Here is a 249184-nt window from a genome sequence, read left to right as displayed (position 1 = left end):
TTTCAATAAGTAATCTACTTCTTACAGCAGAATTGCCAGTCATATCCATTTCAATAAGTAATCTACTTCTTACAGCAGAATTGCCAGTCATATCCATTTTAATAAGTAATCTACTTCTTACAGCAGAATTGCCAGTCATATCCATTTTAATAAGTAATCTACTTCTTACAGCAGAATTGCCCGTCATATCCATTTCAATAAGTAATCTACTTCTTCCAGCTGGTTACCTGTCATATCAATTTCAATAAGTAATCTACTTCTTACAGCAGAATTGCCAGTCATATCCATTTCAATAAGTAATCTACTTCTTACAGCAGAATTGCCAGTCATATCCATTTCAATAAGTAATCTACTTCTTACAGCAGAATTGCCCGTCATATCAATTTCGGCGGGATTATCTGTCATATCAATTTCAATAACAATTTACGTCTAAAGGCGGGCCTACCTGTCATATCCATTTCAATAAGTAATTTACTTCTTCCAGCGGGTTACCTGTCTCATCAATTTTAATAAGTAATCTACTTCTTACAGCAGAATTGCCCGTCATATCAATTTCGGCGGGATTATCTGTCATATCAATTTCAATAATAATTTACGTCTAAAGGCGGGCCTACCTGTCATATCCATTTCAATAAGTAATCTACTTCTTCCAGCTGGTTACCTGTCTCATCAATTTCAATAAGTAATCTTCTTCTTACAGCAGAATTGCCAGTCATATCAATTTCGGCGGGATTATCTGTCATATCAATTTCAATAATAATTTACGTCTAAAGGCGGGCCTACCTGTCATATCCATTTCAATAAGTAATCTACTTCTTCCAGCTGGTTACCTGTCTCATCAATTTCAATAAGTAATCAACTTCTTACAGCAGAATTGCCAGTCATATCCATTTCAATAAGTAATCTACTTCTTACAGCGGGTTACCTGTCTCATCAATTTCAATAAGTAATCTACTTCTTACAGCAGAATTGCCAGTCATATCCATTTCAATAAGTAATCTACTTCTTCCAGCTGGTTACCTGTCTCATCAATTTCAATAAGTAATCTACTTCTTACAGCAGAATTGCCAGTCATATCAATTTCAATAAGTAATCTACTTCTTACAGCAGAATTGCCTGTCATATCAATTTCGGCGGGATTATCTGTCATATCAATTTCAATAATAATTTACGTCTAAAGGCGGGCCTACCTGTCATATCCATTTCAATAAGTAATCTACTTCTTCCAGCTGGTTACCTGTCTCATCAATTTCAATAAGTAATCAACTTCTTACAGCAGAATTGCCAGTCATATCCATTTCAATAAGTAATCTACTTCTTACAGCAGAATTGCCCGTCATATCAATTTCGGCGGGATTATCTGTCATATCAATTTCAATAACAATTTACGTCTAAAGGCGGGCCTACCTGTCATATCCATTTCAATAAGTAATTTACTTCTTCCAGCGGGTTACCTGTCTCATCAATTTCAATAAGTAATCTACTTCTTACAGCAGAATTGCCAGTCATATCAATTTCGGCGGATCTATCTTATCTGTCATATCAATTTCAATAATAATTTACGTCTAAAGGCGGGCCTACCTGTCATATCCATTTCAATAAGTAATCTACTTCTTCCAGCTGGTTACCTGCCTCATCAATTTCAATAAGTAATCTTCTTCTTACAGCAGAATTGCCAGTCATATCAATTTCGGCGGGATTATCTGTCATATCAATTTCAATAATAATTTACGTCTAAAGGCGGGCCTACCTGTCATATCCATTTCAATAAGTAATCTACTTCTTCCAGCTGGTTACCTGTCATATCCATTTCAATAAGTAATCTACTTCTTACAGCAGAATTGCCAGTCATATCCATTTCAATAAGTAATTTACTTCTTACAGCAGAATACCAGTCATATCCATTTCAATAAGTAATCTACTTCTTACAGCAGAATTGCCAGTCATATCCATTTCAATAAGTAATCTACTTCTTACAGCAGAATTGCCAGTCATATCCATTTCAATAAGTAATCTACTTCTTCAGCGGGTTACCTGTCTCATCAATTTCAATAAGTAATCTACTTCTTACAGCAAAATTGCCAGTCATATCCATTTCAATAAGTAATCTACTTCTTACAGCAGAATTGCCAGTCATATCCATTTCAATAAGTAATCTACTTCTTACAGCAGAATTGCCAGTCATATCCATTTCAATAAGTAATCTACTTCTTACAGCAGAATTGCCCGTAATATCAATTTCGGCGGTATAATCTGTCATATCAATTACAATAAAAATTTACGTCTAAAGGCGGGCCTACCTGTCATATCCATTTTAATAAATAAATTACTTCTTACAGCGGGATTACCTGTCATAACAATAACACAACTTGAACATTTTTCAACAATTGGTGTTGATGTTGATCTACCGTGTGACGTGTACGCATCTCCTGCCCTTGATTTTGTCACGTGGTACATGTATATTGGCGAGTTTACCGTGGAAGAATTGGTGATAGACGAAGTTTCGTATTCCGGAGGTGATACAACTCAGCCGAGTTTGACGGTGCTCAGTCCGGCCCTTAATGATAGTGGTAGATACTACTGTATGGTATCGAACAGTTTTGGTTCTGTATTTGGCAACGTGTTAACTCTCCTTGTTACTGAGACCACAGGTAAATACAATTGGTGCACATATATATATCATATACACAATTTAAAATGACATTTCAATGGGACTAATTCAGGCACCACGTGATACTGGATAACGTTTGTGCGGGATTATCATTTCCAGTGATGATGGAACGTAACTATTTATTATATTCCCGCTGAAATGATGTTAGCACGGGATATCGTTTTCTGACGTCATTCTATCATCAAGATAAACAATAGTCCCGCACAGAAGTTATCGGGTATCACGTGTACGTGGTATTATACCCATTAGCTACAATCTGTACATTACTGTATGCTAGTAGTTAAACTGAACTGATATTCGTGAATTAATCCAAATTTTCAAAAGTTGCGGTTTTATATATCAAATCATATCACATCAAAGGTGGTTCCCAAAACTGCGAGTAAGTTGTAAACACTAAATTTTAACAATTAAACAGTATTATCTCTTCATGTAAAAAGTCTCTGTTTGTAACGTCGCCTCTGATTGGGTGACACAATCACCCAATCGGCGTAAAGATTTCTAAGGGGTAAAGTCACCTATACCTCGGTTGTTGGTTGGTGTGTTCTTATATCTAGATAAACTGAATATTGTTTGTGTCTTTTCCATCATTATAATTAAAATCTTTTTTCGATGTTTAAGTTATGAATTGCCGTTCAACTGCTTCAGTTTGTCTACCAAATGATTTTAACATTTGTTTACCGCAGTAATTTTGACATTCCACACCCAAAAGGTGTGTGCATGTTTTTAGGGTGTCTTTTCACTTAGCCAACATTCTAAATTTTGAGGTACACAGGTAAGGTATTTTGTTGGCCAAGTGTTATACCATCACCTGTTTCCATGGTTATCTTATTTATAGGCCTCCCCATAGTAACAATGACACAGAACTCTTACACAGTGGGGCCAGACGATAACGTTACTCTAGGATGTTCCATTGTATCTAATCCCATATTGTACGCCGTAGAATGGCGCGTGAACGGAAGTCAGATCTTTATAGATGATTTAAAGTATTACGGAGGGACTAATACAGACCCAAGCTTGCTGATCATATCCGTACAAGTCACCGAAGGTGGTAACTATACATGTGAAGGTACTAACAGCTTCGGATCAGTCCTCAAAAGTACAACGTTGAATGTAGTTTCAGGTAAAGACATTTGCATTTTTATATATCTATATAATACGTACACGGGAAATTATCCATCAATATAAATTGATGCATGATTTTTTTATAATAATACGATATATTCTGTGGCATTTCTATGCTATAGCTCTTATATGCTCTTTTTTACTATAATATGCTCTTTTTTACTATAATATAACTTTATGTCGTATTTTATATTTTTATAAATTCTTCCTACTCTGGTATATTGTATATGTTACTTTATACTATAATATAACTTTATGTCGCATTTTATATTTTTATAAATTCTTCCTACTCTGGTATATTGTATATGTTACTTTATACTACAATATCACTTTATGTCGTTTTTTTAAACTACAATATCACTTTATGTCGTTTTTTTAAATATTTTTTATAAGTGTTACGTACTATGATATATTATGTATGTCACTATGATATCGATTTATGTAGTATCATATATTGGTGTACTTTTAACTAATCAGTTATTACATGTTTTACTAACAAGATGATAATATGGCAGATTGATGAAGTCAATGTCATAGATTGCTTGTGGTAGAGTCTGATACTCTGGTGGGTCAGTCCTATAACAGGACCCTTTCTGATATGTCGGTATTACACATTTATCAACTTTGACTTTCCCTTGTGCTCAAAGTTTGATTAGTTTGATCTATCCCGAGGCCCATCCTCGATACAATCCGGATTCCGATCACTTACGATATCTGCACCCCTGGACTATCACATAGTAAAACTATAGGCAATTTAGTCCTTTAATGAGGTACATCAATAGAGCCGTGTAACAATACACTGTGGTTGGCTGTTTGGCTGTGAAGTTGGGCGTCGCTCTCTCTGTAGTCTTCAAGGGAAATTTCTCTGGCCTGTGATTGGTTCAGATTTTTTACTCTGATCTGCCTTCAAATTTACAATGAGATAGTCCAGGGGTGTAGAAATCGTAAATGATCGGAACCCCTGGACTATCGAGGATGCCCGAGGCCAGACTCAAATGCTACTGGTAGAAAGTCAAGAAACACTAACATTAATCAGGAACAAGACACATGAAACGGAAAGAATGTTGTATGTATAACAACTCTTCATTGGCTAACAGGTTTAATTAAATAACAGCCTAGAGCCTTTCTGTAATGGTATACATAACGACATTTTTAAAGTGAATGATATACCACATATACCACAGATTTTTGGCTATATAGATATATGGGTAATACTGTGTCAAGGTCGGCAAAAAAAGCACTAACCATTTCAAAAAATATATCAAAAAACTGTAAAAAACATGACATTTGGAATACTACATGTATCAATCAACAGAGGGATACTTAACCTTTAATTTGGAATATTACGCAAAATGTAATACGGGTCAAGGAAGCAATATCAACAGTTATTATACATATAACACTGGATCCTTAAAGACATATGTCTGTAGGATACGAATTACTTAAAGAAGTAAATATAGGCCAAAGAAGTAATTCTAACAGGCAAAATATAATACCGTATACACGTCATTAGGTATCTTGTTGATAGTTGAAATGAATGTTGTGAAATTTCAAACATTACGTTGACACAAACTTCAGTTCAGTATAGCACCCTCGAATGGTTGGTGCTGTAAAGTATTGTAAAAAATCACCATTTACAATTGATCTAATGCTACAACAACATACGGCAAACACTTGTGTTACAGCTCTTCCGAATGTAACAGCCCCGCTGACATTGTACACGCCGACGGAAGGCGACTCTGTCACTCTTGTGTGCAATATTGAAGCGACGCCAGCTGTCCACACAGTCTCCTGGCAGCAGGACGGCTTCAGTGTCGGCGTAGATGGCCTTTGGATAGTCGGTTCCACCCCATCAACGCCATCTTTAACCATACACGGCATTCAATACTACCAAAGTGGATTGTACGAGTGCACGGGAACAAGTTCATTCGGGTCAAACGGGGTCAACATCACTGTGAACGTGCTTGCAGGTTTGTGTGCGTTGTGGAATCTCTTGATCGGGTCAGGTAACACTATGTGAAGTCCGGAATCAGATGCTACATAACCTTTTGTCAAACATTACTACTGGCAAAAATCAGAAAAAGATGATATGATCAGCAAAAATATATATCCTTAAATAAACAAAACAAAACAAAACAGTGCAATATCACGTTTATATGTTCTCAATATGTCGTTAGTAGCCATTTTTGTCCAGCAGTTTCTGTTTACATGTAAATTAATATCCAATTGAAAACAAAGAACAAATAGTCATAGAGGAATAACAAATGTGGTCATTATTAAGATTAATTGTCATCAGAAGTTCAGGATATTTTAATGATGTTTCTACAAATGAACATTTGTTGGTTGAAAATACCTTTTCAGCAATCGTCTGAAGATAAAAAAAAATCCTTGCTTTATTTGTATTCATCAGCAACTACTGCAAGCCAAACAACAGATGCCACTGCAGAGGCAACAACTATAGCCGATTCAACTATAGCAGAAGCAACAGACGCAGATACAACAGTAACTGGGACAACGGTTGCAGATACAACTATAGCAGAAGCAACAGTTGCAGATACAACAGTAGCAGAAGCAACAGTTGCAGATACAACAGTAGCAGAAGCAACAGTTGCAGATACAACAGTAGCAGAAGCAACAGTTGCAGATACAACAGTAGCAGATACAACAATTGCAGAAACAACAGTAGCAGAAGTAACGGTCGCAGATACAACAATAGCAGAGGCAACAATTGCAGATACTACAGTAGCTGATCCAACAGTAGCAATAGCAGATACCACGGTAGCTGAAACCACAGTCGCAGATACAACAATAGCAGAAGCAACAGCTGCAGATACAACAATAGCAGAAGCAACAGTTGCAGATACAACAGTCGCAGAAACAACAGTTGCAGATACAACAGTAGCAGAAGCAACAGTCGCCGATACCACGATAGCAGAAGCACCAGTTGCAGATACAACAGTAGCAGAAACAACAGTTGCAGATACAACAGTAGCAGAAGCAACAGTCGCAGATACAACAATAGCAGAAGCAACATTTGCAGATAATACAGTAGCTGAAACAACAGTAGCAATTGCAGATACTACAGTAGCTGAAACAACAGTGGCAGATACAACAATAGCAGAAGCAACCGTTGCAGATACTACAGTAGCTGAAACAACAGTAGCAGATACAACAGTAGCTGAAACAACAGTAGCAGATACAACAGTAGCTGAAACAACAGTAGCAGATACAGATCAACAGTAGCTGAAACAACAGTTGCAGATACAACAGTAGCTGAAACAACAGTTGCAGATAAAACTACAACTACAACATTGCCCACTACAACTATAACAACGCCAACTACAACTACAGCGTCCACTACAACTAAACTTACAGCTCCAACAGGAACTCCAAGTGTTGATCAGAGTGAGTATAATGTATATGGCATCTAATTAATAACGGTATTAATTGGTCTGTATTCAATATTCGCTTAATCAAAAGGTTCTGTTTTTAGTTGAAATGGATTTTGACTATACTGTAACGTAATCCCCCAATGTCACTCTCACTTCGGACATTCATTTTAACCAGTTAGCACTAAAATCTATCTAAAAACCTAAAAGCAAAATACAAATTGCATTGAATAATACGTATTTTGAAATATCATTATCGGTGTTTGTTTTGTCATTAGGACTTGTTGACTTAGATGCTGCAGCTAATGGGAGTACATCAGTGAGCGGTGTAACGACCTCTATCACAACAACACTAAACGTTCTCAACACACTTACTCCGGATAAAGACATATCTGCTCAGCTGGTGAATTATTATCTTTTTAATCTTTTTATTTAATTTTGACATAATCAACTACCTTCTTTAAATACAGGATATATAGTCCATTGCCCACCAATTTCACAAAAGAAAAGCATTAAAATCAAATTTGGAGAAAGACCGAATTTAAAAAAGTTATCTTTGGATAGGTAATCTGTCTATTAATACATATTTGACTACTATTAAGTGGGACATTATCGCGCTGACTTTTATTTGCTGTCCCATGAAGAGATTTATGAAGAGATTTATACTGCTTTGGAGTCGTTATAGTCAAGTTCAACGAGTTAAAGTATCAAGATCTATCTATTGAAGTACAAAGCAAAATATAAATATGCAAGCAAATCATCAGCTATACAATATCATAAATCGTCTTGTAACGAGTGTTTGGCCTTCTTTTATTGTTTCGGTTTCAATCGTAAATTTTATAACATTATATACGTTTTATTTTTGGGGTGATCAATATCATATCTTTCGTGGCTTTGTCAACCCTTTCTATCGTACAGATATATGTTGCGAGTATTATGGAAAGTAACCTCAGAGTCACAACTTCCCTAAACGGGTCAGCGGAACAAAATAAGGAGATTACAGAAGGTAAGCAAATTAAATCAATTCCTTTTTTGTTCAAAAAATGTAATCCGAAAGGTGAAGTAGATTAACGTCGACTAGATTTCATGAGGTTATATTAAACAATAAATTAGAAAATATTCTTATTATGTGGTGTAGTATGTGCAGTAAGTGTCAAAGAAACATGTGATAGACCCAGTTAATGTCCTCAAGGTTTACCTAACTCGCTTATAACGTCCAAATACGTAAGATAATATTTGATCTCATAAAAATATTACTGAAAATAGTTAATAAATTCTCGGGAATTTCTAAGAGAGAGAATAAAACAAAGATGTCTATTTTTTACAGTTGTACAATCGCCATAGTCAGAATTTGACTCTTGACAACATACGTCATCACCGCATATGCTCTAATAAACACTGACGAGCAACATGCATGTCATAAAGAAACGTGTGTGTAGTTAGACTGGTACTGTTGTGTATCTAGATAAAGTCCTTATTTAATTGAAAACCTAACATTTAAAACAACACTTACATGTATCATAAATTACAGCAATGTTCACTAAAATGTTCTATTCTACACGTCGGTAATCATTTATGCTGTCACGGTAACCTAGATATTGACCCGATTTTTGTTGTATAACTATGTACTCTGAATTAATTTATTTACAAAATACAAATTATATACTGATATTGAACACTCGTATACTTTTAACTTAAATCATTTTATTTTTTTCTTTGATTTTTTTTTCCACTTCAGAATTTCTCAAACTGACCGATAGGGTATCGTCTTTATCACACACCTGTACAGGAATATGTCAGGTATGTACCTTATATCATATACTTACAGGTGTAACGGTTTCTTCGACAATTTTTATTTTCTTGGTTTTCCAAACAATGCCTTTGCAGGTACACACAAATACAGATTAATTTTCAATATCATTGATACCTTAAAGTTATATGTGCCGTAATTGTCATACTCACGAATAAAAAACAGCTGTTAATATGTTATTCACCACCATTTATCAATATTTTGATAATTGCATTAATAGCAATGCATAAGTTTTTATTTTACAAGTACAAAGAAGAGTTGAAAATAATTTTTCGCCCTATTATGGCACATATAATTTTAAAGGTACATAATACAGTTTTTGTATATTCATTTGTCACCAGAAGGCGTTTAGGAACTGTTTAAACACTAACATTATCTTTGCTCAATACAATACATTCGATGGTGATTAGTTATAAGTAACTGGATTAAAACGTGTTAAAGGAGTTTGTATGACTGGTTCCAGTTGTATATGTGAGAAATTATATATTTTGAGAAAGATAAATGTATTTAATAAAGCTTTTATGTAATTACGACTTACATTATGGATGCTAACAAAACCTTAATTTCAATTTCTTTGTTGATTATCATTATAGTATTGTTCTCCATACTTATTGTTATCTTCTGTTTTATACCTAGTCACCTTTTCATCTGAATTATTTCTCCTTGTGCAAAGAATTGTTTTACCGTAATTCGTATGAAATTATTTTATCAGAATGTATCGGAGAGTTTCTCCAAGGTCGAGACAACCACAGTGGCGATGATAAAGAAGGTGTTAGACTCTGACGAGGACTACAACAATTCATATTCTAACGTGTATGCAAATTGCAAAAAGGAAAGTGGCGATGAGCTTCCTGATCTGTCGACTGATGTCGGTGGCGTTACCCTACCCCAGTGGGGAACACTTCAGAAGACACTGGCAGAGGAAAAGGTCAAACTAATTGTAAGTATTCAGTCTTATGTCCTTTTTTTCTTTCATAAATATCTCATTTTTGAGATTTAAATTTCACAATTGTACTAGCACAACATTACAAGTACGAGATTATAAATTCGTCTTAACTATCCACCAGATGCTGACGTACAAGGAAAATCCCTATCACACTAGTAGGAGTTCAGATGTATCTATAAACTCAGGTGTGTTGACGATTGGGATGTACCACGACAACAACGACCGTGTCAACTACGTAGACAGCGAGGACCCAATGACATTGAGCGTCGCCGAGAAACCGGGTGTCGACGAGATACCGGCAGCGGAGTGGGAAAACGTTCAGGAACTTCAGACTGAAAGAGGTTCCTACTTAACTGTGGTGACATTCACATCGGAAAAAACAGCGGCTATTGCAATGCTGAGACTACCAGGGACGGGGCCGTGTGCGGTATACGGAAAAGATCACGGAGAAAAACCGTCCGCCAGCCATTTTGACTTCTATATAAAAACCACTGGTCTGAATCGTGTGACGAAGTACAGGCCTTTTTGGTTGGAGAAGACTTACAGAGATGGTGTGCTGTCTATTTCTGTAGAGGGTACAGTTGATACCAGTCCCTTGGTTATTCTTACACAGTGCCAGGGTAGGTGTTATAAATGGATGCATCGGAATGTGAATACTGAAATATATTAAAGCGTATCTAAATGATAATCAAACATGACGTTCGACACTTGATTATGACAATTTGTGAAATCAACATATAATTGTCAGAGAAAACTCTAGTGTCAAAGCCACAGTAACTCCCAACTACATAAAGCACATCTAAAAGCTAACATTTTTTGTCTAATATATGGATTGATCATGAAAAAATATAGTATTTTGCAGTGTCAAATAGATTTAATTTTAGCATTACTGTTCCGTTTTGTCATAGCATCAAAATCTTCCTCCGATTTTTTTAAAATCCAATAAAATCTAAAAATTAATATTGCAGTTCCTGATTCCACGATTGCTAAGAGAGACACATGTGAGTATAACTATATATATGCCAGATTTTCTAGAAAAAGAAGATATCGATGATGTATTATATATCATAATTCACCCACTATTACACCAAACTAGACGTTCGAATTTTCCTATCACATTTCATTCTCAAATATAATTTTATGGAGGATAAAAATAATATTTTTACACGGATCCGTTTTGCCTTACTAACGATCTTAGCTAAGTAATAGGTACGTCAACAAAACACCGATGCATCGTCCTATAAACAACCAAGGGCGGCCTCCCTATATATGCGACGTGTCGTACACTGTACCCTATTCATGTTTATCTCCTTGTAAGAGTATGGAACTTTTGCTTGAGCCCTGAGTTGGAACAGACAATATCACTTTTATATACTAATTATATAGATTATGGTGTGTTCGACCTGTACACAGAACCTAGAACGAATATACGTACCCGGCCTACCTTTCGGCCGGGAAGGAAATGGTCCCTAAACTGTATGTCGAAGAGGAGCACTGCATCAGAAAATCACTAGGGCATAATTTTCTATACTTTTTTTTGTAGGTTTCGAATTATTTTAAGCGTATGCATGCATTTATATACATTATTGTGTCCAAAAGAAACCTAACGACCATTCTTAATATCTACTTTACCACTCATAAGATGTCAAATTTATAATTTGTAAACTTGTCGTATAATTTCCCTGCGAAAAGTCAATCATATTTACAAATGAAAAAATAATGGCTGTGAATTTGGTATTTTAAACAGTTCAGTTTTATTGCCTAGTAGGTAAGTGATATCAAGCAAGTAAGATAAGTCGTATACAGACGTTTTCATAATGGTTTACACAAACATTTCTCTGCTCCATTAGCAGTAATATTAGCTCTAAAAACGACACCCTTATCGGTCTAGAAGTCTTTTGAGCTGCATTATGGCAGCTAGAAAGAACCCAGTGCCTTCTTCACATGGGCGGAGGTGCAAAGAAAAAAATCAATAATATCCTAAATTTAGGCGCCTTTTACGATGAAGTAGTGAGAGTATGAAGTATATATTCTAACGCCTTACCGTTAGGGTAGACGGTAACTTTAAGATATCTTGAATATGATTATTAACATATCGACGTGTCTTTTTTTACAGCACAGACACTAACTCAAAGGGTAGTGGGGGTCGATCTCCGTTTCTTCGATACGGCGTCACAGACCTGGCAGAAAACATCTGATCTTAAGGTATTTATATATCATTGTCTTAGATGTTTTACCTATTACCAAGACGATGCTACACCACTGACAAATGATATTTTTACTCTATCAACAGAAACAGGAACAGACGAATAGGTATTTTTGGGTTACAAAATTTACTTACTTTACACCATTACAACTATGGAAAGGTTTCAGCTTCTAATTTTATTTCAAGATAAAAATATTAAAAAAAATAATGGCACTATCTTCTATATGGAATGCAGTATTACTACTGCGCATGCATTAAAAGCGGTGAAGCATTTTTTAATAAACTTGGTCTCTAATAGATCGTAAAACCATTCACACTAAATCAATCATGTTAAAGATGATAATATAATTTGATTCTGATTTCTAACTTGCAAAATATCACAATAATAACAAATATTATTAAAAAAGATATCTAAAGATTGATCACAGTTTCAATCATGACTTTTCACCTACAGATTACATCTGGAAGTACGGGTAAGGTGAACTTCAAGTCGAACTTCTTTGGTTCGTTCTCCGCCAGTACATTACTGATACCTCCAACTCCTATAGCGTTTGACGCCATTTTCCTGAATTTCGGAGAAAGACTGGCCTCCACGCCTCACGTACTCGTCACCATTATAGCAGTACTTATACTCTTTATACTGCTAACACTGGTGTTACGGGGACTTGATAGATCCGATGCAGAACTGGTAGGTACCTACTAAACCTAATTTACAATGCCAATAGGTCAAATTATATTCATTATAATTCTACAATGAGACACGATTATAACGAACCTTTGGTGGAAATTACTTCAATATAAGCATAATTCGCTATACACATATTACAAATATATTGGAGGAACCTTGACGGAGGATGAAAACTACTATGTTATAACAATGAATCTATTGTAAACGGTGGTTCACAACATATTATCTACAAACAAAGCATCTACATTAATAAATATAATCAATAGCTACCGTGAGAAACTCACCCAATTTGCAACACGTCCGTGCAGTTCAGAGTCGTATAGAAAGATAGAGCGCCAGAGCCAATACATGAACCATGTCCGCAGGATCTGCTGACGTCACAGGTTTTGTGGTTCACAACATTAGCGTGCTCGTTATTAACGGTTTTAACGTATAACATCGCTATCTATACTCTCATATACATGTTTATTTTAAGAATTAGTCTGTTAACTCGACGGAAATGTTATATAATAATCAAAAATGTAAGTTCGAGTGATACGAAATCAAAAACGTCATGTTCTAGTTAAACGAATTCAAAAAAGGGGTGTTTATGTTATACGTATTCAATTTAACAAAAGGTCAACATATCTAAACCATATTTGACAAGGAATGGTACGACTCCTTTTTAAATATGGACATGGTTATGTTTTTGCATTTTGATATTTCATAATGAAGAAATTATCATATCATTATTAGTTAAATTGTTTAATTACTTACCTTTGCAGTGGAATTATCTCCCCTTGATAGATAATAGACCTGGACATATCTTTCTGTACTACTTCGCTGTTGCGACTGGTTTGAGTTCCTCCAAACGTTTGACAGCGACGGTTTATATCAATATGATAGGCGAGTTTGCAGAGTCCGGACCACGCATCCTAGTAGACGGGCGCCGAAAGGTGAGTTCACTTTCACTTATAAAATGCACGATAATATTTTAGGCGTCATGAAGGAAGCAAGTTTTAAAAATAACATTAAAGTATTGAACAATACTATATATGAAATCAGTGGAAGAAACGTGTAACTAATAAATTGCATACGAATGACATTTTTTCTGTACGGACCATGGTACGGAATATTTACAGATGAACAAAATTATCTGTATGACAGACATTTTTTTTGGTAAGGGCGAGTAACTATAATTGATTTAGTGGATGTATAATTGGATTTTTTTTCTAATGGTACGTGTATAATTTTTCTCTACGGCGTGTATGTTTTTATAAAAACAAACGATTTCTTGCATTTGAATCCCGCCTTCTTTTCAAAAAAGCAAAACACATGAAGGTGAATATGAAATCATTTGTTATGTAGAATTTCGGTCGTGGATCAACTTCACACTTTGTAATGGCAACAGAGAACTACCTTGGCCCGATACAATCCGTCAAGGTCTGGCATGACAACGTAGGGTCTTCACCAAGATGGTTGCTCAATAAAATCATTGTTTGTGATGGCATGGACAACGAAAGGTTTGTATCTGCATTATTCAATTTCAGCAAATTTTATTGTAAAAAGCAAGTGGATTTGGCATCAGGCAGAGCCTATTTCAGTCATCTACGAACAAATCCGGTATGGTTTAATTTTTAACAAAACATATTAAAAGTAAAAATAATGTTAGTGAATCTCCCCCATCCCATCAAATATACAGTGGAAGGACAAACCTAGACAAATCTGTCGCTTTGACTTATGTATTCTGATTTATATTTTAATATATATAAATTCGTTTTCCCGTTACAATCACAGCAAAAATGTAAATGTAATAAAGTTTTAATGTTAAAATGTGAAAGTATGTATTTTTCATAATCGTCATCGTCAACGTAGTCGTCGTGATATTTGCAACTAATTTTCAGATGTTGGTGCTAAAGTCGACGTCGATTTTGTTCTTATTTCTACTTTCAAAAGACCAAACAAAACATGATGTGAAACAAAAAAGGTGATATCTTCTATTGACAGATATGTGTTTGGATGCGGTAAATGGCTCTCCATGGATACGGACGACGCACTTGTATCCAGGACTCTACACATGATAGATGAATCTTTGGTCGACATGGATGCTGTTTTTGTTGATGTTAGTACGCGTTACATGTTCGATGAAAATTTGTGGTTCTCTCTCCCAAAGCGTCCAAGCTTCAGCAGATTCACCCGCGTGCAGAGGCTCTGGCTCCTCGCCGCCATTTTGTTTCTCTCTATGATAACATCCGCTATGTTTTTTCGGTCGTCAAGTGACGACAGTCGGTCTGTCACACTCGGACCAATCAGATTAAACTGCAAACAAATATATGTGGGATTCCTTTCATTTCTTATTACTATTCTACCTTCTTTCGTAGTTGTGTATATATTCAAATACAGGAAATGTAGAAATGAAATGAGGCGGTCAAACAGTGGCCAGAAAGAAAAAGAAAACTGTTTACCGTGGTGGTCTGTTTTTATTGCCTATGGCATTATATTCCTGGGCATTGCTTCTGGAGGTTTCTTCACAATGCTGTATTCCTTGGAATGGGGAAGGGACGTAACTGTGGATTGGATGATGTCGTTTTTTGTTGGAATTATACTAAGCATCTTCATCATGGAACCTTTCAAGGTAATGGTATTCGTTTCAGAACTTTAGCGATCTTGTTACTGAAAAGTGATCAGTGAAGTGTCACGTGTAGATAGACAGTCACATAACAAAATCACAATTCATTACTTTGCATATTAAAACATTTTCCGAGCAATCGTATAGACGAAAATAAAAGTCATTTCATGTATAAAATCATACTTGAATAAACTTATTTTGGATTAACAAAACATATTCATACAGGTCGTACAAGAAATACACTAGAACATAGAAATGTCTTGGAATCAAATGATGTTTCATTAATTTTGACTTAGATGGAATTGGTTATTGATTCAATAGAAAGTGTATTTATTCAAAAAATCATTTAAAGTTAAAGCTGACAAGGCAAGTTATGTTAAGAACGTCGCATGTGTGTCAAGATATATAGGTGGATGGTCAGTGGAAGGTAACCAAGCAGAACAGACGAAAAATGACTTGGATACGACACTGTATTACCGGGGGGTGTCTCTGAAACAATTTTTAAAAAGTATTTTTTCCGTTATATTTTTTTATCTTAAATGCATGTTTTAGCATTGCTAACTTTAACGCGTTGGACCTAATCAACTGTTCAAGATTTACTCCGAGCAATGGACATGGTTAAGATGTTTATCGAACGAGGCGTTGAACAAGGAAACACTTTATCTCTGTATTTTTATACTATCGTTACAAGTTTGACATGTGAAAAAAGGACCAGAACTTTTGCTGAATCAATATATAGAAAATACTGAAATTGTTATTGCCCCAACTTAGATGTTTTTAGCCAAGAAATAATTTGAAAAGTTGTAAAGTAAACTGTGATCAATATTGATATATTTAAGGATTAACTTGAATAGATTCGCAGTTAATTCAGAGTACACTCAGACATCTCCGTAACATAAACATATACTCAAGTTAATCCTTAAACTTGTTAATATTCCTCGTGTTTTACTTTTACATTAATCCTTATTATTCATAAAAAAAATTCATATTGGGACTCTTTTGTCGATGAAATCATTACGCCCAATCAGAAGCGACTTTACAAATGGCGACGCCATGTTTTCCTTGTATGAGCTGATAAAAGTAAACTTTTGGTCACATGAAAATGCTTGTTGCAAGAAAAATTGAATTATATGTTTGTAACATAAATTCTTCTTTGGAACTCCCTGATGGGACGACTCGTGTTGATATTTTATCACAGGCTGCATGCATGGCGATTGTTATGACGATGTTGTGTACCGGGGCAGCTCAAAGAACTATGACCGAAATTCCCTCCTCTGACAGTATGAGAAAAGCACACGGTATGTCAGATATAGAACTGCATGATATAGTTGGTATTAATTAGAGTATTGCATATTAAAAAGGTCACTATTACTTAATTGTGTTGTTATCTTCATATAACAATCAAGCATCTATCCCAAATTCCATCATCTAATTAAAACCGCCCATTGCAAACGTCCAGGACGATCCTTTAAGATATTTGTCAACTTCTTAAAAGTATCGCCCCCGTTAAATCTAGTGATAAATCATGTCTATAAATAACGTCTTTGATGCATTTGAACACGACTGATCATGGGCGATTGATGCATAGAATGCTAAGAATGCAATCATGAACAAACCTTAATAGTCTGTGATAAGTTGATCTAGAAAGAAAAGCTTTGTTTTTTTAAATGAGAATACAAATTTCCCTATCTATATTTCTTTATCTGTCGCGCTCTGTATTTAAAGGTGACTGGTACCTGGACACATCTTACGTAACTTCACCGAAAGTTGGAGGATCAGAAAAGGCAGATCTCCACGAAAGAAGGCGAAGATGTCGACTAGATAAACGTCTAAACAGCGTCATTCTCAGCTGGCTGTTACATTTCCTCTACATTTTCATTGTCGCCATCATATGTTCTCACAACCAAGCGACAATGGCGTACCACCAGAATGTCGCTCTAGGAAACAAAATCAGTTCTAATTCGGCTGTAAGTAGGAAAACGACATTATCATCTTTATCGTTATAATCGACACACAAGAATAGAACATTTAAGCATCCTTGACGTCCCATGGGTCATTTTCACAGTCGCAACCCCTGGATATAGCATATCTTCAAAGGAACTTTTGCTGGCATGTTATTGGTCAGGTTTTTTTTTCTCTTGAACTGCCTTTAGTTTTTAAATGAGATAGTCCAGGGGTGGATATAACGACAGTGAAAGTAACTCATGGAGTACCGAGGACGACATTTAAGTGGATTGGTGTGTGTCTTATTTCATGATTTTATATCTTTTCTAGAACCAGCTGTTTTTTGTTTAAAGATCACATGTGCATATATATTTTAAAACGATTTATTCATGGAGTCATCAATCATTGCTAGCATATTTAAAACGTTTGAAACTGGAATCTGTGGAATCTATTTATTCGGTTTAGGCATTCTAAAATATTCCAGATAGTTTCCGTATATGTTTATGTAGTGTACCAATAAAGATATAAACTGTATAATAAAAGCACTATAAAGAGTTGTATCACAGTTCATTGTTACATTGTACAGTGTTACCCCCTTTTCGAGTAGGTATCCATTGTGACGTCATCATTTTGTGAGCGCAACTCAGGTTATTTTGAAAGCTATATAGTTATCCTCGGAAATACTTGACGTCACAATCAATAACTACCCGCAATGGCAGATAACAATTGTAAAATATAAAACAAACAGTATTGATTATTCTGTTACTCGTCAGATAGTTTTTCCCAAACATCACATTAGCCTTGTCTCTAAGATGTTACAAATGTACCAAAATGTATTATTTTCTATATTTAGCCAAAGACAGTAGCGGAGGTTTGGAATTGGTTGGAAAAGTCTCTCATCGACAACTTATTCCCTTTCAAACATTACAATAACGATATTATGACGTCAAATGAGCAGCAGTCTGCCGATCAGTTTTACCGCCTTGGTCTAATCAGACTACGACAGGCAAGAGTTCAAGGTTAGTGAGTTCTAAGAAGGCTTGTGTAGATATGCTAAAGTAACAAAGAGTTTTTCATGTGACTGGCAATTGCTAGATATACATATACATAAAAGCCAAAAAGTCTTAGATTAAGATTAAAAGTCGATGCTTATCGATTATTTGGCGGGGGTATTGCATTTTTTTCCAAACTGATTGCTCCTTTTAAGCAATATGCTCGAAATATTGCAGTCTATCAAATTAAAAGATGGCTAATATAGTCTTTTGTACACAAAATTTTGATATTGTAGCTGGTTGATGGTTGCCATACCCAAAAAGCTTCACCTCGTCTATTTTTACTTAGGTGTGGATAATCTCTGTTTTACAGGTTCTTGTAACATACCTAGTATGATGCAGCCTTGGTTGACGAGGTGTCCACCAGAAATGGCCTCAGAGACAGAAGATCGCAACACTTACTGTATTGGTTGGGCAAATTACAACACCGCGTGCTTCAACGAGATTGACGATGACCAGTATGCTTACACGTACAAGACAGACACAGAGACTGAATCTCTTTATCATATAGGCCTGGTGGATAGTTATGATGGCGGCGGATACGTGAGAGACATTGGTCATACACATAAACTCGCTCTCAACACCATCAACCGACTACGTGATCAGACGTGGATTGATGACAAGACACGTGCACTTTTTGTGGATGGCGTCTTTTTAAATGGGGACGACATGCTTTTTAGTCATATTAAGGTTGTGTTCGAGTTTCCGTCGTTTGGGGGAGTTTTCATGAAAATTCATAAAACAACATCCAACTTATACCCCTATGTTGGATCCCTGGATTACTTGGTGCTTATCTTCCAGGTGATATTCGTAGTGATCGTGTGTGTCAGAATTGTACTGCTGGTGATATCCGTTATTAAGACTAAGTGTTATTGTCTGACCACGCTGAGTACTTGGATAACAATTTTGGAGATAACATTATCCTTAGCGGCAATATCTGTATTTATTCTCAGGATTGATCGTACCATTGATGCAATAGAGAGAGTATTCAACGATATAGGTATGTCTAAAGTTCTATATATTTTGTCGACACTTTGAAAATTACTTCTTTGCTCTATATGTATACTGCCATCCATTAAAACATCAAACAGAAAGTATTATCGTTATATAGGCTGACTATGAGCAGTAAATCGAATTTAAATAGTGTCTTAATGTATTCAAATCAAATTTTTATAATTTAATTTATAACTTACCTAAGTTTTCTTATCAAATATATTGTCAATTATTGAAAAGCAGGTAAGCAGAAATTATTTCCAGAATTATTAATGAAAGACTTCCGATTAGAATTTATAAGCCATTCTTTTTAATATACGTTCATCATCCTCGATACTCCAGGGTTCGATCACTTACGATCTCTACACCTGGACTATCTCATGTGAAATTGAAGGCAGCTCAGCTCATTTGACCAATCACAAGCCAGCAAAGATTTCCTTTGAAGACTACAGAGAAAGCGACGCCTTTTACCGTTATCGGCTTTGATTACTCAAGACAATTACCTGTTCTTTGCCCATTTTACTATGAGATAGTCCAGGGTGTAGTGATGGAAGAGTATAGGATGTTCAATAGTATTGTATTATACTTCTGAATATGTTGTTTGAAATTATTTTTAGTATGCATCTATTAAATCTCAATGCATTTTATTGATTTAAAGCACACAGAGATAAATATTACGATGTTTCCGATATGTACACTTTGTTCCATGTCGTGAGACATAATGGTATTTTCAATTATCTCAAAGAGATCGACATTTTAAATAAAATATGAACGTTTTCTCATCTTATCATCGTATCAACTTGATAACTATATGTCTTCTTTGATTACAGTTTTAGATCAAATTTTGAAATGTAATTATGTCATTTGATATTAGTATATTGCTGTATGTAGTACATTCATCATTATTCCGTTCAAATAATGATTTCTTTGTAATTGTTTCAATAGGCTTCTTCGTGTCGTTCGAAATGGTGGAGATGTTGGATATTTTGTATAGAATGTTCATCGGCAGTGTTTGCTTCATCGCCATACTGAATTTATTGAAACCGTTATCATTTAATTACTATCTGCATCTTATGAGGACGGCCATCTCCATGTTTCGCTCGGAGGTCCTGAACTTTTCAACTATTGCCATTTTATGCATAGTTGCATTCTCCTGTCTGATTTACTTGATTTACGGCTACATTGAACCAGGATTCAAAGACTTCCAAACTACATTTCTTTATTTGTTCCGAATAATGATAGGAATGATACACTTCAGGGAGATCATTGTAAATGAAAATATAGGTCTAACTATCATACTGGGAGTCTATATAACTATCGCTACCATCCTTACAATAAACTTTTTTCTTGCTGGATTGAATTTCGTTTTCACTGAAGCAAGAGAGAGATCGAATACAAAAGGTAAATACCAATTTGATGATGAAATAAATAAACATTTCTGGTGGAAAATGTCCAGTGTTGCTAGCAAGGTGCTTGGGACAAATGAGTCGGTGCTGAAGAGGAGGAAATCGTCGTATAAAGAGACAGGTACGTTCTTTTTCCGTGATTGTCTGTCTGCTGTCCTTACCAGACTCTTGTAAATGGAACTTCAAGTCTGTGTGTGTTAAATTTACAACATGTTAAATTTAATTTTTGTTGAAAATTTTATAGCATAGATTCTTTAAAAAAAAAGCATTGGCGATATTTCGTCTTTATCCACTTACATACAGGTAGCACTGTTGGACCCCTTAAACATCAACGTTTCTTAATGCATCAAATTAGCATTAAACACGCTGGTTCCGTGGGTATTACATAGCATTAGAATGTCCAATACAAACCAACGTAGTAATATATGACTTCAACAACTCCCTTATAGCTTACCATGCATTTTGTTTCATGGTCTATATCGTCCATTCATAAAAACACTTTCTTCATATTTTATTGTAGTTATTGCTTTCTTTTTCAGGAGACGATAAAGTTGAATCACTTACAGAAGAGGTAAGTACACTGCATATGTAAACAAAACTATATATATGTGCTCGTGTGTCGTGTTTTAATTATTTAATTTATTAATAAGTGAATATCACATGAAAAGTTTGATCTAAGAATTAGTAAATGTAGGAAACATACCTAAAATCAGTTTATTCTGTGTGCAGTCACAGACTATCTGAATAAGCTACAATTATGGTCCTCTATGGAGGGATATATCTGGAATTGTCTCCCTGGAAAGAGTTTTCTCGAGGGCGAAGGGGAGACAATGCTGCTAGATGAATCCCGATTTATAGGCATTTAATATTTTATTATATGGAACAAAATTAAAATATATCCATAAATCTGTTATGTTCAACATCAACAAACTCTTAATCTCTGGTAAAAGGACTCATACAGATATTTCCCAATAACGCTGCTACTGCAAACTATAATCGACAGCATTGCCATTTTTGATTGACGTGGCGGACGACGTCTAATTCCGGTCACGTGCGGATCTTCTTTTTAATGTATTCATTTATTGCGCAACACCAGTATTAACATATTTAAGATTATTATACCTCGCTTTCACTTAAAATGTTCTGATTGGATTAAACTTAATAACCCCCGAGGGAAATAACCCCAGGGAAATAGCCCCTTCGATGCTCCACATGTGACCGGAAGTTGACGCCATCTGCAACGTCAACCAACAATGGCAACGCTGTTGCCTTTTTTTTTTTTTTTTTTTTAGCCCAACGAATTTAGCAACGTTGTTGTCGGGAAATATCTTCATGGGTTCTTTTAACAGAGATTTTTTTTCTTTTAATTTTGTTCGGTATAATAAAATAATTATGTCCCTATGTGTCGGGATACATCTAGAATTGTCTCCCTGGAAAGAGTTATTTTCTCGAGGGCTGGCTTCGCCCTAGAGAAAATAACTCTTTCCAGGGAGACAATTCTAGATGTATCCCTCCACAGAGGGCCATAATTGTATAATATAACATCATGCTCATGAGCTAACAGATAAAAGTACTCTTATGCACAGTAGTATTAATTCAATACGTTGTATTGATTATATTATACATCTTTTTCATATCAGATTGATTTCATCTTGTCTTCAATAACTGACCGTGTGTTAGCGGGCGAGGACGAGGAGGACCGAGTGGAAGTCAGGAAATTAGCGCACATCAATAGATGGTATAACAACCAGCAGGATGTAGTTGAACTCGAGTGTTTCCGAACGGACATACGGACATCCACTGAATTTATGTAAGACATTCTCATAAAAATACTCAAGAAATTACTTCAGTTTCTACATGTGTTTGCTTTAATTTGCTGTTTTTAATTTCGTATCTAATGTTAGCATAATTCGTATTTCTATTCTGGTAAGTGTATGCATGTGAGATTATTTCTATGTTGATTGTAAACCGGCTTTCTTTCGTGTGCGAGTTACTTTCGCGAATTTCGCGATCCAAGTACATTCGTAAAAGTTAATGTCTGCAAATCAATTATAGTGATAGAAATGTCAAGTCAGTTTTCAAATCCACTGATGTTTATCTTCTCGAACATGTTTTGAAATAGATAGATGTCGCGAAATTTAACAGCCGCAAAAGAAAGTTGGTTTTTCCTTTGTCTTTACTAAAAGTTTTATGTTACAGCATTTAGCTTTTAGCTTTTAAATGTCATAGCAAACAAAAAAATACAACTTCACAGAATAAAATTAGGAAATTAACATATCAAACTAAATGAATAAATTTTCAGATATGAGGACAAATTTGGCCAGCTCGTATGTAAACTGTCCTGTCCTTTACTTGGTGATGAAGATGGAATTTTTGGCGCCAGTATGAGCATCCTCACGTCCAAATGGAGCAATCTCTATCCGTGTGGTCAAGCTGCCCGTCCATGTAGTAAGGTCATCCTTCTAACTCAGAACTTGACCAATGGCCAGACGGTGTGTATAATAGACCCTTCTTACGTTCACATTCTTAAGAATGCATCTTAGCTATCGACGTATTCTTTATCTGAAAACAGACAAAATCATTAAAATAGTGTTCGTATTATGGCGGAGTCCGCGTTGAGACAAATATTTTAAGGTGAAAATAATGCAAATTATCCAAATTTTATATTATATTTAATATTTGATGTAATTTGATAGATTATCTTTAATTTTGATAATTTCATTTGAAAATTTGCTATTTACAGGGTGTAATATCCGTGGCTGTCACAGACAAATCAGGGTTATACTACGGGCAGAATGATCTCCCTTTATTCATGGTGTCCAGTTTTGACGGTGGTGTTTCTTGGGAAATTCGGACAGCATGGCGAAGAACAGTAGAAGTATTTATGGATTTTTACAAATTAGACACCCACTTTCATTTATTTCCATTATCAGCTTAATCAACTTAATATTTAGGGAATGAAATAATTAACTTATTGTGTAGCAAAACCTTAATCACCAAAGCTATTTTCGGATTATGGTTTTATTTAGTGCAATGGCCTGTATTTATTATTCAGGATAAAATATAACAAATATCTTTTTTCTTTCTTTCATTTTGTGAATATGTACTATCCTTCGTTACAGAATTACCCGTGCGTTTGTTGTGACCTTCCCTCCTGCCCTACCCACTTAGTGGCCGTATCCTGTGACCAGTGGCCGTACCTGCCACTGAGGCTGAAGGGACACTGGGAGTCGTGGACAATAGACAGTAGTAGTTATAACCTACAGACAGTCTTCCCAAAACTCAGTATTAGCTTTGACAGCGGGTCAATAGAGGACAGGGCCAGCATCTTTCTAATTGTGAGTCAGCATTAGACAAACAGACAGCAGATACATACCTACAAAAATACATGTTGTGTATATAGTTTGCGATTGATGAATATACACGCATGTCATGGCAGTGTTACATTAAACTATCCTTAAAGGAAAATTAGCATATCTTTACATTCTCCATTACAATATTGATAATAATTAACTCACTGTTCTTTGATAAAATGATATTGCAAGTATCAGAACACGTGCATATAAATATACATATTTAGAAAAAGCATATCCCAACCATTTGATTGTTTGCTTATTATTATTGAATTTCTTTCTTAAACGGGAAGACGTGTTAAAATAAGGTGGATACACAATCCGAATGAAATAAAAGAAATATCTTTTTAGCTAAAAAATTTACCATGTTTAGAGTAAAGTATTTTCAATTTGTAAATGAAGTAAAATCGAGAAGATATTAAGGTACTAAAACTATTGCTTTCTCAATCAAATAATAAAACTCATATAAGTAGAAACAATGCCAGCGTAAAAGAATCAAGAAGTTTAACATGACGTATTATACCAAACGTTTGATTGCTTTGTTTTTCGCTAGTTGGAACAAACAGACTTCCTGCCAACAGTACACTTCCTATCGTCAGAGGACTTCATACTGCCTATAACGTTAAAGTTCTCGTGTACAGGTAGTGAATCAGGTAAGTGGAATCATTCTGGTCTGGTTAATTATAGACTAAATAGAAATAGGGTATACTTTATATTGTAAACCTAAATATTTATCAGTTATCTTATTTTATCGTTTTTATAACGCTAAACATGTTGCGTTAAAATGTGTATCAAGCGTGAATTGTATTTTCTGTATATCAAGCGTGAATTGTATTTTCTGTATATGGATTTTACATATCCATTATGGTAATTGTGTGAATTGTAATTACTGTATGTCGATTTGATATATTCATTATGGTGATTGCGTGATTTGTATCTTCTGTATGTCGATTTGATATATTCATTATGGTGATTGCGTGATTTGTATCTTCTCTATGTCGATTTGATATATTCATTATGGTGATTGCGTGATTTGTATCTTCTGTATGTCGATTTGATATATTCATTATGGTGATTGCGGTAACTGAACATTGCGCTGATATGTTCAAGATCGCTTCTGCGCAAAGAATTTATTCGCCAAACTATGTACGTTGATAGAAAACTGAAAAAAAGTTAAAGATGTTTTCAAATGAATTTCAGAGAAATTTTGTGAAATAAATAACAAGAAAAGTAGTTTATTAATGTTATAAAATCATAGTCATACTTGTGTTTTCATTGCGTTTTATCCTTATCTTATTAGATCTTCCACGTAAAGTATTTGTACTAATGCAAGACGGGGATCTGAAATGGTCAAGAAAGGAAACCATCACCATTATTCCAGAGATTGGCGAGTTAAAGATTCAAGTTCAAAACATCAAAAAGGGGTAAATATAATCACAGAGCCACTTAATGAATAACGAAATTGGGCGAGAATTAGGAAAGAGAACTGTTACTCATTTAAACAACAATATTGGACATAAAGGGAAAATTATTTCAAAAAGAAGATTGAAACAACTACCCGAATACCATTAGATAATGTGATTGCTCGATCAAGTTTTAATTTGGTTGAGCAGGCGTCTCCGTGAGTAAGAGCGAAACTATTCTCTTTATACTATTTCAAGAGGCGCTTGAATATGTCATTAATTCAAGATGAAGATTCAGAGTTGATTATTGTTTTCATATTTCAAAATTGTATCAAAATAATGTAAAACTTAAACATGTACTCTGTTTCAATTTCGCTAATGTTGAAATCCTCAAATCTGATTACTTGGCTATATGACAATGTGTTATTATTTATAGCGTCAGAAGAGCAATAGCAGTTGTTCCATCTGACCTGAACAGGTATGTTATTAAAGGATTAACTTTATCTGTTTTATGCCATAAAGATGTAACTCAAAAATCAGAATAATAACTAAAAATGAGTTTTTAGCAAAAACTGTATTTATGATGTTGTCTTTATTTCGAAATGCGTAGCAAACGTTATTTATTCCGAGCACAAAAAAATGAGAGGGAAAATTACCGTGAGATGTTTGGGCTTCAGGAACCTATCTTGGCCTCACCAAAAAAAGAATCACGAAAGTTTGATATTCTTATTTGATAAATGCACTATGAAAAATATTCGGAAGTTGAAAGTCAATCGGAATCAAAAGAGGTAGGAATTCGCTGCAGGTGTGCAAACATAACAAACTGCTATGGAGTTTATCAAATACTCCACCATTGTGATACATGAATACTAATGGGTTTTTGTTTTCAGCTTCTCAATGTCTGTGTTTGGTATAAAGCGATACAACGGCATGCTCAACTACTCCTCCCATAGACTCATTAACGAGCTGCTCAATTCGACCAGTACCGACAATAATGGCTGATTTAGTATACCTTGTGGAAAATTTACATAATAGACGATATACGTTCCTGGCTGACTTCTTCAACTATGGAATGTTTCTGGAGGGCAAGCGTGAAACGACTGAAATTGATCATTACATGTGACCGCTTACGTCTTTAAGATGTTCAAAGCAGTACACTTTTGTGTGCTAGCACTATAGCTTAGGGATCGATTGTGGTACTTAATATGTCTACATCAGTACATTGTGCTGGCACTATAAATGAGCTTTAGAAACTGGATGTGATTAGTTGAAATAGCATTGAGGCTATTTTCGCCGAATATTAACAAAGCAGTGAGAATATGGTCATCGAAAATATACGTATGGTCAAATCATATAAATTCTATTATCGCTAGATCGCGAAAACGTAAATCGATAAATTTTCATTTTCTCTAATTCAGTCAGAATCGCGAAAAAAAATTATCCCGGCGAAAATAGCCGGTTATGAGGTATGACATCAGCGCAATCAATGATGCTGTGCTCTTTTTAAGAATCGTCAGTGTTTTCATTGACAATTTTCAAATATAATATTTTCAGTGATGTTACGGTCAAAAGTGTGATATACGTGTGATGAACATGAACTAGTATGCGAAATGAAGAAACATCGGATGGTTTGTGAAATGAAGAAACATGGGATGGTACTTAAATATAAGAAAGCTGGAAAATTGTGTGAAATGAAGAAAACTAGATTGGTATGTGAAATGAAGAAATATGGGAAGGTGTGTGAAAGGAAGAAACATGGGATGGTTTGTAAAATGAAGAAATATGGGATGGCATGTAAAATAAAGAAAACTTGAATGGTATGTGAAATGGAGAAATATGGGATGGTATGTGAAATGGAGAAATATGGGATGGTGTGTGAAATGGAGAAATATGGGATGGTATGTGAATTGAAGAAACGTGAGATGGTTATGTGAGATGAAGAAATATAGATTGGTATGTGAAATGAAGAAATATGGGAGGGTATGTGAAATGAAGGAACATGGGATGGTGTGTGAAATGCAGAACACTGGAATGGAATGTGAAATTAATATACATTGTGTATGAAATAGCGTGTGAAATTAAGGCAGGTAATGTGATTCCTGAAATAGAAAGAAATGTGATGTGATATGTGAAATAATTGCGTTGTTCATGGCAAGATGACTCAGTGTCATGAAGAATTGAAAAAAGGGAAAAGACAATTCATCAATTTTAACATTTACAATTCTAACGTGAATTTGGTTATTAATTCGTTTAAAAAATCTATTAATAAACTTTTCCAAAAGTTAAAACATATGCTTGTCATTCTTAAATAAGATTCCAGATCTATGAACAACGGAAATCTATTATAGTGATATTTACAACATATAAACAATTACACATATTAACATTAATTTGCATAGCACTGATTTTGAAATCACGTGTATACTGTTCCTTAATTGTTAACTTCATCTTCAAAATGGACTCTATTTAGACACAATAAAATAGTCATATTATATCAAGCCGAACGTGTCAAGGAGACACCAATAGCTAGGGTCATATGAAGCCGAACGTGTCAAGGAGACACCAATAGCTAGGGTCATATGAAGCCGAACGTGTCAAGGAGACACCAATAGCTAGGGTCATATAATGATATGAAGCCGAACGTGTCAAGGAGACACCTATAGCTAGGGTCATATTAAGCCCAATGTTTCAATGAGACAACAATAGCTAGGGTCACATCAAGCCGAACGATGCTTATAGGCCGGGATCTAGGGGGGGGGGGGGGGGGGGGGGGGGGCTACGTGCCCCCCCCCCCCCCACACAACTTAACGAACCAATGTTTTTCTGAAGCCTTATGACCCACTGATAACGAAATCGAGAGGTAACATTGTATAAACTGGAATGAACTTCCGGTTATGACGTCATCAAGATGGCCGCCATCTCGAATTTCACTAAAGATTGAAAAATAGTCATAACATTGACATTTTTCAACCGAAGAAGACAAATGAGGCATCAAAATGACCACAATAGAACAACAAATACATATCAGGACCATAAAATCCAATATATGTATTTATTTCTACGCAGGAAATGAAAAAATCGGATTTTAAGCTCAAAAATGGTTATTTTTTAGCAAATTTTTCATATTTGGCTTGACGCAGCAAAAATGTTTGCCAACAGCAAACTATTATTTCTAATCAGTTATTTGACCTCTTATCAATCAGTAAAAACGACACCAACAAAAAAAAAAACAATGTTAACATTGTATAAGCTCCGGTTATGACGTCATCAAGATGGCCGCCATCTCGAATTTCACTAACAATTGAAAAATAGTCATAACATTAACATTTTTCAACCGAAGTAGACAAATGAGGTATCAAAATGATCATAATAGAACATCAAATTCATATCGGGACCACACAATTCAATATATGTAGTGATTTCTAGGTAGGAAATGAAAAAATCGGATTTTAAGCTCAAAAATGATAATTTTTTAGCAAATTTTTCATATTTGGCTTGACGCAGCAAAAATGTTTACCAACAGCAAACTATTATTCGTAAACAGTTATTTGACCTCTAATCACTCAGTAAAACAATAAAATATATAGAGATACAAAAAAGAATTATTGTTATACCATCATTAAGTTTACAAAACATCACCGGGTGGGTATACTGGGTATATGCTATTTTTCTAACTCCAAACCGCTGACACTACAGTTTCCTGGTGTATTACAAGTTCCTTAAATAAGTTTGACTATTGGCGATTTATAAGTAGGAAACATGAATGTAAAGTTGACAGAATATCTAGCCTCGGGTAGGACAAGTCACAGTTTCGTTTATTTCCTATGCATATTATTAGCAAAATGTCAGATAGTTACCACAATGTCACATATTTCTTTCACTGGTTCTCAATTATAACCATTATCATTGTGCGTGCTTTCCCACCTCACTGCACTATCCTCTGATATGACTCGGCATGTCTGGTAGCTGGTACATGCAGTCCAAATCAGAGTAATCGAGATATCAGTATCCAATTCGTCGAAAGTCAGGGCGTCGTCTTCGATGTCGATGATGTGACACTACATTACCAGTGGAGTTCTAGCCTGTCATCTTTCATGGCCCATCCATGGCCAGAGTTTATATCAGGAACAACAGGTTCAGGGATGTGGGATCTCCTTCAGATTCTAACACATCGTATATGCTGTTTCAGACTTCTCAGGAAATTACACCAGATCCAGATTCTTCGAATGGTGGAATGATTCAAGCACCATTCATTAACCTTGTGGACACTCGTGCGACTATAGATGGCACAGGAAATATCCTAGAGGTCTTTAATGAGGTCATAAATGTTAAATGTTTTTCATTGATCAGACTTTCCCATGTCCCTTGAAGGTACTGATTGTGTAGCATCTGGTGTATGCGTGGATACACCATTGAAGACTCTCCAGAAAAAGTTTTCTACAGTGCTCTCCAGACTTGGCAAAGAGAGGAACTTCACTGTAGACCTCATTTATGACCTCAAATAATTCACCTGTGTCATCTATGGTCACTGAGGGTTCACAAGAATGAGGAATTGTGCTTCATACGAATTAAGGAGATGCAACTCAACCCTTCGCAGAATGTGGCTCTGGTGTCTTTTCCATCCTACCGGAGAGGTCTGGAACATCATATACGATATGTGAATCACTAGGTTGCAAACCAGATGAGATCCCACATCCGCGAACCCGATGTTCTTGATATTACCTCTGGCCATGGACGGTTGACAAGTTAGAACCACGATGGTAAACCGGTAATGTAATGTCACATCAGCTCATCAGCTCATCGACACTCTGGCGAGAAAGCACGCACAAAGATAATGCTTATCATTAAGAACTATTGAAAGAAATATGTGATACTGCAGTAACCATCTGACATTTCCTTACGTTACACACAGAAAAATAAAGTTAACAGCGGATGCGCTATTTCTAAAAGAAACAAATTTCGGAAAGTGTCGTGGTATTAACGGAAACAAATGCTTTCTTCAGTTTTAATTTGATACCCTATTAGTTGGCGTTGTGCAGTAAAAATTCATTTTGAGACGCTACTAGTCTACAAACTTTCGAACATGAAAATGAATTTTGTTAGGAAATTGTAAAGTCCCACTTAGATATTAAGCCAAATTATAATTCAATTGTGTTAAGATATGGATCGTCAATTGCCAATGTTATCTTCAGGAAGTTCTAAGACATCCGGAAACTGTAGTGTCAGCGGTTTGGAAAAAACAGCAATCATATACCCTGTATACGCACCCGGTGATGTTTTGTATACCAAATGATGGTATAACAATAATTCTCTTTTGCATTTCTATATATTTTTGTTGTTGTTGTTTTTACTAATTGATAAGAGGTCAAATAACTGATTACGAATAATAGTTTCTTGTTGGGAAACAATTATAGCTGCGTAAACCCAAATATGAAAAATTTGCTAAAAAATTATCATTTTTGAGCTTAAAATCTGATTTTTTCATTTCCTGCGTAGAAATCACTACATATATTGGATTATATGGTCCCGATATGATTTTTTTGTTATATTATGATCATTTTGATACCTCATTTGTCTACTTCGGTTGAAAAATGTTAATGCTATGACCATTTTTCAATTGTTAGTAATTCGAGATGGCGGCCATCTTGATGACGTCATAACCGGAGCTTATAACATTGTTTTTTTGTTGGTGTCGTTTTTACTGATTGATAAGAGGTCAAATAACTAATTAGAAATAATAGTTTGCTGTTGGCAAACATTTTTGCTGCGTCAAGCCAAATATGAAAAAAATTGCTAAAAAATTACCATTTTTGAGCTTAAAATCCGATTTTTTCATTTCCTGCGTAGAAATAACTACATATATTGGATTTTATGGTCCTGATATGTATTTGTTGTTCTATCGTGGTCATTTTGATGCCTCATTTGTCTTCTTCGGTTGAAAAATGTCAATGTTATGACTATTTTTCAATCTTTAGTGAAATTCGAGATGGCGGCCATCTTGATGACGTCATAACCGGAAGTTCGTCCCAGTTTATACAATGTTACCTCTCGATTTCGTTATCATTGGGTCATAAGGCTTCAGAAAAACATTGGTTCGTTAAGTTGTGGGGGGGGGGGTGCACGTAGACCCCCCTAGATCCCGGCCTATTACGGGTGTCAAGAAGACAACAATAGTTAGAGTCATGTGAAGCCGAACTTGTCAAGTAGTCACCAATAGCTAGAATCATATGGACACGAACATGTCCAGGAGACACTAATTCCTAGGGTCATATCAAGCCGAACGTGTCCAGGAGACACCTATGGCTAGGGTCATATAGAGCCGAAAGTGTCAAGTAGACACCAATAGCTAGGGTCATATGAAGTCGAACGATAATAACGGATGTCAAGGAGACACCAATTGCAAGGGCCATATGAAGCCGAACGCGTCATGGAGATAACAATAGCTAGGGTTACATCATGCCGAACGTGTCCGGGAGACACCAATTGCTAGGGTCATGTCAAGCCGACGAAAGTGTCACTGTGACAACAACAGCTATGGTCGTATCAAACCGAACGTGTCAAGGAGACACCAGTAACTAGAGTCGAACGATAATTAGAGGTGTCAAGAAGAGACCAATAGCTAGGGTCATATGAAGCCAAACGTGTCAAGGAGACACCAAAAGCCAAGGTCATATGAAGACGGACGACAAGGATACAGAAATAACTAGGACATCGTAGTATTATAAGGTCGCTTGTCAAAGAAACACGAACACACAGTGTAATATGAGAATGGTTGTCAATGAGATACCAACAGACAGAGTCATTGGAGGACGGGCGTCAACACCAACAGACAGAGTCATTGGAGGACGGGCGTCAACACCAACAGACAGAGTCATTGGAGGACGGGCGTCAACACCAACAGACAGAGTCATTGGAGGACGGGCGTCAATACCAACAGTCAGAGTCATTGGAGGACGGGCGTCAATACCAACAGACAGAGTCATTGGAGGACGGGCGTCAATACCAACAGTCAGAGTCATTGGAGGACGGGCGTCAATACCAACAGACAGAGTCATTGGAGGACGGGCGTCAATACCAACAGACAGAGTCATTGGAGGACGGGCGTCAATACCAACAGACAGAGTCATTGGAGGACGGGCGTCAATACCAACAGACAGAGTCATTGGAGGACGGGCGTCAATACCAACAGACAGAGTCATTGGAGGACGGGCGTCAATACCAACAGACAGAGTCATTGGAGGACGGGCGTCAATACCAACAGACAGAGTCATTGGAGGACGGGCGTCAATACCAACAGACAGAGTCATTGGAGGACGGGCGTCAATACTAACAGACAGAGTCATTGGAGGACGGGCGTCAACACCAACAGACAGAGTCATTGGAGGACGGGCGTCAATACCAACAGACAGAGTCATTGGAGGACGGGCGTCAATACCAACAGACAGAGTCATTGGAGGACGGGCGTCAATACCAACAGACAGAGTCATTGGAGGACGGGCGTCAATACCAACAGACAGAGTCATTGGAGGACGGGCGTCAACACCAACAGACAGAGTCATTGGAGGACGGGCGTCAACACCAACAGACAGAGTCATTGGAGGACGGGCGTCAATACCAACAGACAGAGTCATTGGAGGACGGGCGTCAATACCAACAGACAGAGTCATTGGAGGACGGGCGTCAATACCAACAGACAGAGTCAATGGAGGACGGGCGTCAACACCAACAGACAGAGTCATTGGAGGACGGGCGTCAATACCAACAGACAGAGTCATTGGAGGACGGGCGTCAATACCAACAGACAGAGTCATTGGAGGACGGGCGTCAATACCAACAGACAGAGTCATTGGAGGACGGGCGTCAATACCAACAGTCAAAGCCAAATGAAGTACACTTCAACAGTTCTCAATATGGTGTGCCAACACTTACCATATATTTTAAACAAAATTTAAACCATGCAATAACTACTTCTATCAAAATATTTTTCTATAATATCTTAAAACTTGATAACAACAATAGCAAACGCAAGAATTAAAATACAACATATTCAAATATTACAAGACATTATCTTCGAATGCGTGTTTAACAAGATAGTACTTACTTTTGGTCCCCTTACTAAGGCAGTAATAGATTTACCTGTAACCTTATCATTCTCATGATCTCCTTTATGCTAGGTTTACACTATGTTCCCGGCGGCCACGGCAGCCCCGTTTCGGGCCACCGTGGACAAAACGTGGTGACCGCAAGACAACTTGAGACAACGCAGAAGGACGTGATAGACAAACGTGAGCGGTCGTGATTACCGTGGATGCCGTCCCAGATTTTTAAACTGTCAAAAAATTTGCCACGGCAGTCACGGTACAGATGGTAAACGCCACAGGACGTCATAAAACGGGATTGACGTAACAAAACGTAACAATGCGTGCGAGGCCGTAACATAACTTCCAGACGGTCCGTGGTGGAACGGGCAGAAAGCACGCTTCCCGGAATCTAACGGTGATTTCAAGTTTTGTGACGTTCTGTTGCGTTTTTTCCACGTTTTATCACGGTTGATGCAGATTGGCTGCACGTTTTGTGCCGTTTTGTCAAGGTTTGTCAAGGTTTTGACGGCAAGCCAAAGTGGATGATAACCGTTTCGATGCGTTCTGTCAAGGCACATCACGGCTTGTAGCGATTGAAAGCTCAGCGTGATACGGCGTGTTACGTCTTATTACGGTCTTACGTTGCAAGCAACATCTGATGGATTATCATTGCCTGGCCTGGTACATATTTGCTTCTTCATGGATTATTTGTATTATTAAATAGAAATAGTCTATATCAAACTCATTTAAACCATCAAATTATACCAAAGCTATTATTGCAAAAGACAGATTAAGTGATTAACCATTACAGAAAAAAATGGCGTAAAAACACTTGGCTATAATAATCATATATCTATACCAAATATAGTTAAGATTTTCTGTTCTTTTAACATATTTTGTAATTAAAATGTGTTTGAAATGACATTTTCGGCAATAAATATTCTTTCATTTGCTTCAAAAAATCCCGACATCAGACTTTCATCCCTAGCAAGCCTTGGCGGACCGTGAAAAACGTATCGGAGCTTGATCAAAACGTGTAAAACGTAGCAGACCTCATCAGATCGTAACAGGCCTAGAGAGAACGTAGTGGTATCCTCAATAGACCGTGCTAAAGCCGTAGTGTATCTTTAACCTCCGGGAACAGCACTTTCCCCTTTATCCACGGTCCATCAAGTAATCCGTAAAAGACCGTGGCAAAACTTCACAAGACCTAGCTCAACTTGAATACAGAGACAAAAATAGCCAAAATTCCACGGCGCACCACGTTTCGGGCAAACGGGGCTACCGTGGTCGCCGGGAACATAGTGTAAACCTAGCATTAGGCAGAATCGCGGTATGTCCTTGTGTCAAAAGCACTTTCGTTTGACATCGGACGCGTGGTGGTAATTCGCGATCCCCTTCCTAAAATTATCTCCTTTGTTGTATTTTCATTCATTTTTCTCCGCCTGGTGTAATTATTTGAACTCTTCAGTAGGCCTATGAAGTATTTTGCAAATATTCCTTAACTTAAAATTCCATTTTAAGATAGTTTTCTAAACTTCTGTACTGCTTAGCATTATGGACTTGGTAAAAGTTTAAGAACAGGATCAGTATCTAAATGGACAAAGATTCCCAGCTAAGAACAGGATCAGTGTCTATATGGACCAAGACTTTCAGCTTGGGAGCCAGCTAAAACATACTTTCAATTTTGTAAGCCCGGCTCTGTATGTGGGTTTCTGTTATCTTACTTAAGATAAAGACAACCGAAACACGTTAACACTGTTTTGTTTGAAAATTTGAAATTATAGCCTTATCATTTCTTTAGCAATCTATCTACCTATTTAGATATCCCATACACAATGGAAGACCAGTTCAATTACTGGTCAGTTTAACAGGCTAGGTTTCTGTATACTGAACTTTGGTGGAATCTTTCTGTTAGTTCCCCATTCTATAGCTAGACAATCCAGGGGTCACCATATCTCTTTCGTTATATCCACTCCTGGAATAGCAAATCTGAAGGCAGTGGACGACAAGGCTAGTCTGATCATTAAGTGTACATCAAAAGGAATGAATTACGGTAAATTGTGTGTCTTTGAAGTTTTGCGTCGCTCTCTCTGTAATTTTTTTTTCAGATGAAGTCTCTGCAAGACTGCGATTGGTCAGGTGTTTTTAACTCCTGAACTGCTTGCAGGTTTTTTTCCAAATAAATTACGTCAGAAGAGGCAAATGACATCCTCGATGTCTCTGTGTGTTACTGTCAAAAACATCCTTGACTACCTCAGATACCTCATAGTAAATCTGAGGTAGTCCAGGATGTTTTTGACAATAACACACAGAAGCATCGAGGATATTATTTGCCTCTTCTGACGTAATTTATAATGAATGTGTTGAAGAGTTGAGATGGTTGGAAAACTTTTCTTCATGACACTTGCATGGTACCATCAACATACTCCGCTAAACCTGCCTATATTAATATGCTTTGTCTGGCAAAATAAATTTAAAAGCCTAATAATAAAGGCAGGTTAAGCGGACATACAGAGTAACTGCTTGGTAAAAGTTTCAAATACATGACGCTAAAATGTCCCATGTATACTTCTTCAGTTGGTTACAAAAGAGAAGACACAGCTGTTACTAGTGTCTGTTGGTGAAAGTGACCTCGAACCATAAAGTCCAACAAGGTTATGAGTTGGTCCTCTTTTTGTTTACTCCAACACATGTCAATTAGATCACCATATATGGCATAAGTAAAGGCGTTTCAAATGAACCTATTTGAAGCGCACACATTTTTGTATTGTTTTTTGTTGTATTTAGGAGGAAATTCAAGTAATGATTTTGTTTTTTCCCCAAAATCAGCATTTTTGGCCTAAATACAAAAGTTGAATACTTAATACTTTTTCTCAAAAAAGAGGTCCTCCTTTCATGTTCAGATTCCTTAATGTATATAATAGGGAGTATGTTGTTGGAATGAAATGCCTTCCTATATATGCCGTTTTATGTAATCAACAGTTCATCAGGTTTGTCCCAATACCTTGGTAAAACAAATTTTGACTGTTGATTGATATGACAAGAAATAATTTTGCTGTATATCCGACTCTCTGTTTGTATGTTATCATCTCTATGTTGCATAATTCCAATCATTCTAAATGGAAACCATCTTCGATATTCCGAGATCATCAGGGGTTACTTTCACTGTCATTATATATCCACTCCTGGACAATACCATAGTAAAAGTGTAGGCAGTTCAGGAGAAAAAAACTGACCAATCATAGCCAGCAGAAAGTTCCTTTGAGTATTACACAGAGCAATGCTAAACTTCAATGTCCCATAGCCACCACAGTGTACCATTATTCTTTTCTTTTGATGTATATCAAAGAACCAAATTAACTCCCTTTCCATGTAGCCGACAAAGCCTTCAGTTCTTATATGACATAGTCCAGATGTGGATATCACAACATTAATAGTAACTCCTGGCATGTCGAGGATGAATCAAAGTGCTATCAGTATATATCTTGCTACCACAATCTGCACGTGCAAGTGATATAATCCTCTTTAAATCATCAATTACTTATCAGAATTACAAGGGGTTGCTGCATGCCATATGTCTGCAGTGGATCACCTATGAATTGATAGCACATGTACTGTAAGAAAGGGTAGACATTTGTAAGAAAGGGGAGATAATCTTTATCTTACTTTGATTTAATGATAAGGTCAGTTATTGAATCTAGATTTTATACAGTAGAAAGGACCAACTAAGTGTGAGATTCAAAATGAGTCCTGTCCAGTGACAGAGCCTAAATAAAAAATGTATTAATATGATAGCTTGTATGAAAGGACTATGTATGTTTCGGCCCTTTTTGGCCCCCAAATTAATTTTTTAAACGAAGTGTTAAAAAATAAAATTATTGCATTTGAAATATTTAATATATCCCTATTTAATTGTTATAAACATTTTCTAATTTTGCAGGTTTAAGTAGCCCTGGTAACCAATACTAACCATCCCAAATATGCATAATTTGGAAATTGTGTAATTCTTTAATTTGTCTAAGAAACAAAAGAGCACAATTTTGAACACACTTAACATTTAATAAGAATATGTAGGCACCTCAGACACATCTTCAGGAGAAATAAAGAGTTTGTTCAATTATGTGCTCAATAGTTTCTACTTGAAAAAAAAATTTGCAAAAGATAGTCAAAATTGACGTAATTACTTAGGATGGTTACCATAACAACTAAAGCTGCAGTGATACATAACTGTTATACCTATTATATCAAATATGTACTCAATATCTTATATTCAACAATTTAATTACTTAATAACAGGTTTAAAAATCTGATGGATTTGGGGGCCAAAAAGTGCCCAAACCATACATGCAATCTTTTTCTTGAACTAAAATTATGAAACATACATCTATGCAAAACACATGTGTTTCTTACATCTATAAAGAGCACAAAAAACAAAATCACAATATCTATTGAGGCGCATTAAAATATATTTACTTTTTAAAATAATATCTTTGTTTGACATGTAAAACAGACAACATCAAAATAAATAAATAACAAAACATAAATATATAAGCCTTTGTATCATCATGTATCACCAAAAGGTATCACATTTTCAGATGTATTTAAACTTAAAGCACCAGGATTTTCACTTGTAGCTAAAATATATTCATCTAACGTCCGCTCTGTACAGTCTGCTACAAATCTTATAAATGGTCTCACATCGCCATTATTGGCTGTTTCTATAGTTTCATAATACTTTAATCTATCTTCTACTTTTATTGAGACTGGGGGGTACCCAGCCTGCATGAGTATGAGATTCATAAGGAGACGCGATGTCCGTCCATTTCCATCGTAAAAAGGATGTATTACGACTAATTTAAAATGAGCTAATGCTGCATATTCTATAGGATGCAACTTTACTGCCTCCTCGGAATTCAACCATATCACAAACTCCTGCATTAGTTTTGGAACTTCAGCTGGAGTGGGGGGTTGGAAATCACCAACAAACACCTGAGTCAAGCGTATTCTTCCTGCCTCTGTTGGATCAACATAACCTAAAACTCTTTTGTGAATTTGAAGTATATCCTCTAATTTTATCTCTCCAACACGGCCACACAATGTATTATTTATGTATTTCAGTGCAGCATCAAGTCCTAAAACTTCATTTTGTTCAACAAGGGACTTTCCACCAACTGCTAGCCTTGTCTCAACAATAGCTCGTGTTTGTAACAAAGTCAATGTGTTTCCTTCTATAGCATTTGTGTGGTAAATGTGAGAAAAGTAGGCTTCCTTTTTTGCTCTCCTTAGACCGGGATGGTGAAGAGGTACTCGAATAAATGCTTCCAACTTTTTTCCGATTCTATTAAAATTAGCAAGATCAATTTCTTCAACAAGAGGTAAAATCCTTTCTCTGTTTGTAAGAGCTTTAGTGTGTTCTGGACATATTTCAAGAGCCATTCGGTACAAGTGTTCAGCTTTCACAATGTTTTTTTCGTGTTTCTCCATAAATTCTCCATACGTGGTGAGAATGTCTGCATGTGAAGGGTCAAGCTTGAGCGCATGTTCGTAAAGTCGTCTGGCCTTCTCGTGTTTGCCCTGTGCTTCCATGTCCATAGCCAAATTCATCGCTTGTATAGCTTCTTTCATCATCTCTAAAAAAAAGAACAAGTAATAATACAACATTTTTATTATTATAATACACACAACTAAAGCAAAATTATATTTATTTATAAGTTATTTATAACTTAAATCAATCACTGGTATTGTAGAAAGTATTTCATATAACAAAACAGTTACATATTGATTATTATTTTTGAAAGTTCAATCTCAAAAAAATAAACCTTTCTTGGCTCAACAATTCCTTGTATTGACAAACATAAGTCAATAACTGTAATATGTTTCTATTAATATTTTCATAACTTGAACGCATACATAACAATATAACGTTATGGTACATGTAAATCTAAGGGCGTTGCGATGACGCAATAGCCAAAAAAAAAAAAAAAACACTGTTACAATGTATATCGAGGATGGTAAAAACATTATAGTCAACATCACTATAGTAAATTGCCATTCATGAATACCTGGACTCGGGGGGAGTATGTGTTGGCGAACTCGTAACATCACAGATGTGTCGTGTTGTTGCGATGACGCCGGCGATAGCAGTTGACGTTTGTCAGACAGAAGTGAAAGTAGAACTGTCGGCAAAACGGAGATCAGACAAGCCATCGCCATTCCCGCCAGGAACACGAAGGAAATAACTGTCGACGATAGCATTGGGCTGGTTATGTATTTCGCCTTGATGACCTTGATATTGTCGATAACCGACATGTACTTATCACCGGTTGTTTTTGATGACATACTGCCATTTTCCACGTACCTAAGGGTGAAGGTCATTTGACAGGAAGCAAAATTTGGCACGATTTGATTGGAAGTTTTTTGGTTTCCGGTTCCCGTCATGCCCTTTTCAAAATGGTTCCATTGCGGAAAGAGCATGTGCTCTTCGTAAAAGTTTTTGTTTTCTAAACCAAGTCTACCGTAACCAACAACTTTAAGATGGCATTATTTAGTGTGACCAGGTAATACACCAAAACAAATTAGATGAATGATATGCGAAAACTGTCAGTCAGCAAGTATATATCAAAACAAAAAAAGCTGCTATATTGTTTTGGCTTACCACTGCACACGGATTTGCATTGTAGGCCTTTCGTCAAAAACTAAAAGAATAAATTGGATTATATCTGATTTTTCCAGTACTAGTAATCAATTAAATAAACGATGGTCACTCAGTGAAAACATTATGTCATAATACTGAGTTGAAAAGAAAGTCTTTATAACATTTATGCAAATAAGCGGAATGTTCAATTAACCGTTATTCAAATATGTTGTCTAACTTTTGTAGAACATAGTCAAAGTTACACTCTAACCTATGGCTGCTGTTGTAGCGGAAAAGGTAAAAGTCAGTTAGAAGGTGATATCTTTTCCGATACAACACTTGGATTTGAAGTTTTGTAAAATAATATACCGTATTCGACCCAATAAGTGCCCAGGCCGCTTAAAAAATTGAAGCAAATAAGCAGCGGTGCTGCGCTTATCAGAAACAAATTTGGACTAGCCTTTCATGAAATTATTCTTGAAAGTAAATCATAAATCAATTAGCAGTTCTAAAATATTGGTAAGGAAACCAACACAATGTGAATATTTTCACTCGGTCTGCATTTAATTCAAAGTAAGCGAAATTGAATCAATTTCACTTCGAATTAAATGCAGACCGAGTGAAAATGAAGCTTAAAAAAGGGAGAGGGGCTCTTAATGGGTCGAATACGGTGTAGCATTAACATATCCAATGCAAATACCCTTCTAGGAATGAAATGCCTTGGTCCAAAATATCTAGGAATGAAATGCCTTGGTCCAAAATATTTACGACCAATTTTTTAGTGAAGACTGATAATATCTGCATAGCTGTTAATCTTTTAAAACTATATACTATATTTATAAAAAGAATCGGTGCTATACAATGTTGTATTTATATTTTCTTTTAATTCAGCATTATGTATAAATGTCAAAGAATCCACAGATTGCATCCAGTTTCAGGAGTCAAATAACCATTTCTCAGAAATCTCAAGAGTTAGAATGTACAACAAATGAATATGTGCTTCAAATTCAAGAGTCAAATCTGATTTGGATCTACTAGATGTTCTGCCATTGTTATTGAAACATAGATCACTTTGATCATGCTTTAAATATTTTTATTTAGGTATATGGGAGAAGAGGATGACAATGACAAAAAAGATAAAGATTTGACAGCTTCACAAATACTGGAGAAAATAAAAACTGAGGCAAAGCAACGTAAAGCCAAGAGAGAATCCAAGAGTAAAGGTAAACATGTCACAGAGAATGAGAAGGACACTGTAAGTGAACCAGAGTTAGAGAAAAGTGAAAGAAAGAAAAAGAAACGGAAAGCTGAAGAGGAAACGCAGGAGGTGGATGAAGGATCTAATAAAGAAAAGAAGAAAAAGAAATGCAAATCAAAAGAAAATGATGATGAAATAAAATTGAAAGAAAAAGATATTGATGAAGAACAAAAAACTATAGATGATCAGAATGAGAGTGCAGTTGATACTAAAGGAAAAGATGATGACATGGCAGATGATACTACAGAGATGGACAGTGAGAAGAAGTTTCCAGTGCTTGGAAACTTCAAGCAGAAAGTTCTTCAGAAGGTATTTGATTAATTTTCTGTATAATCCTATTATTATTCCTATGTCACCAAACTTAAAAAAGACTACAAAACCTACATAATATTGATAAATACAAAATTAAGAGTTAGAAGTTAAAATAAATTAATTTATACTATTTAATTATGAATTATTACATTGTCTTAATGAAAATGTCATTCCTTTATGTGCTAATTGAGTAGTGGTTATGCGAGTGAATATTAAATGTTGAATATATTGATAAGTTTTCTGCTGTGATTTCAGGGTGCTGAGAAGTGAAGAAGAGTTACCTATGGCAGGTTGTGCCAGGTGCAATATTCATATGTTAAAATATTGAATTGCACCTGTCCCGGCCTGCTGTGGTTGATGAGAAACAACAAGAATCGGCACCTGAGGACAGCATTTAACCTATAATAACAATCATCACAATGATATAGCCATTCAGTCTTGTTATGATGGAATTATATCAATACCTGTTCAATTGGGGTCCCAAGAATCAATGATGGAAGTATTTCAATGTTAAATGCTGCAAAATTTAAAAGTTTTTTTTGGGGGGGAGGGAGGCTGTTGTAATTTGTGCTGGAATGAATAAAATAAAATGTTTAACTAGTTTAAACTAACCAAACTGATACTAACTTAAAGCTAAAGTACAGATGCTGTAACAACTGGCATACTGCATTTCATACAGGTCTCTTTTAACATATGTGACAAGATCTATCTGTAAAGCAATCATTTTGCACATACAATTATTACCATAAGTAGCCCTGGTCAAAAGTAGTCGCAATATACCGCTCGGCTAGAGAGAATATGTTTAAGCTCAATCAGACTAGTAATCCAGAGGTTTCAAGTTTGATCTTAGACAGAGGCAGTGGTTTGATTAAATTATAAATCTCCTGTTACACCTACTTTGAATTAGATTTAGTAATGGTTTAATATTGCAAAACCAGAACATTTTTTGTGAAGATTAACTTCAACAAGTTTTCTTCATTTCTTCAGGATAATCTAGTCAATATACCTTCCAATGACAATGCAAGTGAAGTATAGATAATAATCCATGCAGATAAGTTCTTTTGTGAATACATTTGCGTGAAAATTTCAGAAGTAAATCAGCTTACTCCAAACTTTTAACCTCGGTTATCTATATATTACTATAGGTTGTATCATGGTCCCATCTATTATGAAATAAAAACAGAATCATTCTTTATACATCTGCTTTCTGAAAATTTACTAACAACAAATCTCTGGTTGAAGGTAAACCGTGTTCTCCCTGACTGGTTGGCAAGTCCGAACATCATCACAGCTGACCTTCGATCTAAAACACTTCCTGTGGGAGAGATGCCAGGCCTAGATCCCACTCTTGTGACACAGTTACAAGAAAACAATATTTCACATTTTTTCCCTGGTATGTTATTTCAGTAATTATTTTGTTATATCTGCAGTTAATTAAATAAAAAGCATTCATTTTGGAAACTAAATACAAAATATACCTGTGAAGAAATGATAACCTGATGAAACGAGCCAACAATTCTACCTACGAAATTACTTTTGAATAGAAAATTGCTCAAGCAATTCCTGGGGAAATTTAATAACTGTACAGTACACTGGTACTATCTGGGTCAATGGCAGCTAGTTTGCTCCAGACAAAAACACAATCAGAAATCTGACTAGAGTATAACGATTATATGGAAATAATGCTTTATGGGTTTGTTATTTTAATCCTGTAGCAATATAAGCTTGGTCAAATATATTCTGTAATATCTAGTCATTACAGAATTTGTTGTTTCCTAGTAAACACTAAAATTTTGTTAAATGCCTAATGAAATAGATTTCTGATAACCCTGTAATAGTATAGTGTGTGTGTATTTTAGTACAGATGCAGGTGATTCCTATGCTGCTTGACACCTTATGTGTTGGAGGTACAGTAGGCAAGGCTGGATATTGGCCCAGTGATATCTGTGTATCTGCTCCCACAGGCAGCGGCAAAACCCTGGCTTTTGTCCTCCCTATCATACAGGTATGATAAGAGCCATCTAGGTACAGGTAATTATGATCTTGGCTTTTGTCCTCCCTATTACAGGCAATTAAGATCACCTTGTCTAGCATTGCAACATGCCTATAGGTGTGCCTGATCAACTGCATCCATGATTCATCCATTCATAATTATCATCATGTGTATTTTCAAGGTTTAGAATTTTGGAATTTATATTAATATGGGCATTTTTAGACAGCTAAGACCTTTAGGGGCTAGTAGAACTTTCTTCCACCAGTTACTGAATTTTCAACGATTTTAAACACAATAGATGAAACTCCCAACCCCTAAGGTATGATGGATGGCAAAAGTTAACATTTTGAACAGAAGAAATGTCACAAATTCATACAGTGTAACCACATTATACATGTGGCATACATTAATTTAACATGCAGTTGATGGATCCATGATCTTAAAAATGCTTCTTCTGAGGCTAATACCTCATCCTTTTCTGTTGAATATGGTATTAAAAAAGTATTTCCACATTAAGGGGTGTAGACAAAAAAATCTCAACCCTCAAGTTCTCAACCCTCAAGTGAATGGCAAGGAATTCATTAATGCATCTGATACATACATCTTTTTCAGCATGGCTTTATTGAATTATTTATAATACACATATTCAGTTTTACAAAAACAATGAGTTACATACATTATATACTTTCTCTCACAAACTGTCATGTATATGCAGGTTAATATATAATTGTATTTGTTTACATTACATTAAAGAGACAATTCACTCAGGCTAATTCTTTTACATAACCAAGAAGCCAAATATAGCATATATGTATTGTTCTACATTTATTATGAAACATATAACGTAAAACATTGACAAATTCCTCGACATTGTTAAGTATTTTAATTAATGTCGTTGAAATATCAAATCGTTGATCAATACGATTAAGCAGGTACAATATGGACGCTGTACCCATACCCGAGCCAAAGTAACGCACGTTAAACAAATGAACTACATAACCACTGAGAAGGTGATAAAATGATTTTCAGGCAAGGCAATTCACCTAACAAGGTAAACACACTATTGTCAGAGCGATTTGAGCAGTTTTAGACAAAAGTTGCATTACTCTACGAGCAAGGGACAGGGTTCGGCATACAAGAAGTTTGACCACAGTGTGTAATAGCGGACAGCGAGCAAGTTTCTCACATGTCACCACTATGGGCTTGTCAGGCATATCACAGTAAAACCGACTGATCTAATTTCCATTAGAACTTGGATTTATCTGATATATGTACACATTTTAATGTTCTCTTAGAATGAATTGTCCCTTTAAAATTTTAGCAATTTTAAATTTAAATCTGATAACACAATAATAATTTCTTGCTCCCATTAAATTTGTCATAGAACAATAAAAAAAGCAATATGATTAAAATACAGATCTCTATTATCTCTCCTTTTGATAAAGGATCTGACAACATCCCATTAGGGGTCAGATTCTGATGACCTTTCAAATTGGCAAATCAAATTGCTGCTTCTAGAATCTTGGAAGTGAATTTCAGGGGACTAAATAGTTCTAAAGAGCTGTCAGAATTGTTTTATGTACATTGTCCTCTCTTCTAAAGAGCACAAGAAAGCTACCGGTAAATGTATATGTATACTGGTAGGAAATGTTTTCAATTGATGTTGCAAGGTGTAGAAAATGCATTTTATGGGAATTTGTCAAATCATCTATTAAACAGCATTTTAATCAAATTGTAAAAAAAAAAAGATCCATGCTTAATGATATATATGAATGAGAGGTTAATTTCAGATAAGAAAAACTCTTAAGATAAGCTATCACATAGGTATGAACATTTGCAGTTGTAATTATATTTCTTTGTAGGCTCTCGGGAGGCGTGTTCACAGACAAGTAACAGCTCTGGCCGTGTTACCGGTGAGAGACCTAGCTGTACAAGTGTTCAAGGTATTCCAGACCTACAGTAAAGGTACAGACCTCAAGGTAAGTGATTACAGCTAAAGTGGTGAAACTCGGCACAAAAATTTAGTTAAAAACTGTAAACCAACTTTCTTTCCGGGCTTCTAAATTTCACAGTTTCCATTTCAAAACAAGATCAACATTTGAAGATTTAAAAATTATCTGGAAATTCCCATCATTAGCAATGATGTCGAAGTGAATTCGCAAAGATAAACTTAAACAAACAAACTTGGATCCTGAAATTCGCAAACTTACATACACCGTAGTTATATACAAAAGAAAGCTGGTTTACTATAACATGAAATATTTGTTGTTTTCGTGGTTGCTGTAAAACCACCAATAGAATATATACACCCATACATCAGCTCCAAAATAAGCTGTCCATTAAAAATATCTTTAATGGTATTTTATTTGAAGTTCTGTAATTCATTATTACAGTGGAAAATTTATTGACTTGTATTAGTTAAAAGACCACTACCTTTCCAAAACTGCTTTTAATTTTTAAAATGGGAACATGACACAACATTGATGATTTTTTAGGGCCGTAATAGTTATTAGCTTACTGTTAAAATGGGAACATAACACAACATTGATGATATTTTAGGGCCGTAATAGTTATTAGCTTACTGTTAAAATGGGAATACACTTTAAATGGGAACATAACACACATTGATGATATTTTAGGGCCGTAATATTAATTAGCTTACTGTTAAAATGGGAACATAACACAACATTGATGATATTTTAGGGCCGTAATAGTTATTAGCTTACTGTTAAAATGGGAACATAACACAACATTGATGATTTTTTAGGGCCGTAATAGTTATTAGCTTACTGTTAAAATGGGAACATAACACAACATTGATGATTTTTTAGGGCCGTAATAGTTATTAGCTTACTGTTAAAATGGGAACATAACACAACATTGATGATATTTTAGGGCCGTAATAGTTATTAGCTTACTGTTAAAATGGGAACATAACACAACATTGATGATTTTTTAGGGCCGTAATAGTTATTAGCTTACTGTTAAAATGGGAACATAACACAACATTGATGATATTTTAGGGCCGTAATAGTTATTACCATTACCTTCTGGACAATGTAATTAAAATAAATTTAAAGGCCCACTACCTTTCCGAAACGGCTTTTAATTTTTAAAATGGAAATGTAAAACGAGATTGATAATTTTGTAGAGTCGCAAAAGTTATTAACTTACCGGTAATTCTACACTTATCATCACCTTCTGAACTATTTAATTTAAATAAATAAAATGTTAATTTTCATAACGCGGGTCGTCTTATGTTTCCCGCCGTCGTCCTAAATGCCGCGCGGTAGTTGATTATCACTGCGCCAGAAGGCAAAACAGTGAAATGAAACCCAACTGTTATTATATATTACGCAGGATATCTTGCATAAGCTTCATGTTATAACCTCATCTTAGGCCATCGATAGATATTTTCTTATGTTATCTATGATTTTTAGAAACCTTTAAATTTTGCTCCGGAAAGGTAGTGGGCCTTTAAGGTAAATATTCTTTTTAAGAATTTTTTTAGTTTTGTTTTCAAAAGGTAGTTGGTCTTTATAGGGATTCTTTCCAATATAAGTTAATTGACTCTCACATAAAAATAAATAAGTATATATCCAAGAGATGACTATGTTCATATAAATGTTTTCTGTCTGTATAGGTTGGCCTTCTCACTGGACAGAAAGCTTTTAAACTGGAGCAGCAAGCATTAGTGAGAAGGAGGTGAGTTCAGTTGTGTACATTGCTAATGGTACTGTAAACTGATTTAGATTCTCAGTGACTAAATTTGATTAACTCTTTCATGTCTATCGACCTTTTCATAGCTTTTTAGCCCACCATCTGATGATGATTTTGACATCTTGGATTTTGACCATTGAAGTTTGTTACCGCTATTTCGCAGAAAGTAATGAAGGGATCTGTCTCAAATGCATGTGCAGGTTGCCCTCGGGGTCTAGTTGTGCATATTGCATTTTTGGACCAATTGGTGAACAAGATGACCGACAGGACGCTATCTTGGATTTTGACAATTGAAGTTTGTTACCGTTATTTCTCAGAAAGTACTGAAGGGATCTTTCTCAAATTTCATGTGCAGGTTCCCCTAGGTCCCTGGTTATGCATACTGCATTTTGGGACCGATTGGTGAAGAAGATGGCCGACAGGACGCCATGTTGGATTTTGACAATTGAAGTTTGTTACCGCTATTTCTCAGAAAGTACTGAAGGGATCTGTCTCAAATTGCATGTGCATGTTCCCCTAGGGGTCTAGTTGTGCATACTGCATTTTGGGACCGATCGGTTAACAAGATGGCCGACAGATAGCCATCTTGGATTTTGATAATTGAAGTTTGTTACTGTTATATATCTCAGAAATTACTCAAAGGATCTTTCTCAAATTTCATATGTAGTAATATGTAGTAAAAGTTTGAAAAGCAGAGAAAAGATCCCTCTTTCGTTTGTCAGACATAGATCATTCTTTGGTGGGCGCCAAGATACTTCTGGGATCTCTTGTTAATTATGGGATTTAGATGTATCTGTACATGTAACATTTTGGCAACAGTCCATTTCTTTATGATTTCTGGTCAGTCATGAAATCAAAATTCAATGGCATGGGGAAATAAGTTAATTCTTGATAGTACTTATACTGTATGTATGACATTGTGTTCAATATCATGTAAAGTTAAATCATCTTTGCTTAACTTAATTTTGAACACTCTTTCTGAACTAATGATATCTTTAAAATGAAACCAAATACTATTCACATCATCAAGTTCACTGTATTTGAAGTTTTAATAGTTGATTATTGGTCAATTTTGTTTGAATTTTCAGTCTCCGTGGTTACCAGAGTTTGGTGGACATTATTGTAGCTACACCAGGCCGACTTGTGGACCACATCAACCAGACTCCAGGCTTTGATCTGACAGGCCTACGATTCCTTGTAAGTTGTTTATCCTCAAGTTTCATTTCTGTTCAACAATTTTTCGATCCCTACAAAGTTATTGAGATTGTATGTATCTGCAGTTTCAGTGCATAGTTGAATAATGCAACTGAATTTGAGATTTTCTTCCTATTTCGAAAATGTCTCCCTTGATATGGTCTCACTTTTGGCCATTAAAATGTTTGCCTTCAGTTAACTGGTAGAGACAAATTGTCTATTTCTATACAAGTCTCCATATTTTTGGAGTGTTATATTCTCCTTCCTTGTTTTAGTGTCTTTAGTGCAAGCTTCAGTGAAACTGTAAATTAGCACAATTCGATTCTTAAATATCTGAAATACCCTTTTACAACATTTGGCGCTGCACAAAGACCGCATGAAAGATGCTGATATAAAACTATTGCTAAAATAAGTTCTTATACAATACCTTATAATCTTTTGAACTGTGAATGCCACTACTATGTGTGATAATTGATAACGGTAAGTGTGATGACTTTAACAGGTGATAGATGAAGCAGACAAGATGATGGAATTGATCAAACAAGACTGGTTATTACGTGTGGAGAATGCTGTGTACACTAACACTCGTCCTCGACCAGGAATCCTCACTGCTAATAGGTGAGTTTATAAGAAATACTTCTAGCAACGAAATAATTATCATAAACTGCTGTCTTGAAATCCTACAGTATCTATGGTTGAACTTTTTTGTTTTAAGTTTGACTTTCTTGATTTAACAAATCATGGGTATATTTTCAAATTCAGCTTCATTAGCATTGATGAGCAAGTGTAGGTACGTGTAGCTGTTGTTTAAACATGGAACATCATAGTAATGCAGTCTTTTAAAATCTTAAATAGATCATTTAGTGTGTATCTAGATTCCATTGTCTTTGTCAAACAACATTCTTGTTTGATTTCAAATTACAATCATAGATCTGGAAATTTACTAGGACTTGTCGCCATCTTTGATATTTAAAAGCAACACTGTAACTTAGACTAAAAATATGTTATTTTATCATAATATAGATAACTGGTACGTATACTGAAAATTTATTGCTTAAAAAACGTAGATTTGCAATGCTGTATGTACATCTTGTAATGCATTACTGCAATCGATTACTTAAAACTTATGAAGTAATCATAATTTAATCGATTACATTTTAAAGAAATCAACCCCATGCATGACTTGTATTAAAGAATATGTTTGGTAATTCTTTAGTCAATTTTGTTTCAGTTGTTTGAAGCCTCAAATACCTGTAAGTACTGTCAAATGGTAGTGTATGTGTACTAGAAATTATATATAGTGATCATATATGATTATTATAGATATTTAATGACAAGGATTTGATATAGATTGTTGTGTAGATGTCCATAGATGTATTAATGATTCAGGAATACCATCAAATGGTAGTGTATGTGTACTAGAAAATATATATAGTGATCATATATGATTATTATAGATATTAATGATTCAGGAATACCATCAGAGTAGACTTTAGATATAAGATTGAAAAGGTGTGACATTTAACAAAATAAAATATTTATGTCAGAGATGTATGAATAAGTTGTCTAATATTACTTGATAAAAAAAAATCCATTTCCTATTTAATAGAAATATATGTCAGTTCTATGCTTTATTTCTACAAAATTTGGTTTATCCTTACAGTTACAGAAACTGTTGTTTTCGGCGACACTGTCACAGAACCCTGAGAAACTACAGCAGCTGAACCTGTTCCTGCCCAAACTTTTCACGTCAACCGTGAAGGAAACTCCGCTGAAGCCTGACAGTGTCAACCCAGACAGTGGAAAAGATGACACAGGTAAACCTGCTATGAGAGGGTGTATAAAATGTATATAACTGTTAAGATTATGAAATATTCAATTTATAACATGTAGTTTCAACAATACTTTTAACCCAATCATAAGGTGAGGAGACATATTTTATTCCTGTACTTTGTCTTTTCCACTCCTGCATTGATACATGAGTGGTGTTGGAGGCATTATACAGATATTTCAAGTTTGTTTTAATAATTCTGTAAAAACATATCATGTTTCATCACACTTGTGTACATCAAACTTGTGTGAACATATTTTTGTTCACTAAAAATAGCTGTATGCAGTATTGTATTTTGTCAAAATCTGTTAGAGTTACCAATGTTTATACAGACTATATAAAGGAGATGGAGGAAAAACACATCATTAAAGTCACCGTGCTGAATATGTATTGTGAAATCTTACTGATTGAGGAATTCACATATTATTAGCTCACCTGGTGAGCTTATGGATACCGCAGCGTCCGGCGTCCGTCAACAATCGACTTCTTCTCCATAACCGCTGGTCAGATTTCAACAAAATTTGACTGGTAGTATCCTTATGGGCTACTAACTGAAAATTGTACAAATGATGGGGGTGATCCCCCGGGGGCCTGAGGGGCGGGGCCAAAAGGGGTCAATTTGGCTATTTCCATATAAACGACTTCTTCTCTGCAACCAAGCATGGGATAGCACCCATAATGCAATGGTAACATCCTTATAGGGTGGGGATTCAAAATTGTACAAATGATGGGGCTGATCCCCCGGGGGCCTGAGGGGCGGGGTCAAATGGGGTCAATTTGACTATTTCCATAAAAACGACTTCTTCTCTGAAACTCAGCAAGAGATAGCACTCATAATGCAATGGTAGAATTGTTATAGGGTGGGGATTCAAAATTGTACAAATGATGGGGCTGACCCCCGGGGGCCTGAGGGGCGGGGTCAAAAGGGGTCAATTTGGCTATTTCCATATAAACGACTTCTTCTCTAAAACAAGCATGGGATAGCACCCATAATGCAATGGTAGAATTGTACAAATGGTACAAATGGGCTGACCTCCCAGGGGCCTGAGGGGCGGGGTCAAAAGGGGCCAATTTGGCTATTTCCATATAAATGACTTCTTCTCTGAAACTAAGCATGGTATAGCACCCATAATGCAATGGTAGCATCCTTATAGTGTGGGGATTCAAAATTGTGCAAATGATAGGGCTGACCTCCCGGGGACCTGAAGGGTGGGTTCAAAAGGGGTTAATTTAGCTATTTCCATATAAACGACTTCTTATCTGCAACTAAGAATGGAAGAGCACTTATAATGCAATGGTAGCATCCTTATAGGGTTGGGATTTGAAATTGTACAAATGAGAGGGCTGACCCCCGGGGCCTTAGATGGCAATAGATGCAAGGTCAAATAGGTCAATTAGGCTACTACTTTCATATGAATTACTTTGTCTCTGAACCTATGTATTGGATAGCATATTTGTATGGTATAATTAGCACCATTGTATGGTTGTGATTCAAAATTAGACTTTGGGAGTCAATTTTGCTTATTTTTCTAATTGTCAGAGTCTTGTGATAATTACTAACAAAAAACCAGGTGAACGATACAGGCCCTCTGGGCCTCTTGTACAATTATTGACTTTTTGTAGGTTAATACCAGGAATTGTTAAACTTGAGAAAGTTGATATTCCCCAAGGCCGAAGGCCAAGGGAAATGTCACCTTTCAAAGGTTTAACAATGATACAAGTTTTGCTACTTGGAACAATTTTGAATAAGGACAACGCATTGACTATTAATTAACAAAAAATCAGAAAACGACAAAACTCAGTCATATAACAATGACGTTTGTCACTTGTTTATATTTCAGTTGATACACCAGACAAGCAGGGTGAATTTGTAGGGAAGTACACAACACCACAAGGATTGAGTGTAAGTATCAGCCAATTGTATTCCATTTAATCAACAGTTCTGAATTAAAAATTATTTATAGTAGACAAGAACGAAAGTGTACAAAAACTGTACGATTATATGAATTATGGTAGAAATAGCAAACTCATAAACACATGTAATATTGCTGTGTCAGATTATTGTGATGACCTTTAACCTGTTGTGTAAGGTGATTTTGACGACCTTTAACCTGCTATGTCAGATAACTGTGATGATTTTTATGACCTTCAACCTTACAGGAATATTTTGTGGAGTGCACATCAGCCACCAAACCCCTGATCCTGCTACACTTTCTACATACTCTAATGTTCACCAATGTACTTTGCTTTGTCAACTCTGTGGAATCTGCTCACAAGTAGGTATCAAATACAAATGATAGACACATGTGAAAATGAAATTGTAGATTGGTCACTGAAGAAGAAATAATGGATCATTTAAAGTAGATCTCTACATCTGCTTGCAATTTTGACGCCCATATGGGCAAATATGCTGGGTACTGCATATATATGGTATCGGGATAGTGGCATTTCCTCATGTTCTCCAGGTTTCCTCTTTTTCATCAAAACCTGGCACATCCTTGAATGACATTGGCTATTATTAGAACAAAAAGAAAAATTAACCAGATATACAAACCAAATGGGACTAATTCCTGTACCACCTGATAATCTTTTTGCAGGACTAGTATTTCTTGTAGTGTTGGAATGTAACGCTTTGCAATCTTCCCCCTGAAATGATGTTAGTGCGGGATATCATCTTTTAGCATCATTCCTTCACCAAGTCCAGCACAAACATTATCAAGCATCATTTTTTACGTTATTCAGTCCCATTGAATGAACAAAGTTAGGGAAAAATTTAACTAAACAAGTTACATATCTTTGCAGGCTTTATCACATTGTGCGATTGGTGGGAGGGAAGGAGGTTCGTGAATTCTCGTCTGGTCTTCAAACTAACAGAAGGAAACGAATCCTTAAAGAGTTCTCTAGCGGCAAAATTGACATGTAAGTAGAGTGAAGGTTGTAACTTCATATCCTGTTAGTTCTAGCTGTTTGGTGGCCTTAATGAAGAAATTAGCTACGTAAAAGAAATTGAATGGATGATCAAATTTAAGTCATGATCTCAGATTTTGTACACCAAAATTTTAACCATTACAACACTCGCAAAAGAAAACGGCATTTCAAAAATTTATAAAATATTTTAATGGCATTATTGTTGTGTTTGAATGATTTTCTGATTGATTCATAACATTTTCCTGAATTAAATGTATGAATTTATGGTTTGATTTATCTTTGATATTGTCTTTGTAAAACAAAAAAGTAACTTTTTGATTCCAGAATTATCTGTACAGACGCCATGGCCAGAGGAATGGATATAGAGGATGTGAAGTTTGTCATATCTTATGACCAAACGCCCAACATAAAGACCTACATCCATCGTATAGGGCGTACAGCCCGAGCTGGCAAAGTGGGCACTGCTGTTACCCTACTGCAAAATAAAGAGGTTAGACCTACTTATGTAGTGATAAAGTACTTATATTCTCAGTACTTACAGTATAATTGATTCAATAAGGACTCATTATGCTGAGGCACTATATAGGACCTTGAGACCCTTCACAAAATTATTGCCTAAAGTAGGCCACAAATAATTTGCAAAAGAGTTGTATTCATAATTTCAGACCTTCACAAAATTATTGCCCAAAGTAGGCCACAAATTAATTTGCAAAAGGAATTAAAGAAATATCTTGTATTCATACTTCAGTCTTAATAAAATTGATTTGAATGCAAGGTAGATGAACGTTAGGCCTTTAAAAGAGGGAGGGGCAATTATAGGGACAGAGTTGCTTAGGGCTGTTCCAGCAAAACATATATGGTAGGGGGGGAAGGCACTTTGAAATTGGGAGACCCACCAATAGAAGAGATTTTCAATTTTGTTGACCCCCACACATATCTATTTTTTGGGGAAAAACACCATGGCATAGAAGCGATTAAATTTTTTATGTTGCTCCGACATCTTTTTGGATTGACATATTTCGTTTTCTAACATCACTGAAGAGTCCTGGGACAAAATTGTACTGTATATGGTGCAGTGAACTATTCTTTAATGTTAAATTTTTAAAAAGGTACAATCTTCCTAGAACCAGCGGAAAATCTACTTTAGATACAGAAAAGTTGCACAAGTGTAATGCAAAAGTAGACATCTGGACATTCACACTTACGCTGGTGAATTGCCACTTTTTTCTCGACTTAATACCAGTGAATTTAAATAAAGATCTGTTGATGACAACAGTATTTTGCCAAACCTAATCCATTGCTTCTCTTTACCATTGCCAAGTTTGATTGAATATAATATGTTTTAGATAAATATTCTGTCATTATCGTATCAAAACACCCAGAAAATAAAATAATTGTTTTTTATTGAAGATGAACAATGCATTAATATTGTCAGAAATTAATATTTTTCTCAACAGTTACTTTTACAGTCAGGATAACTGACAGCATTATGAAACACAAATTTTGCATTTTATTTGAAAAGGTTACAAATGCATCAGATAGACCCACCCATAGAAGTGATTTTATTGAAACACCAACCTGGCACAGAAGTGATTTTATTTTTAACCTACCATGGCACATACTATTTTTTAAAGTGCCTTCCCTGGGTGCCATATATGTTTTGCTGGAACAGCCCTTATTAGGTCGAATGTGGTATAAATATTTAAATGTCTAATCTGACATGATACTAAATCAGCAAGTAAAACCAACATCTGTGATGTTCGTAGACATCACAAAGGAATGAAGGCAATAATACATTGACTGATTAAGATGCTATGAAGGATACAGGAGCTTTTTGTGATGTCTAAAGACAATGTTATTTTGTTTTGTTGTACAGTTTTATCACTTTAAGAAGATGACCCGTGAAGCTGGAAAGCCAAGGATAAGAGAACAGAAAGTGTCCGAGGAATCATTAGAACCCATCATACCAGCATTCACAAAAGCTCTAGAGGAAGTTCCTCATATTCTCAAGGTATGTCATATACAATTGTTGACTGTTTGGAGATTATTATGAGGAAATGTTAACCTGAGAAAAGGGATATCCCTAGAGGCCGGAGGTTAACCTCTGAACAGGTGTTCTTGCTCTCATGGTAATATTAAATTTTGTCTTAAGCAATCAAAATATCAAAATCATGTGCATATAAAAATAGAGAAATGTGTTTCAATAAAGATATTTATAGTTTCGGTTTAATGACTGTTGCGGTGGCTTGGATGACATATTTATCATATACATCTACAAGATGTACTGTATTTAACCCACTAAGCGCCGGAATGGAAGCAAATAAGCTAGGGGGAGCTTTATAGAAACAAAGTTGGACTAGCCTTTCCTAAAATTATTCTGCAAAGTAAAACCATTAGTCTATTTGAAAATGAAATTGAAGCATAAAAAATGGGGGGAGGGGCACTTATAGGGTTGAATACGTTATATCTTATGTTAATGAGCAAATGTGGTATTGAGCACATAAAATTATTATGTTGCCACATATTTACGATCATGAATGTATTTTCAGGCTGAAAAGATAAAGAAAAGTTCAAATGGTTGAGAGCTCTATTCAACTGAATGAAGAAGTACTCGAGAGTAGGCGTGTTATTCCGAGCAGCCTTGGTTCCTGGTCCGTTATTCTAACATCGAATTCCCAAACATCCAATCCACCATTGATGAAGCGACTCTGTGTGCCCATAGTGTCCAATGAGACTTTCCAGATATGCATAGTTGTGCGTCATACCATACAACACTATATGTCAAAAATAAATGAACCTTAGAGCTGGACTAGACTAAGGCAGTGAAAAAATCTGGTGAAAATTGACTGGCAAAGAATGAACATATTTGGTATCCATTCTAACTTGTTCAATCAAGATCCTTCAAGCTGGACTTGAAGGGAAGTACAGACCTAGAAACTAGATTTCAAATTAAAAATATTGAACAAGGTTCCTAGTTATTTGTTTATCTCTCTCTGGGAAGTGTCCCATGGTATTCTGCTTACCATCCATCTACTGTAAACTTCTTTATTTTCACGTACATGTATAAAATATTTCAGGTCTTTGTTGGTTTTAACATATTTTCGCGAATACATGTACATAATTTTCAATCAAGGGTTGTTTCTGACAGTAATGTATTCACAGTATAGCTTGTTAATAACGAACAAGATCGACAATAGAACAAAGTCATGGCTGGTATAATGCATTCATTTTCATGACCCACTAATGTTTCTATGATACGTTTATAACAAACTATGTTTAAAACAAAGTGGTCCACAGATGCATTATAACTTTACTGTATACACTGTAAGTTTATCGGCCCTTTGAAGTTTAATCACGATCGTGTGATCATTTTGCCAGGGCAAATATACTTAAATTTGTTCTTTATTTAGGTTAGGAATTGATATGTAAATATTTTCAGACACAATCGTGTTAAGTTATTGCATCGTCAGGTGACCTATTCTAATCGCCTTTTGTCCGTCGTCGTGCGTCGTGTGTTCGTAAACAATTTACATTTTCGAACCGCTGAAGCAATTTCAATGAAATTTTGCACAAACCTTCTAAGGCATAAGGCCAATCAAAATCGTGAATTATATGACCCCAACCCCCTTGGGGTCTAGCTGTGGGAGGGGCCAAAAGGGGTAAAATTGACTAAAATTTGAAATAATCTTCTCGACTCACAGATGTGGTAGAATCAAATACTCTTCATAGATTGAAAGGTCTCAAGGCCCTCTACAAAAATTGTGAATTATATGACCCTGGGGTCTCAGGTTTCCCCCTGGGGAGGGGGTTAAGTTTACTATAGTTTATATAGTGAAAACACATTTTGGAGCATTATTTGGTCATTTATAATAGAAAATTAGTCAAATGTTGTCAGAATTATCCCTATGAGGTGGCCATCAAATCCTTATAACAAATTTTCCATCACTGACCCCCAGGGGCCATAGGGGCGGGGTCAAATAGGCTAAAACTTCAAAAATCTTCTTCTGACATTCTGGAACTGGTAGAATCAAATACTCTTCATAGATGGAAAGGTCTTAAGGTCCTTTACAAAAATGTGAATTATATGACCCTGGGGTATCGTGTTTCCCTCTGGGGAGGGGGTCAAGTTTACTGTAGTTTATATAGGAAAAACACATTTATGAACGTTATTTGCTTATTTTTCATAGGAAATTAGTCAAACTGGGTTAGAATTTTTAGCCTGAGATAGCATTTTATCGTCATATCCATATTGGTCCTGGCCAACCCCAAGGGGCCTTATAGGGGCGGGGCCAAAAGGGGTCAAATAGGCTAACTTTTCAAAAATCAGATACTCTTCATAGATTGGAAGGTCTTAAGGCCAGTTACAAAGTGTGTGAATCACATGGCCCTGGGATCTCGGATTTTCCCCTGGGGAGGGGGTCAAATTTATTGTAGTTTATATAGGAAAAACCAGTTTATGAACATTATTTGCTTTGTTTTCATAGGAAATGAGTCAAACTGGGTTAGAATTATTAGCCTGAAATAGCATTTTAACACCATATCCATGTGGGTCCTGGCTGACCCCCAGGGACCAGAGGGGCAGGGCCAAAATGGGTCAAAATGGCTAAAATTTCAAAAATCTTCTGAATTCACAGGTTTGATGGAACCAAATAATCTTCATAGATTAAAAAGTGAAATTTATAAAATCCATGACACTGGCTGACTTCTAGATTGGTTCTGTTGTTTAACGTTGGCAAAGCAAATTGGAATTTTAAGCATAAGGTTTGGTAACATAATACACTTACTATCAACATGAAAAACAAAAAATTAAAATTCTAATAAGAAGGTTCAACTTTAAAGTAAATGCTTTTTACATGTTTGAAATAACTTTGCAATGCTCTTTCTGTATCAGTACTCAGGTCAAGGCCTCTCGGGCCTCTTGTTTCTCGAACAGATTCACGTGTGACGTAAATAATAATGGAACATTGTTTTGTTATTAAACAATTACAATCAGTGTATAACTTCGAAAATAATTACTTGTTGTTCGTTTTAAGTATAAATAATGTACGAATTGATCAAATGATGGAAATGATATTGCCTGTTCACATGGATATGTAGGGGGTCAAACGGAGGTGGAAAACACCATCATTCAAATATTTTCTTCAAGAAAATGCCTTATTCAAATAAGTGGAATCCTCTGTATATATATTTAATACAATACTTTGTGTAACATTAGAATTTATGTTTATATGTGGAGATTTATTGGTTTACAGTATCATAACTAACCGATGAGTCCAAGATTTAAGGGGAATCAACTAAGTTTATATCAATGACCTTGTCCCAAGAAGACATGGCCAAACATTTTGAAATATAATTGTAATATGAGGTAAAAAATACACGGCCAGAGTAGACTGGAACTCTAAACAATAGCTGGATTATTCTACCGATGAAGCTATCTGGTCGCTTGAATTGACCTGATCCAGAACTGTTAAGAATTAAGATGATAAGAGATCTAGATGATCATTCTGAATTAATTAGTTGGCTAAGAATATTGAAATGAATGCCTGTGTCTTTAGGGTCACAGGTCTAATATGTTGGAATATTTAATAAATCCCTTGAATGCACAACTTTATGAATGATAATAAATTTTATTATCAAATAGAGGTTGACTGTGGTTACTAAGTCAGTTCTAGAATTGTCCATGTATGAAGTACTTTAATTAAAATCTGACCAGGTTAACAACATAAATGAATGCAGTTCTCTATACTATAGAAGTTACTTTGGCTGGTGGTTTATTTTCACTATATTAGCCACTTTCACCAAACTCTGAATTTTAACAAGAGGCCCACCAGCTCAATATCCGAATTATCAGAAATAGAGGATCTTACATGAGTGGCTATGTAATATGAAATTTATCAAACAAGTTCAATAATTTGATTATGCTACATGCCTTTAGGTGACTTTTGCTATGGCCAAATTTGGTTACAATCCATGCAGAACTCTAAGGACAAGTAGCAATTTATAGGATTTACCTCTATTTCCCCAATTGGGCCCCATCCCTCCTGCCCAGGGGGTCAGAGCCAAAATTTATACAAGTTCTGTTCCCCTTCCCCCAAGGATGTTTGTGGATAAATTTGGTTACAATCCATGCAGAACTCTAGGACAAGTAGCAATTTATAGGATTTACCTCTATTACCCCAATTGGGCCCCATCCCTCCTGCCCCCAGGGGGTCAGAGCCAAAATTTATACAAGTTCTGTTCCCCTTCCCCCAAGGATGTTTGTGGCCAAATTTGGTTACAATCCATGCAGAACTCTAGGACAAGTAGCAATTTATAGGATTTACCTCTATTTCCCAATTGGGCCCAATCCCTCCTGCCCCCGGGGGATCAGAGCCAAAATTTATACAAGTTTCTGTTCCCCTTCCCCCAAGGATGTTTGTGGCCAAATTTGGTTACAATCCATGCAGAACTTTAGGACAAGTAGCAATTTATAGGATTTACCTCTATTACCCCTATTGGGCCCCGCCCCTCATGCCCCCAGGGGTGGTCAGGAGCCAAAATTTATACAAGTTCTGTTCCTCTTCCCCCAAGGATGTTTCTGGCCAAATTTGGTTACAATCCATGCAGAACTCTAGGACAAGTAGCGATTTATAGGATTTACCTCTATTACCCCTATTGGGCCCCGCCCCTCCTGCCCCCGAGGGGTCAGAGCCAAAATTTATACAAGTTCTGTTCCCTTCCCCCAAGGATGTTTCTTGCCAAATTTGGTTACAATCCATGCAGAACTCTAGGACAAGTAGCGATTTATAGGATTTACCTCTATTACCCCTATTGGGCCCCGCCGCTCCTGCCCCCCTGGGGGTCAGAGCCAAAATTTATACAAGTTCTGTTCCCCTTCCCCCAAGGATGTTTCTGGCCAAATTTGGTTACAGTCCATCCAGAACTCTAGGACAAGTAGCGATTTATAGGATTTACCTCTATTACCCCTATTGGGCCCCGCCCCTCCTGCCCCCTGGGGGTCAGAGCCAAAATTATTATACAAGTTCTGTTTCCCCTTCCCCCAAGGATGTTTCTGGCCAAATTTGGTTACAATCCATGCAGAACTCTAGGACAAGTAGCGATTTATAGGATTTACCTCTATTACCCCTATTGGGCCCGCTCCTCCTGCCCCCAGGGGGACAGAGCCCAAAATTTATTATAAGTAACTGTGATGTCACAACAGTTATTTCTTTTGAATTGGTGTAATATGAAATTTAATGCAAATGCATGACACCAAAACTAAGTAACGTGACTTATAACATAGCTGGATTTATGTGTAATATGAAATTTAGCAAATGCAAATGCAAATTTTAAGCGCTATATACAGTAATTTATTGGATGATTTACCTTGGTGTATATATATTGAAAACTTATTGTAAATCAACTCAATAAATCATATTCATATTCCACAAGGAATTAAGTCAGCATTAAAGGGTTTCAACCACAGATACTATACTGTTAGTTGCAAAATGAAATCACTGTAAAAAGTTGTCGGACATGAAATGCTAAATCATATGTCTCAACAAAATAATCAATACCACACCAGATCTGATACAGTATGATAATTTATTTTACCAGAAAGATGTTCAAAGTTTCTTGTCTCATAATAAGCTACATGATTTTCAACCCAATATATGCATTACACTACATGTAATATAATATTATGTTGTACTGAAATACTTATCTTTGCTTAAGTTTCTCAATAAAGTAGTGTGTCTAAATCGAGAGAATCTTTTGGTATCCAGTACCAGTCAATGTCCAGGTCAATCAAAAACATCTTACATACTCTGTAGAAAGCAAATTGCATCCCTACCATCTGTTCAACATGTACAAGTTTCCATTGGAAATATTTTATCCTCCCAACGTCCACATGTTAGAAGAAAAAATCAACTTACTGTGTGTACTTCACACATCCAAAGTTCTGAAGAAAATTGTCCTTTTCTGTCTGACTCGGGACAGCACTATCATCAATAAAAATTCTGTACTGCAAAACACATTCACACCTTTCACTCATTCAACATCAAATTACATATATCTTCAGCCTGTTAGCTTAATTTTCTTTTTGACGCGAGAGAGTTTGACTGGGCGAAGGTATGGGTTGTCAATAGATTCTGCATCCTGAGCATCACCTTGACCTCCGTTCTGTTGACCTGTGTCCTGATCTTTGACCTTTTTCTCTTCTTCCTCATTGGTCGATCCCTGGTTATCTAAATCTTGCTCCTTACACAACAGTGCATCAAGGTAAGGAAGGGGATGGGGCTTCATCGCAATCACTGAAACCATCATAATCAAGCTTTCAATAAATCATCATTAAGTACAGTTAAACCTGCCATAGAGACCACCTGCATGATAAGACCACTTTTTTCAGCACAATTCAACCTGTGTATAAAGACCACATGGTAATTAGAGACCAGTATTATTTGTCACTTTGGGTGGTCTTTATAGACACAACAGCTGTTCTACAGAGCCTACTGTTCAACATACTGTCACACTAATACAACATATCAAAATAGAATTTTGTGGTAAAATATTGATCCACAGCTGGCAATAATAGAAAATTAATGCATAAGTAAACACATGTTCCAATTAAGATAACAAGGGGAACTGACCTTTAGTTTTTGCTTAAAGGGTAAAGGTCAAAATACAGATCACAATAACATACTGTTGTTACATGTAATGCATCGCACCCGTATCCCAAATATGATGCTGTAAAATTTTTTAATCTGGCGTTGATGCATTGTCTACATTCTCGGTAAGAGCACACAGTTTAGAACTTTTGTCTAGATCTTCAGACATATTGTACTATGATCAATGCAAATCAAAAACCTATCTGAAGAAGTGATATCAGTTGAAGTAAAAAAACATTATCATAAACCAGGGACTGATTCAGTACTCACAAGGATATGCTTCTGTATTATCAGGAAACAACATCTGTGTCTCTCCTGTTTTGGCGATAAATCTTGTCAAAGCTCGCTCAATGTCACGCTTCTGTGAGGCGGCCTTTTCTCTCACGAGTTGGTACTCCGTTACAGGTGCTTTGTTGGTCTAGTAAAAATGCAGTAATTTATTGTAAAGAAAAAGAACTCTAATACTGCAAAACAAAACTCAGTAGTTAGGTACAATCACAACAGGCAAAGGACACCTCATTGGTTCATCTTTTATTATCGACCATTTTCACCTTGACTGAGGCTTCATCAGGACACAAAAGTTATACTTTAACTTAAATATTTTATTTAACATGGAATATAATAATTTTTATATATAGATATAAGAATACTTCGGTTAAGATTGCCATTTAAAAGATTCCTATACGGCATTTATGTAACTTATCAAGTGCAAAGTAGTTTTTAAGGTGAAAGAATTTTTTTTGACATTTTATTGGTGATCAGCCTGATGTGCATCCTTGATTTCCAGGGGTTATGATCACTTATGGTCTCCATACACTTGGATGATGTCTTAGCAAAATTGTAATTGATTGTAACCCCTGAAAATCTATTATGCCTGCTGTGTGACCTCACCAGAGTCCTGATGTAGGTGTGTGAGTCTGGGAAGGCTGGTAGGTGGTCAGGGATGTGTGACGGGTGGGACGGCTTGTCTCCTACTTGTAGTGTTTTCAGTGTGGGTGGGGGCCCAGTATGAGCAGCTGAAATAGAAAGCAGAAACATGGTGTGGGTGGAACATAGTTATCTACTTATACTATGGACAAATTATACAGTTTGGTTGATTTACAATAGTTTACATAACATAATTATATTAAACTACAAGTACTTTATATAGAGGCCTTTAATCAACCATTAATAGTCTTATGGACAATGGTTTCAGGATAGTTGATATTACAGAAACCATTATTTATAGTTTCCTAGTAAAGTCTTTATGTAGTTTCTGAAGAAAAAAATGGCTTTTGTATATACATGTATATACTGTAAACATGATTCATCAGCACGGATATAAATTAGAGCATTACTGCGGTTCAGTTTTGGAAATACCCTTTGCAAAGTTTAGCAATGTAAATAAATTGGCCTTCAAAGATAGCATGAAATGAGCTAAAATAATACTTCCGCTAAAATAAGTATGTTCACACTAGTTGGTCTACACAATACTTACGAGGTAGAAACACACTCTTGTTGACTCGACGGGCATGTGATTGTATAGACTGTATATTTTGACCTGTAAATGAGAAACTGAGGTAAGAAATTCTAAAATTAAAACCAACATTTTTGGATTATGATTTTAAGTATCAATTACAGTTATAAACAAACTGTACTTGAATAGTTATACTACTGGTATCTGATATTTTCCAACTACGCCAAATTAATATCAAGATACGATAGGGATAGGATCTCAATATATATGAAACTTGTGTGTGTAAGTGTGATATATGTGTATTATGTATTCATACATGCCTTACCTAAATAAACATTATATGATGGTGTTGTATGATTATCATAATCATTATCATCATCATCAGTCGCTCCTCACAGCTTTATTATCATCATAGCCATCACCTCCATCATTACAATTGTAGCTGAGTTTTATAAACTCACAGAATCTGCTAGGAATTGATCTCTGGAACTCAGAACTACTAGCTAGTCCTACGTTACACCAATAAAGCTAAAGAGAAGTTCTCTCTAGTTGAGAGGATTTTTGCAGCTAGTATTGACCAGGGTTACATGCTCCCTATAATTTTATAACAGCAGAGAAGATATAATGTAGTGGCTCAAATTCAAACCTGGAACCTCCAAACTCTAACCAGATGCTCTACTAATTGAGCTACTGGCCATGGTATCTGGTTACCAATGATTGACCCAGTCCAAATCCACTATATTCTGATCCCTCCTTCAGTCTGCGACTTTAAGCACTTGTCCGATGCCCATGACTAGTAATTTTACAGCCAGACTAGTGCCAATTGTAATGAACTAGTCTGATTGGACTAGTAGCTCCCATTTGATTAATATCGTTAAATGCTACATTTACAAAAGCGGTGGTCAATTGCATTTTTCAACACATTTTAAGTGCATTCTGTATGCGATTATTTCAGTCCGGATGTATCATTTTGTGAGAATTTGTGTTCACGAACACATCCAGACTGCAATTTGGGTAAAAAAATTGTATAAAACTGATCATGACTGAATTTTGAAATGCTGAAGCAAAATGGCCAGGGGCGTAGGAAGCGGGGGGGCAACTGCCCCCCCATTCCCCAGGACGGGGGGGGGAAACATGTCTTTTTGCCCCCCCATTTTCGCCTACTGAAATGTTCTAAAAATGCATATTTGAAAGAAAAAAAAGTCCTCCTGCACAATTTTTGTACTTAATTCTAAAAAAATTTCCGCTGCGCGGCGCATTTCCTAAAACGTTCAAGCACATAATGTTCAAACCTTTAATAGTAATAATTCAATACACATGAACTACACTAAAAATGTCCATTAAGGGATTCTACGTACTGCATTTGTATTTCAATAAATGTCTCTTAAAAGATTACTTTGTTTATATGTCTTAGCAAGACAATTAATTCATTATTATTTTGAGTTACAACACAATGTGCTGATGGTGTGAAGCCGGTATATTCAGATCGAGCAGGGCTGCACAATGATATGACGACACAATTATCACAATTATCATTTCTAAATGCAGGTTACTTTAAATCGAAAAAATACCATGGTAAGAACACTTTAAAATCATTAAAATACATCGTAAAAACTCATCTCAGCCATTCTAAAATCATAATATTTTTTCCCGGGGGAGACCCCCGGACCCCCCAAACTCAAAAATTTTATCACGCCTTCAGACGCTCGCAAATTCATCAAAATGCACCGTAAAACGCATCTTAGCCATTCTAAATCGTAATATTTTTCCCCGAGGAAGACCCCCGAACCTCCCAAACACCAAAATCTTGCGCTTTCGGGCGCTCGCAAAATCATCAAAAATACATTGTAAAACTCATCTCAGCCATTCTAAATCGTAATATTTTTCCCGGGGTCGACCCCCAGACCCAAAATCTTTCTAAATCATAATATTTTTCCCGGGGTCGACCCCCAGACCCCAAAATCTCGTGCCTTCGGCGCTCACACACTAATTTGGCTAGTTTTCGTATTCGTTAATTTCCTTTTAGCGACCCAACTTTCTAGAAATGTGTACAAGGATTATATTAATGATATATGAAAAAAGTATATAAAGTATAATGGTTGTGTGTTGAATTAATCTCCTCCTGTAGGTGCGGCGGGGGTTTTTACAAAATATTGAGGACCTTTGCCCCCCCCATTACGTTTCATCTTCCTACGCCACTCCAACTATATCTAGCTATATTATTGACAAGTGATATGCAATTTTAATATCATTTTTTAGAATTCCATACCCATGTCGACAAGTGACATAAAGACATCCGTCATCATGCCTTCAGACCTTCCAGCCAACTCGGCATAACTTCTGCAGCTTCTTCCCAATTCTGTTAAAACTGTCAACAAAATAAAAATACAGATAAAATACACTTGGCTCTAGCAACAAGAATAGAGATAAATCTGTGTATACATTTATGTGTAATTAAAACATTTATATCATTCAATATGCCCAGAAAATAACCATAGTGAAAATCTGAACCTTTGTTACAAAAAATCTTATGCATTTGAACATGTGTACAACTGCATTTGTTGTCTCGTTTTATCATTGGTTACACTCAGTGTATGTAATCAATTGTTCATGTTTATTATCTACTCCCATAACATGAGAGTCGACTGGTCAGTCTTTTTTTTTTATTGGACGTTATTTTGCTGACTGTCAACACGACGTTATGTTCCAAAAGTGTCTCGACGTGCTATACAGTACCTCTAACACTGTTGGAGCACAGGCGTCTGCTTCCGGTTTGATCAAAATATATCAACCTATCCCTACTATCTCATATAGTAGGGGAAGAACATTGTATTTTTTTCCAAAACCAGATGCAGACGCCTGTGGTTGGGAGTAGTTTTATTATACACGTACTATGATGCAAAACAGTTTTTTAAGATTGAATTATCTCTTTCTAGATAATGTAAGGTAAGGAACCCGACGCAATTTTTCAACAGTTTCTATGTCAACGGAACGATTAGCGGTCAAACTTACAACTTTGCAGCATTTCTGTAAGTGTTTCGAGCACGGATTCTTCAGCTTTTTCGTACCCTACTTCATAAACAAGAGCACAAACAGCTACTTTAAGGGCTTTTCTGCGTGAAATTTCTCGCGGATCCAAACTTGATGCCATTTTAAAACAGTTAATGCACAATTTTGATCAGTAAATTCTAACTACACAAAGATTATTCAATAATATAAACTCCTATTTTACAGCACATCGTCGGCGACGCCATCTTGAAAATTACACTATTGAAATCAAACACGGACACAATATTCCGGATATATTTTGAAAAATCCGGAATTTATTAGGCCTACCAAAGTTTAATTGATTATTATATATACAATTATTATCATTATTATCATATAAAATAAAGAAAAAAATACATGCAACAATTTATGTTAATTGATTTTTGATTATGCCCCATAAATAAAAAAAAAATAAAATAAGAAAAGCTCCATATTATTTTTACTGTACATCAAAGCAGAGATCAAGATGGTACACTTTATGAGGATACTCTTTATTTGCATAATGTTTGCTTATACATGTATCTATATGATTTTTTTTAAATATTTATTAACGTGTCTGTATACGCTATGCACTGTACTGTACCGGCCGCGGTGAATGTGCTGAAAAAGATTGTTGACCATCCATCTAAAAGTACCAACTTGAAAGAACCAAGTTCATTGATTTTCCTTGGATTTCATCCACCTTCTAAGCTTCCATCTTAGTTACATGTAGCTTCAATTGTTGCATAAACTTGACAGACAATGGTGTTTTTAGTTATTTAGGGGCCTTAACTCCACCAAATGATCTCTTATCAAAAGCGCCTAATTATTCAAATATTTTTATAACCAAGCCATTTAAGAAATTTATCTACCTGTATATCAAAGTTAAGTTTTAAAAAAGTTGGTTTATATATATTACTGTTATTATGGGTAAATGAAGTGTGATCGACAGACTGGCAGATGGAAGCCCTCATGGATAAAATTGACATACCGTATTCGACCCAATAAACGCTCAGGGCGCTTAAAAAAAAAAAAAAAATCATATTGAAAAGATACTGATAACACAAAATTATTGCAAATCTTTACAGTTTTGCGTAGTTTTGGTCTTTATTTATTGGGCAATAATTTAATGGGTCTAATATGGTACATACCTTATAACTACCGGTATATTATACACTATCTGTGTATTTACTACTATATATGTACATGTACATGTAGATCCATTATCTCATAAACACCTGTTAACAAATGTTTAATTACTTAGTACGAAAGAATTTTAAGGGTCCCCAGGAGTACGAAATAACCATGTTGGGCCCGAATTGCTCACCTGCTATTTTGTAATCATGCATAGTTCATACTTAACAAATAGGATAGTGAATAGGAATTGATATCATGCCTAAGCACATAAGAGGCCCCTTTGCCTCTTTATTATTAAGAAGAAATTGTTTAAAGATTTTAGCCTATATGACCCCTGTGACCTTGAATGAAGGTCAAGGTCATTCATTTGAACGAACTTGGTAGCGCTCCATCCCAGCATGTCACAGGCTCAATATCAGATCCCTAGGCCTCTTCGTTATTAAGAAGTCGTCATCTTAATATTTTAACCCATTTGACCTCTGTGACCTTGAATGAAGGTCAAGGTCATTCATTTTAACAAACTTGGTAGTCCTTCATCCCAGCATGCAACAGGCCCAATATCAGGTCTCTAGGCCTCTTGGTTATTAAGCAGAAGTCTTCATCTTCATCCCACCATGCTAGTTTTGAAAAAGTTGTTTAAATGGAAAAGTTGATGCCGGACTGCTGGACGGCCGGACGATGGACGGACAACTTATGCTGCACCACAGCATAAACTCACTTTCCCTTCAGGCAGGTGAGATAAAAATCAGCTCGAAAATAACCAGTCATATGGTGTATAATATACAGGTATAAGTTTAAACGTTTCTGATCAAGTGTATGCAAAGAAAAACAAAAGAACAAGTACAAAGAGACAAACAATTTTTTTGCATTCATTAAAAACACTTTTTTATTTCAGATTCATAACAGAAAAATGTCATAAATAAGCTTTTATTAATACTTTTGTGTATTGTCAAAAATAAACAACATCAACGGTAAGTAAATGACGACACACTTTCACTTTGCAGATCTCATCAACATAGTACATCATGTACAATCTTAACAAGCTGGGGTTATACATATATAATTAGCACTTATGTATGGATTTATATCTACATTCATATAGTGAATGTAACAAGTGTATCATATTTCAAACTTAAAGCATTCTACTCTATCACTTTTGATATTCATAAGCCTATACATATTTCATATTTTGTTATATGTAAATATCTTTCATCCAAAGTACTATATCTTTGAACACACATACCTACATACACACAGAACTCACCTCTTTATAAAGCACCAAAAATTCTTAACATTTAAAGCAAGGAAAGTTAAAAAGCACTATCATTATAAGAAATTGTAATATCTTTTTTCTTTTCTTTGGTTGTTCCAACCTTTTCAGTATCGTTAGATTTGAAAATATCTAGTTCAAACTAATATCCAAGTTATCAAAGGTCCACTATGTTTCTGAAACAAAACTTAGATGATTATTACAAACAATTATAGCATCAGAACACCTATCCTGTATCTTGATGGCCTAAAATGAGTTTCCAACACCAAACGAATGCAGGATTTCCTATATAAATCTACGTTAACAATGAAGATTCATTTCACTGTTTTCATCGTGGCACAGTGATACTTAACTTAGGCGCGGTGATTAGGACAACACAGGAAACACACAAGACAATACATGTTATGAAAGTTAAAATTGAATTGTGTTAGATTGTTCAAGATTTCAGATTCTACAGAGTTGTATTCATAAAAATTAAACGCCTATTCAGAGTATCTACATGTACATTTAAGTCAAGAAACAATGTACACAAATATCTATTTGAGTATCAAAATATTGTTCCGATTGTTATTTTTGTTTTATTTTCACAAACTAATGGCACATACAGCATCAATCCACCTTGGCTAAGACAATGGCAGTTCTGTTTGGGGCGTACACCTACAAAACAAAATATTTCATGTATCTTTTCTATAAAAAGAGTTAGGACACAAAGTCTGGAAAAATGTATCTATTAAAGATACTCCCCTGCCAACAGAGCATAAACAATATTCATCATTTGGATAATAACTGATTTTAATCATGTATAATATATATGTATGTATAATTAAAACAAAAATAGATATAAAATTATTTGCTTTGCTTTTGTAGTCAACACAATCAGTACATGTACCACATTCCAGATAGGGAATTATATAGTGCTATGGGTTTTTTTCCGAGATGCAATGAAGTATTTCAAATACTTTTACTCTAAAGTAAAATAAGATTTTCAAAGATATGCATGTATAATAGTGTAAAACAAAACAAAACAAGGACATAGTCATTCAGATCCCCCGCCAATGGAGATATCAAAGCTGAAGTAAGTTTGATTGTGGAGACTTATGTGTATGAAAAAAAAAACAGGAAAAAGGAAGTTGAGCTAAAGAAAGATGAAGTATAATTCAAGTATAGCGGGGCTGCAATTGTTGAATCAGGTATACAGCCTTGACATTTGTTGGCTATTAACCTGTTTATAACTAGTACAATAACAGTGTCATAAAGGGCCTAAAAAGAATGTGTCTATGAAGTTTCGTAGAAATATCTCTGCTGGTTTTAGAGTTATGCTCCGGAAATGAACCTGCTACAAAAATATGATATTTTCAGCAATGTTTCTATGGTTATAGAAAAAAAGCACAAAAAGTGAAAACCTAAAAATAGCAAAAGGCACTACTATACCATAAGAACAATGTGTCTATGAAGTTTCATGGAAATATCTCTGCTGGTTTTAGAGTTGTGCTCCGGAAACGATTCTTACACAAAAATCTGCCATTTTCAATAATGTTTCCATGGTTACAGAAAAAAGTACAAAAAGTGAAAACCTTAAAATAGCAAAAGTCACTACTAGACCATAAGACTAATGTGCCTATGGAGTTCAGTGCATATATCTTAACCGGTTTTCCAGTTATGCTGCGGAAACAAACTTGGTACAAAAATATGATATTTTCAGCAATGTTTCCATGGTTACGGAAAAAGTGCAAAAAATGAAAACCTAAAAATAGCAAAAGGCACTACTAGACCATAAGAACAATGTGTCTATGAAGTTTCATGGAAATATCTCTGCTGGTTTTAGAGTCGTGCTCCGGAAACGATTCTTACACAAAAATCTGCCATTTTCAGCAATGTTTCCATGGTTACAGAAAAAAGTACAAAAAGTGAAAACCTTAAAATAGCAAAAGGCACTACTAGACCATAAGACCAATGTGTCTATGAAGTTTCGTGGAAATATCTCTTCTGGTTTTAGAGTAATGCTCCGGAAACGAACCTGGTACAAAAATATGATATTTTCAGCAATGTTTCCATGGTTACGGAAAAAGTGCAAAAAATGGAAACCTAAAAATAGCAAAAGGCACTACAAGACCATAAGACCAATGTGTGTATGCAGTTTCGTGGAAATATCTCTACTGGTTTTAGAGTTATGCTCCGGAAACCATTCGTACGGACGGACAGACGGACGGACGGAACCCATTTGTATATCCCCCGCCAACTTCGTTGGGTGGGGGATAACAATCTGCTAGAATACATACTGGATACTCCAGGGGTTAGTATCACTCATTATATCCATTGTCCTGTTTTACTGTTAGGGTTGGGGTAATTAAAAATGTAATTGTAATTAATTGCAATTAATTACATTTTTTCAAGTAATTGAAAGTAATTTGTAATTAAGAAATATTTCAATTACATGTAATTGTAATTGTAATTCATTACATTCTAAAAATGTGTAATTAACAATTACATTTCAATTACTTTTCAATTACATAATACATATTTACTAATGTCTAATACCAAGATTAATTAATGACATATATTTGGCTATATAGAAATTTAAACAGGTAACATATGTGAGGCAGTGACCATAGTATACACTACACTTGTACCTGTTTTACCTGTAGTTTACCCCTCAGGCACTATACAGGTGTGAGGTGTGAACACATAGCCTGTGATTACAACTCACAAAGGTCTTGCTTATATAACATCTGTTGATCACTAATTAGCATATCTAATGAAGGCAAAAGTATAGATGATAGCTCATATTAGTCTTCACCGCCCCCTGCCAAGAAAATTAAAACAGAAGTCTTTTTCAGTTTTCTTCCCATTACACCCCCACGAAAGAGACACAACTCAGGTCTTAAATTCAATGCTTTAATGAGAGATGTTGTGACCCATTAAAGTTCTGGAAAGATAATCCTTGCTGATATCCAAATTCGTCTATTTTAGCTAGCAAGCATTTATAGCTATACCAGCCACTTCTGCTCCAGTAGAGAGATTGTTTAGTGCTGCTGCCAAAGTATTCCTATCACACATAATCAGACTGTCTGATGATAATTTTCAAGCTGATGATGATAAAATGCAATTCAAAAACATGAATACCTGGTACCTAAAGTTGACACATTTGCCAATGTTACTGCTAGGTCCAATAAAAATGTACATGTAAAACTAATACACCCTACCAGTACTCAATTGTAACTTGCGGTTTATGTGAAGTGAACATGTGTTCTGTCAGAATTTACTGATATTGACTTATATATCTGTATCAATGCTAAATTGTATGACGTTATCAAAAATAAACATATTATGCTAAATTGTATGACGTTATCAAAAATAAACATATTAGGAAAATGTAATGTGTAATTGTAATTAATTACTTTTTGAATGTAATTGTAATTGTAATTAATTACATTTACAAAACTGAGTAATTGTAATTGTAATTGACTTTAGACCAAGTAATTGTAATTGTAATTAATTACATTGCAATGTAATTGACCCCAACCCTGTTTTACTGTTCGTGTCATATTATGTAATCGTGTTTGTTTTGTGTGTCTTGATAAAAGGGCAGATCGCCTTGAAAATTTGACACTTTTTTGTCCACACGGTTTAAATTACTTTCTTGTCCCACATTCCTGGAATATGTCATAGCAAAATTGAAGACTGGGTGCAACAACAAATGAGCCAGACAATTAGGTCTTTTGATGTACATGAAAAGAGTTTAATGACATTGTGGCTGACTGTGTGTCTTTGAAGTTGGGTGTTGCTCTCTCTGTATTCTTCAAAGGAAATTTCTGGAGACCTATGATTGGTGAGTTTTACTCTCCTTAACTGCCACAGTTATGCTATGAGATAGTCCATAGGTGGATAAAATGACAGTGATAGTAACCCCTAGAGTATCTAGGATGGTTGGAATACAGTCACATCTGGCGTTAATGACCTTATATGGGGGTAAAGTCAATGAATTGGAAATGACAGTTTGTTAGTTCAGTGGTACAAAGACAGGTTCTGATGTATAGAAAACTCACCATCATCGAACATTTACGATCATCCCAAGGTTCATTCAAAGTGTGAAACTCAACACTGTGGTCTAGGCGACGGTGACCTCCGAACTCCTCAGCATCCGAGTCTAACACAAGCTTGTATCTTTGGAGAGTTAAGGAGAGTATATAACATCCTACAGCAAACTGTATGAAGATCAATATCTTTGATAAATAATTTAATCTGTCCAGAGATTTAAGCTTTGATATATCTTTACACAGAATTTTTTGGGTTGTTTTTTTCAATGTCAATCTTTTACTACAGAAAATCTTCAATAAAGCCATCAGAATAGCTTAATTAAACAAAGTCACCATCAAAGCTTACTGAGTTCACCTAGATCATGCTTAATATTTTCAAATCATTAAGCTGGCAATTACGTTCTGAAGACCGAATAGCAAATGAGTTTAAAGTCTCATTTCCACTATAATGACATCAAATGACCCTTCTGCTTGAACCAGTAAGGATAATATTATAAAGTACTGGTGTATTGTATCTATATACCGGTAAGCTTATGCCATCAATATTAGAAATAAATGAGACATGATGATTAATGAAGAAGGACACCAACAGAATTAACTATGAAATTTAGTCAGGTTGCTATGGAATTTCCTATTCACTTACGCTACCAGCCCAATCACTTGGGATTTCAGGCACTTATACCCATGCCATATATAACAGTAATAAACTTCAATTATCAAAAATCCTAGATGGCTACCTGTTGGCCATCTTGTTCACCGATCGGTCCTAAAATGCAATATGCACAACTAGACCCCTAGAAGAACCTGCACATACAATTTGAGACAGATCCCTTTAGTACATTCTTAGACATAGCGGAAAAAAACTTCAAATGTCAAAATCCAAGATGGCGTCCTGTCGGCCATCTTGTTCACTGCTCGGTACCAAAATGCAATATGCATAACCAGGGACCTAGGGGAACCTGCACATGAAATTTGAGACAGATCCCTTCAGTACTTTCTAAGAAATAGTGGTAACAAGCTTCAACTATCAAAATCCAAGATGGTGTCCTGTCGGCCATCTTGTTCACCGATGGGTCTGAAAATGCAATATGCACAACTAGGTCCCTAGGGGAATCTGCACATGCAATTTGATACAGATCCCTTGTGGACTTTCTGAGAAATAGTGGTAACAAGCTCTAACTATCAAAATCCAAGATGGCAGCCTGTCGGCCATCTTGTTAATCAATCGGTCCCAAAATGCAATATGCACAACTAAACCCCTAGGGGAATCTGCACATGCAATTTGAGACAGATCCCTTTAGTACATTCTTAGACATAGCGGAAAAAAACTTCAAATGTCAAAATCCAAGATGGCGTCCTGTCGGCCATCTTGTTCACTGCTTGGTACCAAAATGCAATATGCATAACCAGGGACCAAGGGGAACCTGCACATGAAATTTGAGACAGATCCCATCAGTACTTTCTAAGAAATAGTGGTAACAAGCTTCAACTATCAAAATCCAAGATGGTGTCCTGTCGGCCATCTTGTTCACCGATGGGTCTGAAAATGCAATATGCACAACTAGGTCCCTAGGGGAATCTGCACATGCAATTTGATACAGATCCCTTGAGTACTTTCTGAGAAATAGTGGTAACAAGCTCTAACTATCAAAATCCAAGATGGCGGCCTGTCGGCCATCTTGTTAATCAATCGGTCCCAAAATGCAATATGCACAACTAAACCCCTAGGGGAATCTGCACATGCAATTTGAGACAGATCCCTTCAGTACTTTCTGAGAAATAGCTGTAACAAAGTTCAATTGTCAAAATCCAAGATGGTGGCCTGTCGGCCATCTTGTTCATTGATTGGTCCCAAAATGCAATATGCACAACTAAACCCCTAGGGGAATCTGCACATGCAATTTGAGACAGATCCCTTCAGTACTTTCTGAGAAATAGTGGTAACAAACTTCAATTGTCAAAATCCAAGATGGCTGCCTGTCCACCATCTTGTTAACTGATTGGTCCCAAAATGCAATATGCACAACTAAGCCCCTAGGGGATTTTACATGTGAAATTTGAGAAAGATCCCTTCAGTACATTCTGAGAAATAGCGGTAACAAACTTTAACAATCAAAATCCAAGATGGCTGCCTGGCGGCCATTTTGTTGACCGATTGGTCCCAAAATACAATATGCACAACTAGGGCCCTAGGGGAACCTACATATAAAATTTGAGAAACATCCCTTCAGTATTTTCTGAAAAATAGCGGTAACAAGAATTGTTAACGGACGGAAGGACGGAAGGACGGGACGGAAGGACGGAAGGACGGACAGAAGAACGGACGACGGACCACGGACAAAAAGTGATTTGAATAGCCCACCATCTGTAGATGGTGCGCTAAAAAACTGAAAAAATCATAAAAAGGTCTTTGCCACTTATACTCAGGTGTCACATATAATCCGAAAAATAAGTTAATTGAAAAGATGTTAATTAATAAGGTACCTAACACAATGAAATAATTTCATAACAGAACTAAAAGGATACTTTCCCGGGTGTTGAACACCAATCTTGTAGTCGGTATAGCTTTTCGTTGGGTGGAGATTGAACACAAACACTAATCGGTCGGCTCTGTCAAATACGATTATCTTATCTCCTTCATGCTTTCTGCTGACATAGTTCTGAAACAAAATTAACCAATTGAATAATAATTACAGCAAGAGATACCACATGTAGTTAAGTCAAGTAAGACGTATACATATCTAACTGTAACTCTGCCAATTTGACTCTTTGGTTACCCAGATATTTATCTCTGAGTTACATATCTACCTTTAAAAGTTACCCAAATACTTAACTGTGAGTTACAATCAATCAATTTCTCCAATTCTTAATTAATTGTGAGTTACATAATCTACCTGGGTACTTACCTGTGGTTGACTAAGCCACTTGTATGTTTCCTCTAAATGCATCATGGCACGGTCAAAGTTGTTGAGGTACTGATATTTGAGATTCTTATCGTCGAGTAAGTTCCACTGTCGGCGACAGTAGTGGAAACTTTCATTGTTACCAACTCGTGGAAAGTCAAGCCACTCTGGATGTCCAAACTCGTTCCCTAAATACAGATGTATCACAGATCAAAAGTGATACATTACATATGAGTAGTATTTTTATGGGGTTATTTACCAAGCAATGTAACACTTAATAATTTTTAACGTATAAAATTAAGATAATCTTCCTTTCCAAGTTCACGTAAGATAATATCTCATCTATGAAGTTAGGATAACCTTCCCTCCAAGTCCACCTGTAAGATAATATCCTACCTATGAAGTTAAGATAACCTTCCACTTTCAAGCCAACATCTAAGATAATATCTTACCTATGAAGTTAAGATAACCTTCCCCTCCAAGTCCAATGTAAGATAATATCTTACCTATGAAGTTAAGATAACCTTCCCCTCCAAGTCCATATGTAAGATAATATCTTACCTATGAAGTTAAGATAACGTTCCCCTCCAAGTCCCATATGTAAGATAATATATTTTACCTATGAAGTTAAGATAACGTTTCCCTGCAAGCCCACATCTTAGATAATATCTTACCTATGAAGTTAAGATAACCTTCCCCTCCAAGTCCATGTGTAAGGTAATATTTTACCTGTTAAGTTAAGATAACCTTCCCCTTCAAACCCACATGTAAGATAATATCTTACCTATGAAGTTAAGATAACGTTTCCCTGCAAGCCCACATCTTAGATAATATCTTACCTATGAAGATAAGATAACCTTCCCCTCCAAGTCCACATGTAAGATAATATCTTACCTATGAAGTTAAGATAACCTTCCCCTCCAAGTCCACATGTAAGAAGACGAATCATCTTATGGAGGGCTATCCCCCTGTCGATAATCAGACTCGGTGGAGAAAGGTTTGACATATTTGTATACATTTCTTTGTCCATCAGCCAGAAAGCTACTGTCTTATCGCCAACTAAAGCCTGGTCATGGCTCTCAGCGTAGGCAATACACTTCTCACCATAGCGACGATTTGTTAGGTTATGGCAGATCTGGCCCATATTCCAATCATCGTCACTCTTGTGCTTTAAATACTACAAAAGCAAATACATCTATTTAAAACCACAGAGAAAAAAATATCATACCTTCATTACATTTTAATGGTAACTATTATTGAACTGTAATTGAAATGTGATGTGAAAATTATTGACTTCCATATGTTACAACAATTTCTCATGTCAGAGCAAAATTTTTCAAAAAGCTGAAATCCAGTAAGTTACTTGTAATTTTATAAATACTGTGTACAGTGACCTGGGAACCATGACAACCAAAATTTTGGATGGATGGACAGAGAGACAGAGAGACAAGCTGATTTCAATATACCTTCAGCCCTTCCCCTAACTTTGTTACTGGGTGTTAAAAGTATAAATTCTTACCTTGATCCACAAATCTGGGACAGCCATTGCCAGTCTGTAGTCAAAACCTCCTCCACCCTCCTGTACTGGTCGACAGAGGCCAGGCATACCAGACACATCCTGAAACAAGGGACACAACTCTTATTACAGAGGGACACAACTCCTGTTCTTCAAAATCTCAAAACAACTTTCATTTCTATAGAGGAATTCTGTAGTTGAATATTAACTTGACAAATCGAATCTTTAAAGTTATATAGGTCTGTCCAGTAAATATAGATATTGCTATCCAAGTGAAAATGATTATCCTGGTCAACACTCGGCAAGCCTTGTGCCAACAACTTTCTTTTCATGAGTTGAGATATCACTGTCTACTTAACACTCCTTTTTGATGATAATATTTTCATACCAGAAAAAGAAAATGAAGAAGACTAACCTCTGACACAATGATCATGTGACTTACCTCTGCAACTGTGATTATGAAGTCAGGGAAGAGAGTATGTAACATATGGTTACCAAGCATCAAATACACAAGAGCCTCTGTGTCCACATTCAGTCCGAAATACTCACTATAATCACCACTAAATCCATGGCCTAAAAATGTAATAAAATGAATTATCACAATATATTTTCACAACAAAAGGTTTTAAACACTGACAACTGATGGACATTGCCAATGCTTTGTATGAAACAAAGATGAATCTCATGATTATGTGTAACCTTTCCTTACCCTGAATACATTCTAAATATCAAAGTGTCTAACGTTCTATGTAAGATGAGGTATGGCTTAGTTTGTTGTGATCTGCAACTTTGGATAAAAGTCAAAGGTAAAATATTTACCCATTCCATGAGAATGATACAACATTGATGTGACACCATCGAAGCGATATCCGTCAAACTGGTACTCTTCTATCCACCAGCGAAGATTGGACAGCAGGAATCTTAGCACCTCCCATCTGTAAAGATAGCCAATCAATCATTTATAACACAGAACATAGCACCTTCCATCTATAAACATAGCCAATCAATCATTGATAACACAGAACATAGCACCTCCCATCTATAAACATAGCCAATCAATCCTTGATAGCACACAACATAGCACCTCCCATTTATAAACATAGCCAATCAATCATTGATAACACACAACATAGCACCTCCCATCTATAAACATAGCCAATCAATCATTGATAACACAGAACATAGCACCTCCCATCTATAAACATAGCCAATCAATCATTGATAACTCACAACATAGCACCTCCCATCTATAAACATAGCCAATTTATCCATGATAACACACAACATAGCACCTCCCATCTATAAACATGGCCAATCAATCCTTGATAGCACACCACATAGCACCTCCCATCTATAAACATAGCCAATCAATCCTTGATAGCACACAACATAGCACTTCCCATCTATAAACATAGCCAATCAATCAATGATAACACAGAACATAGCACCTCCCATCTATAAACATAGCCAATTTATCCATGATAACACACAACATAGCACCTCCCATCTATAAACATAGCCAATCAATCCTTGATAGCACACCACATAGCACCTCCCATCTATAAACATAGCCAATCAATCCTTGATAACACACAACATAGCACCTCCCATCTATAAACGTAGCCAATTTATCCTTGATAACACACAACATAGCACCTCCCATCTATAAACATAGCCAATCAATCCTTGATAGCACACCACATAGCACCTCCCATCTATAAACATAGCCAATCAATCCTTGATAGCACACCACATAGCACCTCCCATCTATAAACATAGCCAATCAATCCTTGATAACACACAACATAGCACCTCCCATCTATAAACATAGCCAATCAATCCTAAAAACACACAACATAGCACCTCCCATCTATAAACATAGCCAACCAATCCTTGATAACGCATAACATAGCACCTCCCATCTATAAACATAGCCAATCAATCCTTGATAACACACAACATAGCACCTCCCATCTATAAACATAGCCAATCAATCCTTGATAACACACAACATAGCACCTCCCATCTATAAACAAAGCCAACCAATCCTTGATAGCACACAACATAGCTCCTCCCATCTTTAACATAGCAAATCAATCCTTGATAACACACAACATAGCACCTCCCATCTATAAAGATAGCCAACCAATCCTTGATAACACACAACATAGCACCTCCCATCTATAAACATAGCCAATCAATCCTTGATAACACACAACATAGCACCTCCCATCTATAAACATAGCCAATCAATCATTAATAACACACAACATAGCACCTCCCATCTATAAACATAGCCAACCAATCCTTGATAACACACAACATAGCACCTCCCATCTATAAACATAGCCAATCAATCCTTGATAACACACAACATAGCACCTCCCATCTATAAACGTAGCCAATTTATCCTTGATAACACACAACATAGCACCTCCCATCTATAAACATAGCCAACCAATCCTTGATAACACACAACATAGCACCTCCCATCGGTAAAGATAGCCAATCAATCATTGATAACACAGAACATAGCACCTCCAATCTATAAACATAGCCAATCAATTTTCTAGCATTTTTTTGCGATTCATGTAAAATTGTGAACGTTAAACTCTGTGGATTACCATCTACATCACATTTATTCCATTTAATTTTTCAATCCTTAAATTTTTAATTTTAGCAAATTTGTCTTCAATGATAATCGCAAAATTTTATAGCCACAAAAAAGTTGGTTTACAACATACATGTATATATATCTAAGCTGTTAATACCGATAAATATCATATTGTCCTGAGCTGAACCCACTCTCCGACACCTAATCAAATATTTTGAAAGACTAGCTGGGCTAATCAGTAATCATGGGGTAAATATAATCGACAATGGTACCTTACCCCATGTAATTGAACAGCCGAGAGTCCCAAAGGTCATGGGTTCCTCTTGGTCCATCGTGAAAGTAGCAGGAGGTAGTGCCATCGAACTGGTTCAGTCCATCTACAACGTTTTTGGAGGCGTGGCTATGTACGACATCTAATAAGACTACTAGCCCCTCCCCATGGGCTATGTCAATCATCCGCTTTAGCTCATCAGGTGTACCAAACCGGCTAAAGAACAAAAAAATCAGTTACACATTATAAAATAATTAAATTTAGCAAGTTCATTTATGCATTCAGAATTATCCTCACACTTTATTCTCTGTAAAAGATAATTTATTAATCATAATATTTTCACTCTTTCTTCCAATAGTGAATATATAAGAAATAACTCAAGCACATGATACCTTTTGGTCCCAAGTTCATCCCTGTCCCTTTTCTTAAGTAAATATCTTTACTTAAATTTCTTAATAGTAAAACAGTAAGATTTGGAGAAAGTTCCCTAATCTTAAGATATTTTCCATATAGTTGAAATGGTTTCTTATAAAAAATCTAAGCTAAGGCTTAACTTAAGGCAGGATACTTGGACCATACCTGGATGCAGCGAAAAAACTGGTGATCTGGTATCCAAAGCTGGCGTAATAGGCATGCTCCATAACAGCCATGAGCTGGATAGCATTGTAACCTGTGGACACAAATTCAGTACAGCTAAAGAATTAAACTTCCTGGCAGAGTCAGAAATGATATGAATCGAAAACAAACAATTGACCTTTAATCTCAATTTGACCTTGACTTTAAATTTATAGATCCAACAAAAGTTATCAGAAGTGAATACATAATGTGCAACATTTTTTCTAATCTTAGTAATAGTGACCTTGACCTTTGAACCACAAAAAACCAACCATAATTAAATTACTTGGTAAGCACTTTTGGTAGAGAAAGAAGGAATAAAGTTCAAATTCTCAAGTTGAAAGGTCAAACAGAACTTGAGTTATTGCACACTATCAGATACAAATTTTCTATTTCTAATAACAGCAACCTTGACCTTTTACCTTCTGACCTGAATAGTTTATCTCAATAAAGCACTTTTGGTAAGAAAGGTTTGTCTGATGATTGAGTTTATGGGCTAAAGAAATGTGACTTATATAGAAAACTTCTCCCTCTACAGACATACTAGGGCCAAACTTGTCATATCAGATACCTTTATATTGCGTACATCTAGACTTACCAGACTCTGCAAGGATTCCCCACTGTAAATAAAATCTCTGTAACGTTATATCATGTGATAACTATTCTTACCTAAATTCTTTATCCTAGGTATAACATTTTGTGCGAACTCGTTATATGTTGATATCTTGCCTTCCCATGATGATATACCCACATGGCATTCATAGATCCGTAAACTTTCAGGTCTTGGTGGATGAGGATTCTTAAACTTGTATGGCTGAAACAACAGAGGTTAAAGTGTGAACATTCAGTAGCAGTGTAGTATTATAAATGTAATTCAATCTATTATAGTTCACTCCTTGTTTATTATTTAACAAGAAAAATGTTTGAAATTGCTAAGTTTCACAATCAATTAGCTTGTCAGTTGTCTCTAAATGAGCAAAATTCACATCGCCAATGAAAATCAATATTTGGATTTTTAACTTTCAAGATTACACTATAATACATGTAATTCTATTGCTTCACGGTTTCTATCTATGCAAGAATCCTATACTACCAGTACTTGAAATAACAGGACAACATTTTCTACTGAAAAATTTACAATCTTATATGCGGAAGAGCAAAATTACAATAAATACCTCCTGGGGATTCCAGAATACTTGATCAAATACTGGAATCTTCTCCTGCCTTACTACATAGCCTGCCCAAGGACTGAGGCGATCTACAAGTTCTCCAGACTTAGTACGGACCACAAGCTGTGAAAATAAAATAAACTGAAATCTGAACCAACTTAAATATCACCTCCACCCACTACCATGGCAACCCAATTACGTTATTTTTTCATGTTATTTTATATTATTTTGTATTAAAAGTACCAATTATTCACAAATATTCCATATACAAATTTTGCTTAAGCCTAAAAAAAATAATATGTATGTTTCAGGTACCCCTACCTACCCTAGTTTTTACTCCCAACCCTAGCTATTTTATCACACTTTTTCAAAACAAAAATGTTGTGTGTGAAGTTGTCAACTTAGATTTTTACGCATGCTTTAAGTTTATCCAGATAAAGTTCAATTTTGAATACGTTAATGAGAAATAAAAGACTTCTAGCTAGCCTTAAGCCTGAATGACAAATTACATGTATTATTAAATTACTCTGTAATGTAGTAATAATGCCACTCAACTCCTCCCCCACCCCTCCTAAAAAAAGAAAATAAAAAAAGAAAATAAAAAAAAATCCCGACCGACCTACCCTATATTTTTCAGTCATGTAACCTGAAATATGCATATAATTTTTTTTTGCCTTATATTTCATTTGGAAACCATGGCAACTAATTAAATGACATCTGATGTGTCTTGAAATCCATAAACATTGTGTAATGTAACCCTTTAAAACCTCTATTCAGCAATATTCAGGAAAATATGTAAATTTGGACCAATCAGAAACTTGTATATCTGGTTTCCCTGGTAACCATTTTTAAAGAGTGTGATATGTGAGGTCTAAACAAAATTGATCCGAACACTAATGGTCTTATTATTGTCGTATCTAAAGAGTTTTTCACAGGGATTTACTTTCACAATTCAAATTCAAATGGTTCACTACTGTATATAAGTTGGAGACATTTTTGCAGAGATCAATTTTCACGATTTCTTAAATCAGCTCTGAAATAAGAAAATTAATTACACGTGAAAAGAAGTTGATTTACAGCATGATAATACATGTACAGATCTGTGTGAAACTGTTAATATTATGTTGGTATACAGGTAAGCAGGTGCCATTGAGCCAGGAAATTTACTGTAACCATACCTTGATTTTACTGTTGTGAGGTATTGGACATGAACCATCAGGGTTAGGTGGGATTGTTAAATGCCATTTTCCATATTCTCCTTTAGTAAATGGATACTGTGTCTTTTCCCAGTTATCTAAAACATATTGAAAGAATTTATACTAAAATCATGCAATACACTTGAAGTTTTCTATAACAGTTAGGATGCATTTGTGCACTTATTTCAATAATGAATTGAAGATCACATTAGAATTCCTCATATATTGTTTACTTAGTCTACTAAAATACCCTTTATAAACAGACTTGACCACATGATACTTACTGAAATCTCCCATAAGTCTATAACAGACATTTTTTCTCTCTCCTTTGAAATTCTTTATAGACATATTGAACTTTATTCTTAGTAACTAAATGTCATTGTATGTAGGAAAGATGTCCTATGTAAAGACAGACATGTATGCCACACAACCAGTAAAAGATGTTCATATGATGTTTCAATGACAAATTCGCTGTATACACTGTATCTCCATAAGATAAATGACCATACAGCATTATATATAGGTGTAAAACGTGTATGAGTTGCCTTTGCAATGAAATTTGAAAATTGGTGATTGATCAACATTTCAACATTTCAGCTCTGCTGAGATATATAACACATTTCTACAGCATGTTGGATTGTCCATTATAGAGAAGTTTAACTAGGTAATACTTACTGAAATCTCCCCTTAAGTATATGCCCTCCGCACCTGGGGCCCACTCCATCATGGTAATACCATTGTCTGGTGTACTATGGATTCCGTAAACCTCATAGCCCTGTGAAAACTTCTCCAAGCTTCCTTCTGAATGGCTAATGTCATCAATGAGCTTCTTGAAGCAACCATATCTTATAAAATAATAAAAGTGTACAGAGTCTATAGAGAGCTATTTGCATTTATGAGTATTTTAATTTTTAACACTTAAGAGGTGGATGAAAGTCAGAATGCCCGAAGAAAACACACAAACTTACATTGAATACCTGGTAAAGTCTGACCATCATAGGTTTTGAATTTGTATTCAAGAGATGGAAAGCTACACAATAAGTTATTGTAAATAACACATTGATTTACAGAACACCACCTTAACACTCTGCCTAACCACTAGATGAAGGACAAGTGATAGAATGATTGGGTCATCAAACTAGTCAGCAATTATGGCCCACAGGTGGCAAGCTAAAATTGTAGAAGTTTGGTGCACCAAACCATTCCACCACCATGATCCAGAGGTGGAAAGTTGTATAATGTCCGATACCAAACCACTCTGTCGCCATTTCCAGAGGGGGACGGCTGGTGGTAGAATGTCAGGACACCTCAGGACACCAAACCACTCTGTCTCCATGTCCCAGGGGGGGGACGGCTGGTGGTAGAATGTCAGGACACCACACCACCACTCTGTCGCCATGTCCCAGAGGGGGACGGCTGGTGGTAGAATGTCAGGTTACTAAACAACTCTGTCATCAAGGCCCAAAGGTGTAGAGCAGCCAGGTAGCTTAATTGATAGAATATCTGCCTACTGATTGGCAGTCCCTCATACAAGCCCCAGTCTGGTCACTACATGTTCATCTCTATTGTAGAACCCAATACCAAGGGATGGTATTATAAGGGTCTTGTATGTATCCTATAAGGATAAAAAACTTTGAGGAAGGAAAGAAGTGTGTAACACGGGAAATCTGGGGCTTCAGTGGCCGAGTGGTTAACATGTCCTGAAATATTACCACAAGCCCTCCACCTCTGGTACGAATCCCATGTGAGTCAGTTGTCAGGTACTGACCACTGGTCATTATCATATTTTTTTTCCTTTTTTTTTTTTTGCATTTTTCTCTGGTTTTTCTCCTCAATTAAACATGACATGTCCCAACATGACCCTGGCTGTAGGACGTTAAACTAAACAATCAAAATCAAACATCAGCCACTAGGTAGCTCTATCATCAAACATCAGCCTCTAGGTAGCTCTATCATCAAACATCAGCCACTAGGTAGCTCAATCATCAAACATCAGCCTCTAGGTAGCTCAATCATCAATCATCAGCCACTAGGTAGCTCAATCATCAAACATCAGCCACTAGGTAGCTCAATCATCAAACATCAGCCACTAGGTAGCTCAATCATCAAACATCAGCCACTAGGTAGCTCAATCATCAAACATCAGCCACTAGGTAGCTCAATCTCAAACATCAGCCCTAGATCAAATCACATCAGCCTAGGTAGCTCAATCATCAAACATCAGCCACTAGGTAGCTCAATCATCAAACATCAGCCACTAGGTAGCTCAGCATCAAACATCAGCCATTAGGTAGCTCATCACCAAACATCAGCCACTAGGTAGCTCAATCATCAAAAATCAGCCACTAGGTAGTTCAATCATCAAACATCAGCCAAAATGTAGCTCAATCATCAAACATCACTCAGCCACTAGGTAGCTCAATCACCAAACATCAGCCATTAGGTAGCTCATCATCAAACATCAGCCATAGGTAGCTCAATCATCAAACATCACCCACTAGGTAGCTCAATCATCAAACATCAGCCACTAGGTAGCTCAATCATCAAACATCAGCCACTAGGTAGCTCAATCATCAAACATCAGCCACTAGGTAGCTCAATCATCAAACATCAGCCACTAGGTAGCTCAATCATCAAACATCAGCCACTAGGTAGCTCAATCATCAAACATCAGCCACTAGGTAGCTCAATCATCAAACATCAGCCACTAGGTAGCTCAATCATCAAACATCAGCCACTAGGTAGCTCAATCATCAAACATCAGCCACTAGGTAGCTCAATCATCAAACATCAGCCTCTAGGTAGCTCAATCATCAAACATCAGCCACTAGGTAGCTCAATCATCAAACATCAGCCACTAGGTAGCTCAATCATCAAACATCAGCCACTAGGTAGCTCAATCATCAAACATCAGCCACTAGGTAGCTCAATCATCAAACATCAGCCACTAGGTAGCTCAATCATCAAACATCAGCCACTAGGTAGCTCAATCATCAAACACCACCTCTAGGTAGCTCAATCATCAAACATCAGCCACTAGGTAGCTCAATCATCAAACATCAGCCACTAGGTAGCTCAATCATCAAACATCAGCCACTAGGTAGCTCAATCATCAAACATCAGCCACTAGGTAGCTCAATCATCAAACATCAGCCATCTAGGTAGCTCAATCATCAAACATCAGCCACTAGGTAGCTCAATCATCAAACATCAGCCACTAGGTAGCTCAATCATCAAACATCAGCCACTAGGTAGCTCAATCATCAAACATCAGCCACTAGGTAGCTCAATCATCAAACATCAGCCACTAGGTAGCTCAATCAAAATCAAAGACATCAGCCATCACCCTAGGTAGCTCAATCATCAAACATCAGCCACTAGGTAACTCAATCATCAAACATCAGCCATTAGGTAGCTCATCATCAAACATCAGCCACTAGGTAGCTCAATCATCAAACATCAGCCACTAGGTAGCTCAATCATCAAACATCAGCCAAGGTAGCTCAATCATCAAACATCAGCCACTAGGTAGCTCAATCATCAAAACATCAGCCATTAGGTAGCTCAATCATCAAACATCAGCCACTAGGTAGCTCAATCATCAAACATCAGCCACTAGGTAGCTCAATCATCAAACATCAGCCACTAGGTAGCTCAATCATCAAACATCAGCCACTAGGTAGCTCAATCATCAAACATCAGCCACTAGGTAGCTCAATCATCAAACATCAGCCATAGGTAGCTCAATCATCAAACATTAGCACTAGGTAGCTCAATCATCAAACATCAGCCACTAGTAGTAGCTCAATCATCAAACATCAGCCTCTAGGTAGCTCAATCATCAAACATCAACTAGTAACTCATCAGCAACACCAGCCTCTAGGTAGCTCAATCATCAAACATCAGCCACTAGGTAGCTCAATCATCAAACATCAGCCTCTAGGTAGCTCAATCATCAAACATCCACTAGGTAGCAATCATCAACATCAGCCATAGGTAGCTCAATCATCAAACATCAGCCTCTAGGTAGCTCAATCATCAAACATCAGCCACTGGCACTAGGTAGCTCAATCATCAAACATCAGCCACTAGGTAGCTCAATCATCAAACATCAGCCACTAGGTAGCTCAATCATCAAACATCAGCCACTAGGTAGCTCAATCATCAAACATCAGCCACTAGGTAGCTCAATCATCAAACATCAGCCACTAGGTAGCTCAATCATCAAACATCAGCCACTAGTAGCTCAACTAGGTAGCTCAATCATCAAACATCAGCCAACTCAAAATCACCATAGGTAGCTCAATCATCAAACATCAGCCACTAGGTAGCTCAATCATCAAACATCAGCCACTAGGTAGCTCAATCATCAAACATCAGCCATTAGGTAGCTCAATCATCAAACATCAGCCACTAGGTAGCTCAATCATCAAACATCAGCCACTAGGTAGCTCAATCATCAAACATCAGCCACTAGGTAGCTCAATCATCAAACATCAGCCACTAGGTAGCTCAATCATCAAACATCAGCCACTAGGTAGCTCAATCATCAAACATCAGCCACTAGGTAGCTCAATCATCAAACATCAGCCACTAGGTAGCTCAATCATCAAACATCAGCCACTAGGTAGCTCAATCATCAAACATCAGCCACTAGGTAGCTCAATCATCAAACATCAGCCACTAGGTAGCTCAATCATCAAACATCAGCCACTAGGTAGCTCAATCATCAAACATCAGCCACTAGGTAGCTCAATCATCAAACATCAGCCACTAGGTAGCTCAATCATCAAACATCAGCCATTAGGTAGCTCAATCATCAAACATCAGCCACTAGGTAGCTCAATCATCAAACATCAGCCACTAGGTAGCTCAATCATCAAACATCAGCCACTAGGTAGCTCAATCATCAAACATCAGCCACTTAGGTAGCTCAATCATCAAACATCAGCCACTAGGTAGCTCAATCATCAAACATCAGCCACTAGGTAGCTCAATCATCAAACATCAGCCACTAGGTAGCTCAATCATCAAACATCAGCCTCTAGGTAGCTCAATCATCAAACATCAGCCACTAGGTAGCTCAATCATCAAACATCAGCCACTAGGTAGCTCAATCATCAAACATCAGCCTCTAGGTAGCTCAATCATCAAACATCAGCCACTAGGTAGCTCAATCATCAAACATCAGCCACTAGGTAGCTCAATCATCAAACATCAGCCACTAGGTAGCTCAATCATCAAACATCAGCCACTAGGTAGCTCAATCATCAAACATCAGCCTCTAGTAGCTCAATCATCAAACATCAGCCACTAGGTAGCTCAATCATCAAACATCAGCCACTAGGTAGCTCAATCTCAAACTAAGGTAGCTCAATCATCAAACATCAGCCACTAGGTAGCTCAATCATCAAACATCAGCCACTAGGTAGCTCAATCATCAAACATCAGCCACTAGGTAGCTCAATCATCAAACATCAGCCACTAGGTAGCTCAATCATCAAACATCAGCCACTAGGTAGCTCAATCATCAAACATCAGCCACTAGGTAGCTCAATCATCAAACATCAGCCACTAGGTAGCTCAATCATCAAACATCAGCCACTAGGTAGTCAATCATCAAACATCAGCCACTAGGTAGCTCAATCATCAAACATCAGCCATTAGGTAGCTCAATCATCAAACATCAGCCACTAGGTAGCTCAATCATCAAACATCAGCCACTAGGTAGCTCAATCATCAAACATCAGCCATTAGGTAGCTCAATCATCAAACATCAGCCACTAGGTAGCTCAATCATCAAACATCAGCCACTAGGTAGCTCAATCATCAAACATCAGCCACTAGGTAGCTCAATCATCAAACATCAGCCACTAGGTAGCTCAATCATCAAACATCAGCCACTAGGTAGCTCAATCATCAAACATCAGCCACTAGGTAGCTCAATCATCAAACATCAGCCACTAGGTAGCTCAATCATCAAACATCAGCCCACTAGGTAGCTCAATCATCAAACATCAGCCACTAGGTAGCTCAATCATCAAACATCAGCCACTAGGTAGCTCAATCATCAAACATCAGCCACTAGGTAGCTCAATCATCAAACATCAGCCACTAGGTAGCTCAATCATCAAACATCAGCCACTAGGTAGCTCAATCATCAAACATCAGCCTCTAGGTAGCTCAATCATCAAACATCAGCCACTAGGTAGCTCAATCATCAGCAACAACACAAACATCAGCCACTAGGTAGCTCAATCATCAAACATCAGCCTCTAGGTAGCTCAATCATCAAACATCATCAGCCCATCTAGTAGCTCAATCATCAAACATCAGCCACTAGGTAGCTCAATCATCAAACATCAGCCACTAGGTAGCTCAATCATCAAACATCAGCCATTAGGTAGCTCAATCATCAAACATCAGCCACTAGGTAGCTCAATCATCAAACATCAGCCACTAGGTAGCTCAATCATCAAACATCAGCCTCTAGGTAGCTCAATCATCAAACATCAGCCACTAGGTAGCTCATCATCAAATCATCAAACATCTTAGCTCAATCATCAAACATCAGCCACTAGGTAGCTCAATCATCAAACATCAGCCACTAGGTAGCTCAATCATCAAACATCAGCCTCTAGGTAGCTCAATCATCAAACATCAGCCTCTAGGTAGCTCAATCATCAAACATCAGCCTCTAGTAGCTCAATCATCAAACATCAGCCACTAGGTAGCTCAATCATCAAACATCAGCCACTAGGTAGCTCAATCATCAAACATCAGCCATTAGGTAGCTCAATCATCAAACATCAGCCACTAGGTAGCTCAATCATCAAACATCAGCCACTAGGTAGCTCAATCATCAAACATCAGCCACTAGGTAGCTCAATCATCAAACATCAGCCACTAGGTAGCTCAATCATCAAACATCAGCCACTAGGTAGCTCAATCATCAAACATCAGCCACTAGGTAGCTCAATCATCAAACATCAGCCACTAGGTAGCTCAATCATCAAACATCAGCCACTAGGTAGCTCAATCATCAAACATCAGCCACTAGGTAGCTCAATCATCAAACATCAGCCACTAGGTAGCTCAATCATCAAACATCAGCCACTAGGTAGCTCAATCATCAAACATCAGCCTCTAGGTAGCTCAATCATCAAACATCAGCCACTAGGTAGCTCAATCATCAAACATCAGCCACTAGGTAGCTCAATCATCAAACATCAGCCACTAGGTAGCTCAATCATCAAACATCAGCCATTAGTTAGCTCAATCATCAAACATCAGCCTCTAGGTAGCTCAATCATCAAACATCAGCCACTGGCACTAGGTAGCTCAATCATCAAACATCAGCCACTAGGTAGCTCAATCATCAAACATCAGCCACTAGGTAGCTCAATCAGCTCAGCCACTAGGTACTCAATCAAAACATCAGCCACTAGGTAGCTCAATCATCATCATCAGCCACTAGGTACTCATATCAACATCAGCCTCTAGGTAGCTCAATCATCAAACATCAGCCATAGGTAGCTCAATCATCAAACATCAGCCACTAGGTAGCTCAATCATCAAACATCAGCCACTAGGTAGCTCAATCATCAAACATCAGCCACTAGGTAGCTCAATCATCAAACATCAGCCTCTAGGTAGCTCAATCATCAAACATCAGCCATTAGTAGCTCAATCACAAACATCAGCCACTAGGTAGCTCAATCATCAAAAATCAGCCACTAGGTAGCTCAATCATTAAACATCAGCCAAAATGTAGCTCAATCATCAAACATCACTCAGCCACTAGGTAGCTCAATCATCAAACATCAGCCATTAGGTAGCTCAATCATCAAACATCAGCCACTAGGTAGCTCAATCATCAAACATCAGCCACTAGGTAGCTCAATCATCAAACATCAGCCACTAGGTAGCTCAATCATCAAACATCAGCCTCTAGGTAGCTCAATCATCAAACATCAGCCACTAGGTAGCTCAATCATCAAACATCAGCCACTAGGTAGCTCAATCATCAAACATCAGCCACTAGGTAGCTCAATCATCAAACATCAGCCTCTAGGTAGCTCAATCATCAAACATCAGCCACTAGGTAGCTCAATCATCAAACATCAGCCACTAGGTAGCTCAATCATCAAACATCAGCCACTAGGTAGCTCAATCATCAAACATCAGCCTCTAGGTAGCTCAATCATCAAACATCAGCCACTAGGTAGCTCAATCATCAAACATCAGCCATTAGGTAGCTCAATCATCAAACATCAGCCTCTAGGTAGCTCAATCATCAAACATCAGCCATTAGGTAGCTCAATCATCAAACATCAGCCACTAGGTAGCTCAATCATCAAACATCAGCCACTAGGTAGCTCAATCATCAAACATCAGCCACTAGGTAGCTCAATCAAACATCAGCCACTAGGTAGCTCAATCATCAAACATCAGCCACTAGGTAGCTCAATCATCAAACATCAGCCACTAGGTAGCTCAATCATCAAACATCAGCCACTTAGGTAGCTCAATCATCAAACATCAGCCACTAGGTAGCTCAATCATCAAACATCAGCCACTAGGTAGCTCAATCATCAAACATCAGCCACTAGGTAGCTCAATCATCAAACATCAGCCACTAGGTAGCTCAATCATCAAACATCAGCCACTAGGTAGCTCAATCATCAAACATCAGCCTCTAGGTAGCTCAATCATCAAACATCAGCCTCTAGGTAGCTCAATCATCAAACATCAGCCATTAGGTAGCTCAATCATCAAACATCAGCCATTAGGTAGCTCAATCATCAAACATCAGCCACTAGGTAGCTCAATCATCAAACATCAGCCACTAGGTAGCTCAATCATCAAACATCAGCCACTAGGTAGCTCAATCATCAAACATCAGCCACTTAGGTAGCTCAATCATCAAACATCAGCCACTAGGTACTCAATCATCAAACACAACAGCCACTAGGTAGCTCAATCATCAAACATCAGCCACAGGTAGCTCAATCTCAAACATCAGCCATAGGTAGCTCAATCATCAAACATCAGCCACTAGGTAGCTCAATCATCAAACATCAGCCACTAGGTAGCTCAATCATCAAACATCACCATAGTACTAATCATCAAACATCACCATAGGTAGCTCAATCATCAAACATCAGCCACTAGGTAGCTCAATCATCAAACATCAGCCACTAGGTAGCTCAATCATCAAACATCAGCCACTAGGTAGCTCAATCATCAAACATCAGCCACTAGGTAGCTCAATCATCAAACATCAGCCACTAGGTAGCTCAATCATCAAACATCAGCCACTAGGTAGCTCAATCATCAATCATCAGCCATTAGGTAGCTCAATCATCAAACATCAGCCACTAGGTAGCTCAATCATCAAACATCAGCCACTAGGTAGCTCAATCATCAAACATCAGCCACTAGGTAGCTCAATCATCAAACATCAGCCATTAGGTAGCTCAATCATCAAACATCAGCCACTAGGTAGCTCAATCATCAAACATCAGCCACTAGGTAGCTCAATCATCAAACATCAGCCACTAGGTAGCTCACATCAACTCAGCCAATCATCATAACAGCCACTTAGGTAGCTCAATCATCAAAAATCAGCCTCTAGGTAGCTCAATCATCAAAATCTAGGTAGCTCAATCATCAAACATCAGCCTCTAGGTAGCTCAATCGTCAAATATCAGCCATTAGGTAGCTCAATCATCAAACATCAGCCACTTGGTAGCTCAATCATCAAACATCAGCCACTAGCAGGTATCAATCTAGGTTTTTGGGGAAACTACCGTTTTTCAAAATAGGGGAAAAGTAGGGAAATTTGAATCTTCTTGTTTTGGTTTACCGTTCAAAATAATATTCATTTTGACGGAAAAGTACTGTAATACAACTAATTTCATTTTTAGATTTAGTAAAGATTTTAAGCTCAATAATGAAAAAATTGAGTTTATCATTAATATACAGTAGCTGTATGATAAATATGAAGAAATTTGCAAACAAAAGTCTTTGAAAATTAATGAAAAATAAGTCGCAGGGGAAATTGTGTTTTTTTTTTTTTGCTTCAGAGGAATTTTAGGCCAGTGGGGAATTCATTCCTTGAGGGGAAATTTACCCATAAACAGTAATAAATCAGAGCTAGATTGATCCCTGACTAGGTAGCTCAATCATTTGAGCATCCGACTAGTGTTCAGAGGTTCTGGATTTGAGATCCAGTCTGGCCCCTAGCTTCATTTTCTTCTCTGCTATTACATTATTAAGGTAGCCTCGTATATATACCTATATATGTAAGTGATCAAGAGCAGACAATTGTCCCGTATCATTATTTAAATATACATGTATTTCAGCATAGTATATACACACAATGTATCTTTAGTACTTTGTATATTTTATTTCTGCCAATTGCCATTTGTCTTTGATCTATATCATAATTAATACAATTTTATGTTTGGATGAAAATGCTTTAAACGATTTATTCACAGTTGTTGTTATACTTATATATCATTACACTTTTTAACATATAATTTTTCAAAATTGCTAGGTCAGCTAGTTAATTTTTTTAACTAGGCGACCTAGTTAGCAATTACAAAATGAATGACACAGATAAAGTATCAGATGATATAGATATTCAGCATCAGCTATTGAGTAAAACGTGCATAAGTGCATGTCTAAAGCACTCTTGACACACGTGACATACACTCGGTACACCACTGTAGGCACAGAAGTACAGTGTGTAAACAGACACGGTAAGCATTAAAGAGTTATGACAAACAGTCGTTTTACCTTCTTCTGATTTCTTGTTCAAAATTTTTTAGGTATGGATCGATGTCAAGAAGTTTCTCAATCTGTGGACCGTCGCATACATTGCTCCCATCGCCGGCCATGCTAAAACAAGTACCTGAATAACTGCATAACCTTGACCTCAAGTTGAACTGCAGCTGTCAAAATTACACTGACATTATATAAGCGCCCGAGGAGTTCCGATAAATCAAGATATGTTCCGAACTTCTACTTTCGTTTTGACCCGGAAGCTAAATTTTAATCATGGATCCAGACACGCGATCAGAACAGCTGAAAGAATGTTTTCGATCGATCGAAGTACTTGTCAAACAATTTACTGGAATAAGTGAAAACCTTGATAACACAGTAAAGGAAGTTAAATCCACTGTTATCACTCTTCAGGACCACGTGAAAGACCTACTACAACTTGCAAAGAAGTCTGCCTCCATTGCCTGTGTTTCACCGGGAAGTTTGACGGACAGAAAATTTCTTGGTGAGGGCCATTTTGGAATGGTGTTTGAATGTAAACTGAATGGAACTAGAGTTGCTGTGAAAACGTTAAAAGAACAGGCTAAAAATAAATTCCGTGAGTCAGATCTTCTTCGATATCTTAGTCATGACAACATTGTGGCATACCGTGGAATGGGTTACATGACCAATAAGGAGATAGAAGAACTAATGTCCAATCAAGCTGACTACTTACCCCTGGATGAGGGAGATCAGCATATGTTCCTAGTGATGGAGTTCATGTCTAAGAACCTGTTTCAGTACATCCGGGATATGGAAACCCATGAGAGGCATGGTCTTACAGAAAGTCAGACATGGAGTGTAGGAAAGCAGATAACAAGTGCTTTAGCCTATCTCCACTCTCTAGATGTGGTTCATCGGGATCTGAAACCAGACAATATCCTCATAGAGGTCGGACCTAATCGCATCTTAGTAAAAGTAGCAGACTTTGGACTGGCTTGGTACGACAGTGCAGAAGAAACTAATGATGTCCGACCTTCAGGATCATCATCTCAGCAGGGCAGCTCATACAACTTGAATATCCGATGGGGGGCACCAGAGTTTTCCAGATGTGGGATGAAGGAATATAATATCAAGGATTACCAAAGAGGAGACATGTACTCCTTTGGATTGGTGCTGACTTATACACTTACCGGAGTGAAAGCTTTAGCCAGTATCTCATCATCACGTCTTTCGTCATCAGAATCTGAAAGTGAACTGGATGTTGACCCAGTAGAATTGCCAAAATCATTGGAAGGAAATCTTCGTACAATTATTGAAGCATGTGTACAACAAGATCCAGAAGCAAGAAAGAGTGCCAGTGATCTCATGGCGGAATATTTTTCTGTGGATAAGAATCCCTATAAGATTGATCCAACACAAGTGGAGTTTTTCTCCTGTGGGTTCCTTGAGAAAACTGATATATATGTAGCAGATTCCTACACAGAAGAAGGAGATTCAGCTTTAGGCTTCTTTGAATCTGGGGCCCAAAAACGACCACAAGGTTATGACCACAAAGACTTGATTTGTAAGATAGAAACAAGCCATGCACCTTATCGCGATCCCCATGAACATTGGACAGAAGAGGAAACGGGTCAGTATCAGGACTATCTGGAGAAGTATCTGAAAATGGCCAAGAAAAAGGAGATAGACAACAATCCAACAACAGCACTGAAAAATTTAGTGTTAGCAAGGCCAGGAGAAGATGAAAAGCAAACCATTGATCTCTTCTTTAAGGAATCTGACTATTGTCATCATCGCAGCATGCGACAAATGTGGATGTCCCTGTCTTCATCAGAGAAGAACAGGGAAGTACCCTATAAAGGAGATGTTCATCCATACTTCAGCAATTCTTTTGGGCTGCATGTTGCTATTCTTACCAATGAAGGTCCAGACAAGCCTCAGAAATTTGTTTTTCCTCAGAGAGCAAGAAGAAAGGGTATGTCAAGCCCGGGTAACTTTACATGTGGTGCTGTAGAGAGCGTATCCAAACCTGACTATGTAAATGTCAAAGGGGAAACTTATGTCAACCTTCTAAACACTGCTGCTCGAGGATTGATGGAGGAGATAGGTCTAGAACTATCTGGAGACGACTTGGATGCCATTTGCCTGACAACAATATATCTCAAATTTGACTTTCATGAGTGGGGCATGTGTGGATTTGTCGACCTGAAGGATGAGAGGATTTCTGAACAGCACCGCCTAAGTGCTGAAAACATTAAAGCCCGATTCACAAGTGGGCCTAAGGACAAGTTCGAGCATCAGACCTTGACCTTCGTGGATTTCCAGTTGGAGCCGATGGTGGAGTTTGTATCCAAGAATCATGAGAACTTTGCCAGTTCAGCCAAACTGGTGGTGGTCAAAGTGTTAGAAGCCTTCTTTGGGAGTGATAAAGTACACCAGAAATTTAACCAGGATATGTAGGTGGTTCAGAAAGTTAAATAACAAAGTCAGTTGATTTGGAATATAACTTTGTTACCATAGAGGCCAGGGTCTCACAACATACAAGTGTTCATGTTCATTGATAGGTCATACTGTGGTGACCTTCTGGATTAATTATTGTATCACTTTGTCTGGAGTTATTTCATACCAGGAAGACCATCAAATTTAGTAATAACTATGTTGTGGAAAAATTTCGTGCATGATGTCACCTGACTAAACAAATAGCCTTTAACTTACGGTATGTAAAGATCGTGTTAAGGTCATGAGATTGGTACAAATTATGAATTTCTCCGTTGTCAATTTTAAATGCTACTATTGAACAGTAAAAATTGATTTCTTCCTTAAATTTTCAATTCCATTTGGTAATTATAAAAGGGCTTTAAATAATTAGAGGTGAGAGAGACACCACAGAGATTAACTTTTTTCCTGTTTTCAAAGAGTAAGGACGTACTTAGGTCAACCTAATGTTCTTAAATTACCTTTAAGTGCTCAATTCCGTCTTTGCATAGTACAGTGTTAGCTCCCTTGTGGGTAGGTATCGATTGTTACGTCTTTATTTTGTAAGCGCAATTCAAGTCGCTTTCTCAGAAAAGTATGACGTTTTGCTCACAAACACATGACGTCACAATCAATACCTACCCACAAGGGAAGATAACTCTGTAATATGCAAATATAGAATATCCAACCCGAAATGTTGCTTATTACTGCAAAAAAAATACCTGTGATAACTGCCAATATCATCCATTTCCGACACCATTTGTTAATGATTCTATTATTAGTGTGCTACATAATGTGTGATTTAATCTTAAATGTTGTACTGTTAACCACTTTATTTACCCAAGATGCATATTCACCAGACAAAATGAACTCAAACTCAAATGTTTCATGAAATTGAATAATTGCTTATAATTCAATTTTCTTTATTTTCATACTAAACTGTCTTTCTGCACTGATGTTGCACATTATTTGGAAAAAGAATTTATTGAAAAATTAATTGAATCCTGTATTAAAAAATTCAATTCTAAGCATTGATGTCAAAGTTTTTTGTATTCAATGCATAGAAATTGTCTATAACAATTTACATTATTGTCACTCAGTTAAATAGCTATATTGATCACAAATTTATGTTTATGTGAATATATTGAAAGTAATGGAGACACGAAATTGGTATGCAAAAATATCACATTGTTTTTCTTATGTTGAAAATTAGAATTTATTCCTTCATGCCCAAAACAAAGGAATATCCTTTTTGTTCCTGTAAGTGTGTGGAAAAAGGTTATGTGAGTAAATATTGCCACAGTTACATTTATATCCATTGTACCATATTTTATACCTCACTTTGAGTTTTATTATCATTTTAGCTAGGCATTATTATAGTTCTGGCAATTTTGATTTTTATGGTTTTGATGAATATACATTGCTCTGTCCCTATCAGTACAATACTCTTGTTAATTTAATATCAGTTTTACTGTACATGATTCTACTACATTTACATAGTATTTATTTATATTTCTTAATAATATGTTGACATAATCACAATGTCTCCTAATCCGGTGACATACATATCTGTGGATGCTCATGTTCATATGACTGTAAACTCATGTCATATATACATAGATTATGTAGTTATATGCAGGAATAGGTTTGAATATGAACCACTTTTCTTCGGTTGTGTGAACATTTATATTTTTGCATGTAGTAATTTAGTTTGCTTCATGAAAAGTTATTTGTTTGTTATGCAAAGTTTTAAGAAAGATGAGCTATTTACACAATTCAAACGCTCCATTTAGTAAAAGATTTCAATTTCCTGCCATAGTTAGACTTGTGAATTATTTTACAGAATGTGTTTGTCTACCTTGAGTTTTTACCATGCACCAACACCATTTCATATTTCCATGCATACAATATACTGTATTTGATGAATAAATGCCATATCCCTATTAGCACCCCTTGCCCCTTTTCCTGGTCTCATTTGAGTTCCCTTACCTTGAATATTAAAATCATTATTAATTCCACAATACAATAAACATACATTGTACATGTATATGGTAGTGTGTATATTATACTCCTGTTTGAATGGTTCCTGGTATTTGCACTATATTTCCTCCATCTGCAACATATTACTTTTTATGACATCTGACCCAAAGGGTCAGGATGACCTAATGCCATCATATATTGTCCATGGTCGTGTGCCGTCCACAGTGTGTAAACTTTTCATTCACGACTTCTTCGCAATACCATAAAAAGCCTACAGTGGCCTTAGGTATTTCATGTTGATATTCGGCATGTAGCATGCTTGGATGGAGGACTACCAATTTTGTTGAATGACCCTGACCATCTTCCCACGTCACAGGGCTTGAATAGAATAACATCTTAACTCCACTTCTTCTCAATAAACAAAAAGCCTAGGGTACCTCATCCTCGATACTCCAGGGGTTCCGATCACTTACGATCTCTACACCCCTGGACTATCTCATCGTAAAACTGGAGGCAACAGAACAGAACAGGTAATTTAGTCCTTTGATGTACATCAAAAGAGCCGTATAACGGTACACTGTGGTTGACTATGTGGCTTTGAAGTTGGGCGTCGCTCTCTCTGTAGTCTTCAAAGGAAATCTTTGCTGGTCTGTGATTGGTCAAATATTTTCAGCTGAGCTGCCTTCAATTTCACTATGAGATAGTCCAGGGGTGTAGAGATCGTAAGTGATCGGAACCCCTGGAGTATCGAGGATGAAGCCCTGGAGTATCTAGGATGAGGGTACCTATATTGTACTTATACAATCTTTAACGACTTAATACATACAACACTTTATTTCTACTTTTATGTTGTATTGTATGTACAGTCAGATGATTGTTTAGGCCCATTAGACATCTTGTTTTTAGGTTATTACATTACACACAGGGATCTGAGAATTAGTTACAGATTATATAATTATGGACCCACCAGACACAGGGATCTGAGAATTAGTTACAGATTATATAATCATGGACCCACCAGACACAGGGATCTGAGAATTAGTATAATTATGGACCCACCAGACACAGGGATCTGAGAATTAGTTACAGATTATATAATCATGGACCCACCAGACACAGGGATCTGAGAATTAGTTACAGATTATATAATCATGGACCCACCAGAGTGCCCTAAGACCATTTTCAGACGTATAAGAGGTCTAGATTAAAAAAACGATAAAAATCATACTTTACATGGTACTATAAAGTATGATTTCTATCGTTTTTTAATCTAGACCTCTTAAACATCTAAAAATGGTCTTAGGGCACTCTGGTGGGTCCATGATTATATAATCTGTAACTAATTCCCAGATCCCTGTGCATTTGCAACGAGCCATGACAATCAAGAGGCATCTATACAAGCCAATACAGGCTTCCTTTTGATTTAGATTTCAACAATAGTTTTGAGCTTTGCTTAATATACTAAAGTTATCAAGTTCTCAAAGTATAAGTTATTAAAGATATTCTTTTCTGAATTATTTCAAATCTGTTCATAAGCAGTATTCATTGATTAATTCTTGGAATTAAGTTACTTTACTTTGATAACACAAAAACCTCCATAGCTTATAGTCTTATACAACACTGGAAAGATAGCAAAAGAATAATATTACGTACATGTTTCCTAAGAACGAAATTATGAAAATACGCGGGACCCACCAGAGTGCTCTAAGACCAGTTTTAGGCGATTTGACTCTAAAACGTTTAAAAATGGTCTTGGGGCATTCTGGTGGGTCAATAATTATGTAAACTGTTTTTCTCAGATCCCTGTGATATTACTGATCCAGTTTCGATATTAGCAAAATTATTGCCTTTCGCCCTTGAAATAGATATTAGAAAATCTGGCCTGGATTTTCAGAAATTCGTCACTTTTTTCGAAATTGGAAACAAGCATGTGTGAAGGCGGTAATTGTCCCCTCTCCATTCACTTCTAGGACCGCTTCCCGATACTATATGGTCAAGGGTCATTACTCTTATTATCATGGTAATATATGCAAGCTTTTAGAACTTCCCCCTATATATGTTATCTTATTTTTGTCAGTTATAGTTCCACTTTTGATTATGTCAGGAATATATTAAGTATGTAACATGGCCCCTCACTACTGGCGGTAAAAAAAACTATTAACCATAGCACTAAATAAGTTTGTTTCCCAAATCTTCAACCAAAAGTTTTTAGCACGCTGGTAAGTCAAAGACTCAATATAGACTAATATACAGAGACCTATGCTTCAAAACGGTTTTCAAAAATGTAAATGTCTAGTACGTAGCTTAAACCCTGGACTCGATTTTAGGACTCGAAGATTTTGTTCATTAGACAATGTTTCTGTATTGTCTCCTATTGTTAAGTGATGGTGAAAGACTAGATCATATTTAAATATATGTCACAAATGTAGTGTGATTTGTCCAAATGTAAATATCTTTAGGTTGTCTCTATCCACGTTTTAGAAAGTTTCAATAAACATACCCTTGTTTCTAATGAAATATGAGCTACACGGGAGTTTTCTTACGGTGGATCCTAAATTTAGACAGCTTGTAGCTAAAAGAAAGGTATACGTCAGAGTAGGTGTGCTATTTTAGTATCAATTACGACGGCAGCTCTGCATGGTTTTTTGAGAGTATTTTTATTTACTGAATCTTTCTTTTGCTATAAGGGAAATCGGGGAAGACAAGGAAGTAGATGAAAAGTTTCAGTTTCGTTTTGCATATGTATGTAACGTAAATGTCTAGTTTGGAGATCAAACAATCAAGATCTATATCATTTACTAGATGATAGTCTAATGGAGAAGGATTACATTCGATCTATTATGTTGTGTGAAACTGCCATCAACATACGTTGAAGTGCGGAAATATTTCTACGGGATAAGCATGTATTGTCTAACCTACTATATACAATATATGTGATGTATTGAGTGAGTATTGCATAGAATATACGTGTACTGAGTTACTGAAAGATTCGCGGATTCTAGAGATCAACATGTAAAACAGATACGTATGTATATATATTCATGTAAACACCCAAGGCCTGTAAGACTTGGACTTCCAATAACCGACGTATATTTTCAGTGACTTTGTGTCTTATCTGTCGCATATGACGTTAAATTTGAAAAATGCAATCACAACAACATATCATGTCCGAGGACTAAAACATGAATGTTAACGAACGGGAGACTCGCGTGGGCGCCAATCTGTATAAATTACGAAACGTATTGGATAATATTCGGGAGTTATGTCCCTTCAACGACAATTTGTCCATACATCTATCAACTGGCGAGTATCTTCTGGACGAGTTGCAGACTCAGACACACGAATTGCTTTTAATGCTAAAACTCGTCCCGAAGCCCACCACACCGGCCCTCATTGATCCAAATCGGCTATCTGAGTGGGGGCTAAAAGGTGAAGGAAACTTCGGTAAAGTATACGAATGTCGCCTCCAGGGGGCAAGAGTAGCGGTGAAAGTCTTGAAGGATCGTGCCAGTTCGTCATTTTTGGAATGCCACCTTCTCCGAGAGCTTCACCATGACAATATTGTTGCTTTCCGGGGGATGGGCTTGTTGCCGGATCACCACATCGCTAACTCCATCCGAAGCCATTCAGAAACAGATTACGGGGAAACCGTTACTTTTGGGCCGACTGCTTGTGGCCATGCTCTGTCGCAACCACGTATCGATAGTGGTGTTTCCATGGCTAGCCCAACACACGCTTCGTCTACAGAACCAACCATTCCTTCTGATAGCGATCTAGACACGGGTGGAGGAATGTATTTATCGGGAGACTTGTCCGCGAAACAAGATCCTAGCGGTGGTTTGACCGACAGTTTAATGAACCTCGACGCAAGGGGATACATCGACGAAATTTCCATTTCAAAAATGGCGCCATTAAAATGCGAAGTAATCACAAGGAACCAAAGTTCTGGAAATCCATCACCGGATTTTCAAATGGCAAATACTGGTTACTTGCAACATCAAGAGGCGGAGAATCTTGTCAATGTCTCCAGTGCTTCATCGTTGCAGTCTGGAAAGTTTGGAAGTTTAAAGGAATCATCAGTTTGGGATGCAACCAGGCGTCAAGCAAGACATGCTCTTCCCTCCAGGATTCCTAAATCACAACCAAATCGAAGACGTTCGTGTTTGAATCCAAAACGGAAATCACTAACCCGACAAGTGTTTGCAAACAAAGACATTGCAATTTTCATCGTAATGGAGTATGTGGACCTGAACTTGTTGAAGTATTTGCACATGGCTGAGAGTCCAATCAGTTATGCTCACGCTTGGGATATTTCCATGCAAATATTCCATGCTGTTTCTTACCTTCATTCTAACGACATTGCGCATCGAGACTTGAAACCAGACAACATTCTTCTCGAGGTAGGGCCTGGGAGGTTAAGGGTCAAGGTTGCTGATTTCGGACTCGCATTGGCATGTGACGTTGAAAATTTGGCACTGTCTTCCCTATGTAAGTATGGCCTAGTTGAAACTCCCCGACGCGGTTATGTACATGTGCGATGGGGAGCACCAGAATTGGTGTTCAGGTGCGAAACTGGGCATCCACTCGGTCTACAGGATTACAAACGTGCTGATGTGTACTCGTTCGGGCTGGTCACCTGCTTTGCAATAACTGGTGTGAAGGCTATATCCAAGCTCTCAACAGGGCAGCTAGTGTCTGTCGTACAGAGAGGCAGAAGAATAGAGAAATATAAGGTACATGTAGATCAATGGAATGAACAAGACACCTGTGCCAGCGAACCACAAACGTCGAACTGGAATGGTGAAGACACGGCTAAGAAAGCCATTAACGAAAGGCATATTGGTGAGTTTGTATCTCTTCCGGACGATTTGAATGGTCCTCTCCTACACGTCGTTGAAATGTGCTTGAAGAATAACCCTTCGCAAAGACCGACAGCGGAAGAGCTTCGTTCTCTTTACTTTGTGTCGGATAAAAATCCTTATGAAAGTGACCCCGCCACTGCACAGTTTTTCTCTTTTGGATTTTTAACAAACACAAACATATTTGTTGCTGACTCGCTCTGCCAAGGGTCGCAAGGATTCTATAACACAGGGATTCGTAGCTCCGGATATGATCATTCACAGCTAATATGCGAGATAGAAACCAGTGACACACAACTTGTTGATTTCCCAGATTGGTGGAGCATGGAACATATAGACACGTTCATGTGCACAACCGACAAATACAAGACCTTAGCGGAAAACAAGGAGATCGACAACAATGCATTAGCTGCTCTGAAGAAGCTTACTGTTTCTAGGTCTGGAGTTTGTGAAGATCAACATGTGGAACTTCACTTTCAGGAGTCACTGTACTGCCACCACCGAACTATGCGAGATATTTGGATGTCTTTTTCGGATAAAGACAAAGAAAAATCTGTTCCCTGCATGAGTGTTGTCAACCCATTGTTCAGTAACTCGTTTGGTCTTCACGTTGCTGTTATAACCAACGAAGGTCCCGGAAGCCCTCAAACTTTTGTCTTTGCACAGAGGTCGAAAAGATCAGGAATGCCCAGTCAAGGGATGTTCACGTGTGGTATAGTGGAGAGTGTGTCTCTGATCGACAAATGTCGATATAAAGGTCGGTATTGTGTCGACCTGGTCCATACAGCTGCCAGAGGTTTGCTGGAGGAGATTGGACTTGAGCTTACAGGAAGTGATTTGGATGCCATTTGTTTGACGACAATATATCTCAAATATGATTCTCATGAGTGGGGACTCTGTGGTTTTGTCGATTTGAAGAATGATAAGATAGCCGAACAGCACCGTCTAAGTGCCGAAAATATCAAGGCCCGCTTCACGAGCGGACCAAAGGACAAGTTCGAACACCAGACATTGACTTTTGTAGACTTCCGACTTGATTCGATGGTCAGGTTTGTGTCGCAGAACCACGATAATTTCGCCAGTTCATCAAAACTGGTAGTGGTTAAGGTCCTCGAATCTTTCTTTGGAACTCAGAAGGTCGAAAGAGCTTTTCAGAACGCTGATGGACATTATTAACTTGGGAAAGATGAAGTACTTTTTGTATGATTAAAGAATTCTCACATCCTCGATACTCCAGTGGTTCCGATCACTTACGATCTCTACACCCCTGGACTATCTCATATTAAAACTGGAGGCAACAGAACAGATATTTAGGTCAGTCAATGTACTTAAGTTACTGGTAGACTATCTACTTGTGAACGAAATTCGCGTCGTTTTCTCTAGTATTCTCACTCGTCAGTCACAATAATAATCTACCCGCAAGGGCAGATAGCTTTTTATCCCGCCTCAGACAAGAATCTTGTATTCCTATTGGTAAAAATGACGTCACGTGATATCCAATATATAGTCGTATTAGGTTAGTAGAAATCGTATCAGGTTTGGACGATAGAGTTATCGTTCTTTGCTCCTAACGTCATTAGCAACAATATGACGGTCAAGTAACGCTTCGCGACGACGGCAGTCAAAAGATCTGGAGATAAAATGTTTGAATGATAGCGCTGATGACTACTTTCAAAGCAAACCGAAATCGGCAACACTTATTTAGGATTATTTAACAGAAATGGGCCATGACAACGCATTCGAGTCTTCAATGAGGTGAAAATTGTTTAAGTTTGAGTCGTTTTGGTTTCCGTACATAATGCATTTTGCAGTTAGGCCTACTTCATTGAAAGGGTCTTCGACGGGATAAATTCGTTACACAGTTTGTTAGTGACCTAATACGGAAAAATATTGGGTCTAAAATAAACATGTATAAGGCTCGGCTTCACCTCGCCCGATACAATGTTCTATTTTAGACCCAATATTTCTCCGTATTATGTCACTAACAAACTGTGTAACTAATAGTATTGTGCAAATACAGAATGTCAATAAGTGCAGGGGAAGAGGTGCTTAATTATGTTTTAGCTTAACATCTAATTCTTTTGATGACATATATTTTATTATCTTACATGCGTGTTTTTGTAATATGATTGAACTTTATTAAAGTCCCATTATATATATATATATATATATGTTTTCACAGGAATATATATGCTCATTCGGCAAATTTGGGTACTTTGTGACGATATTTTTTTCACAAAAACATAATGGAACCTTAAACGAGTTCAACATACGTAATTTGATGTGAATACGAATAGCATATCCAATTGTTTAAGCAGTTTGATACATTTCATATTAGGTAGTCATGAGAGTAATTTATGGCATTAATAATATATATTAAAGATGCTCCGGCCACCGCCGACGGACCATAAACGATACTCATAATTTGAACTATAATTGGTGTTAAATCGTGTATATGTATGTCTAAATACCACACAAAAATGCCTTTGGTGCATAGGCAATCAGTTCTTCATTCCATATATGATATAGTGCCACGGAATTTTTTCGGGATGCAAAAAATTATTTTTGATATTTTTATCTTGAAGTGAAATGAGAATACCAAACTATTCAATGATGGGATTGATGTAAAGTTAGTAACTTTTGTAACCGAAGAAAAATACTAAATCGCCTGCTCCTGTATTTGATAGAGATAAAAATACCATTTGTCAGTGGTGGAGCATCTTTAGAAAGTTTTTTTTATACCCACGTCGTTTTGGAATCTCGAAAGCCCTGTATTTCGTTTCTATACTGTACGCACTGTTTTTCCAGTCTTGATGATAGCTTCAAGCTAATATGACTGTCCTTAATAAATGTTCATTATTCACTTTCTGGTTTGCGCATGCAAAGAGAGAGTTGTTAAAAACAATAAAATGATAAAAAAAAGTCTATCCTTTGTAGTCCGTTCATTTCCTTCCTATTACGTTTATATTTATATGGCATACAAATCCATTCCTTAGAAAACCTCATATTCAGGTCAGATCTTTTCTTTTGTAAGAATTAGCAAGATAACCCTACTAAATTCTCACATCACTATATAATGATATAGTCGTAATTCGTAAATCAAGATTAGCGAGGTAACCCCACTAAATCTCTAGAAGTTCTTTTGTTCTTGTTATAGACTATGTTGATCCAGTTGTAGTTGACTAATAACAATTAGGATGGAATTTCAGCTCCATGTTCTTCCAGTGGTCATACAAACTGCTTTTGAAACTATTTAAGACTTTTGATTCCACCACTTTGTTAGGTAATGTATTCCAATCATGCACCACTCTATTGGAAAAACAATTTTTTCTACAATTCAAATGGCAATATATGTAATATATTATCAGACTCGGATTTGACGTTTCTGTCTACAGAGACAATTGTGCGACGACACTTAATTGTGTCTTCAGACGATGTTGATGACATGGCCTATGACATGGCTGAACCAGCCTGGGTACAGCTTCACGAGCATTCCTTAACTTTACATATAAAATTCCCCATAGGAAAGAATTGAAATTAAGGGAAAATAATAGGTTAATTAAGGAGCCTTCCTTAAAGTGTACACGGAATGGAAATTGATATTAAGATGTGTTATTCTGTTTGATCTCCTGACAAGAATGTTGAAAACCGCATCAAAATCGGCCGCTTCAGTACCGAGATACCGCCCTCCGAAGTGCTCGATTTTTACCTGTATATCAACTGCTGATTTGGGGAATAACCGGATGTGACGTCACGAGGACAACGGCAGTGAGGTGTTTGGTAGTAGGGTTATAACACAAAGGTGGACATATATGTATTCCTAAAATTGGGTTACGAGAATTTTACAGATATATATACAATAAACAGTTATGGTGACGATTTAATTATATATAAAATAGGTAATATTGCAACTGAAATCATGCTAAATACATAAGTAGATTAGCGGAAATTTTAAGTTATTTATGTTTCTGGTATAAGCTAGGTGTACCTTGTGTAAAAACTTTTGAGTAGAGATCTTATCTCTGTTTTAACAGCTTACTAAATTATCAAACCTGGGGAATATTCAATATTAATAATGTCATATAAAAAGAGACGAATTCGAAAAATGATGGTCATATAATTATCTATTTGAATATGTTTCTGTATAAATAAAAATTCACTTGGCCTATGGATTTCAAGAATCAGCATAACGAAAAGAAAAGTTGTTAATTGTATTTCATAGTTCAATACACGTAAATATCATAGACATAAATTGGGAGGGGGAGTTAATAAAACAAAAATAAACCACTTGAGAAATTGAATTTGAAATACATAATTCATTTATAGCTGTAACGAGTCTATCTTCCTTTTATAGCTACATGTACATGTATGAGAACAACTGTTATTTTAACAATATTCAACAGTACATTTATTGGTCATATAGGTTATCATTATTAGTATTATATAATGATCGATATTGACCAAAATTCACAAAGAATTGGATATCCAAAATCTAGCAACTACCAGAAATATCAAAATTCTGACATTGTGCATCATATTTGCATTGTTCTTTCTCGACATGCCATTTGTAAATAATTTTGTAGTTTCTGTTATAAAAATACATATACATATAACTAGAAATATATATATACGAGACAAATGCATACATTGGTCATTCTGAAATATACAATTATGTATACATCTAGTGATTTAAACACTTGTTATATGTTATGTTCGAACGGTATATTTTACTGTAAGCCATGTATTTTTAAGTGTAAACAAATATGACATTATACATCAATTAAATGATGGTCCATCGCTAACTTACCTGTGATCTTACTTTTGACACCTGGCGTGAGCTAATCAACGAAGCGTGACAGGTCACTAAACACCTTTCTTACGTAATCTGGTTATTAGCCCCCTCATTAGTCTCGGTTGACCAAGCGTTTTAGTTACTGCAGTATACAGGTAAAGAGATAAACGCAGCACGACATTGGCTATTCGGAAGTACAGTTCTGATTTTGTTCTGTACTTGATATCTGCAACTTGGATTAGACATAGACATCTTCAGTCTTTTTTTCGTCTGACTCGTGCATGATTTATTTTTTCAATTGACATGATTAAAGACACTAAATAAATGAAATTGAGCGAAATATCAACAAGTCGTTGGATGTATTGTATCAAACGCAATTAGTAGATGCATTTACATATATATGCAAAAAAACCTGTTTAGGATCATAACTTAATTCGTATGGGTAGGTTATATGATAGGTTAATCTCTGAACTCCTTTCCACAATATAAGGGAAGTCGCCCATTTTACGTTATCTACAGTACATGGTCATAGGAAAATTTTGACTTCTCAGTAAATTAAATTAGTTTCCTAAAGTACATGCAAATCAGTCATGAACTAGTTATAAGCTATCCACTGGTCAATATATAATATTTTATACCAAATTAAATGTTTTTGATGTACAGGGAGGCCAGAAAAATGTTGAAGAAAAAATTGATAGTTGTGTCATTTTGTTAGTTTTTCACAAAGTATGGAGAATACAAAATTACTCTAATAGTCTGTTAGAATTTTTAAATGATTAAAAGCACGTATTCCCTTACATAATTAAAGCCGTATTGCCTACAATCTGTATTTAAAAGAAAATGAAGTAGTTAATAATAAAGTAAAAGATATCTCCTTTTAGACCCGCTACAATGTATTTCTTCTGGTTATCATGAATCAGACTTAAAAATATACATATCCAATGTACATATGTATACATGTATACATGTAACCAGTTATGCATGTTTCTGCAAATGTGATTCAGTTTAGTAATTATTTAAAAAAAAAAAAAAAAAAAAACCCATTATCATTATTAGGCCTAACAGAATAAGAGTAAAAATGGTATACCACCAAATATGTACATATGATATAATGCTAATTATCATGTTTCTAATAATAGACTATTGCGTAGAATGGCCATGTTATCAGAACCACGTTTTTAGCTATGACGAGGGGAAAATATATCAAGAGTTATCGAACTTTTTGTGCCGATAGGTGGAAAAGAAACACGGTTTAGCATCTAGAGGAGATCTTACAAAACATAAACGTAAGTATCAAGCTTCAAAATTGAGATTTAAAGAACAAGATATCCGTATCTAGAAAATGTTATCTGCAAATAATTCTTCAATATGAATTTTAACATCACAAAGTTAAAACTATTTACTAGTTTTACATCGAAACGTGTGCTCGCTTGCCAACAAAATGGCGGATTATTGTTGACAAATGCTTGAGAGAGAATATTTTACTACAGGAGCATACCTCTGATTCATATGCATTCAGTTCGTTACGTTATGGTTATACTGATCTTCGATCTGTAACAATATTTGTTATTCGGTCTATTTAACACAGCTTTGTGGATTGTGAAATCCAATAGAAGAATCTAGGCCCTATGAATGAACCGTGAATGAGATTTCTGATTAGGCCTTATGATACAATGCATGTCTTAATTAAGGTCGTGGCCATATATTATACAATAGACGTGCAGAATGACAAGTGTACAAACATTTTCATCAGCATTTGCCGATGGCACATGTACTGTTAGTGTAGTGCATGAATCCAAATAGGCAAATACGTGCAAGCCCCCCCCCCCCCACCCCCACCACACGATCGGTCTCATCATTATATATGTTATCAATTAGTTGCCTGTCTGATATATTCATTGACCTCTGAAAATCCATACCAGAAACATGTATTTAATACAATAGCTATGTATGCACATCTACACAAGAACAGAATAAGTTTGACTTTTATATTCATGACTATTAAACTATATATATATAGCTAGAAATGGGTTTGCAAATACATGTTTTATATGAACATGTGTAGAAGAACAGGGAAAATTGACATATCCTTCCTGTCGAGTGCCCCAACCAGGAATCGAACCCGGGTCTCTGGTGTGAAAAACTACAGCTCTACCGACTGAGCCAAAGAAGCAATTGCTCGGACCCTCCTTCAGCTGATCTGAGAGACCATATTTAATACTATCACGTACAAATCACACTGACCCGCTCCTTTTACACATGTGCACAAAAATAAGTTTTGTTTATTTACATAATTAAGTTAACATTTTATGGGTTATTCAAGGTGAGGTAAAAGTAAGGTTTCAAATTCGAGCTGGCCTAAAATTTAAATGATTCCAGGCCAAGGTGAACCAGCCCAGTAAACATATATTTCAATTTGAGAAGTTATTGGCAATTTATAAATCTGAACAGGAAAACAGTTATCAGAGATAGACCATCTTCAGTTTGATTAGTTAAACTGATTAATATACGTCCCAGTTGTCAAATGGTCAGTACCTGGCAAATGGCACATATGGGATTCAAACATGCAATTTGATTTATAGCATTTTAATATACTCATATGTTTCATGTCGAAAGGAATCCAACTTCTCAGTGCTCTATGTGGCATTAGGTGATCATCATATACAAATATATTTTAACTAGTCACTTTTTCCACTGGTATGCAATACAGGTTTTCCTAGTGCAGGGTGAATTTTGGTAAAAGCTATTGAAATATAATATGTTATGTGATCAAGGATTGCATGCATTTTCAAACTGTGCTGAGGGATTTTGAAAGTTCAAATTTATATATTCTGAGTATATGTTCTGTGTCTTCCTTAGTAATAGTAATCTCTTCTTTATCTGGTTTATGTTGTTATAACCATAAAGAAACTACCATTCCAATGTAGAGCATATAGATAATTGGTATATTAATTTCAGTTCCATAACTCAGAATTTCAAAGTACAGTTTGGAAATACAAAATGAAATAATTTTTCAACCAGTATGATCTGTATTACTATAAAGAATTTTGATGTTTATATATAGTTTAATGCTGAAACTGACTAAAGTCACAGGTAAGAAAAATTATACGACATTTTGATAAAGGATTCAGATGATGCTATTAGTACATTCAAATTAAATTTGCACTCTTTTTAACCTTGCAGATGCCGAACATCAAGTTACAGAGCTCTGATGGGGATACATTTGAGATTGAGGTGGAAATTGCCAGGCAGTCCGTCACAATTAAAACTATGTTGGAAGGTAAAGTATAATAATAAATTTTCCTTTTTTAGCCCACCATCATCAGATGGTGGGCTATTCAAATCGCTTTTTGTCCGTGGTCCGTCGTCCGTCCGTCCTTCTGTCCGTCCTTCCGTCCAACCTTCTGTCCGTCCGTCCGTTAACAATACTTGTTATCGCTATTTCTCAGAAAGGGATCTGTCTCAAAATTCATATGAAGGTTCCCTATGGCCTAAGTTGTGCTTATTGCATTTTGGGACCGATCGGTGAACAAGATGGCCGCCAGGCAGCCATCTTGGATTTTGATAGTTAAAGTTTGTTATCCCTATTTCTCAGAAAATGCTGAAGGGATCTTTCTCAAATTTCATATGTATGTTCCCCTAGGGCCCTTGTTGTGCATATTGCATTTTCGCACCAATCGGTGAACAAGATGGCGGACAGGCAGCCATCTTGGATTTTGACATCTAAAGTTGGTTATGGCTATTTCTCAGAAAGCACCGAAGGGATCTGTCTCAAATTTCATATGTAGGTTCCCCTACTGACCTAAGTGTGCATATTGCATTTTCGCACCAATCGGTGAACAAGATGGCCGCCAGGCAGCCATCTTGGATTTTGATAGCTAAAGTTTGCTATCGCTATTTCTCAGAAAATGCTGAAGGGATCTTTCTCAAATCTCATATGTATGTTCCCCTAGGGCCCTTGTTATGCATATATATTGCATTTTCAGACCGAAAGGTGAACAAGATGGCCGCCAGGCAGCCATCTTGGATTTTGATATCTAAAGTTGGTTATGGCTATTTCTCAGAAAGTACTGAAGGGATCTGTCTCAAATTTCATATGTAGGTTTCCCCTACAGACCTAGTTGTGCATATTGGGTTTTGGGACCGATCGGTGAACAAGATGGCCGCCAGGCAACCATCTTGGATTTTGATATCTAAAGTTTGTTATCGCTATTTCTCAGAAAATGCTGAAGGGATCTTTCTCAAATCTCATATGTATGTTCCCCTAGGGCCCTTGTTATGCATATTGCATTTTCGGACCGATCGGTGAACAAGATGGCCGCCAGGCAGCCATCTTGGATTTTGATATCTAAAGTTGGTTATGGCTATTTCTCAGAAAGTACTGAAGGGATCTGTCTCAAATTTCATATGTAGGTTTCCCCCACAGACCTAGTTGTGCATATTGGGTTTTGGGACCGATCGGTGAACAAGATGGCCGCCAGGCAGCCATCTTGGATTTTAATATTTAAAGTTTGTTATAGTTATTTCTCAGAAAGTGTTGAATGGATCATTCTCAAATTTCACATGTAGGTTCCCCTAGTGCTCTAGATGTGCATATTGCGATTTGGGACTGATCATCAACAAGATAACCGCCAAGGAACCAACTTGGATTTTGATAGTTGAAGTTTGTTACTGCTATTTCTCAGAAAGTACTGAAGCAATCTGTCTCAAATTTTATGTGTAGTATATGTCTGAAAAAGTTTAAAAAGTAGAGAAAAGATCCATCTTTCCATTGTCAGACATAGATCATTCTTTGGTGGGCGCCAAGATCCCTCTGGGATCTCTTGTTTCATACTAAATCTGACTTTCTGATTCCAGGAATGTCGTGGAAACCCAACATTATTGTGACGTCATGATAGACCTCATAATATATTGCATATTGATTTGGATAAAGAATTCCTTCAAATAAAAAATCAATGGAATCGTACATTAAAACATATTTTATCAAATAGTCTAAAAAATTAATTTGAACCTTTGATGTTACTATTCCTTAATTACATTGGGTTATATATATATACCTATATAATTTTTTGTACTCCTATGAAATTAAAAAATGTGACATCAATGCTTCAGCTGAAATAAAGCCTCAGATCTAAAACTTAACACCTGGAAAGATTGTGTTATTTTACTGATAGTGTTACATGTTGAAAATATGATCTGATATTGTGATATTTTTGTTACATTGTAGACTTGGGTGTCGATGAGGATGACGAGGAACCCGTACCCCTTCCCAATGTAAATGCAGCCATCCTAAAGAAGGTAGTGCAATGGTGCACCTACCACAAAGACGACCCACCACCACCAGAGGACGATGAGAACAAAGAGAAGAGGACCGATGACATCTGTTCATGGGATGCTGAGTTCCTCAAGGTTGATCAAGGAACTTTATTTGAATTAATCTTGGTAAGATAATAATCATGTGTATAGATGATGTATGATTTTGTATATGATTCAATAATATAATGGTACAATACTATATAGTGAATAACAGTTTAGCCAAATTATGATTAATCGAGTAATAGTTTATGATCATTACTAATAGGTGTATGTGAAGCCTCCCCCCCTGTGAAGACCATCACCTCACTGGCACAGCAGATTTACCTGTGCCTGGCCGGCTAACTGGTTTTGCTTAAACTTAAGTTTACATATTCAGTCAAACCTTAATGATTCGAACTCCGATGAATCGAATTTCTCACTGTATCAAACTTTTTGTCTGGTCCTGAATTTCTTCACTATATAACATTACTAACTAACCCATGTATGAATCGAAGTTCTCGATGTATCAAACTTTTTTCATGGACCATTTGTTATAGAATCATAGGTAACTGACACTCGATGATTTGAATAAAAATTTACCTGTACAGATCAGGTGTTTGCCAATACCCTGCAGCATGCTGTCACACCTAGCTGTTTCGTGACGGCCCTTTGCCAGACAATAGGGATTATGACAGCTTGTGTTGCTTGCTTCATATCATCAAGATAATTAACATAACTGATCAGGCCAATACCCGATGCTTTGTTTTTACAAGCTGCGTTATTAAATCATTAGTACGGCAAAGATACTGTTAGTCATTTTTGATGTTTGCCGCCGCCATTGGTAGCGGTTTGTAGAATTTACGGAACGGTAAATAGCAAACCACATTATTATTAACTCATACTCAAAACTGTTACATGACTTTGGCATAAATACTGAAGCAAATCCATCATTCTAAATCGAAGTATTTTGTAGGTGTTGTAGCACTTTCGGTTCCTCCTTTATAGTTTCGTTTTTACTTGTTTTGGTTTTTATATTCATTCCGCAATATTAACCATCGCTTAAATAGTCACCAAACGAACACATGTGCATGGGTAAGGCCTAGTACACGTAAGTCTTGTTTATAATATACATTTGTATTGCTAATGATAGCATTACATGTGATTAGTTGCATACTTAGTTTTTATTTTGTTTTGCTTGTGGTAAATACAATGATTATTATTATTATTAAAATTTACGGAACGGAGACGACATGTACACAATTACAACAGTTGGTCATGGTAAGTCCCTTGCACTTCGATACATCGAGGTTTGACTGTATATGCATCTATGCAACTACAAAAATTGTACTGTACTTGCTATATGATATTATACTTACTGATTTTAACTAAATGCTAGATATTCAGAGATGATCAGTATAAAATCTTTTTCAGAAGATCAGCAGAAGATGATCCTTTAGTGTAAAATTCAGTTTGAAAAAAACCCAACAACAAATGAAAATTAATTATTAATAGATGAATAATCAGTTTTGATGCAGAAAAACTGAAGTTCCCAAAATTGCATTTGTTAAAACTCTTTAAAAAGTCTCTTAAAAATAATAATATTAAAGTGATATATGGGTTGTCAATCAAACCACACATGACTCTGCGTTTTGTATTGTGTATGCTGTTCAAAGGGACTTAACTCCTGTGAGCGTGTACATATGTACTGTAAAACCTGGGTAATAGTGACCACTTCTATTATGTTAAAACCAATTGCTTAATAAGACCACTTAATGACTTTCTTAGGGTCCCCAATGTCCAATTTCAATAGAATTCAATTAGTATTAACTAAGTACATGTATATGACTGCAGGCACCACATGGTCAATGTAGGCACTTTAGATACATCTTTTGGAGAAATGTAAAGTTTGTTAAAGAATGCGCTGTATGATTGCTAGAATATAGAAAAACTTTTTTAAAAATAAGTCAAATTGACCAAATTGTCATTTGCCTAATTACCAGGCATATTTAGATGCTGATCATGGCAATTATGGTACATCTGTAATGATACACAACTATCATAATAATTGTTTCAGAGATAATATGCTAAATATTTGAAATTCAAGTTATTCAACTAAAAGATTTTATGTGGATGCCAAAAAGGGCTCAAACCATACATGGCCCTTTAGGGGCAAGTTTTTTTGCAAGCAATAGAAATAAAATGAGGTAATATAAAATTTTGATTAATTGTGCAGGCTGCCAACTACCTTGATATCAAGGGTTTATTGGACGTCACCTGTAAGACTGTAGCCAACATGATCAAAGGCAAATCACCTGAGGAAATTAGGAAAACTTTCAATATCAAGAACGATTTTACACCCGCAGAGGAAGAGCAGGTGAGTTAATAGATGTTAGGGATAGTATTTGTGTTTCATGGAAGTATAGTGGATGTTTCCAAATGTTTAACGTTTTTTTCATAAGACTTGCTTAAGTTTGTGGGATACGCAAATTCATAATGCAATGTGAGTCCAAATTTAGTACAATATATCTTGAGCTTGTGAGTTTTACCAAGAAGTTTTATCAAGAACATGTTATTAAAACTGTGTTTGAGATATTGCTGTGCATTTGTTTTAGGTGTAATATATTCAATAGATTTCCATTGTATAATGCAAACACACTATTCACAATAATGGGAAATTATATACATGTACTATGAACAAAGCAACAATGAACAAATGAGATTTCTTTGATAAACAATATTAATTAACTATAAATTAAAATAATTTCTGATCAAGACGGAATTGTGTAGCCTGTATCTAAACATTAAATGAATGGTTGTTGTGTTCTGTTTTGCCACATACATGTTGTGAAAGAACTTCCACATTTGAAATATTAATTGCATGGACAATATATAAAAAGCGTCAAACTATGGATAGAATGGATTAATTTGGAGTCTAGGTTCAGATAGACCGTGGACATTCCTCAAAATTATCTCCAAATTTATTTATCCATTCTAAAATATTTTAATATATACTGATTTTAGTTTTGGATATTTTCCAAATTTTAATCCTTTGATTTTATCATTACAGGTACGAAAGGAAAACGAATGGTGTGAAGAAAAATAGATTGTGAATCTGACCTGTTTCCGAGTATTTAAAAGCAACTGAGATATTTTATCATCTGTAGGCTCTCACCTCTTGAACATCAGTTATATTCATATAATCTTATTCACAAACTTATTTAAAAGCCTGAATTTTCGCTCCTCATTCAACCAAGAAGAATATAATCTGAAGTCAGGGAGCAGATGATAATGATTTTGTGGTGTCTTATTAGGAGATGGATTTTTCTCCGATCCATGCTGCAAACCTTTACTATAAGGACAAAGAAACATTATAAATGGTTAGTGTGTGATAACGATGTGAAAATTCTGGAGATAATCTGTGTTAACAGTGCTAGGGATACACACGGAAAGGCACTCATCCAATCCTTGGCATGGCAGATTTTGTCCGACACTTTTGACAGTGTTTAAATAGGATAATTTCTGCCATATAAATGTTTGATGATGTATTCACTTATAATATCTTTCTACGTTTATTGTGTACCTGTTGACCCCATATTAAAATTTTACAACAAAGTAAAAATCTTATTCCTATTGTGATTCTGGAACAGTTTTAATTTATTTGAACAGTGACATGGTATTTCTGATATGTAGTAGTACAACTGTATTTGTTTTAGAAGAGAGCTTTTTGACTAGTTCTCGGCAGGTTTTTTTTTGTGTATATTTATATAGATCTGTTAATTTTAGTTCTGATTGTAGAATCAAAATCTTTGTAGTAAACATTAGGCAGAGTTGTATCATCATGTGACATACATTTCCGTGATAGATATCCAGCAAAACAAATATATTTTAAATGTAAAAATTCTGACATTTAAGGTTACAGAGATATAGAAAATATCCAGCCAGTATTAGATTCTTATGAAGTTTAATAGGGCATTCAAGTTTGATTGGGCTTAATATTGCAAAATATTCATAGTTACCCAATCTTTGAATCTTCATTGAAGATACACATGACAAATACCAACACTGCCAAATTGATATTTAATTTCAAATGAGGAACTTGCTTTTCAATGGAGGTATTAAAATCATTGCTTCCTCATCATATTTAACTTCCTCCTCTTTTAATGATAAAACAATGATAAATTTAAAGTGTTGTCATGTATATTTGTATTTATGCCACCTTGAAAATAATAACAGTTGAATTTAAAACAAGAATTGCTGTTAAACAGTATTGTTTAAAAAGTTTAAAGTTTCAATGTTTGACATGAAAAGTGCCATATATGTCTATTAACACTATTTTTAAAAGCTTGGTTTTAAAAAGAATGTAAGATGTGGCAGCAAACTACTCAAAAAACTTGTGGCTGAAAAAGCCCATGTAGACAAAGTTAAAATTTTCTCTAAAATCTTGTGGAATGACCATTGGTGTGCTTGTAATATTTTGGATTTATGTGTTGTGTGAATTACGTCTTCTAACCTAAAATTCATAAAATTGTGTTACACTTTGTTTGTATTATTACAGCTTCCATATTAAAATCCATGTCAATATTTTATTGTTCTATTGTAGTTTCATTAACATTTATTATAGTCACAGACAATTTTCATATGAAAAAAAATTGAAAATGTAAAACAATTGCTGAAGTATCTCCCTTGATGATGAATTTGACAATATTTATTAAGTTTGTTTTTGGTTTTATAACATTAATGTCCTATTAACAGACAGGGTTGTTTAATAATGTGCAAGGAAAGTCAGAGTACCCGGAGAAAAACCACAGTCCAGCAATCAGTATTTGGCAACTGCCCCACATGGGATCTGATTTTGTAACCAAGATGTGGAGGGCTTAAGTTGTTACATCTTGATCCCTTGGTCATCACAGCCCAAAAACACTTATTCAGTCAAAAGTGACACAAGAGTATGGAAATGAAGGAGCTCATATTGTAATTATCTATCTATTATTCAGAAACTTTTTCTGAGCTGGTGTCCAGTAGACATTGACCTGGTTTAGTTCACATTCTCCTGGTTTTGTTGGGTTGTAAGAAATCTGGTTATATTGACAAGTATTTATGCTATATTAAATCTCCATTCGACAAAACTTTAAGACACTGTCTATGTAAATCCTCTCTTACATACTAGCTATTCTTTTCTTTGACTCTTATTCCAGGGAGGAGAATTTCTTGCTTAATACATTTTTATTCTAAGTGTCCAAAAAGCAGCATGGGTTTCCAGAACTCTGGTAATCTGTTCAACATTCTACTACTAGCTCATATTACTAATTGAATGGATGATTGATAGGGCTAAAATAATATCTATTTTTTTCAGGTAATAACCTAATTATAATTTTATTGCTAGGACAAACAAAAGTCTTCTTTTCTTTTAGCGGTTTGAATTGGTCGTCATCATAATAAGCCAAACCCAGAAGAAAATATGATAACCAGCCTTTACACCACCACAAGAAAAAATAGTTCATGGAACAATTTTGACCAGATGTCTTTCCTGAAATGTTTTGTTCCCATAATAATTAGGTTACTATGCACAGAATTTGTGTAATAACTGACATGCGTCTGTGTAACCTGTCCATCTATTGCTGACTAATATTTGATAAAGTACATGGAGCTTCTGATTTGTAAAAAAATACTTATTATCAAATTCAGCTGCTGTATATGGTATCTGATGAGTGACACATCTAATGGTTATTGTGTTCAAAACACCAAATGTCATTTGGATGTCATGGTAAATAGTCAAATGATTTGGTTGATTAGGCTTTCTGCCCTATTAACAGGTAGGGTCATTTAAGGATGTGTGAATGTATATATTTGGGAGGCTGCGGTATACAAAGTATTTGTGTTGTGTCTCCTTTTAATAGTGGGACTCTTATTTATGAACTGTTTCTATGAAGCATACCATGCAAGACAGCGAACAAGCACACCCCAACAAGTCAAATAATACTGACAATGGGCAAGCCAGTCATCCCACTCTGTCACTTTATGCTGAATGCTAAGCAAGAGCAGAAACTGCTACTTTTTTACAGACTATGGTGTGTAACTGTCAGGGAACACAATCCATTCTTTCCCACAGGGATGAGCACCCATCTCACAGCTAAAAGGGAGGCGTTCGGAAGAAGAAGAGAAAAGGAAAGATCTCAAAAAGTCACCTTTTACAATCATGGACACCCTACCTGCAGGGCAAATCAAATGAAATGTCATTGTGATTATGAAAAAAAAATGGATTTAGATGATCAATGCGCATTTTAAATTTCGAGAGGGCAAAAACAATGTCCTAATCCCCAAAATAGGAAATATGATTAGAATACCATGGTCTCAAACAAGGCCTACAATAGTATATAAAATATTGGCTTACAGTTCAAGTTTCTATATAATTTAAGTCAGTCACCCTACTCCATAGAACATATACAGTCACACCTGTATAAAGAGGTCACCTTATACCATAGAACATGTACAGTCACACCTGTATATAGACGTCACCCTACACCATAGAACATGTACAGTCACACCTGTATATAGAGGTCACCCTACACCATAGAACATGTACAGTCACACCTGTATATAGAGGTCACCCTACACCATAGAACATGTACAGTCACACCTGTATATAGAGGTCACCCTACACCATAGAACATGTACAGTCACACCTGTATATAGAGGTCACCTTACACCATAGAACATGTACAGTCACACCTGTATATAGAGGTCACCCTACACCATAGAACATGTACAGTCATACCTGTATATAGAGGTCACCCTACACCATAGAACATGTACAGTCACACCTGTATATAGAGGTCACCCTACACCATAGAACATGTACAGTCACACCTGTATAAGAGGTCACCCTACACCATAGAACATGTACAGTCACACCTGTATATAGAGGTCACCCTACACCATAGAACATGTACAGTCACACCTGTATATAGAGGTCACCCTACACCATAGAACATGTACAGTCACACCTGTATATAGAGGTCACCCTACACCATAGAACATGTACAGTCACACCTGTATATAGAGGTCACCTACACCATAGAACATGTACAGTCACACCTGTATATAGAGGTCACCCTACACCATAGAACATGTACAGTCACACCTGTATATAGAGGTCACCCTACACCATAGAACATGTACAGTCACACCTGTATATAGAGGTCACCCTACACCATAGAACATGTACAGTCACACCTGTATATAGAGGTCACCCTACACCATAGAACATGTACAGTCACACCTGTATATAGAGGTCACCCTACACCATAGAACATGTACAGTCACACCTGTATATAGAGGTCACCCTACACACATAGAAAACATGTACAGTCACACCTGTATATAGAGGTCACCCTACACCATAGAACATGTACAGTCACACCTGTATATAGAGGTCACCCTACACCATAGAACATGTACAGTCACACCTGTATATAGAGGTCACCCTACACCATAGAACATGTACAGTCACACCTGTATATAGAGGTCACCCTACACCATAGAACATGTACAGTCACACCTGTATATAGAGGTCACCCTACACCATAGAACATGTACAGTCACACCTGTATATAGAGGTCACCCTACACCATAGAACATGTACAGTCACACCTGTATATAGAGGTCACCCTACACCATAGAACATGTACAGTCACACCTGTATATAGAGGTCACCCTACACCATAGAACATGTACAGTCACACCTGTATATAGAGGTCACCCTACACCATAGAACATGTACAGTCACACCTGTATATAGAGGTCACCCTACACCATAGAACATGTACAGTCACACCTGTATATAGAGGTCACCCTACACCATAGAACATGTACAGTCACACCTGTATATAGAGGTCACCCTACACCATAGAACATGTACAGTCACACCTGTATATAGAGGTCACCCTACACCATAGAACATGTACAGTCACACCTGTATATAGAGGTCACCCTACACCATAGAACATGTACAGTCACACCTGTATATAGAGGTCACCCTACACCATAGAACATGTACAGTCACACCTGTATATAGAGGTCACCCTACACCATAGAACATGTACAGTCACACCTGTATATAGAGGTCACCCTACACCATAAAACATGTACAGTCACACCTGTATATAGAGGTCACCCTACACCATAGAACATGTACAGTCACACCTGTATATAGAGGTCACCCTACACCATAGAACATGTACAGTCACACCTGTATATAGAGGTCACCCTACACCATAGAACATGTACAGTCACACCTGTATATAGAGGTCACCCTACACCATAGAACATGTACAGTCACACCTGTATATAGAGGTCACCCTACACCATAGAACATTACAGTCACACACCTGTATATAGAGGTCACCCTACACCATAGAACATGTACAGTCACACCTGTATATAGAGGTCACCCTACACCATAGAACATGTACAGTCACACCTGTATATAGAGGTCACCCTACACCATAGAACATGTACAGTCACACCTGTATATAGAGGTCACCCTACACCATAGAACATGTACAGTCACACCTGTATATAGAGGTCACCCTACACCATAGAACATGTACAGTCACACCTGTATATAGAGGTCACCCTACACCATAGAACATGTACAGTCACACCTGTATATAGAGGTCACCCTACACCATAGAACATGTACAGTCACACCTGTATATAGAGGTCACCCTACACCATAGAACATGTACAGTCACACCTGTATATAGAGGTCACCCTACACCATAGAACATGTACAGTCACACCTGTATATAGACGTCACCCTACACCATAGAACATGTACAGTCACACCTGTATATAGAGGTCACCCTACACCATAGAACATGTACAGTCACACCTGTATATAGAGGTCACCCTACACCATAGAACATGTACAGTCACACCTGTATATAGAGGTCACCCTACACCATAGAACATGTACAGTCACACCTGTATATAGAGGTCACCCCTACGGACTTCATAGAACATGTACAGTCACACCTGTATATAGAGGTCACCCTACACCATAGAACATGTACAGTCACACCTGTATATAGAGGTCACCCTACACCATAGAACATGTACAGTCACACCTGTATATAGAGGTCACGTCACCCTACACCATAGAACATGTACAGTCACACCTGTATATAGAGGTCACCCTACACCATAGAACATGTACAGTCACACCTGTATATAGAGGTCACCCTACACCATAAGAACATGTACAGTCACACCTGTATATAGAGGTCACCCTACACCATAGAACATGTACAGTCACACCTGTATATAGAGGTCACCCTACACCATAGAACATGTACAGTCACACCTGTATATAGAGGTCACCCTACACCATAGAACATGTACAGTCATACCTGTATATAGAGGTCACCCTACACCATAGAACATGTACAGTCACACCTGTATATAGAGGTCACCCTACACCATAGAACATGTACAGTCACACCTGTATATAGAGGTCACCCTACACCATAGAACATGTACAGTCACACCTGTATATAGAGGTCACCCTACACCATAGAACATGTACAGTCACACCTGTATATAGAGGTCACCCTACACCATAGAACATGTACAGTCACACCTGTATATAGAGGTCACCCTATACCATAAAGCATTGCAGTCACACCTGTATATAGAGGTCACCCTACACCATAAAGCATTACAGTCACACCTGTATATAGAGGTCACCCTACACCATAGAACATGTACAGTCACACCTGTATATAGAGGTCACCCTACACCATAGAACATGTACAGTCACACCTGTATATAGAGGTCACCCTACACCATAGAACATGTACAGTCACACCTGTATATAGAGGTCAACCTACAATGTACAGTCACACCTGTATATAGAGGTCACCCTACACCATAAAGCATTGCAGTCACACCTGTATATAGAGGTCACCCTACACCATAGAACATGTACAGTCACACCTGTATATAGAGGTCACCCTACACCATAGAACATGTACAGTCACACCTGTATATAGAGGTCACCCTACACCATAGAACATGTACAGTCACACCTGTATATAGAGGTCACCCTACACCATAGAACATGTACAGTCACACCTGTATATAGAGGTCACCCTACACCATAGAACATGTACAGTCACACCTGTATATAGAGGTCACCCTACACCATAGAACATGTACAGTCACACCTGTATATAGAGGTCACCCTACACCATAAAACATGTACAGTCACACCTGTATATAGAGGTCACCCTATACCATAGAACATGTACAGTCACACCTGTATATAGAGGTCACCCTACACCATAGAACATGTACAGTCACACCTGTATATAGAGTCACCCTACACCATAGAACATGTACAGTCATACCTGTATATAGAGGTCACCCTACACCATAGAACATGTACAGTCACACCTGTATATAGAGGTCACCCTACACCATAGAACATGTACACTGTATATAGTCACCCACCTGTACATAGAGGTCACCCTACACCATAGAACATGTACAGTCACACCTGTATATAGAGGTCACCCTACACCATAGAACATGTACAGTCACACCTGTATATAGAGGTCACCCTACACCATAGAACATGTACAGTCATACCTGTATATAGAGGTCACCCTACACCATAGAACATGTACAGTCACACCTGTATATAGAGGTCACCCTACACCATAGAACATGTACAGTCATACACCTGTATATAGAGGTCACCCTACACCATAGAACATGTACAGTCACACCTGTATATAGAGGTCACCCTACACCATAGAACATGTACAGTCACACCTGTATATAGAGGTCACCCTACACCATAGAACATGTACAGTCACACCTGTATATAGAGGTCACCCTACACCATAGAACATGTACAGTCACACCTGTATATAGAGGTCACCCTACACCATAGAACATGTACAGTCACACCTGTATATAGAGGTCACCCTACACCATAGAACATGTACAGTCACACCTGTATATAGAGGTCACCCTACACCATAGAACATGTACAGTCACACCTGTATATATAGAGGTCACCCTACACCATAGAACATGTACAGTCACACCTGTATATAGAGGTCACCCTACACCATAAACATTACAGCACACCTGTATATAGAGTACCTACACATAGAACTGTACAGTCACACCTGTATATAGAGGTCACCCTACACCATAAACATGTACAGTCACACCTGTATATAGAGGTCACCCTACACCATAGAAGCATTACAGTCACACCTGTATATAGAGGTCACCCTACACCATAAAGCATTACAGTCACACCTGTATATAAAGGTCACCCTACACCATAGAACATGTACAGTCACACCTGTATATAGAGGTCACCCTACACCATAGAACATGTACAGTCACACCTGTATATAGAGGTCACCCTACACCATAGAACATGTACAGTCACACCTGTATATAGAGGTCACCCTACACCATAGAACATGTACAGTCACACCTGTATATAGAGGTCACCCTACACCATAGAACATGTACAGTCACACCTGTATATAGAGGTCACCCTACACCATAGAACATGTACAGTCACACCTGTATATAGAGGTCACCCTACACCATAGAACATGTTTACCCTACACCATAGAACATGCACAGTCATACCTGTAGATAAAGGTCATCCCTACATCATATAGCTTGTTTAAAGTTCATGCTTCAAAGAAAAAAGTATTTATTTACATTTTGTGCAAAACTATGTGAAATTGTGAAAATTATAGGAAAACATTGTTGTAGTAGAAAAAATAGAATTCAATTCTTTTATTTACCTTGAGCCTTTCGGCTCATCGGTTTAATGAACACCGCTAATCGAAATTACTATTAATGATATGTATAAAATACGGTACGAATACAGGGCAGAGTTCCGGTAACGTTTTGCAAAACAGTGTATCTGGTATCTTTATCAGCCATAATAAACAACAAAAGGTAAGAGATTAACAAAATTAATGAAATTAATGTTTGGTCGCAGCGTGAAATATTTTTGAATAATTTCTGCTTTTCATGATTTCCTGGGGGTGACAAACTCAGATTAAACTTTCCGAAATATTTAAAATTCTGCAGCTTTTATGAGTTAATGAGAAATGGCACATTAGGTCCAGTTATTAAATGTTACGTTATAAATCCTGTATTGACCAATACCTAATTTTCGGCAAAAAGGAACTGACTTAACATATTTTTTTTTCAATTTCGTTTGAATAAAATTATATAAAATATATATATATATAATATATAAAATTTATACCAATAAATATTTTCTCTAATAATTTTGTGTTTTACTTGGGGATTAAATCATCAGCACACACGGTTGTAGAACCGGATTTGTACATGTATATTTCTGAAATAGTATATTATATCCTGCAATAGTCATTATATCCTGCATTTAAGTGTAACTCATAACATATAATCGTATAGAATAGAAGTTGGCTTTATTTTGAAGGAAAGCTTCCTGTTATGGTGGATAATAAATTGTTTTAAATGCATTACTTCCCGAACAATCCTGCAAATCACACATAAGAATTAACATGATGTTTGTATCTACATGTACATGTACATAATGTATTTAATACACCCGGCTTAATTTGTATACAAATAAATAACATAAGGAATTGATTTAAGGACTTTGAGTACAGTATTGCTTGTATAATACATGTATCTATAACTGACGTAAACGATGAAAGTCTATTGAAAACAGTACATTGTCTACAATGTACATTAGATTTGTACATCGTATAGGTCTATATTATGTAAAATCGATAGTAAATGTAGTATTAAAGGCCCACTACCTTTCCGGAGGAAAATTTAAAGGTAAAAGAAAATATATATCAATGGCTTAAGATGAGGTTACAACACCAAACATATGCAAGATTTCCTGTCTAATGTACGATAACAGTGGAGATTCATTTCGCTGTTTTGACATCTGGCGCAGTGATAGTCAACTATCGCGCGGCATTTAGGACGACGGCGGGAAACATAAAACGACCCGCTTTATGAAAATTAACATTTTATTTATTCTAATTAAACAGTTCTTAAGGTGATGATAAGAGTGCTTGTTAACGTATTGTTAATAACTTCTGCGACTCTACAAAATTCTTTATCTCGTTTTACATTCCTATTTTAAAATTAAAAGCCGTGTCGGAAAGGTAGTGGCCCTTTAAATGTTAAATATTATAATGTAATGTAACTCTACTAGTGTCAAAGTTACCTTATAACTCTAATAACATAACAAAAATATCAGGGAAAAATCATAAAAAAATATAAAGATCAAACTTGTACTACAGTATATTGCATTTGTTTTCCAAAAAATAAACAAAGACAAATCGTACGAGAGGCATCACCGCTGTAGTCTATAGGGAAAAAATAGGAAATTATATGTTTTTGAGTTAATTATTTTGAACAATTGTGAAAGCCGTCCTCGACTCAATTTATTTAAACATTAATTGTATAATATTTCCGTGTCATTGACTAAAACGCAATGGTCTCAAATTTTAATAGGAATATTTCCGGAATTTGGTTCGACTTTAGACAGTACTCAAAAACTTCCATATATGGAATGAAGATCAGATTCAACATGGCGGATGATGGCTTCGACCGATGAATGTAGATTTTATCCAGGAGAAAATACTATATAACTGAGAAATGGATGGTGTGTTTACATACATATTCAGACCACAGTTAAAGAGAACGAATTGGACGCCTGTATAATCCATGGATTGGGAGGTAGGTGATGTAAGATCCACGTGATGGTGGTAGGGAATCGGAGATGAATATTTCCCATTCCCAGAGTCAGAAAAAAATTGGATGCAGGCATGTTGTCTACGTATTCAGATAATTAATAATGGGTTTCAAACGGATTGTATAGATTTCTTGACCTAAAATTGTTTTCGTTTACTGAATCGGTACAACAAGAATGTACTTATTTTAGGACTCGCGCGTCACATATCGTTCAGTTTGTAACAAGGTCGGGGTTACAACGGGTGCGATTGAAAATCACGATCGTTGTTTACGGACAGTGTGTCTGTGTGCATATGTGTGTAGCAGGCTTGTGTAAATGATTTGATATTCGTGTTTTACTGAGGTTCAGAACTCTATTGTGTCCAAAACAATTAACTTCTACGTTTAGATAAATATAGGTCATTCATATATGATTCAGACACACCTTCACACATACAACCTAGCTCATTATGTCGGATGCATGTAGCCTGGTCGGCTTAGGCCTACAGTTTGCTTGGTTAGTTTTTATCGGACCAAAATAGTGTTATATACTAATATTAAATAGGAACAGTTTGTGAAAACATTTTCTATGGAAAGGATTTTATACTATCTGTCATTTCTCCCTGTGACACTGTCTGGCACATACCGTACATGTACACATGTTTGTATATATACACACACATGCTTTAAGTTAGAAGATGAATGACTGTGCATTGTACTTACGAGCTGGACGTTTACCAATTTTTCGAAGGACACTCACTGTTCAAATAAAAATGACACATAGCTATAATGAGAAGGACTGAAGGCTTTACTGATTGGCTACCAAATTTCATTTTGTGAGTATTTGTTTTAATTATTTTGAATTCAAATGATTTGACAATAATCTAATTTAAGGTACCTGTATTATGTTAGAAACAACCAATAAAAATCAATAAAGGATGATTAAGTCATTTAGCTTCTAACCATGAGTCGACTAACTTTAAATTTAGGGTGATTATACCTGGTTTATATAATTAAAGGAGATAATTTATTGGAGATAATATATACCTATTACCTATAGTCTGACCATTTACTTTAAAAATAGGAAGATTTGTTGTTTTTTGTGCTGCATGGAATTTTCCTTTATCCCAGAAAAATGGATCGGTAAACTAAATGCAGTTGTTATATATGTAACCCTGGTCAATACTAGCCGCAATATATCGCTCGGCTAGAGAGAATTTCTCTTTAGCTCGATCGGTTGAGCGTCAGACTAGTAATCCAGAGGTCCCGAGTTCGATCCCTGGCAGAGGCAGGTATTAAATTTATTGTAAATCCTGCACCCTGTTACATTGGCGCCCATGTAGGGACTCGGGAATGATACTTCACGATACCTGCGAAGGAATCGTTGTGACCCCTGGAAACTCGCGGACGAGTTCATTCCTGGAGGGGGAGTATGTAACCCTGGTCAATACTAGCCGCAATATATCGCTCGGCTAGAGAGAACTTCTCTTTAGCTCGATCGGTTGAGCGTCAGACTAGTAATCCAGAGGTCCCGAGTTCGATCCCTGGCAGAGGCAGGTATTAAATTTATTGTAAATCCTGCACCCTGTTACATATATAGTTCCATCCTTGTTGGAGACATCAAATGCTATAAGATGCTTTGACTGCGATGGCCGAGGGGTAAAGTTGTCCCGACAAAATTACCACATGCCCTCCACGGTCTGGGATGGACTTTGATTACTGACTGCTCGTCAGTGTTTTTTCCCTGAGTTTGAATCCCATTTGGGGCAGTTGCCAGGAACTGATCATGACCACTTGTCTGTGGTTTTCTCCGGGTACTTCAGCTATCCTCCAACAACAAACCTGGCAAATCCGGGAATCCTTACATGACCTTGGCTGTTAATAGGACGTAAACTTATATAACCAAAACCGAAACTTTGGTCAGTATTATAACTCAGATGGTATAAGAACTTGCTATGTAAATGAACATTAATTAAACCATGCAGATTATAACTCAGTCCGGCGAGTCCGCTGGAGTTTGATGTGTAGTATAAAAATTAAAAAGGAGATATTGGATATTTTTCAATTATATAGTCAAATTCCTGAATTAGACAGCTGTTGTTAATCAATGACCAGGGTATACGTAGTTCAATCAGTGAGACATCATGATTATGACACGTAGAAGTTCTCTATACTTATATAATTATTAGGGTATAATTAGCAAACTAGTGAGCAGTTGTATCTCCAGGGATGAACATTTAGAGAAAGAGGGGATCTGAAATGTGGTGATATACAAGAGTTTCTAGATCCCAAAACGCTGTAGAAAAAATGTGATTTACCTTCTATTAGTCCCACCTCCTAGTGATTATGATGTCACAAAAATTATGTCAAATGATGTACATATGGTCATAATAATCGGATGGTGGGATTCTAATTGATGGTAAAATGTACTTTGCCCAATACCCACATTGTTTTAGGATCACAAAACAATCGTATTGGACTGGCATTGGAAACATGCAGGTAGCTCAATTGCTTGAACATCTGGCTTGTGTTTGAAGGTGTGAAGTTCGTACCCCAGTCTGGCTGCTACATTATTATTGTCTCCTTTAGGTCTTTTATGAAATATCCATGCTATATAATATTTATATAGTGGTTAAGATGTATCAGCATATTACCACAGGCCCTTCACCTTTGGGTGGTGAGTTCAAATCCCATGTGGGGCAGTTGCCAGGTACTGACCACTAGTCGGTGGTTTTTCTCTGCCTGGGTATTCTGGCTTTCCTCCATCAACAAACCTGGCACATCCTTCCATGACCTTGGCTGTTAATAGGACGTTAAACTAATATAAGCAAAACCAAACTCCTTAACTTCTGTGCTCAAACACTTCGAAGACCTATGGAATTTTAAAGGTAAAAAATCCATCCTCTTTAATGGCCATAACTGATCATCAGGATTCAGTCGAGGCAGCTACTTACTCTGACAGTATGTTGTTAGATACCAGAAACCCTGAAGCTTGTCCATTTGATAGTGTACATGTCATATAAATGAAAAAAATGTCACATTGTCACCCATCACTGACCACCATAGATAAACTCCATGTCACCCATCACTGACCACCATAGATAACATCCATGTCACCCTTCACTGATCACCATAGATAACCTCCATGTCACCCTTCACTGACCACCATAGATAACATCTATGTCACCCTTCACTGATCACCATAGATAACCTCCATGTCACCCATCACTGACCACCATATATAACACCCATGTCACCCATCACTGACCACCATTTATAACACCCATGTCACCCATCACTGATCACCATAGATAACATCCATGTCACCCTTCACTGATCACCATAGATAACCTCCATGTCACCCATCACTGACCACCATAGATAACCTCCATGTCATCCATCACTGACCACCATAGATAACATCCATGTCACCCTTCACTGATCACCATAGATAACATCCATGTCACCCATCACTGATCACCATAGATAACATCCATGTCATCCATCATTGACCACCATAGGTAACATCCATGTCACCCATCACTGACCACCATAGGTAACTTTCATGTCATCCATCACTGAAGATAACCATAGATAACATCCATGTCACCCATCACTGACCACCATAGATAACATCCATGTCATCCATCACTGACCACCATAGGTAACATCCATGTCACCCATCACTGACCACCATAGGTAACATCCATGTCACCCATCACTGACCACCATAGATAACATCCATGTCACCCATCACTGATCACCATAGATAACATCCATGTCACCCATCACTGATCACCATAGATAACATCTATGTCACCCTTCACTGCCACTATAGATAGCCCCAATGTCATCCTTTACTGACCACCATAGATAACCTCCATGTCACCCATCACTGACCACCATAGATAACCTCCATGTCACCCATCACTGACCACCATAGATAACATCCATGTCAGCTTTCACTGATCACCATAGATAACCTCCATGTCACCCATCACTGACCACCATAGATAACCTCCATGTCACCCATCATTGACCACCATAGATAACATCCATGTCAGCTTTCACTGACCACCATAGATAACATCCATGTCAGCTTTCACTGATCACCATAGATAACCTCCATGTCACCCATCACTGACCACCATAGATAACCTCCATGTCACCCATCACTGACCACCATAGATAACCTCCATGTCACCCATCACTGACCACCATAGATAACCTCCATGTCACCCATCACTGACCACCATAGATAACATCCATGTCACCCATCACTGACCACCATAGATAACATCCATGTCACCCTTCACTGATCACCATAGATAACCTCCATGTCACCCTTCACTGACCACCATAGATAACCTCCATGTCACCCATCATTGACCACCATAGATAACCTCCATGTCACCCATCACTGACCACCATAGATAACCTCCATGTCACCCATCACTGACCACCATAGATAACTTCCATGTCACCCATCACTGACCACCATAGATAACTTCCATGTCACCCTTCACTGACCACCATAGATAACATCTATGTAACCCATCACTGACCACCATAGATAACCTCCATGCCACCCATCACTGATTACCATACATAGCTTTAATTCGCTCCACATGCATGTCACCCATCACTGACCACCATATATATACCATTTAGGATATATGAAATCAGGGTTTGCACTGCCATGGGTGCCTCGATTCCTAATTGGGATCCTTTTTAGATAAAATGGGGTCCCTCTGTATAATTTGAATGGGTTGACAGCCAAAAAAATTGACGTCCTTTTTATTTTCTGTGCTTATATGGATATGATTCACGGCGAGTGTAATGCAAACACTGGAAATCTTAGCTTTTATGTTTGTCCTCACTGATCTAATCATTAATATAATGTAACCAGAACTTCTGAACACCATATATAAATGATACATGTATTTTTGTGCTGACCTCTGTTGTGTGATCTATTAGAAGTAGTTACTGAGATAATGTGATCTCATTATTGGTTGAACATATAGACATTTTGTATATTATACAATGTATTGTATATGATACACTCTATTATTCATATTATGAGACGTAGCAGTGGCCTGTATCTATCTGACAGTGGGTATATCATTGCTCTATATCACAATCATACATGTTAACCACATCAACAGCTGCATTAGGACAGTACTATAAACAGTTTCAATGAATCAGAAATTATTTATAAGCACATGCAATTTAATGTTGATATTGTCATTACATCTAAGCACGCTTTATCATTCGAACTAACGTGATAACCTGGTGTAATATGTAGTCATGAATGTTTACAAAAATACTGAATTTGAAAAATTGATTATTTTCCTTTTTATTGAACAATTAGATTATACAGGACTTCACATGGATCCAGAGAAGTCATAGTGTTTTGATAAAATCTAAGGGTTTGTTTTGTTCTATGTGTGATATGTAAACTGGTGATTGGGTGGTATACAAGGTAAGATACTTACCTTTTGCTTAGCTGGCTGGAGTTCGATCCCGGGCATAGATGTGAAAAGATCAGAGGTTAGACCTGCCTGATCATGGAGGCTCGAAAACATATATATGTGTATATATTTATGTCATGTCATAATGTTACTCCTGACCTTCCATTGCAATGGTGTAATTTGTGAATGCTTAAAACAACCTGACTGTTGATTAGGAAAAATGAAAATGGAAAGAAGGAAAAAAACAAAAATGCAATTTAGGAAACAGATTAATCAAATATTTTTATGATGATTTTTAACTTTGAAAAAAAAAGTAGATTTTCATTGTCTTGAAAAAAGTAGATGAACATTGTCTAAAAAATAAAAAAAACCACTGTATATATATGTATATATATATATAGTCAAACCTGGCTATAAACACCACATAAGGACAAATAAAAATGTCTTTAAAACCAATGCGGCTGGTCTTTATAGATAATGCATCTGTTATAATTCCCCATTTAAGAATCTGAATAAGTGATCTTATTGAACAAATGTCTTTATACAAAGATGGTCTCTTAATTTAAGCATATTGAGTGAATAATTAACTTTGATTGTAAATCTTTGCAGCTGTAACCTTATAGCATAAACATGTACATAAAAACGAGACATAAAATATACGGATGTACAGTACTTGATGAATCAACAGTCTAGCACTGGTGTAAGTATAGGTTACAGGTCATGGTTTATTGGTATTGTGTGTATATCTTTGGCCAGGAAGATAATATATCTCCATTAGTGTGTTAAATAATTAGTGGCAATATGGTAATCAGTGATAAACTAATACCAAACCAAAGAGAGGGCTGAACAATGGAATCAACAGATTAGTATATTGACCAAATATTGGATTCTAGATAAAAATAATATGCCTCTATATGCGTAGTCGTAGTACAGGCAGCAACATGAACATCATTAACAGATTTCAACAATAAAAGCCAAGTGTATGAATCATATGCTAAATTGAGGCAAAGAAATCTATATGTTAGTTGTCAATTAATGAAAAGTTCATTCATAAGCTGAAGGGCTATATAGACAAGTGGTTTATGGTGTTCAATGTGATATAGCCCTCCATCTCTGGGTCTGAGATTTAGGTCCACACACAAAAAATTGTCAGGAACTGGCCATATATATATATATATATACTATGGTAGGTGGTGTTATCTCTGGGTACTCTGGCTTTTCTCCTTCTTCTCTCTAAACCTAGCTGAGTCTACATGTCAATATGCATGGAAGATCTAGATCAAGATCTGGCTTAAGGTTGCAGTTGGTCTATACATATAGATACTTAAATTTAAAATTGTCATTTTCAAATTAAAGCTTGTATCCAGATTTTAACATATTTTAGCTAGCTATATAGCACCATGAATGATAAATTGCTGCAAAGACAGAAATGGATAGGAAACTAAAAGATAAAATCAAAATTTAGATTTTACTTCATTATATTTTATAGATGAATAACTAAATTACAAAATATTTGAGTTTTTCTGTGCTATATGAGATTTCTACTTACTGCATATGTCATATTTATATGTAGATAAATTAGTAATGATATATTAATGTGTGTAAAAAAACCAAAATTATAATCTATTAGTTCTTAGATATAGATCCACATATATATAATAGAAAGCAGCTAATTTTAGAGGCTTGCTTCATGTGTTGACTCAACATGTAAAGCGACTGGGTGTAATGCTATAATGACATATTTACAACATACTGTATAAATACAATTTGTAGAATATGAGATGATATCAGCGTACTAATTGTACAGATGACGATTTGTTGGCCGCTGTTATAATTCCAGGGCTTTTGTTCCAGTTATTTAGCACGTGTGAGTATGTACGCGTGCCTGTAGTAGTAGTGGTGGTGGTGAGTTGACAGTGACACAACATGATGTGTAGTACACAATGTATTGATTTTTACTGGCTCTTTATACTTATACATTATGTGTGTCTCATTAGGGTGTATAAACATGGGACACCACTGTCTCTGCTGTGTGTCTCATTGGGGTGAATAAACATGAGACACAACTGTCTCTGCTGTGTGTCTCATTGGGGTGAATAAACATGAGACACCACTGTCTCTGCTGTGTGTCTCATAGGGATGTATGAACATGAGACACCACTGTCTCTGCTGTGGGTCTCATAGGGGTGTATTAATGAGACACCAGTGTCTCTGCTGTGTGTCTCATTGGGGTGTATGAACATGAGACACCGCTGTCTCTGCTGTGTGGCTCATAGGGGTGTATAGACATGAGACATCAGTGTCTCTGCTGTGTATCTCATAGGGATGTATAAACATGAGACACCACTGTCAATGCTGTGTGTCTCATAGAGGTTTATAACCATGAGATACCAGTGTCTCTGCTGTGTATCTCATTGGGGTGTATTAATGAGACACCACTGTCTCTGCTGTGAGTCTCATTGGGGTGTATGAACATGAGACACAGATGTCTCTGCTGTGTTTCTCATAGGGGTGTATAAACATGAGACACCAGTGACTCTGCTGTGTGTCTCATAGTGGTGTATGAATATGAGACACCACTGTCTCTGCTGTGTGTCTCATTAAGGTGTATGAACATGTGTCTAAAGAATATGTAATATTAACAGTATATCATGTATGTGTCTTATTTTGAGCCTAGTGTCTCACTATCATATAATCTGAGTTTGTGTCTCATTTGGAGCTAGGTGTCTCACTTTAATCATATCGTCTGTGTTTGTGTCCCATTTGGAGCTAGCAATATAGATGTCTCAATTCCATGATATACTCTTCTGTTTTGTCTCATTTACAGCTTGGTGTCTCACTTCAATCATATAATCTTTGTCTGTGTCTTATTTGGGGCTAGGTGTCTCAATTCCATCATGTAATCTTTTTTGGTTCTTATTTGAAGCTATCTAGGTGCCTCAATTCAACCATATAATCTGTGTGTTTGTGTTTCATTTGGAACTGGATGTCTTACTTCCATCATACAATCTGTGTGTTTGTGTTTCATTTGGAACTGGATGTCTTACTTCCATCATACAATCTGTGTGTTTGTGTCTCATTTGGAGCAAGCTCCAAGATGTCTCACTTTCATCATACAATTTGTGTGCTTGTGTCTCATTTGGAGCTAGATGTCACGCATTCATCATATAATCTTTTTTTTGTCTTATTTGGAGCTAGGTAGGTGTCTCAATTCCACCATATAATGTGTGTTTGTGTCTCATTTAGAGCTAGGTGTCTCACTTCTGTGTGTTTGTGTCTCAGTATCTTTGTGACTATATATATATAGCTAGTGTATAATTAAAAGCTATCTGTTTTGTGTTTCATTTAGAGCTTTATAGGTGTCTTAATGTTCATAAGACAAAGCTATCTCTTGAGTCTCACTCTGTGTCTCATTGTCACCTATATGTGTCTCAATGTAAAATACTACCAGCTTTTATGGTCTTTAGTTTTGTATAATGTAAACACCTAACACTATATGCTGTACGTGCGTATGCAAGCATATGTTCCTTAACACTTGGGGATTCACTGAAGCAGATCGGATTCTTGTTTCGCGTTTCCTCCCGACAGTTAAATCCATTTTGTATTGATTCATATTCATCAGTACTTGGTGGTGTAGTGGAGCCAACAAAACAATATTGACAGTGATACAGATCTCTGCATATTTAATTCATTTCAGTGCTTTTTTTGTCAATGTCAAACGTTGATGTAGAAAAAATAACGAAGACAGTTTATTGTATTTATGTACAGCTGGTGATTCATAAAATGTATTGATAATATTTGAAAGTCGTTGAAAAACCATGTCAAGTAAACAAAAAAAATATGGTGTATAATCAATAAACACAAATAATGTAAAAGTCGTTTATATTGGCTGTCAGATAATCCAGTTTGAACTTTTCATAAATAAGGACAGACTAGCTCCAAGTGCGTTAATTATGAATCATATGTATTTGTTTGTAGATGTAGGGATAGAGCTTTAGGTTAATATATTACTAGCAGTACTAAGGTTAATGTAGTTTCATTGATGTGTCAACATCCATATATGTACATGTATATATACAGGTGATTCATGGGAGCATCAGAAGTGTTCATGGGATGATGAATACAGTATCTAATGTAGCCTTGGGTAAAGTTTAAAATAGAATCTATGGGTACATAAATAGTTTCTTTTATTGTGTAGGGCCTTGCAAATGATGTAATTAAAGTACACATATAAGTTTGATAGGGAATTAGGAATTTGAAGGGGATAAAGTCTATGTACAGTAGAACATGTTTATAATGAACACACATATATAATGAAATCATGGGTGTAACATAGTATTTTTTCATTGCCTGCCAATATTCCAATAAGATTTTTATGGATATAACAAAATATACGTATGTTTATAACAAAGTAATTTGTTGTTCCCCAGAGGTTAATTATAAACATGTTTTACTGCAATTGTTTTGTGTAATTATAGAAAGGAATAAAATAGTATGCATGTTTCATGCTTTAATATTTTAAAATTGTAGTACTTTAAATACTTGTCTGGTATATTAGTTTGTAAGTAAAAAATCAAAAGTACTTTCCCATTGAATGGTTACCACATATACATATATAATGATTTATAAGTACACAAGCTATTCTGTACCTAAGAAGTGGGAATCTTGCCAATTGTGTTAGTATTTCATTGATAAATTTTAGTCACTGGGCAGGCCGTTACTTTGCTAATACGTTTATATTGTACAGGTGTATATACACAGTCTTTAAGTGGTTGTAGTATTGTAATGGTAGAATATAATAGGTAGACAGCCGGTATTTCATTGACATACGCTGATGTGAACTGATAGGTGTTCATTGATAAAAACTATCTTACAGTGGATAGCTAAAAGGCTTCTTGGTTCATTAATATATACACAATATATATACATAAGTATTGTGTACTATAATATATCATTTATTTGATATATATAAGGCTTGGCTTTTCATTGATGCACGCACATGTATGGTGAAGGGCTACTTTTTATGGATAATGCATATTTATTATTACACAAAGTACAATTTTGTTTTTGTTTTTGAAGATATTTTAAAACATCACATCCAAACACTCTCATGCTAAAATTGGTTCCAATTGTTATAAGCTTTTCATATTCTGCAGTAAGCAAATACCAAAAGTATTAATGATAGCAGAAGAATTCATCCAAAATAAAGTTGCATTTCAAAGAAAAATCCAAATTTGCTCTTGACGTCTGAATGAAGAGTAAATTTTCATGCCATCACATTTGAAGTTTGAAATCAAATAGACCTATATCTGCAAGAAAATGTTACAAAAAGATGTGCATCAGTTAGGTAACCAGTTGGTGAAAATGACCTTTGATCTATTACTTAAAATACCATGTACATGTATATATAAGACATACTGATATAAGGGATTGGAGGTGTCACTCACAACACAACACACATCACTTATAGGTCAGGTTACTGGTACTGTCAATATACCACAGCTGGCCTGTGTCCTAGTACATGTTGTAGCCATTTTAACAGAAACCATTCATCCGTCCTTCTCTCTCTCTCTTTTTGTGTTAAATCATTTAGGTGCATGTCTGTGTCTAATGCGACTGACTGCCCACTTAGAATCATACTTCCTTCCTTTTTTGTGTACCATCCGTAGTAAACTTGACCCAAATGCTCTATCTGCCATATGCTTGTCCTGATACTTCATGTTTTATATTTTGATAATACTTTATGTCTAAAATGCTGTAGTGAAATCGAAGGTGTCATTCTACAAAAATTAAAGCCCACATGACCATAATCAGGTGTCTCGGAATGTATGTACATGTACAGTAAAACACAGATATAAAAAAAACAAAATTTCTTCATTATAATAAGCATATAGTTCATTAGATATCACAGATATTCAAAAGGAACTCTGATATGGAACAAAAATTCCTACGTTATTACCATTCATTCATTGTAAGCATGTTCATTATAAACGTGTTTTACCCTGCATGCATTTATCAGATCTATGTTTTTTCTTTGGAAACTCTGGCTTTTTGCATCACTGAACATATTGCATAAATAACTGACAACAAACATTAAAATAAGTGAGAAGTAAATTATTTTTTGTGGCATTTGTGCATTGCTGTTTTTCCCACTATTGCAGGGAGTGAATATTAATATCGTTTTTCATCATATCACTTAAAGGCCCATTACCTTTCCGAAAAGGCTTTTAATTTTTAAAATGGGAATGTAAAACAAGATCGATAAAATCGTAGAGCCGCAAAATTTATTAACTTACCGATAATACTACCCATATCATCACCATCTGAACAATTTGATTAAAATAAACAAAATGTAAATTTTCATAACACAAGTCGTCTTATGTTTCCCACCGTTGTTCTATATACCGCGCGGTAGTTGACTATCACTGAGCCAAATGGCAAAACAGCGAAATGACTCTCCACTGTTATCATATATTACGGAGGAAATCTTGCAAATGTTTGGTGTTGTAATTGCACATCTTAGGCCATCAGTATATATTTTCTGATGCTATTAATGTTTTTAAGAAACCTTTATGTTTTGCTCAGGAAAGGTAGTGGGCCTTTAAAATTTCTAATTCAATTCCCTGATTTCTTAGCTCTGAAGTTAATATTTATATCTTCTTTTAAAGTTGATATTGCATATATACTGGTTAAGTATAATCCGGTTTAAGTGTGAAGCTTCTGGTTATCAGTAATTATGCCTCAAAAAGTTAACTGAAATCCTTGGTTTTTCCTGCCTCGGAATGTTCAGCTCTGGATATAGTCCGGAAATATGCTCTCTTGTGAACAAGGAAGTAATTTTAAGTGAGCACTTGGCTTTAGCACATACAATGTGATAAACGGTATTGTAACAATCCTATATACAGGGGGATTACATGTAAAAAAACTCTTATGGTGGGGGCCACCCACACCACTTACTCAACTGTTAATCTTGTACAGTTCTTGTACCTACTGTTTTATATCACAGGGACTTGAAAGATATTCTGTCTTATATATATGTCACAGGATCTTATCACATTTCTTTATGATCCAGAACATTAACTTAAATGAGCTAGCCAGAAGGTTGTCTGGGCTCTGAATTTCTCTAACAAAAAGTGATGTCTTAGTGAAACCTTAAGTCACTGTATTGTTTATCTTAATTAAAAGTAGCAATTTTTGACATAATTGCTGTTTTTTAGTTTTTTGTTACAAATCTCACAATAATTACTAATTGTTCATAATACATGTATAAATGATCTTAGCAATTGGTCTTCACATTATGTTTCACTCTTTTTTGCATGGTTGTATCAAAGCCCTGTGCCAAATTTCAGTGTTTCAATTCATCTGACCCCCAGAACCATGAAAACAATCTTACATGTTGACTTATTACAGAGCTAGAGGATGTAAAGAAAAATCACCATCAATATAGTACATGTACATCATTTTGATTGGCTGAAATAAGCAACAATCCAATCTAAAATGATCTCATGATCTTTGGGCCAGATACACTACAGTTTGTAATGATAATGATATAAATGTACTATTTTGAATATGTATATTTTGCATAATTTAACATAATTTAAATTTCTATAATATGCCAAGAATTTGATGGTTGATATTACCAGTATGTTAAGAATTAAATGGTAGATACTCCAGTTGTATTGTCGATATTTAAGCCAATGTTTTATCTTGTCATTTCAGGTTTGAAGAATGGATCTACCAATAAGTGATAAAGAGAAACAGGAGTTTTAAGGAGGTTTTGAATTGTTCTGGGAAGAGGTGTTGGTTTAAGGGTGTTGGCACTATTAGAAACACTCGAACACTATGAAACATCAGGCCAGCATGTGAGATGTAGGAAAAAGAAACATAGCAATCTAGCTGTGGTAACAGCTATATTATACCAGTAATTTGGAACACTATTTAATGGTAGAATTGATTGGTCAATTTGTCTGTATTTATTACAGCATAATTACCTAATGTGTCGCCATGGGGTGATCTGTGTTTGGTGGTGCTGGGATAGAGTGCACCCAATGACCTTATTGGTTACGGGACCTAGCCAGTCCATGGCAGGTTCCCTGTACAAATATGACATCTGAACCCAACAACACTAACTCGATACTTTGGTCCTTGTGATCAGAGATTTCATCATGTCTTTTTATAATTAAATGTGCAATCTTTTCTTTAAGACTTGACAGTGTTGTATATTGTGCTTTGACCGATCACAGATCACAATGGCCAAGAAAGGTGAGGATCGAACTTTCAACATCAGTGTTATTGGACTGTCCGGCACGGAGAGGGATAAAGGACCAGTTGGAGTGGGAAAGTCATGTCTGTGTAATCGTTTCATCTCTTACGTCGCTGACAAATACTTCTCCGACCACATCTCGGTACTGAGTCAAAGCGATTTTGCTGGGCGTGTGATAAACAATGACCACTTCCTGTACTGGGGGGAGGTTACCAAGACTGACGATGGCAACAACTTCGTTTTTAACGTCATAGAACAGAGTGAATTCATAGATGATGTGTCATTCCAGCCATTCAAGACAGGGCGGACAGATCCATACTACAAACGTTGTGTGGCTACAAAGGTTCAGTCTGCAGAAAAGCTGATGTATATATGTAAAGACCAACTAGGTAGGTCAATGGTAAAATAAAGATTTCAACAGTGTATGTAGTCTCAATAAATACAAATCCTTATTGAAAACATAAATCCTCTAAAAAGAGATGTTTGGCTTTAAAATGTTTTAGTATGAAAGAAACTTTAACATTTGATAAAATTACACAAAAAACTATTTATGTACTTTTGTGTCTCATTGATTTATAGAAAGACTTATTAATAGTTATAGTCATTGGTAAATCCAACTTGAAATACTAGAAGTTAATTTACTTTTGATAATAAAAACAAAATGACAGGCTTCTGCAAAAGTTCTTGCTGTAGAACACTGTACATCATCAAGATTTAAACAATGCTGCCTTAATCTAGCTTTGTAATATTGTGATTTCTCTTCCTAATCACGAAACAAAATTCGTGTATTAGTAGTAACACTATGTTGTAGTAGTTGATATACTTGGTGTATACCAGTACAGTTTTGTACGATAATCTAGCAAAGTACATACATGACTCCGGACTGATTTTCTGACAACAAGTTCAGGGATGATGTTTGAAGTTATAAGTAGACTGCAGAGTGAGATGAGCTTTCAGTGATTTTAAAATCAATAACTCTTTGAGAGGCACTTGAAGATTTTTATCGTAAATAACAGCTGTCCGTCGTTTTACCGTCGTTTAATATGACATACTGCCTCAGGTGTCTACATGAGAAATTATATTTAATTCACCTTGATTTCTTTTTTTTTCACATGTGAAAACAAATATTAAATATTGTATTGTATAAATGTACATGATTAAATTCATTTTATGGATTTTTCTTTTCACAGGCATGGAAACAGATAGTGCATATGAGCAGAAACTTATGCCAGAGGGAAAGCTTAATATTGACGGTTATATATGTTGTTTCGATGTTAGTCAAATTCAACAACGGACACTGGAGCAACAAGTGGAGTTTGTTACGTTGTTGTTAAATGGTGCAATAAAAACAAAGAAACCTGTTTTGGTTGTAACAACAAAAACAGATGAGGCGAATGAACGCTATGTGAAGGAAGTGGAACGACTTTTGTCAAAACGAGAGTACAAAAATAACATCCCACTTGTCGGGACGTCTGCGCATGAAAATGTGAATGTGGAGCAGGCGTTTTTAACACTTGCTCATATGATTGACAAAACTAAAGCTCGACCAAAAATTGTTCAGTTCCCTGATGCTGTGCGACAGCGGAAGGAATTGCTGGACGTGGCCACTGAGGCTTACCGAAGTCTTCTGCGAACCAACATTATTGACCCCAAGGCAGTGTGGGCACCGTCACGCAAAAAGTTGGAAAAGGAGTCCGACTTCCTACACTACATTGAGCATTTTGGAACGGACTCTGCTCGAAAACTGTTCCGATTACACATCAAGCACTTGTGTGATGAACAAATACGCAGGAGGGAAAGTCACTATCTTCAACAGTTACCGGACGTTCTCCAACACTTCCTTCCTGACCTCACTGCCATCACAGAAAGGTCAGAGTTCATATTGGGGTCATGGACATGATGATCAGAATATGTGTAGTATAGTCTAGGGTTGTGGGGTAGATTACAGGAGCTAGATGTGTTTCCATTGCCCTGGTTTGACATCTAACCGCTATGGATTTTCCTTCCAATCTTTGGTATTGAAATGCAGTTGGGCTTGTTCAGGGTTTGAGGGAAATTTTAACTACCTTTATCAAAATTTAGGGGAATAGTTGGTTCACATATGGATGAATAAAGTAGGTTTTTTGGGGGACAAAAGTGTAGTGATTTGTATGAATGAGGTGCCCAAAAAGAACATTTTAGAGGAAGTAAATAATGATAGTTTGTTAGATTTTATGTATACCATTACCAATAGACAAAATGAAAATTAAAAAAAAAATGTAAAATGAAATATGATTCATATTGCAGTTGGACAACATGTCAACGTCTGATACGACAACACCCAGACTTTGACGAGTATTTTGTGGAGGTGTGCTTCGAAAACGACAGCTGGAAAACAACTCCTCATTTTGTTGATAACTACCAGGAGACGCGCATCCCTTTTGATCTCCTTTCCTCATGTGATGCTGAGACCTGCTTTCGTAACCATTTTAATGCCCTGCAAGCCCAACATCGTAAACTTCAGTAAGTAACATATGTTTGACAGGCCATCTTACTGCATGAAGAAAGTTGATTCACCGCAATAAGTTACCGTATAGCCAGATATATTTGTGAATTTATTGAATGAGAAAAAACATCCTGCTTCTCATGTTTTTGACTAATGATATATACATGGCTTTGGCTTTAAACAGAACAAGTATACATCTTGATATGAATCACATGGAATGAAAAGATTAAAAAATGTATAAACAAAAAAATTTAAGAATGTAAAATGCAATGAGATTTACAGTAACTGAAATTGTACATGTAACTGTATATATATAGGCACTACATTATTACAACTTCAAACCATAGTTTATTGTTATAGTGTTCAATTGTTGAAGCACAAGATCTATATCAGTTCATTATATCTGAAAACATCGAGAAGATAAAAGTCTAGTATGTTAGATCTTGATGCATTTACAGCGATAAATAATTCATGAGTTAATCACAATTTTTTTCATTATAGGTTAAAGAGGCAATTTAAAAAGTTACTGGAAGAAACTCCCGAAGTGTCTCCAGGAAAGACCTTGGATGAGACGCATCATTTTTTCGAGGGAAAAGACTGTTATCATGATCTCAAACAGTATGAGCGGGAACAAGTGTACGATGCCCATCAACAAGAACTCAAAACCGCCGCTCGGCACGACTTTCAGGAATTGTTGTGGGAGAAACTTGAAATATTCATTCACATGTCTAACACCCCCAATACCATCACACAGGAGGACATTCGTACCATAAACAAGTTCATTGAGGATGATCCTCGGTAAGGTCTTGGTGTTACCCTGTATTTGTATGCAAGAGAGTTATCTGCTCTTGTTGTATTTGTATGCAAGAGAGTTATCTGCTCTTGTATTTGTATGTTACAGAGTTATCTTATCTTGTATTTGTATGTGAGAGAGTTATCTGCTTTTTGTATTTGTATATTACAGAGTTATCTGTTCTTGTTTTATTTGTATGTTACAGAGTTATCTGCTCTTGCTTGCAGGTATTGATTGTTACATTATGTTTGTGAGTGTAACCACGGGCTTTATATAGACTCTATATAGAAATTTGGTAGTGTTCTATGGCTGACTGAGTTATAGTCCTTGACAGTATACATATATTGGTGTACGTATATCTATATAGAGTCAAAAGCCTGAGGCGTAACATCATATCTCAAGCTCAAGGGCAGCTAACTCTAATAGGAATGTAATTCACTAAGTTTGATATCATAAAGTGTTGTAAGATTTAATGATATATTGAGTGATATTGAACATCATATTGAACTCTTTGATATAACTTTGATGTAAATCAGAATAATTAGAAGGTTAGTAATTCTATAAGTTAAATCATTGAGTGTCGTTATTAATAGAGAATAGTTCTTTCTTGTTATCCCTATGACCTTTTCTCGTATAACCTGATGACTGTTGTACATTCCTTAGGTACCGTGTAATGGATCGACTGGACGAGGAAAGGAAGGTCATTCTTTTCAATTTACTTGGTTTTATGGAATGTCCATCTCGAGACATGTGCTACTTCCAGCATGCTTGTGCAGAGGTGGCGTTACAGAATATATTTGAGGGACGGATCTTCAGGTATGATCATTAGTCTACAAACAGGTCATCACTCTTTAGTGAAGGAGGATCCTTGAAACCAATAATTTTGTCACAAATAATTTTTGTATCTGTGTATGTCAACTTGACTGTCACCAAAGACATTATTATTTTTAACAATGAAGCCTTGGCCCGTTCTATTTTAGGGTCAGATGCCATATGTTGTTTCCAGTTTGCAACATCAAAAGTTCAGAAAGAAGTATACTTTTCCTTTAAGCCAATAGTGCTTCCTAATTTGAATTTTAGACTTTATATTTCAAAAAAAATTCTTTTATGAACTTTCATCTCCATAATGTTTGAATTTACAGACTGAAAATAACTCAATATTGATATGTAAATTAGTAATTATTGCCTTTCTATTCCCAGATCTGAGCCTCCTTCTATATCTGAAAGTGAGGGCTCAATGAAGCCTCTCAATTTGGTGCTGCTAGGCAAGGCTGGCCTGGCCGAGGAACTATGTAAAGAAATCCGGGTAAGTTTCATCGTGTAAAGAAATACGGGTAAGTTTCATCGTGTAAAGAAATACGGGTAAGTTTCAGCGTGTAAAGAAATCTGGGAAAGTAATTTACTATGTAAAGAAATTAGGGTAAGTTTCAGCATTTCTAAATCAGTTGGAATTCTTTGAAAAGAAAATTGAGGATTAACACCATCAAAAACAGTATTTAAAAAAAAGAAGTAAAAATTCAAAGAAACCACCAATGGATACCGGTATTCAACACCAAAGCTTAAAATGTTGCTAAATTAAGAGATGTTATATGATTTTACACATTCAAATTCTATTTTTGTACCTTTTAGACTATAATCACAGAACAAATGACAGTAACTGTACTATTTTGTAGTTACCAAACTATTATTAAGCTTTCTAATAGGGTCATTTTTTTATTGACTAATATGTAAATATTGCAGTATTTTTAGTCATATTTTCTTTTTCTCTTTCCAGAATATGTGCAATGACGATATGTTTCCTTATCGAAATGCTGTGTATAGTTTAGATTACCGACCTATAGAAGAGGATGTTAGACTAGAATATAATTCTTTTGCTACTGCAAACTTTAAACCACATGGTGAGTATTTTATTTTGTCCTGTCTTCTTCCCTTTTTGCTATACTGTACATGACTGTTGACATTCTGTCTGATCTTTATAACTGAAAGATATCCTCTATCGTTGTCTTAGTAACCAGTAGTTGGCTTCAGACAATATCACTAATTAATGATGCGAGTGATTGTCATATTTTCAACTATTCTTAATTAGGATTTGATCATTAATTTTGCCAGTTTGATAATGTTTCTATGTCCTTCTCATAAAATTATCATAAAATTTCCATATCTATCATGCCCTGTCCCATCTTGATGAGCATAGGTCCTATTATAAGATTCCTATGGAAATGTGTGAGTTTTTGTCTAAAAGAATTTTCCATTGGTATCATATTGAATATTATATTATTAGCTACTGCAGATATGTAATTTAATTTGAAATCAAAATTTCCTTTTGGAATCAATGTAACTTGAGTAAGTTTGATAATGTGATTAATTTGTCATGAATTCCATTTTGATATATAATCACAATGGTATTGATAAATTTTATGTTACAGGGTGTCTATGTGTATATAATTCACGAGATTCACTAGAATATGTGCGGTCAAGTCTGGAGACGACGCTTCTTGAGGATTTGCAGCGTGAAGAAAACCAAACGCTACATGGTGTGCCAATCATCATTTTACATGCCTTCAACCCAGATTGTACAGAGAAGGAACATATTCTTCTCTCGCACAAGGGACAGGAGCTGGCACGCAGGTCTGGATCTACAATTCATACACAATGTAGTGTCATAGTGCATCTGAAAAATGTACATTTTGTGATTTTAATTCCAAGGTTTTTCAGCAAATGATAGGGCCCTCTCCTCATCTTAAAACAATTCCCCTGTTATTGCAAATAAGTCATGATCAGACTTAATCATTTCATTACATTTTGCATTTCATTGGGTAAAAATCACTAATATTTTGTTGTTGAGATGATATTCTCATTTCTAACTGCTGATTGGCATAACATTTCATCAGATAAATAAGCTTAATTTCACTTGTTTGGAATACATGTATAGTAAAGTATGTAATATATTGAGTACTGATTACGTCTTTAACTATTGGACAGAATGAATCTTGCATTTGATCCATTTCCCAATATCATACCAGCTAGCTGTTTACCTTATTACCTGTTTCTTATGCTGCAGAGATTAAACTCTTTTTCTGGATTACAAAAGATTACATATTTTTGCTTTGTTATTTTAGTTTGCGGTGTGAGTTTAAAGACATTCCAGCAGAAGATGACATAGAAGACCATGGTTTGAGGTTTTCACCTGTACAGATAGAGGAATCACTGATAATGGTGGTTCGTGGCTCTGGACAGGCTAATTCGTCTCGGCCTTGTTCGGAGGATCTGGAGCCGGATCTACGGTAAGTTTTATAAGAAGATATGATGGTTTAGATGGGTACTGTTATAATTATAATTAGTAGCTATGGTCATTACTTTTATAATTATAATTAGCAGCTACAGTCATTCTAGGATATGCAATGTTTTGGTTGGTAGAGAAAATTTTGAGGAAAAAACACTGACCCAAATGGTCAGAACCTCAATGATATTTATGGAAAAATTGTATGGAATAGGGGTCACATTGGTATTACCACTTAAGCTTCACTTTCATGTTGTTGGTCTTAAGCTGAACTAGGGCAGTTGCCAAATACTTTCTTAATAATAGGTACAACTATACTTATACTAGAATCTAGATGTTTTTTCAATATTTTTTAATGATTTCCAGAAGTTTTATTAGAATATTAGAATTAGGAAAGTTATATATGACAATGAATATTAACTTTAATCCTCAATTTATAAATCATTACTGTTTTGTTACATCGGCAGGATTGGGATGTGTATAATGTGTGGTGATCCGTTCGACTGCGAGATCCCTTTAGGGCCCCTGCTCAACAGTAAACCCACCCAAATCGACATTGATCCACAGAGCTCAATGTTCACCATCAACTTGGAGACCAACGTGGACAATAGTCCCGACTTTTCCAAACAGAAGATTGAAATCTGTATCTCCTCCTACCACAACTTTCAACTTTGTGTCTAAAATGTTTAAAGATGATGAAGACTATCACATGTTCCATGGGTTCATACTTGTATTTTCTACCAAGAGGAAGGCTTCTTATGCAACCATGAAGTGAGTATAGTGTTAAAGACAATGGCTGAAGTGGCATTGTTACAGCTTCCACTCTTCCTTTGCCATTGTTTTAATCCTGAAGTATCTTTCGACCTTTACTAAGAAATTAGAGAGGGGACATATAACGTTACCCATTGTCCTTTCTATTCCATCCCAATTTCATATGGAGAGGATAGAGGGCATTTTCACTGCAACCCCACATACAAAACATATTTGGCATTGTTCAATTCCGCCTTTGCATTTTACAGAGTTAGCTCCCCTTACAGATTACTGTAATATATGCAAACAATACACCTTTTAGGCTTACTGCCAGCCACGTCATTTTCATTGCGACATCACAATTGTCATGCCGGTAATCAATGGAGATGGCAGTTGTGATATGGCTGGTTCAACTTTGATGATAAAGACCTATTAATTCATTATAGATGCAAAATCTCTTGAGATGCTCTAAAAATTGTTAATATTAAATGTGAAATGAGTATTGAAGAGCATCAAGATGACAACTATGGATGGCTGAATACAAGTTGGTCAGGGGCAAGTTTAGTGAAGCACTGAATTGCTGTTATCCAGTTTGATTGCAGTTCAATACTTTAGCTGAATAAAGGCCCCTTCCCCTAGAAAAATGTTGCCATATTTTCCCAATTTCATGTAAATATTTTCCCAAATAAAAAAACTCTCCAACATATACATATTTCAAGAACAATACAATGTAAATTTTTCCTATTAAAGTGAAAAGGTACAGGCCCTGAAATTATTAAGGAAGAAAATCACTGCCTTTATAAATAATGTTTTCTTTGCATTCTTTGTGATTTGTGAATCTGTATTGAAATATAAGAAGTATAATACAGTAGACTCTCGGTCAAGTGACCGGTCAAGTCTACAAAAAAACGGTCATATAAAAAGAGTGGTTGTTTGTAAGAGTTGTCATAGGCAGTGGGACTTCTGTCACATATCAGATTTTATGAGAAAGATAACAATGAGATTGAAATGACTTTTCGTGATCTTAAAGTAACATTTCAATGTGTAATTATGTTAAAACTTCTGCAAAGACATTACATGTAACTTTTTCTTTATTCAGGGCATTTGCAGAAAGTTTGCGAAACCAGATGCAAGTGATGCCAATCTTGATCTTAGCTGTTACGGACAGTGTGGGGTCAGCCATCTTCTTTAAAGATGAGCTCAGTCAAAATCTCATTTCTGAGGGAAACCAACTAGCTGACTTTCTTGGTGGAGAGTTCAAATTGACCACAGCTAATTTCCAGCAGATGAGTAAGTGATCTAGGCATTTTAAATTGACTGCCTATTTATATAGATTTACATGTAACAATGTTGTGTGTGACTTATTTCATGAGTTTTACAACCAAAGTATAAATCAGAAATTATTCAATGAGAAGTTTTTTTTTTTGTGAACATCATTTGAAACTGAAATTGCATAATTTATTAGCTGTGAAATAAAATTAGTTAACATTATATATATGCTTTTAATAATTGTAACTTCATTGTTCAATAATAAATTTACTTGAATGTTAAAGAAATTCCTTGTCAAATTAAGGATGATTTGAAGAAGATTTTAATAAATAAAGAAATATTATAGATTTTGATTTTTCACATACGATAACTGACGCAGAGAACAATTACTGACCTGCATGAATAGCTATGTTGTATAGAGTTATGTGTACATAATGAGATATTTTCTCTATTCTAGCTCCTATATACATACCATTCTTTAAGGATGTATGTATAATAAGATATTTTCTGTGTTCCAGCTCCTATATAATGAGATATTTTCTCTGTTCCAGCTCCTATATACATCCCATTCTTTAAGGATGTATGTAATAAGATATTTTCTCTGTTCCAGCTCCTATATAATGAGATATTTTCTCTGTTCCAGCTCCTTTATAATGAGATATTTTCTCTGTTCCAGCTCCTATATAATGAGATATTTTCTCTGTTTCAGCTCCTATATAATGAGATATTTTCTCTGTTCCAGCTCCTTTATAATAAGATATTTTCTGTGTTCCAGCTCCTATATAATGAGATATTTTCTCTGTTCCAGCTCCTATATACATCCCATTCTTTAAGGATGTATGTAATAAGATATTTTCTCTGTTCCAGCTCCTATATAATGAGATATTTTCTCTGTTCCAGCTCCTATATAATGAGATATTTTCTCTGTTCCAGCTCCTTTATAATGAGATATTTTCTCTGTTCCAGCTCCTATATAATGAGATATTTTCTCTGTTTCAGCTCCTATATACATCCCATTCTTTAAGGATGCCTGGTATAAACGAGAAGTTGTGTCTGAATCTTACTACAGCGTCCCTAGCAGTCCCCCAGCTTATGGTCAAGCTTGCCATTCCATTGACCCGAAGCGTCCTCCAGCCCCGCTTCCCCGTCCGTTTGAAATCTATCCCACTACCAAAAGCAGTACAAGTAACAGGTACTAAAAGGAAGAATATTTGAAATATCCAATATATCTTCACTTGGAAATTTTGTATTTAATTTGAATGCAAAGATAAGTATTGAACATGGTTATAACAGTCCTCTGTGGACAGATAAAAACAATTTGTTGTTTGGCTAACATCTTATGGTGTTCATTATATCACTGTATACCCCAGTATACATCATTGTCTCATGATTTGTGTATTGGATACTTAGGATTGACAAGTATTCTTTTACCTTGCCAATAAGTCTAAGCTGCTTTAATATTTGGTAAATATTTTTCAGAGCCAAAATATGGAGTCAAAAGCTATCTTTTACAAAGAAAAGTTGGTTTGATATTTGGCTTCTCGTGTTTTCCTTAACCAAACAACATAAAGCTGCACATAATGTTGATTTGGTAATATTTAATAAAAAAAAATGTCACTGTCCAAGTCTTTAAGACAAACGTTTTTATTTGCAGTACTGATTATAAGACAGAATTTTATATTTGGCTGCTACTGTTGTTTACCCATAGCCAAAGTACGGAAGAATCTGAGCCAATCTATGACCAGCCAAATAACCTTCGTGGAGGGCCAACATCAGATAGTGAACAGGAACGGCCGTCCTCAGCTTCCCCGCCTCCACGCACAGAAAGTCCGTGTCCACCGCCATACCAATTTGATCTGAAGAACGGAGAACGCTTGGTGCGCCCCAGTATGATACGTCAAAGACAAGGAGACCACGCAGGTATAAATATGCAAGCTGTTGTGTTCTAAAAATAAGCGTGGATAGGTTTTAGTGGTTTGGTATATTTTTAGACAATCTGTTTCAAGCTCATAGATGAATTTTCAATTATACAGCAACGAAAGTATGACGAAAAGAAATTTGAAATTTTCATGTTCATCTGCAATTGCCACAGCAAAAAACAGTTATTCACATTCTAAATTGATAAATTTAAAGAAAAATAAAAGAAAAATTCCATGCATACAGAATGGAGATATTTTCTTTTACTTGTTCGTTATCAGATTGAAAAAGAATCAAAATAATTGATGATCATGCATGAAAAATATTTCTTTATCATTAAGCATGGAAGGCATGGTATATCATGTAAATATTTGACAGGTGAAATGATCTATAAAATTTATCTAAAAAGTTTGATGTTTATGCAGAAGCATAAAGTCAAGCATTAAATTTGGTTGAAAATTTTGCTATATGTTATATGTTGAGAGTTGATAATTATGAATTTTAATTTGATCTTAAATGTTTACAGAATGGTATGTCTTGATGTTCATGCATTTTGAATTTCTTATATTGGTTGTCAATATAAGATAAATACAATGTATATATATTATCATTTATACATGTATACAAATTTCTGATTTATATGGGATGTGTTTTATATATTGTATGAACATTATATTGAATTGTGAACTTTTGTATCTTTGCATATGTTTTGATAGAATTTATTTCTTTCTTTAATATATTTTACAACTGGTGTTAGGGTGTTCTGTCCCTGTTTAACTCTCTCTTTTTTGAAGTAGCACTTTCACTGCATTCACACACTTTCATTCACACACATTTAACAGACCACAACATATCTCTTTACACACATTTAACAGACCACAACATATCTCTTTAAAATATTGGAACTCTCTTATTTGAAATGTGTTAACAATGTTCTATGACAAGATGATTGATTTTTTTTATCGTCCTTGCACCATATGCAATACATATATGAGTATATAAATATATACAGGTAATGCTTAGTGAAGATTTTTTTGTTTTTGATCCTAAAACTTGTTTACTACAATGGATGACAATTCTATTGAACAGTTTGATATCGGTAAATAAAGATATCAATTTGAGGTGATTTTTGCCAAGGTCTTAGTAAACAGTTTGTATGTCCGCCAAAATCTTCTCCATTCAGACACACAAAAGGAAATCTATCGCAAATCGTGTCCTGTTCTGGAGCGAGAACTCAAACTCACCAGCACAATGAGTCTGGAACAGGCAGATAGTGACAGAGAGCCTCACTATCAGTTCAGGAAGTCATACAGTATGAAACTCGCAGTAAAGGAAGAAGATGAAGGTGATTGGTCGATATATCCTGGAATGAAAAACATATCTTTTTGGCTTCTGTGATTAAATTTTTTGTTAGCTTTTTGTGGTTGGACCAGAAATATCCCGGAATACTGCTTCCATCTGCCATCTAGTAATTTTTTTTTTGTTGCCTCAGATTTGATTTTCAGCAGAATTCAGATATCTTTCCTGAGAATTTCCTACATATATACTGCACTCCTTTGATGCTGCACACACAGATTTAATTTGAACCATTCCATGTTTTATTTTCTCTTCCTCTCTCTTTCAACGTTAGATCAAGCTGTTGAATTGTTTTTATTTTGCGCTTTTTAGATCTAGTTTATATTGTTACCAATGCTGATACTGACCATTAATTGTTTTGTTGTTGTGACAGCACTGATATTGCTTTTATAGGCGAGTTAATATCTCCCTTGTTGTTTACTGCCGTCATTCATTCCCTTTTAGATGTTAACATATAGTAATTTTGGTTGGATTATTGTTGTTGTTGTTCATTACTTGGATTTATTATGCTGTTCTTGCTCCTAAACTATTGGTTAGTTTAATGTAATTTAACTCGAAGCAAAAATGTAAATAGTTGATACAATCATTATCCCCAGAATGGAAAGCTAAACAGATAATCTTGATTGTTGATGATGATTTTTTTAGTGCGAGTGTATTCTCGCACTATTGTTTTCCTTGTCGGATGTGGAGTCTGTGTACATAGGCTATGCGCAGATTCCAAATGGGCATGCGATACCGGAAGTCACTATTTCATGGTGATTTAGTGACACCACCCTTGTAAAAACATATACTAAGATATACCTCTCAGCGATGTTCTACTATAAATAACAAGTGATATTAGACAATGCTAACCACATTCGTTTTGTGTTAAGTTCAAGCAGAATATCATACAAAATATTGCATCAGTCATGATACTCTAAGCATCTGATCGATTTTGGAAACTTCCGGAACAATAAAATGCAAATCAGGTTTATATAGTCAATAAATAAACTTAGGTTTGTGGGTATATATCTGCAGGTTATTTATCAATTATTTGTTACATTTTTGTACATGCTTAATATCTCAGCAGGGTTCTTATAGATGCATATTGTACGGGAAATTAAGGTTTAAGAAAGAGGTTAGTGAGCACTTTATGTCTTACAGACATATTTCTAGTTTTCCCTTTCTTATCTTATTTTAAAATGAATCTATTAGAACTTTAGAAATAAAATAGCTGTTATTACCTTGATTTTAAGAAATAAAATAGCTGTTATAACCTTGATTTTTGGAGAGAACTTATCAAGCATCAAGTTTTCAATATACATTTGTAATAAAATAAATTTTTAGATAATTAGTTGATGTCCTATTTCTTGAAAGCAGCTTTCCCTTTTCTTTTGTTTATTTTTTCATAGGCATAGATATATTATCATAAGTTGCAATATTGTTGCTGTCTCCTTTTTGTGTTCTGAACCTGTAGATCTTCATATTCATATTGTCCTTTTTACCTGTAAAATCTTGATTGTTTTCTGCCTCCAACTAGTGGATCAATATAGTCTCTTTATAGTGGACAAACCATCCTGCTTCTAAACATTGTTGTTAATTATTTAAAATCAATGTCTATTAATGTATTGTATGAATATAAAATATATTTTTATCCAAAATTGCCATTACATGGGAAACCATAACATTTTGTGATTAAATGTAAATTAGTCCTGAATTCTTGTAAGCATATATCTGGTAGAAGAAATATTATCATGATTGAATTGCTAAGAACTTCTGTGAATCATAGGGCATTCATTTAGATTTATCATTAGTATTTTTAAACCTTAAAGATGCTCCACCGCTGATAAATGTTATTTTTTTTTACAATCAAAGACAGGAGCAGACGATTTAGTATTTTTCTTCAGTTACAAAAGTAATTTACTTTACACCATTACCACCATTGAAAAGCTTGAGCTTCTAATTTTATTTCAAGTTAAAAATATGATAAATAATTAATTGCATCTCGAAAAAATTCCGTGGCACTATATTCTATATGGAATGAAGTACTGATTGCGCATGCACGAAAGGCGAAATAAATTATTTTTTATTATTATTTTTTTTTTGTGTTAATTGGGCATATGTAAATATATACACGATGAACACCAATTATAGTTCAAATGATGGATACCATTTATGCTGTTGGCAGTGGAGCAATGGGTCATCAAACATCTAAGAGTTGATTCAATTCAGTTCTGTGATACGTAGAATGGAGGGAGACCATTCATTCATTGTTTGATATTTCCACGGTTGTTAAACACTATATATTGAGTAATTAGTTCTGGCCTCAAGATCATGAACCAGTCTGAAGTTTAGACTTGGCTAAGTCTAAACTACAGTCTAAGATGTTTCATTATCCTGGAGCCTGATGACTGTTATCTTCATTATATAATATGAGGATAATACTAAGTGTAGTTGGTCTGTTGTCCAGATTTTCTCCCTCAGTTGATCAGAATAGATTTAGTGTGACTTTGTCCATTGGCTACAATATCATGTTAATAATAGAAGTATAGTTTGGTCTGCAGTTCACAATTTCTTTCTCGATTTATAACAAATGTCTAGTTCATTTATTGTCAACAATTGCCTCAATTAACAATAGAAATACTGTATAGTTCATCTGTGGTCTAAAGTTCTTCCTTAATTAACAATAGAAGTATAGTTGATCTGTTGTCTACAATTTCTCCTTCAATTAGCAATAGAAGTATCTATTGTTAGTGTCTTGACTACAATTCCGTTCTCATTTAATAATTTAAAGAAGTATTATTGTTTGTTGTCCACATATTCTTTCTCAGATATTGATAACAGAACTGGTGGGCTGCTTTCCATAAACTTTCTCATTGATAGAAGTACTGGTGGTTCTGACATTCATACCACATGATTATATTTTTCTCTCGCCTTCCTCCCATTAGCCTGGGCCATTAATGAGCCGCGGAGACCACAGAAGAAGGCCAGCACATTTCCCTCCGATGCCAAATTAATCAATCCAGACAACGGTGATTGTTTTAATTACAATGTCAATTGGAGCGTGTCGCAACTGATCTCTCCTCTTTGACATTATACTTTGTACAACCCTACAGTCTTGTTAGAAAAAATGATACATTCCCTTCCTCCACCCCCCACCCCAAAACAAAAAAGGGAAGGGGAAAATTTTCTCCTTTTAGCAATTTTTTTTGATGTTTTGAAAATCACTCTGTATGATGTATTAATAATAAATACCAACAAGCAAGGGCAGATAACTATAAAATGCAAATACGGAATGGTTTCAGAATTGAAGTTTAAATAATTTTGCCAAATCTGATTGTCACTGTCTGTGAATGATATAGTTTTATTATTAATTTAAAATTGCAACAATCTCTTCAAAACAAGAAAAGAAAGAAAAAATACCAGAGAAAATGAAAATATATTTTTCATTGTCGTAGATTTTATGTGAATAATGTCATTCTACATGACGGTTGTGTTGTATAAGATAGTAGCAAGAGGTGAGATCAGGGAGAGGTGACACTATATACTCGAAGATTGATGTTAACACTTGCAGCCTGGCCCTGTATTGCTGAGTGGCTGGGCGCGATTGTGTTGTTATCGTTGCATTAACTGCATTGTGTTGTGCCGTTAAACCTGGCTTTTAGTGTTTAAGTATTGCATGCTTCTGTCTGACTAGAGAAACATCCTAAACAGCATCAATAAAAAATCATCTAAGGAAAAAACAGTACCTACATTAGCAACCACCTCTGTATAAAGACCACCTGCTTAATAAGACCACTTTTTTGTGGTCAAAAATGACCAATGATCAATTTGACCAGTGTAGAAAGACCACATGACTATCAAAACCATTTTGTTTTTGTCCGTTGGGTGGTCTGTAGATAGTGGATAAAGTCATAAAAAAGATAATGTGCATAGTTAGATATCGGAAGAAAAAGAAGATAGAGTGATAAAGAATTATTTTCATTAGAACAGATATGAAAATCCTTAGCTGATTGGCTGATTCCAGTCGTTTTGACTTTCAGCAAATTAAGTGGTATATGTAATTCCATATATATATAATTTTCACAAAAAGTAAATTTCCGCCTTTGTTAAGATTTTCCATTTTCATCTCTGTTAGAGGAATATATTGTTACAGTTGACTGTTGTTATCGTATGTCCTTTATGTGTTGTATCACACAAATGCATGCCTAACCAAATTTAACTTGAATTTTTTTCTGCAGCGTCTAGATCTATTGATCAATGAAGTTGTTATGTTTTATTTCTGTGTCAATTCATAGTTGCGAAAATGCTTATTTCTTCACAGTTTCTAAGTGAATTATCCACACTTGTACATTTATTCATCTTTTTTATTATGATATGCACTATATATAGCCTCTGTTTATCATCCCCAATCGGTATGCTAGTTGTCCATCTGTTGTGTTTGTAAGGTTATCAGGTAATGTTTCTTCATTGAAGTCTTTTCTTCTCTTCTGTATAAATATCTGACCATACTATTTAATAATCATTTAATACATTCCATTTGATATATATTGGTTGTCTCATTAAATATTTGCGTGATCTTTCCATTTATTTGACCTTCCTGACATGATTATGTGGCATTACCATAATTAGATATATATTCAAGTGACCTTTTTATTTATTTGACCTTTCTTACATGATCCCCATTAAATATTCATGTAACCTTTCCAGTATATTATCACATGACTTTTCTATTGAATAAAATACTTATATTTCTGTAATAATTCTATATTTAATTATGCCATTTGAATTTTGTCCCTGTATATTTCTCCTTTCACTGATGATAATGCATCTGTTATTATCAAAGCGTAATGATGTATGTATGGCACTGTTTTCTGCACTCTCTAAACATATTTTCTTTTGATACATGAGCTAGTAACATGGTCTGAAGTATTACCTTGACCTAAAAACTAAGCTGTGACCTTGACCTAATTACCACTCTATTTCCATCACAAGTCTTGGGCATGCATTTGAAAACATTTCTTCTCGTTAAGCTGATGTCATTATCATTATTTCCATTTAAAGTTTATATGTATATTTTTCCAATCAGGTTGATTTCGTTTTAACTGTAGTCTTTAAAACTGATTTAGAATACAATTATCACCATGAGAGTCTAGTTCACATTGTCCAATCAGCATCCTGAATTTATTTCACATTGTCCAACCAATTATCACCATGAGAGTCTAGTTCACATTGTCCAATCAGCATCCTGAATTTATTTCACATTGTCCAACCAGCATCCTGAATTTGCTATTTGTCTAACGGTACGGTAAAATAGGCTATTCACACAATGCTGATGTTTTAGAGGCAGCTTTCACAGACATTGTATGATGATAGACCAGCATAAACACATGATTATAACAGATACTTTATATGACTATTTAACACTTGCTTTAGATAACATTTAATTATTTCCTAGTTTAATATTTGGATACATAGTACTTTAAACATTATTATACCTGTTAAAGTAGTTGCATATCTGCTTCATTATACCAGTATCATTATACATGTACCTATTACAATTGAGATACCTGCAATATTACCTGTAAATTTCACCTGTAAATGTTGTCTGCACAAATGAGGTATGTTAGCTGTTGAAATTATCAAACATATGATTAAGTTAGTAGAACGTTTTATTTCAAAGGACCAGATAACTAACGGTAGGTATATATGGCCGTTATCAGCTTCCTTATGTTCAGGATGTCTGAGATCTAAAGAGACGTGACTCCTGTATGTGGTGTTAGCTATCCTTTTGGTTGTCTGTCCTTGTAGCTTATAAAGTACTAGCTGTTGGCTAGCTAGTTCTCCCATCATGCCTTGTATGTGCTGAGGTGATGAAGCACTGAGAAAGTTGAAATTATTTTAATTTTTCTCCTGTCCATTTTCCAGGACGTGCAGATGATGAATCAAGAAGAAGTTCAGAAGAAACTATCTGGAGGGAAAATGAACTGTATCACTCAAGAAATCCACAGGTAAGGTTGAGGATAAATAGCATAGGATATTTACTCATGGAGTCCATAAAACCACAGTTTCTTCATTAAATTATAGCTGTAAACTTATTTTATGTACTGTAAATGTAATTATCTTAAGGCAGTCAAATTTCAGCACAAATGCAAAAAAAAACCTATAAATAATGATTTACAAGTGTAAATATAGATTAGCACAACTCTTTGGTTCAATACCTGAAATACACTTAAAATGGTAACACAGTGTGCCCAACCTTGAAAAACTGTTGAAAAGTCACCAGTACTTCAGAAGAATAGTAATATGTAACATTATCTTAATTACACAATGCTGTCTTCACACACTGAATTCCCTAATTGTTTTTACAGTTTGGTGCGAGAGGAAAGCCGTCCAAGAGTACTATACAGGCCCCATTGGCCTTACCAGAACACATAGAGATCTCATCTGATTATGCTACAGTCAAGGTATACCACATCTAATCTCAAGCCTATACGGCTTTAAAACGATATTAAGAAAAGCAATACTCTCCCTTTACTACTGTCAAGGTATACCATGTTCAAGCTCAAGCCTAAATACACATTGATAGGGAAAATGATTCTTTTGTCTTTGTTATTTATACGTTGACCATAGAGAGAAAGATGAAATCTGGCATACTGACAGATAAATTCAACATACATATTTCTTTTTCGTGCACCATTAAAAAAACCAGTCGTCTACTGACGTGCTCCCGTGCACGTGGCTGTCCCTTTGATCAATCAGTCAGTTAGGTATAATTGACAGACATGGAAGTGTATGCCCCTCCCCCATTACTATAGGAAAATATCAGTGGCTGGCTAGCTCTAACCACACGTGTCAGTAATACAGGTGATTGACAAGGCGGCGTGGTTTCTGAACCGACCGGTGACCCAGCTATTTAGAATTTTTTTAGACATGTTTCTAAAATAAATCGCATTTTGTATGATTTCTTTAAATCATGGTTCACCAGAAAATGTACTAGATTCTACTAGAATTTGTGTTTAGACTACAGATAGATATGTCATACAATATGTAATTACTACCAAGCACTGACGGCTGCGATGTCTGAAAAGCTACCGTAAGGAAAAGAAATCTTCCTTGTAATTCATAGAATAACTCCTTACATCCACAGCATTAATAACAATATATCATGTAAGTTTATCATTAGTGTATGTTTTTTCGGTACAAAATTTCCCCGGCACGAAAATTCTCCGGTACAAAAATTCTCGTATTTGTCGACAGATCCTGATGCGATAAACTGTTTTTCTCTATCTTTTGACATCCGCATCTCATTAATCTGGTTTATTCGCTCATTTGCTGTATGTCTTACAGTTTGTGTATAGTTCAATTATTCGTAGTCTTGTTTTTATGTCAGTTCGTCGTCCGTTGGAGTAGAGTTTACCGCGAACATGTGAGTGTCAGCAACGCGTTTGTATTGCGATGATCTATATTTAAACTATGCGGTGATGGGCTAGTACACCACTTTCCCGCGCAGTGCTCAAGCTACCTGTATCAGCCGCACTGATCACGGCGCGGCTGGACAAGTATGTTTGTCAACGCTATTGTGTTCCGCGCGGTAAAATGGTAACACAGTGTGCCCAACCTAGAAAAACTGTTAAAAAGTCACCAGTATTTCAGAGAAACGGTAATAACATTGTCTTAATTACACAATGCTGTCTTCACACACTGAATTCAATGTGATTATCTTTACAGTTTGGTGCCGAGAGGAAAGCCGTCCAAGAGTACTATACAGGCCCCATTGGCCTTACCAGAACACATAGAGATCTCATCTGATTATGCTACAGTCAAGGTATACCACATCTAATCTCAAGCTTAAATATACGGCTTTTAAAAGATAATAAGAAAAACAATACTCTCCCTATACTACTGTCAAGGTATACCACATCTAATCTCAAGCTTAAATATACGGCTTTAAAACGATAATAAGAAAAACAATACTCTCCCTTTACTACTGTCAAGGTATACCATGTTCAAGCTCAAGCCTAAATACACATTGATAGGGAAAATGATTCTTTTGTCTTTGTTATTTATACGTTGACCATAGAGAGAAAGATGAAATCTGGCATACTGACAGATGAGTCAATCTCTGGTTTTTAGTCTTTGTATAGTACAGAGTTAACTTCCTTGCGTGTAGGTAACTCAGTTCTTTTATTTGAAAAGTATGATGTTATGTTTGCAAACATATACCTACATACTAGAGTAGATAACTCTGTAATACAGAATAACCTATACTGTATCTCCTCATGATAGTTCTATAACACCCTGCTCCATATCACACTTCCAAGATATTTATCAATTTGAATTTTATCTGGTTTACAGACATCGAATCTTCCATATGTCTTAGATATCACCCACAATAAATGTGTAGAGAAAACATATCACAAGCATAATAAGTGCTCTAGGGATATTTTACTTCCTTGTGTTAAATGATAGCAAAATACTTCATATAACTATTTCAAATTTTCATTGAAGGTAATACCAGTGATTTCATATTTAAATTTTCAGAAAAGTATATTCAGTGATAACTTTTCAATGGCTCGTAAGTTTTCAAGTTATTGACAGTTGTTGACCTTGACCTTACAGGATGTTGTGAGTTCACCGACCCCAGAATCCGACTACGCTTCTGTGAATGATGCTCTTCCTGATGGAATGCTCCAGAGGGTTAGGTCACAGCAACGCAAAAGTACGCCTCATACTCACAATAGTGTATTGATAAGTAAACTGAGTAGATTATCAGTTACTGGTAAGTCTTGTCAATCTGATGGAATGCTCCAGAGGGTTAGGTCACAGCAACGCAAAAGTACCTCATACTCACAATAGTGTATTGATAAGTAAACTGAGTACATTATCAGTTACTGGTAAGTCTTGTCAATCTGATGGAATGCTTCAGAGGGTTAGGTCACAGCAACGCAAAAGTATGCCTCATACTCACAATAGTGTATTGATAAGTAAACTGAGTAGATTATCAGTTACTGGTAAGTCTTGTCAATCTGATGGAATGCTCCAGAGGGTTAGGTCACAGCAACGCAAAAGTATGCCTCATACTCACAATAGTGTATTGATAAGTAAACTGAGTAGATTATCAGTTACTCGTAAGTCTTGTCAATCTGATGGAATGCTCCAGAGGGTTAGGTCACAGCAACGCAAAAGTATGCCTCATACTCACAATAGTGTATTGATAAGTAAACTGAGTAGATTATCAGTTACTGGTAAGTCTTGTCAATCTGATGGAATGCCCCAGAGGGTTAGGTCACAGCAACGCAAAAGTGCGCCTCATACTCACAATAGTGTGTATTGATAAGTAAACTGAGTAGATTATCAGTTACTCGTAAGTCTTGTCAATCTGATGGAATGCTCCAGAGGGTTAGGTCACAGCAACGCAAAAGTATGCCTCATACTCACAATAGTGTATTGATAAGTAAACTGAGTAGATTATCAGTTACTCGTAAGTCTTGTCAATCTGATGGAATGCTCCAGAGGGTTAGGTCACAGCAACGCAAAAGTATGCCTCATACTCACAATAGTGTATTGATAAGTAAACTGAGTATATTATCAGTTACTCATAAGTCTTGTCAATCTGATTTTAATACAGTACTGTACTGTGTATGTTGGTAAAATTCTGGGGGATTCCCTAAGCTTGTTGGTAATTAATGGGTTAAAATGGACTTCAGTAACCAAAAATTGAATTTCAGTGCCATTTGATTTGCTGTACAAAGGATACCATAGTAAAGGTTAATTAATTCTCTCAGTTTTCTAAATAAGTTGGCTCATTAATATGTTTGGAGGCACTATAGTCATAATGGTTAAATTCAAGTAACAAAGTATCTAAGGGGAGATAATCTTGTGTCATAAGAAGCTCTGTAAGCCTTACAATATCTTACAGACTTGAAACTAGTCTAAGGTCCATTGTAATTATTTTGTTTTTATTTGATAAGACATATGTATACTACTGCACAATGCTTTTAACATTTAACTAAAGTCTTTGTAAAGATGTAATTTTCTTGTTTTATCCAATAGAAGCTTTGTGCCATAGAGGGAAACAAAATTTGAAGAATATGATATGTCGGTTTCTATATAGCAAAAATGATGTGGGTAAAGAACAATTTACCATTCATTAGTCCCACCTTCAGGTGATTATAACATCTTATTTTGACGTGATTTTTGTGACGTCACAATCACCAGATGGTGGGACTAATCGACGGAAAATTGGACTTCCCTCTCTTCTTTTTGGTATCTTGAAACTCCCGTACTGAAGTGAATGAATAGTTTTCATGAGCAATTCAAAATCTTACTGTATGAGATGAATCGACAAACTTCTTCTTGACCTTTGTAATTATAGAATATTTTTATTTTATTAGAAGGTAATACAGACTCTGAAGATTCCGAGTTCAGTTCCTTAGAGCGGGAGAGAGAGAAGAGCTTATACACTAAGTGTAACAGAAAGCCTACCCCACACAAAAAGAAGACCAAATCCAAACCACAGCCTGTCCGCGCAGATCCAATCAACTCATCGTCAGACCTGGCCAATCAGTTTCGTCATCTGAGGATACGTGATCATGGTCGAGGTTCGTTTTGAGATTTGAAATGAATATTTGTCTTTTCATTTTTATGGAGGAAAACGTTTGGGTCTTAATAGTTCTTTGATGTTTATATAGCTATTCTTTATTCCAGTCATGAGCTTTGAAAAATAAATTAATATTTGATTTAATTATATATTCAATCTTGTGTTTATATATAGAGATAAATATGATTCTATAGATAAACGGTAAACATTTAAATTTTGTATCAAAAGTGTTCGAACGTGAATAATTCATGAGTAATTGTTTGAAACTTACATATCAATTCAGCATTGCCATGCAAGAAGATCCCTCAAACGCTAATTTGTGTATTTGCAAATGTATTGAAAAACATAAAGATGCGAAATATTGTATACGCGAAACTAGTTGGAAGTTGTTTATGGTAGACGGTTCTGGTAGTAAAATCATGAAATCCATCATAGGCAAAGTTCATTCAACAAGAAATTTAACAAATTGATGACACAGCCAAATGTATATTAAGGTTAACTTTATGTGTATTTACAGAGCCGAGTAATTCACCATCTGATGGAAGTGAAGGGACTGGTGATGAACTACATCTAGTCCGCAAAGAGAAGAAACCACTGAAGAATAAAAAGCGTCGACCACCGGGAGGGAGTGAGAGCAGTGGACAAGCGTTCAGTCCTCAGCTATCAGATAGTGATAACCTAGCCGGGTCTCCACCTAGTACGTAACTTCAGTTTACTGATTCTGTAACAATAAACACGTAATCCAACAATAAACACGTAATCAATTAATAATGGACCTATAATGGTTATTAAAGGATGACAAACCTCTGAAGGTATTGAAAAGCATCTTAGGTAATGATAGATACTGTTCCAAAATTATCTGAGAGTCTACAATGGCTGAATGGTTAAGATGTCATAATATTTTATCTTTTGTCTTCCACCTCTGGGTTATGCGTTTGAACCCATGCAGGCCAGTTATACAACATACTGACTTTAAATTGCTCATTTTTTGGTGGTATCATAAAATATTTGTCAGTCTTTTTGCCATTATTTTGTTTTAAGACTGACATTTTTTCTTGCAGGTCATTACAGAGATCTTGGATATGGAGAGAGGGAATTTGCCACCTTACCTAGGGTAAGTTTTACTGTTTTTCTGTTCAGGAATCAAAGTCGTCTAAAGGACATAACTGTTCATGTTTTAAGCTGTTGGCCCAGTTATTGAAATTTCATTTTACTTGATGAATTAAATATTGTACCGTAAATATAACTTTGTTATATCTATGAATCTAAGTTCATGAATTTTTAGACATCTTTGCGTATTTTTGTTGGCAATATAAGTTGATTATACCTTGTATGCGAAATGTAATCTAATCAAGACAAATACTTTTGTGTTCAAGTAAACATAGCCAGTTTTGTCCCAGTAACATAATTACAGATCATAAAATGGGCAAGCAAGAATTATAAAAACAATATGACCTTTTTACAGCAACATCATTTTGGGGGCTTGATGGCCACAAGTATGGACAGTGCCGACCTTGACCTCAATGATAGTGGTAGTTGGGCCTCCAGAATGAAAACATCCAAAAAACATCGTAAAGAACAGCAGAAAATTAAGGAGGATGAAAAACGACGGAAAAAGGAGGAGGTAAGTTACATAAGCCTTCAACTAATATTTGCTGTTGTAGTTGTGTGTGTGAGCTGATGACACTTCTTCCACACTGTGATCAACTGTGATCAACTGTTGTGATCAACTGTGATCAGCTGTGATCAGCTGTGATCAACTGTGATCAGCTGTGAAACTGATCAGTGACAATTATTAAAGATGCTCCACCGCTGACAAATGGTATTTTTTCACTATCTAAAACAGGAGCAGACGATTTAGTATTTTACTTCGGTTACAAAAAATACTTACTTTACGCCATTATCACCATTGAAAAGTTTGAGCTTTTAATTTCACTTCAAATTAAAAGTATGAAAAATAATTAATTGCATCCCGAAAAAAATCTACGTGGCACTTTATATCCTATATGAAATGAAGTACTGATTGCTCATGCACCAAAGACAAAAAACAATTTAATTTTTATTATTTTCTGTGTTAATTAGACATATAAATACACAATTAAACACAAATTATTGTTCAAATGATGAATATTTTTTATGCTCTGTTGGCGGTGGAGCATCTTTAACAAATTGAGTGTAAAGCGGACTTACTCCAGATGGAAGACAGACCAGTGATGACGTGTTAGAAATTCAGTGCAAAGTAGATTAAGTTATTCAATGCTGAAGACAGATCAATGAAATTCATCTTTTTGGAAAAAAATCATGAGTCAATCAGGGCAGGGACCTGTCACTGTTAGTAAAAGCAGTGATGAAATATTTGTTAATTTGAATGGAAATTACAGGTGTTATCCTCCAGAGAGATTTCTATGAAACTTGGTGGCAATTATCCTTATACAGCGTAGATGTGCGTAATTTATATCAAACAAGATATATACCCCCACCCTTTTCAGAGTTATTCCCATTTATTAGATAGTCTGACCCGAAGGGTTAGGATGACCTCTAGTCATCATGTTTCTTCTCCAGTTCTACCTGTGCAATTTAGCTGAAACTTGCCTGAATTGATCCTGACATGGTCCCAACAAAGTATTATTATTTTTCAGGTCGATTCCAAAATTCAAGATGGCCACCACAGTCGCCATCTTGAAAAGACATTTTGAATTTCTTCTTTAGTTGTAGCAGTATGATTTGGCTGAAGCTTGCTGAAATAACCTTACAGGATCTTGATAAAGCGTTTTTGCATTTTTGGTTGATCCCAAATCTAAGATTGCCAGCAAGACACCATATCTTATTCATTTCCTAAACAACCATTGCATATATGTCAGATGACCGCTAAGGCCCTTTGTCCTCTTGTTACAAAAAGTGGGAGAGGGTATAAGTTGGATGACATTTCTAGTTAAATTATAAGGTTTGATTTGGTTTCATATTGTTTAACATGCCATGTAAGGCAAAAAAAAGAACATCTCACTATTACCTGATGTATTTTGGTTTGCAAATGTGTTTTGTCAGTAAGAGCATTTCTTCTTTTGTGAAATTTCTTTTCAGAAAGCTGTTGAGGCAAAAGTATTTTTACTTAGCATATGTTTCATTTAATTTTGTTGTCCTTTTATTGGCCTAAGTTTTGAACTGGGCATTTATCTTGATCTACTATGATCTACCGTGCAGAGATTTAGATTTTGATAAGATGAATTGTGATGGTCATGTATGACTTTGAACAGAATTGAAAGTGATTTTAATGTAGGCTTAATTGATCATGATATATATTTGCTTGATTTTATCAAAGATAAATAATACCATGATACAGAGAACTAAACATCAGTTTCTCTTTAGGGATGATTTAAAAATTATAGTAACAGTATCGGTTAGTTTGATTCAACATTGTGTGTTACCGTAGCTACCCTAATCCCCTATAGGGTATCCTGGTAGATGCTGGTGGCTTTTACTCAGCTTGTCTTGGCTATAGACATTGTGTTAATTGCCATTCTATACCAGTCATCAATCTATTCAATGCATGTTGTGCTCCTGTCATGAATCGCGCTCTCTAGTGCTATCCATGTCTGCCCCATCCAGTTACATCCTTATCTGGGATCATTTGGAGGTGATCAATGGTTTGCAGACATTTTCAGTTTTCAAGATATTTCTTATTGTTTAATGGAATTATTTGATATGAAGTATTCTGAATAAAAAGGCTTAAACTTAAACCACTTGTGTTTGGAGACTTGAATTATCAAAATTTTTGCCCAGGTTTTGTACCAAACTCGTATCAACTGGTTTAAGTTTATTAAAACGTATATGGCAAACTGAGCATCTAGCAAGTATCCTTTGGTGAAGAATAGCTAACATCTGATGTCAATCTTGGTAGCATTGTAAAATTTATGAGCTGTTAATTTGCACCCTTTCTCTAAGAGCACAATGATAGTTTGACATTAGCAATGTTGTATGGCTTGTGCAGTCTGTCATCCTTGTCAACTTTCTCATTTAAACAACTTTCTGAACCAGAATAAACAACTTTCTGAACCACATATTGATTAAAATTAAGCCTCTGACATTCTGGTGGAAGGGCTACCAAATGCAAGTTTGTTCAAATGAATAACCTTGAACTTCAGTCAAGGTCACATGGTCAAACAGGCTAAACCTCTTTGATATCCTGTTAACTGGCCTAAAGCATATACAATATGACTTACCACTAAGTACATTTATGAAGCTTGTAATTGAAGTAGGCATATTGGTGCCTTGCTAACTGGAAGTCAATACAGCCCCTATGGACCTCTTGTGTATTTCATTCGATCTATAAATAATTGTTTTATGACTAGGTACATAGGTAAACAATGTATTGTCATTATTGTCTATCAAACCAGCATGGCTATTTCTCGATTTACATGTATATAGTGGTGTTACATGGTGTCCAGCGGCCTAAATCAATACTGTGTTATCTTTGATGCAGGGCTCGTGTATTCTTAAGGACCAATACCTGACTTTGATCACCTACAAACAAACGCTGGCATTTAAATAAATCTTAGAGAGCTATTGCCTGTCAACTGTACATCAACAAATTCAATTGATTAGAATTTCAACTTGTAGGAATATGAACTCATATTTTGATTGAATTAAAGGCTTAATCTAAGTATTCAATAAAAACAAATGTACATCATTAACATTCACAACATGTGAAGGTAAGAGCATATGTTTTCTAGTCGCCATGGGTAACCAGATTGACCTACATTTACGATCCTAGTCACCCAGCAGCTTGTAGGTACGATATAGATGGTCGAACCTGTTAACACCTGTGGGACTACCCGTCGTCTGCTAGATCTTGTATTCAGTATAAAATACTATGTATTGAAATACCGTATATAGTATGACTTCCGGATTACCAGAGGGAATATAACAGTACACCAGTGAAATGATCTCAATTCATAAATGTGTTTGTGAGGGATTTCAATGGAAGTTGTACTGTGGATTTAAATATCTATTCACCACGGTCTCATCAGTTGTCAGTGGTAATAATAGACATGTGTAACTTTTAGGACTTCTACGGGTGTATCTATTATAGGTGTCTGTGTTGTTAGAACTTAAACTTATTACAGCCATCAAAAATGGTCATAGAGTTTTGTCAGTGATGTGAAAATGACAAGATCAATCCCTCATTGTTTTCATCAAATGGGGGTATGCGATATTACCAACGGTGTTAATTAATTGAAATGTTGGTATTGTATCCGGCTTCTAATAATTAATTAATCTACTGCTAGCTAGCTCATCAAAGCTTCATCAATGCATCAACATTTGATTACTTCTGAAGTTTTCCATTGGAAAACATTATAGGAATTAGGAAAATAATCTGATTGTGCGATTGGGGGAACTGTTCTATCTCTTTATAAAAATTACTTTCAAAAATTGAAGTTAGGAATCTAGATATCTTTTCTCTAGAGTTGTAGATAAAACTGACTTCCTTAATGGCTATCTTGGTGACAACAAATGATTAATTAGATTATGGGTATTCAGTATTATAAGGATGGAAAGGAAATTTAGTTATATCTTCTGAGAACTATTGTAATTGATGATAGTTAGTTTATAGCTACAGGTCATGTATAAGTCACAGTGGAGTATATGGTAGTGATATATGGTACCTTGATAAATGTTATTCCTACTTGGTTGTATATAGAGTATGTACATGACAGAAACGGCCTGGGTTCTGAAATATCATTAAGTTGTTAGAAATGTACTTATCTTGTGTTTACAAAGCTTTTGACATGTACATGTACATGTACCTGTATTCATTGATATTGAAGTGTTAGGCGCGGTCTGAGAACTTATTACCTGTAGATATCAATTTAGTGATCTCACAGATTTAGGTTTATATGTTGTACAAAGTTGATATAGGGTTTTGTTAGAGTAAGAATAAATCATGCTAGATCAAAATGAAACACGTTTAAAATTTGACAAATTCTTTTAAAGATTTTAAACTGTCAGTGCTTTAGTTAGGTTTGCTTGACTACCTTTACCTGGTTGGATGTCATCGAGTAACGTTTAACAATATTAAAGGAATTTCTGGCACAGTCCCATCAACAATGTCAATACCTATATAGAGAATTTAATCCTTACCCTAACATTAAGACTAGGTTGTGATACTACCATCATTCTAATTGTATTGTCTTTTGTGACAATATTATCATCAAATAGCTAGCATACTTTCATAAAAAGACAGAAATTCTTATTAGGTTGCTTGAGCAGTAATTGACTCTGGGAAGATAGATAAAAAAACTGATTGGTTAGCTAACAGAGGAATAAGATATAAAAAAAAATGTATAGGGCTTTGTGATAGTTTAGCTCTAGGGTACTGAGGAATTAGGGTAAATGAAAAAAATTGATTTGTTGACTTTCTTCCTAAGAATCTCTGATTGGTTATCTGACTAGGTTATATGACCAATGAAAACTTCTGAACGACTTGCTTACTAGAGAGTATGGGAAATAAAAAAAAACCTATCAAATTATGTAGCCTGTGTACTGAGTAATGGAAATTTCATAAATAAGTACTAGACCCTCTAGTCTGTCACAAAAATTAAAAAAAAACCCAAATCATTCTTTAAAGAATCATAATTTCTCCAATAATACACAGTGTTGTGTGGTGTGTGTGATCTAAGCTTGATCAGCATAGATAGATAAAAAGGTGACCCTAGATTTTTTTTTTATTTCTTAATCACAAAATTCTATATACACAATATGTATACATTAAATCTACCACAAGTTATTCAAGTTGAAATGCATAACAATAGATTTACATAACCCCTTGAAGGTGAAATTGTGATAACATTACTCAGGAAGAAGAGGGATTTCTACATAAGAGGCTTAAAATATTGACTCAAAGCTTAATTAAGTTATTCTGATATTGTTGAATAGTCTCTAACCTTGCTAGTTTTTCCATTGTTGAGTTAAATGTCCAATATATATAGGTGTACAAAGTCTTGTATTAAAGGTATAATGTCAGTGTTTCCACTACGAAATGTTGTAGTAATCTTCTGTTAAGCAGTTAAAGCTTCGGCCAGGTTGAAATCTCTCCATGTTTTAATCATCCAGGACACAGTCAGGACAATGTAGAACAGTTTGCAATCGCCATTTTTTGTCCATGTTCTCTGGCTAAATTTGAGGAGTATATATACTGGTCCTATGGATAACTGGTGATCTGAGGATGTTAATGTTGGTTGTAATGGAGAATGCATGATTGGTGAATCTGTATCTATGACGACCGCTACCTGGTAACATTATGGGGTGTAGTGCCTCTGTACATGTGATGCCTTACTCCACCATCAAGAAGCCGAGAACAGCAGATAGCATGGTGGAGACAGAGGAGGTACATACTCTGATACAACATCAAACAAAATCTTAATACAGATTTGATATTTTATTTTTGACTGATTTAGGTATTTACACACCTGCAGGCCTAGAAACAAAACCAAAAAATGTTTGGATTATATTTATGTTTATCTGCACAAGAATGGTTGTAAGGTTATTTATCTTTGTTCATGGGTAAACTTGAATGTTTTGTCTTCTTTTTTTTTCTCACTCTTCCATGAAATACCAATGTAGTTTGAGGATGATTACCTGGTATGAACAGTGTACTATGAACTTTGTGAAATTCATGAGTGAATAATAAGCTCTTACCAAAAGATATAGTTTACTGCCTGATAGCTGCATGTTTTACTGTGATGTCTTAGTTGGTTCAATGTAGGCAGCAATGGAATTCATCATCTGAACTATGTTGTAGTGTACAAATGTTTAATCTCAGTGACATCTTTAATGTTGTAGGAAAGGAAGCAGAAAGAACAGCAGAAGATGCAAAAGAAAAAGAAAAAAGACAGTCGGGGTGCAGGGATGTCTGAAAGTGGGTGTAAACTACAGGAATTTCCAATGTCGTCTGCCAACCCCTCTCTCCCCCAGTTTGTGGAGACCTGTGTGGAATATATAGATGCAGAAGGTAAATTTTAAACAACTACATGTAGTTTAAATCTAAACCTGTTTTTGTAACCGTCCCTCTATTAGCCAGTTATTCTTGAATGTTGATGTTGTGGATTTTATCAAACTGATCAATTGCATCTTATAGATTTTTATCTTGATCTAATTAATGTTCAAGAGTGTCCAATGTGAATTTTTTTTTTCAACAGTATATCTTCGAGCTAATTGTCAAGTTCTTATAACAAAGTTCATATTGTCCAGAGTCATTGCAGTATTCTATATTTCCTTTTGATAAAATCATCCCTATAACATTATGACATAGCTGTGAATTTAATTTTTGGTTCAAGCTCAGTAATTGAAATGACACACACACATCATGTAGCAGATTACCGGTAACCTTTTTATGATCCACATTGAAATCTTATTCTATCAACCTTATTTCCAGTGAAAATTGGTCGTAAGTACTATATGCTATAACTAGAGTTGAGTTTCAATTGAGTTCCAAACAAACAGCTTACATTTAAACGCATGTAAATTTGTTTGTGCTGCTGTGAGCAAAGACACAGGCCCTGTGTGCCTTTTGTTACCGCTGTGCATCACAACACATTTTCATGCCCAGGTCATTTGGATGTTTCATTACTACATCATGGCATATTTCATTATGATCAAATGATTATGATACCTTCTATATTGTGAAAGGCTATTTTAATTCTGTGACATGATATTAACATTATCATTTCTTCATCTTGCTGCCGATAACGGAAGCTGGTCACATCATCATTTCTAATTATAAGACGTCATCATGTGACTTAATTGTGTTAAGTAGAGTCACAAGTTTGTATCAGAAACACTCTTGAATAATATTTCATCCTTTTAAAAAAATTGTATATACCAACATTTTTACCCCAATTTGTTTTGCTGTGTCATATATATGATCCTTACACGGGTGGTGAGATTTAATTTGTCTGTGTTTTTAATTTAATGGACAAGGCAGACAGGTGACCTTATATCTATCACCACGCACCATGTGATACACGATAACGTTTGTAAGGGACTATTATCTCCAGTGTTGATGGAACGTAGCCCTTTGTAATCTGCCTGTTGAAATCAAATGACATTAGTGCAGGATATCATCATTTGACGTCATTCCATCACCACAAGAGAAACAATAGTCCCGCACAAACAATATTGGGTATCACGTGGTATGTGAATGATTCCCATTGTTTCAACCCTTATACCTTAACAGTATAAAATTTAAATTGTTTTTCTTTAGAAATATCTTTAACTGTTGATAACCAACTAGAAGTAGAGATTCAGAACTTTTCTGGGTACATTTTCTGTTTGATAGAAAGTCATTTCTTTCACGATTCTCTTTTAAAATCATGATAACTAAGTCTGAATTTTCTTATCTTGTTTTTGAATTTCAATATTTTCTACATAATTAAAGTGATGAAAAACTTCTGCTCTTTCTATTCTGAAGGGTACATTTGTCCTTTGATATGCATTGATTTTGGTGGCTATGTATTTATTTTTAGATGTTAATTGTTAATTAATTAGAATATCCCCCTCGTCTTGTCAATAGTACTGAAGATTGTCATATGCTACTGATGAAAGTATTTTTAAGTTACATTGTAGATCATTGAATTTAACAATTTTACGTTATAAGTAAAAACAATAATTCTTAATACTATGAAATCTATTTCGATCTAAGCTGCTAAAAGTCTGGCATGAAAACTACATGTACATCAGCTGTTTGTGATCAATGTGTGCCATAGGGTTTCTATTCAAGGGAGATAACTAATTATATTTGTGTTACAGGAATGCATACTGAGGGTATTTATCGTATACCTGGTAATAAACAAAATGTAGATCTACTCAATTCCAAACTCCACGAAGGTAAGCTACCATCTACAAGTTTGTAAGATGGAATAACAGAATTACTTTATGTTTATCTAGAATAATTGTTGTATGTTCGGGGTTTAAGCAGAAACAAACTTGTAAGAAACTGGGTCCAGTTTCATGAACATTCCTTAACTTTAAGGAATTCATTTAACTGAAAATTCTCAATAGGAAAGCATAACAGATTTTAAGGAAGGCTCCTTAAATTATTTTTTTTCCTGTACTTCTCTAATGCTTTCCTGAGAGAAATTTGAAGTTAAGGAATGTTTGTGAACTAGGCTCTGATATAATTTCATAAATATTGATTGCTATTCACAATCATCAATGCAATTTAACAGAAGTTGTTTTTTTAATGATAATGACATAGAGTTCTGAATGGAATGTAACTAAATTTGGCCACAAACATCCTTGGGGAGGGGAACAGAACTTGTATAAATTTTGGCTCTAACCCCCCCGGGGCGAGAGGGGCGGGGCCCCAATAGGGGTAATAAAGGTAAATCCTTTAAATCGCTTCTCGTCATAGAGCTTTGAATGGAATGTAACCAAATTTGGCCACAAACATCCTTTGGGGAAGGGAAACAGAACTTGTTTAAATTTTGGCTCTGGTCCCCTGGGGGCAGGAGGGGCGGGGCCCAATAGGGGAAATAGAGGTAAATCCTTTAAATCTCTACTGTCCTAGAGCTCTACATGAATTGTAACCAAATTTGGCCACAAAACATCCTTGGGGTAAGGGGAACAGAACTTGTATAAATTTTGGCTCTGGTCCCCGGGGGCAGGAGGGGCAGGGCCCAATAGGGGTAATAGAGGTAAATCCTTTAAATCGCTACTAGTCATAGAGTTCTGAATGGAATGTAACCAAATTTGGCCACAAGCATCCTTTGGGGAAGGGGAACAGAACTTGTATAAATTTTGGCTCTGACCCCCCGGGGGCAGGAGGGGCGGGGTCCAATAGGGGAAATAGAGGTAAATCCTTTAAATCACTACTATAGTCATAGAGTTCTGCATGGATTGTAACCAAATTTTCCACAAACATCATTGGAGGAAGGGGAACAGAACTTGTATAAATTTTGACTCTGGCCCCCCCAAGGGCAGGACGGGTGAGGCCCAATAGGGGAAATAGAGGTAATAACCTATCCTAATGATAATGCTTGGATTGTACATTTGCCATAAACATCCTTGAAGGGGCTTAGATTAATAGATTTGAGAATAAAAATTCCTTCAGAAAAGAACTGAACCTTATTCAATTACAAACCTAGCTTAACGAATGATAATGACATTTAGATTAAACAGAAAAAAGAAATTTTCAAAAAAGACGATTTGTTTATTGATTCACATGGTGATATTTCTAGGAACAAGGAAACAAACAAATAAATAAACAAACAAACAAACATAAAAATAAACAAAAAAATCCATTTTTTATAGCATTTTCAGCTGTAATGTTTGTTGTTACTTTTCAAAACCAACCCTTTTTCTAATCCGGATTCCTGTGTTTTCTAATGTACTTCTATGACATTGCCTTCTTAATTTGTAGTAATTAAAACCTGTACAATCAAACCTGATTTTTTGTCAAAATATTCCGGTCTTGGTGGCATTCGGTTTAAACAAGTTTAATGACCATGATAGCCTTAATTGATGTGAAATGAAATTAACTCATCCACCCCTGAAATTTCATAATGTACTGGTCTAGTCTTTGATTTAGAAGACTCTAAATGTGTCATCAGGGGAGAATGAGATAAACAGTATTTACCTTAGATATTCTGGAAGTAAAGAGCGATCTTTGTTTTGTAGATCCTAGTCATGATATAAAAAGCCTGGAGATCCAAGTCAATGCTGTCGCTACTGTGCTGAAAAACTTCTTCAATGAGACGGAGCCTCTGATTCCCTCATATCTATATGATGAACTTCTCGAAGCTGCAGGTTTGTATTTCAGTGATAAAGATGGATTTAGTCACGAAAAGTTATTACAGGCACCAACCTTGTATACAAGCAAAATGTTATTACAAATTAGTGAAAATATTGCACTCTGTTTTGCTACGTTTTAAGATAGAAAAACTTACCCAGATAAAATGTATACACAGTCTTACCCAGATAAAAAGTATACACAGTCTTGAAAAGAACAAAAAGAACATCCCCCCAAAAAAAAAGGAAAAAAAAATCTCCCACAGTGTACCAACTATTGCAGTGAGGAGATAAAACCACAGGATAAGTTACCTCCCTTTTAACATAGCCTCTTTTGGTTTGAATATTATTAACATGGATAGTTTATCATCATTATATCCTAAAAATAAAACCATATCATGGCTATAATTTTTATGTTTTGCAACACATAGAAGAATGACGTGAAAATGTTCACCACAAATTTTCTGTATAAATATTATTAAATGAAAGCACCATCGGGTGATAAGAATTAAACAGAGGGGAAAATTTTATAGACGTCCTGTATAAATACAATGCAAGATTTAGCACCAATTTTCTTATGTAAGAGTTGCTTACCTCTGTTAAACTGTTGTGATTTTTGGCTTTGGCAGAGAAATATGAGGACGACCCAAAAGAAGGTAACCAATCACTGTGGTGTATTATATACCACTCATTGTGTTTTAAGTCTCACCGAGTCACGCTGGTCCTTCTATGTCACTTCACTGTACTACAATCAAGTTTTCTCTGTGTCATGCTACACAGTGAACATAATGTACGTATGGTGCTGTGTCTAGAGGAAGTGAGAGGGCAAAGGGAGACAACTCTTGGCTTCCTTGTTTGATTCTCTGCACCCTTTAAGTTTGTGTTAGCCTGAAATTGTGCCGTGCTCTTCATTAACATTGTAACCTATCAGTGTCTAGTTCTTCAGGACTTTCATAATTGGATTTCTTAGTGTGCTTTGACTTAGGAGTAATTAATATTCACCAAAATATTAATTATTGTCTCGTTTATAAAAGGAAATCAGAGTTAAATAAAAAGTAGAAGTCTGTTATGTCTAATTAATTACTCATAAATCTTTATATGATCAGTGATATAACAATAGAATCAGCACAATATTTCTATACTGTTTGATATCATTTAATGAGTTTTCGCATCTTTTTGGTTTCTCTTGGATATTATGGAAAAAAAGCTTTAAGCATGATTCACTTTTCCTTTGTAAATTCTTTTTTTCCCACTGGATATATGCACTGGATATATCTGAGCTTCTCTCTGAATACATGTACATTTATAGGTTTGTGGTGATGATGTGCTAATTTAATTTAAAACACCTAACTGACTGAAAAATGAAACTTAGTCAATGCTAATAATGTATTAATATAAAGCAAAATAAATAATAAAGTTGTTGATATTGAAGAAATATACAAAAATAATTCAATTTGTATCTTAAAAAAATATTTTAATGCATAGTGCAGTTGTGTCACCATCTTTATCTTTGAATCTATCACTATCTTCTTAAAGAGTGTAACAAATCCTCAGAAGCATGAATTTAGTTATGTAACCAGAATTTTCTTCATAGATGATATAAGATAAAAAATATTCTATAAATCCATTGATGATTATGAAACATGAGATTCATCCAAAAATGAGCTGAAGAGGACTGAGTCATTTGAAGACAGCCTCCCGTGTTGTACTAACTGTATGTGACTTATGCGTTTTAGTAGAATGGGTGTGTTTTTAGGGCTACTCTGAATATTCATTCTTTACTTTCTATATACTTATAATTGTTAGACTGGATCTGAATGTTCAGTTTGTAGTCCTCTAAAAAAAGAAATGAAATCACCGCTTGAAATTCTTCTGAAAAAGGGAAACAATTAAATTGAGATTTCCTGAAATAGAAGAAAAAGCATCATATTCTTTGGAGATACTATTATTCTCAAAATGTTTTTAAGATGACGTTGCCGATGTGCAACTTGGTTAAGGGCAAATTTAGATTTAAGTTGGTGTTGTGGTAAAATGATGCATCTTAAGAGTTACTTTTGTGTGGGAGAAGATTTCCTTGTAGCTGAACTAAATCATATTTCTACAGCTCTTTCATAAACTACAAGAGGCTAAAAGATAAATGTGTAGAGAGCTTTATTCAGCGGCCAGCTGTGGTTTGACAGTCATTACATTTTGTTTCCTTTTGTTTCAGAAATGCCAACGGGAAGACTTCTGGCGCTGAGAGGGGTTCTAAAGAAGCTGCATCCTGTTAATTTTGAAGTATTAAAATACTTCATTACACATCTGAATAGGTATGTTTCAATTGGGTTGGAATTGAGATCAAAATTTTTTTATCAGTCACCAGTTAAGTTTATCACAGTCTCTTTTAAGAGTGGCAATTCTTTTCATAAGATTTTGCATTTTATCAATCTTTAAAAGGTAAACTTTGCAATTATGTTTGCAATTATTGATATTCATTCTGTATGAATTTGGATTTAACTTTCATGGTTTAAAAAAACTCAATCTGTGCTGCAATGCTAATACATATTTGAAATTCTTGTGTTTCAGAGTGAGTCACCACAAAGAAACACATAACATGGATACAGGAAACCTGGCGCGGTGCTTATGGCCTACCATTCTTCGCATAGACTTTATGTCATATGACAAAATGACAACAGGCACCAAACTGCCTATGGAGATAATACAGACAATGATAGAGCAATGTGGATTCTTCTTCCATGGCGAGGACGAAGTTTGACAGGGAACATGCCACTACTTAGCTCTACACAGGAAGTGAGACAGGGAGTAATCAGTATTTATGTGTTACACGAGAAAAGCAAAGGGAGACGTCATTTCACTTGAAAGTTGCAGAATGACAGTAAATTTGTGTGTGACACAAGATTGAGAGAGTTAATGTAAACTGGTTAGTGTAAACAGTTGAAAACCAACCAAAGGGAGATAACCTAGTCACGTTTTGTACCTGTTGGTATTTTAATGTGTGTTTATGTCGTGTGTAACTGGTCCTTTGAAAAAGCACTGACCAGTCTGTTTGACCAGTTGGTGGAGTCACCGGTCAAGAAGTAATGTCCTCTGTCGGTGTTTCGTGCAGTTGTTGCCAAAAATCCATTCCAATCCAAGTAAAACTGGAGATGGATGACATCACTATGTATGGTGATTGCAAACTCGGAGCACTATTATGTATACTCATAGAGGACAGATATATATCTACACTTAATTATCCAGAGTACTGGCAGAGCACAAACATTACTACCTTTGACCATGGATATACTGACTCCAAATCAGTGATTTTAATTTATGAATTTGTGAAAACAAAAGAGTCATTACCATTGTTTATATTTAAAGATTGTGTGAAGCTGAATGTGTGTTTCGGGGGTGCGCTCTGCTAGATGTACCTTTCTGTGAAGTTAGCATTCGCTGTGAATTGTAAGTAATATGTCGCAAAACCATGTCTGTTTGAATCATAAGATATCTTTCAATAGTCGTAAATATTATAAGTAATTAACATGCTTTTGAAAATTTGCTCGTGTGCTGTAATGTTTAATATTCTGTTTTAATTTAACTATTGTCAAGGGAAGCAACTCTTGCAGAATGTGAAGTTTGAACTATTTATGAATATATAATGTATTGTAATGCAATGTATTAGATAATTTGACTGCACTAAGTGATTGACCATGGAAATATCTGACACCAAAGATTCATTTTATAATGACTGTTCACATCATCAACTTCAGTCTTACTGGTATGCCATGTAGTTTTGTATATGTTAATTAGAAATTAGAGAATGTTCATTAGCTTTGTCATAGCAGTGCTGTGTTCTCAAAAGAAAAAGACAACATGCACGTATTCTGTTCATGAATTAAATCTTATCTCTCAGATTTTATTTCCTGCCATACCTAGAACATGAAAAGTAGACTGATTTTTTGGGGAAAATAATGAAATATTCAAATCAAATATTTTTTGTTTTCTTTTTGCTATGTTAATACGGAAAGTATTTTGTACATGCTTTCATTCTTTTGTAACATTAAGGAATATAAGGATACTTATATAATATTGAGTCCACCGAGGTTTACTGCCTAGAAAAATGCTTGAATTATTAAGATTAAGTCTTTTTCATGGATTAATGATATATAATATTAATGAGCTCCAAATTGTATCAGCAGGTCACAATATAAATGTGTAAAGAATCTTAATATTATCAGATTTTAAAAATTCTTAATATTATCAAGTTTATAAAATTTCTGAATATTATGAGAAACAATCTCTATTATCTTACTGGTGTCCAGTATTCTGCCTGGTCAAGAGTGGTCAAGTGGATCAGGGTGCCTGGCAGCTAGTCATTTTATTGTAGTGTGTTCCCTGACCACTGGTCAGAAATGGCCTGATTTCTATATGTGATGTATTAATGGCTTGGGTGTGATTAATTTATATATGAAAGAACACTCCATGTTTCTGGCAAATGTACGATATCATGAAATGATGGGGTTTGGGATTTGGGTCTGTGTCATGGCGTGTTGTGATCAGGCTCCTAAATGACCATGTGTTGTGATCCTGATTAGGGCCTACATGACTTTTGTGAATACTAGATCAGGGCCACTGATGTGTATACTAGATCAGGGCCAACATGACTTGTGTATACTTGATCAGGGCCTACATTACCTTTTTAATTTGTTGTCATTCTGGTAAGGACCTACATGACTGTTGTGTATGCTTAGTCAGGGCCGACATGACTATGTTGCATGTACTTGATCAGGACCTACAAGACTATGTTGTGTGAACCTAATCAGGGCCTACGTGATCATATACTGTGATCCTGGTCAGGGCCTACATGACTATGTTGTGTGTACCTAATCAGGGCCTACATGATCATATGCTGTGATCGTGGTCAGGGCCTACATGATCATGTGCTGTGAACCTAATCAGGGCCTACGTGATCATATACTGTGATCCTGGTCAGGGCCTACATGACTATGTTGTGTGTACCTAATCAGGGCCTACATGATCATATGCTGTGATCGTGGTCAGGGCCTACATGATCATGTGCTGTGATCCTGGTCAGGGCCTACGTGATCATATACTGTGATCCTGGTCAGGGCCTACATGACTATTTTGTGTGTACCTAATCAGGGCTTACATGATCATATGCTGTGATCCTGGTCAGGGCCTACATGATCATGTGCTGTGATCCTGGTCAGGGCCTACGTGATCATATGCTGTGATCCTGGTCAGGGCCTACGTGATCATATGCTATGATCCTGGTCAGGGCCTACATGATCATGTGCTGTGATCCTGGTCAGGGCCTACATGATCATGTGTGTGATCCTGGTCAGGGCCTACATGATCATGTGTGTGTCCTGGTCAGGGCCTACATGATCATATGCTGTGATCCTGGTCAGGGCCTACGTGATCATGTGCTGTGATCCTGGTCAGGGCCTACATGATCATGTGCTGTGATCCTGGTCAGGGCCTACATGATCATGTGCTGTGATCCTGGTCAGGGCCTACATGATCATTGCTGTGATCCTGGTCAGGGCCTACATGACTATGTTCTGTGTACCTAATCAGGGCCTACATGATCATGTGCTGTGATCCTGGTCAGGGCCTACATGATCATGTGCTGTGATCCTGGTCAAGGCATACATGACTATGTGCTGTGATCCTGGTCAGGGCCTACATGATCATGGCTGTGATCCTGGTCAAGGCATACATGATATCCTTCAGGGCCTACATGATCATTGCTGTGATCCTGGTCAGGGCCTACATGATCATGTGCTGTGATCCTGGTCAGGGCCTACATGATCATGTGCTGTGATCCTGGTCAGAGCCTACGTGATCATGTGCTGTGATCCTGGTCAGGGCCTACATGATCATGTGCTGTGATCCTGGTCAGGGCCTACATGATCATGTGCTGTGATCCTGGTCAGGGCCTACATGATCATATGCTGTGATCCTGGTCAGGGCCTACATGATCATGTGCTGTGATCCTGGTCAGGGCCTACATGAATATATGCTGTGATCCTGGTCAGGGCCTACATGATCATATGCTGTGATCCTGGTCAGGGCCTACAAAATCATCATGTGCTGTGATCCGGGTCAGGGCCTACATGATCATGTGCTGTGATCCGGATCAGGGCCTTCATGATCATGTGCTGTGATCCTGGTCAGGGCCTACATGATCATGTGCTGTGATCCTGGTCTATAGCTATATGACTAAATTGTGTGTACCTGATGAGGGCCAACATGATCCTGTGCTTTGATTCTCATCAAGGTCTAAGCTAATAAGACAAGTTCCTTTGGTGTGCCATCGATGAAGTGCTAAAGGTAAAATGTGAATGTTTATTGAACTAAGTAATGCTGAGCCTATTAGGTAAATTCTTTCATTGCTTAAATATTCTTGCATAATATATATAAATATATATTATATATATATGATAAAATTTCAAATTGTTAGTTAATGTGAGTTGTGTTATTATTACGGTACATTTAATACTGTATGATTCCTGTTTTATATGTTGGACCTAAATTTTATGCTGTTGTGGATCCGATTATGAATACAAGAGTGTGTGAAGATCTGTTGTCCATGTAAGTAACAGAAGTGGATGATTTACTGCTGTAGTGTTTAAACCAAAGATAGTGAAGCACCACTTTCTTATAAGGTCGGTATGATAAACTTTATATGGACTATGTACACACCAGTATATCTTATTGTCGTGGACCATGTAAAGATTAACATGGGAAAGGAAGGTATGATTGTGGTTCTGTTGTAAATTATGTTGTGAAGTGCAGAATGTGTTGTACATCTGTATGCAGTGTGTCATTGTTGTGTTTGATAGAGGGCATAAAGAGTTTTGATGAGGGCAATAGGGGAGAGGGTTAAAGAGAAATTCACAGGTCAACAGCAGAGTTGGTACAAATCTGGTAGAAAGACCTGTCATGGTTATAGGGGAGATTGCACAGCATTGTTATGGGAGAGAGGTTGTAGAGAGTTGTGATGAATATGGGAGAGGTTGTGCAGAATTATAATTGGTATTGGAAAGAGGTACATAGTTATGATGGATATGGGAGAGAGGTTTGTAATTGTGATGGGAATGGGATAGAGGTTGTAGAGAGTTGTGATGCCAATGGGAGAGAGGTTGTGCAGCATTGTAATGGGTATGGGAGAGAGGTTGTACAGAGTTATAATGGGGATGGGATAGAGGTTGTAGAGTTGTTATCAGTGTGAGAGAGAGTAGTTTTGTTGTGTGTGTGTGTGTGTGTGTGTGTGTGTGTGTGTGTGTGTGTGTGAGAGAGTGAGTGTGTGTGTGTGTGTGTGTGTGTGTGTGAGAGAGAGAGAGAACGTGAAGAGTTATGATCAGTATAATGCAGGTGAAGTTGTATAAGAAGTTACGATGGTTATGGGAGAGATGCTCTACAGTTTTTATGGGTATGGGAGAGAGAGGTTGTTTAAATTACCCAATTTGTATGTAAGGAGTGTCTTCAGAGTTGTAAAGATCGTTAACCGATTGGTATGTAAGGAGTGTCTTAAGAATTGTAAAGATCGGTAACCGATTGGTATGTAAGGAGTGTCTTAAGAATTGTAAAGATCGGTAACCGATTGGTATGTAAGGAGTGTCTTAAGAGTTGTAAAGATTGGTAACCAATAGAACGGTTGTACGGTAAAAACATAGTTCCACATGCTTGTAAGTAGGAAAATGTCTTGCTTCACTTCTTTGGTCTACAACAGAAGGTAACTTAGAATGTTATAATTATTATTTTACTGAGATTCGGTGCCATACCATTTTACGTGAGAATGAGAGAGATTATGTGCTAACTTTGTTATATACTGTTTTGATGTGAACATTTGTACTGCACCAATGTTAATGCAATTTGAGCTGTACAGGAAGCTTCATCGCGTACGATAGAAATGTTGATAGTCGTTTGGTTTTTGGCCTTTGAAGCCCAGTGTCCAATGTGTGGTCTTTATTTTTTGTAATCCAAGTGCTTTCTTGTCATATTGAGTCAATTAACACCACTTACCATATAAGGTAAATGGATGATTTAAATGGCTTTTTCATAATTTAAGCTTTTTACATTAACTACAGTTATACCATAACTATATGAGACAAGTTGCTGCTTGATGGTGTGATGTTGTATATCAATAGTCAGGCATTGTACAGGCACATTTTAAAGTTATTACATATTATCATTTCTGTTACACAGGACTAGCTTACATGAAAAAGTTGAAGAAATGGAAATATCTCAAAAATCTTACACGTAGAAGAAATGGAAATATCTCAAAAATCTTACTCATAGAAAAATGAAATATCTCAAAAATCTGTGTAAGACACTGTTCCTACATGAAAATTTCTAATTACTCAGTGAACCTGTTGGATAAAACAAATTAAAACTAGGAAAATACTAATACATCAATATGTAAAACTGTAATACTATGGACATATATATGAAGGTATATTGAAAGACTGTATAAATCTGTGAGAAAAATTAAGGAAATATCATAAGTTCATTTAAAAATGAAAGATAATATGATGCTGGTTTGTTGTTACAATGATAGCTTTACTGAGTAACACATAAAATGTACTTTCTTGCTGTGAGGGCCCAATACAGTTTATGTCAATCAGTATAAAGACCAACTTGTTGTGAAGATCTGTAACTTTCTGTTCTTGTTACAAATAGGTACTTTGTGTACTGCACAATGTCTGTACTTGTATCACAAAATTTGATTATCATGTTATACCAGCCACTGAAACATCCCAATGTATCACAAAATGTGATTATCATGTTATACCAGCCACTGAAACATCCCAATGTATCACAAAATGTGATTATCATGTTATACCAGCCACTGAAACATCCCAATGTATCACAAAATGTGATTATCATGTTATACCAGCCACTGAAACATCCCAATGTAAACTGTGTTAACAGTGTAGCCACATAGTGTAATGTTTTAATATCTGTGTGACGTTAGTGTAACCACATAGGGCTGAAACATTGTCAGTGTCATAGTACATGTGTACTTGTATCTATCCTACTTTGACCTATGGGCCATTTACTCGGACAGACATCTCTCTAATTCAAACAATCTGAGGTCTTTTGGACAGTAACTGAAGGATATTCTAACAACAGAATAAAACAAAAACAAACAAAACACAATGTAATTTGCACACCAGTGCTATTTGTATGAGTACTTTTTGAGATGGAAAATGCTGGGGGGAAAATTCAGTATCAGTATTTTTTAGACATCAGAAATTTTCTAGGAAAACTTAACAAGTTAATATCAATTAAATGTTAATCGAAGAGGAACCTTCACTTTTGTGGGACTGAGGCACGAGGAACTCGACCTTTGTGTTAAGATTCTTTGGCTTACAAACCTCCCATCATAACTTGAGTTTGGCAGTTTTAGAATCTTCTGCTTCCAGATGAGATCCCCGTCTCACTAAACCAGAAATGTGAAAGTTAATTGCATTTATCCATGACATAATTACTTATCTATTTTTGAATTATATACTGAGAAATATATTATAGTGAAATTTGTTCCTCATCACAAAATTCTTGTTTCGTCTATAATCTGTCACAAAGTTTTTATAAAAGTAATCTAAGTCACAAGATTTTTGACTACAGTATAATCAGTATCATACAAATTTAACCCAATATAATCTAGTGGATCATGAAGCAGACTTAACTTAAGCTTAGAGACAGCCAATCACACATGACCTTTAAAAAGTAACATCGGTTTTGATTGGCTATGTAATAAGTCTTAAGATTTTTGATTGGCTATGATTACGTAATAAGTCTTAAGATTGCTCCTTGTTCCTGATTGATTACTACCATAGGCCCTTGACTCGTTAGTTGGTAATAACCTCATGTATTGGATATAACGAGTGACAAGGCATTTATCGTTGGTGTATATGTCCTCTCTGTTCTTAACAACTGGAGACCAATATAAAACTATTTATACAGTAAGCTATGTTACATTGTTAGCCAGACACTAGTAGGTTTATCTATCGATGGAAACACTTTAATTATAACTGTATTGATACGTGTAACTCCTTGGTGATGCACCGTGTCCCTGACAACCTGTACATGTCGAGGCACCACACATATAATTCGCTATAGAGTAAGGGCGGAGTGGCTCAAATTGTCTGTTCGTATGTGCTTGATAAAGGCATATAACTCAATTGATTTATTAAAATGTCATACAAAACCATTCAAACGTGTTTGTTTTAGATAGCCCGTTTCATCAACAATAGTAGTTTCAACACCATTACTTGCATATACATATACATGTGCATGGATTTCGACAATATTAGCGATACTGTGGAACTTGTCAAAACCGATCCTTGTCTAGTACAGATCCCTGTCTATTCTAAAATATGACATATTCCTTTCTGTATAATAAGGACACATGCCTATATATATATGTATATATATATATAAAACCGCTCAAATATTCCAATGACTTTCAGCTTAGACAAGTATGCTGCATTGTACAGAAAGGTTTAATAATTTGTTAAGTAACAACGAACTTAACCTTGAACCATTATGGAAAAATAATCATGCAAGCATTTGTGCTTTAGCTATTTCTGTTTCAAACTTAATTTGACTGGCACAGTGGAACTATGTCTTGGACATCAATTTTCGATTTTAAGTAATAAAGGAACATTGACCTTTGGTCATGAGAAAATATAAGCGGAGCAGACGACACCATGACAACATTATATAAGAAGTTGAGATTCTTCATGCTGTATAAATAGATTACAATTTAAAGAAATTGAATTTTATTTAAATTTTTAAACGCTACATTTAATGTTAATTTTTTTCGGAACGTTTTATCTACAGAAAGAGAACCGACATTATATAAGTCAATTATCTGCAATTATCTGCATGCAGTATATGAATGTAATTCAGCTCAAAAATGTTACATATCGAAGAAAATATATTGATCCTCAGCAATGAATTAAACTTGGAAGAAGTAATAATTTAACCTTACCTTGTCTGAACAAACTGCTTCGGGCTGCTTTGATGAAGATGGACACTTCTGGTATGAAATATCAGAAATTTTCACCCAGTAATGGACTGTCAAAACAAAAGCCAGAAATGATGCCAATTTTCTTGTATTTTTGGTGGAACACCCATACCCTGCAAAAGAAAGGGTCGGTTTCCAAAATTGACCCTTTTCTTATTCAATTTCCTGTTGGTGGTGTATTGTCCATGCCATTGTGGTTTGCTTGTTTGTTTGATTAATCTACGTCCTATTAACAGCTAGGGTCATGTAAGGACGGCCCCCATGTATGCGGTGTGTTGCGTGTATGTTGTGCGAGGTGTGTGTTTTGGGAGACTGCAGTATATTCATATTGTGTCTTCTTGTATAGTGGAACTGTTGCCCTTTTTATAGTGCAATATCACTGAAGCATACCGCCGAAGACACCAAGCAACACACCCCACCCGGTCACATACTGACAACGGGCGAACCAGTCGTCCCACTCCCTGTATGCTGAGCGATAAGCAGGAGCAGAAACTACCACTTTTATAAACTTTGGTGTGTCTCAGCCAGGCGACAGAACCTAGAGCCTTCCTCACAGGGGCGAACGCTCAACTCATGGCCAAAAGTGAGGCAGTGCCAAGGGAGGCATTAGGAAAGTTAAAGCCAGTTAGGAAGAAGAGAAAAGATAAGATCCTAAATTAAGTCGCCTCTTACGATCATGCAATAGGGGCAGCAAGTACAATTCTTATGCCCTGTGGTCACAAATCTATAAAATATAAAGATTTGGGTCACTTGGTTTGTTTTTATGGCTCCTCAAAGTTGTAACTTTCAGAGGCTGAGTTGTGTCACACAGGATTTCCCTTTCATGAAGCCATGCTGGTGATTTGAAAATAAGTCGTTTGATTCCATATGAGTGGTGATTTCATCTTTCAGAATTCGTTGAAGAATTTTGCATGGTATCGACGTTAGACTTATTGGACGATAAATAATCTGTTTTGAGTCTAGATCCATTTTTGTGAATCGGTGTTACATGAGCAACCTTCCAATCTGATGGTAGTGTTCCTTCTTCTATTGATTTCTTTAATATTATTTCTAGTGGCTCAATCAGTTCATCAGATGTTTCTAAAATCAGTTTTGGATGGAATATGTCTGGACCTGATGATTTGTTTGGATTCAGTTTCAAGATTGCTAATTGGATTTTTTCTTTAGTTATGATGACGTTTTCCAATGCAGAGTTGAAATTTCTGGTAGTGAAAGTAGGTAGGTCTTCGTCTGGTTCAACTTTGAAAACACTAGAGAAGTATTCATTAAACACATTGGCCTTGTCTTTGCTGTCACTCCATCTTTTTCCACACGAATCCTCCAATTCCCCCACGGATTGCCTTGTTTTGGTTTTAGACCGTATATATTTCCAGAACTGTTTTGGATTGTCTTTTATGTGATTGGCTATATTACGTTCAAAGTGATATTTCGACACTCTAATGGAGGATGTTGCCTTGTTCCTCGCTAATTTGTATTTATTCCAGTTTTCTGTTGTTCTACAGTGTTGATATCTTAACCACTTTTTATGTTTATCCTTGATGTTCTCTCTAGCTAGTTTGTCTAAAGGGGCTGATTGCTTTGGATGGTCGTAATTGCCTTTGCTCACTGGTACGTTTTTATCTACTATTATTGATACAAACTCAGCGAAGGCTTTCCACGATTCCTCTGCTCCCTTTCCCTCTAGGAGAGTATGCCAATCTTTGTTTCTTAATTCTTCTTTGATGTCATCGTAGTTTCCTTTGAAATAGTTCTTTTTCAGTGTGGTTTTAATCGCTGTGTCTGAATACAAGTTAAGATTAAAAGTCAACAGCAAGTGATCACTATGACCAAGTCCGGGTAAATGTACAACTTCATCAACCATTCCCTCTTCGTTGGTAAAGATCAAGTCAAGGCAATTAGCCGTTTGACCCTCTCTATATCTAGTATGAAGCTGGACATGCTGATTGAGGAAAAGATCTTTCGTCGTTTCTAAAAACCCATAGGCTGGATGACGTTCAGTAACTGAGGTCGACCAGTTATTCCAATTGATCTCTTTGAAATTGAAGTCTCCAGTTATTAAAGTATGGGTAAATGATCGTTTCAGTGCATCAGTTAAAAGGTGTTGTAATTTGATGTTATTGTCGTTATCACTGTTCGGGCTTCTGTAGATGTTTCCGATCAGTAATTTATCTTTGTTTTTCAAATTTATGCTGCACCATACATGTTCGTCGAAATTAATTGAAATTAATTCTTTCATAGCGTTGAGATTTTTCTTTGTCATAATAAGATCCCCCCCCCCCCCCCCTTTTTTCCTTCTTCGTTTCGGTGAGTGTCATAACCCGGTATATTGTAGAGTTCCTGATATACTTTTGTGGTGGCTTTTGGGTAAACTTCAGTAAGAGCTATAATGTCTGGTGATTTTTCGACTGCCATTTGCTCCAGCTCTGATAATTTGCTTGGCGTGAGGGTATCAACATTTGAATGAAAAACGATGAGGGAAGGTGATTGGTCGATAGTGATATTGATGTCATTATTTACAGTAAAAGCCTCCTTAAAATCAACATCCGAGACTCAACTTCTGGGGAAGTCGGAACTCTACTGTCAAGGATAGTGTCCTGGCTGTACACTTACGTCATGTCACCTGAAGATACGTCATGATTGTATGACGTCATGTTGAAGGACCGTCTTATAGGACTAATCTCATTTGTTGATCTGACAGAATTAGATGTTGTCTGTGAATCAATTCTGTTGTCCACTTCCATCTCTGTCTCCGGCGATGTTTTTTGTTTGTTATTATTCTTTTTCTTCTCTACAAACTTTTTTTTGCGGTCTTGTCTTTGTTCAATGGTCATGTCCCGAACTATAATAACTTTTTTCAAGTCAAGTGCAGCTTTTTCTCGGACAAGTTTAGAGTTTTCCAGGAGAAGTTTTCTGTGCTTTTTGTTATTCATGATAACCTTTAGGGGTTTAGTTTTGTTACTACTGGGCTCTGGTCGACCTAGCCTGAACATAGCGATGATATCTAGGTCAGGAACACCAATCGAGTCAGCAATGGCTTGAAGTTTCCGGTGATCCTCATCTTTTCGCTCATTTGTAATCTCGCTTTGGGACTCTGGAAGATTGAAAATTATTATGTTTGTGTCTCGGTTCTTTCTGTCTTGTAGCTCTTGTATTCTTTGGTCCACAATTTTTGTTATTTCACTCTTCAGGTCATTCACTATCTCATCTTTTACAACCATTTTTAAATTGCCCATCTGTGTTGATACATATTCCTCGTGTTTGTTCTGTCTCTCCTCTATTGTCGTAATTCTATTCTCGACATGATCTAATATGAGTTCACTGTTATGTTTAAGTTGACTAAGGGAACTTTCTATCCTTAGAAGAGTTGTTTCTGTTCCTTTGCAACAGTTGCAGGACCAAGTGAACCCTTCCAACTCACCGGTTTCTAATAACGACAAAACGTTCTTTTTTGTCCTGTACAAATGAAGCAGTAATGCAGCTTGCAAACAGCACAGTCCAGATATCTCCGGCTGCTAATTTTTGCATCGCATTTATTGCAGTAGATTGAAGTTGCTTCGTCAGCTTTGTATCGTTTCGGATCAGGAATATTTGCACTGGCAAATTACCTTGCCGAGACAGCCTTTATAGTTTACGTTCTGGAAACAATTGGCAAAATACCTTACCGAATCGGTTTGAACGTACAATTATACTTCCAGGCACAGAGTTTGGCAAATTACCTTACCGAAACATTGATAATTGACACTGGGACTGGCAAAGTACCTATGCCGAATCCATGATAATTCTATATCAAGATTGCTGTAATATTGACCTTTCGCAAAAAGCCTTGCCGAACTGGAATTTGCGGCGCGTGAGTGTTGTTTTCAAAGTTAAAGACCGGTACACAGGAAAGTATAAAGTCTGGCAAACACTTTGCCGAGGCCTAATATTAATGTACATGTGTAGACTTTACTTACAGCACTTGGAGGTTACTCGTCTCGGGTGTCACAACTGTTTATCAATCTGCTTTATTCATCAAAGACTGAGTTTTATTGTTTCATTTCCGTGATTGTGGTTAATGGTTTCTTAATGAGAACCTTTACTGTCCGACACTAACACAGGTTTTCGGCATTATGAAGTTTCCTCTATACCAGTGAGAACAGTTCACGGTCTAACCGTTGACTTATCTTTTTAACACTCATGCGTAAACGAAAAAACAGTACGTATATATAATGGAAGATTTGATATAGGGAATGTCAAAAGCTTAATCATCTACTCAATATGATATCATACTTGTGTGTCGTCCGCTAAGGGTCCTTTGTCCCCGGAACAAAGGATAGCCATTTTCACCGTATCGGTGAGTTGTCAATCACACATACAGATTTACATTTTTCCTATTTCTGGACACAGGCATCACATTTTTAGAAATAATCCACACTAGTAGCATCCATTGACTTGTCATTAATTAGCCACATAACCACTTATAATAGTTCATGGTTATCTGGAAATAGCTTACTGAAGTCGGAATATGCCTGTTGACTCCTTTTTGAGTCTATCCGCGTGTTCCAAATTGCGGAACATTGGGTTCGTACAGAAAAAAAACCCCATGAACAATCCGCTAAATGGAACACGCTGTATATGTTAATTATGTTCAAACAAATGACCATTGATATTGCAGGTGCCACCAAATAACCTGTATCATTACGTGGCCTTAGACCGATCGAACCGATCAAATTTCCATCGCAAAAGTCATGGATTTATGCGTGTTTGATTTACTGTTTTTACTCCGTGAATATCCAGAGAAAACCATACTGCAGCCAGAACATGACAAATGCACCAAAAATCACAATGCAGAGGTGAAGTTATTTGTCGGAAACCACTTGGTCATCGTGGCTAATCAAAACTCAAACGAAAATATTTTAGGAAAGTGAACCATACTTTAAATAGTGGATATGGGCATTTTAGACATCACGATAAGCTGTTATCCGTTATTTCTGTCTTGTTATCGAAATCAATAATGATCGATATTGTCCTGTGACCAGTCCAGACGTGGAATATATAGTTGAACATCCATATCGCTTTCCTACTTTGGACGTAGCTAAGTGTTACTTTTAAATTCAAGTATATTGAAGATATTTACGAATGTCATCTACAGAAACTTCGACCAATGGGACTCCTTGGACCACTACCTCAGCATTCAGGTTCCTAACGGTGGTAGGACCGAAGACACATACTTTATATAAATCAGGACCATGTTCAGCCTTCAGAGCCTCGCATGAGGTGTTTATCTGAAGATGTCCAATCTGTTCCGAATCCGATTGTTAGCTTTTGTGACCATGGTATGCACATGCTCCATTGTCTGGCTTGCCGTGTCTCCACGAAACATCATCTTTGTATCAGAAATAGTAGATTCCTTTCAACAGTTTGTACCAGACGACCATATATCTAGAAACCAGAATGTAGACAAAGGCATTGCATGTGATTCGGCCATGTTTGGTTTCACCCTAAGTGATATAAAGACTTTGATCCAGGACGTACCGACATCAGAACAACCGCCGTCTCTGCAACCTTATGTAGAAGGTACCTTATATATAACTCTATCCTCGATACTCCATGTGTTTCTTTCACTGTCGTTTTACCTACTCCATAATAAAACTGAATACAGTTCAGGAGAAAAAAAACTAACCAATTACAGGCCATTAGTAATACCTACCCCTGGACTATCTCGTAGTAAAACTGGAGGCAGTTCAGGGAAAAGAACTGACCAATCACAGGCATTCAGAGATTTCCTTTGAAGATAAGTGAGAGAGCGGTGCCCAACTTCATAGCAACATAGTCAACCCCAGTCTATCGTTATTCGATTCTTTTGATGTACTAAATCAGAGAACCAAACTACTTGCCTCATTTGCTGTCGCACACAGAACCTTAAGTTTTGCTATGACATATTCCAGGTGTGGATATTGCGACAGTGATAGTAACTCCTGGAATATTGAGGGTGATGTAACTCTAGAAATAACCTTTCTATGTTATGATATTTGATAGAATCTTATTGATCTAAATATCATCAAGGGTCTAGTCTCATTTCCGTATCAGACTACATCAGATGCATTTCGTATCTATACATACGTGTGTAGTTGGTTACTGGTTTTCGCGTGGCTGATATTTTCGTGGTTTCATGGAATATATATACACTTAAAACAACTAAAATTTAAATGTCTGCTTCTTAGTCCGAATTGCGAACATTTTAACCCGTAAAAACAACCGGTTATACATGATCTAACTCGAATTACGAAACTGGGCTACTTAGGTCGTAGTAGATTTCCTGATATTTGAAATAAAATCATGACGCGTTTTCTATTGAAATGTTTTTTTTTTAATTTCAAGCGATGCATTGACGGAGCTAAGGATCCGTGCGAACGAAGTGGATGGACATGATATTCAAGAGAAATTTTAACTGGAGTAATAATTTTGCTATTCATCTGTTTATCAGGAAATACGAAGTAGAACATAACATTGCCGATATCCGTTAATACCGGTTCTGTAGCTAGACATGTTTTATATGGTCATAAGAACTATGCTCTGACTAAACGTATTCAGATGTGCTTCTTCATGGATGCTATATGTTTACGTCTGTGTCCTTAACACAAACAGGCAAATCTAATGAAAAAGTTGATGAAATTAATCTGAAATTGACCTGTATTTGACTGAAAAATACCCGAAATCCATAAATTTACTATTATCTATTTTATTTTCTAACATTTGATTTTTTTATCAAGTGTTGCAAATAATAAAACAATGCAAATAGATCCAGAATTGCTCACCACAAAGATTGACATTTACATAATGATCAACAACTAATGTGAGAAATAAAACAAGACATGCCATTTGTCGAGCCGGCTTTTGTTTCAACATTCAGCGTTTGAAAATGACATTTTATATTATCTATTTATTCCAACCACGATTGCATGTTTTTTTTTAAACTTCTTGTTTTTACGAAGGCTGTGTGGAAAATTTACGACAAACAACGTACTCTTACGTAAAAATCATTATTTTCCTTTTTGATATATATTTCGTTAACCAGTCTTAAGAATGACGTCTCTTTGTGCCTTGTGTTTTCACCGTCGTTTTTTCGGTTGTAGTTTGACACGAATTTGTGCAGCTTTAAGAAATGCTAATAAATGAACAAATTAATAATTAAAACAAAACTTCCCTAGTTCTAATTTGGTACCCTCCTTATCAAACAGTACATTGGATTTTAGCATGATATTTCAGTGATAAGTTTTTTATGTCAGTATTCAATTAGGTTTCAATCTGCGATGTTTTTGAGAAAATCACAAAAATACACCCCTGTAGCCGACTTATGTTTTCATTGTGACTGCAAGTACATTGCTAGAGGGAATGACATAATCTTTTTATCTATAACTGTAGAATGCTAAATACACGTTAAAATTAACGTTTTTCCACAAAAGAGGAACAATATGCTGGTGCAATGTGTTTAGTACATTTGAATAGTGGACTTCACTATATAGGCTTGTTTGATATTATGATTCTTTAGTGCCACAGAAACTTAACTTTAGCTTAGTAAACTAAGACTTATAAGCGAATCCCGGTGGTATCCTCGATGCTACAGGGGTTACAATCACTGGTATAATATTCACTTCTCGCCTATGTCATTGTTAAACTGAAGGCAACATAAGATACATGAAATTTCAGCTGAATTTGGTCAAAACAATTTCACAACGGAACACTATGGTTGACCGCGTCGCTATGAAGTTGGGCGTCGCACTCTCTGTAATCTTCAAAGGATGTCTCTGCAGGCCTGTGATTGATCAGTGTTTTTCTCCGGAGCTGCCTCATTGATATCATAGATATCAGTTTATGTTCCTGTCGTAAATTTTTTTCCCATTGATATAACACATTTGATACACGTGTCTTTTAAAAAAAAAGAAACTTTTTAAAAATAACTCATCAGTGATGAATAAATTCCATTTCCAACAACACATTGTTGTGTAACCTCTATACATGCAACTTCGGGCTATAAAGATAGTTATTAACTTTGTGACAAGACAAAGGTATGCTAATTGAATTCCGAAGTGACATATTTAAAAAGCTAGTTTTTGAGGCTGTGCAGATGGGCGTCTGTATCTGTGTGTCGTGTGTTGCTCCTTTGCTAAAATATTTTGGGGTATCGGTAAAAATCACCAGGACAATCACCAAGGATCAAGGCTTTGAAATTAACTATTAAAATATGTCAATTCTTTCCCGAGTTCGATCGATGACTCGGTTTTTATTTGTATGCGGGCTATCTCTTATCTGGCTGGTTCTATATAATACAATGCTCAGATCTTTTGCGCAATATCGTTGGGTTGAGCATATAACCAAAAACCGCCATGAAGCCAATGTCATCGCTCGTGATCCGATTATAGTATACATCACCCAAGCTGATAAGGAAGAGTTTATAGAGAATGTAAGGAAAACACCCTCACGATATGTAGTAGGTAAGTCTTAAACGGAAAAAAGAAAAGGAAAAAATACGTCAACCAAATTTAATATTTCATAATATTTGATAAGCAAATGTCTCCTTTTTAGTAATTTTTTTCTCTCTTTTGATCATCCTAAGACAGATGGAATAAACAACAAAAATACTCTCAGGCACACGGAATAAAAAACCATGTGCTTGAGACTATTCTCGATGAATTTAACAAAGGCCGAAAATTTACTAAAGAAGAGGCATTCATATTGATTTAATTATGTATTTTATTTCAATGGGCATTTGTTTGAAAATAATATTTGATTCATTATTATTCTAAATTATTGAATTCATTTTTCTTTTTAAATTATTGTATATGCAAGATTGCTAAAAATAGATGCATTGAAATTTATAACTCACAAATGAATTCTGGCGAAATTTTGTGCTGTAGAAATCTAAATGAATCGCCTGAGATATTTTAGTATCGTTTCAAGATTCAAATTATTGAAAAAAAAACCAGATACATGTAAATATACGTATTTACGTTTATCAAAAGATTCATATAATTTTTAAGAATATCATAACGTGTTCCTAATGAAAAATATCACTTCAGATAACCAATTAAAGGGGCTTATAACGTGTCCGAACAAACCAGAAAGTGGATGGAATTTTAACTGTAAAGTCCAATGTGCAAATTCATCTTTTATAACACTCGAAACTTGCACTCGACCGGAAATTAAAATCAGATGCACCTCACAGGTATTGAAGGAAGTAGTGGTACTAATAAATCAGTGCCTGTGTATAAATATAAGGATAAATGTCTAAGGGAAGAACTCTACGATCAGTGCTGGGACGGAAAACCCGTACCGAATATTGTGCATTACATCTTCTTTGGTATCTACAAACTCTCATTCGTCCAATTCCTCAGTATTTGGAGTATCCATACCATACAAAAACCATGTGTTATTTTAATCCACGGTGATACACAGCTCTCAGGACCATATTGGACCTACCTCGTACGAACCATACCTAATATAATCCGTGTAAGAAAAACACCTCCTAAAGAAATATTTAAAAATCCTATCAAAGTCATTCAACACAAATCAGATGTAGTGAGACTTGAGGCTGTCAGAGGTTCGTCCTTTTTGTTTTTGTGTATATATCCGTGTTTTTCATCCCATAATATCACCTTTAATTGAGTTTATACCAGGTATAATATGCACAGTAAGAGAAAAAAAATAATATCAAGGTTGTTCTCCAACGAAAAGAAGAAAAGTGTAATTTATGAATTGTGTTAGTACGTTGTATTTTTTATTATCAATTGACAAAACGAAAACGTTTTTGGAAACGTACCTGTGCATATCAATTTTCTATCTTTTAGCTTATTCTTTGAATGTTGATCATCGAATGTAATAGGGGGCTTTCTATTTGACAGACTTCGGAGGTATATACATGGACAACGATCAAATAATACTCCGGTCTCTTGACCCCCTGAGGAATTATAACTTCACATTGAGTCATGAGTTTGATGATAATCTAAGTAACGCATTGATTATGTCGTGCCGAAATGCTCCATTTGTGAATCTTTGGTACAAAGAATACGCGAGCTTCAATACATCATTATGGTCACATCACTCATGCATTCTCCCATACAAACTTTTACAACGGTACCCTCATCTGATACATGTCGAGAACAAGACGTTTGTGAATCCGGACTTTCGTCATAGGAGTATTATATTCGATGGAAATTTCAACTGGAGCTATAATTATGCTGTTCATTTGTATATCAGATTTTACAATTTAAAACATTTTAACTTTATCGATATACGCCATCTTAATACTACCATTGGTTCTGTAGCTAGATATGTTTTGTATGGACATAGAGAACTGTGCTCTGACTAAAGACTTCTGTAAGAATTATTCTGAAGAAATGTGTTGCTGAAGAATGTGGGAAAGTTTTGTTGGTGGACAGAATTATTTTTCTTTTGGATTAAAATTTTGTATTATCTTTACAAAATATTACTTGTAACTGCTGTTGTTATAATTTAAAGGGAATATAGTTGAATTGGTTTTATGTGGTCGTCCGTTTTACCTCTTTTTTTCAATCAACTTTTATGGTGAAGATTTGTTTTAACTAATTCCGCTTAATTGTCAATTACATTAATAAAGTTTTATATCATCAAGATAAGTTTTGTTTTGTTTTTGGTTATCAATGCAGTTCAGCGAAAATTAACTCTTAAAGCATTTAAGCTTATATTTTAAGTACGACTGATTGTGAGGGTAGGAATGGAATCGGTGTGTATAACGTTAATGACGAGGTAATCCTTACATGTTACACTGTGTGTCCTCCTTTACACGTAACTCTCTTTGTCAGAAAGTATGAAGTAATGTGAAACTATCAATTCATAATTATCTATTTTAATGCTTATATATTACAATATTAATTTCTTAAAAAAAATATCGATGGGTAGTTTGAAATGATAAAAATGATAAAAGCATTTACATGTACAAACTTTCTTTATTTTACATCTATTGCGATTGTTATATAACTTTTCAATATGAAAACATAATGTATCATATATCAATCAAAGTCCAGTTTAGGGCCAATAGAATTACAAAATAATTTTGTTTGTCTCAGCGGTCATATATCTGTCATAAATATGTGTTTACTCTTATTTAAAAAAATAAAACGCCCTACTTATGTACAAAACTTAGACACATTAGATAATCCTATTTGTCACTCGCCAACACTTTAGGGTCAATGAACGTTTACATGTATTACAGAGTCGTTCATAAACGATAACCCCTGGGTACACGACATTTTAACGATCAAATTTACATAGTTATCTACTAAAAGCATTGTTACTAATACACGAAGCATCTAGTAAAAATATTGTTACTAATACACAAACAAGGCAACCTACAATACTGCACAGTTTATTTATATATGACAAAAAGAAGGAGCATTTAAACAACAACACTTTGTTTTTGTTGAAGTACTAACTATTAAGACTAACTTTGTCCAGCATCTCTGAGAAAATTAAAGCTTGTAGAAAAAATAAACGAAATATGTATGTGGTCACAAACAAAGCACTGACAAAGGATAACTTGTGCACATGTTCATCTTGGCATTTTGTAATTCTGTTATTGTGTACCATCAACGACATAGATACAAATTAGATTAGCGAAAAGTTTATGCGTGATGTTTCGATGAGTAGTACGATGTGTAAACTGCCTCCTTCATTAGACAAAAGACAGCCCAGGATATAAGTACAAAAAGATACATGCTGCCTTGCCATTTGTCTGATGAAGGTTAAAGTGTAAACATCGTAATAGTCATTGAACCAGCACATATTGAACTTTCAGTAAGTGTTTAATAAATATCAATATTTACAATGTATATTGCAAGTGTACAGTAGCTATATGTTGCTACATCTGCACTAAACCCATTTATGATAATTTCCATTATCTACATTGGCAATTAGGCTGTGACGTACTTATTCAGGGGGTACCTTTATCAGAGTTCAAGAGACAATGGAAATTAAAATCGCAAAATAGTATTTAAGTCGAGGAGTTCAGATATCTGTCATAAATATATGTTTGCTCTTATTATAAACAAACAAACGCAAACGAAACATCTCTCATAAATATGTGTTTTCTGTTATTAAAAGAACGTCCAACTTGTGTTCAGTACTTAGATAGGATAGATAATTCGATCGGTCACCGAACAGGGTCAAGGGACATCATATTACAGAGTTGCTCATGTAAATAACCACTGGGTATTCTACATTTCAATTTTTTACATGATTATCTAGTAAATCTTCCATCTTAAACTATGACATAGTCTAGTCCAGGGGTGAATATAACATAAGTGACAGTAACCCATGAAGTATCGAGGATGAGTTTAGAATAGTTATGGAAATCCAAACTAGCTGAAATGACCTCCAAATTTAAAATTATTTTGTTGCAAGGTGAACTGGTAATCAAGGGTGTTCGTGGTCACTAGTATGATGGAAATCAATGGATGCTAATACAGTATGTCTCAGTTAGTCCAGCTAACGGTGATGATTGTCACTTGTCTTGTTAAATAACGTTAAACTACATGTTAAAACAATAGACTGATATTCAATTCCTTGATTTAGATAATGCCTTCCCGTCTTCTATCTGATCGAACGGAACATATACATATGTAACGACTTGTATGTTACGACCGTAGTAAATATAATCAAGAATATAATCAAACATAAGGAATGTGAAATTCTTTCGAAATATACATATGATAAATGGATAATTAATGTTATTCTATTCACACAAGTTCAAAACACTTTTAAATTTATCACACAATTCTTTGTTATATTATGATCATTTTAATATGATATTCAAGAGACATTTTTAACTGGACCAACATCTATGCTATACCTATATACACAATGTATTAGGAAATCCGAATTTTTTACTTACCTTCAGCTTAGTAAACTAAGTTTATACAACCGAATCCCTGTGGCATCCTCAATGATACAGGGGTTACTATCACTGAAGTAAATTCACCCCTGGACTATATCATAGTAAAACTGAAGGCAACATAAGACACGTGTAATTTTAGCTGAAATTGGTCCTTTAATGTGCATCAAAAGAATTGTATAACGGTACACTGTGGTTGACTGCGTCGCTTTGAAGTCGGGCGTCGTAGTCCATAATCTTCAAAGGAGGTCTCTGCAAGCCTGTGACTGGTCATTGTTTTTCTCCTGAGCTGCCTCCAGTTTCACTATGAGATTGATGGATGGACAGTGATAGTAACCTCTAGAGTATCGAGGATGCCACCGTGGCGAAGTTGATAATAATCATTGATAGCAGTTTATGTTACTATCGTCAGATTTTCTTTCATTGATATAACCATGTACAAATGTAACCATGACAGATTACAATAGGCGGAGGGGTTCCCTCTTTGAAAATAACGCCTTGTAGTCAAACAAGCCTGGGAGTTTTCTATTTTAAGTGCCAAAGGATGGACAGTGATAGTAGGTTATCAGACAAATTATAATTTAATCCTAATTATAACTTATTATTGGGATTTTATATGATTATGTCTGACGATAATGATTAACTACTTTAATACCTACCTGGTATACCTAGCTCCGCCCTGTTATTTAGACATCTCCGTCTCCTGATCTGCTTTAGTTACACTTTTTGGAGATGGTTGTGGTGTGGTGGGTTTCTTCTTCTTCTCATTCTCCTTGTCTATTTACACAACAATCACTGTATAGTGAATGTATTTATATACAGCTTAATCGTAGGACAATCTCTTAAAACAACTCTACATTATCTTTTTTTCTTTATCGTAATATACATACAGGATGCATTTTGATTTCCAGGTTCTTACAGTGTTTATTTAGTCTAATTGTGATGCTCTGTCCGCCACTTTCGCTGATAAGTTGCTCAAAGAATTTGCTGTTAACTTTTGTCTTGTTATTTTGTTATTGATTGTTAGTTTTAACCCTGGTTCATCTGTTTATTTATTATAAAGAATTTGTTACAAGTTTTTATAATTCCTTGAGTATCCGAAATGTTTGAATAGTATTTCCTTTTTTCATCTATAATGGTGATTTGCCTTAGTCGTTGAGGATAAGTTAGATAGTTTTGTTACTCTACGTTGTATCTTTGCTATCAGTATTCCATTGGTTCACAGGGTTCCATACACTCACTGCGTATTCCATGTGATGTATGTAAGGTGGTACGAACATATCCTTATTCATGTGGTTAAAAGTCACCACGTCTATTATTTGTTTTACTTGTTTGCTGTCTTCTCTGCGTGTTTTCTAAATTTGAGGGCTGTATCTACTATTACTCCCAGATCTTTTGTGATCAAAATGCAAACTTTAACATTTGTGACTGTTGAAATGTAATTGCCAAGTCCTGGACCAGCCTTTCCTCCGGCTTGTTCAGGTCTGAATGTCTTGTCTCCCTTTCATTTTTGAAAGAAAATGGATGCATGATGATGTATATTTTGTCAAGAATGAAATATAAGTGGTTAAAATGGTAAATCATAATCAACTAATGTTTGATGAGTTTTAAAATCGACATCAATTGAAGTGCAGAAATACGAAATTCTCTTATCTAGTTATTTCTTGTAAATCTTTTAACATATGAAGAAGCTCTTGAAAATAATTGCGGGAAACTTATCTGCTTACGAAATGTGAGCTTGCCTAAAGCTTGCGGTAAATAGTTGAAGCAATCTTGTCGCAAGCTTTTTTTATGTAAGAGTATGGATTTTGAACTCTAGTTACAACTCTTATTAACAGCTGACATAATTACAGTCCAGTAGTTTTTGTTTGATATGACATTTAAATTGGTCTTTTGTATATTCTATTTTACAGCTTTTTTATGATGATGTTTGTTGCGTAGTATCAAAACAAAATTCATTGTTACGACTTACGGCTTTGGCATTATTTTTTCCCATTGAAATCATATATACAACCTCAGGCTGTGAATATATTTAAGATAGTTAATAGCTTTGTGCCGATACATAGATATGATAATTTTTGTGACAAGTTAAATAGCTAGATTTCGTGACTGTGCGAATGAGAATCTATATCAGGTTTAGGTTAGTCGTCGACGTTGCTCTCCATTTTGAATCTGATCACATGTGTTCTTTTCATCCCTAATATTTTGGGTCGTATTTTGGTCTATCGATAAAATATCACCAGGACGATCATCAGGGATCAGAGCTTTAAAATAGATGATTTAAAGATGTCCAATCTTTTCCGAGTTCGATTGATGGATTGGTTTTTATTTGTATGCGGGCTCTCTGTTATCTGGCTGGTTGTATGTAATACAATCTTTTGCACAGTATCGTCGGGTTCAGCATATAACCAGACATCGCCATGAAGCCAATATCATTGCTCGAGATCCGATTATAGTATACATCACCCAAGCTGGTAAGGAAGAGTTTATAGAGAATGTAAGGAAAACTCCGTCATAATATGCAATAGGTAAGTATTAAACGAAAAAAAGAGAAAAGGAACAAAATATATTAACTAATTTTAATATTTTATAATAAAATTGGTTTTTTTCGTATTTCTTTCCTTTCTTGCTTCTTTTTCTTGGAATTAAAATGAACAACCCATCCTGCATACTCTCAGACACACAGAATAAAAAACCAAGTACTTGAGACTATTTAATATGGATTTACCAAAGGCCGAAAATTTACAAAGGAAGAGGCATTCATGTTGATTTATTTATTGTTTTATTTCTATGGATATTTGTTTGAAAATAATATTTGATGAATTATTATCCTAAATCATTGAACTCATTTTTCTACATAACAACATTAATGTATATGTAAGATTGCTAAAAATAGATGAGTCGCACAAGATATTTAAGTATCATTTCTCGATTCAAATTATTAAGAAAAAAACCCACATACATGTAAGTCTACGCCTTTTTGTTTATTAAAAGATTCATACAATTTGAAGAATATCATGACGTGTTCCTATTGACAAATCCACTTCAGGTAACCAACTAACGGGGCTTATAACGTGTCCGAACAAACAAGGAAGTGGATGGAATTTTAATTGTAAAGTCAAATGTGCAAATTCATCTTTTATAACTCTCGAAACTTACACTCGACCGAAAATTAAATCTATATGCAACGTAAAGGTATTGATGGAAGTAATTAGCATATATATATCAGTGCCTGTGTATAAATATATGGATAAATGTCTGAGGGATGACCTCTACGATCAGTGCTCGGACGGAAAACCAGTACCGAATATTGTGCATTACATCTTCTTTGGTATCTACAAACTCTCATTCGTCCAATTCCTCAGTATTTGGAGTATCCATACCATACAGAAGCCATGTGTTATTCTGGTCCACGGTGATACACAGCTCTCCGGACCATAGTGGACCTACCTCTTACAAGCCATACCTAATATAATCCATGTGAGAAGAACCCCTCCTGAAAACATATTTGGAAATCCTATCACAAGAATTCAACACAAATCAGATGTAGTGAGACTTGAAGCTGTCAGAGGTTCGTCCTTTATGTTTCTTTGGTTATATATTTGTGTTTTTCACTCTCAGAAATCCACCTTAAACTTAGTTTATAGTAGGTGTAATGTGTACAGTGTGAAAAAATGAATTACACTCAAGCTGTGTTGTTCAACGAATTGAAGTAAGATAAAAAAATCCGTAAAATTGTACGTTGTATTTTTTTCTATTCTCAATTGATAAAACGCAAATATTAATTCATTCGATGATACATAGGTTGCTGATGATTTGAAACATTTCTATATAATCCTTTTAAGTTGCGTACATGATAATTTTAATAAATAAAAACTTATTAAGTTTTCTGAAGTTAATTTCGATAAATATTTCTTATCATAATATCTTAGATCTTTCATCGTTGGTTAGTTGGTTCTTTTTTCTTAGAGAAACTACATATATGTATTGATTGAGAATGAACTAATTATTACAACAAGGTAGGTTTATGAATATCTCACTTTTCAAAATTCATTACCATGGTCGACTGCACACATGTCTTCATTGTTATCATATATTGACATAGTTAATTCATGATCGTTCGTGGATATAGACGCTTTTATGTTAAAATAGTTTTTAATAAATTGATTTTTGGAAACGTATCTGTACATGCTATTTTTCTATCTACTATTTTATTCTTTGAATGTTGATCATTGGATGTAATGGGGGCTTTCTATTTGACAGATTTCGGAGGAATATACATGGACAACGATCAAATACTGCTCCGGTCTCTAGACCCCCTGAGGAAATTTAACTTCACATTGAGTCATGAGTTTGATGATAATCTAAGTAACGCATTGATTATGTCGTGCCGAAATGCTCCATTTGTGAATCTTTGGTACAAAGAATACGCGAGCTTCAATACATCATTATGGTCACATCACTCATGCATTCTCCCATACAAACTTTTACAACGGTACCCTCATCTGATACATGTCGAGAACAAGACGTTTGTGAATCCGGACTTTCGTCATAGGAGTATTATATTCGATGGAAATTTAAACTAGGGCTATAGTTATGCTATTCATTTGTATATCAGCTTTAAAACTTACAAGATATAAACCTTATCGGTATACGCCATCTTAATACTACCATTGGTTCTGTAGCTAGATATGTTTTGTATGGACGTAAAGAACTGTGCTCTGACTAACAAATTATTATTTTATAATCATTCCGGAGAAATGAGTTGATGAAGAATATGAAAAAGTTTTGTTGGTGGACAGAGTTAGATTGGTCTTCCGTTTTACCTCTTTTTACAGTCAATTTTTATGGTGACCAATTTGCTTTAACTAATTCCTCTTAATTGTCAATAACATAAGTAAAGGTTTATATCATCAAGATTAGTTTGTTTTTGTTTTAGGTTTTCAAGACAGTTTAGCGAAATTAACTCTTAAAGCATTTCAGCTTATGTTTTTATGCCCGACTGATTGTGGGGGTAGGCATGGAATCGAAACCGGTGTGTATATAATTACTGAAAAGGTTATCACTACATGTTACATTATAGGTCCTCTCGTAACTCTCTTTGTCAGAAAGTAAGTAGCAATATGATATGAAGCTTGAATTTTACATGCATTACGAATTCAGCTTAATGCATCCCGCAATGTAAGGCTAATAATATTGCTCGTTTTGCCACCCCTGACTGATGCTAAAATAGATTCACTAAGAGCAATTAGACAGTTAACTAGTGGCCTTAAAATGTGATGTACCTCTGGTATTAGAAATGAGCGTCATGATCCTTTGTCGCAACATTGTTTTGTTTTGGTTTTGTTTGACTGCGTATTGAAAATCATATTTCTAAAATGTTTAAATATAGTTAAAATCGAACAACGAATTACGATTATGTTGGTAGGTAAAACTCACACCGCTAATGCCTTAATTACCTAAAGGCTTGATACGACACCTGTATAGACACAAGATCATGAGCAATTATCCATGTCGGTCGGTGCAGTCAGGTGTGACACAGGTAAAAACATTTCTTAACGGCCGAACACCTTGTTCGACGAATACATGGGTAAAACTATGTTTTTGATGAAACGGGGACATATTTCTGTTCGAGGAATGAAGGGTAATCGACGAATAGCTGTTCGAGCTATCCGGGGTTTTGTTTAATAGATTATATAGGGACACAGTCGGAACCGTACGACCAGTTCGACGAATAGGGGGTATTCGAGGAATCCGGGTTCGAGTTAGAGGGGTTATACTGTATCTTCAAGTTTATTTATCAAAAGCAAAGAAGTTTATTCCATTGAGTAAAGGTATCATAAAAGCCGAATGTTTCAAGGATGATCTGATCACAAGACTCGCACCTTATCCTGGTGATTGGAGTACACGTGTTGTCAGGTTTCACGCACAGGTCATAATTCGCTGGGTTTTCTCCGTGTCCTCAAGCTTTCCTCTCTTTATCGTCTGAACTGAGTCCGCACTTGAATTAACTGCCTTTTAATAAATATGATGTTTAAAAAACAAACCTTAATCCATGACAGGCAATCGATAGCTGTATTATCTTTATGGATCATAATCAGTTTAATCATCAAGCAAAACAGGAACAGTAATAAAAATTAAAACTGATTAATAAATAGGTTAAGATAAAAAAAATCACTCAAAATAGGAAAAAAATACCTTGTAATATGGTAATATTCGTCACAATTACTAAGCCAAAATGAAGTTATGTGGGTATAAATGACATCCATAACGTGACCATTATGACGTCACCAATATTGCTCAGCTGATCACCGTCAAAACGACTGTTTCATCATGTGGATTATATCGTCGTTCACAAACAATTTACCTTGTCTTACAAACACAATTTTACCGTAGAGAACCCAATCATGAGTTCATAATGAAAATATAGGCATTAAGCTATCTTCCTATATTTTTTTTATCTATATTGATGCCAATCACTTCATAATGCGCTAGTTTAATGCTTAAATATTGCAATGATGATTTCTTAAAAATATCGATGGGTAGCTTATAGTGATGAAAATGATGAAAACAAACAATTAGTGGCCATAATAAATACACAAGTGATTTTTTACTATATTTTCATAGTAATTGCAAATTTAAAAAATCCTATCCAGAAATCATTTTAAACGTGAAAACTTCAAAGTTGGCAAGATTAAGCTAGTTACCCGACCCGTATTTTGAAGTAATCAAAATTGTCGCCATTTCCTGCTTTGTCTACAGTAAAATGGGTACTAAGATCGATTCCATAATTAATATAGCATGGAAAATATCTTAGATAATTAGTAAAGGATGCAAAAATAGTTCGTAACCAGTACATAAAATCTTGTTACGATTGAAGGCAAAATGACTTCAGGTATTATTATAAACATATAGTCAAAAACTAATAATATACGACAAAATTTTCACTTGTGTATTGTATTATGTCCACAAAGAAACAAGCATCTAAAATAACCCATACAATTAACATAGATATAAAATAACCCATACAAGAAACATAGATTTAAAATAACCCATACAAGAAACATAGATCTAAAATAACCCATACAAGAAACATAGATTGAAAATAACCCATACAAGAAACATAGATCTACAAAAAAACAAAAACAAAAACATACAAGAAACTTGTTTTACGCATAAACAAATGATTTATGTTACGTAAATGACCATACAATCCCCTTCCTTGTCACGGAGTATTATTTCTAATTAGCATAGTCTGAATATTGTTATTCTATATAATAAGGCTTAACTTTAAAAAAAGAAAAAAAGTACAACGAATGTGCGTGTGACAATGGTTAATCCTATTAAAGTCACAGATCACGTAGCTTTGTAGAGATTTATTACATTTTTGTCGTTACCTGCTAATTTGATCTACATAACTTCGTTAACATAGAGCAGATAAAATACGCCTTCAGGACATACCTACTCTTCAAAATGTGATACAAAATTCCAGGTTTCATTTGTTGTTTGTACAACTATCACAGGTGTTTACCAAACACATGTGTACTATACAAAATGGCTGACCCTCCTTTAGACTCCTTATAACAGACATTGGTGACTTCCGAGTTCTACTGTAGCTAGCTTTCCGGCCTCACGACATGCTGCACTGTTGGTGGGCACCTCATAAAGAGAACAATCAAAGAAATTATTTTACATATACCACTGTGTTAAAGTTTGCTCAAGTTTTGTAATGTATTATTAAAAAAGGAATATTAATTAGCTATTGTGTTCTATAATTAAAGTCTAGGTTCTCATATAATTGTAGATAGAAAAACATGGGTCCTTCAGCACAAACTCCAACCAGGGTAGCCATGTTGAAATCAAGCGCATTTTGCAATAAAAAATCTTCTGATAAAGCCGACGTATCGTTAATATCTTTTTCTGATGTGACCTACGCACAGCAAGCCTTAATTTTGGCTGGAAATTCAAAACATTATAGCGTCTGATATCCTGATATGGCGAGTGGTGCACAACTTCATCCTCCTGTATATATTTCTGTATTTTATGCTTTCAGTTTTTCAGCCTCCTTTTACATTTCAAAGAATTAATTATATTTGGGTTGATTAAACCTTTACCTGTACAAGTAAGTATATAATAGGCTGGCAGTATATGTAAATATCAATCACATCAATCGTATGTCTGCTGTGGCTCGGTTCTTGATGATTTTATCGTTTATCTTGCAACTCCTATTCGACATTTTTGGGTGAAAATATCAGGCCCACGTTGCCGAAAATTTGGAAATTTTTGACACTTGGGTTTTAAAGGAACAATGTTTGTTCTACTATTTAGTTGCAATTCTTTGGTAATTTCTGCATTAAATATATGCTTTTATTTTTTGAGAAAAAAACACCCATTACGGATGTGGATCTGCAGTTCAATACCGCTTTTATTTATTGACTTTATTAAGTTAAGAAATCTAAAATAAAATGCAATACAACAAACTGTTATTTACTTATTTGTGGGCAAATTCAAGTAAACAGAAGAGTGCATCGTGTTTATTTTTGCCATGCCTAGAAACAATATGGCTGCCATGGTGCTTGTCATTGGTCCTTAACTTGCATAGTTTCTAATGTGCAAATGACACAAGAGTAGGTACCTTGATTGTACGTTGTATATAAAAATATATCAAACTTGAACTATTTGTTGTTAAACTATGAATGGTAAATACATGATCCAGATGTTTAATTGAGAAAAAAATTACAAGAAAATTACCTTTAAACAAATGAGATATGGTCAGACTAGTTGCAATATTTTAGCTCTAAAGCCTTTCCGAAAGATATAATGGGCCGGATACGTATATAATCTTTCGATGGTCAGACCTGCCCAACGCGAATGTTGAACTCTTGATTTAAAAGCTAATGGTAGAAGATTCTATGGTAGAATGGAAGTCACAATATGTAAAGACAATGGAGGTGTTAGTTTTTCAGTCTGCATAGAGTTGCCGTATAGAACACCTTTACAAAATTGTAGGTCTATATGACAATGTTTTACCCTGATAAAATCACAAATGACGTAACTAATTTATAGCATGTTTATTTGCACTTTTCTCATCGTGTAAGTCGAGTAACTCTTTAATGTCATAAAAAATGTTGACGCAGAAATAAAATGTGCCTAACATGCATAAAATAAGTATTAGGTAATCTGTTCCCTTTCGAGGCATGGCTATTTTTAGTTTTAATTTCCATGGATAAGCAAATCCCGGTTTGGTTTCAGGCCAATTAATGTTTACCGCCGCAATTTTTTTTAATTTTTTTTTTTCAAACTTTGAAGGTTATATAAATATGTGATTTTATTACTACAGTGTATGTAAAGAAGACCTACTGTAAGGCATGAATTATTTTATTAAAAGTCCCATTATGATTTGACAGTTCAAACGAACGTTATACAAACTATAATAACAATATTCCTAATGAATTATCTTCACTTATTTTTATTAAGCTTCAACAAAATACAAGTAACAGTGGGTACGCATATATATTCACAAAATAAATGTGACAGCACCAGGGAAAACGTTAGATCATGTTTGAGTCGTAAATCCGTGTTTTATCTTCGTAACGCAGAATCTACGTTTCAAAATAAAAGTAAACTAGTTTAACGGAACTATGTACTTCATTATGGCGACTTCAAACAAAACTTCTATAGCGGAATTATGTACTTCATTATGGCGACTTCAAACAAAACTTCTATAGCGGAATTATGTACTTCATTATGGCGACTTCAAACAAAACTTCTATAGCGGAATTATGTAATTCATTATGGCGACTTCAAACAAAACTTCTATAGCGGAATTATGTAATTCATTATGGCGACTTCAAACAAAACTTCTATAGCGGAATTATGTAATTCATTATGGCGACTTAAAACAAAACTACTATAGCGGAATTATGTAATTCATTATGGCGACTTCAAACAAAACTTCTATAGCGGAATTATGTAATTCATTATGGCGACTTAAAACAAAACTTCTATAGCGGAATTATGTAATTCATTATGGCGACTTAAAACAAAACTACTATAGCGGAATTATGTACTTCATTATGGCGACTTCAAACAAAACTTCTATAGCGGAATTATGTAATTCATTATGCCGACTTCAAACAAAACTTCTATAGCGGAATTATGTAATTCATTATGGCGACTTCAAACAAAACTTCTATAGCGGAATTATGTAATTCATTATGGCGACTTCAAACAAAACTTCTATAGCGGAATTATGTAATTCATTATGGCGACTTCAAACAAAACTTCTATAGCGGAATTATGTAATTCATTATGGCGACTTAAAACAAAACTACTATAGCGGAATTATGTAATTCATTATGGCGACTTCAAACAAAACTTCTATAGCGGAATTATGTACTTCATTATGGCGACTTCAAACAAAACTTCTATAGCGGAATTATGTAATTCATTATGGCGACTTCAAACAAAACTTCTATAGCGGAATTATGTAATTCATTATGGCGACTTAAAACAAAACTTCTATAGCGGAATTATGTAATTCATTATGGCGACTTCAAACAAAACTTCTATAGCGGAATTATGTACTTCATTATGGCGACTTCAAACAAAACTTCTATAGCGGAATTATGTACTTCATTATGGCGACTTAAAACAAAACTTCTATAGCGGAACTATGTACTTCATTATGGCGACTTCAAACAAAACTTCTATAGCGGAATTATGTAATTCATTATGGCGACTTAAAACAAAACTTCTATAGCGGAACTATGTACTTCATTATGGCGACTTCAAACAAAACTTCTATAGCGGAATTATGTAATTCATTATGGCGACTTCAAACAAAACTTATATAGCGGAATTATGTAATTCATTATGGCGACATCAAACAAAACTTCTATAGCGGAATTATGTACTTCATTATGGCGACTTCAAACAAAACTTCTAAACAAAATTCTATAGCGGAATTATGTAATTCATTATGGCGACTTCAAACAAAACTTCTATAGCGGAATTATGTAATTCATTATGGCGACTTCAAACAAAACTTCTATAGCGGAATTATGTAATTCATTATGGCGACTTCAAACAAAACTTCTATAGCGGAATTATGTAATTCATTATGGCGACTTCAAACAAAACTTCTATAGCGGAATTATGTATTCATTATGGCGACTAAACAAAACTTCTATAGCGATATGTTTCATTATGGCGACTTCAATGACAAAAAAACTTCTATAGCGGAATTATGTAATTCATTATGGCGACTTCAAACAAAACTTCTATAGCGGAATTATGTAATTCATTATGGCGACTTCAAACAAAACTTCTATAGCGGAATTATGTAATTCATTATGGCGACTTCAAACAAAACTTCTATAGCGGAATTATGTAATTCATTATGGCGACTTCAAACAAAACTTCTATAGCGGAATTATGTAATTCATTATGGCGACTTCAAACAAAACTTCTATAGCGGAATTATGTATGTATTAACAAAATCAGCGATTATGTATTCATTATGGCGACTTCAAACAAAACTTCTATAGCGGAATTATGTAATTCATTATGGCGACTTCAAACAAAACTTCTATAGCGGAATTATGTAATTCATTATGGCGACTTCAAACAAAACTTCTATAGCGGAATTATGTAATTCATTATGGCGACTTCAAACAAAACTTCTATAGCGGAATTATGTAATTCATTATGGCGACTTCAAACAAAACTTCTATAGCGGAATTATGTACTTCATTATGGCGACTTCAAACAAAACTTCTATAGCGGAATTATGTAATTCATTATGGCGACTTCAAACAAAACTTCTATAGCGGAATTATGTAATTCATTATGGCGACTTCAAACAAAACTTCTATAGCGGAATTATGTAATTCATTATGGCGACTTCAAACAAAACTTCTATAGCGGAATTATGTACTTCATTATGGCGACTTCAAACAAAACTTCTATAGCGGAATTATGTACTTCATTATGGCGACTTAAAACAAAACTTCTATAGCGGAATTATGTACTTCATTATGGCGACTTAAAACAAAACTTCTATAGCGGAATTATGTACTTCATTATGGCGACTTCAAAACAAAACTTCTATAGCGGAATTATGTACTTCATTATGGCGACTTCAAACAAAACTTCTATAGCGGAATTATGTAATTCATTATGGCGACTTCAAACAAAACTTCTATAGCGGAATTATGTAATTCATTATGGCGACTTAAAACAAAACTTCTATAGCGGAATTATGTAATTCATTATGGCGACTTCAAACAAAACTTCTATAGCGGAATTATGTAATTCATTATGGCGACTTCAAACAAAACTTCTATAGCGGAATTATGTAATTCATTATGGCGACTTAAAACAAAACTTCTATAGCGGAATTATGTACTTCATTATGGCGACTTCAAACAAAACTTCTATAGCGGAATTATGTAATTCATTATGGCGACTTCAAACAAAACTTCTATAGCGGAATTATGTAATTCATTATGGCGACTTCAAACAAAACTTCTATAGCGGAATTATGTAATTCATTATGGCGACTTCAAACAAAACTTCTATAGCGGAATTATGTAATTCATTATGGCGACTTCAAACATTCTATAGCGGAATTATGTAATTCATTATGGCGACTTCAAACAAAACTTCTATAGCGGAATTATGTAATTCATTATGGCGACTTCAAACAAAACTTCTATAGCGGAATTATGTAATTCATTATGGCGACTTCAAAACAAAACTTCTATAGCGGAATTATGTAATTCATTATGGCGACTTCAAACAAAACTTCTATAGCGGAATTATGTAATTCATTATGGCGACTTCAAACAAAACTTCTATAGCGGAATTATGTAATTCATTATGGCGAACTTCAAACAAAACTTCTATAGCGGAATTATGTAATTCATTATGGCGACTTCAAACAAAACTTCTATAGCGGAATTATGTAATTCATTATGGCGACTTAAAACAAAACTTCTATAGCGGAATTATGTAATTCATTATGGCGACTTCAAACAAAACTTCTATAGCGGAATTATGTAATTCATTATGGCGACTTCAAACAAAACTTCTATAGCGGAATTATGTAATTCATTATGGCGACTTCAAACAAAACTTCTATAGCGGAATTATGTACTTCATTATGGCGACTTCAAACAAAACTTCTATAGCGGAATTATGTATTCATTATGGCGACTTCAAACAAAACTTCTATAGCGGAATTATGTACTTCATTATGGCGACTTCAAACAAAACTTCTATAGCGGAATTATGTACTTCATTATGGCGACTTCAAACAAAACTTCTATAGCGGAATTATGTACTTCATTATGGCGACTTCAAACAAAACTTCTATAGCGGAATTATGTACTTCATTATGGCGACTTCAAACAAAACTTCTATAGCGGAATTATGTAATTCATTATGGCGACTTCAAACAAAACTTCTATAGCGGAATTATGTAATTCATTATGGCGACTTCAAACAAAACTTCTATAGCGGAATTATGTAATTCATTATGGCGACTTCAAACAAAAACTTCTATAGCGGAATTATGTAATTCATTATGGCGACTTCAAACAAAACTTCTATAGCGGAATTATGTAATTCATTATGGCGACTTCAAACAAAACTTCTATAGCGGAATTATGTAATTCATTATGGCGACTTCAAACAAAACTTCTATAGCGGAATTATGTAATTCATTATGGCGACTTCAAACAAAACTTCTATAGCGGAATTATGTAATTCATTATGGCGACTTCAAACAAAACTTCTATAGCGGAATTATGTAATTCATTATGGCGACTTCAAACAAAACTTCTATAGCGGAATTATGTAATTCATTATGGCGACTTCAAACAAAACTTCTATAGCGGAATTATGTACTTCATTATGGCGACTTCAAACAAAACTTCTATAGCGGAATTATGTAATTCATTATGGCGACTTCAAACAAAACTTCTATAGCGGAATTATGTAATTCATTATGGCGACTTCAAACAAAACTTCTATAGCGGAATTATGTAATTCATTATGGCGACTTCAAACAAAACTTCTATAGCGGAATTATGTAATTCATTATGGCGACTTCAAACAAAACTTCTATAGCGGAATTATGTAATTCATTATGGCGACTTCAAACAAAACTTCTATAGCGGAATTATGTAATTCATTATGGCGACTTCAAAAAAAACTTCTATAGCGGAATTATGTAATTCATTATGGCGACTTCAAACAAAACTTCTATAGCGGAATTATGTAATTCATTATGGCGACTTCAAACAAAACTTCTATAGCGGAATTATGTAATTCATTATGGCGACTTCAAACAAAACTTCTATAGCGGAATTATGTAATTCATTATGGCGACTTCAAACAAAACTTCTATAGCGGAATTATGTAATTCATTATGGCGACTTCAAACAAAACTTCTATAGCGGAATTATGTAATTCATTATGGCGACTTCAAAACAAAACTTCTATAGCGGAATTATGTAATTCATTATGGCGACTTAAAACAAAACTTCTATAGCGGAATTATGTACTTCATTATGGCGACTTAAAACAAAACTTCTATAGCGGAATTATGTACTTCATTATGGCGACTTAAAACAAAACTTCTATAGCGGAATTATGTACTTCATTATGGCGACTTCAAAACAAAACTTCTATAGCGGAATTATGTACTTCATTATGGCGACTTCAAACAAAACTTCTATAGCGGAATTATGTACTTCATTATGGCGATTCAAACAAAACTTCTATAGCGGAATTATGTAATTCATTATGGCGACTTCAAACAAAACTTCTATAGCGGAATTATGTACTTCATTATGGCGACTTCAAACAAAACTTCTATAGCGGAATTATGTAATTCATTATGGCGACTTCAAACAAAACTTCTATAGCGGAATTATGTACTTCATTATGGCGACTTCAAACAAAACTTCTATAGCGGAATTATGTAATTCATTATGGCGACTTCAAACAAAACTTCTATAGCGGAATTATGTAATTCATTATGGCGACTTCAAACAAAACTTCTATAGCGGAATTATGTAATTCATTATGGCGACTTCAAACAAAACTTCTATAGCGGAATTATGTAATTCATTATGGCGACTTCAAACAAAACTTCTATAGCGGAATTATGTAATTCATTATGGCGACTTCAAACAAAACTTCTATAGCGGAATTATGTAATTCATTATGGCGACTTCAAACAAAACTTCTATAGCGGAATTATGTAATTCATTATGGCGACTTCAAACAAAACTTCTATAGCGGAATTATGTACTTCATTATGGCGACTTCAAACAAAACTTCTATAGCGGAATTATGTAATTCATTATGGCGACTTCAAACAAAACTTCTATAGCGGAATTATGTAATTCATTATGGCGACTTCAAACAAAACTTCTATAGCGGAATTATGTAATTCATTATGGCGACTTCAAACAAAACTTCTATAGCGGAATTATGTACTTCATTATGGCGACTTCAAACAAAACTTCTATAGCGGAATTATGTACTTCATTATGGCGACTTCAAAACAAAACTTCTATAGCGGAATTATGTAATTCATTATGGCGACTTCAAACAAAACTTCTATAGCGGAATTATGTAATTCATTATGGCGACTTCAAACAAAACTTCTATAGCGGAATTATGTAATTCATTATGGCGACTTCAAACAAAACTTCTATAGCGGAATTATGTAATTCATTATGGCGACTTCAAACAAAACTTCTATAGCGGAATTATGTAATTCATTATGGCGACTTCAAACAAAACTTCTATAGCGGAATTATGTAATTCATTATGGCGACTTCAAACAAAACTTCTATAGCGGAATTATGTAATTCATTATGGCGACTTCAAACAAAACTTCTATAGCGGAATTATGTAATTCATTATGGCGACTTCAAACAAAACTTCTATAGCGGAATTATGTAATTCATTATGGCGACTTCAAACAAAACTTCTATAGCGGAATTATGTAATTCATTATGGCGACTTCAAACAAAACTTCTATAGCGGAATTATGTAATTCATTATGGCGACTTCAAACAAAACTTCTATAGCGGAATTATGTACTTCATTATGGCGACTTCAAACAAAACTTCTATAGCGGAATTATGTAATTCATTATGGCGACTTCAAACAAAACTTCTATAGCGGAATTATGTAATTCATTATGGCGACTTCAAACAAAACTTCTATAGCGGAATTATGTAATTCATTATGGCGACTTCAAACAAAACTTCTATAGCGGAATTATGTAATTCATTATGGCGACTTCAAACAAAACTTCTATAGCGGAATTATGTAATTCATTATGGCGACTTCAAACAAAACTTCTATAGCGGAATTATGTAATTCATTATGGCGACTTAAACAAAACTTCTATAGCGGAATTATGTAATTCATTATGGCGACTTAAAACAAAACTACTATAGCGGAATTATGTACTTCATTATGGCGACTTCAAACAAAACTTCTATAGCGGAATTATGTAATTCATTATGGCGACTTCAAACAAAACTTCTATAGCGGAATTATGTTATTCATTATGGCGACTTCAAACAAAACTTCTATAGCGGAATTATGTACTTCATTATGGCGACTTCAAACAAAACTTCTATAGCGGAATTATGTAATTCATTATGGCGACTTCAAACAAAACTTCTATAGCGGAATTATGTAATTCATTATGGCGACTTAAAACAAAACTACTATAGCGGAATTATGTACTTCATTATGGCGACTTAAAACAAAACTTCTATAGCGGAATTATGTACTTCATTATGGCGACTTAAAACAAAACTTCTATAGCGGAATTATGTACTTCATTATGGCGACTTAAAACAAAACTTCTATAGCGGAATTATGTACTTCATTATGGCGACTTCAAACAAAACTTCTATAGCGGAATTATGTACTTCATTATGGCGACTTAAAACAAAACTTCTATAGCGGAATTATGTAATTCATTATGGCGACTTCAAACAAAAACTTCTATAGCGGAATTATGTAATTCATTATGGCGACTTAAAACAAAACTTCTATAGCGGAATTATGTACTTCATTATGGCGACTTCAAACAAAACTTCTATAGCGGAATTATGTACTTCATTATGGCGACTTCAAACAAAACTTCTATAGCGGAATTATGTACTTCATTATGGCGACTTCAAACAAAACTTCTATAGCGGAATTATGTACTTCATTATGGCGACTTCAAACAAAACTTCTATAGCGGAATTATGTACTTCATTATGGCGACTTCAAACAAAACTTCTATAGCGGAATTATGTAATTCATTATGGCGACTTAAAACAAAACTACTTTTGCGTATTTACATGCATCATTATGGCTAATTCAAACACGCATTTTTAAGCATAAATTACAAATGAGCGAAATATCAATAACTAGCGCATGTCCACTCACATCTTTGGTTTGGTTTGTCAGAATCTCATCTGCCCCACTAGGATTCGTCGAAGTTGCAACTCAGAGGTGGAGGGCTTGTGGTAAAATGTCAGAGCACTGGTTTCCGATCACAAAAAATAACAGTCTCCTTTGATTGATCAACAGCTCAAAGTCACACCACCACAGCTTTAAAACTGATCTAGCGGGAAATTCCAGGTTTGTCGACGTTTATTATTTTTTTGTGAATCTTATTCATTCAATCTATAAATACACGTATTTCTCTCTAACCCCGGACATTGATATCCGTAATTTTACCGGTGTTAGATTTTTCTATTTCATCCTAGGGCAAAGACAAGATAGGGGAGATTTTTGCGCGAACTGATTGGCTGATTTTTTCTATACCACTATAAAAAAATCCAAGAATGGGGCGTAAACCGCACGTTATTGTGACGTAAATACACTGACGTTATGTATTGATTATGGATAAAACATTCTTGAAAAAGGATCACTAGAATTGTACATTATACGTGTTTTATCTGATTAAATAGTCAATTGCAATTTAACAATTACAAATCTAAGAATCTACCCCTCGGGTTGAATTATTCTGTCTTACCACAAAGAAGTGAACGATTCTTTTAATTCAGTTCTAAGGAATAACGTCTGCACACGTGTTTTTTGTAATATCCCTTAACTAATGGGATCGAGAATGCTTTCACAGGCAATAGTAATGCTACCATTGATAACTACACAGTGTTTCGTGATTGAGGTGAATTTTTAGTTTATACAATGTTTTATTCATCAATTAACAGCATACTACGTACTATCAATTTAGGATTGGCTATCGAGTTTGAAGTAAAATGTGAGTTATGTTTGGTGATAATTATACATGAATACAAAACGTCTTATACATTATGTATAATGTCTAATAATGATTTCTTGTACATAATGTATAATGTTTATTGATAATTTTTATATAATGAATAATGTCTTACGATGATTTCTTATACATAATGTCTTATACATAATGTACAATGATCATTTCTTTTAATAATGTATAATATCTAATGATGTTTTTTATACATGATGTTTTATTCATATTGTATAATGTCTAATGATGATTTCTTATATATGATGTCTTATACATAATGTATAAACTCTACTGATGATTTCCGATACATAATGCATAATGTCTAATGATCAATTCTTACACATAATGTCTTACACATAATGCATAGAGTCTAATGATGATTTTTTACACGTAATGTCTTCTACATGTACATAATGCATAATGGCTAATGATGATTTCTTATACATAATGTCTTATACATAATGTGTGATGTCTAATGATGAATCTTATATATAACACATAATGTCTAATGATGATTTCTTATACATAATGTCTTTTACATAATGTATTACGCTTATGATCATTTCTTACACATAATGTCTTACACATAATGCATAATGTCTAATAATGATTTTTACACATAATGTCCTCTACATGTACATAATGTGTAATAGCTAATGATAATTTCACATACATAATATATACTTTCTTATGATGATTTCTTATTCATAATGTCTTTTACATAATGTATAATGTCTACCGATGATTTATTGTACATGAGGTCTTATACATAATGCGGATACACTATCAAAAGATGACTCTTTATAGTTCTATGCTTCCAGGAGAGTTTCCAAGCGCCTATGCAGCCATTTTACAAGCTAAATTATTTTCAATTACTTTCAAGTAAACACAAACACATTCTCACAGCAGTCATTTTCATTGCATTTAGTCAGAGCAGAGTTCTTTAATGCCATATAAAACATGTCTAGCAACAGATCCCAGAGTAGTATTAAGGTGACGAATATCGGTAAAGTTATGTTCTACTTTGTAATACCTGATATACAGGTGGATAGCATAGTTGTTGCTCCAGTTAAAATTTTCCTTGAAAATCATATCAACATTAGTATAGTCTGGATTCACGAATGTTTTCTTTTCAATATGTATCAAATGCGGGTATTTCTGTGAGAGTTGGTATGGTACAATGGTAGAATGGTGTGCCCATACCACACCATCGAACGTTGCATATTCGTTGTACCACACATTCAGGAAGGAAGCATTTCGGGCTGACATAATCAGTCCATTACTTAGATTAATGTCAAGTTCGTGACTCAGTGTGAAGTTGTATTTCCTCAGAGGGTCCAGAGACCGGATCAGTATCTCATCGGTGTCCATGTATATTCCTCCAAACTCTGTCAAATTATAAACTACCCATTAATTGAAACGCATGGAAAACATTTATAATTACAATGAAGAGATGCGATATTTATCCTAGCGCTGTGATCTTAAAGGTAGTGTAATTTAATGTAGTTTATCACGAATTTTGACTCTGTTATCATGGCGTTTATAAACTAAAATTATTGAATCCCATTCACACCTGAAGACACATTTGGACACCCCATTACAAATTGTCAGTATTTTAAAATTTTATCATGCTATTGATTATTCACGTTATATTTCAAAATCTAGTTTCGAAAATATGCAAATCTAACAACAATAACATCAAAAACATTTTATCAATAATGGATCTTATAGATTATCAATAATTCTAAATTTGCATAACATTTTTCTGTTGTTAATGTCTTCATGGAATTACATCTGATCGCCGCTTAAAACGACACCAATCGTTACAATATGGTGTCGAGAAAAGTATACCGTACCTACTTTTCATTATTTTACTTTTTTTTCCTATAGTGAATTCCGTGTCAACATGTACACAGAAGACTATCCTCTTTCCCACGATTCCGTTGTGGCGAAAACGGGACATTATTGTTGGATATGGTATTTTTTTCACTCTCGTTGGTTGAATATTTTTCTTAATTGACATTTAATATTATACCAGGTTTCAGAATGAGGACATAAAGTTAACTACTCATAATTATATATATATTATTCATTACAATGATTTCAATTGTTTAATAAAAGTTACCCAGACTATAATTTGACATCCTGCATTATGCAATCTCTAAATACGAATTAAAACTCTCCAGCAATAGAAATGGATGACATTAAAACGATCTTGTGCATATCAATACTACCGGTAACTAAATATTTTGACGGAAAGTGTAGCATATGTGGCAATAAACGTCAATTTCCAGGGCATGGAATGATGCAGTATAAAACGAAACCTGTTGTTGTAAGTTGTAAAACTGGTTTAACATGTTATATTATAAGACTCTTTCATATGTGGTTATGAAGGATAGGGATATTCTATCCGAGGGTCACAAAATGTAGTAAAACCCGAGGCTTGCCGAGGGTTTTGCATCCCGAGGGTAGAATATCACTATCCTTCATATCCACTTATGAAAGAGTATTTTTCTTACATACCTCGACGTTTTATTGCAATTTTACAACTATGACGTCACGAGGCTTCATTGCATGATAAACACTTGTTCAAAAACACTTAACTGATACCAATAACGATAATTATTAAATAAAAGTAGAAATGATCGCCAGTAATATTGACAATCAACTACACAAGAACACACGCACGGGTTTTAAAAGAAAAAAAGGACAAAAAATAAACTCATAAAAGATTTTAAAAAACATAAAAAAAACTACAAAATAAATATGCTAACTACATTATTCTACATTGTTTTGATGACTTCCATATACTCTAAAAATGTTTCTCATAAGTACTTCTAGTAACAAAGATGTACTAAATATTTTACTGTAAGATTAATGAAGGGGTGATTACTATTTTTAAAATACATGTTTCAATCGCTATTGTTGTGGTATATTTTGCAAGAAGGGACAATTAAAAATTATTTGGAATCGGATCCACAGGGAGATGACTACAAATTTGACTAGATCAATGATAATTTGCAAACTGGACTTACCTTTAACAGCCTCCAGTCTCGCTACATCAGCTTGGTGTTCAACCAACTTTATTGGAATCCCAAATATGTGTGTAGGAGGCATTCTCCTTACACGGATTATATTAGGTATGGCTCGTACGAGGTAGGTCCAATATGGTCCTGAGAGCTGTGTATCACCGTGGACGAGAATAACACATGGCTTCTGTATGGTATGGATACTCCAAATGCTGAGGAATTGGACAAATGAGAGGTTTTGCATACCAAAGAAGATGTAATGCACAATATTCGATACGGGTTGTCCGTCCGAGCACTGAATATAAAGTTCATTTCTCAGACATTTATCTGTAAAATTATACACGGGCACTGAAAATTCCGATCTTATTACTCCTTCCACAGAAATATCTTTGCACCTGATTGGTAATTTTGGTCGAGTATGAGTTTTGACAACAATGAGTGATGGATCTTGGCATTTGACTATACATTTGAAATTCCATTTGTTTCCATTTTCATTCGGACAGTTCGGTAGCATCTTCAAAGTATCTACAATAGATCAATAATTTTGTAGATAATTAAGATTATATCAAATAACAATATTAACATTTGGTTCAATTTAGGAATCTATATACATGTCTGCCAGAATTGTGGGTTTTGCAGTAATAACATGAAACTTTGCAGGAATGTAGGGCATCAGTACCCAAACAATTTTTATGTGGTCCAAGCAATTTGTTTTCAAGATGGCCGCCAAATCTAACATGGCCGCATTATGCAATATGGCTACCATGTATATATGATATTTGTTTTAAAATATCATTGAAAGTATGGTTTTTAGCTCTTTTTGCACACAATGAACATAAATAAATTTATCGTTATACTAAAAGAAATGTTTGTCGCAATACTTCAATATGGCCGCAAAATCCAACATGGCCGACATGTCCTATATGGCAACCATGTATATACGGTATATTTATTTTTAAATGTCATTAAAATTATGAGTTTTTATTAGCTTTTTATTACAACTACACACTATGAACATAATTGATTTATCATCGATATTAAAGAAATACAAGCCGCAAAATATCAAGTTAGCTGCCAAATCCAAGATGGCTACCATAACTTGGGCAAATCTATGCTTCATTAAGAATTTCATCAATTCTTTATAGAAATACACTTAAGGCAATATAGCTATATATATGTGTGTGTGTACATATGTCGAGATGATAATTATGCATTTGATATAAAGTACATCTTAGAAACAAAAACGTAAAAGCCAATGCAAAGGGTACTCTAAGACTCGCACACCGCATTGGAGGAAGAAAAGACTGCTGCAGTGTTGAAAATAAAAGAAAATATGAATAGTGAGTGTTATCCAGGTATCACCAACACAACTCTACGACTTCATGTTCTCATCCGACCATAGCAGGTGAATAATTGGTCATGATAAAACTGAAGTTTACATGGGGAAGTGATTTGAGTAGGCCAAAGGGACGGCGGGATCTGCACATTGAACGTCCTTGAATGATTGACTGTTAAGAATAACAATGAAGCCATCTAGTTGGCTGTGAGGAAAGAGATAAGGTATGAACGGGAAGCTATCAACAGCTGAGCAGTGATTTGGCCAAATCACTAGTCACTCACCTTCCTCAAGGTTCAAGATTAAAAGATGAAACGCCAAATAAAAGTGAATCTTTAATGACGTATATAGAGCTGCAATTCACGCATTTCATCTCGCCACAGGCAAGAATCTTGTATACTGTATCTATTGATTAAAATGACTGTGATATCCAAGATAGGTTAGTAGATATCTTATTGGGGGGGGGGGGGGGTTCTTCGTGTGATATACAAGATAGGTTAGTAGATATCTTATTTGGGTTTCTTCGTGTGATATACAAGATAGGTTAGTAGAGATCTTATTTGGGTTTCTTCGTGTGATATCAAAGATAGGTTAGTAGAGATCTTATTTGGGTTTCTTCGTGTGATATCCATGATAGGTAAGTAGAGATCTTATTTGGGTTTCTTCGTGTGATATCCATGATAGGTAAGTAGAGATCTTATTTGGGTTTCTTCGTGTGATATACAAGATAGGTTAGTAGAGATCTTATTTGGGTTTCTTCGTGTGATATACAAGATAGGTTAGTAGAGATCTTATTTGGGTTTCTTCGTGTGATATCAAAGATAGGTTAGTAGAGATCTTATTTGGGTTTCTTCGTGTGATATACAAGATAGGTAAGTAAATATCTTTTTGGGTTTTCTTCGTGTGATATCAAAGATAGGTTAGTAGATATCTTATTGGGGTTTCTTCGTGTGATATCCATGACAGGTTAGTAGATATCTTATTGAGTTTTCTTCGTGTGATATCCAAGATAGGTAAGTAGATATCTTATTGAGTTTTCTTCGTGTGATATCCAAGATAGGTAAGTAGATATCTTATTGAGTTTTCTTCGTGTGATATACAAGATAGGTTAGTAGAGATCTTATTTGGGTTTCTTCGTGTGATATACAAGATAGGTTAGTAGAGATCTTATTTGGGTTTCTTCGTGTGATATACAAGATAGGTTAGTAGATATCTTATTTGGGTTTCTTCGTGTGATATACAAGATAGGTTAGTAGAGATCTTATTTGGGTTTCTTCGTGTGATATCCAAGATAGGTGAGTAGATATTTTTTGGGTTTTCTTCGTGTGATATCAAAGATAGGTTAGTAGATATCTTATTGGGTGGTTTCTTCGTGTGATATACAAGATAGGTTAGTAGAGATCTTATTTGGGTTTCTTCGTGTGATATACAAGATAGGTTAGTAGATATCTTATTTGGGTTTCTTCGTGTGATATACAAGATAGGTTAGTAGAGATCTTATTTGGGTTTCTTCGTGTGATATCAAAGATAGGTTAGTAGATATCTTATTGAGTTTTCTTCGTGTGATATCCAAGATAGGTAAGTAGATATCTTATTGAGTTTTCTTCGTGTGATATCCAAGATAGGTGTTTTTGTTTAATTTCGATAGAAAAATTTTCGTTTCTTACATTAACAAGTTAAGCAGGTTCTGTTATTTATCATACTTTCTGTATATACGCAGATATTCAAGTTCGAGAAAATACGTAATTTTGTAGGATTAATTCGCAGCAAATAAGAACTATACAGTAATTACCTTTTACGTTTAACGGCAGCACCTGTTTGTGAGGACGATTCGATTCATATAAAACTTGGCCAAATTGCTGGAAAATCCACGTAGTTTCCGATCCGGAGCTGAAGTTCCGTGATGATAAAACCAGCAGCCAAACAAGGAGAGATACACATAGCAATGTTACACTAGTTACCAATCGGAATCGGAAACGGCAGAACATGTTGACAACAAGTTTCAGTAATTCATACAATGAAGTATAGTGCGCTAGCTTTAATGTACATGTCTTCCATCGTGTGAAACAGGTTCTACATCCAGTATATTTATGGGAATGGTTAGAATTAATGACAGAAGAAGAACGTCAGCATGGCATGATACATTAAGGTATCCTATTTCTGAGGTAAAGATGTAAATGATTACGTATTCAAACATCAGGTCTTAACCAAGACCAGGTCGGTAAAAGATGATTACATAATTGTGTGTCTACCCTGAAACTATTTTAAAAATAAGATTAAAGTTTGAACCTCTAATAACAATTAATGATAAGTCAATCATCAACGCAGGTGAAAATGGCGTTATTGATAGAATACAAATTGTACATGAAATTATTTGTGAGGCATATTAAGAGTCTTATGCTATACATTATATGTATAATTATGTATCATTTTTACCTTATTGTAAATGTTAATCCCATTGTAAAATTCTTGTGTTTTAATTTACACTTTTTTTTTTAAAATACCAACAACTATGTTTTCTTTCATAACTTCACAAAATGAAACTTTTCACATGAAGGTTTGAAACTATCTATGTGACAATGATTGAAATATAAAAATTAAACATACTAGTTCAATAGTTTACTGAATAATTATCCTAGTAGACAATAGTCAACGTCTATGTTTAATTATCATATATATGGCATTATATGGAGGTCATTGAATAATAAACGGCTACCAACTATAAAGTGTTCTGCATAACAACTAATGAAAATTAAGAAGTTTTATTAATCAGAAACGATTTGGTTCATTTGGAGATAGGAAAAGCCGGAAAATCAGGAGAAGTCGATTGAAATCTCTGGGTAGATCTGGCAGGTGCTCGACGCAGGTTTCCATGCTACAATGTTGAACTCTAAATACCTACATCACATATTTAAGCAGTTATACACTTCCAAATATCTTCATCACTTGTATTTAAAAAGAACACAATGATTGTGTACACCGAAATCAAATGATCGGTACAGTAAATTCATCAATTTTTCACAGTGGAAACAGTGTTAGCATTGTTTGATAGGTGATTTTATAGGATTCAGTCTATCAGGATTCTGTTCTAACACACTACAATTTCACATTCAGCCAAACAAAGCCCTGTATCATGCCCAGGTGCTGTTTTTGGTGAAAATCGCGTGGTTTTTCTTCACTAGATTTTTAATTAAGTGAGGATATTAATTATCTGTTGCAGGTTTAGAAACTGCAACCATTTTGTCACCGAAATGAGGATGAGAGTGTTGCATGAAGCATAGAAGAGACATAAGAGATTTCAAAATCATTGTTTATACACCTTCGCATACCAAGACACGTTCAACCCCCTGATGAAAAATAAAAAAGTTATTGCGTGCAAACGCCAAGGTATTGCGTGTCAACGTAATAATTTTGTGTGCGAGCGCAAAAGTATTTCGTGTTAACGCAATGATTATTGCGTACATGTACAAACGCAATGATTATTGCGTACAAACGCAATGCGATTGGGTTCAAACGCAATAGTATTGTGTTTGCACGCAATAGTTATTGCGGTCACTCAAAATAGTATAGCACTACTCGGTGGTTATATATAATTATCTTAATAAACTGTTGCTGTAACGTCTTACGGAATCCAGTAGATACAATCAGCCAAATTAAGAATGTTAAACATAGCGGTATCACGCTAGCCACAAATCGGACACCGTAGACCATGTTGGCTGACATACGTCCATAACTGATACGAGTACTGATAAGTGTTACATAACATTCACGTTTATCCACATCTTTATCTCACTGTTATGTACAGTGGTGTGTTTAAGGATGGACTTTACTTTTTAATATCACCTTATTATTAGTCGACATTTTCACGAAATTGGAGGCAGTTCAGGAAATACAATACCAATCACATGCCTCTACATTGATATACAGTTAAATTAATGGGTTGAGGGATATATCAAGTTTCTGGTTTCCCGAGACATGTCTAATTCCCGAGGCGGAGCCGAGGAAAATAGGCAAGTTCGAGGGAAACCGGAAACCGGTGTGCTAGTTCGATGACTAACATACAGCTGAGCGAGGTTTTTGGAAAAAGTAGGGAGCTAGTCAGTTTAATATAAGTAACTTTTATATAGCGTAAATCATGTAGAGATATATTAAAGGACCATACTACAGTTCTCGTATGTTGTCATACAAATAGCCGTCAGTTTTGCTATGACCTATTCCAACGGTGAATATCGCGACACTGATAGTAACTCCTGGAGTATCGAGGATGCGCCTATCGTATTCGTATCGTAAGAAAATAGATACACAATGTTAACTGTACAGGATGGTCGAGTGTCGAAGTGATAATGCACGCGTCTTTCACCGAGATTATCAATATCAAGTTTAGATTCCCTGTTATAAGGTGAATAGTTATGGCATCCCCTGAAAGTCAACAATATTATAGATATTCGTGCATATATCGGGTTGTGTTGTAGAGGTATTATGAAGCGATTGGTTTTCAGTTCTAGATGTTGACCGTTAGTAATTTGTGATTTATCACAATATTTGTATGATATTCAGGAACAATTTGACGAACACACGTGTCTTTCAAGAATTGTACAATGCTAATCTGAGACTTATGTTATGGATTATTATAGGCCTTCTATCAAAGTTAAAAAGTAGAATTACTGGAATTCTTTACAGATGGCTGGAAAGATTAAGAAAAGAGAGTTTTCATTAAATAGCTTTCTTTTGTCGGTAAAGGTTCGTCCGAAGTTAGTTGTAACCTTTAGTTACTATTTGTTAAAGGGTTTCTTTTCATCGAGCTGACAACTGGGTCATTACAGCGTGGTTACAAGTGTAAATGAATATTATTTTATTTAAACCAAACAAAGAGGTGGACACTTGTCCCTTTTATGTATTGGCTAAAAATATGTGTTTTCTCATAATGTAAAAAATGACGTCGACATTTGTAACTGTAAATGGCTAAACACAACAGCACAATGATTTTTTTAAAACAATTCACCAATTCACACAAAGAAACTTTAAATACGGAATTAGATTGATAGCTAGAATTATCCTTGATATGTTTGTATGCTATGGAGCTATAACACAAAGATCAAAGTGTACTAATGATAAGGTACATAAAAAGTACGCGTACAGCATATTTTGACAGAATTTAATTCATATATCATTGGAAAGAAACAGGAAAGAGATTGGATACTATTTTCTCCTTTTTACTATTGGTTCCATCAACAATTTTAATGCCATTCGTAAAACAAATCTTTCAGAATTTCTTTAATATGGCACTATCATGTCATTGGTCGACTTAACCAATGGCAGTCCTGTGTTAGAATTTGGTTATACTCTCAACACACATTTTACCCGTCACGATGTAACTGATTCTAGTACTCTCTACCCTGTAACATGTAATTTCTACCCCTTACAATACACCCGTTACCCTCTACACTGTACTATGTACCTCCTACCCTGTACCCTGTAATTTCTACCCCTTACACTACACCCTTTACCTCTACACTGTACTATGTACCTCCTACCCTGTACCCTGTAATTTCTACCCCTTACACTACACCCTTTACCTCTACACTGTACTATGTACCTCCTACCCTGTACCCTGTAATTTCTACCCCTTACACTACACCCGTTACCCTCTACACTATACCCCTTACCCATTCCATGTATCCATACACTCGAAGCCCTTCCCCCTACCCTGTACCATCTACCCAAAACCGCTACCCTGTATACCTTACCCTGTATTCTCTACCCCTTCCACGAATGTAAGACTGGAGGACTTACAATCAGAATTGACTTTAAGAATTTTATTGACAAGTGAAATTCAAAACGCTTGATATTTCGGAACTCATGTGTGCAATCTCTATTTATATTTTATTTAGGACTATTTCTAAACCAATTCATAGGGGAAGGAGCTGAATACACAACCTTCAACATCCAATAACAACTTTCAAATAATAGCCCTGTTTCTATTTAATGGTAAGAAGTGTTTCCTTGAAGGAGGCATAAGATAGAAGCGTGTATGTGTCGGTTATGTTTTTTGGTGTTTTTTATCATTATTATTATTATTATTTTTATTTATTTGTTGTTGTTGTTGTTTTTGTGTGCTTTATGTTTTTATTGTTATATTGTTCTGTCAGATACAAGACAGGTGTTTGCTAGATACAGCGGGTAAATAAAATACCATGGTTGGTATGGAAACATTGTCTCACCGAAAATGGTACGTAATATTACCAAGCAATCCGTAGGGCTGCTTTCCTTTATGCGATAAGGAACATCAATATCAGTTATCACACTGAACATGTATAAGGTAACAAACCACTTTACAATGTGTGCAAATATCTCACCAGGTTTGTTGTTTAATTGTGTTTATCCATGGATCAGCATTGAAGAAACTGTAGCTACAGAAGGACCAAAGGAAAAACATGGAATGTCCAAAACGCTGCAAATGTTATTTACAATGTAGTATCATTATCGAAGTTGATTGAAATATTTATTAGTTCATTTTCAGACTAACGAACCATTAGAAAGCAACAAATAAAAAACATAATATTATATACATACGAACATTTGGTCTTCGTGAATGCTTGCTTGCTGATAGAATTTATTACACCTATGTTCCTATATACATCGCAGACAAAGGCGCTTGCAGATTATGATATAATATTGCTGTAAAAAGTAATAAGGAATAGGGCCACTGGTCAACTCTATAGACCAAGGCTGGCAACTCCGTCACTTGGACATACATACCCAACCGTTTAAAAGCACAAAGGCCATGTAGTGTATATAGTAGTATTATGGTTCTTTTGATACAGCAGACAATGAAACATTAAAGAAAAAATAAAATAACTCTAAATACTTAAAGGATACACAATCACTTTTGTTAAAAACTTCTAATTGCATTTAGTCAGAACAGAGTTCTTTGTGACCATATAAAACATGTCTAGCTACAGAACCAATAGTAGTGTTAAGGTGACGGATATCAGTAAAGTTATGTTCAAATTTGTATTTCCTAATGTACAGGTGGATAGCATAGTTGTTACTCCAATTGAAATTTTCCTTGAATATCATATCTCGGTTATTATAGTCCGGATTCACGAAATTGTTTTTCTCAATATGTATCAGATGTGGGTATCGTTGTGAGAGTTTGTATGGTACAATGGTGGAGTGATGTCCCCATACTACACCATCGTACGTCTTATATTCCTGGTACCATCGATTCACAAACGAAGCATTTCGAGATGACATGATCAATCCATTGGCAAGGTTATAATTAAACTCGTGACTCAATGTGAAGTTATACTTCCTCAGTGGGTCCAGAGACCGGAGTAATATTTCGTCATTGTCCATATATATTCCTCCGAAGTCTGTAATATATATATATATATATAATATATATAAATAATAGTGATACATATACAAGATTACAAGATAGTAATAATTCTGTACCAGATTGGTTTCTCTCATATGTTTGATATGCATATTTCATTTTAAATATTATCAATATAAGAACGAAGATGCATTCGTAAAGCAAGCCGGGAAAAAGATTACAGACTTGCAATGCTTTTATTTGTACAGAAACTCCTAAAATACCAGGAGCAATTAAAATTTCACCGATACAGAATTTCTTTTTAGTTACAATTTACACATTCTGACATCATCTACTTTTTATATGAATGGTGGTGAATACCGTCGTTGTGGCTGTATGCTCAAATATCAGTTCAACAGAATGCATAATTTGAAAGTTGCAAAAGTGGTTTTGAGGTGTAAAACCGAGTTATATAGATGGCAATACTGATTTGTATAAAAACCAAATAGGTATCCGAACGAAAGAAATGACCTAACCTGTTTTGAATTAAGCAAAAATTAACTACATGTATAGTAATGCGAAAAATTACCATGAGTGATTACGATTATTGACATTGTGATGTTAAAAGCGAAAAATGCGAATTAGATTCAGTTTAGATTTAAAGAACACATGTAATACAATTCTGGGTATTGCATTCTCATATTACTTAGTATTGCATTCTGATAATTCACTCATGCTAATTCCTTTACATAACCAATAAGTAAAATATAGCATAAGTGTATTGTTCTACATTTCTTATGAAACAAATAACGTAAAACATTGACAAATTCCATGACATTGTTAATTATTTTAATTAATATCGTTGAAATATCAAATCGTTGATCAATACGATTAAGCAGGTAGAATATGGACTTTGTACCTATACCCGAGCCAAAGTCACGCACGTTAAACAAATGAACTACATAACCACTGAGAATGTGATAAAATGATTTTGAGGCAAGATAATTCACCTAATAAGGTAAACACACTACTGTCATAGCGATTTGAGCTGTTATAGACAGAAGTTGCATTACTCTACGAGCAAGGGACAGGGTTCGGCATACAAGAAGTTCAACCACAATGAGTAATGGCGGACAGCCAGCGAGTTTGAAAATTTCACACACATGTCACCACCATGGGCTTTTCAGACACATCACAGTAAAACCGACTGATCTAATTTCCATTAAAACTGTGTTTTTTCCAATATATGTACAAATTTTAATGTTCTCTTAGAATGAATTGTCCCTTTAATTAGTACTATATTATCATATTAATTAGTATTACATTATCATATCAATTAGTATTGTATTCTCATATTCATTAGTATTGTATTCTCATATTAATTTGTAATACATCTCATATTAATTAGTTTTACATTATCATATTAATTAGTGTTACATTATCATATTAATTAGTGTTACATTATCATATTAATTAGTGTTACATTATCATATTAATTAGTTTTACATTATCATATTAATTAGTGTTACATTATCATATTGATTTGTATTGTATTCTCATATTACTAAGCACTGCATTTTCATATTAATTAGTATTTCATTCTTATACCAATTAGTATTAAATTCTCATATTAATTCTATTGCTTTCTCATATTAATTAGAAGTATGCAACCAAAAACCAAAAACAACTAAATTAAAAACTACTATAAAAAGGCAGACGTATTTTATTTCCATGCAATAACTAATCTCAATATTATGTGTAAAACATTTTTGTATTTCCTCACTCGGCGGGTATTTATTGTTCTAACAAAACAAAAGATGTGATAGTTGACAATGGTATGGAATATAGAAAATGTAGATTCCCGGAGATTTTTACTCAGCTTTAGAAATATTAAATAATCTCAAGATACGAACCTCTAACAGCTTCGAGTCTCGCTACATCAGCTTTGTGTTCAACCAACTTTATAGGAATCCCAAATATGTGTGTAGGAGGCATTCTCCTCACACGGATTATATTAGGTATGGCTCGTACGAGGTTGGTCCAATATGGTCCTGAGAGCTGTGTATCACCATGGACCAGAATAACACACGGCTTCTGTATGGTATGGATACTCCAAACACTAAGGAAATGGAAAAACGAGAGTTTTTGGATACCAAAGAAGATGTAATGCACAATATTTGGTACGAGTTGTCCGCCCGAGCACTGCTCGTAGAGTTCATCTCTCATACATTTATCAGTAAAGTTGAACTCAGGGAGAGACACCTTAGATTTACCTGTTGTCTGTAAAACATACTTTTTGCATTTGGTAGGCAATTTTAATCGGATATCAGTTTTCAGAGCAAGTAGTGATGGATCTGCACATTTTACTTTGCATTTGAAGCTCCACCCTTGTTCAAACCCGTTCGCACAATAAGACAGTCCCATCGATGTATCGGCTGAAACATACATGATTGTCATTTAATATTCATAAAAATACAAATTGCGTTTTCAAATGAGTCTCAAATGTGACAACAAATAAATGATATATTTTGTAAATTTACTCATCGCATGTGATATCAAATGGTGAAAAGCTGATATGTGAAATCATGTGTACGTATCTAAATTGTAATCGCATCAATTACTTAAGGTTTGTTTGTTTGATTAATTAACGTCCTATTAACAGCTATGGTCATGTAAGGACGGCCTCCCGTGTATGCGGTGCTGGGTGTATGTTTTGGGAGACTGCGGTATGTTCGTGTTGTGTCTTCTTGTATAGTGGAACTGTTGCCCTGCTTATAGTGTTATATCACTGAAGCATGCCGCCGAAGACAAGAATTGTTAAGGAAGAAGATGGTGAAAATATATGTTTTTAAAGAAAATTCTCAAGAGGATGGACATTCATAGATACCTGCCAATGTTAAAAGTTACATATGAAATATTAGTTGTATATTTTTGTAATCTACTAGGTGGTTATATATAATTACCTTTTATAAACTGTCGCTGTAATGTCTTACGGAATCCAGTAGATAGAATCAGCCAAACTACAGGTATTAGAAATAGAAATGTCAAACTAGCCACAAATCGAACATGGACCATGTTGGCAGACTTCGCGTCCATACCTTCTACAATCGACAGCGAGTTTAACTGTTACAAACAAAAGTGTTACGTAACATTCACGTTTGTCAACATATTTATCTCATGGTCATGTACAGGTTTAATTATAAGAGGTGTGTTAAAGGAATTTTATACCACCTTACTAAATATTACATATTATATATATACGTGTCAAAGAAGCAATATCAACAGGATTTTCCAGATGACACGGGATCCAATCAGACGTAAGTCTGTTGGATACGAATTACTTCAAATGGTAAAAATGGGACAAGGAAGTAATTCCAACCGTGTGGAAAAAAACAAAAAATTCAAATTTTCGAGGCGATCTGCCCCTTTATCAAGACATACAAAACGAACACGATTGTACATAATAGGATACGAACAGTAATGCGGGACAAAGTAGACAAATATTAAACTATACAGCTCAATGGAGCGCAATTTACCCTTCGGCAAGTGGCAGCCGAAGGTCGGATCTATAAAAATGTATCCATGCTGTTCGGCAGAACGCTTAAATATGAGCGATGACTGGAAAGCGTGCCACGTGTGACGTCAAATGTGTGGCAAAATTTATAAATAGTGCTCATTGGTATAGGATGCAAATTTAGTCGCCTATCTTCTCGGTGTGTTGGCAAAGAAGCAAAGTCCCAAATTTAGTCGCCTTTTGCTAGGCAGTATATGTAAAGGATCAAAAATGCGTAGAACAGAACGGGAAAATGCTGGAAGTAGGGATAATTAATTGAAAAGCAAGTGATCAATTGATGTCAATTAGTATATTTAACGTTCGTTAATGCCTTTGGGATAGCGGGTCTGTAGATAGGTAATCCAGGGTCTCTCTCTGGATCGACGCTTGGTTTGTGTCCAGTAGGAACAGTGCTCAATTGCAATCACCTGCATGTCTTTCCAACTATGGATGGGCAAGTTGAAATGTTTGGTAACCGGATAGTCAGGTTTGTTCTGTTTGATAGACCACCGGTGATTGCTGATTCTGACGTTGAGTGGACCACCGGTTTCCCAACGTATTGCATTGTGCATTTCCTACACGAGAGGAGGTAGATGACATTGCTGGATTTGCACGTCAGGTTCTGTCGGATGTTTTATGCTCTGTTGTTGATAGCACATTCAAATGTGTCTGTGGATGCTGTGTATGGACACATCATGCACCGTTTATTGTTGCATGTCTGGAATGAAGCCGTTTGTGCAGCAGGAGCAAGAGGAGGAAGTTTACTGCTCACTACAAGGTCTTTTACATTTTTTGGTCTGCGGTAGGCTAGTATAGCGGGGGTTCTGGGAAAATACGCCTAAGTTTGGTTGATGACTCAATGATTTTCCAGTGGTTCCTAAGGATAGAAGGGAGATGTAGTAAGTTAGGATGGAATGTTACCACACATTTTATATACTACATTTTCACGAAACAGAAGGCAGATCAGGAAAAAGAAGCTTTGACTATAAATGCGATGCCCAACTTCATAGCCGTACAGTTAACCACAGTGTACCGTGATTCGTTTCTCATGATGTACATCAAAAGAACATACTACTGGTCTCGTCTGTTGTCACACACAGAGCATTCCTTCAGTTTTGATTTTCCAGGTTGAATATATTTAAGCTATTTTACATCGATAGCGAAACAAATCATACAACTAATAACACAAATCACTTTCGATGGCGATAATGAAAGGGCGCGAGGGGTCTTAGAGTTGGATGGAACCGTAGTGTTCGGAGAAAACCCACATGATCGTGCAGGCGACACCTGGCCGTTTCACGTCCGTGCCGGGAATCGATCCTCGGCCGGCTAGGTAAAAGCGAGTGGCTTTACCACTACACCACTCGATTATCCAATAGGGGTGGATATCACGACACTGATAGTAACTCATGGAGTGTCGAGGATGCATCCATCGTATTCTTTATGACAGAATATAGGCACATGTGTTACCTGTTCAGTATGGCGAGGTAGTGATAATGCCCTCATCTTTCACCGAGTTCCCTGTTCTAAGGTGAACAGTTATTGCATCGCCAGAAACAGAATTATAGAAGTGCATGCATATATCGGGTAGTGTTACAGGGGTATTGATAAGCGATTTGTTTCAGTTCTAGTTATTGACAGGTAGTTATTTAATACTATCCGTGATTTATCACAATATATTTGTATGATATTTAGAACAACTTAACGAAAAATGTGTCTAGTATTGTAAGGCTTATACGAGGTTCATTAAAATTTCCATCAAATTTATTGACAAAGTTTTTTACAGCAAACGCATTGAACAACAGGCGAAGCCTATTTAAGTTCTCTCAAATAGTGAAAAAGTGAAATAAAAAAAACAAATAAAAAATAATGTAAAACATTCATAACTTTTGTAAGGGGACATAACTCATATAGCATTACCTCATACACCTGATACACAAGAAAAACAATCAAGAAATTACAAGAATAAAATTTATTTACAATTTTAGGATACTATTGAATGTACAGGTTGCTGTCAATAGGCATGCTCAACCTGAATCTTATACAAGTTTATATAATATAAAAATGTTTTTATTATTTATCTTATTTCTCATCCTTGCTTTAAGTCATATGTAGATTAAAACGACTAGTTTTTCCAATAAAGCAATGTATGTCTTCAAGCAATAGTTTATTTGTAGGACCATTACAGTCAGGACAGTCTTGGAGAAATATATTTATTGAAGGAATAAGTTTTTATTTTGTTGAGGTTATTAGGGCATAATGATAATGGAGCACGTGTTAATTCTGTAACCCCGCGAAAACTTCTTAATAGGATTCAATGGCCATTCATACTGATCATTCTGACAACATTTGACTTATTTCCTATTACAAATGGCCAAATAATGCTCAAAAATGACTTGGGCAAGTCTATGCTCCATTAAGAATTACATCAATTTCATCAATAGTTTATAGAAATACACTTGTTTTGACAAAATGTGAAAATAAATGAAAATTGAAAACCTAATGTATAATGAAAAAGAACATACTGTACGTTATTTATATTTATTCCATCTGTATTTTCATATTCCGATATAAAGTCAAATTCGTGTCGTGATTGGAATCAACAGGAAAAAGCAGACAGAGAAACCAGTGACTTTATGAAACCAGCTAGGATTAATGACTACCACTAAGTAGAGGATTCAATGACATAATAACATACATCAATACAGGTCCACGTCCAGAGGATAGCAGCAGCTCTTTTGTGGGAGACAATATATTTTCAAATGAAGTGTGGGTCTCGAGAAATTCTTCATGAGCATCTAAAGATAGTCTTTCTGATGTTAATTGTAAGGCAATATAGCTATATATATACGTGTGTGTACATATGGCGAGATGATAATTATGCATTTGATATAAAGTACATCTTAGAAACAAAAACGTAAATGCCAATGCAAAGGGTACTCTAAGACTCGCACACCGCATTGGAGGAAGAAAAGACTGCTGCAGTGTTGAAAATAAAAGAAAATATGAATAGTGAGTGTTATCCAGGTATCACCCACACAACTCTACGACTTCATGTTCTCATCCGACCATAACAGGTGAATAATTGGTCATGATAAAACTGAAGTTTACATGGGGAAGTGATTTGAGTAGGCAAAAGGGATGGCGGGATCTGCACATTGAACGTCCTTGAATGATTGACTCTTAAGAATAACAATGAAGCCATCTAGTTGGCTGTAAGGATAGAGGTAAGATATGAACGGGAAGCTATCAACAACTGAGCAGTGATTTGGCCAAATCACTAGTCACTCACCTTCCTCAAGGTTCAATATTAAAAGATGAAACGCCAAATAAAAGTGAATCTTTAATGACGTATATAGAGCTGCAATTCACGCATTTTATCCCGCCACAGGCAAGAATCTTGTATACTGTATCTATTGATTAAAATGACTTCGTGTGATATCCAAGATAGGTTAGTAGATATCTTATTTGGGTTTCTTCGTGTGATATACAAGATAGGTTAGTAAATATCTTTTTGGGTTTTCTTCGTGTGATATCAAAGATACATGTAGGTTAGTAGATATCTTATTGGGTTTTTTTTTCGTGTGATATCCATGACAGGTTAGTAGATATCTTATTGCGTTTTCTTCGTGTGATATCCAAGATAGGTAAGTAGATATCTTATTGCGAGAGAAAAATTTTCGTTTCTTACATTAACAAGTTAAACAGGTTCTGTTATTTATCATACTTTCTGTATATACGCAGATATTCAAGTTCGAGAAAATACGTAATTTTGTAGGATTAATTCGCAGCAAATAAGAACTATACAGTAATTACCTTTTACGTTTAACGGCAGCACCTGTTGGTGAGGACGATTCGATTCATATAAAATTTGGCCAAATTGCTGGAAAATCCACGTAGTTTCCGATCCGGAGCTGAAGTTCCGTGATGATAAAACCAGCAGCCAAACAAGGAGAGATACACATAGCAATGTTACACTAGTTACCAATCGGAATCGGAAACGGCAGAACATGTTGACAACCTGTTTCAGTAATTCATACAATGAAGTATAGTGCGCTAGCTTTAATGTACATGTCTTCCATCGTGTGAAACAGGTTCTACATCCAGTATATTTATGGGAATGGTTAGAATTAATGACAGAAGAAGAACGTCAGCATGGCATGATACATTAAGGTATCCTATTTCTGAGGTAAAGACGTAAATGATTACGTATTCAAACATCAGGTCTTAACCAAGACCAGGTCGGTAAAAGATGATTACATAATTGTGTGTCTACCCTGAAACTATTTTAAAAATAAGATTAAAGTTTGAACCTCTAATAACAATTAATGATAAGTCAATCATCAACGCAGGTGAAAATGGCGTTATTGATAAAATACAAATTGTACATGAAATTATTTGTGAGGCACATTAAGAGTCTTATGCTATACATTATATGTATAATTATGTATCATTTTTATCTTATTGTAAATGTTAATCCCATTGTAAAATTATTGTGTTTTAATTTACACTTTAAAAAAAAATACCAACAACTATGTTTTCTTTCATAACTTCACAAAATGAAACTTTTCACATGAAGGTTTGAAACTATCTATGTGACAATGATTGAAATATAAAAATTAAACATACTAGTTCAATAGTTTACTGAATAATTATCCTAGTAGACAATAGTCAACGTCTATGTTTAATTATCATATATATGGCATTATATGGAGGTCATTGAATAATAAACGGCTACCAACTATAAAGTGTTCTGCATAACAACTAATGAAAATTAAGAAGTTTTATTAATCAGAAACGATTTGGTTCATTTGGAGATAGGAAAAGCCGGAAAATCAGGAGAAGTCGATTGAAATCTCTGGGTAGATCTGGCAGGTGCTCGACGCAGGTTTCCATGCTACAATGTTGAACTCTAAATACCTACATCACATATTTAAGCAGTTATACACTTCCAAATATCTTCATCACTTGTATTTAAAAAGAACACAATGATTGCGTACACCGATTTTTCACAGTGGAAACAGTGTTAGCATTGTTTGATATGGGATTTTATAGGATTCTGTCTATCAAGATTCTGTTCTTACACACTACAATGTCACATTCAGCCAAACAAAGCCCTGTATCATGCCCAGGTGCTGTTTTGCGTGAAAATCGCGTGGTTTTTCTTCACTAGATTTTTAATTAAGTGAGGACAGTAATTATCTGTTGCAGGTTTAGAAACTGCAACCATTTTGTCACCGAAATGATGATGAGAGTGTTGCATGAAGCATAGAAGAGACATAAGATATTTCCAAATCATTGTTTACACACCTTCGCATACCAAGACACATTTTACCACCTGATGAAAAAGTTATTGCGTGCAAACGCCAAACTTTGCGTGTGAACGCAATGATTTTGTGTGCGAACGCAAAAGTATTTCGTGTGAACGCAATGATTATTGCGTACAAACGCAATTTGCTATTGGGTGCAAACGCAATAATTATTGAGCTCGAACGCAATACTTTTGCATATGAACACAATAGTAAACCGGACAATTAACTTTCAATTACTCAGTGATATATTCATCCGTACACACACAATATTATTGCGTTCACGTGAAATATTATTTATTGGGTTCGAACGCAATAATTTCACACGCAATAATTATTGCGTGTACACGCAATAGTATTGTGATTGCATGCAATAGTTATTGCGGTCACACGCAATAGTAATGCGTTCACACGCAACAGTATTGCATTCACTCAAAATAGTATAGTACTACTCGATGGTTATATATAATTACCTTTTATAAACTGTGGCTGTAACGTCTTACGGAATCCAGTAGATATAATCAGCCAAATTAAGAATGCTAAACATAGCAGTATCACGCTAGCAACTAATCGGACACCGTAGACCATGTTGGCTGACATACGTTCATAACTGATACGAGTACTGATAAGTGTTACATAACATTCACGTTTATCGACATTTTTATCTCACTGTCATGTACAGTGGTTGTTTAAGGATGGACCTTATTTTGTAATATCACTTTATTTTTAGTTGACATTTTTACGAAATCACAGGCCTGTGTAGACTTCCTTTAAAGATTATACAGACAGCGATGCCCAATTTCAAAGCCGCACAGTCAACCAGTCAACCAGTGTGCCGTTATTCGATTCTTTTGATGTTCATTAAAGGACCATACTACATGTCTCGTATGTTGTCATACAAAGATTATGAAGCGATTGGTTTTCAGTTTTAGATGTTGACCGTTAGTAATTTAACACTAGACGTGATTTATCACAATATTTGTATGATATTCAGGAACAACTTGACGAACACATGTGTCTTGAATTGTACAAGGCTAATCTGAGACTTACGGTATGGATTATTATAGGCCTTCTATCACAGTTAAAAAGTAGAATTACTGGAATTCTTTACAGATGGTTGGAAAGATTAAGAACAGAGAGTTTTCATTAAATAGCTTTCTTTTGTCGGTAAAGGTTCGTCCGAAGTTAGTTGTAACCATTAGTTACCATTTGTTAAAGGGTTTTGCCTACGGCAAGTCAGGTTTCTTTTCATCGAGCTGACAACTGGGTCATTATAGCGTGTTTACGTGTGTGAATGAATATTATTTATTGAAACCAAACAAATGGGTGGACACTTGTCAATTTTATGTATTGGCTAAAAATATATGTTTTCTCGTAATGTGAAAAATGACGTCGACATTTGTAACTGTAAATGGCTAAACACAACAGCACAATGATTTTTTTAAACAATTCACACAAAGAAACTTTAAATACGGAATTAGATTGATAGCTAGAATTATCCTTGATATGTTTGTATGCTATGGAGCTATAACACAAAGATCAAAGTGTACTAATGATAAGGTACATAAAAAGTACGCGTACAGCACATTTTGACAGAATTTAATTCATATATCATTGGAAAGAAACAGGAAAGAGATTGGATACTATTTTCTCCTTTTTACTATTGGTACCATCAACAATTTTAATGCCATTCGTAAAACAAATCTTTCAAAATTTCTTTAATATGGCACTATCATGTCATTGGTCGACTTAACCAATGGCAGTCCTGTGTTAGAATTTGGTTATACTCTCAACACACATTTTACCCGTCACGATGTAACTGATTCTAGTACTCTCTACCCTGTAACATGTAACCTGTACTCCCTACCCCCTGTACCCTACACTGTAATTTCTACCCCCTTACCCTTACACTACACCGTTACCCTCTACACTATTATACCCCTTACCCATTCCATGTATCCATACACTCGAAGCCCTTCCCCCTACCCTGTACCATCTACCCAAGACCGCTACCCTGTATACCTTACCCTGTATTCTCTACCCCTTTCACGAATGTAAGACTGGAGGACTTACAATCAGAATTGACTTTAAGAATTTTATTGACAAGTGAAATTCAAAACGCTTGATATTTCGGAACTCATGTGTGCAATCTCTATTTATATTTTATTTAGGACTATTTCTAAACCAATTCATAGGGGAAGGAGCTGAATACACAACCTTCAACCTCCAATAACAACTTTCAAATAATAGCCCTGTTTCTAAGAAGTGTTTCCTTGAAGGAGGCTTAAGATAGAAGCGTGAATGTGTCGGTTATGTTTTTTGGTGTTTTTTATCATTATTATTATTATTATTTTTATTTATTTGTTGTTGTTGTTGTTTTTGTGTGCTTTATGTTTTTATTGTTATATTGTTCTGTCAGATACAAGACAGGTGTTTGCTAGATACAGCGGGTAAATAAAATACCATGGTTGGTATGGAAACATTGTCTCACCGAAAATGGTACGTAATATTTACCAAGCAATCCGTAGGGCTGCTTTCCTTTATGCGATAAGGAACATCAATATCAGTTATCACACTGAACATGTATAAGGTAACAAACCACTTTACAATGTGTGCAAATATCTCACCAGGTTTGTTGTTTAATTGTGTTTATCCATGGATCAGCATTGAAGAAACTGTAGCTACAGAAGGACCAAAGGAAAAACATGGAATGTCCAAAACGCTGCAAATGTTATTTACAATGTAGTATCATTATCGAAGTTGATTGAAATATTTATTAGTTCATTTTCAGACTAACGAACCATTAGAAAGCAACAAATAAAAAACATAATATTATATACATGCGAACATTTGGTCTTCGTGAATGCTTGCTTGCTGATAGAATTTATTACACCTATGTTCCTATATACATCGCAGACAAAGGCGCTTGCAGATTATGATATAATATTGCTGTAAAAAGTAATAAGGAATAGGGCCACTGGTCAACTCTATAGACCAAGGCTGGCAACTCCGTCACTTGGACATACATACCCAACCGTTTAAAAGCACAAAGGCCATGTAGTGTATATAGTAGTATTATGGTTCTTTTGATACAGCAGACAATGAAACATTAAAGAAAAAATAAAATAACTCTAAATACTTAAAGGATACACAATCACTTTTGTTAAAAACTTCTAATTGCATTTAGTCAGAACAGAGTTCTTTGTGACCATATAAAACATGTCTAGCTACAGAACCAATAGTAGTGTTAAGGTGACGGATATCAGTAAAGTTATGTTCAAATTTGTATTTCCTAATGTACAGGTGGATAGCATAGTTGTTACTCCAATTAAAATTTTCCTTGAATATCATATCTCGGTTATTATAGTCCGGATTCACGAAATTGTTTTTCTCAATATGTATCAGATGTGGGTATTGTTGTGAGAGTTTGTATGGTACAATGGTGGAGTGATGTCCCCATACTACACCATCGTACGTCTTATATTCCTGGTACCATCGATTCACAAACGAAGCATTTCGAGATGACATGATCAATCCATTGGCAAGGTTATAATTAAACTCGTGACTCAATGTAAAGTTATATTTCCTCAGCGGGTCCAGAGACTGGAGTAATATTTCGTCATTGTCCATATATATTCCTCCGAAGTCTGTAATATATATATATATATATATACATAAAAAAAACACAACTATAAAACAGTTTTTTTCTCCCTAGCGCTTTCTCGGCTCATGCCGGTCTTCAGGGGTTTGAATTCTTTTATTTGTAAAACATGACGTCATAGTACAATGACGTCATAGTAAGATTACGTCATGACATGGTACATAAAGATATTGTGAATGGTTCTGGAAGAAAATAACAAAAACATGAGGACGAAATAAAAACTAATATGAAGTTCCTTTGTCCCGTTCTGAATTTAGCACAGGTTTCATAAGTTGAATGAAATACATTTCTTTATTTTCTCTTTTTAAAAGATCTGAATTGGACATTTGATATATTGGTAAAATAAAAAAATTATCATTAGCACACATATGACAATGTTCGTTTACTGTTAAATATCTGAGATGGTCTGTTTTGGTTTGTTGTCGGTGTAATGTAACTCTTTTTCTCAATTCCATTCCTGTCTGACCAATATAAAAATCTGAGCATTTGCTACAAATAAGTGCGTATATGACATTTTTGGATGTACAATTCATATTAGTTTTAATTTTGAAATTAAAACCATTTTTGAATGTATAATTTTTACACTCTATAATAATATCACATGTTTTGCAACGCTTTTGCATACATTTAGTGACAGAAGTATTTTGCATTTTCGAATCAAATTTTGACGCACATAAAATACGTTTAAGGTTTTTAGGCTGACGCTTGCAATTTATTATTTTCTTGTTAGATAAAATCAATTTCATTCTGTCGCTATTTTTCATGTAATCTTCACAACCTTTTACAATTGGAAAAATATTGTAGTTGTTTGGATTAAAAGTACTGACAAAAGGTATTATATTGCTTTTGGATTCCACTTTATTCGATTTCCTTAAATGAATAGGTCCTTCTTTTTTTGCTCTTTCAACTCCATAATCTATAACTTCTTGCGGATAATGCTGTTTGCGCAGATAAAAAACTAAGTTCTCTAAGCGTTCAGCTAAAATAGTTTTATCACTTACGATTGTGATTAGACGGGACGCTAAATTAAATGGGATATTTAGCTTTACATGCCTTGCATGATTTGAATAAAAATCAAGATAGTTATGCGAATCCGTCGGTTTACAAACAGCAGCATTATCCGCAAGAAGTTATAGATTATGGAGTTGAAAGAGCAAAAAAAGAAGGACCTATTCATTTAAGGAAATCGAATAAAGTGGAATCCAAAAGCAATATAATACCTTTTGTCAGTACTTTTAATCCAAACAACTACAATATTTTTCCAATTGTAAAAGGTTGTGAAGATTACATGAAAAATAGCGACAGAATGAAATTGATTTTATCTAACAAGAAAATAATAAATTGCAAGCGTCAGCCTAAAAACCTTAAACGTATTTTATGTGCGTCAAAATTTGATTCGAAAATGCAAAATACTTCTGTCACTAAATGTATGCAAAAGCGTTGCAAAACATGTGATATTATTATAGAGTGTTAAAATTATACATTCAAAAATGGTTTTAATTTCAAAATTAAAACTAATATGAATTGTACATCCAAAAATGTCATATACGCACTTATTTGTAGCAAATGCTCAGATTTTTATATTGGTCAGACAGGAATGGAATTGAGAAAGAGAGTTACATTACACCGACAACAAACCAAAACAGACCATCTCAGATATTTAACAGTAAACGAACATTGTCATATGTGTGCTAATGATAATTTTTTTATTTTACCAATATATCAAATGTCCAATTCAGATCTTTTAAAAAGAGAAAAATAAAGAAATGTATTTCATTCAACTTATGAAACCTGTGCTAAATTCAGAACGGGACAAAGGAACTTCATATTAGTTTTTATTTCGTCCTCATGTTTTTGTTATTTTCTTCCAGAACCATTCACAATATCTTTATGTACCATGTCATGACGTAATCTTACTATGACGTCATTGTACTATGACGTCATGTTTTACAAATAAAAGAATTCAAACCCCTGAAGACCGGCATGAGCCGAGAAAGCGCTAGGGAGAAAAAACTGTTTTATAGTTGTGTTTTTTTTTATGTATATGGAAACCATCACATGGACATTGTTCTTTTTTATTTATATATATATATATATATATATATATATATATAAAGAATAGTGATACATATACAAGATTACAAGATAGTAATAATTCTGTACCAGATTGGTTTCTCTCATATGTTTGATATGCATATTTCATTTTAAATATTATCAATATAAGAACGAAGATGCATTCGTAAAGCAAGCCGGGAAAAAGATTACAGACTTACAATGCTTTTATTTGTACAGAAACTCCTTAAATACCAGGAGCAATTAAAATTTCACCGATACAGAATTTCTTTTTAGTTACAATTTACACATTCTGACATCATCTACTTTTTATATGAATGGTGGTGAATACCGTCGTTGTGGCTGTATGCTCAAATATCAGTTCAACAGAATGCATAATTTGAAAGTTGCAAAAGTGGTTTTGAGGTGTAAAACCGAGTTATATAGATGGCAATACTGATTTGTATAAAAACCAAATAGGTATCCGAACGAAAGAAATGACCTAACCTGTTTTGAATTAAGCAAAAATTATCTACATGTATAGTCATGCGAAAAATTACCATGAGTGATTACGATTATTGACATTGTGGTGTTAAAAACGAAAAATGCGAATTAGATTCAGTTTAGATTTAAAGAACACATGTAATACAATTCTAGGTATTGCATTCTCATATTACTTAGTATTGCATTCTGATAATTCACTCATGCTAATTCCTTTACATAACCAATAAGTAAAATATAGCATAAGTGTATTGTTCTACATTTCCTATGAAACAAATAACGTAAAACATTGACAAATTCCATGACATTGTTAATTATTTTAATTAATATCGTTGAAATATCAAATCGTTGATCAATACGATTAAGCAGGTAGAATATGGACTTTGTACCTATACCCGAGCCAAAGTCACGCACGTTAAACAAATGAACTACATAACCACTGAGAATGTGATAAAATGATTTTGAGGCAAGATAATTCACCTAATAAGGTAAACACACTACTGTCATAGCGATTTGAGCTGTTATAGACAGAAGTTGCATTACTCTACGAGCAAGGGACAGGGTTCGGCATACAAGAAGTTCAACCACAATGAGTAATGGCGGACAGCCAGCGAGTTTGAAAAATTTCACACACATGTCACCACCATGGGCTTTTCAGACACATCACAGTAAAACCGACTGATCTAATTTCCATTAAAACTGTGTTTTTTTCCAATATATGTACAATTTTAATGTTCTCTTAGAATGAATTGTCCCTTTAATTAGTACTATATTATCATATTAATTAGTATTACATTATCATATCAATTAGTATTGTATTCTCATATTCATTAGTATTGTATTCTCATATTAATTTGTAATACATCTCATATTAATTAGTTTTACATTATCATATTATTTTGTGTTACATTATCATATAATAATTAGTGTTACATTATCATATTAATTAGTGTTACATTATCATATTAATTAGTTTTACATTATCATGTTAATTGTGTTACATTATCATATTGATTTGTATTGTATTCTCATATTACTTAGCACTGCATTTTCATATTAATTAGTATTTCATTCTTATACCAATTAGTATTACATTCTCATATTAATTCTATTGCTTTCTCATATTAATTAGAAGTATGCAACCAAAAACCAAAAACAACTAAATTAAAAACTACTATAAAAAGGCAGACGTATTTTATTTCCATGCAATAACTAACCTCAATATTATGTGTAAAACATTTTTGTATTTCCTCACTCGGCGGGTATTTATTGTTCTAACAAAACAAAAGATGATGTTGACAATGGTATGGAATACAGAAAATGTAGATTCACGCAGATTTTTACTCAGCTTTAGAAATATTAAATAATCTCAAGATACGAACCTCTAACAGCTTCGAGTCTCGCTACATCAGCTTTGTGTTCAACCAACTTTATAGGAATCCCAAATATGTGTGTAGGAGGCATTCTCCTCACACGGATTATATTAGGTATGGCTCGTACGAGGTTGGTCCAATATGGTCCTGAGAGCTGTGTATCACCATGGACCAGAATAACACACGGCTTCTGTATGGTATGGATACTCCAAACACTAAGGAAATGGAAAAACGAGAGTTTTTGGATACCAAAGAAGATGTAATGCACAATATTTGGTACGAGTTGTCCGCCCGAGCACTGCTCGTAGAGTTCATCTCTCATACATTTATCAGTAAAGTTGAACTCAGGGAGAGACACCTTAGATTTACCTGTTGTCTGTAAAACATACTTTTTGCATTTGGTAGGCAATTTTAATCGGATATCAGTTTTCAGAGCAAGTAGTGATGGATCTGCACATTTCACTTTGCATTTGAAGCTCCACCCTTGTTCAAACCCGTTCGCACAATAAGACAGTCCCATCGATGTATCGGCTGAAACATACATGATTGTCATTTAATATTCATAAAAATACAAATTGCGTTTTCAAATGAGTCTCAAATGTGACAACAAATAAATGATATATTTTGTAAATTTACTCATCGCATGTGATATCAAATGGTGAAAAGCTGATATGTGAAATCATGTGTACGTATCTAAATTGTAATCGCATCAATTACTTAAGGTTTGTTTGTTTGATTAATTAACGTCCTATTAACAGCTATGGTCATGTAAGGACGGCCTCCCGTGTATGCGGTGTGCTGCGTGTATGTTGTGCTGGGTGTATGTTTTGGGAGACTGCGGTATGTTCGTGTTGTGTCTTCTTGTATAGTGGAACTGTTGCCCTGTTTATAGTGTTATATCACTGAAGCATGCCGCCGAAGACACCTTCCTCACAGGGGCGAACGCTCAACTCAAGGCCAAAAGTGAGGCGGTGCCAAGGGAGGCATTAGGAAAGATAAAGTCAGTTAGGAAGAAGAGAAAAGATAGATCCAAAATTTAGTCGCCTTTTACGATCATGCAATAGGAGCAGCAGGTACAATTCTAACGCCCTAGCCGCAGGCAATTACTTAAGGATTTACTTGAATGTATTTTTTATGATATGAAGATATAAGACAAAAATCTGTGTTTGCTCTAAATAAACCGCGAAGCTGTTTATGATGAGAGAACACTCAGATTTTTGTGTTATATCTCCATAACATAAAAAATATATTCTGATAAATCCTTATAATTCAATCTCTTAAATATTCAAAATTCATTTTGGGACTCTTTTGTTTGTGAAATCATTACGCCGCCATCTTAGCTAATAAGAAGCGACGTTACATACGGCGACGCAATTTTTTTCCTTTATATGCTGATAAAGTAAATTTTTAGCCAATGAAAATGCCCGTTACAAGCAAAATTGAATTATCAGCACTTATTTTCCATAATTTTACTTCTTATTTTTACTCAGTCAGTACTAATTATTAATACTGGTATGCTATAATGTTAAAACCCTATTTGATAAATATTTGTGTTTAATTCAATAGCGGTCTCCAATAGTTTGATGCTTTAAAGCTGACAATGCAAGTTAAAACGTATGCATTTGAGATAAGAAATAATAGCACCTTTTTTTTCTTCAAAAATCGTTTTTGAGACAATTTTGTATATAAATTAGCACCAGGAGAAGTGCCAATTTGTAATCTACTAAATAAAGATAACGGGCGACAATGCACATCCATTAGAAATGGTTAGAAATATAATCGCAAATGATACCTTTTTATAAACTGTCGCAGTGGCGAATAATGTCCATAAGTGTAAGAATTGTTTAAGGAAAAGATGGTGAAAAAATATGTATTAAAGAAATTCTACAAGAGATGGAGACAATCATCGATACGGCCAATCCAGTAGATATTTTGTAATCTACTAGCCAAAACTACAGGTATTAGCCAAATTACAGGTATTAGAAATAGAAATGTCAAACTAGCCACAAATCGAACATGGACACTATGTTGGCAGACTTCGCGTCCATACCTTCTACAATCGACAGCGAGTTTAACTGTTACAAACAAAAGTGTTACGTAACATTCACGTTTGTCAACATATTTATCTCATGGTCATGTACAGGTTTAATTATAAGAGGTGTGTTAAAGGAATTTTATACCACCTTACTAAATATTACATATTATATATATACGTGTCAAAGAAGCAATATCAACAGGATTTTCCAGATGACACGGGATCCAATCAGACGTAAGTCTGTTGGATACGAATTACTTCCAATGGTAAAAATGGGACAAGGAAGTAATTCCAACCGTGTGGAAAAAACAAAAATGTCAAATTTTCGAGGCGATCTGCCCCTTTATCAAGACATACAAAACGAACACGATTGTACATAATAGGATACGAACAGTAATGCGGGACAAAGTAGACAAATATTAAACTATACAACAATGGAGCGCAATTTATCCTTCGGCAAGTGGCAGCCGAAGGTCGGATCTATAAAAATGTATCCATGCTGTTCGGCAGAACGCTTAAATATGAGCGATGACTGGAAAGCGTGCCACGTGTGACGTCAAATGTGTGGCAAAATTTATAAATAGTGTTCATTGGTATAGGATGCAAATTTAGTCGCCTATCTTCTCGGTGTGTTGGCAAAGAAGCAAAGTCCCAAATTTAGTCGCCTTTTGCTAGGCAGTATATGTAAAGGATCAAAAATGCGTAGAACAGAACGGGAAAATGCTGGAAGTAGGGATAATTAATTGAAAAGCAAGTGATCAATTGATGTCAATTAGTATATTTAACGTTCGTTAATGCCTTTGGGATAGCGGGTCTGTAGATAGGTAATCCAGGGTCTCTCTCTGGATCGACGCTTGGTTTGTGTCCAGTAGGAACAGTGCTCAATTGCAATCACCTGCATGTCTTTCCAACTATGGATGGGCAAGTTGAAATGTTTGGTAACCGGATAGTCAGGTTTGTTCTGTTTGATAGACCAGCCTTGATTGCTGATTCTGACGTTGAGTGGACCACCGGTTTCCCAACGTATTGCATTGTGCATTTCCTACACGAGAGGAGGTAGATGACATTGCTGGATTTGCACGTCAGGTTCTGTTGGATGTTTTATGCTCTGTTGTTGATAGCACAATCAAATGTGTCTGTGGATGTTGTGTATGGACACATCATGCACCGTTTATTGTTGCATGTCTGGAATGAAGCCGTTTGTGTAGCAGGAGCAAGAGGAGGAAGTTTACTGCTCACTACAAGGTCTTTTACATTTTTTGGTCTGCGGTAGGCTAGTATAGCGGGGGTTCTGGGAAAATACGCCTAAGTTTGGTTGATGATTCAATGATTTTCCAGTGATTCCTAAGGATAGAAGGGAGATGTAGTAAGTTACGATGGAATGTTACCACACATTTTATATACTACATTTTCACGAAACAGAAGGCAGATCAGGAAAAAGAA

General features: G+C 35.5%; 16 protein-coding genes, 1 long non-coding RNA gene and 1 pseudogene across 18 annotated transcripts in view; 11 read left to right on the top strand and 7 right to left on the bottom strand.

Annotated features, from left to right (window-relative positions):
• Positions 1 to 5960: 5960 nt before the first annotated feature.
• Positions 5961 to 7036, top strand: LOC138328991 (mucin-22-like). The gene is made up of 2 exons (XM_069275690.1): positions 5961 to 6003; positions 6204 to 7036. The coding sequence occupies exons 1-2, from the start codon at positions 5961 to 5963 to the stop codon at positions 7034 to 7036; spliced, it is 876 nt and encodes a 291-aa protein (XP_069131791.1).
• Positions 7037 to 8114: 1078 nt separating this feature from the next.
• LOC138328990 (polycystin family receptor for egg jelly-like) lies at positions 8115 to 21009 on the top strand. Its single transcript, XM_069275689.1, has 15 exons — positions 8115 to 8188; positions 8921 to 8982; positions 9705 to 9932; positions 10060 to 10558; positions 10907 to 10939; positions 12055 to 12143; positions 12599 to 12832; positions 13597 to 13767; positions 14180 to 14334; positions 14819 to 15446; positions 16639 to 16738; positions 17166 to 17407; positions 18238 to 18403; positions 18750 to 19436; positions 20375 to 21009. Exons 1-15 carry the CDS (start codon positions 8119 to 8121, stop codon positions 21007 to 21009), a joined length of 3999 nt encoding a protein of 1332 aa, XP_069131790.1. The 5' UTR covers positions 8115 to 8118.
• A 2185-nt stretch (positions 21010 to 23194) lies between these two features.
• On the top strand, positions 23195 to 27825 carry LOC138329318 (uncharacterized). The gene is made up of 7 exons (XM_069276223.1): positions 23195 to 23327; positions 23579 to 23713; positions 23958 to 24173; positions 24742 to 24841; positions 25489 to 25612; positions 26028 to 26069; positions 26482 to 27825. Exons 1-7 carry the CDS (start codon positions 23220 to 23222, stop codon positions 26591 to 26593), a joined length of 837 nt encoding a protein of 278 aa, XP_069132324.1. The 5' UTR covers positions 23195 to 23219; the 3' UTR covers positions 26594 to 27825.
• A 10294-nt stretch (positions 27826 to 38119) lies between these two features.
• LOC138329317 (protein adenylyltransferase FICD-like) lies at positions 38120 to 40046 on the bottom strand. Its single transcript, XM_069276222.1, has 2 exons — positions 39738 to 40046; positions 38120 to 39305 (listed from the first exon to the last, which is right to left on the bottom strand). Exons 1-2 carry the CDS (start codon positions 40012 to 40014, stop codon positions 38239 to 38241), a joined length of 1344 nt encoding a protein of 447 aa, XP_069132323.1. The 5' UTR covers positions 40015 to 40046; the 3' UTR covers positions 38120 to 38238.
• A 30-nt stretch (positions 40047 to 40076) lies between these two features.
• LOC138329316 (ATP-dependent RNA helicase DDX51-like) lies at positions 40077 to 56512 on the top strand. 2 transcript variants are annotated; one of them, XM_069276221.1, is made up of 16 exons: positions 40077 to 40232; positions 41411 to 41876; positions 43122 to 43272; positions 43739 to 43884; positions 45735 to 45851; positions 47516 to 47577; positions 48681 to 48789; positions 49289 to 49404; positions 50021 to 50039; positions 50450 to 50603; positions 52459 to 52520; positions 52778 to 52893; positions 53420 to 53536; positions 53870 to 54035; positions 55422 to 55556; positions 56095 to 56512. In XM_069276221.1, the coding sequence occupies exons 1-16, from the start codon at positions 40210 to 40212 to the stop codon at positions 56125 to 56127; spliced, it is 1992 nt and encodes a 663-aa protein (XP_069132322.1). In that variant the 5' UTR covers positions 40077 to 40209; the 3' UTR covers positions 56128 to 56512. The 2 variants fall into 2 exon arrangements, with proteins under 2 accessions (XP_069132322.1, XP_069132321.1); XM_069276220.1 differs by having other exon boundaries at positions 50018 to 50039.
• Positions 56513 to 61112: 4600 nt separating this feature from the next.
• Positions 61113 to 66927, bottom strand: LOC138329315 (transcription initiation factor TFIID subunit 8-like). Its single transcript, XM_069276219.1, has 6 exons — positions 66659 to 66927; positions 65916 to 66014; positions 63668 to 63730; positions 63082 to 63206; positions 62461 to 62608; positions 61113 to 61836 (listed from the first exon to the last, which is right to left on the bottom strand). The coding sequence occupies exons 1-6, from the start codon at positions 66795 to 66797 to the stop codon at positions 61601 to 61603; spliced, it is 810 nt and encodes a 269-aa protein (XP_069132320.1). The 5' UTR covers positions 66798 to 66927; the 3' UTR covers positions 61113 to 61600.
• Positions 66928 to 69009: 2082 nt separating this feature from the next.
• Positions 69010 to 94362, bottom strand: LOC138329314 (1,4-alpha-glucan-branching enzyme-like). The gene is made up of 15 exons (XM_069276218.1): positions 94205 to 94362; positions 84077 to 84246; positions 83384 to 83499; positions 82212 to 82328; positions 81706 to 81850; positions 81001 to 81091; positions 80428 to 80637; positions 78356 to 78471; positions 77979 to 78109; positions 77540 to 77638; positions 76915 to 77197; positions 76024 to 76208; positions 75644 to 75777; positions 73127 to 73244; positions 69010 to 69737 (listed from the first exon to the last, which is right to left on the bottom strand). Exons 1-15 carry the CDS (start codon positions 94303 to 94305, stop codon positions 69690 to 69692), a joined length of 2064 nt encoding a protein of 687 aa, XP_069132319.1. The 5' UTR covers positions 94306 to 94362; the 3' UTR covers positions 69010 to 69689.
• A 64-nt stretch (positions 94363 to 94426) lies between these two features.
• LOC138329313 (uncharacterized) lies at positions 94427 to 98457 on the top strand. Its single transcript, XM_069276217.1, has one exon. The coding sequence runs from the start codon at positions 94466 to 94468 to the stop codon at positions 96629 to 96631; it is 2166 nt and encodes a 721-aa protein (XP_069132318.1). The 5' UTR covers positions 94427 to 94465; the 3' UTR covers positions 96632 to 98457.
• A 2833-nt stretch (positions 98458 to 101290) lies between these two features.
• On the top strand, positions 101291 to 107318 carry LOC138329312 (uncharacterized). Its single transcript, XM_069276215.1, has one exon. The coding sequence runs from the start codon at positions 101809 to 101811 to the stop codon at positions 104659 to 104661; it is 2853 nt and encodes a 950-aa protein (XP_069132316.1). The 5' UTR covers positions 101291 to 101808; the 3' UTR covers positions 104662 to 107318.
• A 2094-nt stretch (positions 107319 to 109412) lies between these two features.
• On the top strand, positions 109413 to 118153 carry LOC138329311 (S-phase kinase-associated protein 1). The gene is made up of 5 exons (XM_069276214.1): positions 109413 to 109563; positions 111461 to 111557; positions 113505 to 113719; positions 115806 to 115946; positions 116640 to 118153. The coding sequence occupies exons 2-5, from the start codon at positions 111461 to 111463 to the stop codon at positions 116673 to 116675; spliced, it is 489 nt and encodes a 162-aa protein (XP_069132315.1). The 5' UTR covers positions 109413 to 109563; the 3' UTR covers positions 116676 to 118153.
• A 9038-nt stretch (positions 118154 to 127191) lies between these two features.
• Positions 127192 to 179273, top strand: LOC138329310 (rho GTPase-activating protein 190-like). The gene is given in 29 exon segments (XM_069276213.1): positions 127192 to 127360; positions 140545 to 141477; positions 142279 to 142957; positions 143375 to 143590; positions 144075 to 144371; positions 145030 to 145182; positions 145567 to 145672; positions 146141 to 146264; positions 146793 to 146994; positions 147486 to 147650; positions 148114 to 148312; positions 148314 to 148417; positions 149496 to 149686; positions 150665 to 150857; positions 151374 to 151585; positions 155866 to 155949; positions 158846 to 158928; positions 159289 to 159384; positions 161540 to 161639; positions 163315 to 163521; positions 164038 to 164217; positions 164582 to 164634; positions 164986 to 165144; positions 171360 to 171528; positions 173325 to 173402; positions 175194 to 175322; positions 175934 to 175960; positions 177514 to 177613; positions 177870 to 179273. Coding segments are annotated over 28 exon segments (4899 nt in total). The 5' UTR covers positions 127192 to 127360; positions 140545 to 141074; the 3' UTR covers positions 178060 to 179273.
• Positions 179274 to 181061: 1788 nt separating this feature from the next.
• LOC138329309 (uncharacterized) lies at positions 181062 to 185526 on the top strand. The gene is made up of 2 exons (XR_011209445.1): positions 181062 to 182555; positions 182614 to 185526. It is a non-coding gene; the product is annotated as an uncharacterized lncRNA (long non-coding RNA).
• Positions 185527 to 187225: 1699 nt separating this feature from the next.
• On the bottom strand, positions 187226 to 188605 carry LOC138328988 (uncharacterized). The gene has a single exon (XM_069275687.1). It carries the CDS (start codon positions 188603 to 188605, stop codon positions 187226 to 187228), a length of 1380 nt encoding a protein of 459 aa, XP_069131788.1.
• A 6932-nt stretch (positions 188606 to 195537) lies between these two features.
• LOC138328987 (uncharacterized) lies at positions 195538 to 196693 on the top strand. The gene is made up of 2 exons (XM_069275685.1): positions 195538 to 195925; positions 196227 to 196693. The coding sequence occupies exons 1-2, from the start codon at positions 195538 to 195540 to the stop codon at positions 196691 to 196693; spliced, it is 855 nt and encodes a 284-aa protein (XP_069131786.1).
• Positions 196694 to 201406: 4713 nt separating this feature from the next.
• Positions 201407 to 204134, top strand: LOC138328775 (uncharacterized; annotated as a pseudogene).
• A 12407-nt stretch (positions 204135 to 216541) lies between these two features.
• Positions 216542 to 224225, bottom strand: LOC138329308 (uncharacterized). Its single transcript, XM_069276212.1, has 3 exons — positions 223732 to 224225; positions 220610 to 221128; positions 216542 to 218962 (listed from the first exon to the last, which is right to left on the bottom strand). The coding sequence occupies exons 1-3, from the start codon at positions 223925 to 223927 to the stop codon at positions 218499 to 218501; spliced, it is 1179 nt and encodes a 392-aa protein (XP_069132313.1). The 5' UTR covers positions 223928 to 224225; the 3' UTR covers positions 216542 to 218498.
• Positions 224226 to 228501: 4276 nt separating this feature from the next.
• LOC138328774 (uncharacterized) lies at positions 228502 to 232353 on the bottom strand. The gene is made up of 3 exons (XM_069275516.1): positions 232221 to 232353; positions 231171 to 231692; positions 228502 to 229315 (listed from the first exon to the last, which is right to left on the bottom strand). The coding sequence occupies exons 1-3, from the start codon at positions 232351 to 232353 to the stop codon at positions 228852 to 228854; spliced, it is 1119 nt and encodes a 372-aa protein (XP_069131617.1). The 3' UTR covers positions 228502 to 228851.
• An 8409-nt stretch (positions 232354 to 240762) lies between these two features.
• Positions 240763 to 249184, bottom strand: part of LOC138329307 (uncharacterized) — a 21094-nt gene continuing 12672 nt past the window's right edge. Inside the window, exons 2-3 of the mRNA XM_069276211.1 lie at positions 245716 to 246237; positions 240763 to 241766 (exon numbers count right to left, since the gene is read on the bottom strand). Of these exons, the coding sequence (XP_069132312.1) occupies positions 241303 to 241766; positions 245716 to 246237 (986 nt within the window). The 3' untranslated portion in view covers positions 240763 to 241302. The remainder of the gene's footprint in view (positions 241767 to 245715; positions 246238 to 249184) is intronic.

This window comes from Argopecten irradians, chromosome 8 (genome assembly GCF_041381155.1).
Source record: "Argopecten irradians isolate NY chromosome 8, Ai_NY, whole genome shotgun sequence".
NCBI classification, from domain to species: Eukaryota; Metazoa; Mollusca; class Bivalvia; order Pectinida; family Pectinidae; genus Argopecten; species Argopecten irradians.
The sequence above is the reverse complement of the archived record's forward strand: the minus strand, read 5'-3'. Positions and strand labels throughout refer to the sequence as shown.

Coding starts and splice junctions, on each gene's coding strand:
- LOC138328991 (XM_069275690.1), top strand. CDS start 5,961: ATGTCGTTAGTAGCCATTTTTGTCCAGCAGTTTCTGTTTACAT. Junction 6,004..6,203: donor CCAGCAGTTTCTGTTTACAT/GTAAATTAATAT, acceptor TGTATTCATCAG/CAACTACTGCAAGCCAAACA.
- LOC138328990 (XM_069275689.1), top strand. CDS start 8,119: ATGGAAAGTAACCTCAGAGTCACAACTTCCCTAAACGGGTCAGCGGAA. Junction 12,144..12,598: donor AGAAAACATCTGATCTTAAG/GTATTTATATAT, acceptor TTTCACCTACAG/ATTACATCTGGAAGTACGGG. Junction 19,437..20,374: donor GAGAGTATTCAACGATATAG/GTATGTCTAAAG, acceptor TTGTTTCAATAG/GCTTCTTCGTGTCGTTCGAA.
- LOC138329318 (XM_069276223.1), top strand. CDS start 23,220: ATGAGCATCCTCACGTCCAAATGGAGCAATCTCTATCCGTGTGGTCAA. Junction 24,174..24,741: donor GGGCCAGCATCTTTCTAATT/GTGAGTCAGCAT, acceptor GTTTTTCGCTAG/TTGGAACAAACAGACTTCCT. Junction 26,070..26,481: donor GTTCCATCTGACCTGAACAG/GTATGTTATTAA, acceptor TTTTGTTTTCAG/CTTCTCAATGTCTGTGTTTG.
- LOC138329317 (XM_069276222.1), bottom strand. CDS start 40,014: ATGTCATCAAAAACAACCGGTGATAAGTACATGTCGGTTATCGACAAT. Junction 39,306..39,737: donor CATACTCCCCCCGAGTCCAG/GTATTCATGAAT, acceptor TCTTTTTTTTAG/AGATGATGAAAGAAGCTATA.
- LOC138329316 (XM_069276220.1), top strand. CDS start 40,210: ATGGCATTATTTAGTGTGACCAG. Junction 50,040..50,449: donor GTTTGAAGCCTCAAATACCT/GTAAGTACTGTC, acceptor TTATCCTTACAG/TTACAGAAACTGTTGTTTTC. Junction 52,894..53,419: donor TCTGTGGAATCTGCTCACAA/GTAGGTATCAAA, acceptor ATATCTTTGCAG/GCTTTATCACATTGTGCGAT.
- LOC138329315 (XM_069276219.1), bottom strand. CDS start 66,797: ATGGCATCAAGTTTGGATCCGCGAGAAATTTCACGCAGAAAAGCCCTT. Junction 63,207..63,667: donor CAAGAGTGTGTTTCTACCTC/GTAAGTATTGTG, acceptor TTTCTATTTCAG/CTGCTCATACTGGGCCCCCA. Junction 62,609..63,081: donor ACACCTACATCAGGACTCTG/GTGAGGTCACAC, acceptor CATTTTTACTAG/ACCAACAAAGCACCTGTAAC.
- LOC138329314 (XM_069276218.1), bottom strand. CDS start 94,305: ATGGCCGGCGATGGGAGCAATGTATGCGACGGTCCACAGATTGAGAAA. Junction 83,500..84,076: donor ATACTTAAGGGGAGATTTCA/GTAAGTATTACC, acceptor AATATGTTTTAG/ATAACTGGGAAAAGACACAG. Junction 82,329..83,383: donor CTCACAACAGTAAAATCAAG/GTATGGTTACAG, acceptor TTATTTTCACAG/CTTGTGGTCCGTACTAAGTC.
- LOC138329313 (XM_069276217.1), top strand. CDS start 94,466: ATGGATCCAGACACGCGATCAGAACAGCTGAAAGAATGTTTTCGATCG.
- LOC138329312 (XM_069276215.1), top strand. CDS start 101,809: ATGAATGTTAACGAACGGGAGACTCGCGTGGGCGCCAATCTGTATAAA.
- LOC138329311 (XM_069276214.1), top strand. CDS start 111,461: ATGCCGAACATCAAGTTACAGAGCTCTGATGGGGATACATTTGAGATT. Junction 111,558..113,504: donor AATTAAAACTATGTTGGAAG/GTAAAGTATAAT, acceptor GTTACATTGTAG/ACTTGGGTGTCGATGAGGAT. Junction 113,720..115,805: donor CTTTATTTGAATTAATCTTG/GTAAGATAATAA, acceptor TTAATTGTGCAG/GCTGCCAACTACCTTGATAT.
- LOC138328988 (XM_069275687.1), bottom strand. CDS start 188,605: ATGACAAAGAAAAATCTCAACGCTATGAAAGAATTAATTTCAATTAAT.
- LOC138328987 (XM_069275685.1), top strand. CDS start 195,538: ATGCACCTCACAGGTATTGAAGGAAGTAGTGGTACTAATAAATCAGTG. Junction 195,926..196,226: donor GAGACTTGAGGCTGTCAGAG/GTTCGTCCTTTT, acceptor TCTATTTGACAG/ACTTCGGAGGTATATACATG.
- LOC138329308 (XM_069276212.1), bottom strand. CDS start 223,927: ATGTTCTGCCGTTTCCGATTCCGATTGGTAACTAGTGTAACATTGCTA. Junction 221,129..223,731: donor GCTGCCGTTAAACGTAAAAG/GTAATTACTGTA, acceptor GATCTATTGTAG/ATACTTTGAAGATGCTACCG. Junction 218,963..220,609: donor GAGACTGGAGGCTGTTAAAG/GTAAGTCCAGTT, acceptor ATAATTTGACAG/AGTTTGGAGGAATATACATG.
- LOC138328774 (XM_069275516.1), bottom strand. CDS start 232,353: ATGGACGCGAAGTCTGCCAACATGGTCCATGTTCGATTTGTGGCTAGT. Junction 231,693..232,220: donor ACAGCGACAGTTTATAAAAG/GTAATTATATAT, acceptor TGTATGTTTCAG/CCGATACATCGATGGGACTG. Junction 229,316..231,170: donor GAGACTCGAAGCTGTTAGAG/GTTCGTATCTTG, acceptor TATATATTACAG/ACTTCGGAGGAATATATATG.